We start from the raw sequence: 279,924 nt of genomic DNA on the forward strand, positions 1-279,924 counted from the left end.
CAAGATGTGAGATTTTTCAGTACTTGCCTTAGCTTTAGTTCCTCCTTCATACTACTGTCTCTGAAATGATTGTCCTGTTTCACAGGATCTTTTTTGTACCCTGATAAGAAATGAAATCCTATACTTTGAAACACCACTTGATTCTTCCTTTAAACTTACATCTCCTATTTCCTGTTTTTTACCACCGTCTTTACATTATTGTCACTGTACAGTCCCAGAAGACAGAGGACTGTGCATGGGTGGTAAACTAGTTGGAGATGGCATCAGAGTTAGTGTCAAGCAGTTGTAATGCAACACTAGCAAGATTAATGTCTTGTGTCTGAAGTCACAGCTTTCAGGCACTTTGCACTCATTAAGGGACTTTAAGTATTTCTTAAGGGATATGTTTTCTGTGGGTTGAAAGGAGTGACCCCTTTCAGTAGTTGCCCAAGTCATGCAAGTAAGAAACCATGCTTCTGATACAAGTAGGCTGAAAGTCATTGAGGAATTCATGCCTTCAGTACTGTTTTCACCTTCTTAACCATGCTCTTCCCTAAGCATCTGTTTTCACCTCTGTGTCTAGCTTGTTCCATGGCAGATTACCTTATGTGCTGTTCTTGTAAAATGGAGATAAGCCTATGGATCTCTTTTTGGATGCAGTCTTTGAGTACTGCTAGGCATACACAGGCATGTGCTCCTTATCTGTTAGTAAGAGCAAACAGTGCCAATAGGGCTTTCTGTTGCACTTCTGGTCTTTTTACTAGAGCTGTAATTAATACTTCCAGATCTGAAATAATGATCCAGATCAGTCTAATGATGAACAGAAAATGGCAGTAACTTTTCTTGGACAGTAGGATAGTTCTTCATCTCCAGTTTTTCACAGAGTTGGAGATGAAGACTCAATTCCATGTTTAGCACTCTCTACTGTTAGGTTCTGCTGCAAGACAGTTAAGTACATCTTCCCCCTATACAACTGGGATTTGTACCCAATCCTTTGTGCGCACAATCTGGTTTCACATAAGTCTGAGCCCACAATCTTAGCAAGGGAAAACAGAGGTGCTGAATTCCTCTTCAATGTAAATGGAATGTAAAGCAGAAATGGCTTTTAAATGCAGTTGTAGGCAGATGATGCTTAATCTCCATGTTGAACAATAGACCCCAGTCTTCACCCATCGCTGTGCCTTTGACAAGCGTGCCTGTTCTTCATCTCTTTAAGTTTAAAAGTAATGTCAGTTTGTTTGGCTGAAATCTAGTAGTCCACCCACTAATTCTTTGCCAGATTTTGGAATTTCTCTTCTAGTAAAACTCCGGCTTGAATAAAGTCTGTAGAAAGTTCATCACTCACTGAACGTGTTGGTTTGTATTCACCTTCTGTTTAAAAATAAGTGGAACTGTCTGTCCTAAACTCCACTTGTTCCCAGAAAGGAAAAAAATCCACACTCGCCAAACATTCATGGCTGCTTTTTTAACTTGTTTTTTTATAATGGCTTGTTTGTGGATCAGTTGTACTCAAACAGTAAGTTTTGACCTTTCCTAGCTAAAGCTGCATGCGGTCTTTGAAACATTTGTGGTGTGTTTATATCTGTTTGGGATTTTTTTCCTCAAGTATGTTTTTATATGAGTTGCTTTGCAGTTGATCATTTTAAGGGTTTCCCCCCTACACTCTTTCTTTATGCAATGGAGGAAGCAGTGCAGTCTTTAAAAATGTTGGGGTTTCCCCCCCCCCTTTTTTTTCTCTTTAACCTCTGAATTTCTTAACCAGCTGTTAAGTGGAAAAATCCTAAGGAGTTGTTGGGGAAAGAGCATTAAATGCTTTTATTTGAGAAGGAAGTAAGTTGGCCCTTTGGCAGCTGGTAGTTTTGAATCCTGTTGAAATAAACAGCTTTGTGTGTTGCTAATGCTTTTCCACTCCTTTTTTGGTTCTACAGCACTGACACCTGGAGTTTGTGATGTCACTTTTTTTAGGTACCTTCTTATACTTCTACCTTGTTGAGATTCCCAGTGTAGTAAAATAAAAAGATGAAATGTATAGCTGGTAGACAACACTGAGTTTCTTTGCATGTCATTAAGGAATAAAGAATGGAAATAAAATATATTTTTCAGTTACAGGCTTTCCCCAGTACACCTAACATTAATATGCAATGACTTTCACACCCATTTAATTTAATAAAAGGTAGTAATTAAGCTGGACTGTGGTTTCTTGTCCCACTTGCCTCAGTAAGATTGGCATTTTGTCATACACTGCATACAGAGAACTGAGTCGAGATGACAGGCTGCAGATGCTAAGTTTGGTTTTGAAGTCTAACTTTGGGTGGAAGTGTACTGTGAGGGAAAAGGTGATGGATGAGTATGTTTCTCATTATTGACGTACTTGACAAAAGCTGATCTCATCTAGTATAACCAAATATGGTACTTTTTAGTTTTTTGCTTTTACTCCTCTACTCTTGCTTTTGGAAATAATATTCCTAAGATTGTACCGTTTTAAGATTGTTATGGCCTTTAATATAATTCTTATGACATCTCTTGGTTACTTTTATAATGTCTCCTTTTGTTAAATTAAGATTTCTCTAACGCAGGTAAAGCTCCCAGCAATTAATGCTAAATATCCAAGCAAAACAGCGAATGTTTCTATGAACAAGGAATTCAGTGGGAAAAATAAGATTTCCTTCCCACCAATGTAAGTAGCGTGCTTATGAAATTCATTCATCTCCTAATCCTGAAACCATTTCTGTGTGCAATTAACGTTACTCTGAACTTGCAGAGATTAGGGGCTTTGTGCATGGCCTTTGTGAATCCGTACTGCTACTAAACTTGCTGACATCTAGGACTTAAATGGTTTTACAAGCAACTAAAGTAATAGGAATTTAACTTCTATGGTAAAGCTATTGAAAACATCTTCAAAAAAAGTAGGCATCAAGTTGTGTGGTAAACTATATTCATGTAGTGCTCTTCTACTGCATTCAAGATGATCTGTTCTTTTGTTGTTGATACCAGTGAACAAATGCAAACTATAATGTGCTTCATTAATTCCCTGAGTGTAGGTTACAGGGATGTAGGTAGGACTACCATTTTCTGAAATCATGTCAGCTATGCACTAAGAGAAAGTCAGGCACAGCAAAAATTCTTATAGCTGAGAATTTGCTCTATCAAAGTGTTATTGTGCTCTGTGTATCTGTTGTGGTTTCCAAGGGAATATATCGTAAGCATTACTTTTGGAGCAACCCACTGATATTTACTCTTAGTTACCTATCAATTATGTAAGGCTATTCTGTGCAAAATAAATTTCCTGCCACCTAATGCCTGTTTTAGTTTACGCTTTTATTTTCTTTTAACATGTTTTGATTTACAGGCCAGCTCAGAGAAAAGGTGAACCAGTAAACTTTAGCAAATTAATTAGCAATGGCTATGGGACAGACTGGTTTCAGCAGCATACTAGATGTGGAAAAAAGATTCAAGATGCACCAAAAGATACCGAGCAGACCCAAGGTAAAATTATTGAAAGCCTGCTCTTCTGAAGTGAGTTGGGATTTGAAGGTAACATCCATAGGTAGCGAGAATAATTGCAGTCTCTCCCTTTAAATAAGGTGAAATTTATCAGGCTTGAATTAGAAAGGTACCCTATGGCCAGCTTAGGAAAAGTGCCCTCCTATTTGTAATCAGCAAAGGTGGAGGCTTTCAACTCTTACTGTCTTGAGATTCTGTGTAACGTTTTTGCACACTGACACTTTTCCTACTGAATTTTGCCATTAATTAAATGAAAGGACTTGGGATTTTTGAAACCTGCTAATTCATTCATTTTGTGACAAACGATTTGTTTCTTGTGGAGTGTGCCTTAAATTGAGCATCTGGGATATAAAGCAAACTGAAGAGTCTTGCAGTAATAATGATATTGGTTTGGTTATAATATTGACACACAGAGAACAAAATGACAGATATACAGTACAGACTGATGAAGTGCTATATACTTTGACATATAGATATTTTCAAAATGCTCTTTTTCCCTCCCAACCCCCCAACAAACTGAAAAAACACTGCCATGATTTTCCACTCCTTTTCTTATTTCAGTGTAAAGAGAGGATTCTAAATGCTTTTAACAATGTGGTTTCTTCCAGTCATGTATCTCAACTCAGTTTTGACATTATTCTCTTCATGCCTTCAGGTGTGCACTGAAGGAAGTGCTTTTAATTTCTTCACCCTTGAGTACTTTGTTCTGCTGATTCGAAGTAATCAACAGCATAAACATTTTGAAGTCTATATTTGAGGTGAAGCTTTTGCTGTTGTCTGCTTCATAGCATAAGTCCAAGACACATTGGACAGGAGAGATAAACCATTGCATATGGAAATCCATAACCTATTTGTATTGTTACAGTTTTGCATCCTATTGCAAACTTTGCATGTACCTTGTCTATGTTCTTAAACTAAAGTACAGAAATTTATGTGTATTTTGATGTGGGTGAGAGAGAAAGTGAATGTTAGTTGACCTTTTTATTCTTAAGGCTGAAGTACTTTAATCTGTTTTTATTGCAGATTCAGAGCCATCCCAGTCTGAATCAGCACCTGCAAGCGATGAATCGAAGCCATGATTTCAGGAATGTAAACAGTAATTAGAAAGGCTATTGGGGAAAGCAAGATATTATATAGCTGATGATAAAGTCCACTACTTACATCTTTGCTTGATTACTTTTATCTTATTTATAGTTGGACTCATCCCTGATTGTAGTTCAGCTGATTTATAACACGGATGAACACCATTGTGCTTGATTACAGCAAACTTTAAAGAAAAGCTGCCAGTACATATACCTAGGTTTTTTTTCTTCTTAATATACATAAAGAAAAACTGAAGTTCTCTTCTACACCAGACTTGTTGGCATTTCTCATTATAGACTAATCTTAAAGGAGATGCATCAGCAGGGTAACATTAGCTAAGGTACACATATTTATACATTCAGCCTTTAAATTAAAAAACATATATTCATCCTGAATTTCTGAATGCAACAGAAATATTATATGCTAAATACTTGTGTTTACTCAAAGCAATAAAACAATTTGTACTTTGAAAAAAACAACGTATCTAACTCATTTAAGGATTCTGAAATACACATACCCACATGTTAACACTTGTTCTTTTATCTGTTTGAACTAGGATGTAACTTTAAATTCTATGAAAAATTAAATGCTTTATAATAAAAAACATTAGAAAGGCGAACCAGTTTCAGTAAGATATTTTTGCTTATGCTATAAAAAAATAAAGTTTTTCATAAGTGAAATTGTACTTTTATGTTTTTGAGTGCACTCATTGTACACCTCTGAATCCAAGAGCTGAAGAATTTAAAATGTTTTACTGAAATTACATTTATCTGAACAGTGCATGGAATAGAGCAGTTTGGTTGGAAGGATGCTCCTGAGGGCATTGTCCAAATTGCTCTTGAGCACTAACAGGCATGGGCCATAAACCCTTGGGAAGCCTGTTTGTGTTTGATCACCTTCTCAGTAAAGATGTTTTTCCTCATGTTCAGTTGGATCCCCTCTGGCAAAACTTTGTGCTGTTCTGTGCCTCCTGCCATTGGTGACCAGTGAGGGTGGACTGGCACTTCCTCTTCCACTACCCCTCCTCATGAAGTTGTAGAAACCAGTGAGGTTATATCTCAGCTTTCTTTTCTCCAGGCTAGGTAAACCCAGTGTCCTAGTGCCCTCCTCATGGGATGAGGCTTCCAGCTTTTTCACAAGCATTGCACTGATCTGGATGATTCCACGGACCTTAACATTCTTTTTACATAGTGGAGCCCAGGAGCTACACACAATACTCAATGTGAAGCTGCACCAATATTAAGGAAAGAAAAGGAAAAACATGGAAAGGGCTTAATGCAGTTACTGACTAGCTGGCAAAATTTTCCAAATGTAAGAAAAAAGTTTAAGGTACATGAAGCTGTATCTAAGATTGAGAAATAAAAGAAATATAATTTTAAGTTAGTTTTAACTTAAAAAAAAAAAAAGATAATTGTTCTGTGGGTTATGTTCAGACATGCTGAAACCTTTAATTTTAGTTTTATAGCAGAGTTTTTAATGTACTTTTCTAGTCTGCAGTACCAGGGGATGTCAGAGCTGGAGCTTATTGTGTTGAAACCTTACCAGTGGAAAAACTCTCTTGTTATAGAAGGGCACTAAGGAATAAACCTGTGTGAAGAATCTGTGTATGCATAACAGGCAATTTATTAATACCCTTGGGATTTCAGCTACATCTGTATTTATTTTCTCACAAAAGGCAGTAGTCACCAGTAGTTGCTCAGTGTTCTGGGGAAAATAAGCACCATTTCATTATTTTTTTCTCTCCAGAATTATTGAGTTATATGAATATACTGACTCTGGCAATTCAGTTATGTTCACTTAATACAGCTATTGGTTAATATTCTTTATTTTTTATCGTCTATAAAATTGTATTATATAGTTGGGCTTCTTGTTCCCACCAATGATAAGCTGCAACATTGATAAGAATACAGCTTGAGAGTCTTTGTAGCATAATTAACCTTTGTGAACTATCAGCATTAGTTCTGCTTTTCAGTCTTACTTTGATATTCCAACTCCAGGAGAAACTCATTTTTACAAATACTGCTTTCAGTTAACTCATTAGAAATGCTTCACTGCTTAATAATGTAAAAGAAAGGAGAAATGGGGAGATGATTAAACTCTACTGTTAAACTGTTTAGTGGGGAGGCAGCAAAATCTTTTTTAACTCTCATCAGTTGAGTAAGAAATTCTGTTTCTTCTTTAAAATATATTGAATTCATGTCAATTTCATTTCTGTAGAAAGCTTTCTGTAAGGTGGTTGGTACACATTTACTTGAGGTTGGAGACCATAATGTCATGAGAAAATAAGAGTACAGGTGTTTAAAAGTATTCACAAATTTATAGATCTTCTGCTCGCATGGACTTAAAGGTACTTGATGAATAAAAGCCAGCAAAATCAATTCCATAAAGTAAGAATTCCTGTGAGAGTGTTTATACCTCTGGTACTGCTGACCTGAAGATGAGAATTCCAACCATCTTCTTTTTTGTTATGGTCTCCTTTTCTTGTTGGGTCTATACAAAGTTTCCTAAAGTAATTTTATTGCCTTGCATAGCTTGAAGTATAAGCCTTCTTCAGTAATCTTGAATGAGTTTCCTCTGTATTAGAGTTCTAGTCCAAAACTGTGTGTATTTGGTTGCCTATTAAGATGGTGAGGTGCTGGCGCAGCTGCCCATAGAAGCTGTGGCGCCCCATCCTGGTGGCACTCAAGGCCAGGTTGGATGGGGCCCTGGGCAGCTGAGCTGGTGGGAGGCAGCCCTGCCTGTGTCAGGAATTGGGGCTGGATGGTCTTCAAGGAACCACTCTATGGTTCCATGACTTTATTTTATTTTTTTTTTTTAAAAAAAAAAAGAACTTATTAGAGGCAGAACAGCCCAGATCCTGGCTTAGTAATTCAGCACTATTCAAGTGCTTTACTGTAGTTGTGTTCTTGGTAGTTTGTATATTGATGGTCTTTATTTTAAAAGTGTAAGCCATATCCTAATTTTAAAATGATCTTATCTTGCATGCCGAGAGGACATTCCTCAAATTCTCCTAAGTTTCCTTAGTGTGCCATTAATGTATACTGAGCTTTCCTTAGTCAGGCCAAGGAGGAGCTTGCTCTGCACTGTCAGCCAACTGAGTCTTCACGGATCAGTTTGAATACCATGAGTTAAAATATTAACAACCCGAAGTGCTGTTGGAGACTAAGATTTCTTCTTATAACAGCAGGTGGCAAGCCCTGGAATTTGTGATTGCAAGCTCAGAATAATGGAAAACTGCAGCAACAACAAAATTCATAAGTTCTTCAATAAGCATCAAATAAAAGTAGTGTAACAAATTAGAAAGTTCCAAATGAATTCACAGGCGGAGAAGTTTTCTCAAGTTCACCTTATTTCACTGATTATGTTATTTTGTTTGCTTTACAGTCAACACAGTCATGCAGTTAAGGTTAAGTTTTCAAAGTAATCAGCAGTTGCACTTAATAGCAATGGGAGTTATTAATTTTGGAAGGATTATCATAGAGCTGCTGAAGTAAAAAGCTGGGCACTCACTCACAAAAATCTAGCATTACTTGTTTTAAATGCTGGAACGTTTGCTTAGCTGTATTGTGCTTCATCTCTGAGCTGAATATCTTTAATAAGTGACATAATTTCATTTTTTTCCCATACTGATTGCTTTGTAAGCCCTAAAATAAAACAGAAGTGCAATTATGTTTCATGAATCACATCTAAGTGTACTGAATATGTGAATACTTATAATTCCAGATTGAAATTTGAAAATAGTTTGGCAGTTCAGATACATGAAGAATAACTTTCCTTTTACATGCAGCCACTTAACTGAAGGAACATCTAATGGCTATTCTCATTGTAATGTGACTGAATATGTACATCATTCTTATTTCTTCCATCCTTTCAGACTACTTTAAATATAAACCCATTTACTTTGTGCTGCAATGAAAATAAAGAAAAAACATTGAATTGGTTCATTCATTTCTTAAGCATCTGTGATGTCAATGACTGCAGCATATATGTTTCTTGAGAACTCGTGTCTGCATTGAATGTGCAGATTGCACATTGCAGATTGCAGTTGAAAAAGATGTGGAATTGATCCCGATTTTTTTTCCATGAACAAATAGCCTGTCCGCTATTCTGCTTTTGAGATTCTTTGCGTATTATTTTTCAGATTGTAGTTACATATCATGCAGTAACCTGGCTTTTATTTATTTATTTATTTTTCTCTTTATTTTCTCTAGAGAGTCCAGTCTTGTCACTTTTTGTACTATTAACAGTTTTAATAATGCTACAGTCCAGACTGACTGAACAAACAAATTGTGGTTGGTGACTGTATGAATAATTGGGCTTCGGAGGTTGATTATAAAAAATCTTTGTGGTGAGCAAGAAAATATTCATCTGATAATAATAGGACTGTCAGCCTTCTTTTCTATAGATGCCATTTCTAATCCATGGAGTATCAAGTACTGCATTCACAGCCCTCCAAATCAGGGCTCTAGGGATCCCACAGCCCATCATGGGTGTTAAAGAAAGAGGCAAAGAAGATTTTAAGCATCATGGAATTGTAGAATCACAAGGTTGGAATGGACCTACAGGATCATCTAGTCCAACTGTTTTTCCATTACTGTAGCTACAGCAAACCACTAAACCATATCTCAGAGCTCCTCCTTGCTCTGTTGCCTGTGTCCCTGTTTATGAGGTGACCACCCTTAGCAAGTAACAAACCAATATTATCTCCATTCCTCTGTTTACTGTTAACATAGTTTTTAGAACCTCTTTTAGTTGTCCCCTCACTGTACTGACCAGCTTCAACTCCAACATAGCTTAGTCTAGGCTGCACAGATTTTCTCCTTACAATGGCAGATGACATCTCCATAGTCTTCTGGTGTTGCCTGACCTTGCTGCCAGCTGTCATACACTTTCTTTTTTGACCTAAGCTCTAGAAGAAGATCCCTGTTCATCCAGGCCAGCCTCCCATCCTCCCTGTTTGCCTTCCAGCATTTTGGAATTGCCTTTCCTGTGCTCTCAAGAGGTTGTACTTAAAAAGTGGGAAGCATTGATGGATCCCAGTGCCTTCAAAAGCAGTTCCCCAGGGGACCTCACTATCTAGTTCCCTGAGCAACCTGAAATCTGCTCTCCTTATATCCAGAGCTGAAGTTTTGGTGGCAGTTTTAACTATGCATTTTCACCATTGATAAACAAGAGCCTGCATGCTGCTCTTGTAAAATTCTGCACCGGTGGAAGTGACCTGCTGTTGCCACTGCTGAAATGCACCACCCACCGCCTCACTGTGCTCACATCCACTTTTTGTTCTCCATAAACATTCAGTAAGTGTCAGTGAATGTCAGTGGGTGCTACTCTTTCTGCATGGAGGAATTTGATGACACGCCTTTGCTTTATCTTGCTTGTCAGACACCAATCTATCAGACTGTCCCTCTGGTGCCATCTGTCACACAGCAATAAAATGCAATATAATATTGGCAGCCAAGTTCAACCTCTACTGCCATACCACCAACGTCCACCTCTGACATCATGGGGCAACACCATAGAATAGGAGGCATTGCTTTCAGAGCAGTCTCCATTAAGGACAAGGGTGGTTTGATCTAGAGGTCTTGCATAGTTCCTTAATAATTCATCAGTGTTGTCATCCTTGCTGGGCAATCTATAGTAGACTTGCCCAGTGACATCTGCTTTATTTGCTTGTCCCTTAATCCTTAACCAGAAGCTCTCAACTGTGTCATCGCCAACTAAGAGCTCTGTAACCAGCTCCTCCCTCACATATAGCACCAGTCTTTGCCTTGTCTATCCCTGCTGAAGGCCCAGAATGACACACAAGTCATCCATCATGACACAGGACTCTTCCCACCAGTTTTCACTTCTGCCAGGGATGTTGTAACTCTGGGGCTGAGCCAAGGCTTCTAGCTCCTCTTGCCTGTTCCTCATGCTATGTGCACTGGTGTAGAAACATTTCAAATGTACTTTGTTGTACCCAGCACCTTGTGGAGCAGACTGAAGGATCTCACTACCACACTCAAAGTTTGGCATGTTGTCCCATAGCTCATCACTGGCAAGCCTAGTTTTATCCTTTTCCCTCATCAAATTTGGTTTAAAGCCCAAGTAAGTTCTGTGCAAAAAATTCTTTCCCCCTTCTGAGAAAGGTACCTGCAGGCCTGGTGTTGTGTAGACCATCCTGTGAAGAAAAAAACTCAAATTCTGTTGGTTACACCAGTGTCAAAGCCACACTTGTATCTGGTCCAACGCCAGTCCAAAGGGTCTGCCTGTTCAGTGTTTTTCCCTTCTACCAAACGGGTAGAGGAAAACACTACCCGTGCCCCCAGTGCTTTAGACAGTTGCCCCAAGGCCCCCAAATCCCTTTGAATTGGCCTTGGAGTTCTTGCTACCTCATTTCCTGACATGGAAAACTACTAATAGTGGGAGGGCTGTACTAGGCTAGTGATGTCTGTTTCTAGTGATGTCTCTTACCTGTGCCCCAGGGAGGCAGCAAACATCCCTATGGGTTGGGTATAGTCAGCATATCAAACCTTCTGTTCTCCTCAGAAGGGAGACGCCTATGACAACAACCCTTCTTTTCCTTGTGACAGAGGTAGTTGTGATATAGGGGACAGGCTGACTTGCCCTGAGTGACCCTTCCAGCCTGACCGAACCTTCATCTACACCACTGTTTGTCTGTTCATTAAGTTTCTGAGCCTCAAATCTGTGTATAAGGGCATCTGGGAGGGTGGGGTAGGCAGAGAGGGGATTCACCTGCTGCCCTGAGCAGAAATCTATCTTTGGCTTCTGTCTTCTATCTGCTTCTGTCTCACCCTGTCTCTTGAGTTCCTTTCTTCTACCTTGTAGTAAGAGGCCAGGGGATCCCTTGTTTCTTGTGTTGTGGCTGACATATCAGACTCAGGGATGGGAGAGCATAATTCTACCAGTCCATCTCCTTCTCCAGGTCCCTGATGCCCCTCAGCCTTCCCATTTCTACTTGGAGCTCTGGTAGAGCAGGTTCTGCCTCCAAGGGAATTTTCCAAGCTCACACAGTGACCTTTGGATTAACACTGTTTTTCCATCTTACAGGCAGATCTGCATCTTCAGTGCTCTGCAGCTATTAGTTGGTGGACTGAATGTAATACCCACAGTGATAAAGGCCTTTGCTATGGTCCCACATCATGTCCTTATCTCTAAATTGAAAAGATAGATATTTGATGGGCGGATTATCCAGTGGATAAACAATTGGCTGCAGCCAGAACATTGTGGTCAGTGGTTCTTTATCTGAGTGGAGGCTGGTGATGAGTGGTGTCCCCTTGGGGTCCATCTTGAGTCTGGTGCTCATCTTTATTGATCTTTATTGATGCCACAGCAGGATTGAGTGCACCCTCAGCAAGTTTGCTGATGACATCAAGCTGAGTGGTGCAGCTGACACAACAGAAGGAAGGGATGCTATCCAGAGGGACCTGCACATGCTCAAAAGGTAGGCCCACATGAACCTAATGAGGCTCAACAAGACCAAGTGCAAGGTTTTGCACTTGGGTCCAGGCAATCCCAGATATGAGAACAGACTGGAAGAAGAACTCGTGGAGAGCAGCCCTGTGGAGATAAACTTGGGTGTATGAAAAGCGAGACGTGAGCCCAGAGTGTGCACCTGCGGTCTGGAAGGCCAAGTGGGCTGTGCCAAAAGAGGGGCTGCCAACAGGGAGAGGGAGGTGATTGTCCCAACTATGCTCTGCCCTTGTGAGGTTACATCTGGAGCATCGCATACAGGTCTGTGGCCTCCGGAATACGATGTGGAACAGGTCGTGAGTGAGTGCAGAGGAGGGCCATAGGGATGGTCAGAAGGCTGGAGCACCTCTCTTATGAAGAAGGGCTGAGGGAGCTGTGCTGAACCCGCAGCCTCGAGGCAGAGAGCCGAGGAGCAGCTCGGCCACAGCCTCACAGCGCTCAGTCAGCTCCATCACCGCTCAGACGGCGCGCAAGGAGTTAACCGCTCCCGGTGCCGCTCTCCTTCGGGGCGGGGCGGCCCAGCCCGCTGCCGCAGACGGGAGGCAGAGGAGGGAGCTGCGGTTCGGTACGGCTGGAGCTGTGCGAGCGTTCCGCGTGGTGTTCGCTGTCCCCTGGCTCTCAGGTGAGACCGCGTCCCGAGGGGGAGGCACTGGAGGGCGCGGTGCTCCGCTGCGGCCACTCGCATCGCGCCTCCATAAGGATGCGGGGCTGGTACTGAGCGGGGCTGTGAGCGTTACCTCCCGTTCGGTGCGGAGATCTGTATGAACGAGTTTATTGTTCTAAATGAGGGAGGTTAATCATCCTTTATGAATTTTAATACATTTCCTTTATTCGGTGGCTATTAACGTGCAGCCTTCAGTTTGCTCTCACCCGGTTCTTTCTCGGCTCTGTCCAAATGCATCTCTTTGCAGAACGGGGTGCTTTCCGTTTCGTACTAGTACCTCCGTGCGGTCCGTCCCTTTGTAAGGAGGGGGAGAAGGAAGGTTTTGTCACTCGGGGCTACCTGGAAGGGCATCCCCGGATAGAGCTAGCCTTGCATCTAGTCACCGCTGAAAACGATAGCAGATGATTCATTCTATATGTACAATTCTGTCATTGTATTCGTACCACAGCCCCAGTGATACATTTACAGAGAGCGCAGAAGGGAGCATCGTGATCACTTAGGCATTTATTTCGCGTAGGTTAGGGCAATGGATTAGAAAAACGGATGAGGGAGGGACGGGAGCTCTGTTATTTCTGGGACTCTTTGGTCGCCTTCACGCTGCGGGAGGCGCAGATAGAAGTGCTCTTAGGGTTACGAGGAGGAGCTTCGGGAAGAGGAGATGATGAGTTAGAGGTTTCCTGGAACTCGTCTTTCGGGCGTATGACGGTTAGAGAGGAACTGCGGGGACCGGCCGGAGCCATCGCAAAGGAGAAGCGGCAGCGGTCTGAGAGGTCAGAGCCCCCAGAAGTGCCTCTCTCCGGCAGGAAGGCAGGTGCTGCTGGACGGCAGAAGCGGTGGTGAGGCGGGGGTTGTGTTAGGAGGAGGGCAGGGAGGATGCTCAGCCGTGAAAACAACGGGTGCTCATTTTGCCAGAGTTACAAAAGCTGTAGTGTGGCGGAATTGTTTGTTTGGTTTTTGTTTTAGTATTTGTGACTGTGTCATCCGTGTTGGGGGTTTCTAGCAATGTCAGCGATGCTGGCTTTACAGAAGATTGTTCTAATGCATTTATAGCAAATTATTTTAAACTATAATTGTAGGTCCAAGCCTACACATGGCTCCTGGTCTCTCAAATGAGAAGAAAACAGAAGATGGACAGTCTTCAAGGTGAGACAGAAATTTCCTTTCATGTCCAAGTTCACTCTTACCCCCCTTCCCAAATCCTAAAATTCATTACACGGCTGTTAAGATGAAGTGTAGTACAGAAGTATGGACAGTAACATCAAGTATCAACATAGATTGCTTTTCTGGAAAACCATTTTCATTTATAATGGCGATGAATTTTTCAGGCATAGACGATGCTGTGATGGCTTTGAATCCAATGCGCTGTCTAAATGCTGACTTTGGTCTACACCTCTGGCTTCACCTGCAGCCTGACGAGATAGAACACAAATTTCAATCTGTTTGTCTCATCCTTTAACTCATTTTAGTAAAGCCATATGTGTGCATTTAGCCCTCAGATATTCATGTTCTCATGAAACCCCCTATAAATACAGGTGCTTTGAGCGGCATGAGGGAATAAATTGTCTGCTCCACTGAGCCCAAGATTTTTATCAGGCAAACTTTGCCTCTACTGTAAATACAGGGCATTGGCTCCATGTGCAGATAGCAATATGCTTACTTTTATTGCCCATTACCCCAGGGTCCAAGTCTGCAATTAGATTTGGATGGGCAGATAACAAGCACAAATCAGTTACAGTGTTTAAATGCAATGAGACTGTGGGGTGAGGAGCACTGCTGAAGGATAGGAGATGAAGGAGGTGGAATGCAGACACAGCTGAGGAAGGAAGCTGTAGTTGGGCCGGGCAGGAAGACAGCAGTGCTGGCACGTACCAATTGAGTTTCACAGCCTTTTAATAGAGGCCTCGCCTTTTTCCAGTTTATTTCCTGGAGAGAAGGTTTTACTGCTTGTAAAGAAGGGAATATATTTTACATGTCTGAGAACAAACTGTGAAGTGATTTCAGGTCATATCCTCTATATGTCTAACAGCCGTTTCGATAAGGATCAGCCCAGCCAGCTATTTGTTCTGCATTAGCGGCCCATTAGGTGTTGGCAGAGAGTCCTATGAAACCGCTTGGAGAAGGTAGCCTGGGAATTGTGCTTGAGGGAGCTGGCAGTCTCCTGGGCGGTGTGCACTGTGCCGAAGTGCCATAACCTGCTCTTTGTTCCTCCTGGTCTCACTGTACCAAACTGCTTTCCTTAGGCAGGGGATGAGCTGGGTGGAAGGAGAGCTGTGTCAGATTGCTCTTTCAGTTACTGAGAGCATTAGGCAGTGGTGGACAGAGGCAAAGAGGATGGGCTGGGGTGCATTGTATTGGTTGTGGCAGCTGCTGATGAACTGATGGTGACACTAGAGAGAGACTTTCAAGAACAAGTGATAGAGCACTGGGTTTTTAATGACTTTCTTTGCTTTTTGAGGAACACAGACTCAGAATCACAGAATGGCCCAGGATGCGAGGGACCTCGAGGATCATGAATCTCCAATCCCCCTGCCACAGACAGGGCCACCAACCTACCCATTTAATACTAGACCAGGCTGCTCAGGGCTCTATCCAACCTGGCCATGAACACCTCCAGGGACAGGGCATCCACAACCTCTCTGCTGTTATCTACCCTTTCAAAGAGTTGACTCCACTCCTGTTTATAGGCTCCCTTTAGGTACTGAAAGGCTGCAATGAGGTCACCCTGCAGCCTTCTTTTCTTCAGGCTGAACAAGCCCAGCTCCCTCAGCCTGTCTTCACAGGGGAGGTGCTCAGGCCCTCTGGTCATCTTTGTGGCCCTCCTCTGGACCCTCAATTGGACAGTTCAGTGAACTCAGTATGAGCATGAGGGCAATTTTAGGCTTCTTAAGATAACAATAGATCCTGTGTAGAAGTGGTAGATAAAGATGTAGGACCAACAGGAAAGTACTGCCCTTCTGGAGAGGCATTAGAAGACAAACAGGATAATCTAAAACATCTAAATAACATGAACAGTTATGTTAAGGCTTCTGAGTTTTTCCTGGAAAGTTGTTTTTCATTGTTTTTTGTTTTTTTTTTCTTTCATAAACTTCAGAGAAACTCTTTCATTTGTCCCTTCTGACAAACTAGTTCAAATTTGCTGAGCCATGTTGTGACTGCAGTGAGCGTTCATTAAGCTATTAAGTCATTTTCTTTTGTCTGGAAGATACTTCGTTCTTTATTTCATCTCTCAAAAACTGCTTTGAAGTTTTGATTGGCATTTTACTTCAGCTTGCTATGACTGACTCATATTTCCTACCTGTTTCAGCTGAACGTTAAACATGGAATACAGAGAGAAGGAAGATGTTTTATGAGTCATTTAGTTTGCTTAGTTCACCACCAAATTTTCCATGAAGGCAGTCCCACATGCTAAATAGTTGAGTTTTCTCTCAATGCTTTGGCATTTCCTGGTTTTCAAAAAAGTTGTCTTTTTTAGGTGTATCACTTCCTTACAAGAAGCAGCTTAAGAGGAAATGAATTCTTTTTACTTTTTCCTCTCCTTCCCTTTCTTCTTGTATTGTAGTTCTCTTCCATTTTTTCCCCTCTTTCTTTGCTTCTTATTTTTCATTTGCTGCTTTCCTGGCCTTCTCTGCACTCTCTTTAGCGATTTCAGGACATAGGTTATTTTCTCCTGGCTGGGTGACAGAGTAAACAGTGAGGCAAATTGCCAGAAATTCTGTCTGGGCCTGTCTATGAAACTCAACTCTTTCCACCTGACCCAGGTAGCAAGGAGGATCTTTCAAAACACACAGGTCAAATTTGCTTGTCAGCTTGCTGTATATTGTCAGTGTATTAAGGTGGTCTATTGAATATCCCCTGGCCTTGCTCCCATTGCTCTGCTCACCTCAAAGCCCCACCCTAGGTCACAGCTTTGATATTGTTCAAGGTAAAGGTTGCACTGTTGTAAATTTTTGACTGTCTGGGCTTTTCTTCAGCACTTGCATCTTGTGCAATTAATGGAATGCTTAGTATCAGGTGTGATTCATTACATGATGGAAGTTTATAAAATTTAGGATTTCCCTAATGTAATTTGTGTGGAAACAAGATCAGGTAGTGTAGGCATGCTTAAATGTGGCATTTCATAAATTTTACTGCAAAGTTAGGGTCTGTTTGGTGTAAGTTTTTGTATGTATTCTGTATGTTCCACCATGCTGCTGTCCTGACAGAGAAAATTCTATCCATCTGTGCAACCCTCACCTGGAAAAAATGAAAGAAGACATCCTATACCATTTTGCTCTTGGGACCAGTACCCATGATTTTCCTGCACTGTTTGGAGATGTAAAGGTAAGAAACTGCATTTCATTCAGCAAGCTTAAAGCTTTTCTGCAGAAGGTAAAAGTAGAGCTGTCATCTAAATAAAATTAAACAAGGCAGCATATTGCCAGTTGAGGGAGGAATGGAAAGGGGATAAGACTTGCAGGTATGTTTTTTTTACTATCCATATAAGTTATAATAGTTCTTGGCTGTCTTTTTTCAGGAAGCAAAAAGACAAATACTGCAGTCTCTATTCAGTTAGAAGTCCATCTTTGCAGCCTTGAAGTAAAAATCTGTATTTTACTAGTTCAATCAGGTTGAAGGCCTTTGAGTGCTGTATTGAATTTTTTTTGTGTGTGTTTTTCTTAATGGCCTTTTAGAATGATTGAGAGAAGAACCACGTCTGTGAGTAGCTTTGTGTTAAGGTGACAGCGTACTCTTGTTTACCTTTACGTGAATCATCCAATCAATTTTTGTTTTCTTGAATGCCATCTGCACCAGTTTGTGTGTGTAGGAGGAAGTCCTTCACGGATGAAAGCTTTTATTGCCTACATAGCTGAAGAACTTGGTCTTGGGAGCCCTGGTGGTGACTACCCCAACATCTGTGCAGGAACTGACCGTTACGCCATGTACAAAGTGGGACCCGTTCTGTCAGTCAGTGTAAGTGATTTTTAGGAAACATAACGTAAAACTGTCCATCCAGATACTACACATACATCAGATTGAACATGATTCAGTGATGCTGTTCAAAGTAGAAAATATGAAGCATGTTTCTTTTAAACACTTTTGGTGGAGTCTGGTTTTTATGTGTTTTCATCCATATTCAGAATAGTCCTGTTGGCTAATTAAGAGTTTCTGTTTATCCCTTTCTTGTAAAAGGACTGGCCCCTAAAACATTGATTCTTTTCATGCCTTCTTGTCCCTCAGTGTAACCCTGAGGTGTTGTAAAGCCTTATATATGTTTTGAGCAGAATCACTGCTGCCTCATCCCTGCTTTTTATCCTGAATAATGGAGCCATCACTTGATATATGTGGGACACTGGAAAAAATGCATCTATTGCATATACCTACAGTGGCATTTTCAAATGTGCTAACATAGCTTATGATGGGCGTAACGTGAGACTTGTGCCACCAACCTGTGTATGTGCTCTAAAAATTCACACCTTTAATTTATAGATGCAGTTACACATTTGAATTGAGATAATGTAACCAATATCATTCTCCCCCTTTCCCTTGACATCATAATGCAAGCTGCAGTGGACTTGCATTTGAACTTTGTGACTAAATAAACAATGGTTGTGTTTTAAATAAATTTAGCTTAATTAGTCACTAGCATTTCAGGTTAGTAAAAAGAGTTTTTTTTCCCCATGTTTAAGAAGAGACCCATGGTGAAGTAAACTTATTGTAAACTTAAGAAAGGATGCTGATTATACTTTCAAGAGCATACATATTTTATAAGTCAAGATTAATAGAAATACCGAACTTCATTCATAGTCCACAGCTGCAATGGGAGTCCTTCTGTTTACTGTTCAAAAGTATTTCAGTAGGCCTGTGAGTGTTTTCTGATGGTGAGTTAAGTGACAATTGGAAAAAAGTACCAAGAAGGAGATAGTGCCTAACTCCTTCCATGTATATTTTTCATTGTCTATGTGAATGTCGAACATGAATTTCTGCTTTCATTTCAGCACGGTATGGGCATTCCTTCTATTTCAATCATGTTGCACGAGCTGATCAAACTGTTGTATCATGCCAAGTGTTCCAACATAACCATTATTCGCATTGGCACCTCGGGTGGAATAGGTATTTCCCCTCTTGATTTCCTTTTTTCATCAAACCAAAGCATCTCTGTTGGAGAGCAAAGTATTTCTCCCCGAGTGATTGATGTTCAGAACAGATTTCCACAGCAAATTGTCTGAGTACATTTAATCATACAATGGAATCACAGAGTGGCTTGGATTGGAAGGGACCTCAAAGCCCACCCATCCCCAACCCCATTCCAAGGGTAGAGCTGCCTGCCACCAGCTCAGCTGCCCAGGGCTCCATCCAGCCTGGCCTTGAACGCCTCCAGGGATGGGGCACCACAGCTTCTATGGGCAGCTGTGCCAGCACCTCACTGCCCACTGAGTGAAAGCTTTTCCCCTAACATCTCCCCTCTTTTAGTTTAAAACTGTGATATTTCTTTTACTTCTTGGGTCCTAATGTCCTTTCATTTCAAACAATAAATATTTTTACAAGAAAAGGTGGTATTTGGCTCTCTAGATAGATAAAATGCACTTAAGAGATCTGACAGAAGGAGAAGGACTGTATAAAATAGCAAAAATAAGAAAGAATATATGATGAATAAGTCAAAATTTCATTTTTGTTTCCAAATATATTTGCAATTATAAACTGACGTGGTGAGGCATACACAGACACACAAAAATTTCTTTGTGATTTCAGGGGTAAAATGATCACTTTTAAATGAAACAGGATTGGGTGAAGATGTGTGTTTTTTGTCTGTGGAAGCTAAGCATTATCTGTATTTGTTTCTGAAAATGCATCTGTTTCTTTCCACTGCAGGTCTGGAGCCAGGCTCAGTGGTTATAACCCGGCAGTCAGTAGATGCCACCTTCAAACCTCAGTTTGAACAGGTTGTTCTGGGAAAAACTATAATTCGCAGCACAAATCTAGACGAAGAGCTGGCTAAAGAGCTGTTACAGTGCAGTAAAGAAGTCAATCAGTTCAATACTGTCATTGGAAACACTATGTGCACATTGGATTTCTATGAAGGTATGGCTGCAGAAGACTAGCAGAAGTGTGGCTTGACATGCAGACATCAGGTGCTTCTCTGATGTCTCAAATCTGTTAACAAAATCTTCCAAATCTCATGAGAATGGGTTGAAGACAGCAACTAATGCTGCTTTCTCAAGCAGTTACTGGGTGTGAGAAAAAGGATGCAGTCTGCAGGGGGATGCGTGCTCTTCATAGTCTTCAAGGTGGGTCAGAAGCAGGCAGTGTCAGCTTGTGCACGTCTTCAGTCACCAATTGCAGAGCCAAGCTGCACTAAAAAAAGGAGTCAGGAATGTTTTCGATACAGACAGCAGGAGCTGAAAAGAGGCTTGAGGACATGAATTTCAGAATACACCTCCTGAAAAGAAATAGTAAAATACCATGTCATTTAATTATGCTGTATGTAATGTGCTGCCATTTTACCTGTAGGTGTTAATCTCAAACAATCTGAATAAATTGTTATTTCCAAAGAATGGTATTGCACAGTATTGAAAGGGTTGGAGCTCACCTAGTCTAACCGCCCTGACAAAGCAGGTTTCCTATAGGAAAATGTCCAGGTGGGTTTTCAGTATCTCGAACGAAGGAGACTCCACAGTCTCTCTGGGTAGATTGTTCCATGGCTCTGCCACCCTCACAGTAAATAAGTTCTTGATCATGTTCAGATGGAACTATCTGGGTTTGTGCCTGTTGTCCCTTGTTTGGTTGCTGGGCACTGCTAGAAAATGCAGGCTGAACAGTCCCAGCTCTCTCAGCTTTTCCTCATAAAGGAGATGCTCCACGCCCCTCATCATCCTTGTAGCCCTCCACTGCACTCTCTCTAGAAGTTGCCTAAGAATTAGTATTAGCTATTTAGCAGAAGAGACTCCCAATCTCTAAACTTTTGAAGTTAGTATCAGGAAGGCATTTTCAGGCCTGCTGGTTTTTCCAAACAGTGATTAAATACAGGAAAAAGTGCTGCACTTCCATACAGCTTAAAGCAGATATAGTTTGCTGCCAAATTCTGACACGTGCCCCATGTGGGGAAAACCACTTGATATATTCTTCTGTTTATGAGTTTGAAAGTTTAAGCTGGAGAAGACCAGTAAAGTTATTGTGAGTCTCATGATAAAAAATGCAAGTAATACATAGAAGCTCCAGCAATAACTGAGTCATTTTGTCTTCTTTGTCTTTGGGGATGGGGGAAGATGATAGTAAAATCTAAACACTGTGTATGGGAAACTGCAATAAATGGGTACTTTAGGAATTTAATTTGGTTTATCGTCTTCATTGGTCTTCATTGGTATTTCTGCAAAATGGCTTTGCAGGACAGGGCAGGTTGGATGGTGCAATCTGCTTGTATAGCGAGGAAGAAAAACTGCAGTATTTGAAGGAAGCTTATGATTCCGGTGTCAGAAACATTGAGATGGAATCTTCTGTCTTTGCTGCAATGTGCAATCTCAGTGGTGTCAGAGGTAAACTAACATTAAAACTGCTTTATTCAAGGAGAATTCAGGTGAAAACTATCAATGGGGTACTGACATACCTTCTGCATAATATACATGCATGAAACAGGTCTGGTTGTAGAACTGTTACTACAATTGCTTGATTGGAGTCATATGTATTCAGAATTTATGCAAACATCTCATAGTTCTTGTGTACTTCAGTTCTGGTCAATTGCTATTCCAGCCGTTGGCAAGCACATAAGTCATAAAAGAACCTCATTACCCTGTAGCACTGATTTGTTTTCCTCAGCTAGGCTTTGAAGTTTGCTGGAAGCAACTGATTAATTTAATCAGCCAGATGGTTTTAAAATGTATTGTGCTAAAATCACCGTCTACCCTTTTGTTGATTTGAAAGCAGATTTTGTGCAGACTTATGGCTGTAATTCTTAATCAGTTACAGACCTTTGGCAGCATCATAAATCTTACCTAATCAATAAAGTGAGATATTAATTTTTTTTTTTTTACACAAGCTAACTATTTTTCAGTAAATTACAGGAAAAAAGAATAAGCAATGATAGTGTTCTTACACTTGTTCAAATGTTTATGGCTTTAGACTGAGTACCAGAGCACCATACCTAACTAATATGTCTTTTCATTTCCAGCTGCTGTAGTGTGTGTCACTCTCCTGAATCGGCTTGAAGGGGACCAGATCAGCAGCTCACATGATATACTTGTGGAGTATCAGCAGAGACCGCAGAAATTAGTGGGATATTTCATTAAGAAAAGTCTTGGGAAAGTATGACATGTCTGTCTTTGGTTTTTAGAAGCAGAAGGATTTGCACAGCAGAAGTTGTGGTCACAACCTCTGTGCATTAAAAATTCTTTTGCCTCAGAATAGCTTTCAGCATTCCATGTATATGTGGAAGTTAATCATTTATGTCAGTGTGCTTTGGGAACTGAATGTGCCGAATGCACTTCAGTTAAGATTAGTTATTGTTGCTAGGATTTAAGATTCCCTTTTCTGAGTGGAAAGTGGATCTGTTGTGAAGGACAAGCTTGCTGTGATGTATGAAAAAGCTTTATTTATCCCTGCTGCTGAAGGAAAAGTAGGAAGAAAACAAAGTACTTCTTTTGGAAAGTACTTGAGAACCACCAAATTAAAATTAACTTAAGAATGGTAATACCTTCCTTGTTGTTTGTAAAGAATATATAAAGTTGTATAAATTACAACCTCTGCCTTTGTTGTTTCACTTTGTGAAGAAAACTGAGTGAATGCAGTTTGTTTTTTTCAGACTTTGGCAAATAAACAGTATTATTTTCATATGGTAATATTTCATTGAATTGCAAAGTGTGAGAATGGATTTCCTCAGCATTAAGGATTTGACACTGAGCTGTTGAATGTCTGTACTTCCTACATACTGATCCATCAAGGTCATTTGTAGCCTGTTTAAACTACGTCATTGGTTCAGTACCCAGGGAACACTTTTGCTGCAGACACTTTGCATGGAAGAGCATTAAATCTTTTGCTAATCGTTGCTTCTGCTGCCTGAAGGCAAAGCCAGAGGAGTTCAGGAGATGCAGAGCATCTTCTCAGGACTGCATGATGCAGTTCATTTTCTTCCTCCCACTTTGTTTATTTTTATATTTGTTTTCATCTCCATGTCTGCAGGATGTAGCACTCCCTCTTGTAGTGGTTTCCAGTTCTGCCAAACTGGAGAATACCTACTGAGTACACCTGACACTGAAAATGCCTGCATTTTTCTTTCTGCTGTCATTAACCTGGATTGTTTTAGTGCAGGTTGTTTTTGGTTTTTATTTTTAAAATTGCTTTGCTGCTGTAGTTAAAGGTATGTGATCAACTAAAGAAGAATGTGTTTCTCTCTCTCTCCCTCCTGCAATGAATAGTCCCATTCTAGTAGGAGTCACAGATCAAGAGACTCGGACTCAGAACAGTTGTCCCTGTCAGCATGAGACTGATAGCCAACAGGTACCATAAGGGAAAGCTGAAAAGAACTGAGATGGTAGGTTTAGGTTAGATATTAGGAGGAAGTTTTGGTGATGCACTGAAACAGGTTGCCCGAGGAGGCTGTGGATGCCCCATCCCTGGAGGCATTCAAGACCAGGCTGGATGTGGCTCTGGGCAGCGTGGCGTGGTGGTTGGCAACTCTGCACATAGAAAAGGGGTTGAAACTTCATGATCCTTGTGGTCCTTTTCAACCCAGGCCATTCTGTGATTCTATGATTTAGCTAATGTAGGCTTTATTTTGATGACAGTAGTCTGCAACCCTTTGAGAGCTCAAGAACTCGATCAGAAAGGGAGTGACGCAGCAGTAGGCTTGATCACTGAGAATAGACAGAACCTGGAAGAGTTTGTTGAATTCATTAAAAATGGAAGGGAGGGATATTGCGGATGGGAAACTGTTAACAATGACTCATGTTCTTACTTTTTTAAACATATAAACTGGTAACACAGTGGGAACGGATAATGGAAAAGATGAAGACGGTGTTCTTGTTGCTTTCTTTTAAATCCAGACATCATTGAAATATCTTCAGACTTATTTATTCTCCTGATTTAAAAAAAAACATGCTTTCTCATTTTATGTTCAGGATAAGCAATGAAGGTAAGATTTTCAGAAAAATGTTTTTTTTTTTCCCTCCAATTTGAGGAAATGTGTTGGGTGAGATGGAGCCTCCGCATTTTCTTTGAACTTTTTCTGTCTTACTTAAAAAAAATCTTTGTGTAGCTCTACCCGGTACTCGCCTGCACTTTGCAGGAAGTGAGATCCCTGGGAACTATGCGACAAAGAGCAGCCTTACTCTTTAACCTCCAGTTCCCAGAGCAGTAGGAAGTAAATAAAAAAGACTGCTTTAAGAAGCATCGTGCTGCACTCTAGGCTGAAGCAGCGGTGCCTATGCAGAGTTGGATGCTGTGGGCTTGGAAGAGAGAACTCCTGGCAAACTTCAGCCGTGTCCTTCTCCTTCCCTCCATTCCTCAGGGCATCATACTTCTCGTCCTCTTCAAATAATTTTCTTCTTCCTAATAGGTGATATAAAGGATAGTGTCATTACAAAAAAAAATTAGAAATCTAAGGAGACAAAATATGCTGTATCGTTTGTTTTTTTTTTCCCCCACTGGTCAACGTCCTGCAATACTGAATTCCTAATACAAGAGGGTGCTGTACTAACACATCCTGCTTAACAAAAAATTCTCTCAGCTTCAGAGGAAACTTGCCAGAAAGTCGCCCTGATAAGAACAATTGAATTACCCCTTGTGACTGTATCTGGACAGAAAGATAAGGAAATGAATCAGCTGAGTGCATCCAGCAGTGAAGCTACTTTCCAGTAGATTTTAGAGAGGTCCATAAACAAATGCAACCAAAGTCTCACTTGTGCTGTCTAGTCACCGTATACTTAACAATATGCTACAGAAACAGTTTACTCCAGAGATCAGAAGGGATAACAACAAAGGAGGAAGGCAGATGTGATGAGGATGGAAGCATGAAGCGAGAAAACAGTTTTTCTACCAATGGTTTGTGTCTTGATTTCTGGTGTTCAGGCCTGATCCAATCTTTGTGTGAAAGAAGTGGTTGAGAGCACAGTGTAAGATAGGTTAAAACATCTTGATGTACTTCAGAGACTGATTTTCTGTGGCAGAAGTTCTGAGAAATCCTAAAGGGAAGTGTGGTGGAATGACCTATGGCCAAAAATGCTTACAGTATAAAAGCTTTTATTCCTTTAAAACAAGTAAGATAATCCATATCAGAGGGATTTTTGGAGATTTCCTGGAATATAATTACACACATTTAATAAAATAATAAAACTATATAATAAAAAAATAAAAAAATAATAAAATAATAAAAACATAACATCTTTTTAAAGATTCTTCCTGTGTCCTTTTAAGAGATTTCTGTTGCATTGTGCAGCAGAGCTGGATTTCCCTCTCAAGTCCTCATGGATCTGAGAATGTTCTGAAACAAAATGCATAAAGAACTGCAGCTAACACAGTCGAATTGGAGATGTGTTTCATTACTACTGGCAAGCTGGGGGGAAGAAACCAAAGACAGACATGTGAATGTGCCCATCAGCACTCCCTTCCTGGTGCTGGGAGCAGCTGAGGTTTGGGATCAGATCTCTGAGCAATGAGTGACTGCAGGAAAGCACAGTGGTGATAATATTGCAGCTGTTTTATGTGAGATATTAAGTTTTCCTTTCCCAGAAAGTTATTTGGTCATTAAGTTGGAGTGACTTAAATACATGGTTTCTTTTTCTGAAATAATTACCACGTTGTATTTTACTCCCAATTAAGAATTAAATTACAGCTAAAAAAAGGTCCTCTGCCTGCGGTGTAATGGAGAGAAAACAGGTTAGTGAGAAAAACAGCACTAAACAAGAAACTCTGCCACTGTAATAGCAGGAGTTGTGCTGACAGGGGCAATGGTTCTGCGCAGGCTACAGGAAAATGCTGGAGTGGGAAAAGACAGACAAAGCTGGTTTCACATGACACAGAAACCTGATTCCAGATGCTTCTCATCAGCTTGTAACTGTGAGAAAATTTCCCATGGTTTGCCATCAGTTCGCCCCATTACAAGAACAGAATTCCTATTGCTGCCCAGAAACACAGCCCCACCAGCAGCCTACTTGCCCAGTTTGGACTGTTGTCTTCATTCACTGCATGTCTCTGTTTTAATCAAACCTTTTACTGGACCTTGCCCACAACCAACATCTTTTGTTGTCTCCTAACTTTGCCCATGGGAAGCGTCTCCCAGGAAGATGAACTGTGTTGAATTGATGTCATTCTGCTTTGTCTGCGGTGAAGGGCTGTGCTGTGTCAATATTCACAAGCAGTGCTCCTCACTGGTTCAAAGGGAAGCCTTGTGATCACACAGTGAGCTTTGTGCGACGAGTTGTGGGTGGTGGTAAGAAAACAGGCCAATCTACCTGATTCCCAGCCATGCTCTCACACAATTAGTCTGCATTCCTGTCTACCAAACAGCATGTGTAGCTCCTGGCCTGCAATATATTTAACATATAAAACTAAGTTTCTTTGAATGTGTTTGCCAGCTGAGCTGTAACTAGCATACACTAAAGCTGTAGGCCAGATATGAAGTATCAGTGGTACCATAAAGCAGTCAGGTTTTGAAGCTGAAGCTGAATGCTGGTGGAGAGTTTGCTGCCTTTTCTGCCCCTGTGGTACCAGATATCCCGTGCACTCAAACAAGAGATGTCCAGTTCAGCACTTGTGACAGCCTGCTCAATCTTAGCAGAAATCAAAGAACACACTATTTTGTCCAGCTGATTCTGAGCATGTATATATTTCCTTTTCCATAAAGAATGAGTGGAGCACATAATAAAAGGTATTACCTTCTAATTTGCACTGTAATGTTTAAGACTGCCTGACACTGTGCTGATGAAACACAGACCACACAAGAACATCCAGGTTGGCAGCAAAACAGTTGATGTGTTCTCAAAAACTATTTAGAATTGATCTGCTTTTCCTGCACGTCTACTTAATTTTTAATAGTTATCTCTTCGGTGCAAAGGGTTTATCAGGAAGGGCTTGACCTCCTGTTTCTCATCATTCTAGAACATAGCAAATAATGCAATGAAGCCTGTTTTGGACCACTAAAGGGATTGTTCCTGGATGAATGTTTATGAGGTTATCTTTGGATTTCATCTGCTTTGTTCTAGAAAAAGAAGTGTGCTACTAGAGAACACCTTACAGGCAGGAATGAATTTCTTTAGGAAGGGGTGATGATACTCGAGGGCAAATGAAGTTAATATTGAGGAAGAACTTCCTGACTGTGAGGGTGTCAGAGCAGTGGGTCAGGCTGCTCAGAGTGGGTGTGGAGTCTCCTTCTGTGGTGATATTCAAAGCTTGCCTGGACACTCTCCTGGGCAACACACTACAGGGAACCTGCTTTAGCAGGGATGTGGACTAGGTGGTCTTCAGAGCTCTCTTTCAACCCCTATTGGTCTGTGATTCTCTGATCTCACTGGTGAAAAATGTTTATTATGGGATGTTTTATACAGTAAAATGAGAAGTTGGTAGCTAATTAGTGCCAACTATCAATTGCATACAAACCAGTTGTTTCCTATATTCATGAAGAGCTGTTCAGCATTAAAAATCAGAATGCATTTGTGAGTATGTAATTATATAGAGCATATCAAATTATGTACATCATACGGTCAGATGAGCAGAGATTTTGCGGAATTACTTGTTCAGAATAATTTGGCAGATGGTTTGCATACTGTTGGGAACCATATCAGTTACTTTGATAATAACTGCTTGAATTTCATTATACTGACTTATTAGTTTATCATTTCCTTCAAATCATTCAATATAGATTCTGGCCTCCAGCCTTCCAAAATTGCTGCATGAGCCCATACGTATATTCACAGCATTCAAGTATTGACAAATAAATGTGTAAAAATGCATACTTGGACTGTACACAGAATTTTCACCTCACCTCTCTTTGATTTTCATCTTTGCTCCAGAGGAACAAGTTTACTGCGCATACTCTGAAATAAAGGGATTTTAATGTTGCTTGACTAGAATGAAAACCATCCCTCAGGTGAGGGAAAGTTGTAAAGTGGAGCTTGTTTGTGAAGTACCTTCTTCCTTTTGGGCTTCCACTCAGATGCTCTCTGCCACCGGGGAACATGCCATGAGCAGGGCCCAGAATGGAGAGAGGTGGAGGCACATCAGGAATCCTGGAGATATCTACATTTCTATTGGAAGTTAAGTGATTATTTCAGTAAGCAGTAACTTTTCATCCTCAAAGGAAAGAAAAAGCTCACCTTATTTAATGAAAAAGCATTCAGTTAGTCCTGTTCTGCCTGTTACTGCAGCTGTGATTTCTGCTTTCAGGGAGTACATTTTTACCAGTATATAATATTCTTGACAACTATGTAATCTGCATTTTATTAGTAGTACTACTCCTTGAACCCAAAGAAAATTGAAAAAGAGCAATTTGCACCATTTCAAATGCAAAGATTTTATCAGGTTAATTGGTCAGTTTAAGATGAAGCTGAGTAACTAAGCTTTGCAGACTGCTCTGTAGAATTAGAGCTGGGGAAGGAAAGCTGAGGCACTGATTGTAAAACTTTATCATGCCAAGAAAAGTGGCAAAACTCAGTGGACTTACAGATGATTAGGACAGTGATAGGACAAGGAGGAATGGTTTTATATTGAGACAGGGGAGGTTTAGGTTGGATACTAGGAGGAAATTTTTCACTCAGAGGGTGGTGACGCACTGGAACAGGTTGCCCAAGGAGGTTGTGGATGCCCCATCCCTGGAGGCATTCAAGGCCAGGCTGGATGTGGCTCTGGGCAGCCTGGTTTGGTGGTTGGTGACCCTGCACATAGCAGGGGGGTTGAAACTACGTGATCTTTGTGGTCCTTTTCAACCCAGGCCATTCTATGATTCTATGATGAATGGCTGCTTGCCACAGAAATATCAGACTTCTTAATTTTTTCTGACTGCCTTCTTAGCTTAAATCTAGATTAAGTCAAATTCCTCACTGAAGTCTTTTGTAACTAAAAGGTTTTTAAGTGTTTGTGGTCTCTAAGAAGAAAAACAGCCATGCATGTTAAGATGCCTCTTTCATTCAACTGTATACAATTTGCAGAAAGTGCAATGATTTCATTTATTCAGCAGTAACAAAAGATAAAGAATGCTTGTTTATGCATAGCACTGTCTTAGTGTGTACTTGTGATTCTGGCTCTCCAGAATATACAATTTTTATGTAGGTAATGTTTAGTGAAAAAGGAAAAATAAATGTCAAACCAACACCCACTGTAAGTTAAAATTACATATACATATATATATATATATATATAATGTATACGTTATATACATATGATGATGTGACAAGATCACCACATCACATGTTAGATGTGTCCTTATTAGGCAAATAGCAAACTTACTTTCTCACTTTTTTTTTTTTCAAAAGGCTACAAATATGCATTTGAAATGACATTAACACTACAGATACAGAAAGACACTGAACTCTGAAAAAAAACAGAAGCGTTGTCCATTTTCCCCCTGTTATTTGCATTCATTTTTTATGGCAGAAAAATAAAAACAAGTGCAGAATATATGCGGGAGAGTAAAGGACCCTGAAGGCATTCGTATAAACCCATCCCCTCACTGTTCATTGCACTGAGAAGCAAGAGGAAAGATGAGATTCCTCCATGAAAGCAAAACAAGAGGCAGAAACATAATCTCATTTGTTCTCAACGAGCAGGCAAACCTCTTGCACCTTTCCTCACTGCTGGAATCACTTAGCTACTGAACAATATGTTTGGACCTCTTGGTGAGATGATCCTTGGCTAGAAAGTCGTGAAGAAGCCACTCTCCAAGTAGATGAAGAAAAGAGGATAATGGGGCACGCACTATGCCAGTTCAAGGCACTGTTTTGGAAGAATTGGCTTTGCCGTGTGAGGCAACCGGTGAGTTTTTGGAAATGATAAAATAGAATAATTATTTCAAATCTTATTTTGCTAGGAAGAGTATATTCTGAGTTCTCTGTTGGAAACAGCGTATCTATCAGTCTGTCTTGATTTTCCCTTTTCACTGCACACTGTTAAAGGATCGGCTGACTGCTAGTGGTTCTTGTTTTGCTTTTTGTCTCTTCATTGTTGAAAATGCAAATGTAGAACAGTGTGATTTAATTCTAAAATGGCTGAAGTCAGTATTGCTTCACAGTTAGAAACTAAGATAGGAAATCTCATAAAAGTGTTTGAAAAGCCACAGATTATCTTTTAATTATCATTCAATACTACCAGTGCCTGTAGAAGTAACAAGGATTAAAATCATTTACATTAGAAGTAAACATTAGTGATATGAGTGATCGGTGTAATGCAAGTGAAATTAGTATTAAGATTTTAATTGTTTTATAAGATAGAAAGGAGAGAATTCTGTCAAGTGAAATAACATTTTTGCAGGAAAAAGGTGTCACTACAGTTAATATTTTCTCATTGATTTCCCTTGTCTGTGTCAATGTAGGGATTTGCATTGAGGCATGATGGCTACTTCAGATTCAATTACTTCAATTAAATAAAGATACAGCTTTTCATTTCAGAAATATTTTACTTAATAAAGTTGTGATTTAGAGAGAGAATTTCATTTCCATATGATTTCAGGTGATATATTTTAAAAATATTATTGATACATGTTTGGGAGGGATACTGTTGGCTATCTTCTTCATTGTTCCCAGTTCTTCATACTTCAGCCTGTGTGTCTTAAATGGCTTAATACCTCCTGCTGTCCTCCATGCTGATCATCTTCTCATCCTGCTCCTCCTCATATATTTTTTGAAGGAAAAAGTCTTAATTCTTTTAAGTTTCAAGCTTCTCTTACTGGTTCGTTTCCTGAATAAAGAACTTAGGGAGATGCAAAATTCCCCATACCAGGAATTATAATGAATGACCCAAATAAAACTTAATTCTGCATGTCCAGAGCCAGGAACTGCCCTGAGAAATTTCTGAAAACCTCCCTATATGCTAATGTGTGAAAGCCGAGCCATGAATGTGCCCTGTTTACACTTATTCAAGAGTATTCGAGGTGGATCACAAAGGACAGATTTTTAGCTTCTAAACTACATATTTTGGAAGCTCAGGAGATACATACTACCAGCAGTTGTATTATTATTGTTATAACTATATTAAGTCTTCAGCCAAGAAGGGCATGGAGCTGTTGGAGTGAGTCCAGATGAAAGCTATGAGGATGATCAGAGGTTGGAACACCTCTCCTGTGAAGAAAGAGTTGGGGTCATTCTGGAGAAGGATCCAGGTAGACCTCCTTACAGCATTTCAGTACCTAAGGGGGCCTAGAAGAAAGCTGGAGTGGGACTCCTTCTAAGGGAGTGTAGTGACAGGACAAGAGACAACAGTTTTAAACTAAAAGAAGGGTTATTCAGGCTAGATGTTAAAAGGAAATTCTTTACTCAGAAGGCGGTGAGGAACATGTTGCTCAGAGAAGCTATAGGTTCCCCATCCCTTGAGGGGCTCAATACCAGTTTGGATGGGGCCCTGGGCAGCCTGAGCTGGTGGGTAGCAGCCCAAGCAGGTGAGTAGTAGCCCTGCCTATAGCAGGGGGCTGGAACTGAATAATTTGTAAGGTCCCTTCCAGCCCATACCATTCTATGGTTCACAATTCCTCATAGCTGCTACTGTTTATAGAAAGATGAGTGAAAGCAAAGAAAGATGACTAAAGCAAAACAAACAAACAAACAAAAAACCACAACCCTCTGCCCTATGTAAAGGATATTATAAATTCCTAGATGCTCAAAAAGTTCTTAATCACACACACAGGAATCAAGGATACTAAGAGCACGGATGGGTCTTAATCAGCCCAATCAGCCTCACCTGGGCCTCCACCCACTCAGCCAGCCAAGTTCTGTCTTTCAGAGTTGCCCAGAAATGTAAAAGCACCTGGCCTGGTGTTCTTTCATTTGATCCTATTTGATTTTGAGTGGGTTTAGCAGGCTTTTTCCACAGGCCTGACTTCACTTCTGTCTTTTGTTCTTACATTATTCTCAGCTGTCTTTGTAACGCACCTCAGGTTAGAAATTGCTTTCTCAGTAAAATTTTGATCAACAAAACTATGTTTTGAAGTAAAAATCCTCAATAATTTTCAGAGAAGCTAAAAGCTTCTTTTAGTATCTCCAGTGGGAGATATTTGTCTTTTCCACTGCATTCTTGTTACCAAAGTTGGACTTCACAATTCCCTAACTCTCTTATTTTCTCTACTTTCACTGCCCTCACAGCAGTGATTTCTTTTTGAAGTTTTGCCAAAGACCAGGTTTTGTCTTTTTTTCTTTTTCAGCTGGAAACTGCGGCACGTGTGGAGGATTCATGGAATCCTTCTGGGGAGGGCTGCATCTTCTCCCTGGAGGTGCAAGCAGGTGCAGTGCACCTGGAGGCAGAAACAGATGCTTTTTGCTCATATGAAATGTGCTTGATTTCTATACATCTCATACTGCACCAGCTTGGGTGTGTTTCCATTGTGGCCCTGGAAATGGGAAGGTGGGAAAACATGAGGTGGCTGTGGTTAGCCTGAGACCTGCTAATTAGCCTCAGAGCACCTCATTGCTGGGGTGATGAAGGCAGTTTTTAAAGAGTGGTAACTGCAGTTGAAAGTAAGGATGCAGTGCCTCAGTTGAGGAGGCTGAGGGAATGTGCCAGTCACGGTTCAGGACAGTAGGCAACCAGGAAGCATCAAGATACAGCGCAATACTGGATTCTCAAGAGGATCAGCCATAGGAAAGCTGTAATTGTGTTGCACTGGGCTTATTTTGTATTGATCAGAGAGCATTACACAAGAACATTATCAGCAGAAGAGCTGAAAATTACATTTGTACTCTAAAAGCGGCACATTTGATAAAGTCATAAGGATTTTGAAATAAACTCTAAACTGTTATTTTGTTGTTATTTTCTTTTGTTGTAAGCAGTTGTAGGTGTTTTTTTTTTAATTTTATTTTATTTAAGAGATATTCAAACTTAAGTAATTTGCTACCAATTTTTTTTTCTGTAACGCTGAGATTGTTTTCATTTCCCTTTTCAGGTCTTGTCCCTCTCTGAAATACTTTGGCCATGCATGCTCTTCCTGATTTTGGCTGCAGTCCGCGTCCAAGAGCCCCCCAAATACAAGGAAAACTGTATGTTTTGTTTCACTCGTGTTCTTTTTTTCTTTGGACTCTCCTTTAAGAAGCATTCAGGAAATATTTAAGATAAACCGGGGGGGATGACTTACATGTAGTGAAGTCAAGGGATAGAAACCTAGGGTGTGATTCAGTCTTACCCAGCTGTAGCCCTGAGCAAGTCATTTTTAGAAAGGATAAAAAATAGAGTTTTAGGTACCATCTGTCAGACTAGTTTTAGATATTTACTCCTAAGTTTGATACAATGGTTGCCTAAGAAGGTTATGTTGAGGAAAACAGAATGATCTTTCAATGATGCTTTTAATTTTAGCTATTTTAGATTGAGAAATTAAGTTAAATAGGAACCCTATAGCTCTCTCTCCTCTTGCAAAATAAAAAGTATTATTTTGGGGCTTAAATTCTTCAGAATATGAAGAAAGTTCATTTTAGTCAGTCTTGAATCTAAATGTAAAAAATGTAACAGCACTAGTTTCTTCATCTCATGCCAGTGTCAAAGAAAATAGGAAATGGTATTTACTGAGGAACTACATATTCTGATCTGGCTTGCAAGTCATTTTGGTCTTACAGGTTAGCAAGGTTTTGGTGAAGCAATGGCATTACTGCCACAAGAGTGAACTCTTCAGAAAGTGCTCTCTCACTTTATCTTGTCATAGTCTGATGTGGGAATTATCTGTTTTCTCTGGTGAATTAGTTGTGCTTAGATGGAACACTTGATACTAATACAACATCATTGCTCACAGGTGACAGAGCAGTTTTCTAGAAGGGTGAGTAACATTGTTGTACAAGTTTTATAACTGCAGCATTGCTGATATTAATTGTGTTGCTGCTTGATTTTAGGTTATTTAGAAGCTCGGGATTTGCCAAGTCGGGGCCTTTATCCTTTTGTGCGGAGTCTTTTCTGTAATGTTGGCTCAAGGTGCAGGAATACCAGTTACTCAAAGCAGAAAAATAACCGCTTACAGTAAGTTGTACAAGTTTATACAGCGCTATAAGTGTCACGGTTTGTCTTTTATTACAGCAAATATTTTGGTCTAGTTGAAAGGAAGAACAAGAATTTTGTAACTACATGAAGTTCCTTTTAGTATTATAATGAATTCAGAAGACATAGAGACTTAATAGAGCCTGTTCCAGTTTTCAGTGCCCTTCACGGACATTTCATACTGTTCTCAGACACTAAAAGCTCTTTTAGGGAAAGTTTGGAGAATTTTTTGCTATTCTTGCACTTCAACGAGAGCATACTTCTACACCTCACTGAAAGACTACTGTTCTGCAAAGGTGAGTGTGGCTTTACGGGAAACTATTGATCATAGCCTGAACCTCTGATTAACCACCTGAGGCAAGCGATGAGTCAGTGGTGGGAGCACAGGTAAAGGTAATTCAGCTGTGCTCCCAGAAGGGGTGGAGCTCGGCTCCACCTCTCCTACATCCCATTTAACGGCTGACCACCCCTAAGGTAGCAGTTCTTTCTAGAGATTGCTCCTCTGTGGAGTTCTTGTAGCAAGTACCCACCTTAACTGAAAGCCTCAGCACTGCTGAGTCTTTTCATAGATACCCTCTGGCTATCCATTTACTCTGTAATTACAACTATACAGTGGCCAACAGGAAATGTACCATACATGAATTTATACTTTGAGATCATATATGGTGGGAAGTGTAAATGGATAAAAACAAAACAAAGGTAGCTCTTAAGTAAGATTTACAAAGAGTCAAAAAGGAGTAGCAGAACCTCTAAATAGAGGCATGTGAAAAGTTTTACTGTAGGAAGGCCTACATATTTTTTTTCTTGATACTGTCATGAAATTACCATTGTCCAGCAATGGTTCTGCACTTGGACCACTAGTGAGTTACATGTTATCATGGGCTTTCCAGGGCCAGCATGTGCCCAGTCTTTTATCAGTCCATACCTGTACTCCAGTACTGTGAATCCTGAGTCTCCACTTCCTGAGGACTTTGAAGAAGGCCTCTTTACTGAGGTCATGTTGATCTGTGCTGATTTCCTGTGTTAGTCATAAATATATTATTATGCTTTGAATGATCATATTTAAAGTCTATGGATCTAAAACGATAGATGTGTGAGTGTAAAATGAAAAACCTTAACCATTTACCCAGAAAAAAGCAAAACTGTAGACATGTTTCAGGTTTAGACAAAGAGAAGGTAACAAGCCTCTATGCTGTGGTCTTGTGACCTCTGTGTTGCTTGCAGTACTAATTTCATATTATTGGGCTACAGTGTTAAAATAGCTCCTAGTCTTTAAAAAAAATATATTTACTAAATGGATATGTTTTGTTTTTTGTTTTTTGTTTTTGTTTTTTTTTTTTTTTGCATCACCACTCCAGTTGCTATTTTAAGCGTGTCAAGCCTAAGAAGCAATGGATTGTATTGACTGCCTTGCTTGATTATTTACTTTGACTGAACCGCCCAAATTATATTTCAGCTCAAAAGAAAATCAGGAAGGAACTTCCTGGAGGCAGTCTTAGACCTACTTAAGAACGAGGGAAATTATTCAGTTGCTTTTTATTTTTATTATTTTTTTTTAATTGAAAAATATAGTGCTTCTATATATGCATGCTTGTATCCTCAGAAGGCTACTCTAAATATCATAATGTTGGAAAAGGATAAAAGCTAACATGAGGTTCATCCTGAGGTCAGTCTATTCCAGCTGATCTATCAGCATAAATTAAATCAGCCTAAATGTTGCTCTGGCTTATGCTGTCTGCCAAAGGCCCTAGGAATTCTGGTTGTCAGCTTGATCAGCCAAATACCACTGAACTCTACAATGTCCCTGTGTTGACTAGAGAGAAGGGATGGTGTAGAAATAGCAGTATCAGATATCTTCCCTTTGAGGATTTATGTCAAGCCATAGCAGGTTCTTTGTAGCCCTTTTAAGGGATACTTTTCATAAACAATGTTGTATTTTATCTATAAATTGGACCATATCGTTTGTATGGATATGTGTCATTTCTTTTCACAGTGTGTACCACATTGACAGTTTAAGATATAGCTGTTCTTTGGAAAAAAATAAAAATAAAAATCTTTTGTCTTTTATTGGAACCTCCATTATGAAAACCATAAAGCACCCAAATAGCTGTCCAGGCTATCAGGCTCCATCAACAGCAGATGAGTCGAGTGGAAGATATGATTAACTTAGTAAGTTTTCAGCAGTATAATTCACTTAATATTCTTCGTAGAGTCTCATATGGTGCTGTGTTGTTTTTTCTTCTTTTTAAATTTGGAAATAGTGGTGATAAGGTGTTGTTGTTGTTGCAGAGCAGTGCTTGCACACAATCAAGGTCTTTTCTGTTCCTTGTGCTACCCTGCCAATTGGAGGCTTGAGGGGCACAAGAAAGTGGGGAGGAACACAGACAGGACAGCTAACCCAAACTGGTCAAACATTTTGTTCCTTACTCATTTCTTCAGTCACTCCAAAAGGTTCTGGCTTGTAGCTATTTGGTGTGATTCCCTAGTTTATCAAACATAGCAGTAGCTCAGATCTCCTTAGCATTCTAAGTATACGTAGGAGCTCCCAAAGCGATATTTTTTCCCTTCTATTTCCCACGTTCTCCACACTCCAACCTATCTTTCTGGAGCACAGAGTAAAACTGAGAGCATGCAAATAATGTAAAAACCATCCATCACAGTGTCCTTCTGTAGCCTTACACTCCCATGTGCATGTAGATATGTATTATATTCCTGATGCTTTTAATTCCATTGCAGATATTGCAGAATGAATTGCCAGGTCAAATTTCAACTCAGACTCCTAGAGCTATGATTGTTAGACTTTTTGATGCCACAAAATAAATTAAGCTTAGGTTTTCCTGTACTTGGAATACTTAAGATGATTTAAAAACTAAGACTTAGGAGTGTTATTTCTAAGAAAGTTGATGTATTTATTCAAATTCACAGAATTAAATAAATGTAGGGGTTGGAAGGGACTTCTGGAGATCATCAATTCCAACCCCCTTGCATACAGTGTTTAAACAGTTGCAGTTGGTAGTATCAACATCAAGAGCCGATAGTATTTGCTAAACTTGCAAAACCTTGAAACTAAATCTAATGTGGCCCAGGGGTAGACTTGATTCTGATATTGGTGTGAAAGACTGAGCTATCATCTTACAGCTCTGTGTGCTGTAACCACATTTTGCTTGTGCCATATCATAGACTTTCTCTGGATGACACATATGAGAAAAGCAGGGAGGTTGCATAGGGAGTGCATGGAATCAAGCATCAAGTCAAAGGGAAAAGTGGGTGGGAGATTTGTAAGAAGTTAATAGCCAACTCTGGGCATCATCTATGCTGAAATAGGCACGTGGTAAGCAAAGTCAAGTGAGTCAAAGTCATGTGGAAAGTTATTTTCTGTTTTCCACATGCTGCTTTGGACACAGCGGTACAAGATGCTGGGATGTTGGTGGGATTATAGCTTAAGACTGGAACAAGTGTAGATGTCATGTCTGCTGTGTCAGGGCCTCAAGAGCTCTGAGAAGCCTGTAGATGGCTTGGAGCCTGGTGCCTGTTTCTGCCTCATTCTTTCAGGTGGTCTCCTTGGGCCTGTGGTGTATCTTTTTCTTTTTATCCTACTGTGTTGGTGTTGTCAATAGAGCAAGTCACCCACTTCAGTCTCTTGTTGGCAGCTTGGACCATGGGAGGTGGCCCCCTGTCAGCAAGGGCACTGCCTGTACTGGTGTTACGTTGGGCCCTTGCTCAGCCTCTCTTGTGTTTCTGCCTTTCTTGTTACTGGTTTTATTGATACCTGGGCCTCTGCGGTTCTGTAATGGTGGTGTATCAAAAGAGCTCCTGCTTGTAGGTTATTAAAGACTCAGAGAGGAAAGGAATTATAAAGACTTTTCATTTCACAGATAATTCAGAGCGATGCTTTTTTGGTTCTTTATATTTTTGTGGTCCATTGCATTTTGGTAAGGCTGTAATGCTGCACAGCATGAGAAAAATCCCATCTTTATGTGTCATGCAGTAAGCTCTTGTCCATTATGCACATTGGTATTGATAGCAATGTCTTGCCTCTAGGCCATCCTGAGATCATGCAGAATGGGAGCCAACACAGCTGAAGCTTTGCTATTTTAGAGGGATTTTTAATGCAGGGGCAATGGTCAGTTAGAGATAAGAGTCTGCTGAGGAGAAAATAACTGAGCTAAATGGCATTGCATGTCACAGCTGAGATCTCAGATGAGCCCTGAAATGTTCTTATTGTCATTCTGAGTAACTGTGTAATCTGGACAAAATTAGTGTTTCTTTGTCATGCTTTTAGGTCATGCCAGTTACTTACAGAGGCTCAATGATACAAAGGCTTTTTACAGTGTTTAAATGTGGGCAAAATTATAATAAATACAGAATGTATTTGTTTTGTTCAAGCAAGTATTTCTGAAAAGTCACAAATAAGAGAAGAGTGAGAATGAAATGACATGTATACCTCCTGATTCCCCAGATCTAACTATTCATTTCCTCTCCTACAAATTTCCAGCTTCCTTCTTTTTGTCACTCCTTTTTCTCTTCGTTGTTCTGAGCAGCTGACGCTGTTAACTCAGGTGTAAAGAAATTTGATACCTTTCTTCTATCCCAGAAAACGTATGTTTGGATTTTAGTTTTTTATTTTTATGGCAAACATCTTCCTGCAATGTTGTCTACTGTGCATTGAATTTAGAAACTAGGCTAATCTCATAGTATAGTTATTAGGAGATAAATAGGTCCCCCTAATACTACATAAAAATAAAATACTTCAGAACTTTGCACAGATATTCAATGTGTAGAACTGCTGTGGCATGTTTTAAAGGATTGAGTCTGATAACTATTACTATGCCTGTTGCTATTTCCCCTTCTAAAGAAGGTTGAGCTCAACTTTCTATGTCAGCTCCGAGAATGATGAGCCAGAGGAATGGCTATAGCAATGAGAACAAGAAGGGCAAAAGAAGCTGGCTATCATTCCTCCCTGGAAATCCCCTGTGAAGTTAATAGCTCAGAAACAGTTTGCCTAGACAACTGTTAGCATCCTGATGAGAGACTTGTGTTTTGGTGGAAAGGTGTTCATGAGTTTTTTCAGGTTACACTGCCTGCCTTCTCTGCTGTTACAGCTAGACCTTAACCCACTAAACTCGCTGCCAGTTTTTGCCAATGTGGAAAATTGAACGAGGGAATTGTGCTGGAACTAGTACTAGCTTTCAAAGGCTATAGTGAGAGTGCAGCTATTAATCACTCTAAACACTGCCATGTGAACCACAGAAATGTGATTTCTTTTAAAAAGAAAATAATGTGAGAAGTTGTTTTGTCTTTAATCCGTGAAAGTTTGAAGTTGGTGAAAGATTTTCATGAAATCTGCTTGGCTGGCAGCTAAGCTGGGATCAAAATAAGCTGCTCTGAAACAATAAAGAACTTGTTGGTAGTTCTAAGCTGAAATTTTCTCATCAACCCTTAATCTAAAGTTGCAGAAGACTCTGAACAAATGGGTGTCTGAACAAATAAGAATCAGAGAGAAAGGTGCTTCCTTCATCTGCTTGCTATTTGGTGGCTGTATTTTAGCAGAGCTTTTGAACTGTAGTGTATTAGGTGGTAGGCGGGGTCACGGGATGTGACAGGACAGGTCCCTCCTCCTTAGTTAATATTCATGATGGGCGGGATTAGCCCCGCCCACTTTCTAGCATGTTCTATACCAAAAGTTATATAAGGGTCTGTTTGTTTTAATAAAATGCCTTTTGCCACGCACTCCCTTGTTGTGTTGGCATCTGGTCCAGCCGCGGATACCCGGGCACGAACAGGACGCACGGCACCGTGTAACAGATCCAGACAGATATCAGATCTAGTTATGTGCATTGTTGTTACTTTATGACTTATAGTATCTAATTTGAATAATTGGGAGGAAAACAGTAATATAGATTCAACAAAGGATCACAGATGAAATAAAAATTATTCTAGTTAAGTAGTTCTGACAGTGCTTAATATTAATTCTTAACTATAACCTGATGGACAATCAAGTTACTTTGAGTTTTTAAAAGGACGCAAAGGCCATGTATATGTGAATGGTCTCAAGTTATCTGTCTCTTAGGGCTTTGGGTCCTTGGTAATTTCCTTCCTCTAGCAGAATGAAGCTCTTGATGCTCTGGCAGTGGGCTATGTACATTGCCTTCACAGTAACTCAGTTTAAAAATAACCCAAATTTTGTTATTTGGTTCCTTGAGTTTCAACACTGGATTTCACTTTCCATGACCAAGTACACAGCTTAAGTCAAGATTAGGATTCTGCCATGACTTCTTCTTTCATGCATTTTCTTTTCCAGTCTAGCTGGTAGTACCCTTAGGATTTCTGTGGCCTAATAGAGAATTGATAATAATTACAGAGGAACCATTTGTCTAACCAGGGTGCGTTCCTTTTGGCATGCTTGTTCATGAGACTTGCTGTAATGAAGTTCGGCTCTGTGATGTTCATGGTGATGTTTGCAGGAATCAAGTAGAAGAAATAAGACAAGATAAACTGAATCAACTGAATTAGTTTGCAAATTAATTGCAAATCTCTATCTCATGTGCCACATCTTTCTTTACCAACATGTAGCAATCATGCTGAAAACTAATAGTCATGTACAAGTCTGACAAGAAAGGAATGTAACTATTCAGATATATATTATAATATTTAAATAGTGCTTATGCAATAGGTAATTATTCTTCTGATGAAAATTAAATGTTTTTGCTACATGAATTCACCCTTACATCATTTGAACTTTCTCTAAGATAATTTAAGCTTCCTGGCAACATGTTAAAGGTAACTGTTCTATTGCTTAGGGTGCCTTGGGGTAGTCTAAGTAATGTCCTGTAGAGGCACGTAAAGAGATTGCTGAGCTTATTTCACAGTGGAAGAATTATTGTTCGACAACTGTTGTGTTACTGAACAGCCACTAGATGGTAGCATTGGAGAGGGTTTAGCTGTAAATTATAACAGGGAAAGCCAGTACTGACAATATTTTTGTAAGATTTTTTTTTTTGACATTTTGGTTAAGTTGTTGCATGTATTTGAAAAAACAAACAAACTTGCATACTATCTTTTGCATAAATGGTATAGGTTTTCTTAGCAGACACTTTCAAAATGTAAGTCGGTTTAAGTAAAAATATTTAGTCAGTGACACAATTCTTGTCACTGTAGAAAGGTACCTTGAGAAGCGCGTCACTTGGAATCAGTGCACAGGTGTTGGTGGTGTTGCTTTTTGTTAACATACTGTAATTGTTATCACAGCTCTTTTGTCTAGTAAATTGAAGGGAAGCACCAACTTTTGTCAGGGCCTCAAAAGAACTCTTATCCCTATTCTGTCTGATGATGTTGTCTTCCCTGTGCTGGACACTGGTGTTGGCTTAGATGCAATTTGAACATGTGAACCTCAGGGTACAGGCTGTGAAAGAATCATCATCACCTGGAATCTTGATACACAAGGGAACAAACCTGAGTGCATTTGGAAATGTTAATGACTTCATTGAATGGTTCCATCTGCTGTCAGATTTGTATTACTTGGGCAGGTGAGCTGCTTCAGCTCAGCAAATTGAGTGCCCTCTTTCCTGAGCTTTTGACCTGGTTATGCATCTTTCACGCTAATGAACTGAACAAAATAAAGAACATGTTAGTGTATAATAGCTCTGAAAACAAAACCAAAGAAAAGTGAGAATGTTGCTAGAAGGCAACATTGTTCTCAACTACTTGCTTCCAGGTAGTAATTCCCTATCCTGTCCTCTTGTTTCTCTATGGAAAAGTACTTCAGCTGTTGAAAGTGGTTCAGAGAGTTTCACAGGACCTGACGTAGCCCTCATGAAAGAGATACAAGAACTTGCAAAAGGATTTATTGAGACCACAGAAAAAACCTTGGCTTTAGAAAAACTGTGGGAAGAAAGCTCAAAGTTCTCAGGTAAGTTGTGATCTTTCTAGTAATGAATGACCCTTAGTTCAAGACTAATTTATTTGCCTAAAAGAGTGAGACTGGAAACACCATGCTCTGACTTCCCCCACTCTGCTCCCACTTGTACTGCTCAGTCTTGCTGTGTAGCAGGCAGCTGAGATTTGGAGCAGAACGATTGAGGTGAAGCAGTTGTTTTCGTACCTGGCTCTGTGGGGGCTAATACACTCATCTAGTAGTTGATGTGATGATTTTGTCTTACTGAAAAGTGAATGATAATGCGTTTGTTTCTGTGATAACTGTAAAAAATCTGGAAAGCATAGAAAATTGGTGGCTCACTTTCTACAGTATTACTTGTTTCACACCTGTTTTCTCCCTTAGAAGTAAACTTCATTTACTACTTGCTATTAGTTATAAAATGGGTCTTCTGAAGTTAATAATGCCTCTTTGTAAAGAGAAAATATCTGATTTTACAGGGCTTCATAACAGCACCGCTTTTCTTACTGTAAGTACTTTTATATGTTATTTCTAAATATTTCTCTTTTATAAAGCATCTTTATTGTAACAGTTAGAAATTTCTATCCTGTCAGGTTTTAGTAAACTACCTTTAAGAAAAAATGTTATATTGCTGAAGGAAAAAGTATCTTGGATGTTTCAGTTGTTTCTTGTGTACCGATTTAAACAACTCTAAGTTGTTAGCAACCAAAATCCACAGCTTTTGAGGGCTAGATATTTATTTGGAGCAATTTAAAACTCTGCCAAACTTTGAGTAGTTCTATAAAATCATATCTGAAAACATATTAGAAACAACTCTTAAAGTGTTCTCATTATTTAAAAACAAAACAACCCCCCAGCACCTCACCACCTTCAGAGTAAAAAGTTGCTTCCTTACATCTAATCCAGATCTCCCCTCTTTTGGTTTAAAGCCATTCCCCATGTTCTGTTACTATTAGACCGTGTAAAAAGTTGGTCCCACTCTTGCTTGTAAGTTCCCTTTGAATACTGGAAGGCTGCAATGAACTCTCCCTGGAATCTTCTCCAAGCTAAGCCCAACTCCCTCAACCTTTCTTCATAGGAGAGGCATTTCAGCCCTCTGATCCTCATGGCCTTCATCTGGACCCTTTCTAACAGCTCCACATCCTTCATGTGCTGGGGGCCACAGGCTTTGGGCACAGTACTCCAGAAGGGGCCTCATAAGGGTAGAGCAGAGGGGGACAATCTGAAAGAAGCGTATCATTATTATCAGCTTGCATATGCAAGGATCTTTTAGTAGAATGTCTCTCACCTTTTCATTATCCAGAAGAGCTCTACTGAAACATTAAACTAGATAAGGGCTAGATAATGAACAGCTACGATAAATCCTGTGCTTTGCTTGGGCATCTGATAGTTTGTTCCTACAAAAGATGTGTTTTGTGTTCTTTTACCCCAGTTAGTTAATCTTTCAAAAGCTATTTTCACCAACCAGTATCTGACATCTATTCCAGCTCTGTGGGAGGAGCTGTGAGGAGAGGATGACATGTCCCTGGCAGGATGCTGCCCTTTATCCTTTGGCGTAAAGTTCATTGCCAGGATCAAGAGCTCTTTGTGTCTGAGATATAATAGGCAACCCTACTCTTTAGGAGAGTATAATGTGTCTCCTTGCACTTCTGAGCAGAAAGATTACTCACATTTTCTCCCAATTCCATTTACCACCAGAATAGACAAAGTCATGTGCAAGGTAACTCTTAGTTCAAAGTATCACCAAAATGATGTCATGAATTAATGAAGTTAGTGGGTACACTTCATACTTGAAAAAATACTTGAAATAATTTTAAGTTCAACAGGATTGGGGAAGTAGCAGATGCCTTCTGGTTTTCTTTGCTAATGCAAGTGTCATGTGTAAATGTGTTTTCCTCACATGAAGATGGATTTGAATGAAGCAGAAGAAATCATTTCTAAAATAGAAAACCTGTACAAACAGCCATCTTTCTGGAACCTTCTACATTCTCTCCCTCGCCTTGAGTCAAAGAACGTATATACAGAAGATGGATTAGCTGCCATAGCACAATTTCTAGAAATTATTAAAAAGTAAGTACTTCTAAATACTCTTTTAATAATTTACCTGAAGTTCTTGCTCTACTTAATCAGTATTCTTAACATGCAAGGAAGGTGATTTTTTCTGTTGACCACATGCTGCTTTTATAGAGACATTTTGAGTGCTTCTCTGTCCAGCTCAGCAGTAATTCGCTAAGAAAAAAGTAGCTTCATGTTAGAAATGGCTTTAAACTTCGTCATGTGTTTTGGGATTCTTCAAAAGATTATTTACATGTGAATGTGAGGAAAATCAAGATTTGGATTGTTATCAGCTCAATATGTATGGTAGCATTTGGACAATACCAAAAAATGACTCCATTGCATTTCTCAAGACTCTTGTTTCTATTACAAGAAAAGAAGTAAGCAAAAAAGCTAAAGGACTATTCTAGGTATGACAGTTTCTGTCTCAGGTAAAGAACATTCATTCTGCAAGGTAAAAGGGTTCAGAGAGAGAGAGACCTATGGTATCAAAAGAACAGAGTATAAAAAGCAGCTACAGGAACTTTCATTGAACTAAGGAAACCTTAAAGTCAGAAATACGTTTGCCAGAGTAGGTAATCGTAATAGCTGATAAGTCTGTTCACTGAATTCAGTAACAATTTCTTATAAGGCTTTGGGAGGTCAATCAAACCTGTCTGCCTTTGCAAGTCTGGCCACAGACTTCACCAGCCTTACTCTGTGGGCAGCTGAGGCCAACAGATTTCTGTAGAATACAGAATGCCAACTGTTGCTACTTACCCGCTAACATCTCATTATCTTTTTTTGTAGTAAAAAAGGCATGAAGTATATAATACCATAAGATATTTTTTGAAACTGTGGAGTAAAGATGTCTGGGCTCATGGAGTGGTGGTAAACTGAAATCTCATCTTGCTGGCAACTGGCCATGAGTGGTGTACCCCAGGGGTTGGTAATGGGGCCTGCCCTATTTGTTATCTTTATTGATGACCTGGATGAGGGCACTGAGTGCACCCTCAGTAAGACTGCAGATGACGCCAAGTTGGGAAGAAATGTCAATCTGCCTGGGGGTTGGAAGACCCTACAGAGGGATCTGGGCATGCTGGATAGCTGGGCTCAAGTCAATACCCCCCCCCAAAGCAAAAGGCTTTTGAACATGTTCAGAGCTCGAGCGTTCCTAAGACAGAAACTTGACCATAAGCTTGTGGTTATAATTTTAATCTTCTTCAGCAACAATGGTCAAAGATGAGAGTAACCACTAGCTGCTGTGCTGGGTCAAGCCACTAACCTGATAGTATGATCTCAGCAGTGCTTTCTTGTACACTGTGTTCATAGGGAGGTCAGAGTGAGAGGTGGGGAGAAGGGTGTGAGCTGATGTGTGGGCATTTGCTGACAGCTGGGTCAGTTCACAAGGGATTAATGGCAGGAGACTCAGCTTATGTTTTTTATTTTCATTTATTATTTTATGGCTTTTTTACAGTGCTGGTGCCCTTGAATGACAGAATTTTCCTTAAATAATAACATTTGGAAGGAAAACAAAAAAACCCCCAATGCTTGCCTTGCTACTGTCCTCATATTTCTAACTTACATTTCTAGACAGAGGTCCTAGTTCAAGCAGAATTTAGTTAGCAGAGAGGATTTTAAATTTACAGTTTCTCCTGCTTCCTTGTCCTATACCATCCTTCTTATGTTCTCAAAGGAATTTAGCAGACAGTAGCCCACTAGACAAAAAGAGACCACTAACAGCCAACCCGAGAGCTTACCAGAAAAGAAAAAAGAGAAAAATTTATTTCTCCTTGTCCTGTGTTTTCTGTGAGGGGACAGTAAACTGTCTGATTGAGATGTGTTCTGGTCCAGCACTTTTCGCACCTATTCGGGTAACTTAGTGTTGCTGTTTATTCTCACTTCTTAAAGAAGTGTTTCTTCAGCTGTTGATCCAATCTAAAAAAAGCAGATTTCTTTATTTGATTAGTAACAGAGGAATACATCATGGGAAATAACTGGAAAGTTTAACATAAAGTTTAAGTGGTAAATTACAGCTACATTAACATAAACAAAAGTTAACAGCTAAGGGGACTGAAGCTGGTAGTCCTAAAAAAATTCAACAAGTGCATTTTATTTGCTCTGTTTAATTTGCTGTGAGAATAACTGTGCTGTTGTTTGAAATGTGTGTTTTTTATTTTTTATTTTTTTTTTGTTTATTCCTCAGCAGTTTTAGTGGAAATAAAATAAGCACTCTATATCCACCCTGCTGTTCTGCTGCAGGGTAGACTGGGAGAATATCTGTGATGTTTTTGCACTCTTTTGGTTCTCATTTTTTAACTCATATTTCCCTTATTTTTCTGTCCCTTGTTCCTGAGAACATTTATATATCTCTTTGATTTTATTATTGAAAAGTGGGCGAAAATCTAATTGTAATATCACCATGTGATGTTTTGATTTAAAAATGTAATTTAACAGAAATTTATTTTTTCAGCAATAACTATACATTTTACTATTCAGCTGCTTGAGCTTCATCTTTTTCCATTAAGCCCCTTCAGTTTTGTGTGTATGGAGAGCTTGAAATTTCTTTTTTGTTTTATGTTTGCTTTCAGTATCTTAGCATCATTGAAGGATTTAGCTGTGATGCCACTGGGACAGACTTTCCATGAAGTGTTGAAAATTGCTCTGAATTTAACTGCTGCATCAGTACAGGAGAGGAGCTTGGAGGGTAAGGAATTCGTTTCAGATGTTTTTTTCTGTTTTTGAAAGTAGCTCATGAACACTGGGAATCTGTGATAACTGCTGAGATGGATGCTGCTAAGATCCTAACATGAAAAGTCTAAGTATTGAGTTAGCACTAGGGCAACATAGTTCATTTATTTATTTGTTGACCTCGTGCTAATAACTACATTTCATCTGACCATGACAACTTTTATGACCTAATGTGTTGTGCTTATAATGATCATCCAGTGCTGAGTTTTGGAGAAAAGATATGTCACTACAAAGAGCAACCTCTTCCATTTGATAGAAGGATAGCATCCTGCTTTAGAAATGCATGTTAAACACTATGGCTGTTTTACTTTTCATTCTTTGGTTGGTATCATAAATTCTGATCTTAGCTGAGAGGCATACTGATAGCAAAGAAGGCAGAGATTAGTTTGCTACCTGTCTAGCTCTTATTGCAGTGGTATTCTGCAGTGCCATGCTTCTCTGTGGGCTAGACAAGACTGAGAGCTGAGTACAAATTACATCATTGGCCCCACTTACTAGGACTGTTTCAAGGCTAGCTAAAATGAAAGCAATGAAAAATGACTTGCTTTTTTGCATGCCTCTTAGTGTGTGATACAGCCTTCCTGCAAATCCTTGGTGATCTCTGTGTCACTAGGTTCAGAAATGGAAGACCTGTTTCAACTACTGTTCTCCTAGTACCCTCTCTATCAGAAATAGTTCATTTTAAGCCCATAAGCTTTGTGCTTAAAGGCATACCATTGCACAGCTACATGTATCTGAGCATCTAGTTCTGAATGGCAAACTGCTGGATCTGCTGTTAGTTGCTGTGCAAGGTCATCTTGTCATGATACTATCAACAGCTGGTTGATATAATCAAATTAGCTGCCCTTTCCATGGTTCTAATGCAATTGGGACTTTATCCAGTGAAACAGGTGTTAAGTTGCTTGTGTTTGTGCTCTTCCCTCCAGAAGCTGGAAACATCATCCATAGACCTCATGAAGCTTGGTTTATCGAGAAACAGCATGAACATAAGTTCATATATTAACAAGGGTTTATCTTTCTTTCAGGTTTTCAGTATAACCTTTCTCTAGAGGATATTTTGTGGAATCCACATGCTGTCAGAGCAGAACTTGAGTCCAGATTTGGTTTTGATGATCTTCATGTTAAGAAACTTCTAAGTTATACAGCACAATTAAAAGAGGTAAACAACTTGAAAAATGTTGAAAGAAGATAAAGAACTTAGTTGAATGTTACCAGCCAAGCTTTAAATTTGAATCCAATTGCAAGCTTTATTCAGCAGGTATTTGCAACATTATATGTGGTTAGCTAACAGCATGACTAATCACTTGATGCCATCTATGACTAAGGGATTACATTTCCTATGAACAATCAAATGATTGAATCAAAAGACTTTGTTGAATAATGATGTTAAATTTTGAGTTGACCCTCTGAATTGTGTTGTCTTATAGAAGTTGCAGTGATGAATTTATTTCCAAGACAATCAGATAACAATCACTTGTAGTGGCAAATCACTTGTTCTGAAATAAATCTATAGGTTGTAAGAAATGAAACAATGTGTAAAGAACAATTCATTTTTTTTTAATTGAAATTACAGAGCAAGTGATACTGAGAAGGTGTGAAGCAGCTTTGAGACTGCTAAAAATCCTGTCTTAATTCCCTTTGAAATAAATGTTTAGCATCAGCTAGAATTTCTATATACTAACATTCTGATAGATCTAGTTGTATATATTAATGAATCTGTGCTTCTCTGGAGTTACTACTGAGTAGTACAGCGATGTCCTGAACTTATCTATTCCTGCAGAGAATTTTGTGTCTTACTTCACTAAACTTTTAAAATAAATCCTAGACTTGAAGTTGCCTGAATTCATTTGACAGCCAGCACTTTTCACCTTTGTTGAGCAGAGAATGCCCATCTCTTGTGTCTACATCAGGGCTGCTGATGTACATTTTCTTAGCTGTGTGGTCTTGGTACGAATTTACTTGACTGATGATGTGTCTCAGTGATCTGTCAAATTTTGAAGGAAAAATTTCATCTTATAGATGGCTTTTCTGTTTCTCCTGGTTCAACACGGTGTCTTCTGCGATGTTCTGCAGAACACTTAAAACATCTGTTACATTTCTATGGAAGTCCAGTCTTTTGAATAAAGCATGCTGGTAACTGTCAGAAATCAATTTGCTCTTTACCAGGTGTAGTCTGGAGTTGTTTTTGTGAGCAGCTCATTATAAAAACAGCTGATCTGCATGAGTTATTTTATATATATTAAAAATATGAATTATTTTATGTATTATTACTATATGTATGTATATATTATATGTATGGGAGAACAGATGGACTAGATGATCTTGTAGGTCCTCTCTAACCTTGTGCTTCTATGATTCTATATTAATGAATAAATGAAAATAAACAAAGCTCCCTTTGAATAGCCTTTTAATGGCATCATTGATGGCCAGTGTGATCAACTCAACTGAGTATCTGACAGCAGTCTGCTACCCATGGTAGGCTGTGTAATCCCAGGCCACTCACTTATTGACTATTTGTAGATTAAGCCAATACCTTCATATTGTGTGCTTGTGTTAGGGCACTGAAAGCCCTCAAAATATATGAAAAAATGCACTCAAGCTTGAACAACTTCTGTTCCAAGGACTTCAGTTCTGTATCTAATGTCCAAGATGGTTTGACGTCAACGCAGCTGCAAGACTTTCAGTACGTGTACATCATACAGTTGAAAGAGGTTAGGATGGGAAGCACCTCAGAAAGACACTATTAGGAAGATTTAAGATGTACTAAATTATTTTAGAAAGCATTCATAAAATTTATATGATCTAGAAAAATAAGTCTTTCAACACTGAACTTAGAAGTCAGGCTATCAGGAGAAAGGTCATCCCCTTTGGTCACACTGCTGAAATCAGCCAACTTCAATTTAAATGTTGTCTGCTGTATATAATCATTGAGATGGAGCCAACATACTGAATGCTGTATACATCAGTAATTTGTATATTTGTGAAGTTGCTCCTGTATAATTATTCCAGTGCAAAATTATAGTGCAGGTATGCTATGTAATTGTCAAGTTATTTCTCTGACAAAATGGGTGTTGAAGTAGCAACACTGGTGTAGATACAGGATGAAAATTCCTTGTAGATGAGTGTTGTTATTCTGCCTGGTGCACAGTTATCATAATGGGGTTGTGGTTATTTTGCACAGGAGTCTGCATTTGGGGTACCCAAAAACACTAAGCTGAATTAAATGAGCTTTGATGTTCATTTTCATTAGGTAAGTAAATTGATAGCAGAGTTAACACTCAGTAGCTCTCTGACAGACTCATCCTTCTCTTGTGTCCCTGCCAGATTCCTGAAGGAGAGACACTGGAGCAGTTTGTGTGCTCTGCCCTGTCCAGTGTGCCAGGGGATGAAGCAAACAAAGAGAATAATGAAGAAAGCTGTATTTCTACACAGCAAGAAGCCAAACTGTATCTCTTCTATGCTGTCAGCAAGCTCAGAATCTATGCACAGGTAGACTTCAGGAATTTAATCTATTAATTTTGGTATGTAGGCTGTCAACAGTGGCTCTTAAAAGATTTGAGTTAGGTATTAAATATTGTTGCTGTGAACTTTTTTTCATTTTACTAATAACAGAAAGAAATAATTCTTATAAATAACAGTGACAGTGGAAGTATAATCTATTACCATCTGTTAATTTAATCAGATTTTCTCATTAACTCAAATGCAGGATTGAAATTGAATAGGGAGCATAGTGCAACATATGCTGCTGCGGAGTTCTGACAGAAGGAAAACCAATTTACTGTCTCACCTGAGCCTGTATTTGGGCAAAACTGAAAGTGGAATACAGTATTTATTTTTTAATTCTTCTCCACTATCTCAGGCAGCAGAGACTGAAGTGTGTTGAGGTGCAAATAAGAGTAAATCACTAGGACAGCATCTTCAAATTCTGCTCTGGCAAAACAGGGCATGCGGTCTCTATGGTGACAGATGCTCCTTAAGGAAAACACTACTGTTCTTTCATTTCAAAACATGTTACCTGTCTATTAACCTGCCCTCTTGTGATTTTTGCAATGTTGTCTACAGGAAGCATGTAGAAATAGAATTTCTTTAAAAATGTAGCCTTCATTTTCTCCTGTAATAAAAAGCATACTGGTCTATGATGACTTAAAATCATCACTTACTGTGTTTGCCAAGTCTAATGACTATTTTAGTCATCCAGTAATAATTTCGGGCATGGTTTATAGCTGTTTGTGAGGTGATTTTGCTATCATAAGGAAGTACTTTCAGCTCTGGGAATTCCCTTGGTGAGTTGCTTGTATTTTACAGCAAAATTCTGTTATAACCACTAGGCATTTAGGAAGGATAACAGCATAGCGTATGGGGGCAGTCCAAGGGCTTCACTAGGCTTTGATGGACCATATTCTGGGCTACATAATTGGGGCATGCCAGTTTCTTTTCCATTCATTTGTGTAATGGGACACCCAAAAGGATGAGGCTTCCCCCTTTATCAAAGAAACAAACATGTACACAACAAAAAACATGCAAAGTCTGTATGTTGTCTAAGTATGCTTTGATTCTTTAACAATGTGTGTTCTGGTTTGCCTTCAATCTGTTAGGTATTTCAGCAATGGTTCAGCAGCAGCCACTCTCAGGATCTTCTTTCAGAACTTGAAAGAATCATGGCTGATTTAATGTCTCAGCTGCTAGAAAACAAAGAGGCTGGGAAAATTGTCTCAGAAATAAGTACCCTGATCCGGCAGTGGGATAAGAAATCACAAGCTTATTTTTCTGAAGATTATAATGCACCTCATGATCTGTAAGTTATAGTTACCTTTCTACAATTTGTGTTAAAGTTCAGATTAAACTTAATATTTATTTTCACATCACATTTAGTCTATTTCTGAATTCCAACTCTTTCATGATCTTATTTCTCATTCTGTAATTCAAAACCTCATATGCAGTCAGATAATTGCTTTAATGCATACATGTTTTGAAAAAGAAATTTGATCTGTGATTCATATTATTCCTACTTTAAAGGTTTAGTAGAAGACCTGAGTACATTATCAGGACTCAGAGAAAGAAGCAGCATGATGAATTAAGGGCTGAGTGCTTTACCTTGTTTTACAGAGCATCATTCCCACAAATCATTGCTGTGATTTGGTAATGTTTCTCATGCAGGTCTTCCACAGGATCTATCTACTCATGCATAGCAAGACCAGTGCATCAGAACTGTATTGGACTCTTTGTTGTAGGAATTGTACGTGTGTTAGTTTTTTAAAGGAGATCTTGAACAGAAGACTACTGTGGAGACCAGAATTATAGTGTAATACTACATCTTGGAGGATAAATGTGAAAGTTATAAAGAGCTTCTCTACCCCCACAAGTAGATGACCTCACAGCCCTACGATCTGTGGATTTATTTCTGTTTTAATTCACTTACAAAGTGGGCATCGTCCTTTTTCCATTTACAAAAATATCTGAGTAGAAAAATAGAAAAGCAACTTTCCTAAGCATACAAATGAATGTGAAGTTTAAGCACAGAATTTTATAACACAGCTGCCCCTAATGGAGTAGCAGCCAGTGCCTCTTTTTGCCAGCTTTAACTATTTGTAAGCAGTTTTTCTTTTTTTAAAATTTCAGTAACTTGATGGAAAATTAACTTTTTTTTTTTTTTTTTTTTGGTGTGGAAAACTTTTCCATGTTTTGCTGTGAGAAGAAGGAAAGGAGGTGATTGCATGTACATCTTTCCTTGTATTAAAGTTTTCATCCTTTATGGAAATTAGTCTGAAAGAAGTAGACTTGTTCTTTAAAACTAGTTGCATTCCGAAATTGCGATGCTGATCAGTGACTGCTGGAAATCAGAAAGGTTCTTCGGTGTTCTGCTCCTTTCTTAGTGTGCCAAGGCTTCTGTAAAATCTGTAATCTACTGTTGAACAATTTGACTGCAGTTCTCTCTCAATAGTTAGCAGATGTTTTGGAATTTAGTTTGTTTTTATATGAGGAAACTGCTATACTGCTGCTTTATAAGAAGGTACAGATGATAGAGGGTCTGTACAGTAATAAATAACAATTTTCCAGCAATTTATATCTTTTTACTTATGGCACACAACAGTTTTGTACTCCACTCCTTTTGTTTCCAGAATCCTATATCTGAAGAAGATGCAGGCTGTGCTGCAGGCTGTGCCTCAGTGGTCTGTTGTGAAGAGATTACGTCTGGTAGATGGAGCTCTGAGGAATGTGGTAACACAGTACTTAAACTTCACTGACGGTAAAGATGCATGGTGGTTACTCGTTACTTGCAGTGTCCAAAGGCATTTATTGCAGGGATCTGCTTATGTGTTTGCATGTGTGTGGCAGCCTTGCCTCTATTGGGCTGCTGGTTTTGGCAGACCCTGACATGACCTTCTAACATTTCTGGGATTGTCTTTTATTTGAGAAGGGTGAGATTACAGCTTTACTTGGATGCTCATGGAACTAGGCAACCTTTCTGTACTTCAAAAGAATTTGCTAGCTAAATCAGTAGTTACATATGGAAAGTGTCCAATTTTTTTTTACATTATTAAGAACTAGAAACCTGCAAGGAACCAAAAATCACAAAAATCATGAAAGCTTGCTGAAGTCAGTGGAGCTGTTCCAATATAACTGTGAAAGAGGATAAGATCATGCTTTGTTGGTGTAATAGTACTGTTCTTTCTGCTGCCTCTTGAACCTTTTCCAGTAAGAGGGTGCAGGTGCAGGGAGCACTCTTTAAGATGATGCTTGATGATGATCAATCAGCTTGGAACTTTTAACTCTCCATCTGCTGTGTTTTTCAAACCATGTCGTGCATAGTTTACTTTCCTACCCCTGAATCATTCTGTAGGTTACATATTTTTTGTATGTGGTGATGGGGAACTGTCTTACAGAAGCTTTACGTAGCCTGGAGAAACTGGTTCCCTTTTCCCAAAGAAATGAATCTGTGCATCTGGACATCAAAATGCTTTTTGTGGAGCTAAAACAGGTATGCTGTCATTTGTTGTCTGTATATTAGCTCCCATAAGGCTGCACAGGGTTATTTTGGGGGTGTGTTCTACTTGCTAAGTAGAGTATCTAACTTCTCATTTTGCAGCATTTTAGTCCAACTTTACTTCACACTTCTTTTGGTCTTTTAAATTTTATATTGAATTATGAGTAGTTAAAATGGAATGTTAATTAAATCTGTTACTCCAATGCATTTTTAAAATAGCAGTTTATTCACTACATTTTAGATGTTGATGAGCAGCTCTTCCTATGTCTGTGCTGATGTGGTTACAATGTTTGGGAAGGCCCTCAGGCATCCACAGATTTCTGATTCCACTGATAATTTAGCCATATATATGTGCACTGGCAATGACTCGGAGGAGGCTTTCAAGCAAAGCAACCAGCTCCAGTCACTAAGGGAAGCTGTAAGTATTTGAATTCATCTTGTTTAAATTCTGTTTGCAGTGTCTTATTTATATTGGGATTACAAAGTGACATAAATTAATGAGGGCTATAGCTTGCTCCTTAGTGTTTTCTATTAATGAGTGAGTGTAACTGATTACTTAAACTGATTAGAATGTGCCTGGGGAAGAAGTATACGTGGTCCTGTGGGGTAATTGTGATGTTTTATATGAATTACATAGCTGCGTTTTCCAGGGAAAAAAAAAAGATTTGAAACCCTGCACACTATATGTGTTGTATGTTGGCTTTCATGAACACTGTTGCAAAAATCCAAGAATCAAGACCAGTATCTCAGGGGAGTTTGCCTTTTCCTGGTTTCACACTATTGCTCTGTTTACCATGAAAGGTCCTGCTTCTGCAGAAGGTAACTCAGGGACAACAGAACCTGCCAGATTCAATAGTGGATGACTATTTGGGATGGCAAGAAATAGAAGAAGAGCTAGCTGAAAATTATGCTTATTACTGTGAATCTAATCCATTGCTGAGCGCAGAGGATGTCCATTTCAGCTCTTGTGAGGAACAGCTTCTATTCTCACTGTATGTATCTCTCAGATGTACATAAAGATACTGATGCCAGAAAGGAATAAGGTATTACAATGAATAAATGAATAGCTCATAGGATTAAACATCTGTTTATGATAAACAGATCTCTATATCAATAAATAGCTTTAAAATAGAATACGGTATTATTATTCTTGCTTAGCTATGTGAAGCACGAGCATCATGCCATTAATGTGGAGTTATGTTTACTGTGGAAAGATGTCCAAGATCACAAACTTATCTGTCTTCTCACCAATTTGCCTGGATTACTGACATGTATGAAAAACTTAACAGAGGAATTTACTATTAAAGTAATGGTACCATTACTTTACTAAGCATACAAGAATCTGTCAGAAATTTCGTGAACTGAGTTGGCAGTGGAGATTAAATCCACAAATGTTAATAACCTCTTAGACTGTAGGAAATTTTATATTACATTTTGTCCCTATTGCTGTTGGATGCTGGTTGATTGCCCCCTGTGTTTCTAAGTACATTTGAAATTGCCAGCAAGACCAATAGCTTTACAATTTTTTTGTGAGCATCAAAAATACTAATAGAGCTAAGAGGCTCCTGGGAGTGGAAGTTTGTGTTTAAATAACAATGAAGAGCAAGAAACGCTTTGTTATTGCTTGCTATTGTTATCCAGGGTGTTCTGTTTGCTGATTAATGCTAAGGCACACCCAGGACAAGAAACAACATTTCTTGGTATTGTTTTCAATTTCAAAATGTTACTTTTGAATAAGAGAACCTTGTTGATGTCTCATAAAAAGCATTTTACAATTTCTTTCCATTCAAAAACCTCTGTGTAGTGATAAAGTCGTGCTCAGAGTGGCATAATAACTGTGCTGCTTCAGTAAAGAAATGGGAAAAGGAGTGTGGCCTGAACATTGGCCTATTTGCTTCAACTGTTTTCTGAAGTCAATAGCACTGTCCATGTACATAAAATAGTATTAAGTTTAGCTAAATGTTTGCAGTGAAACTGCACGTATTCTCAAGCTAATTTTCATTGTAGAGAAATCATTCGATTAACCACACTATCCTGGTTCTCTGTGTCACTTCAGAATTAATATTACCCTTGAAGAATTTTTTTTTACTTTTGAGGAAAACCCATACTGGAAGTATTTAACAATGTTTGTCCAGTGGATGTGTGAGGTAGCTCAGTACACAGATGAGGAAGCAGGCTCCACAGGAGATCAGTTTGGTAAGTAAACATTTACTTTCACTGCACAAGGGTTTATTCTGGTTGTTCTATGTTTATTGTAGAGGACAGTATTAGAAAGGGAGAAGTTGATAATTTTAACACTTCTAAGACTGTGATTCTGTTTTCAGTAATTTCACCAAATGAGCAAACTGTAAGCAAAAAAAAAAAAACCAAAAAACAAAACACCTTTGTAATGTACTAAGCCTGACTTGGGAAAGCATCTGTAATTTTTAGTGCTGGATGGAAATTTTTTGGATCATCCATTTCTGCTGAGAAAATTCAAACTGGTTGAACCTGGTTGGAGTCTCATTGTTTTGCAGTGGTATTCTGTCAGGAAGACTTATCAAGTCCAGATGGCCACTATGTAAAGATATTCCTGGACTGGTTTCAAATTAGTTGGTGAATTTGTACTTGATTTCCTTCATCCCATCCTGTATTGTTTCATATGCCCTGATCCATCTGCTGTTAACTTTCTTGAGATATATTAGTTTTTTCTTATTTGATCAGAAAGAAAACTTTCTATGAAAAATTCTCTGGTGTCCCCAAAGGAATGGGAGAGATTTTTGCAATTTTAGATTTATTTCTAGCAAAATCTTTGTATTATTCTATTCAATGTTTTCTGGTGCAAATGGGCTAGGTAGGGAGCATGGCACCATACAGCTGGTCCATAGAGATAAAAATATAAAAAATCTCCCTCAACATCACCCTTCATTTCCTTTAAGTATTATCACCATGTTCAAGTTGCTTACATTTATTTCACCACTTACATTTCCATCTTCTGAAGGACTTAGATGGCTTTTTTTTTTTTTTTAACAACAATTATAAAGATTTATGAAAGGTCTTGATCTTGCTGCACGAATGTTTTTTTTTTGAAACATTTTCCTTTTTTTCCCTCTGCTATTTTGTTTATAAAGCTAATCAGAAATGTGTTTAATATCTTCCATCAGTAAGTGGGCTGCTAAGGGATGAAATGGAAAAAAAAATCAAAGAACTGTGAAAGAACTAGTGAAATAAACTGTTCAAACATGAACTGATTGCACACTTTTTTAAATCAATTATAGTCCAGGTATTTTGGATTTCTAGGTATTGATAACTGATTTTCACAGCACTGCTTCCTTTTTTTTTTTTTTTTTTTTTTTACTAATTCCAAGGAGAAAAAAATAGTAAAGTTTACTGAGTGCAGCACTAAGTGTGCTTTTTACATAACAAAATTTATTCTTCTCTAGTCTTTCTGCAGTTTGGTTCAAAATATGTCTTCTACATTTCCTCTTTTTTTTTTTTTTTTCTCTTCTTTAATGAATCAAATGATACAGGCATGTCTTCTGTTGAGCTTATATTAATTGCTTGTGTATTTCATTTGTTTGAATAACTGAGTAGAATTAAGACAAAACCCTTTACTAAAAATTGCATATTTCATTCTTTTAACATCTACTTTAATGATTATCCACACTGAGAGAAATGCAAGTCCTACTACATTTGTTAGAAGTTTTTCAGTTTGTTTCAGTGTGAGACGATAGAGTTGTTCACGAAGTTTTCTTGATCTGTCTTTCGGTATTGAAATATTTCTTTTTTTGCAGGTGGAGTAGAAGCATCTCTATGTTCTAGACAAAAGCTTGGTTTGGAGACTATCTTAGGTCATTATTTATTAGTATTTCTGCAAGATTTACCAGATTATTCCTCATTCATTTCATGGGCACGGTAAGGTATTGAACTTGTCAATACAATTTCTTTAGCTGTGGGATCATTACTCCATCTCTTCTTTGGACACTTGTAATTCCTGAACATAGTTGCTGTGCCTTTTTCTTCCAAATAGCATTTGCAGCTATTTAGCTCTCTATTTTAATCCCTTGTTTGGCCTGTAAAATGGAAAAATAAACAAAAAATAACCCCACCATCACTGCAATTAAAGATGAAGAACTGAAAGTTTAAAAATGACTTCAGTATACTTTGGAATGTTGCCTCTACTGTTTAAACAGGCCATGTAGTGCTTTTCATTCAAACAGAACTTGATAGGCATTTTAATTTAAAATGGGCTCTAGAAGCAAGTAACTGATTTGGGTTTTCAAAATCTTAGATGATTTTGATATTTAGGGTACAAACTAAATGTTTGTAAGTAAATGCAAGATCTGAAAAACTGTTTCTAGTACATGCACTGTTCTCTCTCTGCAATTGTACTATAAAAATGGACTCAAAATCACAGAATCACCAAGGCTGGAAAAGACAAGATCATCCAGTCCAACCATCCACCAGTTAGTCTTCTTCTTACTGTTGATGTATTTGTAAAAGAGTTTCTTGTTCCTTTTTCCCTCAGCAGCCAGGTTGACTTCAAGGTGGGCTTTTGCCTTTCTGATTTTCTCTGTACACATCTTAACAACTTCTCTGTACTCTTCCTGAGTTGCCTGTCCCTTCTTCCATAGGTGGTAGATTCTCTTTTTCTCCCATAGCCTCAAGAAGAACTCCCTATTCATCTACGTTGGTCTTCTTCCCTCCTTTCTTTCACTTTCAGAAGTGTTCCTTCTTGATGAGCAACCAGCTGTCTTGGACCCTTTTAATTTCACAAACATTTTAAATGCTGTGTGTCTGGCTTTCTGCTTTTTAAGTACTAAAAGAACTTAGTTTAGAAGAAACTAACCTTTTCCTCAGAACATGTGAGGTACTTAAAACAAAAGGTGTTTGACTCTTTGTGGCTTAATTGCTTGATTATAATTGGTGATAAATGCACTCTTTTGTAATGTAGATACTGATATTCAGGTTTTTATTTGAATGCCTGTAAATTCTCATGTTTTTCTGCTGTGTTTTTGAAAACCAAAATGATCATCAGCTAAGCTATTTCAAGTCTTATAGTAATTACTTTTAGACTGCTATTTAAATGATAATTAATTCTTCTTTGACTTAAGTAAATACAAATATTTTCTAAAATCATTTTTATATACTTATTTAATCAAATCTTACTTGCCTCTTAGGTGACTAATGAGAAAAAACAATTGTGCTTAATATTTCAGGAATTTAACACTTATAAAGGAGTTTTTGGAGACAGAAGATAATGTATGGAATTCAAGTGAAAAAGAAATGGATCGCATTTTACATCTTGCAGAAGTCATAGAAGAAATTGTAATGTTTGATTTCTCAGCTCTTTCAAGCCTCCAAACTCTAATGGAAGCTGCCTTGAGTAAAGTTATTATGTGGATGAAAGGGGAGGAATCCACCATAAATGTCTCACTTGCAGTTTCTGAACTCTATAATGAAATACAAAAAAATTTACAGGCTCATCTGAGATTTTGGATGAAGGAGAAGACAGATTTTTTCTGGCAAATGGTGAAAATTGTGTCCCATGAACTTGACTCTAGGTTTTCTCACATAAGTCAAGTGGAAGTTAAAGAGGTACTGGAGACTTTATCTAGATTTATATTTACAGAAAATGAAAAAAGTCTTAATAGAAGCATGCAAGTGCTTAAAATTATCCTAAATGATTGGCAAGATTTAAATAGACCTACGTTGAACCATCTAAAATACATAAGTGAAAACTTTCTAAGGAACCTCTATGAGATATTATCATTTGCTGACAGTCATGTCAATGAATCTTTCAGTGTTGGTCATGGAGTGAGTAATACCTCATTTTCACTACTCTCAAATGCAACTTTTATACATAAAGTGCAAGAGTTAGGCAAAATTGTTCCCAATTTCTTTAATGACATTCAAAAATTAAACATCAGTAGCGTGGACTCGCTTTTTCAGATACTTTTCTCTTTGTATCAGAATGCTGATCTGCTCTTAAATGCTGAGAGCAATAACACTTTGTTAATGTTTCTTTATAACACCTCAAAAGATATTTCATCCTTTCAAACATGGAATGATTTGCAAGACGTGGACCAGGTTTCTGATTTTCTATCTGAAACTTTTGATCTTCTCTGGAACTTCACCACTAAGTCATTCTGTGAGAAATTACTGATCTTTTACAATTACACAGAATTTCAGGCCCACTCTTTTGTACAGGAAGGCAAAAAAGAGTTGCAAGTTGTCTATAATATTCTAAGCAACCTTAAAACCTTATTTTTAGATGAAGACCTTGAAGAGGCTGCCTTTTGTTATTTGGAACATTTTTTTGACATCTCCCCAGAATGCATAGTAAATAAAGGGTGCATTGGTTTTTATCTATCAAACATCACTTCTGTAAATGATTCAGCAGAGGTTTACAATCTCCTGCTTCCACTGGACATTGTTTTGTATAATGTAACAAAACTGGAAGATAAGGTAAGTGTATATTCTGCTTTGCATTGCACTTTTACGTGGCTTCAAACCTGGACAGAGATTTTTGAAGAAACATCCAAAATCTTAAATTTGAATTCAACCTTTTTTATCTATCTAAGAAATGATCTGAGAAACCTCTCGGATAGCTTTTTAAATACAACTCATATTGAACTGTGTAATAAAACAACTATGGCTATTGTTGAAGCTACATCAGCAATGAATCTGTTGAAAATGATAGTTGAAGGTGGTAATTCAAGTGACTGGAAAGATTTTGAAACGTACCTCTCTATAATTCAAAGTGTTTTTGGAAATGCAATTGATGCTGCAAGCTCACTTAAAGGTAACAGTTCAGATGATGCTATAGAAATGATTGAAGCTGTGATAACTGAATTGCAGCAATCTGTACTAAAGGTTGTTAATAGAGATGTTTTGAATTTGTGGCTTAATACATTCATCTCAGGAGGACCTGAGGGAGAAAGGAGTTCCAGTGAGTTTTCCATTGGGAATTCACTTTCTACTATTCTCAAACTCTCTCAAAAGGAACTTGGATTTGTTTTTGCTGAGTTAAAGGATGCTGCTGCTTTCTTAACATTTGAACCTCTAGATAAATATTTGGTCTGTGCCAGTGTTTTCCAGAATATTACAAAATTAATTTTTGACAGTACTCTGAAAAACATAGACTATTCACAAGTGAATTTTTCATTCCATACTCATTCCTTTCTCAAATCTTACAGTGTAATAAATGGAGTAGAGGATTGTGATGGGTGGATCCATGGCCTTCATCGTCTTAGTGAAAAATACAAGTCACCTTCTTACCTTGAAAGTGCAAAACATATTTTATTTCTACTGAAATCTCTGGGAAACACTGAGACGGATGCTAAGCTAAAAAATGTTGTGGATTTCCTTAATTTGATTTTCAGTTTCTTGATCCCTGAGTGCTCTGTAACTGGTTCTGATGTGATTTGTGCAAATGTTTATTTTAATATTATAGCAAGAACTTTAGAAGTTGTTCTCCCTGAATTTACTGTACAAAATGACACTAATGTGCTTGAATATATTTTTACACTCTTAAATAATTCTGGAGGACTAATACAGATGGCTGTGAATAATTTAATGGGTCACTCACAGTATACATCAAATGATACCCATTTCAATCACTTAATCCATGGATATAACAGCACTTTAAGGACATTCCTTAATCCCTTCCATGGTGTTCTGCTTTCCTCAATAGAACTTTTGTCAGAAATTAAATGTCTTCTCAAAAATAAAACTTTTGAAATGCAAGAAAGCAGCTCCTCTCCTTTGGATATTGAGACTGATGAGAAAAATATTGGTCTGCTGATGGAGATCTTTGAAACTGTGGTTAGTAAACTCAATAAATTCAACTTAAACTTGCCCCATGAATTGCAGGGTAAATACAACATGTTTTTTGAGAGACTGATGGAAAAAGCAGCTCTGAATGGCAAACTAGTAGGAAAGGCACTCAAAATTTTCAAGTCTTCTAACCTTACTAGTTTTCCAGTAAGAGATGATAGAGAGTTTCTAGAGCACGTGATAACCCTGGTGCAAAATCTAAAGAACATGGATATTGAGTTCTTGATAGGTCATTTCAAACAAGCCCAGAGGAGCTTGGACAATTTCTTTAAAAATATCAAACCTCTGCTTATTGAGAACTCTGAGTTAGAAATGTTAATAGAGTGGTGGAATGCATTTGAGAATGGTTCATGTAATTGGAACCTGACTGGCTTATGGCACATCATGCAAGTTTTTCAAGAGGATCTCTCTGATGTTGAAGAGATGTATCATCTTCTCCTTGATGTCATCAGCCTTATGGAAAGTCTAACTCATGGAAACATCACGGAAGCACTAGCTGAAGTGTATACTTTTGTATTGACTCAAGAAGAAAAAATGCCAATGTATACAGATGTAGAAATCTCTAATCAAGTAGAAAGTCTACTAATGTTACTAGAGATGCTGACAGATGTGCCTGATGAACATGCAGAAGCCTTAGTTTGTTTCTCTGCAGAATTCTGCTGGATTCCCACAACAGTAACACCTCAGAGTGATCCCACTTCCAAACCTTGTGACGTTATGCAAAATAATTTTTCTCTGAATCACAATGCAGTCTTACAAATCATCAAGCAACTGAAACTCATTACTCTGAATGATAGTTTCTTATGCACTATGGAAGATGTTCAGACTGATATTACTCACAATCTCACTTGTTTTTTTCATCACATTAAGGAATGGAACTCTATTCTTTTGAAGTTTTCTGAGCTTCATCATATAAACAGTTCACTTCTTAAAGAACTACTGGCTTTTTGGGATGAGCTATACCTCTATGCTGTGCCTCTGCAGGCAAATAATACAAACTCAACTGTGAACTGTTTCTCCACACCAAAGAGAAGAGTGGCTTTACAAATCATAGAAACTCTGAGTAGTATGCCAGCAGCAGAAATGGAGATGTCTGAATATGTTCTTGAACAGCTGAATGATCTTTATGGTGGTTTAAGCTGGAACAGGCACTCAAGAATATCACTTATAGAGACTGTATTTCTTTACGTCAAGAACATGACTAGTGAAATTTCTGGATTCTTGAATACGGAAGCTGTCTATTCTTTTCTTTCTGTACTTCAGCCTTTAATGACTCTGCCTCCCTCTGGAAACCAAGCTTACTCGGTGCTCATGGTACTGTCATCTTTAAATGGGAACAGCAATATATCTGAGAACATTGAGAACATCTGGTTTCCTGTAGTTAAAAGTATAGAAGACTTGTTGAATTTTAATGTGAGACAGTCACTTGCAGTGCTAGACCAAGAGTTTCAGTTATTAAGGTTAGCCACTGGGCAGCCATCTTCAGTGTCTCTTGATGTGTTAATTCAGCAGTTTAATACATCATCTGTAGCGGCTGTGTTAAGAAAGCTTGAAGACATACAAGAGATTATGAACAGCTTTCTGTGTGAATGTAATAATCAAAACTATTCTAAAGTGATGCAACCTGTAGTCCTTCTTATGGCTAATGAAAAATCATCAGATCTGCTGCTGGTTGTTAAAGATATTATTGACTTTCTAGAACTATTCCAAAATAAGTCTAAAGAAGATTACACTGGTATGTTGTTTGTTGATCATCTTAGTAGAGAAATATTGAATACTACTTCCACTGCTAATTCAGTTTTTCAAAACTTTCTTTTTCACATGATTGCTGACATTGCTGTTACAAGAGAGGCTCTGCATGCAAACTATACTGAGCTTCAGATAGTTGACTTCATTGATTCATTTTTTGATAGTGCACAATACGGAAACGTTTCTACTATGTCACAGAACAGAACACTGGAGATCATGCAAGAAATGTTGCAAGTTAATTTTCTGTATTTCACGGAACATATCAGGAATAAAATAGCTTTAGTAAAGGATTTAAGGTAAGCAGTTTCTATGTGCTACTTCAAACATGTACCAAAATCCAGCAGTGACAAAATAACTGTTTATGTAGCTTGCTCAATTTTTTATTAATAGGTAATAGGTAATAGTCTCGTGGGAGTTGGAAGGGACCTTAGAGATCATCGAGTCCAACCCCCGGCATTCGAGCCTCTGTGCTGCAGAGCGGCACTTCTACCACTTGCGCCACAGGGCGATTCGAACACCCGAGCCCAGGTGTTGCAATGCGGCATTCCTACCACTGCACCAACGGGGCACACGGTCACTGTTGTATTTCATTTTTGTGCTTTTGTGTAAAACAGTATTGTTTCATGTTATTTTGTGTACACTAGATGTATTTTGTATCAAATTATGTTATATGATTCAAGTTCATTATATACTTAGTAATCTGTATTGATGCTTAAGGTGGTTTCTTTGGAATTATAGAATCAAATATTTCAAGAAACTGGTTGCTTTGAAAACTTTGCAACTCTGAAAACCGAACCACAGTTTAATTAAAACTTTTTACAACTGACCAACTCTTCATTTTCTTGTGACTAAGCTTCAGGGTTTGAATGAATAAGTGCTCCGAAATCAAACACAAAGTAATTCAGGTTTCTGCACTACCTCTTCAAGCAATTAATTTTGTGCACCTGAAAACAAAAAACAAATTACAGCACGTGTATTCGTTTTCTTCAGTGATGAGAAAATTCAGGAAGTTATTGGTGTGAGGGGGGAAAAACAAAAAAGTTTCTGTTGGTGTTTTGAGTGATCCTTCTTTTGAAAACTGGGACTAAGAGTGAGTAAAAGTAACTTAAATTTGATGATGTCTTATGCACGCAATATGTTATTTAGATGGTGTGAGTATAGTATGTGTACTTATATATACATGCATACATATTCATACATATTCGTATATGGATATTAAGTTTTTCAGCTAATATATGAATATATCTCGTTGATACATGTAGTTTTATATTTCTATACACAATCATCTGTATTAACCATAACATGTACGTATTAAGGTGTCCAGTTTGACAAATGTAATTTCTGAAGGAAACTTCAGCCCTTGATCAGTTATGTAATGTTTCTTGAATATAATCTAAGCTAGCAGCAGAGGATTTCTCCTTTTGGGAAACATTTACTAACAACTTACTTAATAGAAGTACTGCTAGATGAGATTTGTTGCATTTATGTGGTGCTCAGTCAGTCTCTTGAGAACTTTGATTCAGACAGCTCTATGGGGTCTTACTGATGGGACTGATGGTCCTACTCATGTAGCCTGACAGAAAATCAGTGTAATGAAATTCTTGCATGACTAATACGTTGTTTAGACGTTTAAGATTCATTTTAATGTAAATATACTATTAACCCAATCCACTGAAAAATGAAAATCAACGCTAGAAATGTTTTATTTTTCCAAAATGCTGGTTTTCAGAGTTGTAGTGTATTCTGCTCTTTGCTCTCAGTTCTGCAGGTACTGTGAACAATGTGTTCCTGAAAACTAACTTAAAAACAGTTACAATATTACTAAAATACTTTATGATGTTCTATCTTGATGAAACCTGTTTTTTTAAGTCCATGGAAACACTATGTTCTGATTCGGAAACAGTTCAGACAAATATTGAATTAATTGCTAGTTGTATAACTATTAATACTAAAATCCTACCGTGGTTCATTAATGATTGCAGTTGTATGTAGCCACTGGAAATTTGTTATGGTACACTCGTAATGAAAATAACACTTTCTCATTAATCTTTCCACAGAGCATCTAAAATATGCCAAATTCTTCAGAAACATTTACAACCTGCTAGTGTTCTACTATTGCATAAGTTGCAGTTTGCCATTTTGAATATTCTTAAAATCTTCTCAGGTTGGTTACCATGCTTGTGACTGTTTGGATCTCTCTCTGTGCTAGTTGTACTATGAAGACTTTGAGAAAACGTTTATAAAAATGAATTAGTTTAGGTAATGCAGAGCAGTGCAAGCATGCTAATGTAGGGAAATGAAACCAGCAATGGCACAGGAAAAGATTTTGATCCCAAGAAGGGATAGTTTCTGGAGTGAACATAATGATTCAAAATCTTAGTGAAAGCAATAGGTCTTGCAGCTCCTCTTTCTTCTATCATTTTTAGCTGTGTACTCTTTCCCTGCTTCCTGGGCTTGCTCTGACACACCAGGACCTCTTCCTTCCTTCCTTGATCCAACTCACAGAACAAGTGGAAGTCTGTATAGGCATTTGGATTTTGTACTCAGCAATCCAACAGAAAAATATATATTATATTATATTATATTATATTATATTATATTATATTATATTATATTATATTATATTATATTATATTATATTATATTATATTATATTATATTATATTATATTATATTATATTATATTATATTATATTATATATTGATGGAATTTTTCTGTTAGATTACTGAAGTGAATGAAGTTATGGAGGGTTTTTTTTTTTTTTTTTAATTTTTTTAATGATAAAGAGTTGGCTCAAAGCAGAGTTCATCTAATAGAAATGAAAAATTGAGCAAGTGTATAAAGGAAGTTTTACCTCCTACTTCTGAGTAGGCTATGGGTAGATTATAATGCTGCTGAGGCAGATGATTGGCTAGCTATAGCTAAATAACTTCAACAAATTGTTCTGTATTATTCTGCCTTTGACTTACTTCATGTTGGCATTAAAGTAGAAAACATTGAGAAAGGCCACATATTGACACAAGGGTGTAATTTCTTATTATGTAATGGTGAACAGCAATGGGAACTTAATCCAACAAGCCTTTCTTGCCCTCTAATGGAAATTATAATTGGTCAGTAATATTTCTTAATGCCTTAAACACATCAGACTTTTGTGTTTATTTGCTTTTTGAATAAATCCACCTATCTCTGTCCCCCTTTGTTTGGATAATTTTTTATTTGCTGGGATATATATATATATATTTTTATATATATATATATAAGTATAAATATATTTAACTGATTAAACTTTGGTCTCTTTCTCTTACAGAAGAACCAGTTGTCACTAGCAACCTTTTCTGTGTTGTTACACAGTGTAAAGAAGGCATAATGCATCACTTATTCATCTCTATAATTGAAGGAATCACTCTGGTTCAAGATCATTACCAGGTCTGAACAATTTTCACACCTATAGGTGTTGTTTAAAGAATGAGTTATTCTCATCTGACTAATGTCAGATGATTTTTTTCTCCTGCTTTTGAAATGATCTGTCCCCATGGGGCTATATGAAGCTGATGTTTGTATGGGTGTAGTTCTAAGGCATGTTATAGTAATAAACAGAAGGAATTTGTTATGTTAATGAGCTTTAAAAGCTGTAAATATAACTTGGATTACGGTAACAAGAATAACTGAATTGCCACTCAATACCAAACATACCATCTTAGTTCTTTTAAATTTTGTGATACTGCTAATCTCATGAAAAAGACTACACTTATACTTCAAAACTTTTACAGGAACAGCTGGAAATATCAAGCTAAATACAGAGCTGTTCGATTTAAAAATGGCAATTTTGGTTACCAGATGGAGTCCGTGTTTTTATTTCTTTTAACAGTGTGTGAAATTACCTGCAATCCTGGTTGGGAGGCAGTAGCATCTGGCATTTAGTTGGATTCACCCAGAGCCAGAAACAGGCCTTTGGATATCCCACACAGATGTGTGCACATCTGTGCATGTACGCACAAGTACAAAATACTAGCTTTATGCTTTTAGTACAGAATTTATCTCCTATCTTCGTGAAATAGCTCTTCTAGTTTGTATTCTGTCTACCTGGAGGATTTGCTGACATGAATGAAAATTCATCGTTTTAAGGTGAACAGGCATAAGAGGCAGCACTCAGATCTTAAAGTAGGCTTTTGCTGAACAAATATATTTCTCTAGTATCCATTGTTCTGTGACAAACTTATGCAAAAATAAAAAAGCAAGATCAGAAATGTGAATATTCAGGAGAAAAACTAAGTGAAATCTACACAAAGCATGATGCAAGAAAGCTCTTGTATATCCAGAATTTTTGAGTTTACTGATGGAAAATAAGAAAATGTTTAGCCTAAAATAAAAACAATTTTGTTGAAATGAAATTTCAAGTAAAAATGTTGAAATTTCTGTTATGGGATGAACCCCCCTCGGTCAATTTACAGAAATTTTTGTTGTTTCCAAAACTCAAATCTTTGAGAACTCCATGGTTCTGGAAAATCTTTGCCCAGTTTCAGATGAAGTGAGGAAATTAGTAGTACTTTATCAACGTTGTCATTTGAAAATATGCATTATTAGATTGCCACAACTACCTATGTCAAGCAATAATAATCAACCTCATGAATTTGCTAACAAAATGATTGCTGTGTTTTGCAGAGTATTGAAAGAATGTGGATGACTTCCAACAAGGGAGACTGTGAGAGCATGGCACATATAAACCTGAAACTTTCTAATAATGTAGAGAGCTTCCTGAGAGCCTTTCAGAATACCACTGATGGCAGCTGTGATTGTCAATTAATGTTGGAAAATATCCAGAGACGCTTGCAAAAGTAAAGCCCTTTATGTTTTGGTATCCCAAATGGTTCATGTTAGTAATGTTATTTTGTGCACATGTTCAAAATTTTGCAGTTACAGGATAAGTACTTTTCATCAGTCTCTTTTTTTGTTTGTGTAACTGAAAATTGAGCAAATACAATGCAGAGGTTCTTTAGGTTCCTATTTAGCAAAATTCTGGATACTTCATACTTTTGCTGAGCACTTACAGCTAATCTTCTTGGTTCATGAGTGCTCGTAAACTGTCAGCACTGAGCTCGAAATAATTTCAGATAGTTGCTTAATTACTTGAGGGAAAATAATAAATTTTAAGTAACTTACTAAAACAGTTACTACATATTTCAAATTAATTGTATCTCAAATTAATGTCAGAAGTGGCTCCTCTTATAACTGTTGCTATTGTAGTTTGTCTGATTATTTTGATAATAGGATTGAATGGTCTGTGAATTATTCAGATAACATGGAGGAATGTGGGCATTGGGGTTTTTCTTACAGACTGTAGACCCATATACAGTATTTTAATAGTAAATGATTTCTGAAGTGAGTATACTCTTTATTGCTTAGAATTAGAGTTAATTAATCTTTAACTGGAATGCTTTGCATCTCTAGGTTTTAAAACTTTGTGCTCAGTAAAAACTATGGAAGTGAGACATTACTAGACCTGTGCTTCTCCTGAAGTCATTGTTTGTCTGATGTTTTCAGTGCTCTACATCTTCCCATCATGACATTCTGATTTAGGGAAGAAATATGGTAGTCTAAGCATTACATAAAAGCAGCATGCAGTGGTCAGCGTAGGTGCACGTGTAATGTGTCTGACCTTTTTCTTCAGGACTATTTCATTGTGCATGATACTTCATAAGCATACTGAAGTCAATTATTTAATTCTGATAAAGTGTGAATTTATGGTTATCATTACAGGCTGATTGAAAATTGGGAGATACAGTTGTCAGAAAATCCTGTGGTAGCTTTTCTCAGCAATTTTAATCTTTTAAATGGTGAGTTATGGTTTTCTTCAGCACTTTGAGTCGCTACTTTCTATTTATTTTATTTTGCAAGATGGTGTTGTAGTTTTCAAACTGTTGAGGGATGTTCCTTATGGAGAGCGACATTTAAATTTGATGTAGAAATAACTTATACAGTATGAAGCTTTAATGCCCTTTATGACCCCTTATATAAAAATCTAGAGAAGAGTCTGCAGTCTCTGGGGAACTTAATGAAGCAGGATGGATAGCTCTGTTTTTATTTTCTTCCAGATATGAAAGTCAAAGATTATGTGCAGAATATTACTGAGTTGAGGTTGGGCATTCTTTCTTCTGTCAACATTTCTGAAGAAACTATCAGTATCATCTTGGAAGCTAATATCTCTTTTACAAAGGTAAAAGATTAAAAAGAAATGTTAAATTAACACAATAACCCAGAGCCAATCAAAACAAAAGATGAATTATGTGTGGAATCTTCTGTTTTCATTTGTAAATTCTACATGGAAGTCTGTGAGATTTGGGACTTGAAAACAATGATGGGAAATATTAAAACAATTTATAGTAGCAGCAGTCTTAATTAAATTGAGCTGCTTCATTACTGTCAGCACTGTTTTGCTTTGTGCTGACATTATATTTGAGCTTTGCTATCCTGTTAGTTTTTGTCTTCCCACACTTGAGTCTTGTACAGAGTAGTCTGATTTGTTTTGTATTCTTTGGTTTGCTTCTCATTGTTCTTTTCAGCTGGATTTTGCTTCATCTGTGTTTATCTTTTTTACTTTTCCACTGTATTTTTTCTAAAGAGTGGATAGAATAAATTCTCTGAGTGAAGGCCTGTGTATATTACATTTGCTGCTGTTTCCTGTGGTCCCTGTGTTTACTGTATGATCCCTGTGACCATACAGTAGAAATCATGATAACTGCTGACTAACTGCAGGTTTCTCTCCCAATAATGCCTGTGTGGCAGAAAAGAGTTGGAGGTAGATTTGGCATAAACTGATTAGGTCAATCAAGCAGCCACTGGATGTCACTGATGTTCTACTTGCAGAAATGATTGCAAGTTTTGTTCATGAAAAGTGTGGCTATTAAAAAGGCAGTTCATACACTTGTGACTACTTATAGATGATTTGTTCTTCTACTCCTCTGGCAGTATGGCAGCCTTTATTGTTAACTTGTTATTCTGATACCATAAATGGTAATGAGAGAAGTCATCTGGAAGTGATTCAGTTAAATGGGATTCTGTGCACCTTTGATCTTTTGGAATAATAATGCTAATTGACTGAATTCTCTAATGATTTTTCTCTAATAATCTTTTTTTTTTTCTGGTAAAGTACTATGTAGAGTTAAGATACATGTACACATCTCACATTTGTGTATTTATACAGAATTCTTTTTATATGTATATGCACTTAAATCTTTTTCCTGTTTGGCTGGAGCACTTAAGACCTGTGATAATATACAAATCATTTTTTAAGCTGTTATCTATTTTAAGCATAGTTTATGTTGCCATTTTCAGAAAAAAACTGACACTCACAGGCCCTGTGCAGCTCTATATGATTTGTGACTGTATTGCACTATTGTGCTTTCTTCTAGGATGTTAAGAGTGAGCCTGTAAGTTGCTCATACTTGCTGCACTTAGCTTTCTACCTCAATATTATGCACTGGCCATTCTCAGTAATGCACTGGCCATTCTCATTAATTCTCATTAAAGCATATAATTGACCTGTTCACAAATAAAAATGAATGTTTATAAGGAACACACTTCGTCTGTTTATAGCATTAATACATGAGAACATACCAATCTGATAGAGAGCTGGATGGTTCATTCTTTCAGTTTTGTTGTGAACTGCAAATTGCTACGCTACTTGAGAAATTCTCATTTTATTTACTACATACAAACTTTTAACATGCATACGTTGTGATAGGTTTTTTACAGTGCCTTTGTGGTAGCCTTCACACAAAGATGTGATGAAGAAGTACTTAGCCTCTTGCTCAAGCTACCTGAAAACAGCAACACTTCCCTGGCAGTGGAAGAATTATGTTCTTTACCAGCGCTGGATTTGTATACCACATTTGTACTGATTATACAGAATTTGAACTTACGTCATATAATTTACATGGTAAGATTATTCATTTCCTATGCTTTTCTTTTGAAGGTGGTCTAAAGCATGCTGAGTGATATATAGTTCAATTAACAACTATAGTATTTTGTTGTTTCAAGCGTCCTTTTCTGTGGAATCAAGCACTAGCCATGTGCTGCTTTTTTGTCCTCATTTAGCTCCATAAAGAAAACATAGTTGAACAGGGTTGGTAGATCTTACTGTATTCCATATCTCTCTTCCACAGGAAAATTATCAGTGAGGAGCTGATTATGAATGCAACAGAAAAAACTCAAGAGGTCTGAGACTTAGCTTTATTAATCTTTTGCAGAGTTTGCAGTTCATATGACTAGTCACTTGGTAATTTTTGCTTGTGAAACACTGATCTGATGTTGCTGGAATGAAAAACAAGCACAGGAGCCCTCATTATGTGCAGTACAAACTTATTTCCTAGTATGAAATTATATCACCCTGGAATGCATTTTATTTTCTGTAGTAATCATTCTGGGAGTTCAGGTGGTTTCTTCAGGAAGGATGTAAATATGTTTTTCCAGCTCTCAGGATAGCTCTAAGGGCAAACCACCCACATTTCATGTGATCTCAGTCAGATAACTTTGGTTCATAACATCTCTGTGGTTCTTAACAACATTTAACACAACTGAATGATTATAATTACAGCTTTGTCTGTTGGCATCCACTCTGTGTAATCCAACTGAAAAACACCCTACAGTTATTTACTTGGGTAGAAAAGTCCTAGAAAACTTATGATTGTGATAGGAGACAGTGTTTGTATACTCCTGGAAAATAATGGGAATCATAGAGTGCCAAAACTAAAGCGAAGGGGATGAAGAAGTCTGCAGCAAATATGTGCTGTGTCCAGATTTGTAGATTATCTGGAATTGAATGTGAGTTTTCAGTGAGATGTTTCCACTTGTTAGAGCAAAATTATTGGTTGGAATTGGTGATAGTTATTTCAGATCTTTCAGGTCACTGAAAGTAAGATACTCAGAGCACAGACAGGAAGAAAATTTTGTTTGACAAGCATAGTATTTATTTTATGTGCTGCATTTAAAGCTATTAAAACAAAAAAACAAAAAACAAAATAACAAAGAAGCTTCACAAACAAACAACAACAACGACAACAACAACAAACAACAGAATATAATGCTTCCAAAACTAAAATTCTGCTTTCTGGAGTGAATGCCAACCTAGAGTGGCAAAAAGGAAGAAAAAAGAATGCTCTTTTCTACTGAACTTGAATGAAGCATATTGAATTCCTAGCACAGAATAAAAAATTGTCAGCTCATCCTGAATTATTGTGGAAGTTCTTCTAACTTTTTAATCAAATACAGGTTTAGTACATGGTATTTTTATTTTTTTTTTTAATATATGAATGCAGGTGAAATCTGGAAAGAATATTAGCAGTAGACATTGTTATTGTAGAAGGCGTCTTATTCAAAGACAGGTGGATACAATAAAGACAGAGGAAGCAGATGGGAGTATATAATGGGATTACGTTGTTTTTTATTATCATGCATAAGCAGGTAACTTAATCAGTTTGCATTGCCATAAGAGCAAAATGGCCTATAAAAACAAAGGGGAGATAGCAAACTCTCAGTGCCAAAATGTGCATAGTGAGAACAGTAAAAGGCCAAATGAACTTCTGTCAAGTAAGGAATGGAACGCACATAATTATTTTATGTAATAGGCAGTATATACTAAAAATGGAAAGGGAGGAACAGTGTGAAAGTAAAGTATGTTTTCTAATACGATTCCTAAAGCAACTGAAGTGGCCACTAGATTTAATTATATTTTAAAAATATTGACCTGTTGGACTAGACACCATTAACCTGTTGAAAGACAAGATATCATTTACACTGGATTCTAAGGGGGCAGAATGTTGCAGATACCATTAGTGTGGAAGTTGGGTAGGAAAGCTTGACAGTTATAAGCATATTATCTGGATTTACATTTCTAATTTGTCGTATGACAGTTCTAGAATTTCTAGATAGAATTCTTTAGGTGAACTTGAGAGTACTAGGGAGTTTTGTTGAATGTGCATTGCAGGAACATTTGATGATCAGGTTTAGAAATAAATAATATTGAATGTTTCATCAAAAGTTTAAAATTTCTTCTTGTATGTGAAACATATTGTCATCTATTTTCCTTCTACTCCAAGAATAAGATACCATCTGAGATGGGCAATGTACTAAACACATTACTGGATGTGGTCTCTAGTATCAGCTCTCTTCTCAATAAAGTCCAGCATGTAATGGAAAACCTTCCAGCGTTCCTTCAAGCAATTCAAAACTCTGGTATGTTTGACATCTCTGCATTGCAGCAGGTATGTGTATGATTTTCACTGTGCAAATTTAATTTACATATTGATGTTTGGGATGTAGAAAAAGGAGGATTTATTGTAGAAATTTTATACTAGAAAGTTAGGAACTTCGAGAAAAAGTGTCCTTTGAAGCACTCTGGTAATTTTGATGCTGTATTAGTGAGTTTTTTCATCTCTTTTTATTTAATAAAAATTAAATAAAACAGAAAAAAGTTTCCACCTTTCAAGGAGAGTCCATTTCCATAAGAATGCCTGCTGGCATTACCTTCTCGATTTGTTGCACTGAAAGGTTACGGTTGAATCTGGTGCTAAATGACAAAAATCCCTCAGATATGAACAGTGCAAACTTGTTAATGACTGCCATCTACAATAAGCATTGCCTTAAACGTTGTTGTCCCTTGTGATCTGAATCTTCCTGTGAGCTGCTCTTCTGTATGACTGAAGGATGTTAATAAGAACATTAATCAATTTGTTGTGTTTACCTGAATTAGAGACAGCATATGTCTTTTTCAGGAAAAATCATTTGCCTTCTGAAATAAATGTACTGTATTGGTCTGAAGCAATAATTTGATAAAGCATTAATTTCTTTTCTTCATATACCATTTTGCTCCATAAAAAAATGTGCTGTAATATCTTGCCGTGTTAAACATCGCAATAAAGTACCAGTATTTCCTGGAGTGTTGTGCTACTCATCACTGAGTATAGATTTGCTTTCTACTTTTCTTTCAAATATTGCTAGCTAAATTTGATACTTCAGACAATTATTATTATTATTATTATTATTATTTTTTCCCCAAGTAAGAAATTTCACTATTTTTTCCTATTCTGCTTATGGTCAACACAATAGACAGTTCATGTTTGTGTCAATAAGAATATCTATTTTTGTACATTGTCCTTTACCCTTTGGTTTCATCAACACTTGAATGATCTTTAACCTCCCTCTACATTTTAAGGAAAAAATATATATTTACTTACTTGAATAGCCGATATTCCCACTCTGGACAAATTAGCTCTTCAATTTATTTATTTATTTATTTATTTTTTGCTTGTCATATTCTTTCTAGGTATACAGCTGTCCGGTTAGATCAGAAATCCCAATATTGAGAGGTTTTTTTGCCCATTTGAGCACCTTATTACAGATAGCCTTTTAATCTTTGCTGCCTGCTTCCTTTTTCCATAAGTTGATTGGCATCTAACTTGACTGAGTTTTTTAAAAATATTTTTTATTTTTATTTTATTTTTATGGGAGACTACTTGTTTTAAAAGCCTTGACTGTGAACATACTTCATTTAGCTTAATACAGAACTACCGGATAGTTAACTTATATGAATATCCATCCTATGTAGTTTTCCCACTTTGTCAAAGCAAAATTTTAGAAAACATCCTGTTGATTCACTGGATCTTTAGTTGAAAAGCAGTAAGTAGATTCCAATCTGATGGTAGCAGCTCACTACATAAATAGTCGTTATTTGAATTTCAAGTTATTTTGATTGGAAACAGAATTAATCAGGGAGTTTGTGCTCTTTGACTGAAATGATGCTTATTTACCCTTCTGGTGCCATCACAAAGAAAGATTTAAAATGACTTTATTCAGTTTATGAAGTTTTTTCCTCCTTACCAGCAGACTGATTCCAGAGCTGTAGGTGATGGTGTTATGAAATACAAATGTAACTTGTTTATTATGTACATATGCAAAAAGTCATGTTCTGATGTCAGGTGTTTTAAATAACACTTGCTAGTATTTCTCCAGGAATTAACAAAGCAGCGCCTGGCACTTGAGTAAGTGCATTGATCACAGTAAACAGTTTCTAACAGCATAACCTCTAAACTGTCTGTGATCTATTATTTATGTAAAGAACTGTACTATTTTGAAAAATGACTCTGCTGTTAAAAACAAAACACAAAAAAACCCCAGTGAATCAAATGTTAAAATCACTTTCCAATGCTTTAGTTAGCATAGGAAAACACTACTTTTCTACTTACAACCTTTGCAGTTTCAAAATGCTGATAATCCAGTTATGTTCTTCCTTGCATGCATCTGCAACAGTGATGAGCAGACTTTGTGAAAGCTGTAGTCCAGTTGTCTCGATATTTCCATTTCTTTTGAGTCTACCCAATACAGTATTTTTCAGAATTTATTGTAGCAATATATTACTGACTTTCAGTACCCTGTCAACTAAAACTGCAAAAAACTGCAATAGCTTTTTTTTTTTTTTTTTTTTTCCACTGTGACAAAATTGATCAGGAAAGCATGAAAAAGCACAGCAGGCCCTTGTTTTTGTAGGCAGTTTCAACAGTTTAGTTCTGTTGATTTCCTTGGATGGTGAGAACACCAGAACTAATCCCTGAAGCTACAAAGACAAGTAACTGGTTCGTCTGTATTTGTTCTAGTTCTTGCAAGGTGGACAGTTCAGAAGTTCAGCTGTTGGATCCCTCAAGTCTGTAATTAAGGCAGTATGTAAAGAAGAATCTCCATTTTTCAGCAATGCAAACCTGTTCGTTGATATGCCCAGAGTTACGGGACTCTTAGAGGACAATATGGGAAAATACGGGATTCCTGAAGATTCAAGTGAGAAAGTCTACTGATCACAAGTTGCACATATACTTTTAGAGCTTGAATATTTTTTTACTGATTAAATGGAAAATACCAGTTGACAAGTCAGTTGGCATTGTAAACCTAAATGTGAGGGATGATCTTTAGAAGTTTTGCTACTGAGAAAGAATTGTGATGAGATGCAAGTGATTCCATTTGTTTCCTGTCCTTTCAAATTGATAATCAATAAGAATATTCATGCCTGAGAGACTTACTGTGCTTTAAGGAAAATCTCATTTAGTATGCAAATACATCTTTAAGATATAAAATGGAAAAATCTATTGTTGCATACCTTTCCTCCTTGAACATAGCATTGTGGTGGTACTGCACAGCAGAATATGTGAACTTTCTGGAAAAAAATAAGTTTTTAATAGTTGCGATATCTATTCTTTATCAAGTGCCAAGAATGTCTGTTCTCTCATAATTTCACCTCTGCTATCTTTCTTCAGCATACTTTTGATTCATCCTGATTAATTTAATAGTGCTGAAAACCTTGTTGGTGACTGGATACAACAGAAGAATGCAAAGGATCTGTGAGATAGGACTCTGCTTCTGCTATCTTGGCTGTACCAGCAGGGAGCCTTAGCCATGCTCACATGTGTGTGGGAAAGTCATGGCAAACTCAAATTAACAAGTCTTCTGTGTCTTTTGGCATATTGCTATTTTTGACTGGGTAGTTCAGTCTCTTAATTCTTTGATGGCATTTAGCAATGATTGCCTTTAGTAAGGAATTTTTCCTTAAAGGTAGTAGGAGTCAGAACAAAGAACTGGGTGTTCTAAATGTTTCATTTCTGATTTTTGTTTCTTTTATATCTGACCTGAATCTAAATATTATTGGCTTAATTTTACATTATTTAAAATAATACAAATCTCCCTTAAGGCGTCATTAATGATGTTTAATGGCATATTTGTAAATCTGCTCATAATTTAAATAAATGTGCAGGAGCTGGGCATAAATATTTAAATGTTTCCCATAGTAAACTCTTTGCCTTTACTTGATACTAGTGTGAAAACTGGAATTTCTTTGGGCCTATTCCTTGGCATACATTTTGAAGGACATGATGCCATCCCAATGTATTAATAACTTCATCTGGTATAGAAAAATGTGTTTTAGTTAGGAATAGAAAAATGACTTGTTTAGATTTTTCTAATCAGAAGATTAGATGCCATAGATTTTTTCCTTTATTTTTGTAGGTCTCAATGAAACTGTGCAAATAGCAGCTGTATTTGTGAAGGATTATTATCCTTCTTGAGTAAAGGAAATGGGATCCTGGGCTCCATCAGGAGAGGGGTGGTCAGCAGGGATAGGGAGGTGATCGTCCCTCTCTACTCTGCTCTTGTGAGGCCCCATCTGGAGTACTGTGTCCAGGTGTGGAGCCCTCAGTACAAAAAAGATATGGAGATTTTGGAAAGGGTCCAGAGGAGGGCCACAAAGATGATCAGGGGGCTGGAGCACCTCCCCTATGAGGACAGGCTGAGGGAGTTGGGTTTGTTCAGCCTGGAGAAGAGAAGGTTGCGAGGTGACCTCATTGCAGCCTTTCAATACCTGAAGGGAACTTACTCCCAGGAGGGGAGTAAACTCTTCGAAAGGGCTGATAATAGCAGGACTAGGGGAAATGGTTTTAAGTTGAAGGAGGGAAGATTTCGGTTGGATGTTAGGGGAAAGTTCTTTACTAGAAGGGTGGTTAGGTCCTGGAACAGGCTGCCCAGTGAGGTTGTGGATGCCCCGTCCTTGGAGGTGTTCAAGACCAGGTTGGACAGGGCCCTGGGCAACCTGATCTAGTAAATGTGTATGTTTGGTGGCCCTGCTAGGCAGGGGGGTTGGAACTACATGATCCTTGAGGTCCCTTCCAACCCGGGTAATTCTGTGATTCTGTGATTCTGTGAAATCTAGTGAACAACTGAGAGGTCTGGGGTGGATGTGGTTCATTAAGGTGACTCTTCCCTCACCATTAATTTTGTGTGCAGAGGTGTTACATGCATCTCTGTATAATGCACTGACACAGCCTTTTGGACAGATGAATTTTGAAAGTGGCTTTTCAGCTAATGTGAGAAGCTTCCTATATTCTTTTACCTGATTACTGAGCTTGCATAACTCTAATTGTATTTTAGACAGTGGTTAAACAATTTCTATTCTGGGATCTGAAGTGATTGTTTATTCACCTGATAATATCTGGCATGCCATCATGACATGATCGTAAATTAAGACTGAGGACTTAGATTTAACAAAAAATAAATAAAGCTAACCTCACCTGTGTTGACTTTCTGAAACACGAATCTGTCTTTGTATTTGCAGCTCCTTTTTGCTTGAGGCTTTATCAGGAGATTTTACAGTCTTCAAATGGGGCTTTGGTATGGACTTTCCTGAAGCCTTTATTACATGGGAAGATACTGTACAATTCTAATGTCAGTAAGATTGACCTGGTTATAGAGAAGGTGAGTATTAAAAGAAACACTGTTTCTTTTATATATATCTATATGAGAAATACTGTTTCTTTTATATATACCTATAGATAGATAGATAGATAGATAGATAGATAGATAGATAGATAGATATTATGATCATGATAGGAGACAGTGTTTGCACACTCCTGGAAAATAATGGGAATAATATAGATATTATCTATAGATATTATAATAATTACAATATATTATAATAATTATAATAATATAGATATTATCTATAGATATATATAGCTCTTGCAACTAAGCTTTTGCTCTGAACGTTTTCTCAATGTGGCACAGCACAGGGAGCTGTGGGAAAGGGATACTCAGGAAGGAAAGCCTCACTGAGCTGCACTAAAAAAAACCACAATAAAAACAACAACTACAACAAAAAAACAGACTACAGTGCATTTTACAAATAATTTTACTGTCTGGTGTGGCAAGTAATCTGGTTTGAGCATAATTGTCTGCAGTGATGTGTTTGTTTGTGGCCAGCTTTGAAGTACATTGGTAAAAGAAGGGACAGTTACTCATTCTAAGTACATCTTAGCATTCTGTGCTAATTTTGCAGTTATCTTGCAAAGATATTATTTTTCTGTAACAACATTATTGCAGGAATTACAAGTTAAATTCATTTAAGATAAAAAAAAAGCTGCTTGTAAACAACACACAAAAAAGCTGTAGTAACCTTAAATGTGATAACCATTTCCTGTGTAAATGGAGTACAGTGTGGTGTTCTGACTTATGCTCTGGAAGATGAAAACCTAAGTCAAATAGCTGTGAATTGGAAGTAAGGTTTCAGTGATTTTATATTTTGCAGTTAAATAACTTAATTTGGGCAACAGTCCACTTCTGTAGAATTGAATATAATTGATTAAAATACTAAATAAAATGTTAAAATATCACTTTGAGCTATTTCTTTGTAATTAGAACAGTTAGAATATATATAAAAAGGTAGCAAGATGATACAGAAATAAAAGAAAAATAGTCTAGCAAATCCATCAAATTTGACTTCCTGTTTTTTGTCAATTATAATTAGGAAAATAGATAATGAGTCAAGTAACTTAGCCTGTCTGGCTTTGCATAAGCGCACTTGTCTGTTATAAGACATCATCATAAAGGCGATGAAGTGTACTCAAAATAAAAATGTTATTTATGCTTAAATCAGAAAGATGCTTAGATGTATTCAGACCAGACAGGGTCATAGATGATATTTAAGACTATAATTTTAATCAAATGCAACAACCAGCCTAAATGTTTCATATTTATTTTGATGGATCTCCATTCTTCAGAAAGAAGGGAACTTAAAGTGAACTTTTATTAAACATCAAACTGCAGCTACCCATTAGAATATAAACTCATAAGAGTCTTCATTTTGTCTCAAATTCTGACTCACTGTGGCCACTAAAGATTGCATAGGAAATTGCTGAAGAATATGACAGTAAAGTGATATTTTCTCCAGATACAGTCACAACTCCCAAAGATATGCCAACATTTTACTGATATACTTTGTCCACTTTTTTTTTTCAGCTCATGTAAACTCTTAGCATCCACAATGTCTGTGGTGAGGTGTTATCTACCTCTTACTTCTTTACTTGTTCTGTAATTTTTCCAGAGAGCTGAAGAACAGCTTCACTTGAATTTTTAGTGTTTTATATTTTCTATAACTTCTATATTTCCACTTCTCTCCTTCATTGTAATTTCTTATTGTTATCACAAAAAGAGAAGTTGCTTAGCAGAGATTTCAGAATCATTGGTCTGTGTAATCTCCTGGTTCTTCCAGTGTGTGATTTTATTTATTTATTTATTTTTAATGAATGGCATCAATTTTTGTTATACTTCGAACCCCTTAATACCAGGGCAGTTTTAAGCAGGAAGTTATGTTACACTGACTCCAGTACTTCAACAGCTTCATCCTTGAAATCTTTTAGAATTATTGGCTGGATGTTCTGAAAACTACTTACTGTTCATTAGTATTTTTCTGTATTGCCTTATGCTTAAGTATGCATCTCTAGGAGAGGAGATGTGAGTGCTAGATGAGGGGTTTTGCAAGACGCAGTTAAAATATTATGGCAAAAATGTGCATACTTTTAATAGGAATTATTGCAAAGCCATGGTCCGAAATTTCAGTTTATAAGTCATTAGAGAAACTCTTTGCTAGGAAATATCGTGATCTCTAACATAATAACAAAGTTTGATTGTAGTGGAAAGATCTAGTTCATAAAAACACTTCTATGACTGATAATACCAATTTAAACAAAAATATGCTGCTATACTATCTAATATCGAGCATGTTTGTGATCTGTTAAAGTAGGCCAGTAAAAATTGATGGTTGCTAGCTGGTGACTAAGGCAGAAATTATAGTTTATGCTTCACTGGTCCACAGAATATTTTGCTATACTCAGGACTTCCTCTGTGAAATATACTTCAGAAATACATTTGGTCAGTTGTTTTCGTGGTCCAGACCATGCTTCTAACTTGTAAATTTAATTGCATTATGGTAATATCGAATAGAGCAAAAGATCTATACAGCTTACAGAATCTTTGAGTATGTGCCAACTGGTGGTTTGTTTTTTTTTTTTTTTCTGCATTCTGAAGCACCCCTATGATACTCTGTACAAAAAAGACATTATGAAATAAAGAGGTTTTTATGACCCTTTCAGATAGGAAACATAAACAAAAGGTTTCCTGTAGTGTGTGTTTTATTTTGTTTATTATTTGGAGACTGCAACAAATACTTATTTAAGAAAAACCAAAAAGGTAGATATACTTACAGTTGACTATCAAATGATATGGAAAAGATTTTCAGAACATCTGAAGCATGCCAGTTTTTCCTGTTTCCTGTGGTTTGCTGTGCTAGGTCTTTTTCACTGGTTTTCATGTCATTTTTCTCCTAGGCTAATTTCACTTTTGGTTTTGTGGAAAACTTGAAGACTTATTCTCAGGCATGGCTAAGGATGGCTGAAGTTTTTAAAAACCGCGGAAATGTCCTCATGATCTCACGGCTGCAGGTTGGTGAAATATGGTGTGGTTTTCTGTGTTCTCATGAACTGATCTAGGCAAATCGCTGTACATGTAAAGCTACCCATCTGTCTGGCTGATAAAAAAGAGACGTTAGCTTCAGTTTTTGAGCGTTCAGTGTGATACTGACAATCTTCAGAGCTCATTACTGGGATTTTTCCTGTTCTACAAACTTTATTTTTGTTATTATTTTTAATGTATATTCAAGTAAAATGTAGTTTTGCTACATTTTACATGTTACGTGAGAGGTTGTTATAAGTATTAAGGAAGTACTAACCATACCCTGGGTTGTATCAGGCTCTATAAGAGAGCTCTCAAAGAGCTGCTTAGATGGAGAAGAGACAAGAGGGCAAGGCATATGAGGAGTAGCTGAGGTCTCCTGGTTTGCTCAGCTCAGAGCAGAGGAGCTGAGGAAAGGCCTCACAGTGGCTGCAGCTTCTCACGTGTAGTGGAGGGCACCACTGAGCTCTGCTCTCTGTGAGAGGGCCAGGGCCAGAGGGAACAGCATGGAGCTGTGCCGGGGGGGAGGGCAACTGTGGGTGGAGGAAAGGGTCTGCACCAGAGTGCAGTGAGCCCCAGGGCAGTGGGCATAGCCCCAAAGTGCTGGAGTTCAAGGAGTGTTTGGACAACACTCTCAGGCATAGGGTTTGGGTTTTGGGTGGTACTATGTGATGCTAGGAGTTGAATTCAGTGATCCTTGTGGGTCCCTCCCATCTCAGAATATTCTGTGCTTATTCCATAAGCAGACTACAGTAAAGGCTTCTGTATATATTGTCTGCACTGTTATTAAGTTCAGGTAAATAATGTTACTAGTAAACAGGCATGAGACTTGCAGATCCCAGGAAGCTCTTGTAGTGCTAATATATTTTTTCCCCTTAGAACTTGGCAAATGAGATAAAGAATTGAAAACAATATAAAAGGAATTCCCAGCTGCCAGTTTTAGATGATGTTTATTTCACTACTGCCAGTGCTAATAGTTCAGTGCCCCAGAAGTCTAGCAAAAAAAGAAAATAAGTTTCTGTCCCAGTAGTTTTGTAAAACCATTAGAGTGGACCAGGTTAAAATATTAGGAGTAAAATAGGAGAGTGAAATATAGCAATGGGGAGTATGTGTGCTGTAGTTTATTTTAAATGGGTAGTGTTAAGCTTTGAAGGGAGGAAGACTGAAAACACGGAGAAGCTGAGTGACTTCTCCACTGTTACACAGGAAAACTCTGAGAGGAGTATTTTGTATTTCTTTAGTAAATACAAACATGACATTATCTCCAACTTTTTATTTTAGGAAGCACTGCAAAACAATTTTGTAAAGCACTTTGTGGAAAGTAACCTGGATATTGACCTGGAAAAGCTCTTTCAAAAAATGCAACTATATGGTATGTCTAAGAAAGTACATGCATTGATTACCCTTATTAGATTTTTAATTTAATATTAAAACTGCATTTAGTTGGATTTCAGTATTCTACCTGCTTAGATGAAATTAAAATAGTAGGCTTGAAATTCTATTGTTAGTCTCATATATTTCTAAACGTCTTAGTTTCTGTGTCAGATTTGTCCATTGGATAAGATTGATGACTGAAAAAATCTGGTAATGAATTAGAAGTGGCAAACTGTCATGGGGCACTTACAAACTTAGGAGCTACATTTATAAGGAGGGAGTGAATATGTAATCTCAGTAGCTACAGTACAATTATTTAGCAGTAAATTTTTTCAGTAATTTTGAAAAAAATCCATATGCTTTCAATGGAGATAAATTGGGTTGGGTATGATATGTGTATAATCAATACAAGGAAATGCCATCTATATCTCCTCTTAGTAGAGAGAGAATTCCATGTACACGACACTGAGCCCCAGTAAAGCATTAGATATGGTTAATATCATGGAGCAGCAAGGCCAGGCTCAGGTTGCCAGAGTAATCAGGGTCAGACCCAGCCCTGGGATGGCAAAGCAGGACCGTAGAGATGGTGTCCAAGAAAAGATAACACCCTATAAGAGGAGACTGGTACTCAGATCAGTAATTCCAAGGTTAGGCCAGCATGGGGCTACCCAGCAATGTTCTCTGGGTCCCTGTCATCCATAGCTGCATCCTTTCAGCCCTGATGCTGAGCTCCTGGCAGCTAGACTTCTAGGCTACTTAGTTTTAAACAATTTGATAATTTGAAAAAAATAACTGATGTGTTCCACCATCATTAAGTCAGTGCATTCTAATGGAAATTGTCACTGGCAGCATCAGAAGGAACAGTCCATACCAAGGAAGAGTCTAATGTAATTTAAGAACAGCTTATAATCATGAGGACTGAAGAGAGAAGTGACAGAGAATGCAGTAACAGACATCATGCACCAAGGGGGCTTGATGCTTCTCAGGAAAGGGTAGTAGTAAGAAAAACAGATCTGTGTAGTCTGTCAACGAACATTAGGGTAATTAGGGTAATTACAAGCTAGGCATTAATCTATTTCAGTCATTTGTGGAGGGAAGGCTGTGAAAAAATCTTAGATGCTTTCCTGAAGGGGCTGTGTGACCTGTATTGTAGGGGGGACGGGAAAAGGGGGGAGGAAATGGTTTACAGATTAGTAAGTCTTCCCTACTGTTTACAGTTAAATAATTAAGTCTGTATCTTAAAAAATAAAACTAAATAACTGAGTACTTGAAGTGCAACTTTTATTTGATTTTGGTACCTGCCTCTAGGCAGGAGATGGATAAAATCCACCAACACTGGGAGCTGGTATATACTGAAATGTGTCCTCAGTTTAGTTGTACTATTGCACTGAGATGGTGCTATTTGTGGTTGGCATGAGCTGAAGTTCTTAGCTTTTCTTTTGCATACATAGGATTTGAGATTTAATTGAAGTTGATGGCCTTAATTTGAAAGCCAATACTAGCTGCATGCACTAAAAACATAGCAAATACTGTCCATAACTCAATCCAGAAAGTAAGAGATTTGGGCACAGTATCCTCTTTAGGCTGAGGAGCTCAAAATTCTGTCTGCCATCTCTCAGGAGTATTTGCTTAACCACTGCATTGTTGCCTAGTCTGGTTCAGGAACAGTTTGCCCATCATGGTGAAAGCGGACCACAGTAAAATTAAAATACAGGAACAGAAATACTGAACTGGAAAGTTAGAAGCAGGGAAGACAAAGTCTCTTAAACTACATGCATGACCTCCTGGAAATATAACTGTCAGTGTATTAATTAAGCAGCAGATGTATTTGGTTTGTACAAACTTAACACAGGGAACTGTATGACAGATTGTGGGCAAACTATCTCGTTAAGATATGAAATCATAAGGTATATCTTCACTGTTGCAGACACTTCATCACAGAAGTCTGTGCAAAGATTTCTCAAGCTGTAGCTTTTTAACAGTCAGAGACATCTGGCTGTAATAAATGTTTAATTGTCTTGGACTGAAAATACAGGAAATCATTGAAGTAGGACAGCTTATGAAACCAGAATATATTTTAATGTAATAAATTGATAAATTTATCATAAAAAGTGAAAAATCAATATATGTGATAGATCATTCAGGTTTTATGCCTATGTTAAGCTGATCTTGATCCAGAGTGTCAGAGCGCTCTTCTGCATTTACACTTTGACATTTCTTTTAACAGATATGTTTACAATGAGATGCCTTCTATTTATGCTCAAGTCCAAGGTGCTTGTGTTTGTATGCTTTTACTTCACTATGATGCTATAAATACAAGTAATGGGGTTAGAAACATTGCATTTACCCTGCAACATCTGTTGGAAAGTTTCATGTGACGCTGAGTGAATTGATGCAGATTTTTTTTTTCCTTCTTCTAAATGATTATGCTAGGAGACCACTTGCAAAGTTACAAATCTCTAAAGCTGTTTTAGAGAGAATTGTGTTAGTTTTCCTTATCTGGAAATACTGAAATGCAGACAGACAAGTTTATGTTTTTCTTCTTAAACTCATCTTCACTTTGTGAACTAGGCTTGTGTGGGCATTGCAAGTCTATCTCTCTATGCTTGCTTTCCAATCCAGCAATTTGCAATCATCTCATGGGTGTAACCAATTTTGTATAAGCCCTATCCTGCTAGAGCTTATGAGCTCTTTGCTGGGAGCAATCCTTAGAAACCTCTCAAGAGGCACAACGAAGCAACTGTGCAGCAAACTTTTCTTTTTATGTTCTTGCTCCCTGACTATTCCTATTGTCTTTCAGCCTTCCTCAGTAATTTCTCCTAGAAGTACAGTGTATTTCATGTCTAAGGAATTTCTTTTGGCTACGTATGACCTGTAATGTAACAGCGAAGATTAAAACAAACAAAACAACGGGCAACTTTCCTGCCTGGCTTTTTCCTCTACTGCTCTCATTGTCATTAAACAGTTGCCATGTATGTATAGAAAGCTGGAAGCAAACAAATAAACTCTAAAGTCATCACTGAATCCTGTGCTGATTCAAAAATTACTGCTATCTTCCAATTTTTCTTGCTGCCTTTCACTTAAATTGTGCTTCTGCCTTATGGCTTTATAGAAAAGAGTTATATTTTCTCCCTATTACTTAACTGTGCATTGAATGAAATAAGTGGGAGATGAGGGATGAATTCTATGTAACAAAGCATGAAGGTATGAGTATAAACAGCTTTGCTGAGTTTTTTATCCATTGTTACTAGATTTATAATTGAGAAAGATAAAAGATAAACTTAACTCTATATTTTTATTCTCAAGCTTTCCTGTGAATTGTATTTGTTCACATACAAGTTTACTACTTTGCCCTTGTGAGGCTGCATCTGGAGCACTGTGTTGAGGCCTGAGGCCTCTAGCACAATAAGGATGCAGAGGTTTTGGAGTTAGCCTAGAGGGGAGCTAAGAAGATGATCAGAGGGCTGGAGCACCTCCTATGATAACAGGCTGAGGAAGGTGGGCTTGTACAGCCTGGGGAAGAGAAGGCTGTGGGGTGACCTCATTGTGGCCTTCAAGAACTTCAAAGGAGCTTATAATCAGGAGGGAGACTGAATTTTTACACAGTCTGATAGTGATAGGAAAAGGGGGAATGGTTTTAAACTATAAAAGGGGAGACGTATATTAGATATTAGGAGGAAATTCTTTATTTAGAGTGGCGAGGCACTAGCACAGGCTGCCCAGAAAAGCTGAGGCACTTTAAGGCCAGGTTGGATTGGGTCCTAGACAGCTCAATCTGGTGTATGGCAGTCTTGCCCATGGCAGGGGAACGTTTTAAAAGTTAAACTGTTTTACTTACCTTTTTTACTTTAATTTTATTGTGGACTGTTTTCACCACGATGGGCAAACTGTTCCTGATCTAGACTAGCCAACAATGCAGTGGTTATGCAAATAATCCAGAGAGATGGCAGATAGAATTTTGAGCTCCTCAACCTCAAGAGGATACTGTGCTAAAATCTCTTTCAGGACTGAGTTATGGATACTACTTGCTATGTTTTTAGTGCATGCAGCTAGTACTAGCTTTTAAATCAAGGCCATTAGGCCATTCTGTGATGTACAGACGCTGTTTCTGTGCTAGAGTACAGAAGTTCCTGCAGACTGTGAAATGTGATTTGAGAAACATTGATCTATGCGATACTCCAAGGAAGTAGTAAAGTCATTATTTTTCTATGCTAAAATATTCAATAGTGTAATCACTGAGATTTTTTTCAAAACAGTTAAATATTTTATTTTAAATTAAGACCTTAAAAGGATCAGCTGTTTATATATGTATACAGTTATATATTTATGCACACTTATAAAAATAAATGATAGCTTAAACCTATTGGCATTAATATCTGTAATACTCTGTTCTAATGCCACAAAACAAGTAAAAACATATATTTCCTTTTTTGCGCTCCTGAAGGGTAGTAATAAGACGTTTGATGCTGTTTCCTCTCAACCTATGAATTTACTTTATCACTGCTTGCTTGTCTTCTGAGTTATAGACTTCTGATTCTTGTGATTCTCCTATGTTGATCTTTTTCCTTCTCACTGGTAATCGTGTCTTTTCTTCAGACTGCTACACACATCTTTCCACTTGCCTTCCCATTGTATTATTTCCTGTGCTGCTGCTGAGTAACACCTACAATCCAGGATTTTTTGTCACCACTGTTACCAAATGAGGTCATCTTTTATCTTTTTCAAAGCCTGTCTATTCAAGCGAGTCTCTAAAAATTTAAGAAGAAAACTTGTTGGGTGCTTTATAATTTATTTTTGATTACCTGAGAAATTCAGTTGTTTCCATTAAATACAGATAAATTTAGATTTATTTCTAGCCCATGCTATTCATTTGCTTATTCTCTAAAACATAAAGGTATAGCACTGTTCTCTAAAAGTAGATGGAGGTCTGAACTCCTTCAAAGGCTCAGCTCTCTTGCAGGTAAACATGATCATAGTGAAAATGGAGAAGTTTTAGTTTTATCCAGCCGTTTTTTTGCTGTTTTTTTTTTTTTTTTTTAAGATGGAGTGTGTGAATCAAAATGCTTGTATCCTACAGAACAGCTTGCTTGAAATATTTCCAGTGTCAAGAAGATAAGAACTAGCCTATACATTTCTAGATTAAAGAGATGGTTCTCTCAAGTACAGTAACTCTCTTGTACTTGTGGAATTGTTTATGGAAGGATAAGGAAATGTTTTAAGTCCTATGTCTTAGAGGACCTTATCTGTTTTTTGTGGAACTCGTTATATATTTATTATTCTGAACTTTAAGGGAAATGTAGTCGAGGGCTCGTAAAAACTGATGTAACCTGAACTATCACAATTTCTCAGTAATATTAAGCTTTTAAAAATCTTCCCTTTTTAATGTAAAAGTTAATTACTCATATGGGGTATGAAAGTTAGAACCTACATTTTGTTCTGTTTAATTCATCAAAGCTAAGACAGCCTAATTTGTTTCCTCTTTTAGAAATGATGATGGGCAAGACACTTAACAGCTCAGCAAGTAGACAAATTGACCTGTTGTCACAGCTCATAGTAAATATTTCTTCTTGTGTATTACTGGATCGTTTCCAGCCCTTTGAGTCTGTTGATAAATTGGAGGAGAAAGCTCATGAACTCATGCATCAAAATAATTTTTTGGCTAGTAAGTATCACATTTAAAATGCATGTTGACAAAAAACATTAGAGTTTAGTTGCTGTCTGTTACAGATCTAGTTCTTGAACCAGCACCTCAGAGAAACAGACATCTTAGCCAACACAGAATGAAACTGTCATGTTGTAGGTCCATTTTGCTTCCACTTAAATAAGGGAGGATCATATAGAAAAGAAACCTGACATAAGCCTCATGTTTTTTTGGCATCATGGCCTCATACATGCTTTAAGAGAACATGGAAGATGGCTTTTTTTGAGGGACCTAATGTGCCCATTGCACAACTATTCTCAGTTATAGACTTATATTACTTTCTGTTGTAAGATGAGAAACTGATGTTGAATTTACCTTGCTTTCCTTTTAGCCTTTGAAGTTGTAATATGCTTATCAGATGTCTTAAAAAATTAAATGATTTCTTAAGTTGGAAAATGAGTTTGAAAAAAAAATATATATTTCCAGTGGAGTAAAATATAATTTTTATTTCTGAAAGTCAAGGGATCATTGAGATATCGTTCCTTTCCTAAAGAAAGTCAACTTTTCGCACTTATCAGGAAAAACTAAAATATCTGTCATCCAAAAGAAAAAAAAGAAAAATGCCAAGTACTTGACTTAACCTTTCCAACTACAGATAAAACTTTTCTTCATGTGCTGGAAAAGAGAAACATGCAAGTTCTTCTGTGCTAAAGCAGAAGTGAAGTAACTGACTCAGATATTAAAAAATCATAGTGGATTGGTACTGTTTTCCTTGTCTCCCAGGATGGTTAACCTTTGGACAAAGTTTGTAACTGCTTTCTTTTATGGAATGGAATAGGAATTAGTCTTCATGAATGGGTTCTGTATGGAAATAAAGAAAATAGACTACAGTTCAAAAAAGCAAATCACAGTAATTTTCTTATGTAAAACAGTTATTTTAAACCCATTTAGTGTGAATGAATATAGATGTGAAAAAAGTTGGACTGTATGAAACCCACCATTCTTGAGTGGGTGTCAGGAGATGTTAAAAGACCAGGAATTAGCTCTGTTGGCTATGTAAATAATATGCCATTTAGGCTTGAGTATGAAGTGCTTTTTCTTCTTGTCAGGTATCATTTTCAGTGCACCCAAGAACAAGACGCCAGATTCCAGCAATCTCCTTACACAGCACATTTCATATACAATTAGAACCAGCATTCTGTATAGCATGAGAACAGATTTGATTAAAAACCCAGCGTGGAAATCTCATCCCCAGAAGCTGCCATCTGATGGGTTTAAATACAATCATATCTTTATTCCTCTTCAAGACATGATTGAAAGGGCAATAATTTCAGCACAGACTGGGTTAGATATCTCAGAGCCAGCAATTCAGGTCCAAGCCATGCCTTATCCTTGTCATACCAGTGATCTGTAAGTAAACTTTGGACTTGTTGATTCAATTATATGATTAGGCTAACACTAGAGAATTTAGTGAGCTAGTAGATCTTTGTAATGATTAAATATATAAACTAATGCAGAACTGAACCAGTATGTTCAATATGAGTATTGCACATGTTGAGATGGGACTCCAAAACATGACGCTAAATGATACCCTCCAAGGTATTTGCATCTATACTTTATAATAGTCTGCTGGACAGAAACTGTGCCAACATGTTGCGTGATCCGCTTATACCCTAAAGGGAGCTCACATTCCATTATCAGTTGGCCTGTTTGCAAACTTAGAATTGGCTCACAATATCACTGTGATGAAATATGGTGCAAAATTTGTACAAGCAAAAGAGAAATTGGAGGATTGTTCTTTGTAAAATCATCAAAACATCCTGAGTATTAGAAATTATAGTTGGTGATGAGACATTTTTCAATGGAGTAAAATTTGGCTGTCTCATGTTGATGCTTAATGCATGTATTTGAGTTCTGTCCTAGCAAAAGATTACATTAGTTCTGTTGTTGTCATAAGCAAATATAGATTTATACAAATACATGCATTTAGCTTGTTGCATGAAATATAACTGAGTTTAACTGAATAAGAATATTTCTAATTGCTTGTGTCAGATCTTATTTTATGCATAATGTGAGAATTGTTGTAGTAATACACAATACTACAAAATCTTTTATCTCTTTCATAGATTTTTGAACAATATAGGGTTTTTTTTCCCACTTATGATGATGTTAACATGGATGGTTTCTGTTGCTAGTATGGTTCGCAAGCTGGTTTATGAAAAAGAAATTCATCTTGAAGAGGTAAGGGAGAACTAAGCTTCTGAAAATAAAATGTGAAGTATGCTGAGATACAAAGCATTAAACATTTAGGTATATTTGTGTACACATAAATCTTGCTGTTCTAGTTTTTCCTTGTTTTTATTCTGGGTAGAAACTTCAGATTCTAGCTGCTGAGTTTGAGTGTCAGTACACTTAGTTTGCAAATGTTTTCCATAGCAAAAGATCCATAACATTTGAAGGTGGAAACTTGAAGTCTCGTGATTAGAATGGTTGATATTTTGTCTTCTTTTTCATGTTTAGACATATTTGGCCTAATATGATAAATCTGCCTGTATTAAATTAAAAACTTGCTACGCACTATGTAATTGTTAGAAATGTGAAGGAGGATGAAAAAGTGAGAGAACTATTTGTGTAGATCAAGAACTAGTCTCAGCAGGTGATAAGCATATTGACAGACCGAGGGTTTTATAGTAAATTTTATGTAGAGATTTATTTATTTATTTATTTTTAAGAACTGTACTGATCTTTATTCTTTTCAATTGTCTTCTTTCAATTTGGGAAATTATTTAATTTCTCTAATCTTTGATTTGTAAGATGGATTTTGGAATGTGCTGTTCTAACTTCAGATCTCTCTGCTGTATTATCTTGCAGTATATGAAGACAATGGGAGTACATCCAGCCATTCACTTCTTTGCTTGGTTCCTGGAGAATGTAATTGTGCTCACAATAAGCAGCTGTGCACTGGTTGTCATTTTAAAAGCGAGTGGTATCTTTGCTTATAGCAATGGTTTCCTCGTCTTCCTTTTTCTCCTGGATTTTGGAGTGACAGTTATTATGTTAAGCTATTTTTTGGGAGTTTTTTTTCGCAGTGCCAATACCGCAGCTCTGTGTGCCAGCCTCGTGTATATGATCAGTTTTTTACCCTACATAGTTTTGTTGGTCTTACAGAACCAGTTGAGTTTTACCAAGCAGATTATAATGGTAAATATTTTTTTTCGTTCTCTGTTTTTGTTTTCCCTTGTTCAGCCACATACCTTAATTCCAAAACTTTAGATTATAATTTTCTTATTTTATCCCATGTTTTTCTTTTGCTTTTGTGTTTCACTGGAAATAAGTTACTCTTTTCTTGATAGCCAATTGAGCAAATATTTTGATTGGAGAAAGGAATAAAAAATAAGCTTTCAGGGAAATTTTACAAGTGTGAAGAAGTGCAGAGAAAGATTCCTCATGTGCATAATATCTCTAAATACTTTTTCTTCAAAATATTTGTTCCATTATTATTGCTTAGTTCTACAATGGATTTATATGAGCAGAGTCTGTTATGTTGAAAAATATGTCCAATTAGTCTAATTTTTTGCCTAGAAAAACTTGAACAAATTATTGTCACGGCTGTGTTTCCTCTTGCAGTGTCTCCTTTTTATGCCAAATTTGATAAATGCACCAAATTTTTTAGACACATTTTTTTCTGAAGGAGATTTAGAATTAAGGTGGTCTGTTTTCTTTTTGGTAAAAAATGCATTGGGTTGCAACTGCTGTAACTCCAGAAGCAGAAGCAATTAGGTGACTAATTAATGCAATTACCTACTGTGAGCTAAAACATTTCATCTTAAGTATTGAGGCATTTCACATTTGTTCTGAGCACTTTTAGTATAAACCATTTGCACAGACTTCGGTTGCTTAATGCCAATCAACAGTAGATGTACTACACATCTTTATCTTCAATAGATCATAGCAGGGATTTCAATGTTAATAGAAAAAAATATATTCTGTATGTAAATGTTGCTAGTCATCCCTTAAAAGATTAATATAGATATCCAGCCCTCTAGCTGCTGAATCACGATCATCCCAATCTCATTGTTTTTGCATGAAAGTGATTTTTTTTTTTTTTTTTTTTTTTTTTTTTTACTTATTTTTTTAATTGAGAACAGCTGAGGATTAGATCAGGAATTTATCTAATGGCTTTCTTGTTAATACTGTTGAAAATATGTTTCCTTGCCATTGCTTCATATCTATGTCCCTTCTTGTTTTTTTGGTATGCTATAAGCTGTTTTATGCCTATGTACTGTCTTAATGTACCATATCCCAAGTTGGACGTCAAATATCATCAACATAAAATGGAAACTGTATTTCACACTTTATGGCTTTGTTCCTTTAAAAGATGTACACACAAAATCACATTAAGATGATGGAATACTTTACCATATGTTAGAAATGGAAAATGTTTTTCTGCTTGGTACTTTTTTGTTTCAATTGGTCAGATAAAATATATCAATTCTTTGCATAAATGTAAGTGCAAATGGAAGATTGCAGTATTCAAGCATAAAAAGGCACAAAGAATTTCTTGTTATTTTGTCATTTTCTCTCCCACAGGGGGAGAAAAGTAGATATCAGATAAGTTGCAGTTTAAAATCACTGTTATTGACAAATAACTCAGATATGCTGCAATTGCTGACAGTCATGCAGCAACATGTGAAAAATGGGATGGAATTTAAAGAGAGGAAAGAGGCCATCAAGTGGGATGGTAGAAACTTGGACATATAAAAGGCAGGGACTCAGTTAATGGGAATTAACATGCAATCCATGCCACTGATGATTTTATTTTTATTTTTTTTTGTAATTAGCAACCTATGCTGTAGTTATTTATTCAGATAACTGGCAGGATGAGTGCCTTTCGTGTTAAATATTAAAGAAACCTTATTTAATTACTGTGTTTTAAAATAGTGGATAGAATGAACTTTAATCTCACTTTCAAACTATAGAACTTTATCTTTGAGTAACGCTTACTAATTTTTTTAATGCTTTTAATCTTCCCATCAGTCTTCACAAGATTGTCAGTGTTTTTACACTGATGATCAATCTTACTTTCATTTTATTTTGCATCACTGAACTTGGTAATTTTCCATTTTTAACTTTTCTCATACTGCATATATAATTTATGTTTCTTCTTGGAAGTTATTTCCCTTGGAAGAATGCGATCTCAGCAGGTAATACCCTTTGCACATGTTCCTGCTACCTCTGTCTCTTATTGAATTCTGATCTTACAGAAATGCATAGAACCACTGCTCTTACTGCAGAAATTCTATTGGTTTACATGCTGTTATAGCGTTACATGTTATATATTTTCAGTATGTGGTGGATTTATAGTGGTCTAAAACTTGCAATAAAATTAAGTACTTCTTTCCATTATTGATAACTAGGTCAGCAGATCTCTTTAAGCTGGTGCAAATACCACTGGTATATGGGGGAGTAGAGATAAAATGTATAAGGAAATAATGACCACTAATCTATTTGAAACAGAGCAGTAGTAAATGAATTATTTGGTGCTCATATCATATTCTCCTCTGGTGTTGTAGTGTCTTCTCTCTACAACGGCCTTTGGGCAAGGAGTGTTTTTCATTACATTCTTTGAAGGCCAAGAAATAGGTAAGCTCTGTAGTTAAAAAACAAAACAAAAACAAAAAAACAAACAGAAAAACACCAAAGTTACTATTCTTTAAAAAAAAAAAAAAAAAAAAAGGAGTTGGAAATGTTTACTTTTTTATTGTATTCTTTAATCACAAGTAAACAGGGTATCTCATGGTGGAAGAGAAAAGCCTTGTTATCACCTTGAAAATCAAATTAAGCTTGTGCCACTTCCTATCAGTAAATTAAAGTGGGCTTAGAACTGCTCTTAGAACTGCAATACAAATGATTGAGAATCCTCACAGATGTCAGTAACATCTCTAACACTTTGTTCTCTAGTGAGGATTTCTACAGAGATTTCTTTGAGGTAGACGTGTATGGTTTCACATGTACGCTTGTGTATAACATGGTAGAGGTTGATGAAAACAGTATGGTACAGGGTAAAATTGATGTTATTCACTCTCAAAGTAATGCTAACATAAATGTTTAATCTGTATGTAAATGTACAAAATATTGTACATTTGTATATTTGTATTAAAATATTTTGTACTTTTCTCATTTGTAACCTTATTTGTAGTCAACTCATGTATCAGCCAGCCTGTCTCTATGAGCTTGGAGACAGGCAGTGAAATTTTCCCTGAAAGCTACTGTGCAAGTGCAAAAATGCGTTTAAGTGAACCCTTCTATCTCTATGCTATGTGCTGCCCCTGTTGATGCGGAAGTTGGAGAAGTATTGGGACCTTGAGAACTATCTACAATGGTTTTATGTATTTAAGTATAGAAAATAATGTAATCTATATTTTACTACTAGTAAGGTGGATTGATACTAATAACAATATATATTTCAAACCACTAAGTATAGGAAAAATGTCATAATTATACAAAGGTTAATGAGTGAAAGTTTCTTGCAAAAAAATACTGCAGTTTTTCACTGGGCACTTCATCAAAATGATTTGTCTTTGCTGAAGAAAGGGCAAAATGTACTTGTAAAAAACAGCTCTTCTTTAGAATGGTAGAAAAAGACTGTAGAACCAGTGTCGTGAACCCTTCACTGCAAAGGGTTCCCTTTTTTTTTTTTTTTAAAGAAGAAAAATACAATGCTACCATTTGTTTACTTCTATTTTACTTTTCCTTTTACAAATATGATAGCTTTCTGTGGTGCTGATTTTTTCCACCTTCTTTATTCTTTTCATGTCTTTTCAATTAAATACTTTTATGAAGCAATTATTTAGCATGCTTGTAGTTTTGGTTTAATTCTAAATACACTCAGTGCGTACAAATACTTGCTTCTTAGTTAAATTTACAGTTTTCAGCTTTAACATTGTAGACATCTTTGTGTAACCAATTACTTGTAATAGCACCAATATATGCTAAAACCTGATTTATTGAAGAAGTCAGCACCTCATTTTGTCAGTCATAATTCTTTTTCTTTTGGTAAATTAAGGACCATCTAAATCTCCATAAATTGCCTTTCTACAGCAACTTTTCTGTATTTTCTCAGTAAAAGTGTCACCTGCTGTTCGAAACAGAGGCTTGAGTGGCATAGCAATTCATTTCTATTCGTTGTGATTACTGTTATTACATACTTTTTATTCTGTCAGTGCTTAAATACCCAGAAGTGAATGTTTTTGATTTTTGTGGTCTTTAATTCTGTATTTAGCTCTGACCTTCTAAAAATTATTGCTCTTACTACTACTACCAGGAATTCAGTGGAATAACATGTACCAGCCAATGGTGCAAGGAGGATACATGACCTTTGGATGTACCTGCTGGATGATGTTCTTTGACTCCATTTTTTATTCTGTAGGTGGCTGGTATTTCAGCAATATTATCCTAGGTAAGAATTCTTATCATATTATATATTTTTGTAGCATCTATAGGTGCAATTACTGAATTGAATTGATTGAGATGGCTTTCTTCATTGTACAAAACTAAAACAAAACCATGTATTTTGTCTGAGTAAGGCTTTATGTGTCAAAACAGCCTGGTTGCATTTAGGAACTGGTTAGAAGGACTTTCTTCTCAATAAATATTGAATAGTACTGAAAAAAATGACTCGCTTTTGTAGCCAAATGTGAAATCAGCCTTGTTTATAAGTATGACAAATATAGCAGAATAGAAATAATAAGGTTGGAAAAGACCTCTAAGATCTTTTTTTCCAACTGTCCAGCTACTACTAATATTGCCTACTAAATTGTGTCCCTAACTACTGCATCTACTCATTCCTTAAAACACCTCCAGGGATGGTGACTCCGACACTTCCCTGGGATACCTGTTCCAATGTCTCACCACCCTTTCTTAGAAAAAATTCTTCCGAATACACAACTTGATGATTCATAGAATGGTTTGAGTTGAAAGGGACCTTAATGACCACCTAGTTTAAACCTCCCTGCCGGATACATAGTTGCCACCTGCTGTACCAGATTGCTCAGGGTCCTATCCAAACTGGTCTTGAACACAGTGGAGCATCCACAGCTTTTCTTCTACAGTCTGAACAACCCCAATTCTCTTAGCCTTTCTTCTTCGGAGAGGTGTTCCAGCACTGTAATGCCTTGCTGGATGTTTTAAATTTCCTTCCTCCGATATGCATGTGTCAGATTTTCTCCTAGATACTTGTTTGGTGAAAAGGAAAAATCTTCATTGATAGATAGGTGTGTGTGGAATGTATGCCCCAATTTTACAAATTTTAGCTTAAATCAATACCCGCTCTTCAGTATAAGTGAAAAGCAACTCCATAGAGTGTATTGTGTGATTTTTAAGATAAACTTGGAAGTATCAGGCAATGTCAAAGTTTAATTTGTGTGGAAGGCCATGCCTTTGCCTGCTCTGTGTGAGTAAATAAATGTCTCTTATCTTGTCTAATTTGTTTAAATTGTGCACATAGTGATGGAAAAATGATTGGTGCATTGGTGCAAGGGACTATCATTAAAATAATAAAACTGTATACAATAGCGGGCAGTTTGGTGTTTTTTCCATTCTTCATAATTTGTAAGAATAACTGGTTGTGTCTACATATTGAAAATCTCTTAATTCTCACACACTTTAGACCTTGTTTGGAGATGGGGTAATGCACAGTATTTCTGAGATGTCATAATTTTATGGCAGGATTGGATATTATTGCCAAGTGACTTTTTTCCATTTTCTTAAAATTTGTTAAATTCAGCTAAGAGTTACATAAATGCTATTACAAGCTCTTTTTAAGAAATGATAGGATATTAGTAATCCACATAGAAAAGTATATAAATAAACAACAACAGCAACAACAAAATCTATGAACTTTGCAACTCTTTTTTTTTTTTTTTTTTTTTTTTTTAATGCTATTTCGTGTAGGAAAAGATGGACTTAGGAACTGTTGGTACTTTCCCTTTACTGTTTCCTATTGGAAGAATCTGTGTGGTTTAGAAAGGATGAGAAAACATTATCTGAATTCTAATGTGTTTTTCTTCAATGAAAACTTCAAACAGAAAGGTTTGTAGTCATGACAGAATTTTAGTACTCTTTTGAATTGTTTATTAATTTTGATCAGTGTGCATTTGTATTGCTTGGTCCCATACCTTACACTTTTAGAACTTACACCTTTCTCTTTTCCATTACTTATTGTGTACTATGATGAATATATACCATTAATTGTGCTATCACTTATGATCCTTGAATGGTTTAATTAAAACTACTATATACAAATGCACTCTTCAAGAATATGTAAAATAAGTATCTCTAAGATTCGTCTTGTCTCTGAAATGCCTTTTTGCTTTGTTAGGACAGCCTGCGGTTCTTTATACCTTTTCTGAATCCATCTGAATCTGTTACTGAATCCAAAGAGTCTTGTGCTTTATTAATAATTTTTTTCCTGTAGTGCATTTTTCTTCCACTTCTGCTCCCTCTTCCTCCTTATTTTTGCTTTTTTTTTTCCCCTTTCTTATTTTCCTCTTCTATTATCACTGCTTTTTCTGTCTCTGTTTCTTAGCTTTCTGTTTAAGAAGATACTATTGTAATTGCATCTTTATTTGCCTTCAGATATTTTCTCTGCTCTTCTATTTTGTATTTGGTTACTTAAAATTTAGATGTCTTTGACTTTCTCACATTTCATTTACTATGAGTGAAGGAGTGAGTCACCTTCCCTCTTTTGTATTCCCTATTTGTTCTTAGAACAACATGATGAATTGTCATTTTTTTTTTTCAGAAGTTGCAGTAGCTTGGAAATGATCCAGTTGTCTGTAGTATATATGAAGAAGCTGAGTTACTCAACAGTTTTATGTATTGATGTCTCTTAGTGCAAATTTCAGAAATTCTTGAGATGCTTTCAAATATTTGTGGATGAACCATCTCTGAGTTTTGCCAGAATATCTACAATTTGGAACAATTCCATTTTATTGAGATGGTACTAAAATGAAGACTTTCAGTTTTCTGTTGCATTTTCACACCCACTGTATAAAGAGGAGAAACTCTACTACTTTTGAAGTTACTAGTGTAGAGTTGGTCTTTGTTTCAAGCTACTCAAGTTACTGCATACAGTTTGTCAGTCTGCTAGTCTCACTTCTCTTCCTCGTTCTAATACATGACACATATGTGTAACATAAACTGCCTGTATGCTAATGCTGCTGTGCATGCAAAGAAGTGTGTTCCATTTCACGAGAATTGAGCTTTATTGTACTGATAAAATGTGATAAGTGCATTCATGGATAACTAGATTTCAAAAGCAAAATGATTTGCTCCTGGACAAGCTTCCCATCGTTGATTCCTGCGTTTGTTCCACAGAGCACAGGTAAGAGCCAGTTCAGTGGCAGTGAAAAGTGCCAGAATGTGGGTCTGATGGTAAGAGATGAGCTTACAGAGACCTGAGTATTGGGTATGCACCTGGAATTGCTTCTCTCAGTATAAGTCCTAGGGTGATCATTACAGTGTTTGCAAATTATAGGGAACTATTCCTCTGAAGCTTGCCCAAGATGCATTTTCTGAGGCTGAATCTGCACGTAACTTACTTGTTGAGTTCCAGCATGTGCTTGCAAATTTAAGATGCAGTGGAAAGAGCAATTATGTATATACTTGATAGATGTAGTCTCCTGACCAAGAAGATAGGGAAGTTGAGTGGAATAGAAAAAACCTTGATAATGTCACAGTAGTACCTTGCAGAAGGTAGCCTCATGTTTCTTGGCAAAAGTTCTGTGTGGAGTTATGAATGATTGTGGAAGGAGAAAAAAGCTCTTCATTCATAGTCTAATCAAATCAATCCTTGAAATCATAAACTCAGTTTATAGATATGAATATACACACAGATATATACATATGTCATGCATAAATCTTTATTCTCATAATTCTCCTCCAGAACAAGTTCAGTTTCTTTAGATTAATGTTACACTTTTTGTTTAAAAAGAAAAATATTACTGTCAGACTCCTTAGTTGCAGTTAGTCAGTAAAACATAACATGCTAATAATATGTGTTTGAGGCTTGTGACTGACTGCTTATGTTTGGAAAGTAGAGATACTTGTGCCAAACATTTCTTGTGTATGAAGCCAACTTGGGTCATGTAGTCAACACAATTTGCTGAACCTGGTTATGTTGTGGTTAGAACAGTGCTGAATATCTACTTGAATTATATTTAAATTGGATCAAATCATTTCTCAGAAACACTGACTTATAGAGGTAGGAAGGAACCTCTGAAAATCAAGTCCAACCTCCTTGCTAAAGCAGGTTCCCTACAGTAAGTTATGCAGGAAAGTGTCCAGGGGGTTCTTGAATATCTCTGGAGAAGGAGACATCACAACCCCTCTGGGTAGATTGTCACTCTGACAGTAAAGATGTTTTTCCTCCATTTTCATTTTAAACTTCCTGTCTTTCAGTTTCTGCTCATTGGCCTTTGTTCTGTCACTGGGTATCACTGAAATGAACTTAGCACCATCATCTGTTAAGATACCCTCTCAGTCTTTTTCCAGGACTCAGGTCTCTCAGCCTTTTGTCACAATGGAGATGCTCCAGGCCCCTCATCAGCCTTGTGTCCCTCCACTGGACTCTCTCCATAAGTTCTTTCTTGAGCTGGGGAGCACAGAACTGGATACAGTTCTCCTCAAAGGGATCTGCTTTGCTTTACTGAGTGAAACCTGATTACCTGAAACCTGATTGACATAGGAAAAAGTTCACACAGAAATTTCACGTATTTATTAACATAATGTAATAACATAAAATAATGATATATATATTTGTTTCTATCACAAATAAAAGACAATACAGCTTTATTATGACCATATGGAGAAGATGTGGACACACACAGACTGGTGTATTTCTGTTAGGCTGCCTTTTAAAACTGCAAATTGGCCAAACTGTTAGCAAATATTAACTGGTTCAGGATCTCTCATTTCAATTGGGCTTATGTGAGTTCAGAGCATCTGAACATCTGTTCAAATTTATAGTAAATGGCAACAGTGTTTTTTGTTAACTTGTTATTCCCTTTGTATATGTGTTGATATTTGGAGATCCTCTTGGTCTTCTACTCTTCCCTTTACAGACTTAGAATCTCCAGGCTGGAAAGGCACTTGCACAGAAGGAGCCACAATTGGTGTTGTATTGCTGTCTCTCACCAAAGAACACATGGATAACCACAAGGCTGCTGTTAAAGACCTTAGCCTCACTTTCCATAAAGGTCAAATAACAGCGCTCTTGGGACCTAATGGAGCTGGCAAAACAACAGTTATGTAAGTCTGCCAGTTAATAGTGCTATGTTCCCTTCTGGTTCATATTATGCTTTCTGAATTCATAGCATTTGTGATCTCTTCCTTGCATTTGTTTCTGTTTAGGCTATTTTAAAAACAAATATTATCCTTTACTTTTTAAACTCCCCATAACATGTGAAATGTAAAGGCAATATGTCTATGACAAAAGCAGTGTAATGAATTATGTCTTCTGTGTCACTGATACTCTGATGAAATTGTTCAGTAGCAGCTGGGCATACTTGGTTCTGAAGATGAGTGCCTCTCATTGAAGTGTTCTTTTCTAGCATCTGTGTGTACTCTAGTCACACAGAAGAGTCTTAAGGGTTTTTATGTCTTACTCCTGGTTGTTGCAAGAGGCTTCCTGAGCAGAGACTGAAATAAAATGAAAAACATCTGAATTATGAAGTATGTGCATTTCTAACTTTTTGTTAATTCTGATCAACTTAAATAAAACCAGTGACATAGGACAGGGAACCCATTAGCAATTTCTCCTCATCAAGAATATACATGTAGAAAAAAAAATAATGGACTATTAAATTTGGCTTGGAAAAGTGACTCTGGAAGTGCAGGAATGAAGGGCTGCTGAGATCCTGAAGGGGGGGTGGAGGGTTGAAAAAAAAGAGCCAAAAACATTAGCATTGTTCCTCTAATTGTTAAATTGTATTGATGACCTCCTCCGACAACTTCATGTCCTTCTTGTACTGGGGCTCCAGAATTGGATGGAGTACTTCAGGTAAGATCTCATCAGAGCAGGGTAGATGTGCAGAATCACCTCCCTTGACCTTCTGGTTACATGTCTCTTGATGCAACTCAGTATACGGCTGACCTTCTGGGCTGCAGGTGCACATTGCTGGTTCAAGTTGAATCTCTCATCAGTCAACACCCCCCAGTTCTTTTGTTCAGAGCTGCTCTCAAGCTGTTCTCCAGCCAACCTGTGTCTGTGCTTGCAATTGACCTGACCCACATGTAGGACCTTGTACTTGGCCTTGTTGAACTTCATGAGGTTGAAATGGACCTACCTCTCAAGCCTGTCCAGGTCCATCTGGGATGTCATCCCTTCCTTCTAGTGTGTCAAGTGCACCGCTCAGCTTGGTGTCAACTGCAAACTTGTTGATGGTGCACTCATTTCCATTGTCCACACTGCCTACAAAAATGTTAAATAACACTGGTCCTAGCACCAATCCCTAAGGAATGCCACTTCTGTCTGGTCTTCACTTGGACACTGAGTCACTGACCACAACTCTGAGTGCGACCATCCAGCCAATTACTTATCCAGCAAGTGGCCCATCCATCAAATACATTTTTTTCACCAATTTGCTGACCAGGATATCATGTGGGGCAGTGTCAAATGCATTGCACAAGTCTAGACAGATGGCATCAGTTGCTCTTCTTTTATCCACTGCTGCTGTAACTCCATCATAAAAAGCCACCAAGTTTGTCAGGCATGACTTAACCTTGGTGAAGCCTTGTTGGTTGCCACCAGTCATCTCATCTTTATTTTCCATGTGCCTTAGTAGGGCCTTCAGGAGGATCTGCTCCATGATCTTGCCAGACACAGAGGTGAAACTGACTGGCCTGTAGTTCCCTGAATCTTCTTTTTTTCCCCTTCTTGAAAATGAGAATTGTTTCTGCTTTTCCACTCAGTGGGAACTTCACCAGACTGCCATGACCTTTCGGATATGATGGGTGGCTTGGCAGCTTCATCTGCCAGTTCCCTTAGAACCCATGGACGGATATCATTGAGTCCCATTGATTTGTATCCAAGTGTGAGACATGCTTATATGCTGATTTTCTTTTGTTTTCTTGCATCAGATCACTGTTGACTGGTCTGTATCCACCCAGCTCTGGTACCATTCTTATCAATGGAAAGGACATACAAACTGATCTGGCTGCCATCAGGTCAGAGCTGGGTGTTTGCCCACAGTATGATGTTCTGTTCAACATACTAACAGTACGAGAACATCTGCTCCTTTATGGATCAGTGAAGGCACCTGGCTGGACAAATGAACAGTTGAATCAGCAAGTTAGTAGGTAAGAGTTCTTTCATTGGTTGAAATCTGTCAAGTAGATCACTTATCTATTGCAAATCACTTAAGCAAAAGTGCTAAGGCAAAATTGGATAAAGAAGCAACTGGAAACCGCAAGATTGATTTCCATGAGTTTTTATCACAATTTGCATTCTCAAATTGTACCTTGAAAATTGATTTTCTAGTTTCTAGCCTTCACTTGCATATATTTGGTGTGAAACTGTCAATGTTTAAAAATCTGGTACACTGAACTATCAAATGATCATGTTTTGATTGGAGTGGAGATAGTTAGCCTGGTAGCAGCTGTAGCATTTCCTGCCTCACACTGTCTGCCTTACATTCTTGCTGTTACTGGATAGGCAGATGGAAGCTAAACTAATATGTTTTTACCCTGAGATTCCAGTTAAGTTAACTGACTTTATTATTATTTATTTCTCTTACATTTCTCTGAAATTTAGGAACAAAATATATGCTTTTCTAATAGTATTCTGGTGTAAATATTGATTACCTTTTGATGCATGCTAGCCTGTGGGGAGGGCTGGGCATTTTCACATGTCAATGAGAATGCCAAGTTGATGGGATTTTGCTTTAGAGTACAATTAGGCATATCCAGATTGATTTAAGACAAGGTGGTTTTCCTTTTTCATATCTGTTATAAAATCCTGTTACTTTAAAATTTTGATCTGAAAAGCCTCTGGCATGAGGCGCTGCAGTCTCTCTTGAAACAAAAGAAATGACTCCAAAACACAAGGGAAAACCAAACATAGTGCTTAGTTAAAATTTACACAAATTAATATCCTATATTTTATTGTACTTAGTCTGCTGATCTGTAACTTCAGCAGCAGTCTGTCATAGTAATGGCACATAAGCATGCTCAAGACTCTGCAGGCCTTGCCACTAAGAAAAAAAATATTAAGACAATAAATACCACCAAAAAAAAAAATATATATATATAAAGATGGGGGAAAAAAAGAAAAAGCTTTTCGTTGAAGAAATAAAAAGAAGGCAGCTTTTAAAGAGATTAACATTTATCAGTTTCCTGGATATATATCTGCAAAGCAACTATTACAAAATATATTAATCGGCATATTCACTCAAATGATTCCGGAGATTACTTTAGGACCGCTGAGTCTTTTATATCTTGTTTGCTAGACTGAAAGTAACTGAAAGCTTTTTGGTCAGTGACCAGATATACAGTGTGATGTAAGTAAGTAAGTGGTCTTTCAGCTTTGTCCTCATTGGGCACATGCCCACACCCTGCTCCACTGCGAGACAGTTGAAAGGCCAGGGCTGGGAAGTGTGTGTGTGTGTGTCTAAGGCACCTCCCAGTCCTTCTCACAGGAGCCTCCAAGCAGCTTGAAGTAGGTTACTCAAAGTAGTGATCTTCTACCTGGGCATTGTTAATCCGCTTACTTCACAAAAACATGTCTTAAAAAATAATACTACTAATAAAAAGAAGTAGTGTTACCCTATCATTTACTTCAAATGTTCAAATGACTACAGGCATTTTTAAAGTTGATTACAGAGCTGCAAAAACTGAAGCACTGCTTGAGCTGTGAAACTAACAATCTTTACACATGGTTTAATGGACCTACAATCTAGAGTTTGCTTAAATCAATAAACAAACTACTATTTATTCTGTTAAACTTAATTTCAAAAATTATTCTTATCTGGCCCAGTACTGTTACAGAATAGTTTGGTGGTGGCAGGTATTATTGTTTGTAGGTAGAAAATAAAGCTGTTTTCTATTAACATTTGTCACCAAACTCTAAATTCAGTTAGATGTAGAGTTTTGTTATCTTTCCTTTACAGTCTTTTTTGATTGTTCTGCAGTGAGTGAACATGAGATGACTTGAAAGCTTTTCCAAACTTGGTCAGGCATCTGTATTCCTTTTTCAGTGCTCTGGAAGATGTGGATTTATCCCAGCACCAGTACAAACCTGTTGGAGCCCTTTCTGGGGGAATGAAAAGGAGACTATCAATTGCCATTTCCTTTATTGGAAACTCAAAGACTGTTGTTCTAGATGAGCCCACCAGTGGAGTAGATCCATGTTCCCGCCGTAGCATTTGGGATGTTCTGCTGAAGTACAAAGCTGGTACAAAGTCTAGATGCATTATCTGCTCCTTATTTTCTGTTCAGCAGTTCTGTTTCAATAAATTTAAATAGGAAATTTGGAGTATTGGTATTGCTAATTGGTAACTAAATACATTAATTTCAGAACTAACATTTAATCAATTCAGAAAACTTTAAAGCAGCCAAGTAAGACAATAAGAATTACCTCTTATCTCACAGAAAGATGCCTAACCTAATAGGTTCATTTTAGTTTCTAGACCTTTCCTACCATTTCTTTTGTCATTTCTTTTTTGTTTTGTTTTGTTTGCTTCTCAAAGTTTTCTTTTTCCTGGCTTTTATTTTTATTTCCCATTTTGGACATATCTGTATGTGGGTGCATATGTTTTCCTAATGATGACAGGTTCATCACTCAATCTGAAACATTAATTTTTTGAGTCAAACTTTTCAGCAAGTGTATGGTGTAATAAACCACAGTGAACAGTCCATTGAAACAGACACTGCTGTTATGTGGTTTTAAGGAATTCTTCAACCTCTTATGGAGTAGCTTGAGCTTATAGTAGGCAGTATTAAGACATTATGTATATTAAAAGGCAAAGACTGTTTAGACCAGAGTCTAGAGTACCCACCGAGTGTAAATCTTGAATAGAGATTTTGTTTGTGTCTTGGGTTTTGTTTCTAAGGGACCTGAAACGTATTCTCTCTAGGTTAAAGTATCTTCCCAAAGGACAGATTTATTTCTGTGGGAGCAAGGATTTGTAGATGTACTAATCTTTCTGATGCAGGTTGCACACTGATCTTTACTACTCACCATCTTGATGAGGCAGAGGTGCTCAGCGATCGCATTGCCATTCTGCAACAGGGCCAACTGAGGTGCTACGGTTCTCCTTCTTATCTGAGAGAAACATATGGCCAGGGACACAGTCTAACGCTCATAAAAAAGGTATACCGAAAATGTATTGTGCAAAACTTAACAGTGCCTGCCAAGTAATAGTTGGTTATATTCCAAGGATATTCTACACATATTCTTCCCCACCAGAAAGTAATATGTGACAGAAAGAGAGCAAAACAGGTTTTAATCAACTTACTTCTTATTTATTAGTAGCATTTTACTTAGAGCAATAGAGGGACATCTCTGAATATGATGAATATAAGGATTTTCATATATGAATTCTACCATCAAGTTTTTTGCTTCCGCTAACACTTTTTTTTTTTTTTGTGTGTGTGTGTGTGTGTGTGTTTGTGTGTGTTTATCTATGATTGTTTTTCTTATAGCCCTCTGTGTTTGAAATCCAGGATCCTAAGCATGTTGTACAGGTCACATCATTGGTACAGACTCACATCCCAGAAGCTTTCTTGAAAGAGAACAGTGGGACTGAACTAACCTACGTGGTTCCAGAAAGGGCAGATAAGACCTCTTTTAAAGGTCTTTTCCAGGCTTTAGATCAAAGCCTTCATCATTTACATGTGGCTGGCTATGGCATTTCTGACACCACGCTGGAAGAGGTATATCTAGTTTTTTTTTGTAATGGTGCTTTCTTTTTAGAGAATCTTGTATTTGCTTCTATTTGTCCTTGATTGTATCTGTCATATTTCACAACAGTTTTTTTTTCTTTTTTTTTTTTTCTGAGAAGCTTGTTTAAAAAAAAAACAACAAAACACACAAAAAAGCAGACAAAAAAAAAAAAGAAAAGAAAAAAGACAAAATCTATACTTTGTATTTTTGCTGTTACTATTAAAATAAAAGGCCACTCCACTACAGTGACTATTGCTGAGAATCTGATGTGAATCCCAAAGAACTGTGTAACTCATAGAAAGTTTTATTTTCTGCATTTAACAAAGAAAAATTTGTGTCTGATTTGTTCAAAACTGCTACTGTTGTCCTAAATGTCCTTTGTTGTCCTGAATGAACTTTGAACTTGTGAGGTTGAATGTTTGGCTCAGATAGCTCTGGGGAGAGGGAAAAAATACAGAAAATACTTTTTGAATTACAAAGATCTAAATTTTAGGACTTTGCATACCTATTCTGGAAATCTCTTAAGAAATACTGTGTGTGTACCAGGGAGGGGGGTGGGGTGGGGAGAGAGAGAGAGATTAACACTTATGTTTATTTATATGCATATATATATAAAAATATGCACACACTAAAAAGAGCAGAGAAGGAGACTCTGTTCTACTTCATCACTTTAGAATTTATCTGTGTAAATAGTTGTACCAGTGAGAAGTTCTGTTCCTTGGATTGTTTTTACCCTGACTATAACTTTTAAACATCAAGATTATAGATCATTTTGAAAATAACACCTTTTTTCTACTTCAAGTGATGATAGGAGACTAATGTCAGTATTTTATGATACAAAGACTACACTACTTTTACTTGATAGTGCAATTCACTCAGCATCACTTTGTGAAACTGATTTCTCCTATGACTAGCTATAATGTTAAAAACAGACAATGTTGGACAGTATTTCGAACAGACAGTTGAAATATATAGTAATTAAAAATCCCACTCCAATAACAATGTATGAAATACAGATGCCTATGAAGTGTTATCTATTAATATACAGCAATAATCTCTGTATAGAAATGTGTCTTGTCTCCCTCTGTTTCATGGAAATATATGTTTTGTAGTATTGTGGTCATCTACAACACAAAGTCCCCCAGATAAAATAATTTTCCCAGTTTTATGAAGATGAGGCTTCTGAAGGCCTGTCAGATGCTAATTATGAGTTGTAATCTTACTCTGTGTGATAGTCATATGGGAATTAATGGGGTTAGATGTTTGAAAGTGTAAACAGTTCTGAGTCTGATGTTAGTAGTTTAGAATCACTGCTCATACATGATTTATGGGGAAAAATATAAAGAGAACCTTATAAATGTAAGTATAACCTCAAATGTCAGTTGTTCAGGATAGATTCACCACCAAGTGGAGCTGCTGTACCCTGAAGTGATCCATTGGGATATGTCTTTAGGACTGTATTCATATACAATAGACTTCTTAGCAGGCTTTATAAGTGTAAACATTCTGTTTTCAAACTGTAGTTCAGAAAATAGTATGACAGTGCATGTATGGGTGATTTTGAAGTGAGGCTCTATACAACTGAGTTGTTTATAATGAGAAATAAAGAGCCTCACAGAATCACAGAATTACCCGGGTTGGAAGGGACCTCAAGGATCATGTAGTTCCAACCCCCCTGCCTACCAAGCCTCCTTGATGATTCTCTCACATATGTGGCAAAAAATTTGCTGTGGCAATGGAAGAGGAGAAAAAAAGAAATATAATAGAGGTTTATAAAGCAAAGGCTGTCCCTTCTCTGTATAATTCTATGAAAAAAGTAAAAAACTATTGGAAAACCCTGTAATTTGCTTTCAAATTAGATAGGGTGATTAACACGCTGTAAGTAAGAATAGTATTTACTGCCAAAGTTTATAGATTTTAAGGCAATGTGTATTGACAAACTTTTTTGGTACATCTCTATGGGACATCTTACGATTTTGCAGAATTTATTAAGTATATGTGAAGTTATCACTGGAAGAATTGGAGACTTCTTTAGTTGTGCTTCATCTGCTATTCAGTTATGAGCTTGCTTTTGCTTGTTTTCCGCAGGGAAGGTTAAAATAAAAAGCTTTAAAGATGGTATCTGATATTGATGTATCATTCTTCAGCTTGAAGACTTAATGCATTAATTTAGGATGATTTCTGCCATCTCCATATCTCATCATTAGTTTTTACAACCTCCATATTCCATTTTCTTATCAAAAGCTTTTTGCATTGGCAACTAAATGGATCGCACATAATAGTGCTATTTAGTCTATTCAAACAATTCAATCTGAAAACAAAGCACTTTGACTTTAAAGGAACAATCTTTATTATATCCTTTCTTTTCGTTCTCTCATTCTCTCACCATTATCCTTTAATGTGAGGGATACTTCCTCTTGCTAAAATCTTAGACTTCAAGGGAAACCTGTTTGCCATTCGTTCTTCAAAAGAATTTTGAATCTCTAACAAAATAAATTCCTGACATGTTCAAATCTCACTAATATTCTATTTGCTTTAATTTTATTTAAAATATTTTCCAACTCTGTTTTTGTGTACTTCATAAAGTTTATAATTGAAAGATAGGAGAGAAAAGAGGATAGAAGGGTGGCTACTGGAACTATGTATATATACTGAACGCTCTCTGGAGGATGATTAACTTGCCATCAATTCTGAATTTTCAAAACTAATTCCTTTCTTGGTTGGCACTGAGAAGAGTACTGAACCATTAAAACTTTGCAAAATAAGATGTGTCAAAATATCTGTTATTGGAATTTCTTTAAATTCACTTCATTGAAATAACTTTTCCACTTTTCCATAACTTTTTCATTGAAAAAACTTTTCCATGAAAGGCCTTGACCTATTTTGGCCTTGAAGCAGTGTATAGTCTCTAATGGGATTCAGTTCTGTTTAGTGTTCTCTAATGTCTAATAAGAGCACAGTTACATTAATCTATTTCACTGCGGTAATGCCACCTGTTCACATCTTTTTCCTAGTGGGCAACGCATCTTCTACACCTGCTCACAACCTTGTGGTTTCAAAGAAGCTGCCTGACTGGTAGCTGCTACTTGCCATTAGTGCTATCCTCCTCAACGGCCAGCATTATCGCTATCCCCAGGAATAGCAGAGACGGTCCTACAGAGTCAGGCATGCAGCCAGTTCTCAGGGCCAAGTGCTGGAAGTGAGCCATGCGACTCCCCTCTTATTTTAAACCCTTTCCTGTAAAGCACAGGTTTTCTGTTGTTCTCAGCTGTCAAATGTCTACCTTCCTATGTGTATATATGTTTCACAGTCAGGAGTGTTCCTTTTGGGCAAATGTCTGAGATAGGTGGCCAGCCATTGACTCAGGTCAGTGTTCATCTGTAGTGAATGCTTCTGGGATTGCTTGTGCCTCATTCCAATTAGGGAAATAAAGTAGCTCCAGAAGGCTGTTATTTTATTTTATTTTTTTTCCAGGGACTTTCTTGTGTCTTCTGTATTACTTTTCCTTTTACCCTCACAAGTTTGGCTACTCTTTTTGCAAGTGTTTCTTGTAAACAAACTGCAAACAGCAATTAACATTTACCCACTCAAAAATAGCTAAGATACGCTCAGGATTTGTAGAGTAAGAGGGAAAAAAAAAATAAATTGCTAAATTGCCAGAGAATAGTGTATGTATTAGCAAAATGTTTTTGTTTTTTGTTTTATGTTTGTTTTTTTTTTTTGTTTTTGTTTTTGTTTTGTTTTTTTTTAAGTGTATGGTAAAATCTTTAAGCATGGTTACAGACCAGCTTTTTCTTCTTTAACCCCAGCAGAAATTTTGATGCTGAACTGAGTATGTCCAAGTGACAACCTGTAGATTATTTACTATCCTAGCCAGAGGGCAGCAGTTTTTTGTGGTTTTAGCCTGTACAGTTTGCTTTCATTTGCTTGACGGATTTGGTGTGCAGATGAGCTGCCTGCAAGCAGGCCCAGAGCAGCAAATTAGAATGTGGCTTTGGGCAGTCAGGATATCCCTCCAGGGTCTAACAGAGCAGTGTCAGGAGGTATTCAGTTTCTTCTATCCCTGCAATTACTAATGGCTGGAAGCGTTCCCTGGAACTTGACAGGTAACAAATGCAATCAATATTGACAATTAAACGGCACTTATATTGACTAAGCAAAATTTAGTTTATATAGCAGTCAGGGTACAGCAAATCAAGAAATATATTTCCACAGCAATAAAATGCTTCATATTGTTTGTAGGGTTTTTATTATTTAATTATTTATTTTTGTTTATAGCACAAATTCCTTAGAAACAAGGGATTATTATTATTATTTTGTTTTGGCTGGTACTGAGTTCTGCAGAAAGAAGTAAACAGTTTCTTAATGATTTTGGAAAATTTTAGTGTAGTTATAATTGGTATCTTGCAGTTCAACTCAAACAGAGAAGAGAAGGCTTTCATCAAGAGAAAGTAAATCTTGATTGTAATTTTGCTGCTCAATTAGAGATGCTAACAGTAGCTGTATTTTCTGTTATTTATTTATTTTATCTGAATTTCCCAGGTCACTGTTTAAATTGCAGTTCAGATTAAGATATTTTTAATTTTATTTTTCATTTAAGTTTACAAGAAGTGGGCTGAGTATTAAATAACTAAGTCACTATGAAAGCTGCTCTAGGCTTCATCAGGGCTGAGAAACTGAGAAATGAAATGCGTCTCTGTAAAATTCAAAGTACTTTATGTGTATTGAACTATGAAACAAGATTAAGCATGCTGTAGGGAGTGTAACACAAATCTATTTGGCAAAGTGTACTTAATAGGTAATATATCTCATTGTAAAATTGGTGTAATCTGTTTATTTTAATATTATCATTTGCTTCTTTATGATGTGTGTGTATTTCCCCCTTAAGAAGATCTAACCCTTATTATCTTAGTCCAGTCAAGACTTCTCGATTGTTAGATTTATTTTAATAAGATAATTTTGGTGTTTCACACAGTGCTTTTTAGATAACAGGAACTTCATTAGATCGGAAGGTGAGCATTATGTTCCATTCTGGAGCATGCATGCTAGTTGTTTTGTTAACAAAGCATACGTTAAAACTGATTAAAATTAATGTCCTTTTTCATATTCAGTGTCAAAGAACCTTTATCAGTTGCTGAATGAGAATAGCAATGGTACAACTAGAACTCTGGAAGCGGATCCAGTTCTTTCCCTAAATTTCCAGCTTGAGAATTAGAAAAGACTTGAAGCTGCCCATACACCCTTGATAAAAACTAAAGTAAATGAGTTCCTACACGTGACACATCTTAGGATCATAAAATGTCAAACAAGCATAGTCATTCTGTTGGAAACTCTTATCAGATGGTGACTAGGACAACAACACTTTTTATAGGTGGAATATATTGGAATTTATTTCTTGCCCTTTATTCTTGGGGAAACCTCTTCCAGAGAGTTTGAATAATTTTATAGTCATACTCCAGCAGAGTGGCCACTGCAGCCACTACTACTGTCTGACGATGGAAAGCTACATACAGTTTTAAAACAAGTAGTCTATAGAAAAATGAATCTAAATTATTATTATTTCTACTCTCTGAAAGGTATTTCTGAAGCTACTGCAGGACTCAGAGAAGATGCCATTTGTTCCACAAGGAGCACGTCTGAACAACTCAAAAGATGGTGAACCAGCCTGTAAGTAGAAAATTAGATACTTTCTAAGGCAAGTAGATTCAGTGATATCACAAATCGAAAGATAAGTATGCACAAATCTTCTAGAGTTGAGGGGTGCATAAGCAAATGGAGAACACTCTCTATAACAGTCTGGTAGTAAGTTTTTATACACCTATTATGATTCACCTCAATATCACTTGGAAATTTTCTTCCCATCCTTCTAAAATATGTTCACATGCTCACACATGCTTACTGCATCAGCATTCACATAATTCTTGCTACCACCCTCTGACAACTAATTACCCCCTTTAACTCACGATGGATAAATATTTCTGAGATATACAGTGGGTATATTGTGTGGGATCTATAAGAAGGCATACTCATTTCCATCTGTGTTCAAATAATAATAATAACAACATTTGTTTTCTCCTATATTAGAAGGTGCTCTTCCTCTCCTTTGACATGTTGTTTTGTCCCTTGCTTATTTTTTTTTTTTTTCAAAGTAACTTTTGCATTTTTTACTTGCCTGTTTGTAAGCACAGGAAGAGCTCCTTGTTAACGTTTGTGAAAGCCTTAGGAAATTTGTTCTCCTTAAAAACTCTTGTTAGAAGTCACTAATGTGATGCCTTGCAAAATGCAAGCCTCTAGTTTGCTAATGGCGTCTGGATGAGCATCTTCGAGATATGGTTTAGTGGTTTGCTGTAGCTACGGTAATGGGAGGATGGTTCAACTAGATGATCTTGTAGGTCCTTTCCAATCCTGTGATTCTATGATTCTATTGTTTTAATGTTGCTTGCCCGCCGAGCTGACTACTATTTTCTGATTGCTCCTGGTAGTCTTGTCTATATAATTATCATGTTTCTTTCTATTTGAAGATTTGTGTCTAGATTATAGAATTCTTGGGTTAGGAGTACAACACTTTATTCTGTATGCAGTAGTTTGCTTCTGTTTTTGTAGAACACAGGCACAGCATCTCCTGGTCTGTGAATGTGGACATTCATTATTCCAGTAATGGAAACAATAATTTTGATCTAGGCTATTATTATTTGTTATAATAAATTCAGTTGGATCTGCCAGTAATGAATAATCAGTGCCAAGAACTGTGACCTAAACTGAATCTTTTTCTCACGAAGTGTAATCTTGACTGGATAACATTTGGAAAAGGTCTTTTTACTTACTGGGCTATTTCAGTTCCTGTTGAAATAGGGAAAATATAACTATGCCGTAAAAACAAAGAAAAAAACAACAACAAAAAACCCTCCACTAACAAAAGAAAATGTCCTTAGTGAGTGGTGAGAACAAGATTTCAGTTTAAGAGATAGTTTTCAGTAGCTGTTTTTAAAGAAAATAACAATCAGTTGTGCATTTATTCAAGACTCAGCTAGGATATTCAAAACTGTTTCAAATCAAAACAGTCTGTCTTCTTCACATTGTGTTTTCATTAAAAATAAGATTTTACCATTCCTAAACTAATGAAAATGCAGTATACTGTGCTTAAGAACCTGATTTCTTTTACAATCCACGTTTCAAAAGACTGTTTAGCATTTGTCACATTGATAAAGAATCTAAGAATCATTGGCCCTATGTTTTTCATTCTGACAAATTATAGTAAGAAACTGTGATAATAATGCCATTTCTTTAGGGATAAGAGTTCTATAAAATTGTCATTCAATGCAGATGACTGTCATTCATCATTAAGGACAGTTGTGAAGTGTAGGCATAAGGGATTTGGGAAATGGTCATGAAGGTATCCATCACTGTCAAAGTTAACCAGAATACTCTGTGGGCAATAGCTTGACCTGTATAATTTTGAAAGCAAATTCAAAGGCAGTCAAACTTTCTTTTGTCAAAGTAGTTAAATGAATTTTCAAAACCCCCTTGAGCAAAACAGCTTAGTTATTGGGAAGATCACAAGTTGCTGCTATTTGATTTATGAAAGAATTTGCATTAGAGAGCTCCACGTACAAAGTATAATACTGGAGTGTCAGTATCCTTTGGTAGCACTGAGGCCTTGAGGGCTCAGGTTTGTGCAGAAACCAAAGTGTTATCTTTTATCTCCCAGAAAAGTTGGTATATTGGAGCTGTGTGCATGTCCCATCTTAAATAAGTAGAGAAAATGAATGAAACCAATTCATGACTTTGGCTGATGACAATGCTATGAAGAGGCAAGAAACATCTGCTTGGTAAAACAGGACAGTATGTCACTGAAGCTAGCTAGAGCTTTGATACTTTCTGATCCTGTTTTACAGTAATATACTATGCTACATCTGACAGCTGGGAGGGTGCTGTGTTTTTAATTTGTGACTAAAACAATGCTGATGACACAACAGTGTTTTGACTGTTGCTGAACAGTGATTGCTGTGCCAAGGCTTCCTCTTTTTTGCATTCTGGCCCTCTGTGTATTGCATGTAGGCTGAGAGATGTATAGGCTACAGAATGGATTCACTAAATTGTTAAAGGACTAATAATGGAATGTTTAGATATTCAAATATCTTGCTGAAGAACCAAGTGAATTAATTAATCTTGTTGGATTTTATGTTTTAGACATATTTAGGAGATACCAACTGGGTACAAAACTTTTCAAAAAGTAAAGCACAGTTGGAGCTATAAGATCAGAGTTTAAATGAATGTAAACTGTTAGAAATTCAAAATAAATTGATAATTTTTATACATGTCGATACAAAACATTGGAAATTCATTGTCATAAAACACCATAGAGACTGACTGACAAAATAGCTCATAGAAGTGTGATTAAAGCTTATTCATCTTTATACTGCTTAGTTAAGTTAGCCTGAAAGTATTGGAAGGGAAGCAAGTTGATGCACCACTAGTTTTACTAGTTGTTTAAACCCAAAGCATATGTTTCAGTCTTCTGGTAACAGTACAGATAATACTTTACTACAACTTCAGCACTAGAAAATAGGAAAGAAGTGCCAGAGGTATTAGACTGTTTATTGTTAATTGTTTTCTTGGAGGAAATATTGTGATTCTCGCATATGTTGAAAATTTCTCCTCTTTCATTTCTTTACCTTCTGATTTCTCAGCCCTGAGTCTCGCCTATTTTTTCTTTTTGTCACACCTTTAAGAATGTCTGAAGCATATAATATTAGCAGTCATGAAAGTATTTCTGATTTCATGGGTCAGATCATCAGACTTGTTTAAAGTTAATCTCCATTTTTGGTTTTTTTTTTCAGCAGGGACATAAATGTAGCTCCTTTTATCCTTCTGAAAATAAATGGTTCATATTTTATCCTTACTTCACATGTGTTTCATTCTTCATCTGCTACTTCTGTCATCCAAAAATATTCACTCTCAGTTGCTTTTCTTGTGGCTGATACTTGTCCTTTTCCAAGATCTTGGACTTTCTGTTAGAAGGGTTCATTCATTAAATGGCATGGAAAGATGGCATTTTTTTCAGTAGAGAGAGGAATTCCCACAGTGGCAAGGAGCTGATATGCTTCTTTTTCTTCATTTTCTTTTCATCTCCATATTTGTCTCTATTACTGGTAAATAAAAGAATTCAGCATGGAAGTGCTGGAAGTATAGATTAATACAGATGAGGACTTGAGGGCACAGGTGGATGGCAAGCTGGACATGAGCCAGCAACATGTCCTTGTAGCCCAGAAAGCCAAATGTATCCTGGACTGCATCAAAAGAAGTGTGGCCAGCAGGGTGACGGAGGTGATCCTGCCCCTCTGGTCTGTGCTTGTGAGGCCTCACCTGGAGTACTCTGTCCAGATGTGGAGTCCTCAGTACAGGAGAGACACAGACCTGTTGGAGTGCATCTGGAAGAGAGCCACAAGAGACCCACAGACATAATCAAAGGGATGGAACACCTATGAGAACAGGCTGAGAGAGCTGGGCTGTTCAGCCTGGAGGAGGCTGCAGTGTGCCCTGATAGTGGCCATTCAGCATCTAAAAAAGGGGCTGTAAGAAAGGAGACAGACTCTTTAGCAGGGTCTGTTGTGATAAACAATGGGGAATGTTTTCAAACTTAAAGAAAGAAGATTTAGATTGGATAAGTTTTATTTCTATTTATTTATTTGTTTATAACAATAAGAGTGATGAGGCACTGGAACAGATTGCCCAGAGATGGTGGAAGCTTTGTCCTTGGAGGTACTTGCATTCGAAGTGAAGCTGGACAGGGCCCTGAGTAACCTGATCCTGCTGTAGGTATTCCAATTTTAGTGCGTGGGGATAGGACTAGGGGTAATGGGATGAAAGTACAGCATAGGAACTTCTGCATGAATGTGCGGAAGAACTTCTTTACAGTGAGGGTGATGGAGCACTGGAACAGGCTGCCCAGGGAGGTGGTGGAGTCTCTGGAGATATCTAAGACCCGCCTGGACGCCTACCTGTGTGACATGGTGTAGGGAGCCTGCTCTGGCAGGGGGGTTGGACTTGATGATCTCTAGAGGTCCCTTCCAACCCCTACAATTCTGTGATTCTGTGATAGGGAAGGATAAGTTTTATCCTCCCTTAATTGCTTTATAAAATCAGATTTCCTAAGGCATTTTAGTTCTTCAGTTTAACACTTAGGATTTAATGACAGAATCACTGGATTGACTTCATTTATTTTGCTTGTATGTTTGATGCTGGGAAAATTGGTTTCCATTTCTGATGTTCTGATAAAGTTTTGAGCTGAGGTATTATTTGGCTTTCTTTACATGGATTTCTGTTTCACACTTTAACAACTACAGGCGTAACTGCCTACTTCTCATTTTCAGGTCAGGGCATTACTAGTAATCACACATCTGTTCTCTAGATGGTAGTAACATTCTGCAGGAGGACAAAATTTTCATTGCTTAAAGCTAACAAAAGTCCATTTTAGGAGCTACAAGGAAAGTATGCAGAGCACATTCAATCTGAAAGGCAGCATAACAAACAACCAGCACTTAGGGCTGCATTTCTTTTTGATAACTATTCAGTCAATAACTTTATATAGGTCACAAGGTGACAACTTCGTAAGATTTGTTTATCACACTGATGCCAGTTAAGTCCTCATCTGACATATATGCGTGCAGTTTTATGACATATAGATCCTATGTTGGACTTCTGTATAGGTGGTAATTTTAATCTCATTCTATATGTCTCTCTGTTTTGCAGCTTGTACAGGTTACTGTATTCATTGGAGGTGCATTAGGAAAAAAATGGAACATTCAGTTCTGTTAATCAAGATCTTTCTAGCTGTTTAGTACCACTATGAGATAGCAGAATGCTTGAGGAAGTAAGCAATTCGTCAGATAAATTTTACAATTGTTTGCTGTAGCTGTAGGTCTGAATAAAACATGCCTCCTGTAAAAATCAGTCATCTTTCAGTTTTGAACTGTTTTCATGCAGAAATTCTGACATGATTTTATTGTTATTAGAACAATTCCAGTAAAGATAGCATCTAAAAATATCCTTAATTATTCTTAATTATTTCTCCATTTGTTTTCTCTGAGCAGTTCAAGGAGGCTTGTTCCAGAGTGGCTTTAAATCTTGCATTTAAGCTTTTATGCTGTGGTAGAGAGCACTCAGCTTGTATTTCTTGTCTGCTCTTCACCAAACACAGCAGAAGTACTGTGGACTGTAGCTCCACTATCTAGCATTTGGATCAATCTTGAAGTGTTGTAACTTTAGTGTAGATGTGTTTGTCAGATTCTAGTAGTTAGAGTATTGATTTACACTTCTAAAAGTATGAGGAAATGATCTCAAATGGAGTGCTGCTTATTGTAATAGGAGAGTGTCTTCTAGCGCAGATGTTCTATATGGTGAGTGTCTACCTGTGCATGTAGAAATGTATTCTTACTTTCTGCCAAGTCTGCTTTGTATCAGGTCAATTGGAGTCTCTTCTGGACAATTCTGACAGACTGTATTTCTCTGCTTTTGTACTTGTAAAGAACACAGACAGTGAATTAAGGCATTGCAAATAGGCTTCTGTTTTGTAACCACTTTCCTCTGCCTGTTTTCCTCCCTCCTTTTTCTCTCATTCCCTTCTCCACATGGCAATTAATTGCAGGTGCATCACTGCAGGGAAGATAGTAGTACAAAAAACCTCAAATATCTAGTTGGAAAATTATCTCCTAGAAATCGAAATTAGTGTACTTGTTGCAAGGTAATCATACGGAAATTTGGAATTGGAGAATTAGGGCTACCCCAATAACAGTGATTTTCTTTTTCAGGGCATAATACAATTATGTCCATCTGGCTGAGTTTTTCATATATCTTTTGTTTCCAAAGAATATGCTCTTTCATGATGAATGTTTTCTGGCGACAATACAGTTCACCACAGAAGACTTGAAGATCTGAACTAAAGTATATGGAAGAGAGGGAAATAAAGACAAAGATAATGAATGATGGAAACACTGTACTTAGCAATATGCCCTTCTCCTTTAAGACCAGGCTACTTTAGATGGCCAATCGTCCTTGGTTTTCAGTACAAGAAACCCTTTTTATTCTCTTTGGGATGTGTAGGGTAAAGGGTGGTAAGGGAGCACTGCTGTTTCTTATTTCTCTATACTCAAGCAGCAGTCATGTTGTTCTCATTGTTAAAGAGAGGACAATCAATTGTGTTGTACTTGAAATCTAATCCTCTTAGTTTATACCTATGCTGGTACTTTAATAAATGGAGGAGGTGCTTTTACCACTCACTGTTACATTCCAAAATGCATATATACTCAGATGAGTTTCTTTTATGGGTACACGCTTATCCATTTTGCTACTAGTAAAATTAGCAAATGGTGATTTGATGTCAACAGCAGGTAGGGGTTTTTTTTGCTTTTTTTTTTTTTTTTTTTTTTGCTTTTTTTTTTTTTTTTTTTCCCGTTAGCTGTTATGATGGCTATAATTGTGGTCCCTTGGAAACTCAATGTGAAATCAATTTCTGTTGCAGACATGTTATGGACTAATAAGAAAAAAGCAGATACTCACCACCTTTGATAGCTTGCAGTCTACTTTTATGTCTGAATCCAATGAATAGATAAAGCAGACATACAGGTTTGGGAAGGCAAGAGCATAAACCAGATGCATAAATTAAAACTGAAGAACTCCGTTCACTGAGCCCACTCTGTCATGTTACTTTCCTTGTCTCTAGTGAATATTAGTAATATATTTTGCACTGCTGTTTAATTGTGCGTCTTTCCTGAGTCTGTACAACATGCTTTCTATTTGCAACAAATGTGACTGAAAGTCCTAGATACAAGTAGTGATGTCCAGGATCAAATGCTCTTGCTTGGCTGCATCTCTGTTGCTGATTCATTAAGAAATTCAGCAAGAAATAGAAATAGAAATAGAAATATATATATATATATATATATATATATTGATGAAGCAGAGCTTAGGCTTATAGTACTCCAAGTCCTGCTTGTTTTAAACTTTTAATTTTTCACAAAAGCATTTAACTATATATCTTTCCTTTTAGGTAATTGTACTGCATCTGGCTGGGATGGAGTTTACTTAACCCGCAGCAGTCCCATATACTGCTCTGTACATGTAGCTGGAAGGTTGTTGATGTCACACCAATATTTTGCTGAGCCATGGTGGCACAGCATCAGGACCCTCTCAGTCCTCAAACCCCTCAAAACCAGTAGGCTGAGAGTAGGCAAGAGATATATTTTCTCTCCACCCTCTTCCTTTGAGGACAGGGAGTGAGAGAACCATTGCAGTGTTCAGCTGTCTGTTGGGGTGAAACTGCTGATGCATCTCCTCAAATGCCTCCTCTCTGAAATGCAAAGATAAGGGGCTTGAGAGGTTAATTTAAAAGTCTGTAGTTTGTGTTTTTCTGCAGACATTATTACGGGTTGTAAGTTTGATTTCTTTGTATGTGTGGAGGGTAGGAGTGTTCATTAAGTTCTTCTGCTTATGCTGGTGCTTTCTTGGTTTTCCACTAGAAATCAGTTTTGTACTTCATGCTGTCCTCTCTGTGCCCTGCACATGCTGACACATTAAATGAGACATCTTGGGTTATAAGAATGTCATAGATAAAAAGACGAGATCCTCTCATCAGTTAACTTTGTGACTTGAGGAAATGTACTTGGGAGATCTGAGGTATGAAGGAGATTCTCAAAATTGTGTAGTGTCAGAAAACAGAGTTCTGACTTAAGAATATGTCATTTTTAATAATGAGCTTCTATATGCAGAGAGATGAATTTTCAACATTTTTGTTTTCAGCTTTTAGGACTGATGTTCTGTTTCTGCTGTATTAATTATGTGAATTATAAAGCTCAAAAAACCTTTTCCAAAATACAAAAGACTGTCTGTGTGGATTGGGAAGTACAGCTTAATTGTGAACAGTGTATTTGCTTATTGTATATAACTGCAATTGTAAGTCAGGCAAGATGGCTTCTAGTAGCTAGATCAAATTTTTAAGTTTGTGATCTAAATCATCATAGAATTATCAAATCATAGAAAAAAAAATTGAATTCTCAGCCCTGAGGTTTCCCAGAATTCTTCACAATATCTCAGTTCTCTTTGCTACTCCAGCAGTTCTACCTCAGAAGCTCCACTGCAGCTCTGGGCTGAGCGTGGCTGATGCAATGAAACAAATGACAACATTTTCATAAATATTTTGTGTAAAAATTGACACTATAACAGACATCAACTAGTCTTTATCTATTATTCTATATCTATATATTATAATTGATTACAAATGGTAATCAGAAAGTATGTTCCCATTAACTGTGTGTTTCATTTGTGTTTCCTGACATATGTACTGAATATAGGTAGCACACTACGAGTTTTATGACACAAACATTAGTTTTGTAGGCTCTAGCTAAGATAAAAGTAAATTAAAATATGACTAATAGATATGAAGTGTTAAAATATGATTAATAGATACAGAGGGTTAAATGTTAAGTGCACACATAAGTGCTTTGAGTTTTTCTAGTTCTTAGTAATTTAATACCTTAGAAATCTTAAAAGATTTTTGAGTCAATTATGGAAAGCCAAATACAGGCTACTTTATACCTTTTTACAATGTGTTTGCAGTCAGACAAAATGGCATGATGCATGGAGAACGCAGAGAGATTGGTGCATAATGCTATTACATAAATCAGTTTCACTTCTGATAGACGGTAGTACTGAACACAATATGTCTTGAGAATGATATGGTAGTAATATAAGTGGATTTGAGGCAAATGGTGAAGGTGATTAGGGCTATGGAAAATTTTTATAAGAGAAGACTGAGAGCTTGAGATTGTATATGCAGAAAGCAGATTGGGAGCTCCTATAATCCATCTCCTGTAAAAAGATTTAAGATTGTATCCAGCACCATCAAACAAAATAAATTCAAAACAGACAAACAAGGTAGTGATTTTTGTTGTTGTTTTGTGTACTTTTATTTATTTATTTTAACATGGAACATAATGGCATGAAAAACTTCAAGGTCACAGGAACTGAAATATAAGATGATTTGACACATCCTGGGGAGATATCTGTAATGAATATGGACTTTCTTAGAAACGTCAATAATTTTAAAAAGTTTTTTTTTAAAAAATGCCTGGGGCAAATAAATACTTTTAATATAATGATTTATTGCATCTTCTTGTGATACATCTTGGCTGTCCAGCTTTAGAAATATTGAAAAAGTGTCAGGATATTGGACCGAACGAACCACTGTTATTATTTAAAACGACAGTTTCTCTTCCTATTGCAATCTGAATGAATTTGTTAGCTTTACTCTCTGTTTCATTTGTCAAGAAACAAAATGCAGCTCTGATTTCCTTTCCTGCCTTTAGAAAGTAATTGTGATAGCCCTCTTTCGAAGATTCAAAGGGAGCAAACATTTTGAAGGATCTTTCACTCCCATTTCATGCTTATAATCTATGAGCAAATCTGGGACTATGGCAGATTTTTCATTGTATTCTGCTGCTTTGTACTTTTCTTGCATTTCAGTACTTTGATAGCTTTGATAAATGAGAGATAGTATATATTACAATTGCAGAAATACTCAGCTGGAAACACAGGATTTCATTTATTTTAAAAACACCCATCCCTTGCAAATTATTCTGCTTTCAAGTGCCTCTGTGTGTTAACTGTGGAAAATCTTACCACAATATGATGTAATTCAAAAAGCTTAATACTTCCCTAAAATTTTGCTTTAAAAGATCTTCTTTTACCAAGATTGTTTTCTCCTAGTTGCCAAATTTATAGAAAGCCAGGTTCCAAATTTCAAATGCATTTGACTGAGACATTTGAACATAGGACTGCTGTCTGAATTTTGTAGCTACTTCCCCCCCCCCCCCCAACAAAAGACTAAAATCCGAAGTCCCTTTTGTATGAGTTGTCAATGTAGTAAGACATGTCTGTGATTAGAACTGCTAATAGGCAGAATTTCTGTTCTATGAGAACATATAAGATTAAAAAATGCCACTCAGTATCATAATTAAAAGGATAAATACTGTTTTACTTTCCAGAAATAAAACTAAATTTTTACTAAGAAGTAATTGGAATCTGATTGAATCAGAAGCTATTAGGGTATGAAGAGACATTTGGTGATTATCTTGTCTGAATTCCTACTGAAAGCAGATCAACTCAGAATTGGTTACTCAGGGCTTTGTTTAGTTTGCTCTATTGATTATCATAGCTGTTAATTTTTTTCGCTATGTATCGAGTAGGTATTTCCTATGTCCTTGCTTCTGACTGTTGCTTCTTTTGCTTTTTCCGTGGGCAGAAACTCTTTTACTCAGTACCACTGCTACCTCTGGGTGCTGTCTCTGAACTCAATCTGTCCACCAGCCATACAGGAAGGTGGCTCTCATCCAAATGTCAAGCCCCCTACAGCCACCTCCAAACATGTGGGTCTCTACTTGGTATGGACGTGTGCATCGTTGTTAGTCAGTGTCTTCCTCACCACTGGTCTTCAGGGACACTGTAACCAACTGCCCCTTTGCTGCACACAGTACCACTAATCCAGTTCAAAGTGTGGTACAGAGAGCCCGGCTTTCTTGTCTTTCTCACCTTACTTGTTCTAAGGATGTTCCACAATGGAACAATTCATAGGCTGCATTCAGTCAAGGAAAAAAGGCATCCACTACTCATTCTTCATTTACTAAACTAATCTTGTCTTCATAGTTCTTATGTGGGCCAGAGATGTTTCCCATCCATGCTGCCTATCCCAGGCGACTTATTTTTTCTATCTTAGGTATGCTTTTCTGGGGTTTTCATCTGTAACTATCCCAGGGACTGAGGTTGATCAGAATGTATTCACCTTGATCCTCTTTTCTGGCTCATTTTGAAGGTAGATGTGATGTTTATCTTTTTTCAGAAATCTTTGGAAGCCCACAAGATATTCCATGTCAATGTGAAATCCTCCCGGTAACTTCTTAGGTAGGACCAAACCATAGAAGCTGAGATCTCCCATAACATGTCTACTTGACATGTTAATTAAATTCTTCCGTGGCAAAGCACGTATAATTTTTAATATAAGAAATCACAAGTTTACAATAGCACAGAATTGGAACTGTATCATTCAATTCATTCAATGGCCACTCTGTTAGAAATTCAGCATCTTTTTTTTTTTTTTTTTTTTTTTGCCTTTCCCCCTTGTTTGTCCTACAGTACTCTCTTCTGGGATTAAATTTTGAGTAAACTAGGAGAAACTGTGCAAAGCAAAGGGCAGATAATTTAGGGTTACTTGAAAGCTCTCTTAAAAGTAGTTGTTAAAATGTAACATGGAAGTACTGTCCCATTATATAGAATGCAGTAAGAGACAAATCACAGGGGATTGTAAAATATGGTATGTCTTTGAGCACTATGGTAAACAGACTGCACAGTTTTGTAACAGTGCAATTTTCTGTGTTAATAAATCTGCTTGAGACTGCTATGCTCCAGGGAGGAAAAAAGGCTCAAGGTATGTTCAGTCTGGCAAGACTGGAGGAGCTGCTAGTAGCCTGCACATACCTAAAAGACATTAGAACTTAAAATAGAGGCCAAGTGATTGGTATGTCTCACAAGTACGCACTTGAGCACAACAGTAGACACAAAGAGCAACAAAATTAAATTCTTAGAGAGTATATCAGGAAAATTTGATTGGTGAAATGCCAGTAAGCTGTGACAACACTCCCATAAGAATGTGACAGACAGTCTATTGACTGGGATTGTGAATATCACTTTAGCTAACATATGAATAAACGTATCAGTCCTTTATAAGCAGAGAAAGTAAGGGAATGCTTTTATGAGAATCTACCTTTCCAGCATCTATGTGCTGTAACACACTCCAAAGACTTCTGTTGAAATCCCTGAGGAAAAGTTATCACTGATTTCAATCATTGCAGACTGTGACCTAATAGAATAGTTAACTAATTTTACTGAGGTGGGGGGAGATTTGTCTTGCTTCACCCAGTTGGGCGCTATAGATTTGTGTAGTCTTTCTTTCCTATCAAAAAGCTATTGTGTTTTATATTTGAAAATACAATCATGTAATTTGATTTTCTTCAGGTTTTATTTTTTATTTATTAATTTCTGTGTTGCAGATATTTCGCTTATGGAGACCTCACGTATGTGTGGAACTAATCTCATTCTTGCACAAATTGTTGCCCTTCTGCTGAAGAGGTTTCACCACATTAGGCGAGACTGGAGAGGAAGTCTGTCAAATGTACTTCTGCCAGTCCTTTTTGTTGCACTGGCAATGGCCTTGTTTAGTGTGAAGCCTCTGGCTATCGATTATCCTTCTCTCAAGCTGACACCAGGACTTTACAAGAATGCAGAATCCTTCTTTAGGTAAAGAATTCATTGATCATCATCAATATCCAGGCTTCTGGGACCTTTATCCTTGAGTTCCCATATTTTTGTAGGCACTGTACATTGCTGGAGGAAAGACAAAGATTTTGGAGCAGTTTGCGTTCAATACAGATCATGACCACATACATGTAAATGTTTAAGTGCATTTTAAAAAACCTTTGCATGCTTCAGCATATTTAATTGATTAGATCAGTATTTTTCTGAATAAGGTCTCAGCTTAGGCAGTACCATGCAGTACTAAGGAACTTTGTGCCCTTCTAGCTGAACCTCTACTTTTTGTACTTTTAGCTTTGAAACCACCTGGAGTATTATTTATCTTCAGTAAATCAAATAGATAGTTTTATCTATTGACAAATATCCAGATATATTTATGAAGATAATAATATGATGTTTGAATTTTTAAATGAAACACAAAACACTTAAGACACGTCTGTAATGAGAAGAATGGCTGTGAGGAGAATTTTAGATTTGTTTAGGGGTAATTGCCTTGAATTTTTTTTGCAAGTTCAGATGTAGTTTGTTTTTTTTTTTCTTGTTTTGTATGTTTCCCATGCATATATTAGTTCTTTAATTTTGTTGAAAACGTGTAGAACTGTGAGTCTGAAAGTTAATAGAATTAGACAATTGAACATGTTTGTGTTTCTTTCCTCCATCCACTCCTTTTCCCTTTGGCCTGTTTTGAACAGCACTGAAGATGATAATCTAGGAAACCTTTCTCAGATTCTACTGAGATATTTCTTTGACGGGGACTTCACATGCATGCATTCAATGCAAGGGTAACTGAATAACATATCTACTTTAAAATATTCTATACTGATTTAACACTTGCTGCTAACTTGAAATGGAGATGCTGATAGTAGTAAGGAAATCAATAAATCTAGCATAATTATATTTTCTGTGAAATTTTAACAGTAAAAATTAATTAGCCTTAAGTTGGATCTAGGAAAAAAAAATTCTGATTTCATAGACATAAACAAAAGAGAAAGTAGAAGCATAGATAAAAACAAAAGTTGTAAAGAAGAAGAGAATTAATATATATATATATATAATATATATATATAAAGGGAATTAATATATATATATATATATATATATATATATATATATATATATATATATTTGGTAATGTGAACTGTCTTAATCTTCTCTCAGCAGCCATAGAATAGCATAGCTCAGAACAGACCTTAAAGATCGTCTACTTCCAACTCCCTGCCATAGGGAGGGCTGCCACGCACCAGTTCAGGCTGCCGGGGTTTATATCTAATCTGGCCTTGAATACCTCCGGGGATGGGGCACACACAGCTTCTCTTGGCAGCTTGTGCTAATGCCTTGCTACACTCTGAGTAAAGAATTTCCTAACATCTAACCTAAATCTCTGCTCTTTCAGTTTAAAGCAATTGCCCCTTTATCTGTTGCTCAGACTCTGTAAACAGTTGGTCTTAGCTGTTAGCTTCCCTCAGTACCAGAGGGTTGGAGAGGTCTCTCTGGAGCTTTCTCTTCTCCAAGATCTCAGCTTGGATGTCCATCTCTCTCAGTCTTTCTTCATTGTGCTGCAGCCCTCTGAATGTGAGGCTAAAGTAAAATCTGCTTTGACTAAGGAGGTAGTATCCAGATAGAATATGTGTAAATAAGTTTAATTGTTAAAGGTCTAATTCAAATCGCTTAGATGTCAGTGACAGATTTGTCATTAATTTCAGTAGGATTTTGATTGAGTCTAATGTCTTGTATGAATGAGGGTTAGACAATAATTATGAGGGTGTTTGTTAGAGTTCCAGATATCCAAAGTTAGTAATGCAGACTATGGCAACTATTCTTTACTTACCTTACTGATGCAAACACAAAGCATGCACATCCTTTGTTGCTTTACTTAGATAAATATATTTTGTGAATCCACTTTGACTCAAATAAACAAAAAACTTGATATATCTTCAGATTTAGCTGCTACTGTGATAAAATACTACGAAGGGTCTCAAGATTCCAGATGTACTTGTTACTTTGTGGATTTCTTCTACAATATATTTCTTTCTCCTGATGGTTGTTTATATAATTATATTTATTCCCATTAGAAAAAGTAATTCATGTTGGCAGATGGAATCACAGACACTCCTGAATTCATGTGGGTGCATGTCTGCAAAGGAGGTATGTATATCTCTGTGTATGTATTTATGTAAAAGCTTCTTATGTGTTATATGCAGTACCTGAACTATTCTTTTTGAAGGGACGGGGGTATAGCTGAGGAGGTAAATGCTTAGAACAGTGACCTTTTTTTTCTGATCATATATTGCTTTATCTCAACTAACATTTGGGTTATGTATTCTGAGGTATTCAGAGAAAAAGCCTGCACAGTTTTGTTACATATCTAAGTGTGCTTTTTGTGTATAGTAGAAGTGGCTTTAGGTTGACCTGAAATAGCAGGAATCAAAGATAGGAGAACTCATCAGATGTAACTTGGCTTCAAGCATGACATAGGACTTTTCTTACAAAACAGTCATGCAAAATAAAGTTAAAACATTACACTTGATTACCAGAAAAACGACTTACTCTAAAATGGAAAGGGCAGGTGTTTCTAGCTGTTAGAAGCTACCAGAGAATCTGTGTTTGACTAAATTTTAATGTTAGAGTTTAGTTTTGTTTTGAACTATGTATGTGAAAATAAAATAGCTTTTCAGGGAAGAATTTTGAAAAAGTTAATTATTTTCTTACCTTTCTGACTAGTGACTTTTCCATTTGAATTGTTCTTACATTGAGTAATAAAGTTGGGTGTGAAATTGTATGAACTAAGTCATTTGCCTTGGTGGGACCATTTCATCAATTATTTGTATGCTTATGATGGAGATAAATTTATTGGAGTGAGAGTTGTATCCGAGATTCATTTAATTTTGGGAAAACTGGAAGGGGGAACTAATTTTTGACTTTATTGTTCAAGGAGCACCTTTTCCTCTAATACTGTAAAATGATACATAGACTAAAACAAGCTTAAATAAAAAGTTAATGGGGACTCAATGGCAGGGATAGACCCAGTAACTGTTGAACTTCAAAAGCAATTTGTCAGTGGAGGCAGAAATTTTATCTGTGAGCTGTGGAAAGCTGCATTATCTGAGACTGATTTATAACCTGTAGGGTCAAGTGTCAAATAAGCATGGCAAATTTTCAGATTTTATGCATTATGTACCTTATGAAGTTTCCCAGGTATCACATCATAATAACTGTCTTCTTGAGAGAATATCCAACTGAATTGCTAGAAAACTCCTTTCTTTTCTTCCCCTACTACTCTTTCACAGTGCATGAATCTGAATTCATCCTATATTCTGCCTTTTGTGTTTATTTTCCAGCACAAAAGTGAATAGAAGTCTTTTTGCCTTTTTCATTGCTGTAATTCTGTTGAAATTTATATTTAAGTTTCAATGTTTTCAAAACAAAACTGACTGACAGGGTTACAAGAGAAATCAAAGGTGGTACTCATTATGTAGATGACATTTACAATTATTTGAGATACCTTATAAAAGTGAAACCATACATAATTTACTGAAAAGTTATCAAAGCTAAGAAAAAGTTAAATTCAGTTGACAAGCAATGTTGCAAAAACTGCATACAAATTTGGAAAAAAAAAGAAGGCTAAATTTAGTAACACTGTTTTTTTAAATTATTTTTAAAGGCCCTTTCACTTATTTTCTGTATACTGTTTTCCAGATGTGTCCAAGTTTCAATACCTCTGTTCCCTATATGAAAAATAAAAGAGGACATATTTTATATGATCTCTCAGGGTTGATCATGGAAGAATATTTAGTGAGATCTTCCAACAAAGCAAGGTAACCTAATTGTAAAACGACTAAGCAGCTCATTCCTTGTGAATTAAAAAAAAACACAATAATATTCCTTCCTGATCCAAAGCACGGGTCTATGTAAAGGGGCAGTCTGTTGTTTTTTGTTAAGGTCAGTATCCTTATATAAACGTAACCTGGAACCCCCTTTATGGAAGTTTCACAGAGCTTCCCCCAGAAGTTGTCAATTGTTCTTTCCACACAGTAATTACAGTTGAAAAATAACACATTAATTTAGATATTACCACTTCATCATTGCAAATAAATAAATAGTTAAAAATAAAATTAAAAATAAATAACTAAAAGGACTGCTAAGGAGGATGGAGTTTTTGGTGGGTAACCTGCTATCACCTTATTGTGTGTTACCAGATATGGTGGGTGGTCTTTTGGTAGGAAGAAAGCTTCTGAATATCGAGAACAAAAATGGAATAACATCAAATCTAAGCCTCTGGTTAAGGTAAGGATTGCACATGTGCACACATGTATACATTTCTTACTTCTTGAGGGTCCAGACTTCATTGCCCTTGGCAAATAATAAATCACTGTATAAAATCTTTGCATTTATAAACTGGAGGAAAAGCTGTCTATTATGATCTGATTTTCTGTCTGTAATTCTTGAAAATTTTCCGTGTTCTGAAAAGCAGGTTTAAATGAGTCAAATGATAAGCCTTCTGTTGTTTATCCTGTGAACCTATTTTAGAGTCTAACTGAGCTCATCTTTAAAACTATTTTTTTTTATTTTTTTTTTTAGGTAGAAAGTGCAAATATCATCTTATATTCATTTGTACTTTACAAAGTCAATGTCTGTCTGTACCCTTCTTTATTTTTAGCTCAAAGGTTGCTTTACAAGGCATTTCTTGTGATAAAACTCTGACTTACACAGGAGGAAAGTGGTAGATGTCGCTGTGTGGCAATCAACATCACTTTGTGGACAATTTTACATTTGAAAGCAATTCTTTGGAGCTGTTTGCTGTTTTCATCTTGGGAATGTTTTGCAAAGTTCTTTTGAGGACCAATGTAAGGACTCAAATGTAAGAGCAGTGAGGAGAAGAGCAGTTTTGGAGGAGTATGTGAAGAATCTCAGTAACCTTGTTTTATGCAAGCAGAAGATTTCTTATTAGAGGAAGCTGTGAAACTTGACCTTCTGGTTTCAAATTGGAGTATGAGTGAAAGATCTTTCTGTCTTGAAAATATTTTGTGTTGTATTGGCAGCAGATGTAATTTTCTCTTACAAATGAAGGAGAAAAACAGAAGTGTAATTAAACTCTATCTCAAGTTCCTTTTTGGTGCAAAGTGCAGTTAAAACAGTATGTAAATATTTTCCAACCCTTACCAACATAATTTCACTTTTAGTATTGCAAATTGGTGTCTGACTGCAATGTCATTTTTCTTTGTACTTCTGTTTGAAAATATCAACTGCCTTGTACATATTTCCATTTAGGTCATTTGTAATCTCCTTTACCTCCAGATTTCTTATAGCTTTGAACTTCACTTCCATAAATCCGTAATTAGTAAATTGAAGTCCTATAGGACTGCAGTAAGATGTGTTCTTCCAACTCCTGTTTTCATCCTCTGTGTCTTTATACCTTTACAACTATTGTTTTGATATGCAAGCATTGTGTATTTTGTCAGGGTCCTTTATTTATTTATTTAATGTGTTATTCATATATCTCCACCTGGCATTGACAAAAGGATAAATTATAATTCTATGTTTGTGAGTAAGCTTCATATTTCAGAGCCAAAGAAAATATTGGAGTGGATTCATAAAGGGCACTGTGTTATCTAAAATACCTCCTGGAAGTGGTTTTCAACTGATGCAGTGTCAAATTATTGCATTAACCTTTCAATAATTAATGACCAGACTTTTACTTTGACCTTTCAGGCTTGTTCATGAGACAGTGAATGTAGCATTTACACAGTTTCATATGAAGTAAAATGAGAAATTTGCATTTGAAGAGACTTACTGTTCGATTCACTTCATTTTAGAAAATGTTGGAATCTGTGTTATTCCCTGATCCATTAGTCAGCTTATTTTTCCAGTTCAAATTAAAAATATTTATTCAATTTCTGAAATAGTCTATACCAACAGTGAATGTGTATGTGTTCAGATACAGTGTGGAAAAACAACATGGTGACCTGCAAACAGTCTAGGAGACTCCTGGAGTCCATTGATGACAACTTTCTGGTTCTGGTATTTGTACAGATAAATCAGAAGTAAAGCATTGCTTGTTCTGTTGCTCAGCAATGCAGAAGAAATCATAAAAGAGATTAAAATGAGAGGCAGCCTGGGCTGCACTAACCATGCCCTGGTTGAGTTCATGATCTTGACGAATGTGATCCTGGCAGAAAGTAGAATCAGGACCCTGAATTTGAGGAAGATGAACACTTAGGATTCTTAAGTAATCTCTGGGATCCCCAGAGAAATGGACCTTAGGGGCAAAGGAACTGAAGAGAGCTGTCTGCAATTTAATGATGCCTTTCTGAGGGCAAAAGAGCTCTCCATTCCCAGAAAAAGAAATCAGGCAGATGAGATGGGAAAATAGCATGACTGGGCAAAGATGTGTTGGTGTCTGCTAAGGGGAGAAAAAGGAAAAATATAAGCAGTGGAAGTAGGGATGGGTGGCCTGAGAAGAATACGCTGTCTGAATTTGCAGGGATGCAGTCAGAAAAGCCATGGTGCAGATGGAATTGAACTTGGTGAGGGATATATAAAACAACTGGAAGGGTTTATTTATAAACATTGCTCAGAACTGTTAGGCAAAGGTTAGTGGACCCCCTTAGACATGGAGAAGGCTGAGGTACTTAGTGAGTTCTTCAGTCTTCATCACCAGTGAGAGCTTCTAATGCCTCTCATGTCCCTGCACTTCTAAGTGGGAGCTGGGGGAGTAAAATCAATGTAAGAGTGGAGCAAGTTTGAGACCACCTCATCAGTCTGAATGTGTACAAGTCTGTGGGACTGGATGACATGCATCCTAGAGTTCTGAAGGAAATGGTTGATATGATTGACAAGCAGCTCTCCATCATATTTGAAAAAATCATGGCTGTCAGGTGAAGTCTCCAGTGTCTAGAAAAAGGGAAACATCACTCTCACATACAATAGAAGGGAGAAAGGAAGATCCAGGCAACTACAGGTTGATGAGCCTCACATCTGTGCCTATGAAGATCATGGAGTAGATACTTCTGGAAGAGATGTTAAGGCACATGTGAGGTGAGGCAGTGATCCAAGACAGCCAAAACTGCTTCACCAAGGGCAGATCTTTCCTCACCAATGTGATGACCTTCTATGATGGAGTGACTACATAGGTGGACAAAGGAAGTGTGACTGATGTTGTCTACATGGACTTACGCAAGGCCTTTAACTCTGTGATTTTTGAGGCTGGAACTAGATGATATTTAAGGTCCCCTCAAATCTGAGAAAGAAAAGAATCTGTCTAATATATGCCAGGCTTGACTGGTTAAAGCCATTGACTATGGACATTCACTGATGAAGATGATGTTATATGGCAAAAGCATTACTCTGCTTCAAATGTTATTTCCCATTCCCCCACCCCCCCTCAGTGACTTTTCCAGATTTCTTGACCACATATTTGTTTCTTTTGGTAATTGTGAGCAAAAATACTCTAGGATGCTTATATAGTTGCTGTTATTTGTAACAATTCTAAATAGGAAAAATAAATTTTAAGTAGTCTGGTCAGGCAATCTGTGGTCTTTAGTGACATTCTGAAGTGTTCTGTATGAAAGGCTGGAATTTGAGGCTTTATTATACAGCAATAATATAAATGTCTAGAGGAAGATACATCTCTCCTGTTTAATGCTCATTCTCTGTCAGTCCTCATTCTTTTCCCTTTATAAAGCGTAGGTTAATCCAAACATTGTTCTAACATAATTCTAGAATATTAATTGTGGATAAAAATGATGTGGAGTAATGGGAAAGATATTTTTACAAGACTTAGTTTTAATTTAGAGATGGGCAATGTTTTTCCTTGAGAACAAATTTTTTATCAGTCATAGATTGATGATGAAATGATAAGAAATCAAATTTAATAATCTTAATCTATGTATTTTTCTAATACTAATCTCTTTCCTGCCATTTGTAAATAATCACCTGTGAAGCATGCAGGAAATATGAAATATATTTCAGTTGAAAATAATATATTTTCTTTTTTATATTTTAGCTTTGTAATCAATATAGAAAAAAAATCAAAATAATTTTGACAAAAGGAGCTTAAATATATATTATGATGAAGAGAGCAACCTCAGTTGCTCTTTCTTTCACTTATGGCAGTACTATAAGTAATAAAAGAACCATCTTTAATTTGGTTATTTTCTGGTTGTTTGATTCAGCTGTCTAAAATACTTTAAATGCAGAATTCCAATTACTGTGTGGAATATTGAAATGTATGGTTATACACAATGCTGTATTGTGGATTTATTTTACTTTATTTATTTATTTATTTTCATTTGAATATTGGTCACATTATTATATTTCTGAGGCATTCTGTGAATAGTTGAGACTTTCCCTGCTTCAATTAAATGAGAATGTGTCATCAGGGTTTTGCTTTATTGTTTTCTTAATTGCCTTTTATTCAATATGATGAACAAAATTGGATTGGATTTTCATTGTGCGTTTATAACTTTCTATTCTGCACAAATCCTTTTAAACAAGATACAATGAGAAATTGGTCTGTGGAAAAGACTGGCTACCTTTGAACATTTGTTTCTTTGTGTGGTGCCTATCTGTACAGGAGATCCAGCGGTGGAAGAATTTGCACTTTTTTCAGGATATGGGTTTTATTTCAGTTTATCTCCTTAAGGAGCTCTCTTGCTGATTAAAGAATGGGAAGCCTAGTCTGTGTAGTAATTTGTGGGCATTGACCTGAAGGAAAGCAAAGGGGTTGCATACATGTTTATAAAAGAGGATTTTTTTTATTTTTTTTTTCCTTAAAGGTGGAAACTTAGGATGCTGATGAGATTTGAGGTAACTGTGAAGACCACATCATGAACAGAGTAGAAAATGTGAAAGCTACTATAAGCAGGAGTAGTTATACTTGTCCACAGTTGCACATTTGTCTTATAATACTGAATGGAGATGATGGCAAAGAAGATTTACGGATGAGAGACACAAAATAATTGATGGTGAAACTCAGATTAGAGTTTGACAGCATGGTATGGGGTAGGGAGAGAAGTAAAAGGGAGGATTAGAGTGTTTCAGACCTTGACTCTCAACAGAATACAGTGGGGAGATCCAATCAAGTAGATACTGAGGAAAGTAAATTCAGAAAGAAATATTAGGAGAGGGAAACAGAAATGAAGAGTAGATAGCCCACACTAGGAAGCATGGAGAAGAACATGACAGAAAAGCCAAGGTCTGGATCTTAGTGTCCAAGTAAGAATTGTTGCTGAATTCTAAAAGGAAAAAGCAGACTATTATCTGCAACTAAATTGGGAAAAAAAGAAAAAAAAAAAAAAAAAGTAGAAAAAAAAATATGTGGAAGAAGACTAGGTGAAAACACCATCTGATTGATGAAAAAGTATTATTCGTGGAAGTTTCCAAGGCAAAACTGTAATTTCAGAATGGGTTCAGGAAAAATGAAATCTTGGAAGATCAAGTTAGGACAAGAGAGACCATTGTTTAAAAAAAACCATGTACTTTGACATAAAGCTCATAGTCTAGAGACAAAGTGAGAATTGCCCAGTGCCAACCCAAGATGATCAAAATGCTTATTAGCAAATAGTTGATAGCAAACAAGAAAAGGATAAGAATTTTGTCAACTGCATAAGCGAAAAAGGGAGATGAAAGCTTGCTATGCAGTGAGGAGTGGACAGTAATTGAAGATGATTTTAAATGTGTTCTTGTTTTCTCTGACCTAGTTTCTGGTATAATATAGGGTTAAAGGCATTTTGATTAACAATTAAGGAGGAATAGAAATGAAATTGATTTCCAAAGGAAAAGGAAAACTGAAAGCACTGTATACTCAGTTTTGTGACATAATTAGTCCATCAGCATTGATTCTTTCTCATGGAATCCTAGGAAAGTATGCATTTTGAGTATATTTATCAAGTTGGAGCAGTTCTGTCTGATTTAAAGATAAAGTGTATGTTACATGAGAAATGTTTCCCTGTGGTCCTCAGACTTGCTTTGACTGCTTTAAAGCTGACTGTATTTACTTTTCCTCCTCACTCAGGAAACCGAGTATAATTGCTCGTTAAAGGTGCCATGTTAACTTTGTCCTTCTGGCATAGTTTTCATGCTTAATGTGTAAGCAGTGCATCCTTGTTTCTTTCTTTCCCAACTTTATTGGTCATGGTCTGTTTTTGGACTTTTTATGCCCTATGTCAATTGCAGGTATTACTTTGATAAGTCTTTTTGGAATGTCAATAATTAACGTGCTACACTTATAACACTATTTTTCCTCATCTTTTGTGTTTCTGCTTAAATTAGAAAATACTGCTTTTGCATTGCATTCCTGTGTTATTTGTTCAACCAAATGTTTGTAAAGCAAAAAAAAAAAAAGTGTTTCATTCAACCAGAGAATCTCAGTTAGGTTTGTAACTCCAACAATCGAAAACAACCTGCTGCACTTTTTTTAAAGGCTATTACAAATAAAACCATTCTGTTCTGCCTAGGCCATCTTCTTCTGTAAACAAGAAGTGACTTAAAGGGAGAATTCATCTTCATTATCTTTATGTAATTCTTTAAATTAGGGGAGTTTTCAGATCAGTTTTCAGACTCCATTTTTGATTCAAAATTTCCATTCTCTCTTTCAGGTGTGGTATAACCAGAAAGGTTTCCATTCACTGCCATCCTACCTAAATGAACTAAATAACTTCATTCTGTGGCTGAATTTGCCCCCGACTGTGGATTGGAGACAGTATGGTAATATTCCTTTAATTGTCTATTAATATCTGTTGTGGCTGTATGATTTTTGTTGTCAGTATTCCACATCATAACATCATGTAGCGCACTGGTAGTTAAAGAGTTAACACTGCAGTTCCATGGATTGTCAATTATTCCAGTACCTGGTTCTCAGAAATGAAAGAGCGAACTACAGATCTCAGAAGACTTCACTGTTCTGTTCCTGTTTTCCATTCAGAGGGAAAGACAAAATTGTTTGGAGGTCATGACACTATCCCCTTCTTTTTCTACTCATCTCTGGGGAGTGTGTTCCTTAGCTGTCTCGCATTCAGCATTAGAATAAGGCCTTCAGTTTTGGACACTCTCTCATTTTATTTATTAGCTTCAGTTCCAACTATGTTGTATTATATTGTGTTATCTCACATTCAAATTTCATATCTAGTAAATTAGTATCCTCTGTTAGCTCATTGCCACTGTTATTTTTTTTTAGGCCCATCTATCTACCTTTTACCTTTTTCTCCCTTCCCCGTCTCATGGGGCTTGGATCTGTTGGTCTTGCTACTCCATTAGTCATGGAATGAGGCTGAACTATTGACAGCATCTTTTGAAAAAATAATTTTTAAATAAAATAATTTTCAGTATGAAGGTTTGTTATGATATCAAGTCAGAGTGACAGGCTATATAGGATAATTTGGAAATGAAATAGCATGTTTATCTGTGTGAAGAATGTTATGTGCAAGAAGGTAACATTTGAATTATACTGTCTCATCCATACATGTTTTTTATGAAGGATATTCCTATGGACTAAGTGTAAATTGGCTTGCTGTGATAGGGATGCTTTTTCTCTGAGAAGATGGGGCTTGCTTAAACAGGATATTTAATGTACAAGAATATGAATTTATTACTTATTTATTACTTTACTCCTTAAGTAAATACTTAGAGTAAACCCAGTATATCCACTAAATTCACATAATTCTTGTATTCTTGAATTGCACAGAGCTAGTTAAAAAACAGATTTTACAGATTTTACAGTTTGAGACTTGTTTGGCAGTGACTTCAGACAGAGAATCAGCTGTAAGCATAGTGAATTCTTAGTATGTTGAAATCTGAGTTTGGTAGTTAGGGCTAAATACTGTTCATTCTGGTTCCTTTCATTCTTGAGGTTCTGCTAAACAGGAATTAATTTGAAAAATAGCTTATAAGCACTTTTTAAGTGTAAAATGTGAAATAATGCTCAGAGCTTCCATTACATTCTTTTCATCAGTATATTTTACAGTGAAAAAATTCCTAAAGCATCTTTCTTCTCCTTCTTACTGACTTTTCCTGGAGAATAATTTTTTATATATGGCATTCACATTGATGTCTGTATTTCCTTTTTCATATGAAAACAAAAGAATTTTAATATTTTACTTTCAATTTGAAGTCTTTCAAGTTGGGTTTCTGTTCTTTTTAAGCACAGTAGAAAAGACAGAGAGGTTGTACCTCAACCAGATTTTTGTCTTGCTTTGATCTTATGTGCCTTCATGTTTATAATAAAGAAGAGGAAAATTAATGAAAAAGAAAGGGAATTTTGGATGATATAAAATAGAAATTCATTAAGAAATGTTTTCAAAAGGACAGGTGGACAAAAAAAAATTAGCTTTAAAGATGGCTGGAGTTTTATTTTTTTCTGAACGGATTATGAGGTAAAAAAAAAAAAGGCTAATACATTTCTGAAAAAAGTTTAGATTTAAGTGAAATCAAGTATTTTAATGAGAACTTTTAATAAAAGATAATTTTTAATCAAGTTATCCTGCACTTTATAAATAGTGTTGATACTGACTTGTTTTCTGTAGCAGTACACATCCCATTCGGTAGCTTAAACATTTAAGTACCCTTTTGTATCTGTGGTGATTTAGGAATTTACCATCTGGATTACAATTGAAGTATATCATAGTTATCCTAAGGATTGTGATAGTGCTGCATTGGGCTTTGTTGCATGACACAAAAATGTGATAATATAGTTCCTGAAGCATTGGACTGCCAGCAGATTGTATGAAGATCAAGAACATTTCCTATACCTTTCTCATTGAAATGGTTATATTTAATTATATGTAAATTGGTTATCAAAGGCTATATATCATATTTTTAGACTGAGATCTACACAGATTTTTTTCCTCTCTTGAAAAATCTTTTATATACAAGGTTTATTCCTACAATATTGTTAAAAACTTCTCTGAAGAAGCTTGTTAGGATGCTGCAGATGTGTAGCTTTATAATACTGACTTGCATTGGTGACATATTTTTCATAGAGTATTTTCTTCTTGTCAACAGAACCAGTGCTTACTTATAAGTGACATAAAAATTATTTGATCCTTGAAAAGAGAGTTTGAGGACACAGTCTTTCTTTCATTCAATGAAAAACATTTTGCTTTGCTGCAAGAATTACTTCAATAGGGTTGAATATTACAGTGCATGCAGGGAGCAGAAACTGTTATGATACTGAAACAACCCTGAAAGAGGTCAACAGCTTATTTTAAAAGCTCTTTTAAGTACTGAAAACCACTCCACTTAGCATTTATTTCCTGAGTATGAACTTAATCTAAGATTTTCCAAGTCTCCTGGGGGGAGGGAAGTCATCACAGATAGTTTGAGCAGTTCTGCCTGCTTTAATTACAGGGAACTTGCAGCCTAGTAATTTACATAAGAGAGCAGAACTGATCCCAGTCTGTGATAGATGTTAGTGATAAGAAGATTTCCTTCAGGCATGAAGAACACAGGCTTGGGAGAGTCAGGGATTTTGTATGAGAATTTGCAGGAAGAAACTGTATCCAAATGTTGTGATTTATTGTAACTAATGGATTAGATGTCTGTTTTGGAGTAGCAATTTTGAAATCATTCTTGTAAGAAAATGTCTCGTGTTCTGTACCACGTGGATAGCTATATCTAACTTTGGAACCATAGAATCCCTAGAGTGGAAGGGACCTTTAAAAGTCATCTAGTCCACCTCCCTTGTGATGAACAGGGAGAGTCATCCACAGCTTAATCAGGTTGCCCAGGGCTTGATCCAATCTCACCTTGAAAGTCTCCAGGGATGAGGCATCTACCACATCTCTGACCAGACCAACCTGTTCCAGTTCCTCACCACCCTCACTGTAAAAGACTTTTTTATTGTATCTAATCTAAATCTTCAATTTTAAGCTTGAAGCCATTTCCCCTTGTTCTATCACAATAGACTCTGCTGAAGAATCTGTCCTTTCCTTTCCAATAGGTCCATCTTACATATCAGGTCATCTCAAATCCTTCTCTTCTCCAGGGTGAACAATCCCAGCTCTCTCAGCATGTCCCCATAGGAGAGGTGTATTCCATCCCTTGGATGGTCCTTCTCTGGTTGTGCAGAGCAGGTCTGTGTCTGTCCTGTACTGAGGAATCCCCATCTGGATGCAGTAGTCCAGGTGAAGCCTCACTAGCACAGAGCAGAGGGTCTTCACGTATTGGTGTGGAACTTTTTATGCTCCAGTTTTTGGCTGTTTCCCTTTGTCCTGTCCCTGTGGAGGTTGGCTATGTCTCTTTGATTCTCACACTTAAGATACTTACAACCATTAAGGTCACATCACTTCTGAGTCTTTTCTCCAGGCTGAACAGACCCAGCTTGTCCACCTTTTCCTTGCAGGGGAGATGCTCCAGACCCTTTATCTTCTTTATCATCTTTGTGGCCCTCCATCTGGACTCTCTCCAGGAGATCCTTGTCTTTCATGTACAAGGGAGCCCAGAACTGGATACAACACTCCAGGTGTTGGCCTGACCAGGGCAGAGTAGAGGGGGAGGATCACCTCCTTTGACCTGCTGGCCATGCTCATTTTAATGGACCCCAGGATCCCACTGTTGTTCTTGGACACCAGGGCACACTGCTATCTCATGGTCAACCTGTCATCCACCAGTTTCTATGTTGTTACATCTCTTTTGGAAATGCTGCATTGCTATAATGAGATAATACAATTGGGATCAAATAACAAATGCAATGATGAAGTAAGAGGAATAAAAGTTTAAAAGGCAACATACTTGACTTAAACTTGGAATAGATATTCTGATCAAATAGAGATATTATTTTTCCCATTTAATGATATATTGTTACCTCAAAATAAGTTAAGCATGCTGGACTATGCAGGGAAGGAATGTTATCTACATCTAAGGGTAAGACTATATTAAGAAAAGATGAGTGGTATTCATCAGTAATGATGTCTGTAAAGTGCAATGGTTCTTAAATTGAAAAAAAAAGTTCTTACATAATTATTGAAAGAAGAGAAATCTGTCAGTATAGAATGGTCTTCTATGATACAGCTGCCCTGTTTCAGGACTTCAATAGAAGTCATTGTCGTTTTAAAAATACCTTTCATGCTAGGGCTCATTGTAAGGTTCATGTAGCATTTTCATTTATTATAGATTTAGTTCTTCAAAAGAGTTGAAAGGATCAGGAGACCTAATTTCATCTGAATTTCAGTGGAAAGTAACAGTACATTTTGGTTCTATTCTCAAATTGTATTTTTAACCCTCTTTTCAAACCTGTGAAATGTCATTTAACTTTATTATGCCTGCCTGGTTAGTGGACCAACCATAAAATTTAAATAAGTATTGAAGTGTTGCCGCTGAAATTCTCCATAAAGCAAAAAATTGTTTTTTTCAGTATGTAGTAATGTTTCAGTTTATACAAATATAAGTTTTATCATAGGTTTTAAATGTCCACAAAAGTGAACTTGTAAAAAACATATACGACTTTAGTTTTTTAAATTTGTACTATTCTATTTTTGTAATTTTTGTAATTTTTTTTATACTCTGAACTAAAATTACTATAATAAGGAAACATAGGATTAATTATATACTGATTTATGTGCTCAAGGCTCAGTATGCTGCACAAAATAAAGAGACATTTTGAAGGGAGTGTCAAGTGACATACTCAGATACACACAGAATATAATTACTCCTAAGGATAGCTCTGATTAGCCCACAGAGATGATACACAACCTTGAAGACCTTTAAGACTTCCTAAATCTCTTCAGTTTGCACTGAAAAAGTACTTTCTGGTGCATATTTCTGTCCATTTCATTCTTTCTCTTACCATGCCCCCCTGTCCCTCCCCCCCCCCCTCCCCCCCCAAAAAAAAAAAAAAAAAACAACCAAAAACCCAAAACAACATCTAACTAAAGCAAATGTTGTTGAGTCTCCTTCTCTGGAGATATTTAAGAACTGTCTGGACACCTGCCTGTACAACCTGCTGTAGGGAACCTGCTTTAGCAGAGGTATTGGACTCTCTAGAATTCCCTTCCAACACTTATAGTTATGTGATTCTTACTGTAAAAACACAGATTTTGTAATGTGTGGTTACCTGGAAAGTTGCACCAAGGCAAGATGGAATGGACTACCAGTACCTCATCTTCTTATACCTACTGGAACAAAACATTTCAAGTCTCTAAGATTATGCCAGATTGCATACTGACTTTCTTTGCTGACAGGTGGTCAGATTTGAAATAGAAGTTCTAGAGTTTTGGTTTTCAGACTGTCAATAGACACTGATATGAAGAAAAGTGTTGAGTTGTTCAACTCCTGAATTAAAATTGATCAGGATTTTTCCTATAACAGCTATTCAAGCACCTGTAGTGGTTGTGTTTTCCTTATGCCTGTAATCTGTCCTATCCAAAACAGGAAAATGTTCTAGAGAATGTCTTACTACATATAAAATTCAGAAAGAATTTATCAGCTGAAGGATGCCTTTCAACATATTAGAGTCTGAAAAGAATTTAATTGTGAACAATGTAAGAAAGGAATATAAATTTTTATCTTTAAAAGGAAGTCTAGTAGGGGGACATTGTGAGGAAATTGAGGTTACAATTAATTCCTTATTGGCTCTTCTACTGTGGAAAGTGTATGTAGCATGAAGTTCCTAGTGACATTTCACATGTAAATTTAAGGCCCCCAGCTGTAAAGCTCCAACTGCAGGTTGTTGTAGATGTTAAATATCTGTATAGGTTTTAGAGTAGGGATGGGAGCACTGATATTTGATACCCATCATCAAGCTGTTTTCAGTGAGGGAGTTCTCAAGCAAAACATTGTATAAATTATCAACAACTGTCATGTTCAGTTTCTCCTGCTGCTAGATAACTAGTGAAAAAGCATTTTATTTTGTACTGGTTTCATTATTGTGGGTATTTATTTTTTTTAAAAAAAAATCAAAATAATATTTTAAAATTTTCTATTTATTTTAGTTTTTAACCAATGAGATGTCATTTTCCAATCTTTTGGTTGTGGGATGGAAGTAGGAATTACGATAATAAGATAATGACTAGGAGTAAGTCAGTGCTTCCTTTTGCTGTGAATGGATGGTTTCTGAAAATCTCCCCTGTCTCTTTTGCCCATCTCTATGCTTTCTAAATAGAATGTACTATATAGAAAAGACTACTAAAGTATTATACACTTGCCTATTTTTTTCTAACTAATGTGGATTGAAGAACTGATAAAAATGATTAGTTTTTTCTCAATTGTGTAAGGTTAAGTCTTTCACTGAGGAATACAAGAGATAACTGAGTCTTTTACCTTAAAATGAAAGAATAAATAAATTGAAAAACAACCACAAAAATAGTTTGTGGTTATCTGTGTTGTATGTGTAGTTTGTGGTGCACTGGGACTGATATCTTTATTTCTTTTTGAAATTATAAACATTAAAATACTAGTTTCTAAGCACACTCTCATGTTTCTTACTTTGAGGGGACTTCTACTCCACCTTACTGTGGATGAAGAAATAGTGTCTCATTTCTCAAGAAATTCATTTTTATATTAGAGGAGGTTTAAAAAAACCTTAACATTATGGTCTTTACTTACTCTTTGAATGTAGCATTAAAACCCTGACATAGCTTAAGAATGTCCATGGTCTCATTTTTTATTGCTTCAAATTGCTTATGCAGGGTTTTAGAAAAGTTGGAACTAGTAGTTATCACAGTGTTTAGCTTGTGCTCATGAAGAAACCTAAACTGTCACTGTAAAAATAATGTGCACAAAGCTGTGCCAAGAATGTAGACAAAGGATGTTTTAGGACAATTGAAAAATTCCTGGTTGCAGTTTAGTCAGGAGTGTTTAATGGCAAGCTATCAGTGTGAGAGAAATCATTTTATATTTAGAATTTATGTAGATATACAGACAAAACTAGAGCTGAATCATTTCATTGTTGATTCTGACTGTCGTGTGTTTCCTCAGTGAATACTCTGCTGATAAAATTTTTACTCAAAGGCTTAGAAATAAAATCCTTGAAAGAAAATGCAATCATCATGTAAAGGCCGCATACATTTCTTCAGTGGGATTTTTGTCATTTGGAACTTCTTGGTGTTATTTTTTGTTTTTGTTTTTGTTTTTGTTTTTGTTTTTGTTTTTGTTTTTGTTTTGTTTTAATTTTTTTTTATTTTTTATTTTTTAAATTAAATATCTTGAAGATGATGTTTAGTTTTCAACTTAATGAGCGCCACTACAACAGCTTTACATAATAAGCATTCATGTTAAGACAAGAAAGCATCAATAAGCACATTCTACCTCATGCTAATAGCTATGTTGGCATGGAGAGATATGTAAAGGAAGAGTTTAGGTGGCTGGGAAGAGAAATTTAGAAAGAGATGGATTATAAAGGTATACTAAACTGTTTGTTTAATAAAGAGATACATACTACATGTGATACCAAATGGCTTAAATGAGAAGTGCAGTATTATTTTACTCTCGAATAATACCTAATGATTTTCTCTCCCATGGACTCCAGATAACCTTTTTCCTCTAAGAATTACCAACTTGCAAATTCATTATCTACTTTTAAATGGAGGAGGAGATATTGTTGTACTAAGAAATGTAGCAAGTGGAGGAAAGCTTTATGCTCCAGACTAACAGAAAATTTTGAAATAATGAGTAAAAAAAAACCTGGTATTATATTTACGTTATAATTTCAAAGGGATTTGGATTCTAACAGAACTGACTGCTTGTAATAACAGCATACTTTGGTTAATTGTAATCAGCAGCTCTGGTACATGTCATCTCAGTTGTGTATAAATTTTCAAAAATGCAATCAATTTTTTCATCCTTATGTTTTGGATGGAAATTGAGTGTAGAAAATGGTTGGTACTATTAAAAAGAATAATAACTTTTTTTGACTCTTCCATATAAGAGTATGTAGTTTGCTTTTTGGTCAGTATTGCATGAGACAAGCCTGCAAGGAACAATATGTTTGTTTGTTTGTTCCCACCATTTTCTAACTCTTAGCAACTGTCTCTTTTTTAGTCTTTATTCTGTGGTAGAGAGTTTAGCAGTATTCTTTGCATGGGACCCACGACAACTGCTGCAGTCTTCTGCGTAACAGCAGTGTAGTTGTCTGAAAGTTTTGATAGCTTCATCCTGGTATCTGTGTGTTTAGTAAAGAAAACAGACTGTGATGATCTCGGGAGAGAGATTACTTCCTGTCACATTACATATTTATGAGCAAAAGCTTTCCTTTGTGAAATATTTGATGTCATTTTGGGGTGTAATGTTTTCCTTGTGGAGGAGTTCAATTAAATACCTTTGCTACCATCTCAGATGCCATTTTGTCAGACTGTCCCTCTGCTGCCTTCTGTCTTGTGTCAGCAAATGGTAATAGAATATTGGCAGGAAGGTTCAGCCTTTACTGTAATACTGCCAGCATCTGCCTCTGATATTGTGGGCCAACATAATAAAATAGGAGGCATTACTTTTGTAGTAACTGGGTCAACATCTGTCAGATCTGAAAATAAGCTTAGACAAATTTAATTCTGTGAATATAGTAAAATCTGGTTTAATTCTAGTTTTGACAGTTAATCAGTAGTAATCCTTACATATATGCACCAAAGACATTCTTTTGATATGCATACTTCAAGCACTGAGAAAGCCTAGAAAAACTTTCTGGGAATGAAACTCTTTTCCATTATGTGAATTTTCCTTTAAACAGAATTTCACCTAGTACTTGGATCCAGTGGAAAAAAGAGTTTTCTGCGTCTCTGTCAGGTTTATATCACAACAAATAGCAGCTATTAGTTAAGAAATCAGTAGAATAAAAAAAGGAAAATTTTAAACTGTCCCTCCAGGCAAAAGACATGAAAGACATCTGCAATTAGCACCTGTATTTATTAGTGGTGAAACAAAACATTATTAGCTAGATTTTGTAAACTGCCTTTGGGCTTACTGCACAGATTTAACCTGTATTTGAAGAATCTTCATCTTGTAGTAGCATCTGTGAATTAATCATCACCCTATGTGATTTAAACACCTCAGTAGCTTAGTGATCTTTTAACTGTGTTGTCTTGAAAATGAGGAATGAAAAGTTAAAGGGGCAAAAAATAAAAACATATATGTACTCAATCAGATTGTACCTATTACTGGAATTAAGACAACTTTTATATTTGTGCAATTAGATGCTAACAAAATATGACAACATGTATTCAAATAAGTGGCAGTAGATTTAGATTTAGCATAGATTTCATCTGAGACAACTGCTCATTTACTTCCTTGCCAAAGATATTTGGAAGATTATAGTTATGTTAGGTTGGATTTCTTTTTTTTTTATAATTGAGAAATGCCAAATTTATTTTAAAGATACCTTCATCCAATATTTTTAAAGAATTTTTATTTGTATTTATAGTACAACAGTCTCTTTTGTCGTACAGATACTACAGCAATACATGACATTGCTCAACCTACTTCTGCAGCACAGAGTAAAGAAAAGCAACTAGTTATTATGTTTATTTATTAGATCCAGACTCTGGAAATTACTCAACAGGATACAGTATTTGTTTTGGCAGCTTGGTGATTGAGCTTTTTCTCTTGTTTATTAAGTATTTAGCCTTTTCATTAATCTCTTATAATGAGATTTTATAGAGAAAAGGGTCTCTTACAGGTACAAATGGGGATCTCTTGCTAATGATGGGAATGAGATGGATGAGGCCAGTGTTCAAGACATTGATTCAGCTCAAAACTAGTAAAAATTTCCCTCAGTCTTTCCCCACGTTGCCCAATATGGCACAGACAAGAGATGTACAGTCAAATAGAAACTTTTTTAGTTTGTGAACCTGAAATACAACTGAAAAGAGAGCTGTTTGATATTATTTAAGAATGTAACAACTTATTGTCAAGAACCTGGTCAGTTCCTAGTACTAGTTCAGTTGTTTTTTTGTTGTTTTTTTTTTTTTCTTGTGTAAAAATGTTTCAGACATTCTACTCTTTTTCTTTAGAAATGATATTTTGCTCAGACTAGTAGTTAAACTGGAGTATAGAAAAAAGTAAATTTCACAATATGTTAAGACAATTAATTTTAATGTTCTTATATTGAAAATTATCATTTTCGTAGCAAATGGAAGAAAAGAGAAGCAAAAAGATTGTGGTATAATTTCACAGCTGTCCTAAATATTCAGGTGGTATTTTATCAGAAAACAGGACAAGAATTAGTGTGGGAGAGCAACTAAGTTTTATGTCAGTCGTAATTACGTTGATGTCTTTTCTGGATTACGTACAGCAAGTCTTCAGCTTCATTTATGAGCTCAAATTTGTGTTTTAACCTGTTTAGAATCACAGGGAGATGAAAATTCCCACTATCATTGAATAAAGCATAAGAAAAGGATACTTGCAAAATATAATATCCTTGTGTTCTTGTAATTTGTAAATGAAGGAGAGGTAATGTAGAACTGAATCCTGGTTCTGGACAGTAAGATTGTAAATTGTAGGTCCAGAATCTGTTCAGTTCACCATGATAGCCAAAGAGAGAGATAGCAGAAAATATAGCAAGCAGAATTATGTATGCACTGCTTTGAAGCCACCTTCTTTCCAAGGACAGTGAAGATTTTGCAAGGTGAGAGTTTAAAGGGAAAATCAATCTCCTTTGCCTGTCAGAGTGAGATTGCTGCAGTTCACTTTCTTTCAGTTCTTTGTCCTGCTCCTCATTTCATCCTGCTTTGCTTCTTTCTTTTTCTTTCAATGCAGGTTTTCATAAGTTTTGTTTCTACTTTGCATGCTTCACCTGAATTGTTTCAGGACTGCTTGTATTGTAAATCAAAAGGGAAATTAACTATTGTGAATTTCCAAATGTTGTATACTCTAGAACTTAAAGTCTTCATGAAACATTTACTTCTTCATAATTATTCTTCTTTCAGGGATCACACTCTACAGCCAACCATATGGAGGAACCTTGCTGGATGAGGACAAAATGTGAGCAAGCTCTTAAAAAAATTGTTTATATCAAATTAGGTTGCATTGTTTTTTAGAGAAAAATATCGTATTTACCGTAGCTACAGTTTACACAGTGTTTTTAGTGTATTCTGACATTCTCAGACAGGTTAAGTAAACTGTTGTTCCTAATTTCAATGCTCTGTAATGGTTGAAATATTTGCAAAAGCTTCACTTTAATATTAAAACATCTATACACAGGCTGTGGTCTGTGACTTATGTATAGTTTTGGAACTGAACACATTATCTCGAGCATGTTCTCTAATGAGATGTTGACAGTGTGGAAACATGGTCTTTGCAAACAGGATTATGGTCCTAATGTGTAGTATCGTTTTGGTAGAGCTGGGTTTGAAAATGATAGATTTTATTTATTTATTTATTTGCACACATCACACCACCGTGCTTTGTATCCTAGAATGGAGAATGTTCGTCAGTGTGGGGTAGCACTCTGTGTCATGCTGGGTTTCTCCATCCTCACCGCATCTATTGGCAGTGCTGTAGTGAAAGAAAGAGTAACTGGAGCAAAACGGTTGCAACATATCACTGGCATGGGTTACAAAACATACTGGCTTGCTAATTTCTGCTGTGATATGGTATGTATCCTGTAAGACAAACTGTGTTTTGCTGTAAATTTTTTAGTTTGATATAAATGACCAAAATTATTTCCATAAGATATGTATAAAAAGGATAAGATAGGGATATGATTTAGCAGAGGGTTGTTAGAGTTAGGTTACTATGGTTAGGCTGCAGTTGGACTTGATCTTCGAGGTCTTTTCCAACCTGGGTAATTCTATGATTCTGTGTATGTGAACAATATTTGAATTGTGTAGAGCAACAACTTTTTGCTATTATGTTTAATATTGTGATACTGGTGCTACGTCAGTACTCAGATAAAATTCAGTAAGGCAGAGATTGCGTTCTTCATTTTCCAAAGTGGAATTGTAAGGTGGTAGGTAAAGTGTATGCTAACTTTAGGCACTTGTACTATTTCACAAATAAATGGATAGAAGCTAATCAAACCAGACAGAGAGTATCTTCCACACAGTGGTTCATGGCAGGAGTTATTCTTCTTTCAGTGTTTTGAGTTGCTACTGGTGAAAACCTTCAGAATACGGGAGAAGCCTGGAAATGATAGCCAGCCGCATTAAAAGCTTAATTATTATGTATGTTGGCAGATAATGAGAGGTATTCCCTCCTGATATCTCTGTTCCTAGCAGGATAGACAGTAGAAAGTCTTATATATGAATTCGCTTTCACAGAGTGACTCAGATTAGAAATAGATAATTCTTTGTACTGTAAATTTATTTTTCTCAAGGTATCTTCTGCCTTTCTTATCTTCTTTTTTTTTTTTCTTTCTCTCTCTCTCTCTCTCTCTCTCTGTTTTGTTTTTTGTTTTTGTTTTTGTTTTTGTTTTTCATTAGAGTGCTGTTTGCATGAGGATTATTAACAAATAGTAAAATCTCAAAATATTCTCTTTTAAAATACCTTGTTTACCCCTCTAACCTATTGTAAAGAAATGCCACAAATACCTGATTTCTGCATCAGATTTATGCCAACAAAGTTAAATAAAGTAGGTGTTTTTGCTTACATTTCTTTTCAGATCAATAAGCAAAGGTGGTGAAATAGAGCTAATGAACTTGTAGTTCTTAGTCACTGTATTCACCAACTATATAAAGAAGTCCTCTGGCTTCCCTCTAAGCATAGATTCCACAAATGTTCTTCAAATATCTTTTTTGAAAGCAACTCTTTTAAAAAACAAAAGACAAAATGCCTCCATTTGTATGTATATATGTGTGTGTTTATATGTATATATATGTCCACGACTGAAAGGCTGTTTCATTGTTCACTGTAATAAAGCCTTGCTATAGTACCAGCTGAGCATTTGGAAGGGATCTGGTATTAAGACATCTACCTATGTGAGAACTATTTTTTTTAGATAACTCAGGTGATTCATGTTTATTGTTAATTTAGTATCTGTTTTTAGAAGGAAAGTATGAATGAGAAGATGTTTTGACTTAGGAGAGTTTTTTTCAGAGGCAACAATTAGCAATTTAAATCATCTGGATTATTCAAAAGTAATGCAGATTTGTGCCCCTAGAGGAAGGACAGAAATTTTCTATATTTTGTTTAACCCACTAGAATATCAGGGAAGGAAGGTCTGGGATTTAGCATAGGCAGTGCAAACATGAATTGCCCTTCTCAGGAACAAAGATTTTTTAGAATACACTTCATTATCATTCAAACTTCAAAATCTGAAACATTAGAGATTCACCTATCCGTGCTTGAAATCAGGATTTTCTCATTTGAGCAAGCCTGAAGTAAGAGCACATTTATCCAAAAGTTATTTACATGGTCAGTCAATCTTTGTATTCCCTTTTCTGCCATGCCAGGTAAGAAGGCTTGGTTGAAAACTTGTTTTCATTCAGTTTCTCCTTGTGCAGTGAAGTCAGCTCCATGTTATTTTCTGCCAACCTTTTCCTTTCAAAATGTTCTCACAAATTCAGCATTGTACTGCATGATCAATCATGATCTGGGAAAGAACAGACACTACTTTAAATGCAAATTGTGCTGCAGATCATCTAGGGACACTGAGCACCTGAATATATGAACTGTCAAATCTGAGCTCTCTACACACATTTTAAGCATTTCAGGCTCTGTCCTGTATTATTGGTAGCATTATCTTTACTTGACCTGCAGAGGTGTTTGATTTATGAAACTACTGCCATAAGAATTAGACCGTTCCTAGGATATTTATGCACGAGAATAGTATTCATTACAGTGTTCAACAAATAAGAAAAGTTTAAGTGCTTGAAAAATTTTATGACAGATTACAATGTTTTGTTAAGATTAAGTTTGTTTCACTAGGGGGGCAAAATACAGGAAAGATTTTTTTAAATATAATTGAATGTTAAAAGTGTTTTTCTCAAAAAAGCAAATATATTTATCTCTTGAAATATTTTAGTCTCTGATGCATTGTAACTTCTGTGCCATGTTTCTTAAGTGGCGTCAGAATAACTGACTCCCAAATCTGTGGAGTAGTATTGCATGATATTTATATGTGCCACTGGTGATACCATAAAATACACAGAGAACAAGATGAAAACATTGCTCAATTATCCTTCCCTTAAAAAATGTTTGTCTTCCCACCAAGAAAGAAATGATGCCATCTGGTTTAAGCGCGAACTGGTTGGCGCTGTGCTTCCGTATGGCTGTCTCTTTTTACACTAAGGATACTGTGCAAGATCAAGTGTCTAGCTAGAATAATCATTTGTTGCGTTTAATGCAGTTTCATCTCAGAATCTAACCTATGTAGGTTTCTCCAAAAGTAATGCCTCTTCTTTATTTCCGTGGAAACTACAACAGATTGACAGAGCACAACACACCTTGATAGAGCAAATTATCAGCTACAAAACGTTGTCTTTCAACATAACCACCACGATTAGCTATGGATTTTTGACAGCAATGAACAGGTGCCTGCATTCCATTCTTCTGAAAATCTGCACCACTGAAGGTGACTCAATGTCACTGCTGCTGAAACACACCACTCTTTGCCTCACTGTGCTCACACACTGTGATTGGTCTCCATAAACAATCAGCAAGTGATTATGAATGCCAGTAGGGGCAATTTTATTTCTTTATTTCCTGCATAGCAGATGTGTTCAAGAGGCAGAGAATCTCCAAGACATGGTTTAGTGGTTTGCTGTAGCTACAGTAATGGGAGGACAGTTGGACTAGATGATCTTGTAGGTTCTTTCCAACCTTGTGATTCTATGATTCTATGATTCCATGAATTCACTTCCACACCTTTGCTTCATCTGCACTTCCATGTCAGATGTCATTTTGTCAGACTGCCCCTCTGCTGCTGTCTGTCATAGCAAGAAAATGCAATGGGATATTGGTGGGAAGGTTTAATCTCTGCTGCCATACCACCAATATCTGCCTCTGACATTGCAGGCCAAAGTTTTTTTTTTAAATGAAACAAAATAGGAGGCATTAGTTTTGGAGCACCACTGGCATATTAGGATAAGGCTAACTGTTATAAAGCATGGGTGTGGAGTCAGTCATTTGGAACTCAGCTTCAATGAACAGAACAGACAGATGCCGAGAATGGAGCTGGGTGCAAATTTTGGTATCTTGCCATTTCTTGATCTGAGCAGAACTCATCTCTCTTGTCTGTTTGAATATGAACATCCTGTAGCACTTACATTTCCCCACTATTCAGTAGTTTTCAACATTGTCTCAAGTGACTAAATATAAACTGCTTCCCCTGTTGCCTAGTGCATCTAACTCTTGTATATATTACACCTTATTCCTATTAAAAAGCTGTACTTGGCTTCATCAACACATACAGTCCTTCATTAATACTTGTTTCAAAATTGTGTTCTTACCAGTCTCCTGTGACTGATACATAAGTCAATGAAACTATTCTTTCTGGATCCAAGACACTGTATCAACATCACAATTGGATGTTTTGGAGCAATAGTCCCATATGAACTCATTATCTGGAAGGGTTAGCTTGTTAAAAGGATGTATTGGAAAGGTCAGTAGAATCAGAATTAGGGGAATATTCTGTGGATGGGTTTTATTTTGTCAGGGTAAGTCTAATGCAGACACATGTAAGAGAGACTGCTTCACAGTCAGCATTGGAGTATGAAATAGCAGAGCTCATCTGCTTGATACTTCCTGATTCAGAGTATAATTATATTTCAAATATGAAAAAGTTAATTTATAGAGCTCTTCTATGCTAATTAAGGAAGACCAGTAAGAAATGCTCACCTACTAATTACCTTTTTTTTTTTTTCTTGTATTTCTAGCTGTTTTATATGCTTCCTGTCACCCTGTGTGTTTGTGTTATTACTGCCTTCCAGCTATCAGCCTTCACTTTCCGAAATAATTTGGCAGCCACTGTTATCCTGCTGGTTCTCTTTGGGTATGTGATTGGAAGTGCTACTATAGAATTACTTTTTATAGAAAACAAAGAAAAATCTTTACACTTGCTTTGTACCTGCTGCTGAATGCATGGTGTTCTCTCTTTCAAAATGATTATGATTCTGCAAAAGATAGTAAGAAAACAGACTGAAATGCAAGTTTGAATGTTTGACATGAAAGGGCAAAGAGGTGAAACTTTCTTGCCCACTCAGGAAATAATAAAAGAAAGAACTGTAAAAGTCAATCATTTATCATTAGAAATTGATTGTATACTATCTTACAGGAAGTAGGGAATAATAGCCAGGTCAGAATTTCAGTGCTTAGCGCTGCAGAGGATCATCATGAAGAAGAGTAATGTGTGCATTTTGTTGCAACTCTACCTGTATTGTTTATTTCTGTAGTTTTACACATCTCTGGCAACTTATATTTCCAGTGAGATCGCTGTCCAACATGGAGTAATGAACTGGCTGACGATTTGTCTCCAAACAGTATAGTGGGATAGGAAAGTCTTTCAATGTGCTTAAGTTTAATATGTAAGGAAAAAAAAAAAAAAATAGTTATAAGAAGCTAAAATAATTGGTTAAATTAAGTGTTGATTTCTTTGTAGAAATACAAATCAAACTGTAAGCTTAAACTAATGGTTTGTCTGTGCTCTTACCTTGCCTCTTCTTATGTTCTGTCTGAGGTGATGTGGAAGTCTGAAAATAGACAGTTATGGGATAAGCATTCTGAAGAAGACTTTTCTTCAGTTCTCAAACAAATATATGTTGCTGTTTGTGTATAACTTACAAAACATGTTTAGATAGTGAAATGTAATCCCTTATGAGAGAATACAGGGAAATAAAGTAGAAAGCACTTTCTGTAAGATCAGGGTATCTTGTTATAGGTCATACTTTATAAATGTCCCACATTAAAAAATTTTTGCTACAGCAAATGTGCCAACCCATAGCACCATTGTGCTATGATGGCACATCACTGTTTTCTCCCCTCTTTTCTTCTCTCTCTCTTTTGTTTTTTCCCTCCCTCTGTGTTCCCTCTCCTTCCATGAAAGCCTCTAAGGAAAGCTTCTTGCTCGACATTCATGATATCTGTTTCCAATATTTTGTATCCTGTGTGAAATATTTGTTGAAAGTTGCATGGTTTTGCAGTCATTTGGAAAGCAAGATGATGAACTCTGGAATATTGAAAGTAAAATATATATAGCTGAAATGTGCAATAATTGTTTATGTCTGCCCATTGCAGGGCAGTTGATATGGGTACTTCTATAGAATCATAAAGTAATTAGTTAAGAAAATATATATCAATATTTTTCTTATCTCAGTTTATCAAAAGAGTTACTTACTTTTTTGTGACAAATCTGTTTTCTAAAAAACTTTCAGATATGCAACTTTACCATGGATGTATCTTGTATCCAGATTCTTCTCAAGTTCAGATGTAGCTTTTATTTCTTACATCTCCTTAAACTTTGTGTTTGGCCTTTGTACCATGCTGGTGACTCTGCTACCTCGTTTATTAACTATAATTTCCAAAGTCCAGGTGAGAATGAAACCTTAGCTTTATGTTACTGTAAGTGAGAAGTATGCACACATCTCTACATGTACACGCCTATGTACATACGCGGGTCCTTCTGAAAGTAATGCCTCTTCTTTATTTCCATGGAAACCAAACAGATTGACAGAGCACAACAACACTATTTGATAGAGCAAATTATCAGCTACAAAACATTGTCTTTCAACACAGCCACCACGATTAGCTATGGATTTTTGACAGCAATGAACAGGTGCCTGCATTCCATTCTTCTGAAAATCTGCACCACTGAAGGTGACTCAATGTCACTGCTGCTGAAACACACCACTCTGCCTCACTGTGCTCACACACTGTGATTGGTCTCCATAAACAATCAGCAAGTGACTATGAAATGGGATGTTGTTGGGAAGGTTCAGTTTCTTCTGCCGTACAGCCAACATCTGCCTCTGACACTGCAGGCCAACTTTAAGAAAAAAAAGTAGGATGGCATTACTTTTGGAGCAGCCGTAATATGTAGATATGTATGTACGTATATCTACATTTGCACAGACAAGATCATTTCCAGCAGAAAATTTAGCCATTTTAACCCTTCATGATTTTTATCTCCATGTATGATCTTTTGCTTATTACTGTCTTGAGTTTTAACTTATTTATATCTTGAAAAATAAATAAATAAATAAATTAATTAATTAATAAAAAGAAAAAAAAAGTTCTAGTTTGCACTTTAATAATTAATTAAGTTATAATTTGTCATAATAGGAGCTATTCAAATCCATTTGAATAGATTATATACATTGTAAAATGTCTTTGAATAGTAGTGACATAAGAAATAATCTGGTTATTTCTAGGATCTGTAATGCACTGTTTGGGTAGTAATATGCATTCTCACTCTACATATAAAATTAGTTTTTGTTATTCACAATCTGATGAAGAAAAAAACAGAATGCGTATTGGACTATCTGTGTATGTATTAGATCCTAAACTTGCTGTTTGAATCCAAATATGGATTGTGCATCACTCAAGTTTGCAAGGACACTGACTTGGTGTTAAGTGAATGATTTAGAATTAATAACATTCAAATATTACTATTTCAAGAAAATGATCACAGTCATGTGCCTGTTCTGTCACTGTATATATCAACCTACACTAGAATTCCACAGTTGTAGATACTCAAAATTTTAGACACTCTAAAACACAGTAATAGATGATTGCTGTTTCAAAAGAGTTCACAGTATGTTCTGCTGAAATCAGTTTGCCTTGAGTGAGATTTGAATGCTGTATCCATCTAAGTGAGTGTCCTTGATATTTGGATAAACAAAACTCAATTTTTTTTCCTTTTTTTTCCTTTTTCTTGCTGAATTTTAAGAGTTTTCAGAACATCTACAAGATCCTCAAATGGGCATTTATCATATTCCCACAGTTCTGCTTAGGCCAAGGTTTAATAGAACTTTCTTACAACCAGATCAAATTTGACCTAACCAGCAACTTTGGAATAGATTCGTATGTAAGCCCTTTTGAAATGAATTTTCTGGGCTGGATTTTTGTGGAAATGGCCCTACAGGGAACAGTTCTTCTTCTTTTACGGCTGTTTTTCCATTGGGATCTCCTCCAGAAACCAAGGTGTGTGTATTACCCTTTGTTCTGCTATAGTGGATTGTTAACTATCTTTTAGAAGAAAAATGTAGCATCCCATTCATTTAGGGGGTTTGTTTTATTTGTTTCTAAGTTATTTGAACTTAATTTTTGAAGAATTTATGCTCTCATGCTCCCTTTCTGAACTAAAGATTTCCTTTTCTGATTTAAGTACTGTTTCAATGTAGATCTTATATGCAGTCTAAAGTCCCAGTTGCTGTTTCTTATGAGTAATGGAGTACTGATACGTTTTAGGAATGAGAAAAAATTAAACATGTACATGATGTATAAAAAACACAAGTACTTGCTGTCTCCCTTGGATTCTACTGAGATTGAATCAACAAACTTTGAAGGACTGCAATCAGGGAGATAAAGTATAGCAATGTCCAATTTGTTGTCACCTTATATTTTAGGAGTCAGCATTCAGTTAACAGCTTGGTAAACCCATCAGAAGACATTGATGTAGAAATGGAGAGACAGCGACTTTTTGGGGGAAGAACTCATAATGATGTCCTTCTTCTCTACAATCTGAGGAAGAGTTACGGAGGTTTCAGTAAGAAGAACACAGCTGTGGAAAACATAAGCTTGGGAATAACAAAGGGAGAGGTAAAGAGGACTTTTTTCTCTTTCAGAATAAAACTCTTGACTCTGAACAGTTGTTTGGACCTGCATATCTGCAATCAAATTATGGTAGATAGTAGTAGAGAAGTTTTAATTGTAACGGTTTTTTTAAAAATAAGTAACTTGAGAGCAGTAGAATGTTTTGTGGTTTTCCAGAAGAAACAGTTTACATGGTTGGGTTCAGCAGTTCAGTGACCAAACAGAAAGTAAAGAATATCTAACTCAACTGCAAACTGTGAATAGGATTCCAAATTTGTCCCAAAGCAAGGTTGTATTTCTCATGTTGAAATCATCCCGCTATTTATCAGTGAAACAGTTAATGAAACAAGTATTTTAAAAAATATGGAGTGCTATTTTTAGTCTAACTGCAAATACTGCCCTAACTTAAGAATGTTTTCTTTGCAGCTGTGCTCTGAAATAGTTGTTTGGAGTCAGTATCTGGGATGTTCACTGTTCATTAACTTGTACAAAGTGAAACAGCTGAGAAATATCGACTCTATAGACTAGCTCTCAAATTGGATGTGAAAACCTAGAAGTTCAATCCTAGAACTTTATAATAAAATGGATAACTAATGCATTAAATTATAGAGCAGGGGTTTAAGTGGAAGGCTAGAATACTAAATAAGTCACTTGTAGGAATGTAAGAAGTAATCAAAGCATTTTATTTTATTTGAAATTTGTTTTCTGTTGGAACAGCAATTGCACAAACTAAACAATCATATAAACTATTTTACAAATAAGATGGGAAATACAAAAAAATAATAAAATAAAAACCTGTTGAAATAACACAGTGTGGTAGATCAATAGATCAATTCTTTTTTTTTTTTTTTTTTTTTTTTTAAATCTCTGTTAGTGTTTTGGACTCCTGGGAACAAATGGAGCTGGGAAAAGCACAACATTTAAGATGCTGACTGGAGATATCGTTCCATCTGCAGGGCGTGCTGTTATCCGAACTCCTACAGGGTAAATAACGCAGGGTTGGGTCAGAATAGTGTTACTGGATAATGCCAGTGATCAAAGACTCAGCAGTCTGCCATCATTTTCACTTGTAGTACAGAGTCCTATTTTTGTTTCCTTTTAAATGTATATTGCATCATCACTGTCAAGCCTTGTCAGGAAGGGCGGGGATTATGACAGCAGGCATCTGGTAGCAAAAGAGCAGTAAGTCTTAGTTTTAAAAAAATTCTTCAAATTTGTTACGTCCAGATAAATGGACATATCCCTCGATTCTGCACTTCAAGGTTTCCAGCCTTAGAATAGCGATCAGTGCTCCAAATGGATACTTCTAAAATAGTTCCTGACACTTCTGTCATTTAGTGTCGTTAATTATTTAATCTATACACAGTGTAATTAGGATAGAAGGTAGTCTTGGTTGCATTGAAGCCAGCTTTGAAGGAAGAATAAGTAATTAATGGCTGTTTTGGCTTAGGTATAACCAACATTTACAGTTTTTTACTAAGCACTTTGCTGGGGAGATAAAATTATTTTAATGTCAAGCCAAAGTAAAAAGTTCTTATGTTGCATGTCTACTTGTGAGTTTATATTTTGGGCTTGTTAATGATTTTAAAATTTCCTTTTAAAATTATACCTATTTCAAAATCTGCCTTTTGAAGAAGTAGAAGTGAGGGGTTTAATTCAGAAAAAATTAAACTGAAGTATTTTGAATTTGCATGTCTGTATTTTAGAATTTAAATAGATTAAAATTCTTCTGAGTTAAACTTTTGTATGCTCCTGCTGTTTAATAATAGATTTGAATAGACCATAATACCTGATAATTCATGCTACATAATGACATAATGCATGGTTATGTTGTTATATTATCTTATGTATTACTTTAATTTCCCTCACTGTATTTTGTAAACCTAACATATAAGCATGAGTAAGTAAAGTAAAAATGTCATTTTTTAGGATGTAGATAATGAAATATGACACATTTAGAAGACTAGAGAGGAAGTCATTAGTAGATGGTCACATTTAAGTGTCTATAATATCTTTGACAATATGATATTGTATTATGATGTCAGTTCAGGTTAGGTGACTCTGTTTCTTCTACAGCTGAAGACAAAAGCCAACAAGTGAATATAACACCCATATTTCTATATTTATTCTAATATTGTAAAGGTGTAAACCTCAAGTGGGAGCTGCAGTTGCACAGTAGCTAAACTTGGCAAAGCAAATTGTTTGAGGCTAGAAGAGATCTGAGTAATTCCAGACTTTGTTGTGTGTGTTGTATTATGTTTTGGCAAACCAGCATTGTTTTGCTGTTCTACTGTAAATCAAACGAGTGCAAACTTTTTGTCTCTTAATAGATTATAGCCACAGGCAGCCTGGAGAATCCTTTCTCAGTGCTTGGACTAATGCTAAAATTATTCATTCAAAGCAAAATATATATATGTATTTTCCTGAATAGGATTGAATAATCAAAAAAGAGAGTAAGATTGTGATCTGTGAACCAACTCAATTATCTGTAGCCTGTTGAGAAGATACAAAGATGCTTATAATAATGTTGCTATAATGTTACTCATAATAAGATTTTGCTATCTTAGTTGAATTTCAGACACAGTTATTTAGTTTTCTGAGGAGCAATCAGGTTTATCCTACATAAAAGAACAAGAACTGGTACAAATAACAAGTTTCCAAACAGTGGGAAAAACACTGTGTTATTTATGTCTTTGTTAGTTGCAGCTTAAGAGAACAGCTATTAAAATTAGTGCCTCTGAGTCCCAGATCTTTAGCTATAGCACTCAAGTCTTGGGAGTCAAAGCCAAGAAACTTCAGTATGTTAGACATATGAATCTCTTTTAATTTGCTGTGTTATACTAAATATTCTCGAAGGAATATATCCACTCCATGTGAGGAAAACAACTGCAGCTTTCAGATATTTGCTCTCAAAATATTCGTTTGTGTCTGATAACTGTGTATGTCTTAACAAATGCAAAACTGCTCATAATTGTAGAACATAGCTCTGTCTGATTTGTGTATTGGGTGCCCAAGGGGGAAATAAATGATTGGAGGGGGATACAATGCTAAGAACTATTTATTACACCCCAATATTGTGTTCAAAGGCCTGGTATTTCTCAGAGAGACAGAGGAAAGTTTGCCAAAGAAAGCCACCACTTGCTGGTCTAGTCTTCTTTATGTCATTAAGCAGCGTCCATAGAGACTTTACCTCTGTTAGTGATTCCTGATTAGTATTTAAGGCAGCAACATAGACAAAGATCCTATCTCCATTGTATGCGACTGGAAAGAACACAACTCTTATAAGCCTGTCTTATCCTGAAAGACTGGATAAGATTTTTTAAATTCAGAAAGTTACTGAGATCTACATTAAAGGGCATGAGAGTACAAATGCATTTGTTCTGAGTCCTTCGTGATCAAATAAAGAAATTAGTATGAAAAATTATTAAATATTTGAAAACATAAGTGATATCACTCCATGCACAACATTCTTAATTTGTAACTGTTCCTGTTTCATTGAATAACAGTGATTGAAAGCTCTCGGTTAAAAGAAAAAAAGTATATTTTCCTGATAATTAGTGTAGTAGTTTCGCAGAGTATGGAACAGAGTTAGAAACATCTCTTTCAGGCAGCTGCACTGAAATCAAACTCGAATTTTACAAGGAAACTTTTGCACCTTTGGACAACTTTACAAGAAATGGAAGACCCGATTTTCAAAAGTATATGTTGAACTGCAAAGTAGAATTTTTGGAACTTCAGTCTAGATCATTTTGGAGGTAAATAAGGTTGCCTAGAAAGAGCTGTGTTTCTCATGCAATGAAAATCAAGTGGTGTTGAGGGGAATCCTTTTAGACTTTAAAAGTAGAAAAATGCATTAATGATCTGAAGCTGATTTCTTAAAGGGGCAAAAAAGCAGATTCACAATACCTTCATTGCATAAAAAAGATTTGTTGGCCTCCATGTTATTTATTTTCCGAACGTTTAATACAAGAAAGAAAAATAAAGGAGCATATCACTAAGAATTGGAAATAGTTCCACTTTTTTTTTTTTTTTTTTTTTTTTTTTTAACAAAAGCCTGGTTGAGATGCATAAAAGCTAAGGCTTGCACAACAGATTTCAGTATTATTAAGATTCATAAAACTGGTGCAGAAATTTGTATTAAATGCTAAATGTGCCTTTCTTGGCATTCTCTTTGATGAGGACACTCTTTTGGGGAAAGGAAGGCTTCTGATCTGTTTTTAAACTCTCCTTTTGATACATTACAAATCAGTTAGATATTTTTAAACAGTGCATGTGCCTAAACTTTGATGTATATTAGCATTTACATGAGGAATGCTCGTTTGTAGCTTGCAAGCTGAGCAGTCTACCAAGAAACTCTTTTTTAGATTTTCATATTCAGCTGAAAAGTCTTTTAGGCAACTTCTAACATTTGCAGTCCCCTTCTGCTTGTAACTGTGAAATAAATGTACTCCAGTAAGAGAAATAATAGGAATTTATCACTAAGTACAGTCACTCTTGTGAAGGTAATAGCAAAATGCTATTCATAGGGGATTTTGCCTTTTTATTATTTTATGTATCTCATTAACATTGCCATTATTAGTGACATATCCGTCCAGATGAAACATAAAAAATAATTAACATATAAAGAAAGTGTTTCCATGTTAGGTATATTCCCAACCCCAATATTAAAATGTGGCAAAGGAGGTGAAATACTGACATTGAAGTACTAACAGTCTCTTTGGCAAAGGTCAGAAATATTAAAAGCAAAAAAGAAAAGTGACTAGAATTTTTTTTTTTTTTAATTTTTTTATGTTTAGCTCTACTTCTGTGACTAGATAGCCACCATTGGATGAGCCAGCTAAATTTAAGCTAGTGTGGATGTTCATAAATATTTCCATAGTAATTTATTTATTTATTTATTTAAGTATATAATTGGCATTGGACAGTTTTATTCCTTTTTGCATGTTATAGCCTTAGTCTTCTTTAAGGACTCTGTATCATAAAGCCTTCTTCAACCAAGTACAGCTAAAGATGGCTAGATGGCTTGGCAGAGAAAATGTCAAAATTCTTTGAAGTGTCTTGTCAGGATCACTGTAAGATAATGCAAGTTGTGTTTTGTTTGCCATTTTTTTTAATTTTTTTTTTCCCCTCAAGCTCTTTTGCAGTCTTTTTCATTGTAATTTGCTAGGTTAGGCAAATTACTGAGACTGCGCAGTCTCAGTTGTGGGAGCATAGTCAAAGTAGTTACAGTGTGCCCAATCTTGTTCGTAAGAGGCCTGAAGCATTTGGCTGTCTTCCATATGTAATTAATTTATCTCCTATGAATTTCCATTTCCTTCTGCATGGATATTCTCCATGACAGCAAGTCCCCATCCTACTTGAATTAAAAGTCAGTCATGTCAGCTGTTGTATTACAAAGTCGTAGCATCTAAGAAGTGTTCTCCAAAGATGGAAAAGTGAGATATATCTATAGAGATACAATTTGGACTTTTTGATAGTTATGATATTCAACTTGATAAATAATTAAAAATGTAATTCAAATAGCTTTACTTGAAAGGCAGAATAAATTTACATCAATACAATGGCTGAGATAGCTGTTGTTACGGTGTATATCTGTATAATTAGTTAAATTATACCTAACCTTCAGTTACAGTAATTATATTTTAACCTTGATTTTTTATAATGTTAATTGAGCATTAGTATGCATGGAATTGAATGTGCAGTTATGAGTACAATAGAATGTCTAACTACTTTTACAATTTGTAAGTTTATATTTCATTTTGTTTATATAATGGAACTTATCTCTCTGCAGAAGACATTGTAAGTAGAATATATATAATTGCCTTTATTTTAACTGCATTCAGACACTGCAGAATGAGCAAACAAAAATAAATGAAAATGTACATGATAGCCAAAAGTGAAACATTTTTTTCATAAACAGCCAAACAGCTGATATTGGTGGTATTAAGTTGTCTTGAAATTGAGGTCATGCATATGAATGTCGACCCACATCTACCTAAGCAATAATGTTGGTAACCACTGTGACAAATAAGAAGCAAATCCAGTCTCTGCAGTAATTAGCCTAGCCTTCTGGAAGATACAAATCCACTTCATATTGAAGAAAGGAACAGGTTTTGTCCAACATTTCTTATACATTTTGGTGTTTTTTTTCTCTATTCAGTGCAAACAAAGGGTCCAGACACCCTAGGGTACCTTTCAGGGCTGGAATCAGATTTCAGCTGTGTTGAAACACACACACACACAAAAATGGATGGAAGTAAATGTCTTAAAACAATCTGCAAAGGTATAAATTTAAATGAAAGTTTTATCCAGTCAGAGTTTAATTTATTATCCCCAATAATATTAATATCCCCAACCTTGCAAGGCTGACAAATGTCTTTCATCAGTAAAACAAAACTATGTAAGGTTAGCATTCCAAACTTGTGGAAACCTCCTTGAGTCTTGTATTGTTTTGTGTTTTGGTTTTTTTTGTTTGTTTGTTTGTTTGTTGTTTTGTTGTTTTTTTTTCTGGAAGGATTCACAACAGTTTTTCACAATTTTCACTGTAAAGATGGAAATCAAAGTGTTTAGAAAAGATTGAAACACAGTATTTTAGAGACTTCAAGAGCTACTCTCAGCTTTTTTTCTTAAGAGTAATGTATGTTCTATTGACCTTTTCAGAAAGTATAATGAAAGCGTAGTTTTGCAAATGTAAATCTTTATTTAATGCGTGAAGTATTCCGGACAGATTTTGTTGGTTTCATCTGTTGCAACTGTTTCTATTCACAAGAGTAAGTAAGTAGTAAATGGAGGTATAGACTAAGCTTGATAATATATTCTAAAAACAAATCTTCAAGAAGGAAGGAACTGATGTTCTGTGCCTGAACCTAATCAAGATATGTGATCGAAGTAACTAAAAAGATCTCAAGATAACCTATACTAAATGTTTTTATAATGATGCAGGAAGTCTTGTATTAGTCTGACTTCCAACCTGTAGTTTTTAGGTATTACATTAGGATTCACTGTGTCTATTGTACTATGGACAGAAAAGCAGAAGGAAGTTGGAATCTGTAGTAGTATTTTCTGTATCTTTAAAATCAGCTTTTCTTCTCCTGTCTCTCATGTTGTTTACATGAATGGTCTAAAGAGAAATGTTATCATGCTGACAACAAAAGGGCAGAAGACAATTGCTTGTTTTTATTCTGAGCTGAGAAAAAGATCCATCACTTTGCTGCAAAATAATCCATGGTTCAGAAAATGTAAGAACACATATTTCCAATTCGATTCTGATAATGTCACACATTAGGATGCCTGCTAAAGGAGAATATAATTAATATAGTGAGAAGCATCATTCTTTAAAATGTCATTTACAGCATATCATTTAGTGAAAATGTTTTCTGGTGTTATGCTGTAACTACTTGAAATGCTCATTTCATTTTGGGTTGGAGGGGACCTTTAAGATTACCTAGTTCCAACCCCCCTGCTGTAGGGAGGGACACCTCCTCCAGACTAGGTTGCCCAAAGCCCCATCCAGCCTGACCTTCAATGCTTCCAGGGAAGGGGCATCCACAACATCTCTAGGCAACCTGTTCCAGTGGCTCACCACCGTCACAGTAAAGAATTTAATTGAGTCTAAATCTACTCTCTTCCAGTTTATAGCCATTTTCCCTCATCCTGTCAATTCCCACCCTTATAAAAAGTCCCTCCCCAGCTTTCCTATAGGCTCCCTCCAGGTACTGGAAGGGTGCTATTAGGTCCCTCTGAAGCCTTCTGCAGGCTGAAAAGCCCCAAGTGTCTCCATCATTCCATGTAGGGGTGGTGCTCCAGCCCCTCTGATCATCTTTGCTGGGGTCCAAAGGAGTTCAGTGTCCTTGTGCTGTGGGCCCCTGAACTGTATGTTGTGTGCCAGGTGGGGGTCTTGTGAAAGCAGAGTGCAGAGACAGAATTTCCTCCCTTGACCTCCTTGTTTATCTCCAGCCTTTTTTTTTTTTTTTTTTTTTTTTTTTGACATTTGCTTGGTGATATTGCTGAGGAAAGGAGTTGAGCTGCACATACTGAAAGAGTTGCAATAAAAAGCTAGAATCTATATATGGCTTTTTTTTTTTTTTTTTTTTTTTTTTTTTCCCCCCCCCTTCTGTTCATATTGCTTTATGCAATATATAGTCAGGCACCTAGAGATGGAAAAACATTAGATCCATGAGTTCATTAGTGGATATGTTAGAATTTCTTTACTAATGGCAGTGTTCTAAGTGTACAAGGTCAGCACTAATGGATGCAGTTGAAAGATATGGATGAAGCAAAGTAAGAGTATTAGATGATGTATTCTCATTGTATTTATGAAAACTAAAGGTTGCTGAGTGGGATCTTGTTCATTAGAGGCTGTATGCACCTCATTGGAAGCACAGCATTAAACTCGTATCTGTGTAATTAGCACTGGGGACACTGAAGTGCTTATATTTCCTGATGCAAACTGAGTAACTATTGTCTAATCAAGTTCTAGCTAAAGGACATCAGGCATCTGTTATTTTTTGCAACCGTGCACACTAATTTTTTGTTCTTCATGGTATGGATCCATTCTGGACTATATGTATCTATCCAGACAGAAACTTCATGCTGAGTAAATGTCCCTGAATTTACCCCTGAGTGTGATTTGTTCTCTTGTGACTGAACTTGGCATATTACCAGAATTAGGTCTTCTCCAAGGAGAGTACCTGCACCAAAAAAGAAGCATTGTTACTGTGTCTGAATCTTTTTGTATAGCAAAATTCATACAGTTCACTCTATTCAGTAGAATCTTGATAGCATTTTACTATTTCACAATGTTAAAATTCATTAAATGAAGAATCCACAGCATCTGTCAGGTTTTGCAGAAGGATCAACATTGTTGAATATATATCTTACAATAAAAATGACCTTAAAAACTCATTTGTTTTAATTATTTGATTTAGGTACTAAAATTTTATGTCTTTGCTATTAAGAGCAAAAACCCATTCTAATTAGTAACCAGCAAGGTTTATCACAATCATGATAAGTTGTCTTTTGACAGGATTAAAATATATTGATGCTGTGATTTATCAGGTAAAATGCAGTGTCTAAGTTTTCCCCTTTTTTTCCCCCAGACTCCTGAGTGTTGTTAAGAATCAGGAGATAAATATTTATATATGCACTAATGCTGGTATTTGTAGATCCTCCATTTAAAACATTTATTTTGTGTCTAAGTAATTAATAATATATTTAGTTCTCTTAATCAGAAACATCAAAAAACAACAACAGCAACAACAACAACAAAAGAACACTAGGGGGGGAAACCATTCTGTAATTCAGAACCTTTAAAAACTTTTTTCTTTCAAAACTTTTTTTCTTGTAAAATAGAATAGCTTAATTTTGACAGGTCTTTTCTGTAAATGTAAATCAGCATCACTGAATGTTGGATTAGATGATGGAATAAATAGGACAGATTTAGTGTCATTATGGCTAATGAGGTACCCTTGCAATCAAGCTTGCTTCTTAGCAATGAATGCAATTTCAAGTAATGCTGTACAGCTACAAAGAGATGGACAAAGTCCCTGAAATCAGAATCACTTTATTTTTTTTTTTTTCTAGTATTGTCTTTAAGCCTATTAGGCTTTAATAGTTTTTGGGTAGATTTTTCTTTCTCGTTGCTTAGAGAACGATGCATGCATGTGTATCTATGTGCACAGACACTGAGCGCATGCTCTCTCTCTCAAGACTAATGTCTCTCTAATACTGAATGTAATGCTTGTGTATCTCCTTAGAGAAAGGCCTACTGTGTGTATAGGAGAGGTAAACCTAATAAGAATTTGTTCTTATAGATTTGTCCTCCTTCTATGTTGGTCTGTTTATTTTGACCCACATCCCTTTAGAGCAGTGAAGCATGAATACGAGCTCAAAAGTTTGAGAAAGGGACAAAAACCATGCCATGATTGTGAGTGGTGCTGTGTTAAGTGATTCTAATGAGTCTGAATAGTTTCACTTACCTACACAATAAAAAGTAACTGTGCTTGCTTTGAAGACTGTATCCCAAGGGTGAAAGTCAGGACTGTCTTTTTTACATAATGTTTTGCTTTTTTTCTTTAAGCAGCTCCGAAGTGGATATTCTGTCTGCTAGCTCTGAAGGCATCCTTATCGGCTACTGTCCACAGCAAGATGCACTGGATGAACTCTTAACGGGTTGGGAGCATCTTAATTATTACTGCACACTGCGTGGAATTCCAAAACAACATATTTGTAAGGTAATTACAGAACAGATTTGTGTGTGGAGCTAGAGCTAAGTTGGGCAATGGAGTTTTTGAAATGATGGTACTCTTTTACATGAGAGATCATCCAGTATTTCATCTTAAAAGTTTTAGTCACAAGGCTTTTATTATTACTAATTTGTCTAAACAAAATATAGTTTCTTTTTTTCTTTCTCTTACGCCAATTCAAAATACAGTAACATCATTAAAGATAGATAGTAAAATAACACTAATGTAAAAGCAATCTCTGGTACACAAACTCTAAAGGAAACAAAATGAAATATATAAATGATTCAATAACTTCATTGTCACTCATAGAGACCTGGGAGGGAACACCACATGTCTGAAGTCATGCACCTATACTTCAGATAGGATTAAACTCTCAAGTTTGTTGAGTTTCTCTGAATAGAACTGTTCTGTTTTTAGCTGACAGAGTTGATTTTCTTCATAGTGTCTGGTATGATGCTGTGTTTTGAATTTAGGAGAAAAACTGTGTTGGCAGCACACCAATGGCTGTTGCTGAGAAATGCCCTACAGAGCCAAGGCCATTCCAGTTTGTCATCTCTGCACGCTGCCTTGCCAGTGAGGAGCTAGGGGTTCACAAGGAGCTGAGAGGATACAGAACCAGGACAGCTGACCTAAAATGGCCAAAGAAATATTCCATACCATATGACATCATATGAAAAAATGGTACATCTGAGGGGAGTTAGCTGTGGAAGCAGCTGCTGCTTTTGGAGTCTGGCTAGGCATCATTTGGCAAGTGGTGAACAATTGCTTTGTGCATCACTTGTTTTGTGTATGTGTGTCTAAATGTGTGTATATATATGTAAAACTAAAATTATTGTTATTTCTCCCTTCTTTTCCTGTCTTAGTACATAATTTTTCTCTTAGCCTACGAAATCTACTCCTCTGATTGTCTCCCCCATCCCACTGGGAGTGGGGAGAATGAGTGAAAGGCTCTGTGGTGGTTAGCTTCTTGCTGGGTTCAACCACAACAAAAACCTAAAAACCTGTGTGCTGAGGCCAAACGACAGCAGTCAGCATTAAGCTAGTAGAAGTTTTCACCTTAACAAGATACTGGCTGCATGCAAACTGCCTGCTGGAAGCAGTCTCTAAAACTTTCCAGCTGCAATACCAAGTATGGAGTTGTCCCAAGAGAAGAAGCCATCTCTGTGATGGAAGTTTTTGATTCGACCTACGCTTAAACAGTTCAGTCTTGTGCATCTCCCTTTACAAGTGCAAAATGGAGCGTGATAGATCAGTACCATTCCTGCTGTGTAGTCTGATCCTGTGTAAATGCTAGGTCTGTGTGATAGTCTATAATGTCTGCCCAGAGAAGCTGTGGATGCCTCATCTCTGGAGGTATTTAAGGCCAGGTTGGATGGAGCCCTGTACAGCCTTATCTGATGAATGGCAACCCTCCCCACGGCAGGGGGTTAGACCTAGATGGGCTTTGAGATCATTTGCAACCTAGGCTGTTCTATGTTTGTTCTTGAAACTTCCATAAGGCTGCCTATCTTCTTCCTTTCCCTTTTCTCTGAAGCAAAATGGCATCACTTTTTTCTATGTGCATGTTGTTTTCCTGGTTATTGCCTTAGGGTCCACCAAGTGGTTTGCAGTCCATTCCTTGTCTGTTGAGTCTGACACCTTCACTTCACCACTTTTTTCCCCAACAGCTAGGTACCATTTAACAAAAAAGTCTCTCTCCTGCAATGGGACACTGATTAGTCAGAAATAACTACTATCTTGGCATAATGATAGCATCAAGGAAGATTTAACTACACTGCAGTGCTCTTTAAAATGCTGCAAATACAGTTTTCAAGCTTTTATTCTTATCATCTTCAGAAGAAAGAACAATATATTCTTGTAATGGTCCAAATGGTCTTAAATGTCCGAACTATACACCATGCACTATAAATGAAGCAGTTTTTAAGACGAGAAGAAGCACTTGACTAATAGAAGTTCCTAGTTTTAAATACAGTTCAGGACACTCACTAAACTTGCAGAATTGGGTTCATATGCAATGTGTTGCTCTCAGCAAACACACCCTCAGAGTACAGAGTAAACATTCTGTGCCTTTGTGAACAGACCAAAGCCCATGAAGCTAGGCAGGTAATACCCCTCTGAGAGAAGAATGGGGTAGGAGTCTATAATGTAGGCTTTCGCAACAGCTGTTTGGGAGACAGCTATGCTGACTGGATGAGGAACAGGATAAGGATGTAATATGGAGTCTTGAGAATGGATACGTATCTGTGCTGTGCTAAAGGATCTGCATTTCATAACTTACCTGTCCTATGCAGCACATAACTTAGCTCAGGTGTCTGGGAAATATTCCAGATTGCAGTGAGCAAGAAGATGCCACCAAATTTCTATGCTGTGTCTGCAGAGTGCCTCTCTGCATGCGTATATGCAAATAAACACTGTTGTGATTGCTGTCTCCTGCCTATATTTGGTGAGGAGCGACAGAGTAACTCAGCTTCCTATACTTTCTCTGCAGATCATATGAAATTTTGCTCTCTGGAAAATCTGTTATTCATTACATTGCAGATGTAGATGTATCATTGTTGTACCTATGAGTTTCCACTTTGTATTCAGATCCAGGTGTTCTCTGGAAATTAGTAAACAGCTACTGCAATGGCTGCTCTGAAAACCATGTGTGGAATAGTGCTTATTTCTGTACTGCCCCTCCTTCAAGTGAGTTAAAATCAATTCTGTGTTATTTAGAGATGAGTTACATTATCGTGGTGCTCTGAGGAGAGATGACTATTAATCTGCAGTCTATTCTGAGCCTTAGATGATCTAGGTGCAGCCTTTTGTGGCTTAGTTTCACATTTGTGAGATAGAGACCATTCTTCCTTTTAGCTGCCCTAGTTTTTAGTCTGTGTAAAGGGGAGAGCAGACTTTGTTGCCATATGCTTGTGATTAAGGCATCAAAGGCCTCCCACAAATAATATTTAGCTACTCTGGTTTACCTTCAACAACTGAAGTGCAGCGACCTCAGAGGAAAACAAATGTTTTGTCAGCAACCCCCTCCTGTGGTGTGGAGCTGCTGTGAAGTGTTGAACAGCTGCTGTGCTTCAACCTAGAAATGAACAGTGCCTGGAGAAAGTGTACATTTTAGTTGCCTGTAAAAATTAATAAATAATAATAAAATAAATTTTAAAAAAGCTTGAGAATAGCAGCTGTATGGAAATCTAAGCCATTATTTTCTCATTTACTCCTGCCCATGATAAGGTCTTCCCTGTCTGCTTCTCACTTTTTCTTAGTGTTGGTGCCAGTGAGCACAAACACACACACACACCAATATTGTAGAGAGCATGTGGGATGTGGTAAGCAACCTACATTTGGTTGTTGTTTTTTTTTAGTAATTTGACAAGCAGGCAGGTGAGCTACAGGATGGCTTGCTTCTGAAGAAATTCACTGAAGCACCAACTTCAAGGTTCAGATTTATCAGCAGCAGGAGTTAAGTGCCTGACATAAAGTTGAGTGCATTTAATGTTCCAAAACAATAATTAACTGAATGGGAAAGGAAGAGAAAAATGGGTCATTTACTTTCAATGTTAAGCTTCATGTAATGTGAAGTTTTACTTTACCTTTTTTTTTTCAAGACTAGAGATTTGGGAATAGAGCTTTTGAGTTGTTTAGACATAATCTAGTTTAGCATAGTATTTTAATAATCATTTTTATTTCCCTAACAGATCAAGTTTCATATCTCAGTTTGTTCCAAAAGACAGCAAAAGATCTGTTCAAAAACATAAAATACTAATACAGCATTACCTAGGACCTGTTATCTGTAGGAAAACATTTGTGTTCCAGATCTCAAAATAGGCTCCACAAGGCCTTCAGAGACAGCATCTTGCTTTGCAAATCTGATTTCTCTTTAAATTCTCTCTCCAGAAGTATTTTTGTGCTGTCTCTGGACTCTGGTTGACTTGCTTATGTACTGTATTCTAGAGCTGCTGGAGACAGGAACTTGTAAAAGCAATTACTTTTTGCATGTGCAGAGCTTTCAGTCTTGCCTTTTCTTTAGACCCCAAGCAGAGTTACACTGCAGAATTCTGACCATAAGCATGCACTTCACTTTACTAAAAGAAGAAATCGAACAATTCTGAGTTTACTCTGTTCTTTGTTGATCTGATGATTGATTGTAAATATTGCATTACCTTGTTGTCTTTTTTAGAATAAATGAAGTCTTTAGGATATGGATAAAATATTCAGTGATTTAAATTAGATTTTGATGATTCAAGGACTTTTTCCATTGAGTATTTCATAGTTTGGGGAAATATTAAATTGATGTGGGAAAAAGGGAATTTTTTCTTAAGATACTAGATTTGTCTAGAAAAAAAAAAAAAAAGGGATGTTGGAAAATAGGGCTAATTGTTATTATTATTACCTCGGTGAGGTGAAGGGAAAGAAAGGTGCAAAACATACTTATGGTTTATGGTTCTTTATGGTTCAAAGGCAGACATAGAGCATTTATTTGCATATAACTGCATTTTTAATTTGACCCCAGTGTTACCAGCTTGCTAAATAAACTGGCGTATCTCCTCACTCTTCACTGCTGAAAGTAATTGAAACCAAAAATAGGACATCATGATGAATATGACAAGGAGAGAGAGAAGGTGACAGTGCATATATCTCACATTCACTAAAGGAAGTAAACTATTAGAATTGTAAATGTGTTGCATAATTGTGTTTTTGAATATTTGTCACATGTCCAATTCTGAATTTCATTTAAAATACCTTCAGAGGGACTTTCATTTTTACTTTATGGTATACTGTGTTGCAAACCACAAGAAACCACTGTCTGCACAGATAAATGAAGTTATAACAGAGATGTGCAGGCTCTTCCACAGTATATCTTATACATCCAATTTAATTCATATCATATCTGCATTATTATTTAGTTCATATTGATGTAGCCAAGGCTGTTACTACTGGAATGTCTTATGACATACTTTCAAGAAAAGAGAAAAAATTTGGGCTTATCTCTTGAAAGAAGAATGAACTCTGTATTCACATATTTGCTGATGTGTACCCTGCAGTGCTGCTTTGAAATGTAAGAGTTGAGAAGGACTGCATGAATAGGAGACTTTTTAGGTGCCGATGAGAAGCCACTAGGAGTAAGAAAGCTGAATAATTCTTCTGTCCTGATGTTGATGATGTGATTGAGCTCTAAATCTGCTTGAATATGGTGTGTTTTGTGCAAAAAAATATGCATCTAGATATCAAGTCAGATTGTGGTGTACACTGTAATGAACTGCAATGTACTACTTATCTTGAAATCTACGTGTTCAAGGCAATAGCACATTCAGTACTATGAAATGATTGCTACTCTTCTGTTTGCCTTTAGTAAAACTAGTAAAACTAGTGTAGCAAAATTTCCATAGCAGAGGATTTACCAGACTTTCTGTCAGTCTTGAAAAAAAAAAAAAAAAAAGGTTATGGCTTAGTCATGACTATAGGGCACTGAATTCTCATGTATATACCAAGCAGCTGGGAGAGCTGAAGATGTAAAATTACAATGCAAATCTTGAAAAGTTGGTTCTTTTTAATTTTTCTTTCTACAATGAACATTATGTTTGTGCCTTCAGTAAAAATAAAAAGAACAAGTAGGAGAGATGGACTTTAAATTATTGTTACACCAGCTTGCTAAAAGCTTCTGATATGTTATTCAGTCTTCTTAGATGCTACCAGACTACAATATGACTTAACTTTAATGTTTTCTCTTCTCTTTGTGGCAGTATTGCTTGGTTTTCTAAAATCTTCCCTGTGCATTTTTTCTTTTAGAGAATGACACTTAGCAACTTAGAGCTGTAGTGATACATCAAAGCCATCTTAGAAACAGTGGTCTGGCCAGAGCTAGATGCTTGTTTTGCGGTGTTGCATCTCCTCTTACTGTTTAGTTGTCGAATGTGATATATGTTCGTTTTGGTGTAAACAAGAGATCACATATTTTTTCACTTTCTGACATTACCTAAAAATTTTACAAGATTTTCTGTGCAATCCTCTGCATATTTTTGGTGGATTTGTGGTAGGATAATAACGTGCATGCATGCATACACAGTGCTAGTAAAATCAGTTCAGTTCTAAGGAAAACAAAACAGAACATTAAGTAATGTAACAATATTAAAAAAATAAATAAATCAACCAAGCAAAAATGAAAACAAACAAACAAACAATAAACCCATCCAAACTGCTCCTAGAATTAAGCTTTGCTCTCAGTCACAGAATTACAGAATGACTTGGGTTGGAAGAGACCTCAAGGATCATAAATTTCCAGCCCCCCTGCCTGGCAGGGCCATCAAACTTCCACAATTACTAGATCAGGTTGCCCAGGGCCCCATCCAACCTGGCCTATCTAAAACCAAGGAATATTTGAGTTTGCAGCACTCACAGTGGTATGCAGCAATAGTGTCCAAAGGAAAGAAAAACAACCTGTGAATTACCTCTGAAATATCAGAAGATGTGAACTTTTCAGTATAAAATAGCCTGTGGATGATTTAATGGTTGTTGATTAAGGTTTTTTGCTTAAACTTTCTTGACTTACTGTACTTAGAAAAATGTTTTTGAAATGTATCTTTTGTCTGAGAACATGAATTACTATCAGATTATAAAATAAGACACAGAGTTGACAAGCTACTTTGCAATACCAGTGCATGCTAGAGTATGCAGCATCATTTCTGCCTACAAAGAACTCTCTCTTGGAGATGTATTTCATTTTGTATACATAATACTGAAAATCTTGCTTAAAAGATAATGAGGAGCTTGATTATTTTTTCCAGAGAAATTTGCATTGGTGGTTTATTTGAGATGGTAATGGGTATTAATTCACAGCACTGTTTACTGAAACAATTTTTTTTTCTTTTGAATTTTCTAAATTAACACTGTCCATCTGATTTATCTAAACTTTCAAATAATTGATTTCTTTGTTGAAGGTAGTGTAGAGGGAGCAAAAAATAATGCACCATATTGCAGCAGATGCACGCATGGTGCTCTGTTTTTTCAAACTGACCACCTGAACAACTAGTTTTTCTACAAGAATGCCCTAGTTGTGCTACATGTAGCATAAAGCAGACAGATTGTTTTGCAAATTTAATTGCTCCTTGAAGACAGAGCTGCCAAGCAGCATGACAATGAATATATGCTGTTTTGGGGAGTGGTGAGTAGGAAAGTCACTGCTGTGACTGTCAACAGTTTACAGGCTGGTTCAGACTGGTTCCGTGACTAGTGGGGCAGAGGGATTTTGCAGAATCCACGCCTCCAGAGAAGGGAAACAGGGGACCCTAAAATAATTTAAAAAAAACAGCAACGATCTGAGGAGAGACAAACTAATTTACTAAATATGGTATCAGAATGCAAGATAATTAGAATCTAAGCTAATAAATCAGATATAATGAGATAGTATCTGAAAGCTGTAGGCCTTACATTAATACTGAAGTAGAGTGTGCAGTTGGGATGGTCAGCAGTGAGGAGAGATGAAGGCGAAAAGCAGTGAAGAGAAAAGCCGAAGGAAAGTGAAAGAGCATCAGACAACCCACCACTGCCTTATATGTGTTACCCCTGTGCAGGAATGATATCAGCACAGCAAACAGTCTTCTGGGGAATGTAGTTACTTATCTTTGGTGTATAGAACTGAGGCATTAACACTTTAATTTACATTACACTACATGATGTGATGATGTTGAATACCGATGATCGTAAAACCATGACATTCCATCCCTTATTCTACATCATCACATCATGCTTAATATATACAAGCAAACACCTCCCTTTACATAGTCTAGCAGTTATAGCTGATATAAGTGGAGCAAGGCTCTTCTTACACTTAAAATTCTCCTACACCAACATTTGAGGGAGCCTTGTAGATTAGAACAGGCAAGTAAAGAAGAAGGAACATGAACATTGTCCTCTACTGTGTTCACATGCATGCTTACAGTAGATCACAAATGCTTATTTAAGCAGTTAAAAACAAGAGCTAGGTCTAACGTAGAGCAATCCGATATAGAATTCTAAATTAATTCTAAATTAACTTTTATCATTTAGAAACTCTGTCTTTGACCCAAGATTTCCTATTCTGCTATTTACTTTTTTTTTTTTTTTTTTTTTTTTTTTGTGTGTGTGTGTGTGTGTGTGGCTGATGCAGAATTTTATTTCCTGAATTTTCAGTCACAAAGATGTTTGGTTGAGTGAATACTGGAGAACTATGTGAAATGAAGAACAGTTAAGTCATTGAGCTGTCAAAAGAAAATAAATGCAACAGACTGTTTCAAGGAATGACGTAGTCAAATTTTCTATGTAGGAAAATATATTCCCTCTGTGGGAATGAAGAGAGACCCAGAACACATTTCTATGTGCCTCTAGGATTCAAAATCAGTAGTACTCAGCAAATGGGGAAAAATAAGGAAAGAACTTATATGTTTCTTTGTAATAAGAGTGAACTGTGTGCCTATTCAATCTAAACATGCTACTGTCATCTGAAATCTGGGATGAAAAGCTATCTCACTTGAATGTGATGTTAGAGAGCCAGTATTCCTTCACTCCTCACAAAATGCAGTAGGCGAATAGATCAATCAAGCAAGTGCTCTCAAAGTTCATTTTCTTCATTTAAATACTTACGATGTACATATGCAACACATTGGTATATTCATCCTTTTGACATGCTCGTTCTTTTCCAAGAACTCATTCATATATGCTAACCTCTGGGCATGCACAGTTGCATCTATGGTGGATGTATGACCAGCTGCTCCCTCCCCTTTTTTCCCTCCTTCTGCTTCATCACAGTGACTTTTGACCCACCTTTGGCCCTTTGGCTGTTTTTCTTGAGTCTGGAAAATTCCCGTTCCTTATAATGATGATCAGGTTGGGGTTTTTTTTGTTTGTTTGGTTTGGTTTGGTTTTTTTGCTTACTATGATTATCTGTTTTTTTATCTTGGTATCTTGTTTTGAGATGCACTCAAAACAATTTGTGTGCATCTCAAGAAAAAGTCCTTGCACTCGATGGATGCAAAGATAAAAGTATTCTACTGTGACTTCAGTGCTTCTGTGAAGCAGGATCAATGAGGTAAACAAGGCTGTTCACATACCAGACAAAGCTAAACAGTAAAGGTTTAGAAATAGCACCCACTGATTACTTTTGGTCCTTAAACTAATGTGTTGATCCCTATTGGTAAGCCAACCTATGTCAATACCTAATTTGGCTTGCCCTTGCTGACCTTCAAATTTCTAAATGGCAGGTGGCAGAGGACCTTGTTAACCGGTTGCAACTCAATGCCCATGCTGACAAACTGGTGAGAACATACAGTGCTGGCACAAAAAGAAAGCTCTCTGCTGCTCTGGCTCTAGTTGGTAAACCGCAAATACTTTTACTGGTGAGTAAAGGCAATAATACTGTGGGTACTTTGGAAACATGGTAAGTAGACTGCACTGAATTTCCTTGTCTTGCATGTTGCCCTCATAAAAATCAGGTCGTTTGCTGGTCATTCAAGGAGCACAATTATAGACATATGTGCAACTGTTCTGTTTGCTTTGCTGTATGAATGTTAGTTTTATTTGCCTGTACTCACAGATCATGAACTGAAATCGTTTTTCAATTTTTCCTTCTTTTTCTTTTCCTTGGGGTAGTGGGTTGGGCAGGGAAAAGGGACCTTAAACAAGCACAAATGCAATTGTAGCATCCAATGATCCAAACCGATATGTAATTTATTTTAAGTTTTGTTTATGAAGAAAAGAATATATTCATGATTTGTGTATTCTCTAATTTTTATACAACATGAGAAAAGTATATATGAACTGGTGATTCATATCCATTACGACATCATGCTTCATAGATCTCGCCAGTTTTAATGTCTTTACTGGATTCGCTAATCAAAGTGATACTACTGAATTATATTAAATTGAATTATATTTTGTCTTGGTGCTTGCATCCTATGATTTATTTAGGTATGAAACTGGCCTTTCCAGTCTAAACAATGCTGTTTGTATTAAAGATCAGGGAATTAAAAAGCTGTGGGAATTGCATCATCATTTCTCTGTATTCTTTTTCTCATTATTACTTTATATACTAGAGCTGGTCCACAGGAGGCCACAGAGATTATTAGAGAGCTGTAACACCTCTCCTTTGAAGACAGGCTGAGGAAGCTGGGCTTGTCCAGCCTGGAGAAGAGAAGGCTCTGTGGGAACCTTGTTTTGGCCTTCCAGTACTTAAAGGGAGCTTATAAACAAGAGGGAGACTGACTTTTTACATGGTTTGATAGTGATAGGACAGGGGGAAATGGCTTTAAATTAAAAGAAGGGAGGTTTAGATTAGCTGTTAGGAGGAAATTGTTTTTCTCAGAGGGTGGTGAGGCATTGGCTCAGGCTGCCCAGAGAGACTGTGGATGCCCCATCAATGGAGGTGTCCAAGGCAACAGTATTGTTTTTCTTTCTTTTTACCTTTGCTTTGTTACTTCTCAACAGATAAAAGACAACTGAATTTCTTTTCACCTCCGTCATTGTTAGCTAAGTACTAAAATCAGCATTAGATGGGATGATTTGGCTTTGGTTCTTGACAACTTTCTTGACAACTTTGTTGTAGGTTTCAGCTCAGAGTCCATGATGCAAATTCATTAGTTAAGAACACACCATCTAAATAGGTGCTGACACCCACTATGAAATTATATTATAATATATATATTTACAGGAGAGACTTGCAAAAAGAAAGATTATATTATATATAGTAAATGCAGCTGGGAATTTTTCCTTCTCCCTAGTTTTGTAGTGAAAGATAATGACTTTTGAAATCAAGGTATCATTCTTTTGTAAGTCTCTCCTGTAAATAAATAAATATATATATATATACAGAGAACTTCATAAAGAAGTAAATGAATGTAAGTCTGCTTGAGCAAAAAATTAATCAGGGTGTATTTTAGTAATTTCCTGAAGATGCAGGGTTTTGTTTTTTGTTTTTTGTTTTTTTTTTCCAGAGAGACAACTCTGTTATTTTATTGTAAATCTATTCATTATTCATGCTGAGCTGGAGTTGTTTTTTTACCATGTTTCTGTATTATTACTTTCATTTTTCCTGTAGGATGAGCCAAGTTCTGGGATGGATCCTTGCTCTAAACGCTACCTGTGGAAAACCATCTTGAAAGAAGTTCAGGATGGCTGTGCAGCTGTGCTGACATCCCACAGGTGATACCCTTATTTCAGCTGTAATTACATTCCTTTTTTCTTTCCTCACTTGTTATCATCTGAGGGAAAAATAGAATATTCTGAAGGCATGCTCTCTTAAGTATGAAACTTAAGAGTTTTTTTTTGTTTTTTTTTTTAATGGCAATTACTTCCTGCTTGTGAAATTTAAACTTTAAATTGTGGCTCAAGGAGGCTACAGGCAGAATGGTGCATCAAATGCTCCCTTTTCCAAGCTCTTTCCTTTCAGTGCTGCGCTGTCTCTTTTTGCTTGGAACACAAGATTTATCCTTTTGCAGTTGCCTACTTCTCAAATTCTTTAGAAGCACAGATGGGAATGTAAAGCCCTCTTCTGATCTTACTGATGATTTTATTTTGTGTGACTGTATAGAATTTGTATGCCACAACACAATAGAGACAGATACATCAGCTCTTTACTGTATGCATTGACGGAAATGGAAGGATTGATCCTACCTTCTTGGAAGAGTGTATCTATATCTTATCAAATCTTTGAAATGGATATGGTGTATCAGTTCAATGGACGAAGCATCAGAACTGTTTCATAACATCTGCAATAGAATGGATTATTATGTGTTCCCTTGTGAAATACAGTATAGTAGATATAAATATATATGAAATGTCTTTGACTGAGGGGAGAGGTCATGAAAACATGCTCAGAAAGGACAGACCTAATTAATCGAAACAACAATGCAGTAATTTGGCCACATGAAATTCGAAGAGTAGATGAATTGGTAACAATATGAAGCAAAACTTCAATATTTTCTAGATGTTAAAATTTTCAGATGTTTTCAAAATTTATATTTATTGTCCCTGTACATGTGTGGTACATCATTCTGTTTGCGGAAAATTCATTTTCAAAATCATGCACTTGAATTTGATCACCAAGTATTTAGCAGTTCACTAATTTAGTGAACAGAACTCATCCAATGTGAATTTAGATGAGTCGTCTTCAGGAAACTGTGCTTTGACTTTTGAGTCCGGGTGAAGAACCCTTTGTTTTCAAAAGCCAGCTAAATATAAGAGCTCTGTGGTCTCGTGGCTAACATGCTGTGGGCAGGAAAAATAAATAATTAAACCCATCAAATAAATTGCTACTAATTGATCATTTAGCTCCACAAATGAATGTCTTCTGGCTGAAACAGTTATAAGTAAAGTGAAAATATACACATCTCATTTCTAATTAATAAGACATTGTTGTATCAAGTTGCAGAAATTATACTATTTGCTGAAGGCCATTGGAGATTTATTTGAGATTTTCTCAAAGGCTACTTGCATAATTAAAATATTTTTTTTAATATTAAATGAATCTTTGTGCATACTGACAAATAAATGCAAGGAAGAATAGAAGTTGTTTCTTGGGTAAAGATTAATTTTTGAGGTCTATTTACTTGTTTATTTTTTTATTTTTTGGCAGGAGATTAATGAGTTTGTATTAATTGTCTATATGGGACTAATTTTGTGTTATTTTGCCAGAGTTAGGAAGTGTTATACTGAAGGGGTCATTAGGAGGTATGCTAAAATAACTCAGATGTCTTTCTGATTTATCCGAAGAGGTGTTAGCCATCTCACCATATCTCCTAAATGCAGCAGCTTGTACTTTGTCAGTTCTCACCCTTCTCCTATCCCATTTTAAGGAAATTATTCTAAGAAGGATACTTGATCTCCATGCTTTTCTGGTGAAAGCACTATAATTTGGACTGCTCACACCAGAAGACTCTTGTTTAGTTTTCTCAGAGGAGATGGAGAGTGAGCAGAGTGAACTGCACTAACATCAAACAACTTCAGCTTCTCTTTGAGAAGACAATTCTTTGATGAATACGTCCTGACTGATGTCCTGTCTAAAGCAATGCTTTGGAAGAAGTGCTCACATAATTATGTGTAATATGTAGAAGGGTAACCCATCTGCCCTAAGCTTTACAAGTCAAAGTTATTCTTTGTCAGCTGAAGCAGTCACATCTAACAGAATCTGGCTTTTATTATTCAGCTGCATTTCCATGTCCTAAATTCTATTTTGGATTGTAGTGTACTGCAATTTCTTCTTGCAGTCAGGCTAAGAGTAACTTTTCTTTTTGAGGATATGTGTTATACAGGAGGCAAGCTGAGCAAGTTTACTTTGTTCCCCTTCTTCTATCCATTAGCTCAGAATGACCATAAACATATATTACAGGGAATGACAGAGTTCATGGTCCCACATCAGTGACATATTTGCGACTGCCTATCAGGTATTTATTTGCCTGTAGTACCAAAACCTTTGTATTGCAGACAGGATTATAAATTTGGTTTTGAGGATTTCTTCTGGCTGTAATGAGATTATTCTTCTGGCATGAGGGCTACAATTTAAACTGTTCCCTTTAAAGCCAAAGGTTTTGTGTTTCTGCTTTTGTAGCTGTCCAGATTCCTTCCATTTTAACTTAAGTTAGATATATATAAGGTGTTCTCTGTTTTCACTTGTCCTCTTTTAATCTTTTTTCCTTTTTCCAATGTATTTGTAGTATGGAAGAATGTGAAGCCCTGTGCACACGACTTGCTATTATGGTGAATGGAAGCTTCAAGTGTCTTGGTTCTCCCCAGCACATTAAAAACAGGTACTATATATAACCAACGGGTTTTCTGTAGCTACATTCAGTCTAAGAACAGGCTAGATATTTTAATAGTGCCAAGGCACGAACACTTAAGACTATTGAGCACATCTTTCTTATCCTGTCATCAATGAAGTTAAAAAAGACCCAATTGGGATATCTTAGCTAGCTAAATTGACAGAGGGCATTTCTACAGTGCTTTGTAATCTGTACTGGTACTTGAAAAAGACAGATCTGTATCTAAAAGAATCTCTTCTCCACTCAAACTGAGAAATGCATTATGAGATTTCAACATTCTATGATGTTATTGGATATCCTTTGAAATTATCAATACCTTCCTGGTGATAATTTCCTGTAAGAAGAAAAAGTACTTGGCAGGTCAGCAGCCAGTAAGGCAATGCATTTTGAACTACTGTTGTTTTCTAGTGAAATCACTGGTAATTTTAGGTATTTTTTTTCTATGTCTTTTTGCTTCCTTTTCATGGTGCAGATGAGCCTCTCTTCTGCTTCAGCTCTTATAAGTTAATTTAACATCTGTTAATGATGTTGTTTATTTAGAAATGGGTTTCAGTTCACCATAAAGAAAACAAAACCAGAAACTGAGGAGAGAACTGCTGCAATTTATAGATAGAGCATTTACATTTAGTAATAAGCAGAACTTTTATGGCATCCAGACAGCCAGCTGTGTAAAATGACATCACTTGTTTACAGGCTGCAAAGACACTGGTTTGTACCAGTTCAGCATTTAGCATTCTTAAGTGCAAATAAGCAGACTATACAAAAATTACTCTGCTGTGAATATAAGGCACCCTGTATCTCAGACAACGTTTTGTACCTTCAGAAGGACACTTCTAGCTTTTGGTCCTTCACTTTGTATAGAACTTTAGGTTTTTATTTTGATAGAAATATAGGCACTTACTTTCCAGCTGCAGTGGCTTAGCAGACACGAAATAGATACACTAATAAGCTATTTTCTTGCTAGGTTGTTTTTTGTTTTTCTTTTAACAGCAACGTAGGCTTTCAGATTTGTGAACTGGTTGGTGAAAAAGTTTGGGGTCTGCTTGACCTTGAAGAGGGCCATTCCACAAGCACTAGGTTCACTTTTATCTTCTCAGTGACTGTCACTGTTATACCTCTCCTAATTTTTCATTTGGCATCATCTTTTTGTCCATCTTTTCAGGAAGTAAGACATCGGTCTCTTTTCCAGGCAACTACTTATAGAACAAGAAGTAGTGGCCTTAAGTTGTGCTAGGAGAGATTCAGGTAGGATATTAGGAAAAAAATTGCTCTCAGAAAGGGTTGTAATGCATTGGAACAGGCTGCCCAGGGAGGTAATGATTTCAGTGTTCCTGGAGGCGTTCAAGAAACGTGTAGTTGCGATGCTGAGGGACATGGTTAGTGGGCATGGTGGTGATGGGTTGACAGACTAGATGATCTTAGATGTCTTTTCTAATCTTAATGATTATATGATTCTAAACATGCTCCAAACATTCCAAACAGAAGTAGAACAGTTGTTTCTCAATTTGCTACACTCTTTGTAGATGTACATCTTTCAAGTCATAGTACAAAAATCAGTGTAGAAGAATAACTATATGATATGCAGAAGGTATCTTCAGATTCATTCAGAGGGCACCAGGACACTCGCAGATCAATAACTCAGGATCCAAAGCTGTATCTGCTCTTCTTTTAAGCTTAACAAAACCAGATCAAGATCAGCATGTTTGGTAGTTACTATAATTTTATAACATTATATAACATAATTATACATAATAATTATTCAGAATAATTATTCTTGAAATCATTATATATACAATGATTTTATGTCTGTAAAATGTATGCATATGTATAAACCCAAAACATTATATGCTAGGAATGTTTCATGCTATCATCAGGTCTGTGTTCCTTGTATCGCTATGACAGTTCTTTCATGCATGTCAGCGGCATTCTTGTGAGTTAACATGTGCACTAGACATCATTATTGCTGAATAATTACTTTCTACAGAACTCTGTAGCTGAAGCTGCAATAAGATTTTTGCTTAAGAAAGACTTAAAATCCCTTTATCTCCTACTTCACTGATTGTTTTAGTCTCCAAATTTTCCATACCTATTCAGAAATCCATTGAAGTTTTCTATAACTTCATAACCTTTACTATATAAAAGTACTCACTAGCAGTACCAAAGAATTTAATTAAAATCAAGCAGTTGTCTGAATTCTCTCCAACTGCATCATTCATTTTCTTGGCTTCTGAGAGCAAAAACAACTGTAGAGAGCACCGTCATAAGAGCTCATATATAAGCAGCTGTTAAAGATGTCTTTCTTTTTCTTTTATCTTTTTTGTTGGTTTTTTTTTTTAAAAAAAAAAAAACAAAAAAAAACTTTTCATGAGTTCTGGGAGAAACCGAACAGTGTCCCTGTTCTATTATTCTGCTGCTTTATCTTCCAAACTTCCCTCCAGTTAGAGGTCCTGACTGTGGTTTTCTTTACCTGACAATTCAGTTCTCCAACATAGACCCTGGGTTATCAGACATCCAATTAATAAGATAATCTTTAGGGGTTTAAAAGAACAATACTTCTGTTTAATTCACATTCCAAACTTATTTTTAGACAATTTCCAGATATACTATCACGTACCTTGTAGCGTTATGTGGGCTTGTACATCTGCATGAGATAGGGAAGAAAAGTAGGAATATTTACTTACTACTCTAAACCATTTAAATAATTAAGCTGTAATTATAGTAATCTCATCATTTTCTCACTTGCCATTTAATCTCTGAACATTTTGAAAACCCTCTAGTTCTGAATTTTGAAAGATTTTTTTCTTCCTGTTAAGGAATGCATTCCTTGGCTGGCAGGTGTTTTCCAAAGAAAAGATTTAGAAATCATGAGCTATAACTTAAGAAGGAATAAAGTTTTGTTCCACAGGTCATTGCTGATTAATTTCATTTTTCAGTGTTTTCCTGCATTAGCATTATTGTATTTGTACTTACTGCCTTTTCATATTGCTTTACAGTTCTACCAAGGAATGTTTGTGACAAAATGATGAAAAACATAAGGAAATCTAATTTTTCAGCATCTGATTTAATCTGAATTACTCATACATTAAAAATTATTACTTGATGGTGCTTTTGTGTGCCATGTGTGTGGATTAATTATACTGTCAATATACTTATATTACACCTACGTATATTCAAATATGTATATGTTTAATATACATATTACATACTTATATACAGACTGGATACTGGTACTTATATACAGTCTGTTAGACTGGATGATCTTGTAGGTCTTTTCCAATCTTGGTGATTCGGTGATTCTATCAAACTGGAATTACACCAAAATAAATTAACGGTGTCTATAGTTTTAGATTATTATGTGTGTGTTAGATTTTAAAACTCATTATTTCTTTCTTAAAAATAAACAGCTCTTGATATCTATTGTCTATTCTCAATTTGTGTCCATACATTAAATTATTCAAATATTTAAAAAATAAATTAAAATTGTCCTCATTTTGCATGTATTGAATGAAAGAAATGTAAACATCAGGTGAAAATTTAAACCAAAGAGAATTTCATATAGACTTTATTTATCATTGAACGTGTCCCTCATTGTAAGAAATTACAGTAGAAGCACATCTTGATATTTTATATGATTATATTAAAAATTCTTAGGATTTGTTTTCCTCTTTTAAATCTAGCCATTTTCCCTAGGATTACATTTTTCTTCTCTTGGGGATTCTGCCTGTCCTGATGGAAACTCTCAAAATTGTTTTGTTTGCTTTTCCTTTAGTACCAATTTAGCCCATTATGATCTACTTTCTGATGGATGTTTGATGAAGACTTAATGGGTCTTCCTTGGGGCCCTGTTAAATTTCCTTCTTTGCTGTGGTGGGAAGATTCAAGGATTCAGCTTTCTCTTTCAGCCCTTGGCAGATTGCAAAAGACTGTCTTGGACTGAATACAGGTTTGTCAGAAGGCAGTGCAAAATTCTGCTATGAAGAGCATGGATGGGCTCCAGGAAGATGCTAATGTGAAACATAAAAGCTTAATAGGGATATAAAAAGTGACACATGCTGCTTCTAATGTGTGAGACTTGATTTATTTTTTCAGCTCTTGTGCAAGCTTGTTACAAAAAGCTCATCCAAAATTGTCTCCTCACTACAATTGTATGTATTTGAGTTTCTTCTTCCAACTGTTGAGCCCTGTCTATATTTATCCATGTTCAAACAGATTTAAAGTACCCTCAAATAGTTCTTGGAAGTACATGTGTAACACTTCAAAAGAGATTTTTGTTGCACATAGCATATTTTTGAATAATGCCAAAAGAGGTGTTAGATAGGAAGGATAAACTGAAGGGTAATTTCCAAAAAGGTAGCATCTTAGTTCTAGACATAGCTTGTATGAGACGGATGTGTTAGCAGTTGTGTCTGTTAAAACGTGATTTCTGTTGACTTCTGCCAACTGAATCAGTTATTCTAAATTGTGAATGGATTACATCTAAACGCTCTCCACAGTATTCTCCATTATGCTTAATGTTATTCTAAAAACTCACAAAAGCATTTCCATGTTAGCTGCAGCTGGCCAGTCCTCTGGGAACAACATTTTGAATGCCATTCTTCATTCTAGGGCCATCTGGACAGACTTCTCTTAGCTGAATAACCCACACCAGCTTTTCAAGCACTGGACACATATCAAGTAATTGCTCAAATTGTATCAGCAAGCCATCTGATTAAATTACCCAGCAATTAATGTTTGTTATAGCAGAGTTAGAATGGAAAATGTGTTGCCAAGCTATTTACAACATTTTTTTTTTTTAGAAGGTTGATTAAGAATATTTTATTGCTTTCCTCAAGATAACTCTCACATTGGACTTCTTAAATAATCTCTCTTAAAGAGAGAATTAAAGATCACACTAATATTTCAGACTTCATTGGAAACAGTGTTATGATACTAACGTAAATATTAGCATTGACTTTCTTACTTGCTGTAAAATATAAATGTGATGACACACATATAATATAGCCTTTATTCATGTTGTTAGAAAGCATAAATTCCTTTTGTCCATGAAAAACATATTAAGGTAGTGGGTGTATACCTGTGTATTCATCTAATATTAGTCTCCCTTTCCAGAGGAAGGCTTGAAGAAAAAAAGTTATAGAACATTAAAAGACATGGACTGTTAGTTCAGTAATGGACAATATTTTCATGCTCATATTTAAATTTGTGCTACATTAATTCAGCCCTACAGTGCTGTATGTGCATCACAGTATAATGTCTTCGTCATTTTATACCATGTTTTCTGCAGGACACTGCAATAAAGCTGCATACATCTTCACTTAATGAACAGCTGAAAATGAATATTTCATATTCTCCTCCTGGCCTAGTATGTGATCTGTACCACTTTTATTAGGCATTTTTCAAATTTGTTTTAAATATTTGTCTGAGCAGTGCTTCATAAGTATCAACATTTATGCTTTTGACAGTATGTAATGGAAACAGGCTTTCAAATAATTATTTCCATTTTATAGAGATGTAACTGAAGCATTATAAACATTTTAAAGTTAAAAGGTTTTGGTCAGCCAATCTGAGCAGTTTGAGGCTAAATATATTAACATTACATGATATTCGATTCATTTGAAGTACAACATGGAACACCTGCTATCTTCAGCTTTAGAGGAAGGTAAATTAAATTCCTTCTGCTGATAGACTCTGGGTCTCAAGGTGGGCACACGGAATCACAGAATGGCTTAGCCCCAAACTTGTGCTGTGTGCAGGGCTGCCTCCCACCAGCTCACCTGCCCAGGGCCCCATCCAACCTGGCCTTCAGTGCCTCCATGGATGGGGCACCACAGCTTCTCTGGGCATCTGTGTTTGTGTTTGACAGTAAGAAATGATAATATTTCTACCTCCTACTTTTTTTGATTGAAGAGTCCCAGTGGACAACAATTCTGATTCTTTGTAGGCTGTACAATCAGCCTTGCATAAATGTACAGTGCTGCTGCTCCTATTTCTCAGGGAATGCAGAATGCAATAAATGTAGCAGGTCTCTAATACTTGCCTGTATGTGCAAACATCATATACATACATTTGAGCATGGAAAGATTTTTTCTGCATATTAACATCCAGTGAACAAGAGTTTGTGAGGCTCTTATGATGTATTTGGAGATTAATGCCTAAGCATTTAAATGTCTAAATTAAGAGAGCAGGGTAACACTGTACTCTGTATTGTTCATAATTTGAGACTTTCACAGTTATGGCAATAATATTGTTGAATACAGAAATTAACTTTTGGCAGCTTGAGAGATACACCTGAAGAGTGTATGAACAAAAATGCATGTACAATGCTATTGAACCAGTGTTACTTGTTGTTTTAATAGCTTTTTCTAATGTCTCTATTGTTACCTTGGAAAAATCATGATCAATTAAAAGAAGATGAAACTATCTATAAATAGCACATGGCAGACAGATTTTATAAGTTAACTGTTATTGTATCTAATTAAGTTTTTTGTTTGTTCAGCAGCACTGAGATTGCTCTGAATAACTGCAGAAAGAATTTGCATTTCATATTGATGGGATTTTTTTGCATTTTAAATTAACTTCTAAAAAATTTAAAACAGCTGTTTTACTTACCTCACATTTAGATAACCTTTTTTTCCTTCCTAGATATTGTATTTATCTGCCATTTGACAGATAAAATAATCGTGTTTATTTTGTGATTGAAAGTTACCATGAATTGTTATTTATTTTTTGTAATTCATTTTATTTCAATTTAGTACTTTTTTCCCCCCAATATTTTTTGAGGTTGTTTTTGTTTGTAATAGTTTTTAAGTTTTATTCTTTTTATAAGTTGTACTTTTTTTCTAGAGTTGCAAGGGGAATGACCTGAATCTGTATCCCGTGCTTGAATAATCATACTGGAATAACTAAGTTAGCTTGTTTCAATGAGACTTTACAAAAAGTAGAACCTTCTCTGTCTGCAAATGAATGCAAACTGAAGCCTTGTGGTGCACAGCTCAGTAACAAATTATTCCCCCACTTTGATTTATGGCATATATTCTGGAAGATGCAGTTCCTTTCAGATGTTAAGTGGCGATGTTCTTTTTATTATTTTTTTGTTATTCAGTAATGCCATATTGAAGTAATCTTTTGATCAATCAGACTAGTGCATGCATAAAGTATGCACAGTATATTTCCACCGGTAAACTTTTTGGGAGCTGTTATTTTTTTGATGTATATTCTTATAAACATACACAAATATAGAAACACATACATACATATTTGTTCTAAAATTTATGATGCTTTGCTTATGCATTGAGAATTAGGAAATAAGGCCATGCTCATGTTTTGCTGAGGTTTCTTTCAGCAGTTTTGGTGTAGGGATTTGGAAAGCGTGTGTTCAGGGAACTAATCGTTCTTGACTCTGCTGTAAATTTAAACAGTGGTTTCTACATTAGATAAGGTTTGTTTGTGGTCAAGCAGCTCTAAACAATTTTCAAAGAAAATTATTATACAGCAAATAGAAGTCCGCTGATAATGAACTTTGCTACCTTCCATAGAAAACAGGATGTCATGGGCTAGTTTTGGAAAACACTGGGTTAGTACCTCTAAGATCCCAATGTGGCCACTTAATGGTAGGCTCATCCAAGCAACCACAAAACACTGCGTTCCAGCAAGTTCTCTTGTCCCAGAAGCAGACACTGTGAAGTTAGCATTTCTTGATTTGCTTCCAGACGTATCTCCTCTATTTGTTATTTGTAAGAATTTTCAACCCTTGGGCAACTGAATCCCCTTCCACTTCCATGGCAAGACTTGAAGGAGCCCTAAGCAGTCAGGGGTCTTGCTTTTCAGTACAGTTCTGTGGCTGCATCTTGTGTGGAGACAATTGAACTGGTGTTATGTTGCTTTATCCTTCTAGTACTGGCAGTATGGCTGTAGAAGTACATCAAAAGTGCAAACCCCTTCTCAGAACAGGGAAACCATTTGGGCAATTAGCCCAGGTAGACCTCTGCTTTGTTTCTTACTATCAGCTACAAGGTCAGACTTTAGACCTACCTAACACAGTATTCACAGTCACTAATATAGCCAGGAGAGAAAAGTCCAGGTACAAGATAAACACATCAAGATACTTTTCCATGTAAGTCAACCAGCCTTCAGCAATTTGCTGCTTAGAGAATTCCTAAGCCAAAAAGTGTTTTTAGTGGATTTTTCCCCCTGTGAATTTCTCTAACCTCTTATTCAACTCATGTAAAATTCTGGCATCCAGCATATCCTGTGTCAACAAGTCCCACCATTTTCCTGAATTTGAATTGCCTTCCCTCTAATTCAATTTGATACCCCTTAGTCTTGCATAACAAACAGTGACATAGGAGAGTGGTGAAGCATTCCTTAATTGTATAGTCTAGGCCAGTCATGATATGGGGTTTTATAAAACACCCTTGTTCTACCCAAATCATCTGAAAAGTTTGAGCCCATTTTACAAATCCTGATATGGAAATTCTTGCCATATTGTGCTCCTTTTTCCCCCTGTTTTTTGAGTGGCTCAGAGAGCTTCACGGCCTGTACATTTATAGGTGTGGAGCAGTTGGATGCATTTTTTGTAGTTTTCACTAAGTTCATACTTCACTGGATGTTGCTGTTGATATAACAGTTTAAAATCAGGTCGGCAGTTTAGATGTTTGTTTCAGTCTCATGGTGGCATTTTAGTAGTTAAAACACTCAACGCCACTAGAACCAAAGACAACTTTAAAGAATTAGTTTGAATGAAAGAGAAACAGGAAAAATATTTTAGTTAGAATACGTGTTTGTGTCTCTGTGTGCATATACACAGATAAAAACGCAGGGGATGTTAAAGTACTATGACAGAAATAAGCAATGGAAAATATCTTCGTTAATTAGCATTGAAGAAATGGTGATTCTTTTGCAACAGATGGCTGCTGAACAGGTGTTCTGGCTCAACTTAAGCCATTTTCATGGTAATGTTTCCCCACATAGGTTTTGAACTATTAGGTGTTAAAGGTTCAATCCTAGCAGAGCTATTCAAACCAGACTGTGCTTTACTCTATGATTCCAGTTTGGGTTTCTGAATTAATTATATTGTCTGATTCAGAGAGGAAAACAGAGTGGAAAAAAATGGTCAACTCAATATTCATTGCCTCAGTTTACTACTGGAAGCATCTTGCTGATGCTTATATCAACTTACTCTGTGTAGGGAGTTGCTGAGCTGAAATGAATTACAAAATTAAGATACAGAAAACCATAATTGGACTTGCTACAAGAAAAGAGAAATCTTTTAAAGTTTTATGTTTGTACTGTGCTGGTGTTTATGCCATTCACAATCAAGAACTGAGACAGTTGCACAGGTTTATTAGTCTATGCTAATCAGAATTTTGATTTATTTTTTTTGGAAAATTCATTGCATGAAACATTTTCATTTTATGAGACCATTGAACAGCTCCACAAGCCAGTATTTTTCAAACTGTGATTCAGCAGCGGATGGCTAGAAATGCCAGAAAATTGTTCAGAATCAATGATCTCTTGTAAAGCGTTGCCTCAAGTTGTCTGTCATCTGAATTGAACATTCTTGTTAACTATATCCTTCTTTGTAATATCTTTTTTATTGTCACTTGTATTTTGCAGGGGTGATGCTATGCATTTAAAAGATTTAATTACAGATGAATTTTTAATTTTTCTTTTTAGTAAATCATTATGAGGCAAACCAGCCAGCCACTGTTTTGGATTTCACCTTGTTGTGGATCTCTTTTGTGTAACAGCACCATTCATCTGTCAGGTCACACTGGGCAGCAAACAGCTGATACCCACAGTTTTGCCTGGAGATAATTTAACTCACAGATCATCTCTCAAGAAGGAACAAATAGATCTGCATCATGTTTGGATCTTCTTGCTACATTTCAAGTGGTTTCATGGTTCTATTTGACTAAAAACAAATCAAAAGACCCAACTAACCAAAAATGAAAAAGAAAAAAAAAAAAAAAAAAAGAAAAAAGAAAAAGAAAGTAAAAGATTAAAACAACCAAAAGTTTCTGTAGTTGAGAAAAGCAGATTCATTGAGATTTTATCATGTGAAAATGTGCTTCAGTCCTTCCAGACCCATTTGACTCAGCCACAACTGTGAATAAGACAGGTATAGCCAGCAAGGAACATTGTTGTGAGTAACAGGGAGGAAAGTAACTAGAAACAGAAGAACTGCAGTAAAGAATTTGGGGTTGAATAATTGTACCGGTGGTGAGTAAAGAAAAGGAAATAATGTTGGCATGAATGATGTGGGAGTGCTGGAGGGGGAATACAGAGGAACTGATAGGTTCCTGGGAGGATGTGGACATGTAACCTCAGCTTCTTGTCTTCCTCCCAGCTCTGCCTTTCCATTACTCATGGGAACAGATGCAGTTTGGAGCCATGGAAATGAAATCTCTTGAATCTGTGCTGCATAACTTCTGCCACTTACGCAACATACACGAGGCTTTTGTTGCCCTTTCAGTGTTGATAGGTTTATTGGAATTTCCCCAGTTACATATATTAGCAGCGAGTAAATCTAATAAAAAAATAATGTGTTGGCTAGATTGCCTGTACTTAACTTTTATCACATGTATATTGAGAGAGAAATTCATTTCCTAAATTATTCTATGAGACATATTGTGTGGCCATAGATCTTAAGAATATTCATTGTCTTTGCCATCAACCTAAGTAACTGTTTACTCTGCATGTGCAAAAACATATTGTGCACACATTTCTTGAAATACTAACTTAGCTGCTTTGTTAAAAGGTTTGAAGTGTCACATCGTGAGGAAAGTTAAAATAAGAATTTTTGTTCTGTTTATGATAGGTGATTTTCATAGGTTTTGGGTTTTTTTTTTTGTAGTGTCATAATTAATCACAGTATCACAATCTTGTGCGGGTTGGAAGGGACCTTAGAGATCATCAAGTCCAATCCCCCGGATTCGAGCCCCTGTGTAGCAGAGCGGCACTTCTACCACTTGCACCACAGGGGGATTCGAACCCGGGCCCCGGTGTTGCAAAGCGGCATTCCTACCACTGCACGACCGGGGCACACAATGTATACTTCATTTAATGTACACTACATTGTGTAATGAAACGTAGTATTGTAATTAAAACCTAGGGATAACAAAGTTTGGGTTTATTGTTTGTTTATATTTGTTATCATTAATTTAGCAACTTTCTCATTGAAATCATTATCTACTAGTAAATAGTAAAGCGGTAATATCCCAGTGATAATGCAGTAGGCATACACATTGTTTTATTTGCCATAATCATTACAGGAAAATTAATTGAAACAAGTGTTCTTGCTGCCATCATAGTGTACACAAATGAGTCTGTATTTCTGCATATCATTTGCAGGTTTGGAGATGGCTATTCTGTCAAAGTTTGGCTTAGCAAAGAAATAAGCTATCAAAAAATGATTCTGGACTGTCTAAAGCTGCATTTTCCTGGATCACAATTTAAGGTACAGTTAAAATTCCTCATTATAGTAATTATTGTAAGGCAAGATGAAGAGTGGGCTGATATGAACAATGTTTATATGGCTTTAGATACATTGATTTTTCTGAAGAAAGTATTCATGAGCATCTCTTTCATTTTCTTATTAAGCATTTCTTATAAATCTGACTTTCGATATTGATTAAGTCAATTCCAAAGTAATTTAAGCGGCATAAATATATATAGGGCCTTTCTCTGAGTAATAATTTCATTTTGATTTTATTGTTGACCAAGTCGAACTTGTATTTGCTTTTATTGATTTCTGATAAGATTCACAGATGTGTGTATTCATATACATATATACATGAATGTAAAGCGTATGTGAATTTTTAAATATATATGTATTTTTTTCCAGGAAGCTTATCAGTAAATGCACAGCATTAAGAGAGAGAGACTTCTGTCAGGCTGAAATTTAGTTTTGTTGTTTTTTTTCTTTAAAGTTGTAGAGCATCCTACTGCAGAGATTGTTAATCAGACAAAATACACTGTTGTTTAAAAGCTCATGTTTTTTGTGTTAACCAGAGAGCCAACTTTGAGATCAATCTGGTTGTAGCAGGCATCACTTCATCATCATGTGTACTCACCTTTATCTATTTTTGTTGGTTTTGCTTCTTTTAAGGGACAACATCTTAACTTGCTTGAATACCATGTACCACGAAGTGAGGGATGTTTAGCTGAGCTCTTCAGAATCCTAGAGAACTACAAAGCTTTTCTCCAAATCAAACACTATTCCATAAGCCAAACTACACTGGAGCAGGTATTTTATTCTTTTTTTCAGCAGTTCCAGACCATCTCAGGTTAATCACATTAACCTTATTGCTCTCACACTGTGGATAAGCATAAAACAGCATGAGTAGGCGCATATACGGCTGGACTGGATAATCTTGTAGATCTTTTCCAGTCTTGCTGATTCCATGATTCTATGATACTTGCTATGTAAGCAAGCTTAATCACTGTTTAAATAACTCTGATTTGTGCAGGGTCAGAGGGTGGGACTGTGAACTGCCACTGCCACCGTCTAATAGTTGAGATCCTATTAATGCCCTTCAAGAGACTGAACAAGCCTGAAAATCACAGTAAATCATAGGCTTACAGGCCATTTTCCTTTGAGGGTTTTCTTCTGTGGTATTACAGTACACAGTAGAGAGCACAGTATAAATGCACCAGCAGACTGAAGAGATAGTGCTATTAGTGACTGTGAAATCCTATTTGGGCAGAAGGAACAAGAGAACAATAGCAAGTATGACATTTCTGAGTGGCTGTGATGTGTTTGAGCATCCTTGTATGTAACTTCTTGTTATGTATTCTGCAACTGAAGGAGCTGCATTTGGTCAAAATATTAACTTTGTATGATAAATGGTGTGAAGTTATTCCTTTTACCCTAGTGCAAATCATTAATGAAATATTCTGATTTGTACTAATCTTTTTAATGGCTTTTGAATTATCTGTTCGCAAAACGGATGAATATAAGATGATTTGAGCCTGATGATCAGGAATAGTTCACACAAGCTTACTTCTCTGCATTATTCATGGTGATTCATCACCTCAGTCACCTCCTATTGCTTTCTCCCCAAGACAAACTGAGTGTCACTTTTAAACAAGAACATAGTTCTCTTGAATAATAAACACCCTTATTATTCACTCCAAGTTTGTTTGCATATGAATACGATCATTTGAATCAAGAAAAAACATCTCTTCTGCTCCATTCCTTGCTGTCAAATAGTTGTGTGATTAAAAAGCAAACAAGCCTTTCTGTAGTAAATTCTGTTCAGGGAAAACAACAACAACAAGAACAAAAAGCAATTATAAAGTAGGCATGGGAGTTGTTGAGTAGTCACTGGGCAGTGCTCAGAAGTAAACCTTTGCCTTGAAGTATCCAGACCATCATCTAATGGCGTTTGATAGAAATAACAGGGTCAAGTTCTGTCATGCTTGCTGGAAGAAATGTTGCTCAAATAGGCTTACTCAGTTATCTTTATTCTAAAAAAGAGACAGAGGAGACTCTTTAGCTTTCTTTATTCAAATAAAGGGAGAGTTCATGGGAACAGTCTCCTCAGGGTCTCTTGAAGTATCTGAGGGAACAGCCTCCTCTTATCCCTACTTCCCAGCCACATTGTCTCTCCTCCTTTCCTCATTGGCTGAAGTGCTTGGAGATTACAGACTTCCCAGTCTGACTGATACACGTTTCCCCCTGTATGTGATCCCCCTTCATGTCATGCGTCGCGTGTGTAATTAACTCCAAATTTATGATGGAATTAATAAAAGTTCACAGGGTGTAGAAGTTAATTAGGCTATTCAGCCTGTGTAGTAAGTCCAACATCCATAAGTTCAAGTTGTCAATCAAACTTTATGTATGAATCTTATTTGGTGAGACATGAAGTGGAGAGGAAGCTGTAAGCCTCTGCACAACTTGTCTACAAGGACACCTTGCTTGCAAGGCTCTTTTATCTCATGCTAATTCAAGTGCAAAGAAAAACAATTATTTCCCAGTAACTCACTTTACCATTGTTTTTTACAGTTCATCAACCTCTCTGTTAGCTGGAGAGGTGAAGAGGGTTTCTTTATAGAGTTTGCAAAACATATCTCTATAGGGATCCTCACAGCAGAAACTGTTAATTTTTGTGTTGGAGAAGCAACTGAAAAAAATCACCAGCCAAGTCCCTGAATTTTCTGTTACTGTTATTTTGAAAATCCTACTTCTTTCTTGTCTTACAGGTATTCATTAATTTTGCTACACAGCAGCAAGGAATCTCACTTTCTTCACAAGAATCTCCCACTGTTCGCCAAGGCCACCTGGCAGTTTAGGATCAGAACTGGATACAGTTTCAACAGCATGTGTGTGTGTTTGTGTGTGTGTATATATATATATATATATATATATATATATAAACACATTTTACATGCAATGAAAATTTTCATCTGTTAACAGTTTGTGAGAAGCATGTAGTAGGAGCAGAGGTGAGTTGGCAAGTGTAGATCAAAAGGAATGTTATCAGTTCTCAATAATACAATAGAGTAGTGACCTGCAAACAAGAACTCTGCGAGAAACGTATGTTTCGAAACAAACTGCAATTTTATAATAAAAAGGGCCAAATTAATGTAGCTTTGCAGAGCATAAAAAGACTTGTCTGAAATGTCACTGTGTATAATGCATTTTCTTTTGGTAGTAGATCTATATTCATTTGACTACAGTAATTTTCTCTTGCATGCACACTTAGTAAATAATTTTTACGTGACAAGTAAAGAAAAACTTATCGAATGGAAGAAATTGCTAACCTATCAACTGACATTTGTATTTAATAGCACAAATTGAGAGCCTTTTGACTCCTGCATTAACTCAGATCTGTGTTGTGACAAGTTAAATTAGCCTTTTTATTGTATAACGGATGCACTGTATTCCATGTGGATTTATGCTGAATAGGGTATTAGTGTACTAGTCTGCCTCCTAGTTATGTAAAGTAAATTTAATAAGGTTTCATAAATCATACTTGACAATGAGTTTTCCCTTATGCCTACAGGTTGTTGCTGGAGAATTCTCAAGTATCTCTTTAATAACCTATTTCATTTTCCCCAGCGTTTTCTTTCTTCCTCCCTCCCCTAAAAAATCTGTTTTAGGATTATGTTAAAGAAATAAGCATTCAGACATTGATCAATAAACTTTTCAATAAATGTGTATTATGGTCTTATGTACTTCATGTAAGGTCATTCCAGGGCCTTCAACTTTCACATGTGTAAACAAAGTAGACATTTAATAACTAAATACTTGTGTATTGCACTGAAAGAAAGGAAAAAAAACAACAACAAAAAAAACAATGAAAAAAATCTTGAGAAAAATGACTGGCTTTTCCAAGACAGTTCCTTTGGTGATCCTGTAGAAGTAGCTGATAAGATGTTTGTTGGACTGTATTGCCAAATATTTTAAACTGTAGAACCTGTGACTTAGAACTGTATTCCTGCAATATAGCTCTGGGGTGGGCAGGGTATTAATCATTGAAAGGGCTTCTAATGTGGAATCTACAGTATAGTGTCAGAGCTCTGCCATGTTCCTCAAGATCCAAAGCACAGAAGAACCATCAAAACTCAGCACTCACCAATACAATGGGATGGTCATGTTTAAGATGAAATCCGTTATCTTTAATTTCTGCATGAGGTATTGTGAAGATTCCATCAAAACAATAATGGTTAGTATTAACACAGCAGAATGTGAAAAAATCAGAGGGTGAAAGAAAACAGATACTGAAAATTTGGGCAGAACTGGGTATGTTATCATAAAATTGTACTGCTTAATTTCAGGATCTTGGGGTGGCAGAAACAGCATACAAGGCACAGCCAGGCATCTTTTAGTCATAGTTTGAATTCACTTAACAGGTGAATGTTTCTGAAACTTTTGCTGGGATGGAAAAACAGAAAGGACAGCATGGCAAGAATTTATTGTTTGTTTGTTTTTTGATGTTTTTTTTCTGTTCATATGTTTAGATCTGTAAATTGGTTACATTGTTTCTTTTCTTTCCTTCTTTCTTTCACTCACTTTCCTTCCATCCTTCTTCCTTTTCATCCTTCCTCCCCCTTCCTCTCTCTTCCCATTCCTTTTCTTCTCTGATATCTCTATCTTTCAACCATCTCAAGTCCTTAAAAAATAAACAAACGTAAGGAAATCTAATAGATTGCTTTAGGAAAAGAGATAGCGTTAGTTCCCTGGGTGTAAGGAAGCCTAGCCAAAAGGTTTGAAATTATGAGAAGAGAGCCTATTCCTGCCTAGGAAGTGGGACAAGGAGTTGAAGTAATAAAACAGTCCTGCCTAGGTCAAGGGAAGCATAAAAGAATACAGGACTTACCGTGGTGAAACTCAGAAATGATGGCCTACCTGAATGTGTAGATAGAGGAACTTTTTCAGGGTTTGGCGGTGTAACACTAATTAAATGTCATTTTTTTCTGATTAAAACATGAAAGATTATATTGCTGTAATAGATGAGTACGGTAAATAAGGTTTACTCCAGACTGATGGTTGAGTAAATCCAGTTAACAGTGCTTTTCTTTTTTTAAATTGCTTCATATGCATCTCAAGAGACCCAATTTAATTCAGGCAAGTAGCAAACAATGTTTGTCTTCCAATCCTTTATAGTTGAAGAAGGTCAAAATCTAATTGAGTTCCAGCGTACTGGGTTCTGTCTCAGAGGACATTTTCCCTTTCCTTGACTTGCTGCATTCCTGAAATATGTAAGTTTCAAGACCACTTTTTGAAGATTTTTTTTTTTTAATTAAAAAGAAAAAGTACTAAACTTGTGGACAGAAAAGGCCATTTATATGTTAATGATGAAAGAGTCCTTGAATTCACAGATCATGCAGAAATACCTCTTCTAATACCCCTAAATTCTGAATCAAAGACAGCTAAGGATTTTAAACAATAACTACTCTTGTGAGATTTTAAATAGAGTGGGCTCATATTATTTCAGCTGGAAATTTCTCTGTGAAAAAACGCCCTTCACCCCGAGTGCTAAACTGGTATTAAGCTCAAATTTAGAAAATCAACTGAATATCTCAAATGCTTAACAGTGAAACTGAGGAGATCATTTTCATATTTTTGAGAGACTAATCCACTATGTAAGTTATCAGAAGATCTTCTACCAACCACAGAGTAGATTGTTTGAGGCCCTGGCTTAATTTATGTAAAATTATAAAATGAGCTTAGTAAAAATATACTGTAAGTCTAAAGCTTAAATCAAAGAACCACAAGTTCAATAAAGGTGGAGGAGTAATCGGAGTAGTAGACAAGATGGCAAAACTCATCAACTGAAGTTTTTTATCCTGCTTTGTGTTTAATTTCTGTAGATTTTTGCAATGAAAAGAAGGAGTTTAGCTCCTGGTTTGGTTCAGTCATGACAAAAATTGTAAATTTCACTCAGATTAGTGGAAGATGTGACTTCCAGCAGAGCGTTTTAAGCTTGTTTGTCCTTGTGAAATCTGGGATCTGAAATCTCCGTAATTAGGGAGCTGAGTCTGACTCTTGTTGAAAATGCTCGACTTACACATTAGTCTAAACTTAATTTAGGTAAGAATATTACTTCCCTGGTCTTTTCCTAGTAAAAACAGACAGTTTCTTTGATTCAGTTTAATGTGATTTAATCCATTTGTATCAACACATTCAAATTTTCTTTCTAAAGAATAGGCAGATCAAAGCTAGCAATGTGAATACCTTTCTGCAAGTGATTAAGTGAGCCTGCGAAGTCAGGCAGTTTTCCTGAGGCAGTAACAAAAGAGAAGATGCTTTCTGAGTTGCATGTTAGGTACTTGCCAGTAGAACTAATACTGCAAGTGCAATGAAATAGGGCAGCAGGTGCCAAGCAGAAATTGCAGCTATCTTGTTCTTGCAGAGGAAGCAATAGTCTGCTGCTTTCACCAGGCAAGGTTCTGCTGAATGTTTTAGCAGATGAGTTCTTCATGCTGAATAATGATACAGAGTACTGAAGTAGTCAAAGCATTTTTCTCCTTAATTAAGTTTTAGTAACATAGTGAATGCTGTTTCTGCAGTGCCCTTGTGCCAATTGCTATGTGGAAATATGTGTTGGGACAAATTTTGCCTCCTGCAATGGCTTTGAGAAAGACATAATCAAAGACTTTTGCACTGTAAAAGCATATGCGCATCCTTAGCTTAGGTAGATCAAATCAGCAGTGTCCATATCTTCTTTCCCACAAAATGAAAGTTGTGAAACCTAAAAAAAAATAAACTATGTAAGCAAATTGTTACATTTACTAGTCAGATTTCCATGTTCAACCTATTTATTCCAGTTATAGGATAATATACATGGATAATTTTGCTTCTTGTTAGGCTGCTGGTGGCGTGAACTATTTAAAGGAATACCTTGGAACTCAGCTCACTTACCCAGCAGGAACCAAACAGGATCCTCTAACATGCTGCAGTGTAAGGTAATATCAAACAGGAGTCCTTCCACCCTTGTAATGAGGCAGTTATGATTTAATATTAAGTGTATTGCACATAAATTAAGGAAAATAATAGAAACATCTTTTAACTTCTGTTGCAATAAAAAAATGCAAACTTGACTCCGTGTAGCATTTTGACATTTATTCCTGATCTACACACATTATTAGGTTCAAAAATTAAACCCCTGCAAAACCTTAGCAGTTCTCTAAGAACTGAATCTTTTGGAACTTGATTCAACTTCTAAAAAAAAGTGGAGTTTGTTTTTTTCCCTTTTAATTTGTTTCAGAGCTGGTTTGTAAAACTTGAAAAATTTTGAGAGAGAGAGCTTGAGTGAAGAAACGTGTGGGATTTGTTGTAGGTAGAGTGGGATATTCACATAATGATTAGCTAAGGAGATATAGGTAATGGTAAGTGTCCAAAAAGACGTGTTGTTTTCTTAATAGAAGTCTCTTAATATGTATCAGTTTTATTAGTAATATGTGATTCAACAATAGGTTGAATCTAGATAGAAGAAAGTTCTCTGTCTCTGAAAGGTAAGGGTTAAGTTCATGCACAACATTTTGAATTTGTTTCCCCCAGTTTAGTAGTCTCTCTTTTACTAATTGTTTATTTTAGATTAACAGGCAGGAAAAGTTAATACATAAAATATATCTTCAGTATCTTTTTATGTTTTGAAAACTGTGTAATTAGAAATAGATTTTCTAGATATACATCAATTAGGTAACAGAGGAATTGAAGCATCCACCTATATAAAATACTATAAAGCATCCAACATTCTATTTTTGTTTTTATTGCCCATTTTTTAATATTTCAATAAAAAATATGAAAAAGCAAAATAATTATTGTTAATTATATACACTATCCTATATTTTATGTGTCCCAAGACAATTCTTCCCTCACTGCAGTTCAGGCAAGCCAAAAGCTTGGATACCCGTGCATATAAAGTTTTAAAATGGTGCTCACTGAAATGTTTTACAATACATATGAGTTACTGCATATATATTACTTAGATTTCTACCTTAAATCTAAGTATGAATAAATATGTCCATAATTACATAAGTTAAATTAGGAAAAGAATAGATTTAGCTTTTTGCTATCTGGATGCCTTTGAGTCTACAGTTTGGATAAATCAGAAGTATTTGTTAGTCGTGGTATCAACTTCCCCCTTTTTATATTTCCAAAATTCAAGAATCATGGCAATTATTCTTCATTTATAATGTGATATCTCTTGTGAATTTGTAGTTGGGCTTGTCCCACTGCCAGGTTCAGTAAGGATCAAAATAGCACAAGAACTTTGTGCTTGTTGAAGGATAGGAGCAGAGGAGTGCTGCCCGGTGAATATATAACCAGTGGTCACTTTAAATTCTGAGGAATGCAAAACAACTTACAGCAAGTGAGTACTACCCAAAAAGTTTAACTAGAAGTGTACAACCTTTTGAGACTTTCTAGCACCTAGAATAAAAGTGCTCTAAAATAGAATTTCCATTCTTTTTGCTTTTAGAGGAGATAGACTAGGCCAAAAAAAAACTTGATCTCTTTTTCCCATTGTGAATTGTTTGCTGGAAACAGAGACGCTACTTTACAGCTGAATGTGAACTGTCACAGTTAAATAAACAAAAATCTTCATGGTGTGGTTTCATATGCAACATAATCATGTACAAACAATTCTTTAGGCATCTCTTTTTACTTTCTTTAAGTCAGTTCTCTTGCCGTGCTGAAGAAGCCAGAATTATCTGAATCAAAAGGCAAATGTAACTGGGGGCTTTTTCTGTAAGTGTGTTTGTATTTTGAGCAAACTATTGTAGATATGATTGGATGATGAAGACTGGGATGCAATTATCTGATGTGATGTGATCTGAAGACATGACAGTACATGATTTCAAGACTTCTCAGTATAAATAGCCAATGTTGTTTGCCAGTACAAAAAGGTAAACACAAAATGACTAAATTACTTGTCTGAGGCTGCAGAAGAAGATAGTGCTAAAATCATTATGAGACCACCATCCCTCCCCCCCTTTTTTTTTTTTTTTTTTTTTTTTTTTACATATATGGAGTCTTATGATTGAGTTTAGAGACAGTGAATCTATTGATCTTGTCTCATACAACAGGATTCACTGTATTTAAAACTAAATAAAGACTGTCTAGCTCAGGGGATTTGAAAATGAGATCGTTTTATTCATGGGTCAGTTCTCCAAACCCATCCCAAGCGTGCAGCCAGACAAAAAAGCAGAGAGTGGGAGGGAAAATGAGGAATGAGGTTAATGAAAAAGGAAATAGAGTGAAAGAAAAAAGATTTTCTGGAAAATAATTTGCTTTGCTATCAGACTGAAGTGGAGGAAACTTGGAGATAGGTTGCCCATAGCATTCTATTTCTCAGAGCCACAAGAATAAGAGAGAGGCCATGCAAAAGATGTTGGGGACTGATAGAACTCTCAGAACAAGAAAATCCTTAATTCTAATGGAAAACAAACCTGACATATTATTCTCCTTGTTAATGTCCATGAAGGCCAGAGTTGTTTACCATCTGGTGGTTGCTCATTATACATGAACTTGGCTGGAATCGTGTCAGTAACGCACAGTTCTTCTCGTTGATGGAGCCTTTGTTCATTTTTTTAACAACTCATGCCCCAAAATAAGTATAGGATGAAAAGCAGACACATCAGAGTGGCAGAATTTTAGGTTCTCATATAGGCATATAGTGATAGAGAAGCAGATCCTATCATTCAGTAGGAACTGGGCTAGTTCAGCCTTTCATAGAGCTGGGCCCTATGTGATCCGACATGAAAACAATTTCTTGTGTTGCTTTTTGTTGTTGGTTGTGTTCACAGTGTTTCTCATTACACATCTCTCTGAAGATTGAGTATCATATTCAGTTTTCTCAAGAATTTGCTTCAGTCAGGATCTGGAAAAATTTTAACAAATACGCTTACCTTACCCCATTCTACAAGACTGGCAGTCTATTCAGGGCTTCAAGCAGGCATAACGAAAAATAATAATAATAAAAAATACACTATGTTTTCTTGTTCATAAATAATTATATCATTTTTAACCTGTTTGTCTCCTTCACGTCCTGTTCCTTGTATTCTTCTTGTGTGGTTCTGAATTGGATATATCCACACATATACAGTCTATTTACATTTAGGCTAAATTAATATGTAAAGAAATGTATTTGTTACATAGTATTTTATCTCACAATCTTATATTCATCTTGTAATGAAGTTGCAGCTGCACGTTGGAAGGCACAGAGTTGACTTTTGGCCCTAGAAAAATGAAGGAATGTGATCCAGTTTGGGAAAGAACTGACTGTGCAGCTATTATTGAAAGCTAACTAACTAGAGGCTACAGTTTCATTGTACAAAAAGGTGTAATGGAAAGGAATAAAGAGCAAAAGACTGGTGACATTCAACTTTTCCAAACACTAACAAGTCCTCAATTATTCAATTGCAATTACAGTTCACTGAATTAGCTACTTGAAAACATAAAGTGTCAGTTCTCTGGGGCAGATTCTCAATGAGGGTGTTAGAAAAGAAAGGTGAGAAAGAGCAAAGAGTGATGAGAGTACCACAGCTTTGAACTTGCTCAGTAAATTGATTCAGCTTGTTTTTTTCTCTATCATCTGTGCACTTTCTCCTTGCTTTGACTTCTGAGTCTCACACCTTCAGGAGAAAGCAGCAGGAGCACTTGGCATCTGCTACATGTCTGTACTTGGGATGGAGTCTGGCTGCAGACATCTAACTATACTCTGTGCCTGAAGGGTGTCTTTCTCCAAAAAGCAGCAAAAGCCCTCTTTTTAACTGCTTCAAGACATAAATTATGGGATTAATTAGAAAGCTTCTTGCTGTGGGCTTGCCACTTTCCAAATACACCCCTGAACATATATATTGATGTACCAGAAAAAAATGCCACAGGGGTTTCAGGAAAGGTGAGATTTTTGTCTGCACCAGGGTTGTATTTGCCAGAAATACTACTTCTTTTAATTCACCAGTGCTGAAACAACCTCAATATCTGAGAGAAATCTTTTTCCCTTGATAGCTGCTTTGCCTTTTGCTCACTAATGTTGGTTGCCAGATCACTAATACAAAAAACTTCCCCTCCAGTGTCTCTGTAGGGTTTAGTGAAGAACTGGGATATTTTCTGGGGTCATTGCTCTGTTTTCCTTCTCCTTAATCATTAGAACATTTTCTCTAAATACGTTTGCTACTCTTGTAGAGCTCAGAGGCACTGACAATCTCTTTGATCTGTTCTGCTCAGTATCAGATGTCCCACTTGCTCTCAGTTTCTTCCAACAGTGTATGCATCAGTGGGTGGTGGGTGCAAAACCCTTTGCTAGAGACAATGAAAGACAGTACTAGCACTTCTGTGTGATTTCAAAAACTGTGCTTGGATGTCTCTTTATTAGAAAACATTTCCTAATATCTGTTGACACAAGTACAGATTCCATTTATAAACATTAGCTAATATTTGCAGAAAGCACATTATGAGCATGCAGTTTATTTGAGTCAATATATATAAAAACTTGAATGCTGAGAGTTAGAGATGATCTTCTTTTGTCACTCTCACTTACAGCTCCTAAATGCTAGGGTTGGATCACTGAACAAGTGGACTATGTTTTTCAGTAATTGCAGAAAGCTATATGAAGCTTTTCATAGACTTATGCAGAGGTTTGGTTTGGAAAGGACCTTAGAGATCATCTGGTTCCAACCACCCTGCCATGGGCAAGAACATCTTCCGCTAGACCCCTTTGGTTGGTGCCCCCAGTCCAACCTGGCCTTGAATGCCCAAAGGGATAGGGCATCCACAGCTTCTCTGTGCAGCCTGTGCCAGGGCCTCACCACACTCATAGGGTAGAATTTCTTCTGAATATCCAATATAAATCTACTCTTTTACATTAAGCTGTAGTCCCTTGTCCTATTTCTTCATGACTGATAAAGAGTCCCTGTATATACTGAAAGGTTGCTGCTATATGATCTCCTGAGTAGAATGCAGTACTCTAGGTGAGGTCTCTCAAGAGTGTATCAGAATGTTATTTGATTCACAAAACAGGGAAAAAAGTCTGACTACTTCCCTTTCCTGGTATGAATTTGAAGGGGTCAAAAACGTGTAACATGCAGAATGTCCTTATTGATAAAATCAAGAGCCCAAACATTATGTGGACAAGTTTTAGTACTTTTGCAGTGGGTCTGAACAGAATTGGGAAATCTACTTTAGAATTAATTTCTTCTGATCGAAGTTTGCATTTCTGAGGCCAGAATAGTTGGGACTGCAATTACCAATCTCGCTGATGTCTGAGATAAATCCTTTGCTTCTAAACTGAATGGGAAATGTAGAGATGTGTGAGATTCTGGCAACCCGAGTTTATATGTTTTCTACCTCTGTTGCCAAGCAGCATATAAAACAGTTCTGACACTGATTGAGATCACGCTGACATAAAGGCAAATATGTTTGCATGTAGCCTTTTGGCTTTAATAGAACCCAGAGGGGACATCACGGTCTAAGTCTTAATTATATTCTAATGGCAGAAACCCTCTCAAAAGGGCATTATCTGCCTTGAAGAGCCACTAAAATAAGTGTAAGATAGGTAGAGAAATATCTGAAAACAATGGCAGTGTGTACTGGCAAGGATGGAGAAACTGCAGTTGTTTCAAACAAAGGACCTAGTATTTAATATAGTTTTTTGATGATAAATCAATGGAGTAAAAGCCATTAATCTGTTCAGTTTGTTATGGTGTTATATCTGTTTGGTTTGATATTCCCCTTTCACTACTTAGTCTTTTTCTTTTCTTGTATGGTTTGTTTTGTTGGGTTTTTTTTCCCCAATGTGGGAAAGGAGAAGACTGGGAGTGAAAGAAGTTGAAGAAAACAGGAAATATTTCTGGCTGTGATTTTTTTTCCCAATGAAATAGGTGATATTTTAAATCAATGTGAAGTATCTACATTTTTTTTTTTCTTTATACAAATGAAAATTATTCTGAAAATGAATCCCTTAAGTGAAAATACTATGCCTTATTACCCTACAAATTTGACAGAATAAACACACTCATTTTGGTATTAGATATATTTGTGACCATTGCAGTTTGTTTACGTATGTGTGTATATTTTATTTGTTTTTACCTTGTAGAAGCAGATAAAATATTCACAACATTTAATTAAAATGTCATTTTCCACAAATACAATTTATTCAATTTTCATACCAAGCACAGTTAAACAAAATATATGAAATAATATGCAGAATGTAAAAGGAAATGTATTTCTAGCCAGAAATGAATAAGAGAATCTTTAATTCACTTTTATCTTGCTTTGATCTGAAACCAAACTATGAGCAGCAAGAGACACTGGACACAGGGGGAGGAAATAAGGATGACTCATTTTCTTGGTTCCTATTGAATTTATTTTGTAAAGAAAGGAATGTTTGTCAAGGCAGTGTTATGTGGACTCTTTAAAATGTTTTGATTTGCTTTCTCGGAAGGTTCATCTGTGTATCAAAAGGCTCTATCACTGCCAGTGGTTTGATGTTGGACATGAAGCTAAAACTTTCCACGATATTCATCACTGGTTTATAGTTATTCCTTCTACACAGCTATGGGCTCAAAACTGCCTCTGAGTACTTAAGCTTAGATTATGGTGAAACAAATAGAATTTAAATCAAAGTACAACTGTGGAATACTTTACCTTCTAATATGTCATTACTGAACACAGCATATAATAATTAGGAATGGGATCTTGAAGTAGTATCTAGATATCAAAACCACCATTGCCTATGGCAAAGTTGTATACGAATTTGTAGATGTATACACAAGAAAGAGCAAATATTTTATGTGATATCTTTTCAATCCAAGATGTTACTATGTGTATTAAAATAGTGTTTTTTAAATGTCTTTGAAAACTACCAGAAGCAAAGAGTCTACTCTTTCTTGTGGCTAAATTATATGGCAGTGGAAACCTCTGTTGATACAGCAGAAGCAGATTTGATCCCTTTACATTTTATTTGATGGGGTTGTTTCCAGCTTGCCACTGGTAGCAGTCAGAATGGAAAAACTACAACTCCTACTCTTCTAGGTTGTACCAGTATTTTGATGCCAAAAGAATCTGTTTTCGGTAGTAGATACTGCAGATGTTTATACTGAGTACTCCTGCTCATCAGGCAGCTAATTAACACAGTTTCGTCTTGTTAGCTTGACATTTCAGAGTTTAACTTGTTCCACTGAGATGCCTAGGAGCAACACTGTTTCAGGTAGATTGGAGTTACAGTCAGACAGTGTGTCATGCTGTGTTCGTGTTTTGGATCTTCGCTTGGCAATTTTATTTATTTATTATTTATTTATTTTAATAAAGATGAGCCTTTAATGGTTAATTCCTAACACTTAAATAGTGTTAGGAACAATGAGGATTTTCTGCTTGCTATCCTGTGCAAGTATACTCGCTCTGCTTTTCTCAGGTAGTCCAGGTGTTCGTTATTCAGGTTGTCCACCATGTATAGCAGGATGTAAATGTCAGTGATGACGGCTGGTGGAAGTTCTATTTTCCTTTAAGGTTAGAAACTTGTGGTGTTTTTTGAAGCTTATAGTCACTAGTTTTATGTCTTTGTAATGTGATGAGTCAAGTAATTATGTGCAACATGCAGTCACATTCTTTTGGTCCTAGGAAAGTTTAACTGAGGATGGTGACTTGGGTTTGTGACACCAACATCTAGTTAAAATGTGTTCTTAGATGTAGCTATGGTACTACCTCCCTCTCCCAAGCCCAAACATAACTTTCCAAATGGTAAGACATACTACTTGCAGTTTGGATTGCTAAGTTCAATGCTAGGTGAAGGTTTACATTTCAAATTATTGCTATAACAAGGTCTATGTCCTTTCCTATCAAGTCACTTCAGTTGGATGTGAAGGAATAGGAAATAAGAGAAAATACTCTGATTCGAGTAGGTAAAAATTGTGCTTGATATCTCAGAACACTAGAGGGAGCAAGAAGGTAAAGTTCTTGAAAGAGAAAGCTGCTTCCTTGGAGGCTGAATCTGTGTCCGCTGTACCAGGTAGTAATTAAATCAAACGCTGTTACACCATTAAAAATGATAAAACAACAACGAGTTATGTCTTACATGAGATTTTGTGGTTGTTTTTGTTTGAACTACCACCCCTATTGCTTTATTATTGTTTTGGTGTTACAGGGTAACTTTATTTTCATGTCTCTGAATGTGTGTTCATCTAGGCTAATGCTAGTGGACTGACTGTGAGGGAAACAGAAGTCCTCGTTTCTCCTCATCAGATGCCCCTTTAGGCAAATGTTAACCTGCCAAGAGCATCCAACGAGAATTTGCAAATGAACTACTTGTTACTCGTGAAGAATTATTTTCTGACCTCAATCTTTCTGCACTAGGAAAAAAAAAAAAAGAAATGGTACACACTTAGAGGCTATTACAGATAAGAAATTATTACCTCTACTACTCCCCTTGCACACTCATTAATATTAACTATTGATAAATAATAAATTCACGTGAACGTAATATTGCACTGTTGTTATTCACAGAACTGACCCTGTGCCTATAAACAGATGCTTTATTGAAGTGGATTAGCTCACTTTCATGTTCTTCCATGTAAATAACAATCTGCTGGTAGCCTTGGAAAGTCAAAGACACTGGGGAAACATTCTCATCTCAATGTGTTAGATGTTATTGGCAAATTCCTGCTGGGATTTGTGAACAAGACTGCTGGTGCAAGGAATTGTAAATAAAGCTCTACCAGTGCTGAAAAAAACTATTTTTCATGTGGCATCACAGCCATCATGACAGTGAATAAATTTAACTCCTTCTCTCTTTCCTGTTCTCCTGTATGATTTTAGAAGTCTTAAAGGCAAGTTTGGAGATGCAGTTGATGCTTGGCGTAGGAGGTTTGCCAATAGAAATACAGTTTGAGGGGACTGTGAGGTTACACCTACTCCTAAAACCTACAGGGGTTCTCAGAACCATCACAGAATTGTAGGGCTTGGAAGGGATCACTGGAGACCATCTAGTCCAGCCCCTTGGACTAGATACGGAACTTCCTTTGTTCCACCTCAGGACTTCCACAGTGACTGTTTGCTCTGCCCCTGCAGTGCTTCAGCAAAGTAGAGCAAATGTTCTAGGAGAGTAACCTTCAGAAAAACTATATTTAGAAATGTACGTATACATACATAAAATACATGTATATATGTGCATGTATATAAAGTACATGTACATAAAATATATGTATTTTTTTCTATAAGATAGGATTTATTTTTCTAGCAGCTTATGAGCAATAGAAGTCATAGGACAATAAACTTTGTATGAAATAGATCTCTATTTGTAAATTATCTAGGGTACTAATGAAGGATTCCCTATTTGACTGCATTTACAGACTCTAATTCTTACTTTAAAGCCAGAGAATAAATTTTCTTTATTAATTTTCATTATAATTCTAATTAAATATTTTTTTCATAATTGATTTTTTATTGTTATTATTATTTTCTGTTTCTTATGGAGGAGAAAAGAACCATTTAATTAATTTAATTTTAATTAAAAAGAAAATCATTTTAGGAACTTAAAGTAACTACTAAATGAAATAATTCTGCATGTCTGTAGCATTGCAGATTGCAAAGGTCTGCAAATAACAGCTGAGAAGGAAGACAAATTTCTATTTATACAAATAATTGTGAAAGTTGGCAGTCTTGGGCACTCAATTTATTGCTTCCTTACACCACCCACAACAAAAACTGTTAAAAGTCCCTTGTTTCTTCAAGAATTTAGTATACAGGGGAGTAGACAGTGATTTTTCCTATCCTACTCACACTGAAAGAACAAATGCCAATGTCAGTATCTACTGTGTTGTGTTTCAGCTCTTGTCACCAAAGTCATATGAGGGTGAGGATCTCAAAGGAATAAATTGAAAATGCAGACATTTTTATTTTGTTTCCATCCTTCATAAAAATGTATTTTGTTGTTGTTTAGTTCATTTCTTTTCTTTTTTTTTTCTTTTTTCTTTTTTTTTTTTAAGATTAAGGACAGTGTGCAATTTACTTATGTGTTTTGTGGAGGGAGTGTCACCATCAGCAGTTTTTTGATGGCTTAAGTCTGCTTAGAATCACAGTATCGTTTGGGTTGGAAGGTTGTCTGACCCAACTGCCCTGCAATGTACAGGGACATCCCCAACTCAATTAGGCTGCTCAGAACCAGACTAGCCTGGCCTTGCATGTCTCCAGGGATGGGGCATCCACCACCTCTCTGGGCAGTCTGTGCCAGTACCTAACCACATTTATTATAAAAAGCTTCTTCCTCATATCCAATCTAAATCTCCCCTCTTCTAGTTTGAAACCTTTTCCTCATATCCTATTACCACAAAACCTGCTAAAGAGTCTGTCACCTTCTTTCTTACCACCTTTCTTTAGATATTGAAAGGCAGCTATCAGGACACCTGGAGCCTTCTCTTCTCTGAAACTCTCTAAGCCTGTCCTCACTGGAGAAATGTTCCGTCCCTTGGGTCAATTTCATGGCCTTTCTCTGGATATACTCCAACAGGTCTGTGTCTCTCCTGTACTGAGGACTCCACATCTGGATGCAGTACTCCTGGTGAGGTCTGACCAGCATAGAGAAGAGAGGCAGGATCACTTCCCTCACCCTGCTGACTGCACTTCTTTTGATGCAGTCCAGGATGCAGATGGCTTTCTGGGCTGCAAGGGCACATTGCTGGCTCATGTCCAGCTTCCCTTCATCAGGAACCCAAGATTCTTATCAGTAGGACCATGCTTTACAATTTGACTCCAGTTTGCATTAATAGTGGCAGTTGTTGCAAAACACTTTACTTGACTTTGTTGAACCCCATGAGGTTCTCCTGGGCCCATTGCTCAAGTTTGTCTCGGTGTCTCTGGGTAGTACCTCTGTTAACTATGTTAGAAACAGTGTTTTACAAAAGTTGAAATGTCCAGCAATTCTATTATCGTGCCAATGAGATAGGACAAAATTAATATATAAGGTGGCATAAGCCCTGAAGAGAAAATGGACCAGGGCCAGTCTGAAAGTAAAGCCTAAGTAACGCCTCCTATTTTATTATGTTGGTCCATGACTTCAGAGACAGATGTTGGTGGTATAGTAGTAGAGGTTGAACCCTCTCATTGCATTACATTTCGCAGCTGTGTGACAGGTGGCAGTAAAGGGGCAGTCTGACAAAATGCATCTGACACATGAAGCAAAGGTGTGTCATTTAATTCCTCTGTGTGGGGAAAATAAATGGCAACCACTGACATTCATCAATACTTGCTGTATTTTTGTGGAGACGAAACAGTAGGTGTGAGTGCAGTGAGTGGTGCATTTCAGCAGTGGTGATGGTGACACTGTTGGTGCAGATTTTTATGCATGTGGCATGCGGGCTCTTGCTCATCACTAGTGAAAATGTATAGCTAACAGTAAAGAATGTTAAATAATAGCTATTTTCAAAAATAGTGTGTTTTACCAGAGAATTTGCTCTATCAAATGCTGTAATTGTGCTCTTTGTCTCAGTTGCAATTTCACAAAATCATAGAATGGCCTGGGTTGAAAAGGACCTCAAAGATATGTAGTTTCAACACCTCTGCTATATGCAGGGTTGCAAGCCATCAAACCAGGCTGTCCAGAGCCATATCCAGCTTGGCCCTGAATGCCTCCAGGGATGGAGGCATGATTGAGGTTTCCAGGGAAATAAATAGAGACCATTATTTTTGGATCTCCGTGAGTGCATTAGAACGTGAGAACAGCACAAAGCTGTGCTAGAGAATGTTCAGACTGGATATGAGGAAAAACTTCTTTACCGTGAAGGCAGTCAAAACCAGAATACGGTTACTAGAGAGATGTCCCATGATATTTTTAATATGGATTATGTTTTTGTTCATCATATTTATACACAGGATATACTTCTGTTCTGATAATCACACACCTATTGTCAAAGATTTTCAGAGAAAGGAACTTGACCTTTTTTTTTTTTTTTTTTTTTTTTTTCCTGGAAAAACTCAACCTTTTCATTTTCCACTTGTATAAAAGCTGCAGATGTTTAGCAGTTATTAAAATCAGGCAATTCATCTGTGATTAAAAAAAAAACAACCTGCTCACTCTTTTTTATCTGTATCGTATTGAATAAAAGTTTGCCACAGACTTCAAAGAGCTAGCCTTTTTCTTACCATGGGAGTAAGGAACAGATTTTATATATATATATATTTGTAGATTTGTTGATTGGATTAATTACCTCTGCTTGAATATTTGTTCTTGGAAGTTATTCTTTATTCTAGGTAGACGCAACTCCTTTAGGAATTGTCAATAGCAGTCTGAGAAATTGATAGCTTTTTACATGAGGAAGGCCCTTTCTTTAGCAAGGTAAATATTGTGCTTTCTTTGATGTTTTAGACAATGTTTGAGTGTTTATATATAAAAAAGAAGTTACTTTATTTGTTGCCCTCCTTGAATATGTGAAGGGAGTGAACAGAAGTAAGTGAGGCCCTCTTTTCTATCTCTGAAAAGAGGGCACTCTTTCATGTTTGAAGTGCAGAAACATTTAGGTTTGACTTAGCTTAAGGAAATAAAAAATGGGGCTCACGTGTACCAGTCTCAGAATAATGTGGATTTCAACTGTATAGAGAGCAATTGGAATGCCTTTTCCTCATGCAATACCTGAAATTTAAAGCACGGAAATACTTAGTCTTTAAGATGCTGTAGCACCCATCACTCTAGAGCTGCGCTATTTGTTATAGAAACTTTAGCTTCATTTGCTTCATGCTTCAAGAGACTCTAAATATTTCTTGAGTACTGAGCTGTGCCAGCATGCTGAAATTGAAGACATGAAGCACCATCTGAAATGTCTAAGGCCCTTGTGCAGAGTCACTGCTGTTTGTGAAGCTTCTGCAACATTATTTATGCAGTACCAGCAAACCCCATCAAATCTGGTGGCAATGTACATAGATGTCTCTGAAAGTAATGTTTCCTATTTATTTCCATGGAAATGACAATGGAAACAGAGCACAATAACACTATTTGCAGTATCTGATGAAATAAATTAACTACAGAACAGTATTTTTCAACAGAGGCATTACCATTACTTATGTATTTTTGCTAATAGTGAACAAGAGCTTGGATGCCGCATATCAAAATCTGCATGGCTGTCTGAAATGTGGCTTGTCTTTCACATTTCTGCTGCCACTGCTGAAACACACGACCTACCATTGTGCTCACATCCACTCTTTCATCTCCATAAATGTTCAGCAAGTGTTGATGAATGTCAATGGATGCCATTTTTTCTACACAGAGAAATTCAATGACTCATCTCTACATCTGTACTTTCATGTGTCAGACACAGGATTTGGAAGAAAAGGCATTCCTGCAACTCACATTGTTTTGAAATGCCTCCAGAACATTTTACAGATATCTAGACAGCTTTCTTAGGCCTTCAAATAAAATATTCTGACTACCTACCTTACTCCATTTAGTCTCCTACTTCTTTTCTCCTAATATACAGATCTTAGCTTCTGAAATTGACTGAAGTTACTTGCTTGAAGAACATGGTGTGAATAGTTCCCATTCTTTTTAATTTTGCAACATCTACTTGACCTGTGAGACTTTGATCTCTGTTTAGCATTGATGTTGAATATATGTTGCTTTTTTTTTTCCGCATCCACAAAGTCTTTGTCAAGAGTATGATACCTAATATAGACAAGGGACAACTGAGTATACAGTGATGGAATGCATAACACAGAAAGCACCATGATCTCTGAGGTGACTGAATGAGCAATTCTACTTTCAAAAGGGAATTATTTATTGTAAGAAAAGATACCTTAGAAGAGTAATTCTACCTTTTATAAAGCAATTTTCATGTTTGCAGTGTCAAGTGATACTAACTGAAATACTGAGGAAGTAATTGAAGAAAGCTGTAGTAGTAGCTTGAGAGGTGTTTGGTGTGACCTATTACACAGAAGTATGATTTCTAGTTAATTTCTTTTCTATATAGTAAACAGTATACTGTGTTTCTGTATGGAGGATTGTGTTCTAAAGTGGTTTCAGAAAGAAAAATGAGCTTTTGAAATACTGACACTGAAACCATCTCAGCACATTGAAAGGAAAACACTAAAAAGAGATCCAGTAGTAAGATGCAAAGGTGCTAAGCCCATCAAAGTGTTTTCTTGTTTCTGTGAGGGGACATTCACATCAGGAAAAAAATATTTGTTTTTCATCTCTGAAAAGACCCAGTTCTGATAAGCATGGAGACACTCTCTGAAGTACTTTTCAAGACAGTAATTTCTATTCTGTACAAACAAAGCATTTTAAAAGTTATGGCAATCAGGTCAATTTTATGAAGCCTGAAGCTGAATGAGTCCAGCCTAGATTGTGTCTGATATCACTGGCTGTCTGTCCTCCAGTGTGTGTTAGGCATGAGTGGATAGGACACTCAGAGCTTTCCCTTTGCTTGAGACTTTCAACAGGCCCAGTGTAGTCCAACTCTTCTCTCTCCTACATTCAAAATGTTTTCATGATTACGATGCTAAGCACGGAGGGATTAAATAACAGCTTATTTATCATGATAATTTAGCTCTTACATGTGTGAATCAAGCTAATAGGACTCACACCTCAGTTGGGTAAAGTCTCGGAGTTTCATCTAATGCCTTAAAGCTCTTTTATCTCAGAGGAGCTTTGTGTTTAAGTGATTAGCCACCTACTCTAGAGGGGATCTTGTAGAGAAGTTGCTAAGGAATTGCGTCATGAAATATTTGGAAAGACAGTACATACTGTAATGAGTGATGTAGCTTGTGGGTCAACAAGCAACTCTGATCCTATGAAGGGCAAGATACCATCTATTTCAAGCCACTGGGAATTTTAGCAGTTATTTCAGTGGAAACAACTCACTAAAAGTGTATTATTTTGTTTCTTTGTTAATAAAAAGCCCTTCTGAGTTAATCATATTTTAAGATTGAGCACCAGATGTTGCTTTTTTTTTCTTTTTTTTTTTTAATTTTGAAACAAAACCCATAGGCCAAACAGTACTAAAGAGTGATGTCTTGCAGTGGGAGCTGCATTACTCAGCTATTCCTAGAACTGAAGCTCTTATAAAGATGAATGTATTAGGAACTAACCATAAAGAACACTAGGGATATTTCTTTTATCATAGTTGTGCCTGCCTTAAGCACACCATAGTTAAGCTTATAGCTCTGTCTTGAAACTCTTAGTCTGAAGGGGTTTTAACTCAGTAGAACTCAGTAAGCTAGCAAAAGTCTCCAGGGTCAAAACCTGCCTGCCCTTCAAGGTACCTTCAGCTGCAGTACTAAAAGAGAGAATATCGAATGGTTTTAGATTTTCTGTCTTTGTTGTTTTCCTGGGATTTGCAGTTCTTAAATAATTCATTTGAGGCTGCATATGTTAATTGTTAAAAAAAAAAAAAAAAAGGCAATGAGATACACCAATATGGTGCATTTCTGCTTTGTCTTTTCGACTAATAATACAATCTTTTATTTTGTGTATTTGTTTTCCTTTTTCCCAGTTGCTTCTGAATCGCAGGTGATATATCAAGTATGATTTAGAAGTCTATACCAACACAATTCCTAAAATAGAGAGCTTTCTTTACTACATAAAGTAAGGTGTTTTGTGCAATCTTTAGTGCTCGGAAAATATATCCTCTGCATCCTCTGTATATTATACATGATAGGAGAGATATCTGATATGGATTTCTACCTGTCTCTTGACTATATGTTAATTTGGTAGTTAAAAAAAAAAAACAAACAAAAACAAAACAAAACAAAACAAAAAGACATTTTTCTTTACTCACCTCATCTAATTTGACACAGCTGAAAAACTTGAGTGAGAAGCATGGTCACCTTAGAGTAGTTTGCAAGAGGAAAGAGATAAGCACAGCACAGGCATGATTCAGCCCATCTCTCCTTATCTCTCTCTTGCTAACATAGGGAGTTTTAGATAGTTATACCCCTACACAGACGGGGACTGACCTCACTGAAGTAAACATGTTTGTCCATAATTTCATTCAATCTTAAGCAACCTTCATTGCAAACAGGGAACAGGAAATAATAAATCATGTCTGTAAAATTTCACCCAGTTTTAGTTCCTGGAAAGATCTGAAGATCCTTTTGGTTTAACCTAGCAGGTGGTAGGTGGCTCAACACCATTCACCTCCCTCCTTCCTGGTGAGATGGGGGAGTGAATCAGAAAAAAACAACAAAGTAGAACTCATGGGTTGGTATGAAACTACTTATTGAGATAGAGGAATGGAAAAAAGATAATAGCTATGACAATATATATAAAATAACAACAAGCGATACACAAGCAAATGCTCACCACCCCCCTACTGATGCCCAGCTAGTTCCATGAGACAGGTTTATTTTAGAGGTATATCCTTTGTTAGATATGTGGCCGTGATAATGAGAGAACGAGTTACAGATGGGAAGGAGTCAGTATTTCTTATAATAGTTTTGGATACAGTTAGAAGGAAAAGCTTTGAGAGAGAGAGGTTGTGCAAAAAGAACAAAGATGTCTGAGTTCCTACAGCCCACTCTGAGCATAGGAAAAATACAGGATTTATATGTGGAAATTAATCTTGTACATTTGCCTTAAATGTTAGAATTATACTTACTTGAGAGGGCTTTCAGGTAGTCTCCTGGACTGACAAACCAGTCTTCAATGGGTCTTCTCATTTTTTTATTAGAAGGAGGTGAACTGCACTGAGCAAGCGCAAAGCTGATGTCAGCTGCAGCCTCTGATAACTACTTGATGAATTCAGTGTAATTCCAGTCTGTGGCAGGACTTCTCAGATGTAGGAATAATGGAATTAGAAAGTCTGATGTAAAAAAAAATATCCAGATTTCAGCTCGTTACCATCTAAATTTCAGTGCTAAGGATTTTGGAAGATATGGAATCACTGTTGTTTTCTCAGTGCTGCTACGTATGTTAAAGCTTGAAGGTTTTAGACTGCTTATGCTAAATCCCATAGTGGACTTAGCTGGAAAGTGTGAGGGCAGTTTGTGAGGTCAGCTCTAAGCCTTCACTTTAAGAGGCTGCATCTCTTTGCTCAACTGTCTAAAAGGGTATTCTTGTTTTTGCCAGTACCTAACACAAGCTGTGTTTTCTCTAACTTGACTCAATTGCTTTTCCTTGTCTAACCTTTTCATAGCTTTCATTGCTGAGCTTCTTTAATCAAAAGGAAAATTAAATTTTTAAAAAGAAAAATTACATTGTATACTATAGATATGTAGTATGCTTTGTGGAATTGGCATAAGAAAATTCAGTTTAGCCTTGTTTCTCACTAGCTTATGTTGAAGCTATGATGTGTCTTGTGAAGCATAAAGTGAAACTCATGCTGCCCTTGCAGTACAACGCAGTCAGAAAAGACCATTGGGGGCTATTATTAATTGAGAAGTTTCAAAAATATGATTGTGGGTAGGTTCTTATGGGAAAAAGTGAGAATACTTGGAGTTGTAATGACTTCTGGAGGTGTGGTTCCTTTTGGACTAATATACTGTGTGTTGAGGTTGATTCCTTTGAAGATATCTGTGTGTTGGATCTCCCTGGTGGTGTTTTATCCTCTTCTGCAAACACACACATGTATTCACACCCAATATGGGGAAAACTTGTGCTTTATTTAAAGGCTTGGAATTTAAAGGTTTGGAAGCAGTGACCAGAAATGTTGAATGCCGAAGGTGTTTCAACAAAGGATATTCTTCAGGATTTTTTCTAATTAGCTGAACTCTCCTTTAGCATCATGTTCTTTGTGACCTTTATAGTTATTCTTTGTCCTCCTCCATCCCAGACATTTACAAAACATTTGCAGGCATAGCTTACTAACATTACCAGTGGACATTGTTAATCCTTAATATCCAAATCCCCAAAGAAACATGAAGAATGTAAATTGTAGCAGATTCTGTGACACTGACTGAAAATCTACCATTTCAGGTAAAGTGCCCTGTTGTCTCAGGTGGCCTACCCCCAACATGATAAAGTTACTTGGTTTACACTGAACCAATTCTGCTTGTATTCTGTTGTGGTGTTATTTTTCACTCAATAATCATTCTTCCTCCAGGCTAATATTTTAACATTGCTCTTTATTTGATCTCTACAGCTATACTTTGGAAAAGAGAAGACACTAGCACATAGCCCTCATTTCTTTAAGTGATGTTTAAGAAACTCTAAATGCTAAGCATTGAAAAATATCATTTCCATTAAATCTCAGCTGGCAGCAACGACTGAGCCTCTGGCATTGAGAGTCACCTGTGTGTTGCTTGGTTCTATCAGTTGCTGTAGTGGACTGCATAATTACTTCCCATTTAAGTGATTCAACACTATGTGATTTCTTTTGTTGCATTTTGAGATTTGATTAATTATTATTGTGAAATCCAGCTCTTTTAAGGTGTTATCACGATGCTGGTAGTGAAATGTAAAGAAAATGTGAAAATAGGAAGGCGCTGAAAGAGAATCTCAAAGGTAAGGTTTTTCTTATAAGATCTAATACTTGCATTCTGTCCTTTGGCACTGACTACCATAATGATTTCTACTCATTTGGAGCTCCCAGCTTTGAAGAATGTAACATCAAATAGAAATGACTGATTCCTTTTTGCCTAAACACCTTGTTCAGGAAATGTCATTTGAAAGTCCTCTAGGGAAAGTAGGAGAGTGAACTGTTCTGAGCATCAAATATCAGCTGTTTGGGCCAGAAAGAAGCAAGATAGAATATAGGTGAATATCCTGTTGATCCTCTTAGCTCTTTTTACAAATGTGTGCTTTGGTAAACCTTCAGCTAAGTTTATGATTTTAGGTAATTTCAGAAGTTCTTAATGAACTTCATAGATACTAAGAAGAGGGTACCTTTTCCTTTCAGTTTAAGGTGATGTGCTTTTCCAACTAATGAGAGCCTCTCTATCCTTTTAGCCATTTATTTTGTGCATTATTCTATTGCAAATAATCTAGTTTTGCAGTTCACAGGGTTTTCTGCATTAGTTTTCAGCAGAATATATGGAGAAGTCCGAGGAATTTTCAACTCCAGATTTTCTGTTTGTCAGTGTAAGATACCTAACTTAAGCATTTAGTTCAAATCACATCTACAAAGTATTATTGTTATGATACAGGATATCCCAAGAGAAACTGTCACTCTATCTACAGTTTTTCTGTATGCACTCATGTTCTCAATATTCCTCATATTCAGAAATGTTTTTGTCAGCAGCAGAACAGAAACTCTGTAGTGTATGATAGCTTTTTTACAGGCCTTTCATCTTGAAACTGTTTTTGTGCTGCAACATTAGAACTGGGAAGAAGAAAAAGTAGAAATCCCTCATCTTGTACGCAGAGACAAACAGCACATCTTCTTGTCTTTCTTGCCAAAGTAACTGTGAAGAAGCAGACTCAGGAAAATGGAACTGGTGGGAGGGAGAGGATAACCCAAGGAAAGCTTGTGAATGCACAGCAGTTTAATATCCAACACAGCACATTTTTCTTGATTTAAGATGATATATTTAACTTGGGACAACTCAAAACAACATAAAGAAAAAGTGTGCTCAGGAATCTGAAAATAAGAGGGCGGGAGAATTATACTTCTCTTCCCTGCTCTCTCCTGATGCATTTCATGAGCTGGGTAGGCCACCACCTCTTCTCCTACTTTGGTTAGAATCCTTATCTTGGAGTAACAGACTCTTGATAAGTGCAGTACTGAAGGATGAGGGGTTTTCTTTGGGGTTAGGGGGAAGTTTATATGTGAGGCTTATGTAAAATTTTTAATATATAGTCTCATACATTCTGTATATAATTAAATATATATAGATAAACAATGTATAATATAAAATAGAGAGATCATAGATAAATGCATAAATCCATACTTTCAATATTGTGGGAAGATATGCTAAAAATATCAGTAATTATTTAAATTCAAAGGATAAGAAATACAGCACAGTCCATCTCGTAGCAGCATTTTAGAAATGTTTCTTGACAACAGCAAATAGAAAAGCTGAGATTTATTTCAAGTACCAAGTCTGTCAAGTTCTTCAGATATAGATCAGGAAACTACTTGTGTAACTACCTCCACATCTGTGCTACAATACATATGCATGCACACAACTAAAAACACATCAGTATTTCAGTGATCCCTGAAAATATGTGGGAAAATATGCTGATGACAAACAGACTTCTTGTTTGTTGGATTAGCTTAGCTGTACAAATACTTCGAGGAATATTTGACATGCTGACTGCTTGAATTAAAGCTAACATTGGAGCAAAGCACTCAATATTATAAATTTTCATACTCCTTTCTAAGCAAATCTTTACCAGAAGCTCTGTGTAGACAGTTGTTGTAGGGATATGTGACAAGGCTTTACTCATGCAAATATAGTTATACCATTTTCATGAATGCTAGCAATTGTGCTTAGAATTTTTTATACTCTTAGTTATTAAATTTCATGGTCTCTCTTGTGTTTTGAATTTTTAAAAAGTCCTTAAGGTGACATATATACATGTATCTATATTATCTCAACTGAGATTAACATTAAAAAATTATGCATAATTTCTTTATAAAAGTTACTTGGTGTTTTTCCTTCCTCCACTAGCAAAATGAGCTATACTGCTGTGTCTAGTTTTTCTTGAGTTCCAAACTCCTCTGTTTGGAACAGCAACAGAATCCTTGGTACAAAAAATTCCAGGGCATCCTGTGAAATTGTGGTAGTGCAGTCTTGTTATGGTTTACAAAATATAGCTTAATTATAGATTATTGTATTATCAGCATCTTCTTGTTTCAAAGGACAGCATCAGTCAGGGCTTTATGTATGTCCACTCCACTCAGCACCAGTTTGAACAAAAATGTCTTTACACATTCACCACTTCAGTAGTTCCAGTTTATGTTCTACTGAGTGTTTTTTCAAGTACTATTTATTACTTGCATTTTCTTTACTGACTGACACTAGCTCAACATACATGTTTGTTTGTTTATTTTTAAATATAGAAGACAATATGACAGTCTTCACAATAATGAAAAATGAAGATAATATTTTCTGGGACAGTTCCTGAATCTTCTTAGCATGGGAAAATAATGTGGAAGCCAACAGGAACAATGAATTAGAGTGGGTAATGGCATCAGAAGAAGTCACACAAGGTTATGCTGCCATGCTCCAAAGGCTGACGTGATTCTAAAAATGCCCACATAAAATCTGTAAATATGTTCCCTGTTAGGTTAATTTATGTTCAGCTAGAAACATTTATTAATTTTGAATGCATTATTCACCATAAATAATTCCCATCACTGCTCTTCTGTTGCAGCAAAGTCATTTGAACTAAGTAGTTTTATTTCTTCCAGTTAAGTTTTTATTTAATGTCTGCATTCAAGCAGTGGTGAATTTACTTTTCCCTCACCTGAGGAATATTTTTCATTTCAAATTCAGGTTTTCTATTTTCTTCTCTCTGCCTCTCCAGTTCTGATCAATACCCGTTGTTTCTTCCGGAACTCATTATTTTAATGCTTTACTAATTGCCAGTCCTGATCATTTGATAAGCACACTTAAAACTGTTCAAAATTGATCAACAGTGTAACTCTGATTAGCACTTTAAGGTTCAATCATTGATTGTAACCTAAGCCTCTTCAATTACAGTGACTGTCACTTCATGTTCCAATCAAGTCTTTATTTATTACAAAGCTCTTAAGTTAATTTTGAACATCCCTTATATAGGCAATTTTTCTGTGTGTCATGGAGCTGAATTGTTATAGGAATCTCACAGATATGTTCACTAACACAGTAGTAATCCTGTCTTTTTTTGTAAGCAGAGCTTTCTTGTACCTCCCACGTTTAGAAGAGTAAACTATGCTGCTTATTAAATAATCTTAATTTAACTAATAAAAGGGCCTTTGGTAGAGACCTCAAAAAACATATTTTTTTTTTTTTTTTTTTTGTCCTCACTGTAATGTTTCTCCTTTCACCACAAGTCAGTTCTGAGATTTCCACAGTGGGTTTCTTTTGAATGTCTAGTGAAGAACAGTACATTTTTGCACTTGTATATACACCCAATGTGTATATCCACTTCAGTGTATAGCAACAGTTTCTGAGAGACATTTTCTGTTTAAAGTTAATTTCAAAATAGTCTTTAGTCTTCTTACTTGAGTCAGTAATAATGCTTTTAGTACATATGTACACACTTATTAGACTCGCTGACATTGCTTGACAAAGTAGATATTTGTTATGTTTTTGACTCAGTATGACAGTGCTCAAATGTAACCTACCATTACTAATCAATTTTATTATTTTTTTTTTTTTTTCAAAGCTAGGAAAAAGTTTGGTCACTTCGTACCAATTCATGCATCAAATATTACCAATATAGACAGTAACATGGATGTGCAAAATAGTCACTGAATTTTTCTTCTAACCATTCTTAAATACTAAGTCTCTAAACTCTTATTTAATATTCATAGCTTTCCGAGTTCAAATTGCAGTATAAGTAATAGCTATAATAAACCATGGTAACAATTCCTGTTCCATTATGTCCAAATTTGAAGTAGTGAGAAATCACTTTACAGAAGAAATCATTATTACAGGGTGTTAACAACCTGCTCCCCAATGCTTCTCCCTCCCTTCATACCACTCTGAGAGCAAGAAAAAGTCATAGCATGAAAATGAAAATGGTAATCCAACTGTTCAGTGTGTAGTTTCAGTTTCTTGACATCCTCTGAGCAATATCCTACTCCCTGAGAGCTTACCTAATTTCAAGGAAGGTATTTGGAGTCACAAAGTGCCAGCATTGAGTCTCAGAGGAGGGATGTTTATCAGTAGGGAGTGAAGTACAGTTCAAATTCTGAGCTTGCAAAAACAATCAATCGATGATCTTCTATAAGGCCATTTCAAATATTCTGTTGATCTTGATGCCTGAGGCTTCCTTGAAAAGATTTGCTGTCAATACAGCTGTACAGCCCCATCTCTTTGGTTTTAAAATTCATTTATTTTTCTGTTCAGCAAAAGATGAAAATAGCTTTTAAGCTCAAAGACTTTGTTTCTATTTGATTCATCAGGCCCAACTTCCTAAATGACCAGTTTAGAGCAATGGCAGAAAATATCTCTCTATATATATATATGTTTCATTTTTAGGTTTATCTTACATTGTTTGTGCTAAATCTGAGCATAACTGTGCCCTCCTCTTAACTAGAGCCTTTAGATACTATTGTCATATTCAGAATGATATCAATAAGTATGGCATCAACCTTGTATTTGTGCTCACATTGTTCTATTTGTAAGAACAGAATAAGTAAGAGGCCTAGTAAAAACGAACATGCTTTTTTTTCTCCTCCATACTGGATGTTATTTATTACTGCTTAGGATAGCTGGTTAGTCCCAAAAGGACTATTTTCCATCCATCCCAAATCTGAATCTACATGCAAAGATCCCAGCTTTGTGTATTGGAATGTGCAACCATAACCATCAGCTCTCATTTTACAGCTGAGAACTATGCCCTCTTGAAATGCACTGTGCCAACATTTTTGAGCTTTTTTAAAATGCATAAAAATTAAGTACATCATGAATTGTGTTCTACACAATTGTTTGAATCACAGCATAATTACACATTCCTTCATGTGCTCCAGGTAAACATGATGCCTTCTCATACACTCCAGGAAACACAACTTGAAATGTGTTTATTCTTTCTTCTTTTTCCTTTCTTTCTCTCTTTCTTTGTGATGCACTGGTAGACATCTAAATCATGGAAACAGAAATTATCATTAGGCAGTAGATTGCTACAGTTGCCTAAAATGCATTTTTTATTTTCTGAATCAAAGATATGCAGGTAATAAATTATCAGTGTACTAGGACTACCAATAGGTAATTTGTCATATCTACTGAGGGAGGTTATCTTGAATGTTAAACTCCACACAAAGGCAATTAAACGTCCTCTCCTTTATATTTTCAGAGTTTATCCGGAGCCTTCTTGTGTGTCTCAGAAGCACAAGCAAACAATTCACACAGAATGTCAGAATTAGGGAATTTAACATCCGTCATATAGATTACAGGATACAAAGTTTGAAATAAAAGATGGTTGGCTAAAATGAATTTCCTAAGTCATTGTTTATGTAACTGAGTGGCTTTATTAAAAAACAAACAAACCAAAAAAACCCACACTTTGGTCCACACTAGAGGATGGCACTTCTGTACTGTGCTAGATGCACTTTGTGAGGCTGTATAGAGATTCTGCTTTCCAGAGAGCTCACACAGCCTAAAACCTCCTCGGCAAACAAGAGTCTCCTATTTTCAACCCGCATGCTATGGGGTGAGTAACAAGAGAAAGAGAATTCTTCCTTTGCCTGTTCCTTTGGAAGGAACAAAGGGTGAGAGCTATCCAGAGGGGCTGAGCAGACTCCGTCTCATGCAACAGATCAGGATTAAACCCATCTGTGATCAGATCGATAGTATGCCCTCTTGCACCTGCTGCCTTCTGTAATAGTCCTTAAGGAGAAAGGCAACCAGGAGAATAACAACAAATAATTAAAATAAAAAAAAAAACAGGAATAGGAGGTATAGAAAATGTGAAAAGTTTCTCTGACTGAAGAGAGATTGAAAGAGAGAAAACAGCCCATCTCCATTGGTGATAGAATAAGAAACAGTATGTGATATGTAAAAAATAGATGTTTTCATTAATCATCTCTCGGGGAAGCAGTTTACACTATTATTGCTTCTGAAACAGTTTCAGACCTTTTTGTCTCCTGGGACTATGTAGCAGGGCATGTTATGAGTGTAGTTACAAGTACTGTGTGCACTGTGCAAATTTAAAATCTTTTAGTGCATTTTCATTCCATCCTGAAGATACTGCGGGCTTCAATCTCACAGCAATGCTAACATTGCTTTGAATGCAGACACAGCACAGGAATGATTTTGCAGAACAACTTTCTGCATATTCTCAGGTTTATGTTCCTGAATTTTGCTTTAGGTGAACTGAAACTGTTTGGAGATTGCAACTTTGGTAATCTATATAAATTGTAAATTGATGATTTAGATAAATAAGTGTACTTGGCTGTTAAGAAACAACAAGAAAAGGACAATTTGTATTTTTATGCTATTTATTTTTTTTCTTTCTTGCAGTGAAATAGTAGGAAGGTTGTTAAGGTGATGGTTAGGATGCAGATAAATTAAACCAGTCAGTCATGCATGTGTCTTCTCATTGTAGGATTCTCTGAATTTTATTTCTCTTGGAAAAATGCCTACCATGTAGTTAGTAGGCCTTGTGATGGTCTCGGAAACTCACAGAACTGGTTACTCATGTTTCTCTAAACTTGATTTAGGGGTTTGAAATTGTGGAGGCAAATGAGAATGAAAACCACTTTGAAATCACATTTGTGATTACTGAATAAAAGAAATCTGCGACGCAGCTGTGTATTTGAATATAGAAAATACACATTGATTTGTTGTAAGAAATATGTTACATCAAGACTATTGTTACCATGCATTATGACAGTTTAACATAAATTATGGAACGAGAAGGGACGGAGATGCAGCTATGCATTCAAAATCCAGCCTTGGGTGCAGCTTTTTTTCCACAACTTTAAACAAAATAAAAAATCATTATGTGCTGATACTAAAGATGCTGAAATGGCCAATGTTTTTTACTTCAGGCACATTAAAGTATGGGAGCACTATAGGCAACAAATACTAAGGAAAACACAGAACAAACCAGATTCTTTCTCATTAGACTGATTTGGCTGCCTAAACTCCTAGCTTAGAAAATGACTTCCTTTTCCTCGGATAATTTTTTTTTTTTTCCCTGTGATTTCTTCTCCTTTTGTAGTCAGTTGTGGAGGCAAGACAGCCTGGGTCCTGCAGGGTCTAGTGCCAGAGGGCTGAAGCAGCTCAGGATGTGGGTGGCTTCTGAGGCATCTGGCTGACCCACCAACAGGGTAAAATGATTTCTTCCTTCTTCAGTTCTCCTGCACCATTCCCACAACATTTGCTATGTTCAATAGCAGCCTCAGGGATTTATGCCAGCCTCAGAATTTCCTTCCCTGAAGTTTCCTCGAAAGCTGACAAACAATTGACAGCTATAACTGATTATGGAATCTAATACGTCTTGTTGTGAAGTGTCACCATGAACTCCATGAGTGTCACTATGAACTCCATAGTTCTTGAATCACTACTTCACCAGCAAGTCTTGTTGTTGATCAGCCTCTACACAGTATATATATACCATATGGTGGCCTTCTATCTGTATATAAGTTTTGGGTAAATTCTTAAGATGTCTTGAACTTCTTGATTTGTTGGATGTCAGTGAATTATGTTTTAATCTGAACTTGGAGTTGAACCTACTTTGGGTTAGAAGCTGATCCAAGTCATCAGCACAAGAAGCATGTACTTTAATCCTATTCTACAAGCAGTGGCTGTGGCCTATGTGGAACGATGTGGTACAGTTAGAGATGATGAAGATAATGAGATACATGTGGTCATTTGCTGATGGCATAGTATCTACCCTTGGATATTTCTAACTCTCTTTGGTGGGGAAATCCTGAGTAATCAGGCATATATATATATATATATATATATATATATATATATATATATTTGTTTAATCTTGAGCTGTATCTTTAGTATCCTACCAATACCCAGTTATTTCTGATAGGATATATAAAAATCAACAGGAAACCTACAATAAAAATCTAACTACGGTGTTTTCAGTATAGTGGATATATTCAGCTGTATGCTTACTTTGCATAATGGATCTAGCACAAAATAAAAAATTTCAGGTTTCCTTTTATGAAGCCATTGGGTAGACTGAGGTTAAGATGGCTGGTAGCTGATTCCTACCAGTATAAATCATAGGAGTCTATCAGAAGAGGCAACTCAGAATTCAGATGATGAAACTAATCAGTTAGTTGAAAATGTATTTCTGAAGTCATGTCGAATGGAGAGATAAGGATCATATTGGAGATAGCAGGAAATGTGTTCTCATCTAACCTGTTAAAACAACGTGTGAACTTTTCTTTGAAGCTGATTGTCTGGACTGATGAAGCAACTCCAGGGGTGTTTTCATTTACTTTGTGTAAAAAAGACTAGTTTCTTGTTGACAGTGTTTGTTTATTAAGCAGTAATATTCAGCAGTAGACAGTAAATAATAGTAGTATTCAGGGGAAAAAAACAAAAACAAAAAACTAACATCAGGGTAAATTTCAGCTCCGGTGAACTTGCCTAGGAAGACAGGTTAAGTAATTGCATTGTACTGTCTTCCTGGTTGGATCTCATTAACAGTTCTTTTTCTTTTCTTTTCTTTTCTTTTCTTTTCTTTTCTTTTCTTTTCTTTTCTTTTCTTTTCTTTTCTTTTCTTTTCTTTTCTTTTCTTTTCTTTTCTTTTTTTTTTTCTTTTCTTTTCTTTTTTTTTTTTTTTTTTTTTTTTTTGTAAAGGCAGCCAAACACAGTAGCTCTTTTTCTCTGACAGATAAAGTTAGACAAAAATTAGATCTCTGACTGACACTTTCTTCACTACAATGAAGTCTCTGAGCAGTTACTGGCAGAAGAAGTGTGTTGAATTATCAAGATATTTCCGCTTGTTTTTTTAGTTTCCTGACTAGCAGGAGATGCTTTACACGACGCAATAAGAAGTCAGCAATATTTCTACCTTTGAGTTACTCCTTTTTTTCTGTACATGAAAATATTGGTGCTAAGGAAATTCGGTACTGCTCTTTTTCACTGAAAAGACATCTTTTTATGCAAATATTTCTATGTATTTTCTTATGATTCTCTGGGCAGATATATGCAGGGAAGCCTGTTTCTCTAATTTTTGTGCAATGGAATTTTATTTATCTGCTTATAGAACTTTGAGGAGGACCTGGTTTTCAGCTTCTCCTGTTAGTACATCCTGTAATTCTTTTGCATGACAGCATAGAAGCATACTGAATATCTGCCAGCAAAACTTCTAAGGTAAATTCCATGAGCACTAGATTTTGACTGCACTACAGATGACTATGGGAGAAGTTAACTGTGCAGGTCAACATCCTATGGCAAATGAGATACTATATTGTGGATAGGACTCAATTTTACATGAGTGTCTGTAGTTTATGTGGCTATGATAGAGAAAATCCTCCAGTTCAGAAAGCAAAATTTGCCACAAGAACTTATGGAGTGTATTGTTTCCTGTATCTTTTTGCTCTTCTCTCACCATCTTACTGATTTGGATAGTCATTGGCACTTCCTCCCTTCCCACTCACCGTTAAAGAATATTAGAAAATATGAGAAAGGTTACTAGGTAAGGGCACTAAGGAGCACGGATGTTCTACCTCAGTGCCTGGATCCAATATCTGACATCATAAACAGTCTGTGACCCATTGCATGAATAACATAGTTGTATCCATCCCTATAATTCACAGTGGGCCAGGACAGTGCTTTCCTGTTGAATATTCAACATATCTAGTAGCTATGAAATGCTTGATAGCATTCTATCCTTTCTTCCCCGTTCAGCCTTGGGATCAACAGAGCCCTCTGCCTGTTTTCTTAACTCTGCATGTCCTCAATCATTCCCCCCTACCCTCAATAATGGGAGATGACACAGTGAAGCAAACATGCCAAGACCTGTGGTCCTAGCACATGCTCTGAATGGTAATAGTAGAATACTAACCATAAGGAGGAGACATATAGGCAGCTAGCCTTTCTCAGACTGAGCTGTGCAGAGAAAAGTATTTTAGAGGCTTTCAGCCCAGAGGCAAATAAAGGGCCCATTGCTTCTTTTGGAGCTGATAGACTCTTACATCCACTAAGAACAGATGCAGACATTTTTATTTCAATGCAAGGTATTTTTAAGCATTGTAAAACATCATCCATTTATCATGTGCTTTTAAACACCTTGCATTGGTCAGCTTGCTGACCTGTTTACTTATTCTTCCTGGTTAAGAGTAGAGTATTCTTTAGATTTAAAAATCTCTTATAACTGCATAAATTCACTGGATGAAGAATGGAAGAATGGATAAACACAAAAAATGGAAAAACTCCAAAACAAAAAAAAGAGACATGCTTGTGTTTATACTGCTAAGAAGTAATAAAATTATCTGAAATGAAAGCTTATTTGGCAAGGAGAAGTTATAAGGCTCATTGCCTACAGATCATTAAAGATCCATCATTGGTGTTGTAAGCTCAGGTCATACAATATTTCAGAAAGACAGAATACAAGAGGGAGACAGAGCCCAGTAATATTCATTAGAATGTGTATAATTAAAATAATAAAGTGAACAAATCTATTATGGTTTGCATTAGAGCGAAGAAAGACTAATGGCAAAAATCAGAGATTAGTCTGAAGGAGTCTAAACTGTTGTAATTTACAGCTTACATAAAATCTCCCCTGAAGATCTGATCCATCATTTATTTAGAATCCTTTTATTCTAGCTGTGCAAAGGAGTCCTTAATTCTGGATGTGAAATGTATTGTTGGCTCCAAGTCCCCAGTAATGATGCCTGCAGCACAGAAGTCAGAATAGAAATTGCTGGAACATTGCTGTATTTCTTGTATCTCCTGCTTGCAGCATCCTGGGCTAGGAAATTGGGCTTGTGTCACTGAGCAGTCCCAATGGATGTCTTTGCCCCGTGGCTCATCCAAAGGGATATTTGTACTATGTGCCACTCTTGGAGATGATGAAAAATAAATGCTGAATGAAAATTTAAATTATATTTAGTAGAAAGTAAAATGATAAATATTTACCAAGAGAATAAAATTGGAATGGGAGAGATATGGCCTCTAGATCACATCTCGGATTCAGGACATTATTAATATTGTTTTATTTAAGACCAAAAAGCACCTGACATTTCCCAGAGGACTGAAATAAACTTGAGCAAAATATGAAGGACTCAGAAATGAATATCCTAGTTTATATAAATACCTATTCAATGTTCCTAACTAAACAGTATAAAATCACTAGGCCTATTTAGACGAGAACAAAAGTAAACAAGTATGTGAGAAGTGTTAACAATAACAGAAGAGAACATAAAAAATTAAAAGAACTCAAAGAAAATGCTAAATACAATATGAATAATTATATGCCACTAGGACTAAAACTAGACCTATATCCAGGGCTTTTTTATGCAACAGAATTGAGAATTCACTGACAAAAGAGGAAATGAAAAAATCAGATACACGGATCACAAAAGATGATAAAGAGAATGATAAAGCAGACAATTATTCGGATGCTTCCCCTGTTATTTTTACTGGAAAAATCAGGAAAGATATTCCATCTGACACTGTTTATGTATGCAGTATTCTAAACGATTTTGTGGCCAGTGAGCAGTGAAAGGCTTCATAGAACTATTGTCAGGTTAAGGAAACAAGATAACAGTGAAAATAAGGCAAATATTGTGAAATTAGTGTCCTATTCTTATGTACATCATAGTAAAGTAGATCTCAAATGGAGTATCATAGAGGAGTTTTATTCAAGTTTATATGTCTGGTGGATCTGATGAGTTTAAATTCATCATTTCCATGCCAACAGAAAATTCTAATCAGGGAAGGCTGAAGCAGGCTTCTCTGAAGTTTTACAGAGATTACTCCACTATTACAAATAAGCGCATTTTCATAGGAAAGGTAAGATTTAAGATAGTATTTTGTCTTCATGCTGGCACAAATGAAAAACGCATTCCCGGGAAGCTTGCTAATTTTGAGAGAGTCTGGGAACAGGGAAAGGAAAAAGTTGTGTCAGCTTGTTTCCGTAGTTCATATGACTGCCCTTCATGTGAACTCATGTATTGATAGAAAAAGATATATACTTTTTCTCTTACTCGCTCTATAAAAAAAAGCCTTCATGACAAAAGGTCTACTTGTGCCTAAGGCTGTCTATGTTCCTTGGGCTAATGGAGAACCACAACTGCCCTTTGCCACAACAGATTTTAAATCCTAAATATGCAAAGCACTACCTCTGTTTGCATCACCTATGCAGTTATCACCTCTGACAGATGATACAGAAGAAGAAGAAAGGCTGTTTTTTTGTTGCTATCCACTAGATTTCTCCTAGTAACTAAGAAGAGGTGCAGGTTGCTCATGTTACTTGATGTCTCCACCTGTCCTGTTCAAAACTCCATTGTTTTCCTGCCACATTCAAGATTTTGGCAGGTGTGTACTTTCTAATTAGAGTTTCAGAGCCAAAACTCTCAGACAAAACCACATGCTGTCACCTTTGTGACCACTAATGTTTATATTTTTATGCTGTTTTGTTTGTTTGTTTGTTTGTTTGTTTTCCAGTTTGAAGATGACACCTTCTAGTTCATTGATATGCAAACTCACTGACATGGAACAAACATAACTGCTTAGTAAGAGTTTGTTCAGCATTGTATGAATTAAGGGTTTCAGGACATACTTCACCTAATTTTAATTATTACATGTAAGCATAGTTAAATATATATATATATATATATATATATATATATATATATATATATATATGACTGTCTTATTCAAGTAATTGAAACTAGGAAGTTAAAAATCTTACTTTCTGAATAAATCCATTCTCCTCACTTACTTCCATGTTTTCTTGTTAATTCTGCTGGTTAAATGTGACAGTGATACAATGTGTTGGAAACTCTCAGTTTATGCATCAGCCATCCAATTTTCAGCTGGAAATATTAGCCTGGAATGATATTGGAGCGACGATGTATGCAGTTTAAATATCAGATCCTGGGCTGAAATTGTAGGTTAAGCTTCTCCATTGAATCGCATTTTTAGTTCTGAATGCCATAAGTTTTTTAAAGACTTAAAGGTAATCTACGTAAGAGTTTAAATATCATGATTTTTACATGAGCATTTCTCACATATAAAGACAGAATTTACCGTCTTCTGTAAAAAGAACTGAAGAACAAATGTTAAAGACCTAATACTCTAAATTGCTTAACTTTTTATACAAGTTCTTTTTTTTTTTTTTAAACCTTATAAAACTTGATCTCCTGCCTGTTGTTTGTCTTCTATCCCTTGAGTAAAAGAAAATAGTGGAAAGGACATTGCATATATTGATACAACATCTTTCATTTGGAGACTGACACTTTGTGATGGGCTGGCAATACTTACTGAAGTTCAGATGGGGTCCTGTGAAGTTTATGTAGTAGTGATAAATATTTTCCAGGCACAATATCTGAGATTGTCAAAATTTAACAAATGTTTCCTTGAGCAAGAGGCCAAGTGGGATATTGAACAGTACCAAGAAACTGACTTTATGCACAACTCTAAACCTCTAGACAAAATAGTCATGTATTTTTTCCTGAGGCAAAGTTGAAATATTGTATGGGTAGATTTTTTTTTATCGTTATTAGTAAACTTTGATTTATGAATTTTAACATTAAAAAACAGCACTTTCAAGTTGATTGATCTTGAAATAAGCAAATATGTTGTCATTTAACCATATGCTTAATTGTATGCTACTTATAATTGTAATGATTGTTTGCCATGCATAGTTTCAAATAAAGAAAGAAATGCACAGATGTTTTTCTTATTTAAGTGCATTAAAATGCATACAGAATGTTTAGAAATGCAAATCCTTTAAATCAACTACTTGACAAAATCAGGCTTTATTCCAAGTTGTTGTAATAGGGCCTTTTGCATATAAATAAAAGATTGTGTTACAGAGGGAGAGAATAAGTCATCTGCAGAACAGCAGTCAAGGCAACTGGAATCTGAGAAGGGTAAAAACACACAGCTTTTATAGTACTGAGTAGTCAGAAGATTTGGAGAAGTAAATTATCTGCAGTTATTTCTGTAGCTGATTGTATGGCTGCAGAATTATGTTGATGTATTTGCCCTGCTGTACTGGCATAGAAGGAACATTCTCCATTTAATATCTTAATTTTAGAAGTCAGAATCACATTGTTTTTATTTATGGCATTATTAACACAGTTAATACTACTGTCATGTGTGTTGTCCCCCTCCCTCCCCCTCCCGCCAATCCTTTCATTTATGCTGTTATTCCAGTTATACCAGTTTGTTTTGGATTTCAGGAAAGGCAGATGGGAACAGAAGTTAAACTACTCCCAAGTGTGTTTTGAGATGATCAAAACATCAAACTTGAAGACATGAGGACATGTAGATGGGCAGCCTAGTGATAGGCTACTTACTGCTAACTGTGCTAGAAATGTTTATTCTCATGGGAAGTTCAGAAGGATACTGCAGTTGGATCAGAGTCTCACTAAAGATAAATCTCACGCGATTATCTCCTGTAATGAAAGGTAAATTTGAGGAAGCCAATGAAAAAAGTCTCAAGAAAAATCTGGGAGAAGTAAGAAATATAAGAATTATTCTTGGCAGAGGAAGCAATAGAAAGGAAGAAGGCTATGAAGAATGGGAAATGAGTGATTTGAGAGGGGAGATAAGTTCTTGATCACAAAATTACCTTGTTTTTATTGGCTACTCAAGTTTTGTTGTGTGATGTTTCATCTTTCCACGATTATAGAAGTAATGATCTGTATATGAAATCTAATGTGTAAGTAAAATAATATTGATGGAACCAAACTACAAGGGAATTTAGTCACTACGTGATGTAGATGGCTCTTGTGCCAGGAGGTTTGTGGTTTGGTAGTTTAGGTGGATGAGGCACTTAGCAAGAAATATCTGCAGTTGTGATGTGGATCAATGAGTTCTTTGCTAGCTCAGCAGCCTAGCTGTTAGCTATAAGGTTGGATTTGAGAAGGTTTCATTTGATTTTCCCTACTTTTCTCTTTTTATGGTTGAGTAACTGAAATAATGAAGTCAGTTACTCAAGAGATACCAGTACAGTTCCCAAGTCTCTCAGGCAGAGTAATGAATATTCTTTGCTGCTGCAAACATAAAAAGTGGAAAGACACCAGAAATATGTGCAGTGAGGAAAGGCTTACATAAAAGACTTTTTAGTAATATAAATCAGGTGAAATAAGCAGATATCTGTTTATCTGCAGCTGACAGTCTTCGAGTCATATCATTTTAATCCTCCCGTTCTAGTTAGAGATCATAGTAACATTGGATGTCACAATTTAGTGTTATTACAAACAGCACAGCAACTAGTCTTTACCTGAATATATGAAATACAGAGCATAGAAAAAATGCTTTCTGTCTGTTTTGGTGACTTTTTTAAAATTAAAGTTGCTAAAACTTCTGTAGTTGTTTATGATATATAATAAGAAAATAAGAGAGAAATGCTGCAGCACAAAACTAATGTGTTAATATGGAGATTAACAACATATCTTTAGTAATACATTATGGTAACTTTATTGAGATTAAGATACCTATAGGGGACAGAATTTGCTCTACATTCTCCAAAAAAAATGGAATTATTCTATGATCAGTAAGTGTAATGAAATACTGATTTTGTTAGATCAGGTGTAGAATAGATAGGCCCAGGAAGAGTGAAGACAAGAATGCAAATTTTGTTTTATATTGTAGTTTTGTTCTACCTCACTGTAATAAGTTACTATTGGTACAAATCAAAGTGACACTTATTTCTGAGCAATTGTATTTTATGTCCAGTTTGCTCTCATGGGGTAAGGTTCAGAGGAATGAAAACAGATCAAAATTTGACAGAGCAAGCCTGTGTTTGGGAAAAAAAAAAAAAAAAATGCATGCACCAGTGAGACTTCAGCTTCTTTCCTTCCCTCTCTGGACGTATGCGTTTCCACTGGGATCAGTTCTTTATTCACAGAAACATCTGAATGTACATTTGCATGCACATTTGCATGAACATAAGAACTTGAGCTTGGAAGGTAGACATTTTTATTCAGTAAAGTTTGAGTTTCATCTACTGTAGAAAGATATAATAACTTGTGAGGTCAATGAACAGTGACAGATGAGTACTCAATTGTGAATAAAATGCTCCAGGAATTGCAGGAATTGGAGAAACAGCTGTACTAACTTGTACCAAAAGATTATTTCACTCCATATCCTATTTGTAGTGTTTGAGAAAAAATGTTTTAGTCAGGAAAAGGAAAACTTCCCTTAATATCCCTCTGCTCTGCTGAACTACATGCTATCTGCAACTATTCAGTATCTATCAATAGTATTCTTCTGTGAACTTGAGACTGTAACAGACACAAGGTGTCTTGCAATACAGGCAGCTTTTTGCCATCCTGTTTCATGAGAAATTTTGTCCTGTTGCATTCAAGCTTGACTTCTGACTTCCTCTTGATTCTTGTCCTGTGAGAGCTGGACTCTAGTGCCATAGTCCTTGCAACCTCTGATTGAATAAGATTTCTTTTGTATTGTTTTCTCTGGTTTCTTGCCTGGTCCAAGAGTCCCAGCTCAGTTCTTCCTCATTCACCTTATACCCTTTATGTGCTTTGTTGCCCTTCTTTGAACCTCTCAATTTTTGTCCTAGGAGTGAATGTATAGATCAAATATTCTTTTCTCTACACCTGATATCGCTTTTGCTGTGTTCTGATCTTTCAGTGTGACAATGCTTTTCTTCCAACAAGTTTCCAGTGTGTTTATTCATTCTGAATTCTTTTTCTGCTATCTGTTTTCAGGGAGTTTTAGTATTGGTGTTAAAGCACGTTTTGCTTCTTCTGGCATCTCCTCTAAATGCAGTCTGGTATTTCCTATGAACCTGTGTCCTGTTCTTCATGAGACAGAGAATTTCTGTGGCTTTCTTTATAAACTGTTCAGTCTTATGTAAACCTTGGCTTTTCCTTATGTTTCAGTTCACTTATAACTTTCTTGTCTTTGAAGACCAGCAACCTATGTTTTTCATTTGAACTTATGGCTTAAGTGAAATCCACCCTTCCTTTTTGGCTTCCTTTTACTCCAGAAGAGCTTTAAGTTTCACCGTAGTCTTTTATGGATAATGAACTATGATATAAAATATGTTTGTATGACACACTCTCTGAAAATGTGTAAACAAAAAGCATGGTAATATGTTTTAAAATGCAGCAGGGAATAGAAATTTTATATATATATATATATATTTTTTTTTTTTTCCTACTGTTCATAGATTTCTATTTCAGAATTAGATAATTAACCTGTCCTTTCTGTATCTAGACCGCAGAATGGTTGAGGCAAATTTTTCATAAGATACTGTCAGTAACTGAAACTTCAGTTCTCTCCAGAATAATCTTAGAATGTGTAGGTGCAGAAATTCACTGTAGCCTTCATTGCTGTTTTCACGATATATATAACAGTCTTGCTCTTATTAAAGATCCAAAACCTGTGTTAGATAATAATCCAACCCTTTGAAAAAGTGTACTTTCTGACTACTGGAAGAAGTAATTCAATTATAAAAAGTCCTGCAATAGATTTATTTATTTGTTGCATAACGCAATGTATGCATAACAACATTTTCATTATGAACAGCCTTTATTTTTAATGGGAAAAGTCTATCTTACACATAAGTTAGTGGAAGGCCACCTTACATACCAGTTACCCAGTTTGATGGTGAGCTAAAATGTAAAGAAAATGTGGTGTAAATATTGTGCTTACACTTTCCATAGTCAACATACTTTCTAGATCAATGACAAAGCTCTTCATCTGGCTCTTCATTTGTCAGAAATTAATTGTGAGTCTTTTGACTTTTAAAAATACAGTTCAGCTAAGAGTGAACCAGGTTTAAACATTCATTTCATGTCAACAAGATTGCTTACTTGGATTATTTTCATTGTCTAAGTTGATGTCAGGAAATTTGTCTCCTGCAGCTATTGCTGAAGGAGAAAAGTCTCTTCTATGTTTATGACTTAGATTAGGAATTTAACATTGACTGATTTGTCCTCTGAAGGATAGTTTTCTTGTCTACAGCTGGAGTGGAATGGCTGCTGAGGTTGGAAGTATAAAATCAGTAATGATGAATTCACAGTAGTCTTTTTGACTAAGTTTTATGAGATTTTCTCTAGTGCTGTCATTTTTCGTTTCCTCTGTATCTGTACAAATAATGACAACATTTTGAACAGAAGATATGACAGAATGTGGAAAGTGAATTTATGAAAGAATGCTTTTGTATGTCAAATGAGTGCTTCTCAGTATGGAAATCAATCACTGAGAGATAATAAACAAGAAAACAAATAACAAGTCTTTCTCTTTGCTTTTCAAAGAAAAACTGCAATTAAAATAAATAATCTTTTGTTTTATTATAGAATTACAATTAAAACAAAAAAATATTTCTATTAGGCTGGATTTCTTAATATCTGATATCTCATTATATTAATACAGTCCAATTTCTTTTTAACTGTTATCTGCTCTTTCTTGTCTGAAAAATCTTTCCCTCGATGTGTTTTATTGTTCTTGCCTTTTCAGGCATCCAGAAGGACTATTGCTAGGGTAAATGATGAATGTTCTCCACTTGTTTTTTTTGTTTTTTTTTTTTTTGGTGAAAGAAGTAATATAAGGTAATCTAAGTGTATAAGTGAAAAGTAACACATGTATAAGTACTTCTTACGTCTCATGGTGACACTTTTATGGGAAAAAAACTGTGACACTACAAACGTAAGCTGCAACATAAGGACATAAGGAACATGTAAATTCTGAACTCAGATAAGACTGAGTTTATGAAATTTCGATCCTGTTTAGGTATTTTTAAGACTGCAACTTCTCACTCTTGTCCCATTACGCAACAACCTTATTTTTTTAATAAGATCATCGCGTCCAACCACAACTTAACCATAGTACACTAACTAACAATTCTCCACTAAATAATGTCTCTGCGCACCACACTCAAATGGTGTTTAAACACATCCAGGGACGGTGACTTAACCACCTCCCTGGGGAGCCTATTCCAGTGCTTAACTACCCTTTCTGTAAAGAAGTTTGTCCTGATATCCAACCTAAACTTACCTTGGTGCAACTTCAGGCCATTTCCCTTGTTCTGTCACCAGTAAGAAGAGATCAACACCGTTCTCACTGCAGTCACCTTTCAGGTAATTGAAGAGAGCAATAAGGTCTCCCCTGAGCCTCCTTTTCCCCAGACTGAACAGCCCCAGTTCATTTAGCTGCTCATTGTAGTGCACATTTTCCAAGCCCTTCACAAGCCTTCTTGCTTTTCTTTGGACCTGTTCCAGCACCTCAGTGTCCTTTCTGTACTGAGGTGCCCAAAACTGAACACAGTACTCAAGGTGAGGCCTCACCAGTGTCGAGAACAGTGGCAGGAATACTTCCCTAGTCCTGCTCACCACACCATTCCTGAAAATGCTAAATTATACAGTACAGCCCCAATTGTCAGTACTGCAAAACCAAATAAATCATTTATCTGAGAATCTGATACATTTCTTTAAGTGACGTAATTTGTTTCTTTCTAACTCTAATTTATCCTTTGATATCAAGAGTTCTTTGACAAAATCAAGTTCCATCTCACATTTTGTTGTAGAGGCAGACAGCTTATACATAGGAATCCTCAAATGTGTAATTTAAGTACATTGCTTTCCTTTTTATATGATTACTGTACAGAATCATAGCATCAGAGGTTGAAAGGGAACTCTTGTGATCACCTAAATCACCCCCCAACTCAAGCATGTAAGACTTGTACTATGAGTGTTAGAAATCACAGTTCAAAATATTGTACTTTTGAATATGTTGTCTCTTCTTAATAAAATAGACAATTAAAAAAATATATGGAATTTATCACTCATTTCCCTTTTGATTTTCTCCTATACTTGATATAGATACATAAAGTATATACCACAGGATGAGATAGCTCAGCTGTGATAGATTTTTATTATCAAATCCACTTGCCAGTCTTTCCCTGTTGTAGTTTCCCCAAAATTTTGCTAGGTATATTAAAAGGCTCCACTTCTTGGTGAAATGATAAAATTAATAATTGTATATTTTCTGTTATTCAAAAGTATAGAAAATGATTGTTTTATTTATTCCAGGTCTGTAAGATCTGAAATCCTTATACAATTACATGCTTTTTGATGAAATAAATCTTGTATTCAACAATAGTCATTTGGGGAGATAAGCTAAAATAAAAATAGTCAGATGCCATGGCAAAATCACTTAATTTAAAACATAGCTCTTGAATAAAACTCTTCTACATATTTAGTACCAGAATTATATTTTTGTCTATATAATATGCATAGAATGTACATATAAAAATGTGTTCTTCAAAACATGAAGATTTTATTCTGATCTGTTGTCTTAAAAAGATGATCTACACAAATATTAACAATAAAAGATTATTTTATCCTTTACTAATATATATTTGGTAAGCATAGCATAGAGCTCAACAGCATATATTTTCTTGACTATTCATTGATCTAGTCATAAAGATGAACTGAATTATATGTCACCTGAGTTACATGTGCCCTTAGCTTTTACATATATCAAGCAAAATCTATTAGCCTAAACTTCTCAATGTACCTGTACGAGAAACTGTTGATCACAGCCTGAATCTCTGATTAACCACCTGAGGCAAGCAATGAGCGAGCTGCGGGAGCACAGGAGAAGGTAATTTGGCTGTGCTACCAGAAGGGGTGGAGCTTGGGTCCACCTCTCCTAGATCTCATTTAAGGGCTCATCAGTAGGGCAGGATTTCTTCTCTGGAGATTGCTTCTGTGTGGTGTTTACTGTGAACCTTGAGCATTGGTGAGCATTTTCCCTTTATTCTTATATCAATAAACTTTTGTACAAAGCATCTGTACAACCTCTGTTTATCTCTTGACTGTATTACTGTAGTTTTGTATAACTGTTCAGTACCTAACATGTCAGAACTAAAGTTACCGTGTGTCCCAGTTGCAGATCCCAGTCAGTCTGATGGTCCTTCAACCTTAGCTATTCTATAGTATTCAAACTTTGTTGTTGCAACTTGTTTATGTTAAGAACTGCTAATGACTCAAAGCACACTATTGTCAGGTATTTATGTAAAGGTGTTTTAGAAATTATATGAAATGTGAAACAGAAGGCTGATTTATAATCCCTTTTCAGGCAGCCTGCATTAGAAAGGGTATGTGAAATATTAATTGGTTGAGCCCATTTGTGTTATATTTACTCACTTTATTTTGTGATAAGCATTATATTTTTTTTTTATTCAGGTGATAATGCTGAATAGCTCATGCCTGACCTATATGTATATCTGAGGTGTATTTAGAAACAGCGTTATTTGGAAGAAATGTCTCGAAGATTCAAAAAAATAGGCAAAAAAAGAAAAGTTTTAGGTTCTCCTGTTTTGCATAGATTAAAAATGCATAACAGCACAGTAATGTGCCTCCAGAACTGGGGAAGGCAATACTCAATCCTAAGATATTTAATTTAACTAATCTAGTTTTTTTTTTATTATTATTATTATTATTAATTTTTTTTTCTGAATGCACAGAATCTCCTCAAAATAAACTAAAATTTTTGTGTAGTGATATTTTCCTGTGTATCTGTTTTGAAACTGAATACTTTCTTGAGTTTTATTGTTTTAATTGTTTTACTCAAAACTTGGTTTAAATCAATGTAACTTCATAACACTCAATGAATTCATATTAGGAGATGAACAAAATGGGAAAAAAATGGGTACTTGACATGAGCTGTATCCAAATTATGATGAATTTTTTCCAGAGTTAAAACTACTGACTTTTGATTCCATGAGGATATCATATGTTATCTGAGACCTGGATGTGTAGTAAATAACCAAGTACTGCTTGAGCTTTATCTGTTATGGGTGTTGAACAGATGTTTTTTTATCCTTCTGTTTCCAGTTGATAGATCAGAACAGTTAGTCCTTCTGAAACATCTTGGAGGGTCTGAGTGGCAGAGGAGATAAAAAAGGAAATATAGGAATTGTAAAGCACAAGCTATTTAATTCTCCTTGTTAGGCAGGTTTTCTTTGACTTTGTTTCTGCCTCTGGCAAAAAGATAACTCAAAATCTCCATCAATAGGAAACTGGTAAAAGGCCCTGCCTGTTTGACTTGGAAAAGCTAGAGGGGTTGTCCACCAGGCCTGTCAAGTCCACAGACTGCAACACAGCTCAGATCCCACAAATGGGAGATTCTCATTAATGTGGACTCAATTAATAGGTTAAAATACATAAAAGATCAGATACATTAAAAGCTAAAAGTATATTGTCATGTATAGAGTGCTGAAGTAACATGTCTGTATGGGTGCAAGTCTCTGAGTAACACTGTTTACCATTTAGTTCCTCTCTTCTTGCTCTATTGTCCTATACAAGTGTGCCAAAAAATACAGCGTTTCATGAGCAGCCGAGAATCAACATGCACTTCAGATGCTTTTTTATCCATGCCTCTTATAGAATAATTTTAAAACACTAAAGCTTTGATACATTTTTTAAAAAGCTACCTGTACTCAAACATATATGCCTCCCATCTACTTTTACTGTCAGATGAATGTGGCAAGAAATATTTATGCAACCTTTTCCTTCCATAATTTAACTCAGAATATTTATTAAGATGTCACTTTTCTCTGATATGTAGTTCTATGAAATCTACATCTGACATTTAAAAAAAAGCAAATATTCTTGGGATTTCATTTCCCATTTCTGAGCAAACTGGGCATTGAATGCCTCTGTGTGGTAAGACAATCATACAGATGCATTATTAGTAAAATTCTTGTCAAAGAAAATACTGCAAGTGACCAAGGCTTGAAAGGATTTACTATAGCATTTACACTGCACTGCTCATCTGTAGGTTTCAATGAATGAACTATACTTGTGCTATATGTAAGAGAAACAGAGTCAACACACGAAATTGCTCATGAAAGTTATAGATGGATGGACTGCATTGGAGACCAGATTTTCATCCATTTCTTATAACTTCTGTTGTCATTTGAAGTTTTGTGCAGAATCAGAGACAAACTTCTGTTTTCCTCCCCCAATATTCTACTTTTGAATCTACTGAAGAAAGGTATGGCCTATGGTTCTTTATTTGGAGAGCATATGGATATGGTATGAATAACATTCATTAGTAGCAACAATGTGAAGAGACAGATGAAATGTGATGACTACTAAAAATTAGTAAGAGATATAATGATGGTATTGAATTAGAAAAATATTCCGTATTCTCTCTGCTTGCCATAGATATGTCCCCAGAGAAAATGCTTTCCTTGTTCCTTATAATGAACTGGTAAAGTCACCAGTGGAAACTTCAGTTTGAGTCTGATATGATATGAAAGATGGGGAAAGAAAAACAAAGCAAACAAACAAAAAACAACAACAAAAAAGAACCAAGGATAATCAGTCAGTTATTTCTGTAAGAAAAATGTCTTTCTTACTTTGCATTGCCATGCTGATTATTCTAATACACTTGGTATATAATGTTTTAATAACTAAACCTATTAGGCAGCAAACTTAGGCAGAAAATTTATGTGAAAAAGATGATTCCACTGGGTCTTGCAATATAGCTTATTATTTCCTTTAGGTCACCAAGGTATTCGTCATTGTTACTACTGATGGTTACTCAGAACACAAATGGGCTCAAGGAATAAACATAGTCAGGTTCTTGAAGAAGCGTAGTGGTTAGCTCTCCCCAGATCTTGTTCTTTTGTAATTATTTTGTGCCTATGGCAATCACATCTTTTACACTAAACATCCATTTGCAATTCTACCTCTAAGCACTTGTTTTTATCTGGATAGCAGTAACTAATAATATCATGCAGGAGATCCTAGATTTAAGAGACTACTTTGCAGGCCTAAGAAGCATTTCTTTTTGTTCTGCATTTGTAGGAAGGAGCAGGGAGAAGCATTGTTTCACAATATTTTTTTACATTAAATCTTTGACATTTTACTGCTCTAGTAATGCCACGTGTTCTTAAATGCCTAATGAATGTTCATTAAAAGTATATTCTGTTTTCCCGAGAAGCCTTTTATCTTACTAAACAATTCTTAATCTCGTTTCTGGGCATAGGAGGTCTTGTCAGATTGATAAAAGAAGCACCAATGATGGATGATAGAAATGCCACTCCATAATTATTTGCATCTTTCTTTTCCCATTAAATGAAAGAAAAGTCTCATGGAAAGATTTTAGTGCAGCTGCAACTGCCACATGTGATATATGTCAAAACTGATAAGTTGACAGTTCTACCTATCTTTCTAACAGTTTGGACAAAAAAACAGGGAAAGGCTCTGTTTTCTTATGAATTACCATTATGCTTGTGATGTAAAATACATTAACTCTCATCTCTTTTATTGATATTTAAGCAAAGGGCAGTGTCAGAAGCTACCACGTAGCTTTTTAGCTTTGGAAGTCACTGCTTTTCCAACTACCACACTTAAAGATAATTTGCTTGAATTTGTGTTCTAGAGCATACATAGGCATTTTCCAATGTCTTTTTGCTGTAGGGGCACAGACTAAATGTTGTTAGTTCACTGTCCTTCCCTTCTTCCCCTAAGCATTTTGCCACGTGGCTGAGAAGAATATCGTTTCTGTGATGAACAGTTGGAACTGTTTAATGGGTAGCTGGTAAATTCTTAAGTGTTAGCGGCTCTACTGTGCTCTGCCATGTGCTCTGCCTGAAGAAGGTTAGCTGACTGTGAATTCTACTGATTACTCAGATTTTGCACAGAGTTCATTAACAAGGATGGTGCATCTCCTACAGGCTGTAATTTCCCCCACCACTGTCAACATTTTGGATTGTTTTATAAATTGTAGAAAAATGTGTTGTTGATTAATAATTAAACATTTTCTGGTGGAACATTTGTTCACCCATGAGATGCTCAGTTCTTAGAAATATGTGAGTTTCTATAGCTCAAATATTGATTGAAATTGTTTAGGAGAAGTGAAGATAAATGTCACAGGTATTGTAGACTGCATGGGGAATTGCAGACAGGCAAAATGAAACTCGCAGATTACGTACTTGATTGAGATGCTGGAAGCTCTTTTTTAAGTTATTATGCTATATCATTTTTCCATTTAGTGTAATTTATATTCTATCTCTTGAACCTGTGCAGATTTATTAAAATACTGTATCTATTCTGAAATAGGTACACATTTATCTGCAGTAAAACTGCATTTTCCTGATACTAGCCCAAGTACTTATATTAAGTGACATATTTATTCTAGTTTTGTTAGCACAAAACCTATTCCATTTTCAGTATTCTTGTGGTAATTACAAACTTGGATCTTTTTAAAAGAATTCTTTCTTAGCAGTTAAAAGAAACTCATTTTTAAAACTTACTCTGTGCAGGGATTTTACAACACAAAAGTGGAAAGGAGTCAATTTCAAATGTGGCCCTAATTGTGTTAAACAGTATAAATTTTTGGAGAGATGAGTCAGTAATAAACTAACATTTTTATGCTGAGTAACTTGTGCTAAGCTGGTGATATGTATGCACTCTTAAAAGATATCTAAAAAAAATGAAAGCCTCAGTCATCTCTTTCTGGTTGAAGTTTAGAATGGACAGATACATACAGGATTCAGAATATTAAAAGAACACTACTACCTAAAAGTCTGGTGAAAACATATTAAAGAAATTGTAGTCAGTGAAGACTCATGATCTGCAGTAGAATAGCTTATAATGTTGATGTTTTATATGATAATAGACACTTAATAAAGTACATGGAAATTACATTAGGGACCCTGGCAACTCAGTGAGTTACATAATCACTACTAGCAAAAATAGAAAAATTGCTGTTCATTGAATCATGAAGCTTGCTTTTCTAGATACATTAGAATTTCTAGACTGAAAAGGGAAGATGATATACATATAGCAATCACCTCTTTATTTGCAAGACCAGTCAGAATCACAGTACTTGAGATATTCACTACTAAGCTTTCTGATTCTCATTAATGTTCTTTCATATGCACCTCAGAAAGAGAAGGATCTGTCATTTAATTTTGCCCTCCATGTTCTTGAATATAGAATCAGAGACACATCTACCGTTTAGTTTCACAAGGAAACAATTTAATACATTTTCTTAGAACTAAGAATACTGAATGTACCAAATCTGCCAATCCCCACTGATTTTGCTATATAAGAAAAAGCTATAGCACTAAAAACTTGTTCTGCCTTTAAAATGTTCATAGCTGCCAGAAACTATTATGCTTTGCCTTTAAATACAGAGTAGCATCTTCTAGCATCATGTTTGTCTAGTCTCTAGTTGTTTTCAAGATATCAGGGTGATCTTTACATGCTTTTTTGCTGATCTTCAAACTCATGACCTGACATGAAAGCAGTGTTCAAGTTCTGTGCATATCTCTGTAGATATTACCCTTTCAAGTCCTTAAACATATTTTAGAATAGAACTATACTCTTTTTTTTTTTTTTTTTATAATGCCTGCAAAGTTATTATTTAAAACAATGCAAATTTTACATTAGCAGTTCTGAACAACAGCATAGTGGAAGATCAGATATCTGAGGAGATGCTTTATGAAGAACATTATGAACTGACTGGTTGCTAAATTGCTTATATGCAGTATAAATCATCACCTTGGGCATCTGCTGCATCCAATGCAATCCAAGCTACTGATTGGACTGGATGATATTCTAGGTCTTTTTCAACCTTGATAATTCTGTGAATTCTGAACCATAGATCTGGAATGAAGCTAGAGAGGTTGAGCAGTCTATATAACTGGCTAGAACAGAATCAGCTACACCTGTATGGTTTTATAAGCATAATTTTCTTACCTACCAAAACAGAGTGTTTTACAGTTTTACAGATTTTACTTTAACAGTACATTACTGGAGTGAGGGACTGCTTTAATATAAGTTCCACTTGTCCCACATACCCTGAGATTGTAAATACTGCAGGACACAAACTTGTTTAGGGAAGTACATCAACATAGACACTATCTGTGCCCTTCTCTGGCATCCAGACTGGTTAGAGTTTACAAGCTGAATTCTGCAGTCCCTTAAAGGGCTGTCCTTTTACTATCTACTTTTGTACCTGTCATCTGTGTATTTTTCTCATCCTTTTTAGAATTTGCAGCTACTGTCTGCTCTTCGATCTTGTTGGGGCAAACCCCAGAAGGTCACTGCCTGTTTTGTAAAGAAGTACTTATTTTCATCGGTCTTAAATGTAACCTGCCTCAGTCCATTTGCCTAGCTTGCCTTACAGCATTGACTTGTGTTCAACTTTCAGTTTACAGATCCCTCTTTAAAAGACCCGCTGTCACAACAAATTGCATCCCGTTTTATATGTACAGGTGATTATACTATATATATAATATAGTAACCCTAGCTACCTGCACAATCTTGCTCTCTGTAAATTCCAGTGTACTTGTGATCCCTCTCAATTTCCTGCTTTATTCAAATTTAATGTACGTTGTCAATGTGTAGGCAGCATTCTACCATCCAGGTGGTCTAGCAAAGTAATACTGCAGAATCTTTCTGAGTCCCGCTTCCTACCCCACTCCATTTTGATTGTAAACCATTTGACCTCTTTTAAGGCTTTGTTTCCACATCCTAGAAGTTTCACTAACAAATCCATTTTTTTCAGGAAGCCACTCTGAAACAACTGTAAAAGCTTTAGTTAAGATTTATGGCTTTGATTCTATCTCCAAAATCTGTTATTCTATAATACAGGTGGATAGGTTGGTTTGACCTAAATTGTCTACTTTTATGTTAGTTAACACACATTTCTTTCAGTTTTCCAATTTTTTGTTCCAGAATTTTCACAGGATTCGTCAAATTTGATAACATCTCCCTGGGTTCTCTTTAATGTTTTTCTCTTGCATGTCTCCTACCACACAAATGCTTTTACAAAGGACTATTAACAACCCTGAGGTTGCTTCTGACAGCTAGTTCCTTAATTACCTTAGGATGAAACCTAGATGATGTTAAACATGAATTTATTCGTATCATCTCTATTCCTTTTAATCACCAAATTTTATTTTGAGAATTTATCCCTGTTCCTGTTGATATACTCAGCTAGATGTGACCTAGTATTTTACTTTTATTATAAAAATTAACATGAAAACATTAAGTATCATGGACTTCTTAGACCAAATGACAATAGCTTCTCTTATCTGATGAGCACTAGATTGTTTCCCTTTTTTGCTACTAGTGTACTTTTAACAACAAAAAGTTATTCCTGATATTCTTTTCAAAATAAATACATGCAGTGCTTTTGATAAGACACTTGAAATACTTAAGCATGACAATAGGAAAGTGGAAAACTTTTACTGAATTTTTTTTTTTTATCATCTCATCACTTATTTTGTACCTTATCCATTTAACTTTTTTTTTTTTCTTTTGAGCTTCTATTCCTTGTCTTTCCCTCTTGTCCTTGATGGTTAGATAATTCTTGTGTTTTACCTCTTAGTTTTTGTATTTGATATCTAAGAGAGCTTGTGATTTATCTAAATCAAACAAAGGCAGAGTTTTGCCTTTGGGAAGAGTTGCCTATCTTCACGCTGTTTTGAAGATTTGCTTTGTCCAGAGAGCATAGTCTGTATGGGAATTTCCAGTTCTAAGTCACTACCTTCTTTTCCTTTCTTGTCTTGTTTTCCTAGTAGTTTCCTACAGCTTCATTGTATTATATATTTATGTGAGCTGAGTATTTGGCTTCAATCAAGTAAATACATATTTATGCTTATATTACCCACTCTCACAAATGAGAAAAAAAAATGTATATTTCTTACAATTGCCAGATTGTTTTTGTTGTGGTTTTTTTTGATTGGCACCTTGGTGTTGGTATGAGAAGACATTTACGAATGTGTAGCTTCTTTATTTTCTTGGCAGAAGTATCACATCACTGTTCAGTAGAAGTTGTCCTGAATAAACCATGATGTCAGCAGATTTGGGTAGCTCAAACTGTATTAGAGCGTTGTCATAGAGACCAGAAGCAGAAAGGAAGGACACTGAATTAGCTGCTAGTGAATAGCAATTTCCCACTTTTTTCACTCTTTTCAGGTGCATGGAGGACTTTCTCAAATGTGTTCTTATGTCTCTGTTAGCTACTACCCCACTGTGTAACTGTTGGTTTGGCAATAATTTTCATGTAACAGATGTAAGACTAGAATAGGTCAGTGTCAGAAAATTGTCCTTTGTTTTCACAAAGAACAGCAAATCATTCTCTGAATACAAGATTGGCATTATTGTCTTCATTTAACCAACTTATTTTCCATATTAATAGAAATAAATCCAAACAAAAACTGAATAAAAATGAGAGTGAAGTTATCTCACAAATGCTGAACAGGAGTATCTTATGTTGGAAAGTTCCATCCTATAAAGAATTATATGCACTAATTATTGTTTATAATTATGTTATTTTTGATTAATTTTTCAAAATAACAACATGCAGTGCATTTGATAAAACTCTTGGAGTACTTAAGCATAAAGATGCACAATGGGGAAGTGGAAAATTATTGTTACTGAGATTTTCTTCTAGTCTGAAGTATACAGAAAACAAAGAAACTTCAAATACCATGTTACTTTTTAATCTGTTATCTTTTTCAATACATGTGATTTTTAGAAGGGTCTTCCAAACCATCATTAAACAGGTATTAAATAAAAAAACCAACTGCTTCTTTTGAAATATTTAAATAACACTGTCTATTTCACAATTTAGTCCTATGAAAATTTAATGTAGGACCCAACTGTAAGTTCATAAAGATTTTTAGAAGGTAAAGGAGTAAGTCAGCATAATAAACTGTAAGCATCAAGAGGAGAAACCATATCAATTACAGCTATGGAAGCTTATATATGCAGTCGTCTTGAATTTGGATGTGGAAAAGTAGACAGACATACTGTCATTTCAGATATTTTGTCTTGTTTTGAGTGGAAGTCTGAGAAGAAGAAGATAAGCTTTCTGGTTAGGACAAGGAAAGACTGATCTAGAAAGGAGCATACAGTTGCACAGTGAATGTGTTTTTCTGTAAGAATCTGCAATTGTTGCAGCATGTGTGAGTATTGTGATGTTTGAAATAAAGCTTAGAAAAATTCTTGAAGATTTACAGAGTATGATGGAAAAAAATGCAAAATATTTGAAAAATTGTCAAAAATATTCCTATTCAATTCTGTAAGCAAGTCTTGTAGTGATTTGCTTTTAAATAAGAAATTGTCTGAACTGTCTGAATGAAACTGAACATCACTGCCAAAAGAATTCTAAAAAAGTGAACATTAGTTTGCGAATATATCTGTGTTTCTCTGAAATATCTCCCTTCCTCTTGCTAAAGGCGTTATTACATTGGATTATTTCCAGCGCGCTGTCTTCTTAGATTTGCCTGCCAGCTTTACTATTGTTATTCTTGCAACTCTTTCTGATACCTCTTGTGCCAAGATTTCAGTACAGATCAGCTGTGTGGCTTCAGAGGTTTCCCCTCTAGTGGTTTTTAACTGGCACAAGTGGTGTGATTTTTTTAATTCTTTGAAGCCTGAATGTGGTTCTGCTGGAATCAGTTGTTCCAGTTATTCACTCTTGGATATTTCATTTCTCGTATGATGTCCTGTATTCTGTTTTCTATAAGTGAAACACTGACTGGCCTAAGGTCTAAGTATTATTTTATCATTCTTATTTTCCAGGAAATCTTAATGTCATTTTTGCCTTCAGTATGCAGTATAATATCCTGCAGCACTCTTGTTATTCCTTAGCTAGTTCAAAGATTACAGATGGAGTGCTAACTTACACTGCACTGTTCACTACTTGTTTGATCAATTAAGGCACTTGATGTTCGTGAGCAATACCAGCACCTGGATTGCTTTGCCTGTGCATAATGGGGAAATTGCAAGGTGCCATAGTACAGTGGCTGATCATTTGAAATGTATGTGGCTGTTCAAAAGTGTAAAATGAGGCACATAAATCAAAATGAGGCACATGGACAAGCACAAAAAAAATCTCCTGAAGTGCCCAATCTTTTAGTGCTACAAGGAAGACATTTGCAACTGTTTTTCCACTGAAAAAGTTTTGCATACTTAATAAATGACTGTTGCAACCATGGTTGAAATGGATTGTTAGACTTTGTCATAAATGAGCGATGACTGACATACTGCTCTCACAGGAAGGGAAAAGAGGGAAGAAATCCTACTGCCTAGCCCATAGCTAGAGTCACATCTTTACAACTATGAATGTGTAGTCCGTAACACATACAAGAGACTGGCCTCTTAGGTCAAGGGAAAGTCAGTGATGGGACTGTTCCTATCCCGTTCAGTGGCTTGATTTCTGGATGGCTGAGAAAACAAATGAACATTGTGAAATCTTTCCTGATTTCATAGGACAGGCAAAACTGCCTTCCACTCAATTTTTCACCATGTGGCTGTGAAAGCCTGAAGAAAATATTAGTATTTTGCCTTCTTTAGTTGCTGTATTTGTTTAGGTTTTGTTGGTCTTTGTTTTTTGTTGTTTTTGTTTTAATTTTCCTTCTTCATTTGAGACTGACTCCTTCATACAGTCAAGTTTTTAATTCCAGTCTATGCCACAAACTCTTTGAAGTGGGTCTCCTTGAGGAAAGTGCTGTGCAATGCTTGCAGATTGCAAAGTGGCACATCTGTCACTATAAAAACTGTGTGGCGAAGCAGCTTAAGAACTCCATGGCATAATAAGATTTTTTTTTTTTAAATGGCAAAACTAAAGCAAAGACAGGGAGGGGAACTTTCAAATTAAATGTGGCACAATCTAATCCTGCTTGCACACAAGGTTTAATTTTCAGGTGTCTGACTGATGTAACAATTCAGTTATGACAGTAATGGGAAAATAATATATTTCTTTATAGTCTTCTACTAACATAAATTACAGTCTCTGAAGGAGACATTAACTCCTTCCCTTTTAAAATGTGCTTTTCCCAGTCGTAAAGGCTCTCCCCAGATTACTCAATATATGATATAAATTTTGTTTAGTGGCATCACAGGGAGTGAACCTGTTAGAACTGAAACACGCTCATTCAATCTCTCTCAACAAGTGATGTTTCTTGAGAGCTCCTTTCAAAATGGAAACTGACACCTCATCTCTTTGTCTTCCCTAATCCAATCCTGTTCTCCTTTCACAATAGGCTGCTCTTCAAGGGAAATCACATTTTGCTGTATGTTCTATGTCTCATGAAGCTGGACTACAGGTAAAGGGGTAGTTGAAAGCAGAGGCTCAGTTTCACCTTCATAAAAAGGAAAATTACATTTGCTTGTTTCAAACTGAGCACGGTAGAAGCTGCATAAGGGCAAATAAAAGCAGAACTCGGGTTTAGCTGCTTTTAGTTTTTGCTTTCTACAAGTTGAGATGTTCATAAAAATGGTGAAAATGAATAAAAGAAGAAACTGTTCTTAGCAGATTTGAAGAAGCAGAAGCTAGTGGGACCTCCTCTAGTTGCATTTTCTCTTTCACAAGCAGATTTTTCTACATTCCTGCTTGTTCCTGTACCCAGATCTAGCTCCCCAAAATATGTCTCTGAAGCCAAAATATGTCTCTGAAGTTATCATTGTGAGTTGAAAAATATTAAATATGAAACTTTTACTCTAGTGAATTTTCTATTTAATGTGAGGAAATTGAGCTTTTATTGTAACAATGTAAATAGGCAGCTTGCATCAACCTCCCATATCTGAAGTGCCTTAGTTAGGCACATAGTCATTGTCGTCAACGGGAAGGAAGAGATTCCTGATGAAGAGCATTTATCCTCTTTGTATCTGAAATACTTTTGCAGAGCTGTCTCCATTTATAGATCAGAGATAAGAGTCTAGATTCAGTAGCAGTGCTCAAGATGTGTTTAGTATGAATTTGTACCAAGTGCAAAACTGTAATTACAGAGCAGAGGAAAGGGAGAACCTTCATTTTAATGTTGTTGACTCTTGTGGATTTGAGAACAAATAACTTATTCAATGTCTGCATATGTCTGTAGATCAGAAGACTGGGTGCTGAGAAAAGTGGTGTGGACTGTGTACATGACAAAGTCTTGGGCTGCCAAATCAGACGAGTGTCTGATGTTGCATCCTTAGAAAAGTGACTTCATACAGCAGATTACAGTGTAATGCTGCAGAGGCTGTGCAAATTTCAGTGTATTCCTTGATTCTTCACTACTGGCTAGGAAACTTCATTTGCTGAACTGGAGACTGTGCAAGGAAGTGATATTATCCTTCTGTGTAACTAGGGGAAAAATAATTCTGTTCTCTGTAAAATGTCTGAATGAAAAGGGCAAATTCTACTTGGTACAAAACCAAGCCCACATCCCTAGCATATTACCCAGAAATTTAGGAAGGAAAAAATAAAGGACTTCACTGAAACTGCAGAAGTCATTCTCAAACTGAAAAGATGAATGCCAGTTAGAGCAATATAATTAATATGAATAATCATTTTTAATAGACTAAGTACTTCTGCTGCCTTTCAACACTGGATGTTTTTCATCTTCAGCATTGCCCATGTATGTTTGTGTGTATTTTGATCTGTTGTATAGTGATTCTCCCTGCCTGCATATAAATGGGTTAGCTCATTATTTCTCCTGTATGCCCAAAGGGCCGGATTGCTGTAGTCTATGTGAATGCTGAGCTCTATCTGGTGGGAAAACCTTCCCTTCTGTTGCTTTTTGCTTATTTTATAGACTGTTTCCCTGATCACTTCTCAAGTGGTTTATATTAAGGATGTTGCTTCCAACTATGCATAGTGTCCTATGCCTTCTCTCTTTCTCCAGCTTACTTAGGGGGAAGCACATGATTCATTTTGGACAACTTGTGCAGAGCATGGTAGGATGTGAACAGCATGTCATCCTGTACTGTTTTTTTCCCCCTACATTGGAACTGCTGTTAAGGGATATTAATTTTCTCCCCTTTGTATGTAGCCTCACTGTTTTTGGTTTTTTTGTTAATGCAAGAAACTTTCTCACAGACTGATGTGAAAAACAGGTGGAAGTCAGATGCTGCCAAGATCACAAGATATCTACAGACAGAAAATGAGACATTGCTGCAACTCTGCGTGCTTTCCTTAAAGTTTTCTACAACTTTTTCTTTGGTTAAATTTTCCCTGTAAAACACACTGAATTTGATTTTGATTATCCATGCTACAGTGAACAAGGATTCTTTTCAAAATCATATCAGCTTGAAGAAGGGAATATGATCATAATGATCTATGTAGTGAGAAAATTTAAATATTACAGGCCTTTTGTTAGCTCTCAGCATTACTCTTTAATTTCCTAATCTTGATTCTTTTATTTTTTGGACAAAGCGCAAATTGATTAAGTATTGTTAATTTTTCATTAATAACTTAAAAACACATAAAAAACCATAAGTGTGCATGTGAGCTAGATGTTAGGAAATCTGAATTTTAGTATAGACCGTACCACAATGCAGTTACTGGCAACAAGAAGGAACAATCATTTTCTGCAAGAAAAACCACAAGAAGTTTTGCATTAGAGATGCTATAAAGTACAGAAATCAGTATCACTGACGTTATATTTAGAGTCCTACTTTTCTGGGGAAAAGGAAGAGAAAGAAGAGGGAGAAAAACACAGGTTGATGTCATTAATTGAATTTCATCTACCTCATATTGTCATCTGATAGAAAACTGTTGACATTGTCAATTGATCAGACTACTTAATTTCCATATACACTACCAGATACATCTTGCACCTTAGAAACATATAAGTGTTCTGTTAACTCTTTTCCAGTGTATTCAGACTCTTACATGGACAGTGAAAGCAAGACAGATGCCTCATCCTTTTAGATCATGTGTATACTGCAGCTGTAACTGATGGTGCTTTCTATATCTATGTCTTAAGCATGTCATAAGCATCAAGGATGATACATTCCATAAGATTTTACTTTTTAATAGTTTATTTGAAGAAGACACAAAACAGTATCTCTTCCCTAAATTCTTTCACAGCTAAGTTCTTTGTATTTATTAAGGCAATAAGAGGGCAGTGAGTAGGCGAAGTAGGTAGCTATGAGGCTCATTTTAGAGGTGTGAATGCTTAACCAAGTAAGTAATTTTTGAATATTATAAAAGTGAGCAAGTTTAAACCTGGTAGTTCAAAATCCTGTAGTACTGCACTGGGTATAGCTTCTGAATTATTATTATTTTAAACCCGTATTCTAAAGTGAGCTTTGCCTGTTCAGTGACTACAGAAAAAACATCTGATTCACAGCCCATTATGTTTTAAATTGACTATTGTGTTCTGAATTTAATTGACAGAGAGGAGGGTGAGTTCACAATATTGCTGAAAGACCACAACAGCATATGAGTTTCAGTTATCCTCTGTGAAATACTGCTACTTCGCATTGGAATGTCATGCTTAATTCTGTTTTTCTGAACTTCAGTCAGAACTGATTTCATCTTTACTCCTTGCCAAATCATGTAAAGATTACAAGCATATGCATAACAGAGTGAATTACACCTTTTTCTAAACAGATTTCTGATGATGAACTATCACAGAGGCTAGTAAATTCTCTCAGTTTGACAGTGAGTCTCTAAAGAAGTGCCATGATCATAAGAAATTTTAACTGTCAGCACCAGGTGTGAAATATAGGGGGAAAATAAGAAAACTTTTGCTACTTCTGAAGTATTTGCTCCTTTCAATAGCTGTGTAAGCTTTTTGAACAAATAAAGCCTACCTTCACTGCATAGTTTTTATTAACTTCAAAACAAGGCATATTCAGAATATTAATATTAAAAAAAATATGTTCAGTGTATTTGATAAATGCTGCATATTCTGAATGGATTTGACAATGAAGTTAGAAACACTTGTTTAGGATCTCAAATTTCTCATATCCACCAAGAGTTGTGTGCTGCAAGCTAACCCAGGATATTTTATTTTTTTTTTAGGAATTTACTGAAAGCCACAAATTTATATTTTCAAAGGTAAAACAGTATGAGGAGAAAGCCAGGAAAACAACAGTAAGATTTCTAGTTTGATAAAGGGATGCTGTGTTTTCATGCATCATTTTCCATGAAGAAATAGTGTTTTATATATATAAATATATATATATATGTATATATATATATAATATAACATATAACATATAAATATATGGGGTTTTTTGAGCCTATTTATGTAAAAGTGAAATCAATTTGATTCAGGATAGAGCCATTGTACTACATTTTTTCTTTCTGGGTTGTGGTGATTAGCTGTTAACTCCATGTTGCTCTTTTTTAACCATAGAATCGCAGAATGGCTTGGGTTAAAGGGGGCATTAAAGATTGTCTAGTTCCAACCCTTCGGCCATGGACAGTGTTGAACACCTTCATAGATGGGTCATCCCCATCTTCTCTGGGCAGCCTGCACCAGTCCTCACTGCCCTCTGAGTAAAAAATTTCTTCCTAACATCTAATCTAAATCTTTTGGCTTAAACCCATTCCCCTTCTCCTGTCACTATCAGACCACATAAGAAGTCAGTACACCTCCTGCTTATAAGTTCCCTTCAAGTACCGGGAGTCTGCAATGAGGTCTCCCTGGAGCCTTTTCTAAACAATCCCAGCTCCCTCAGCCTTTCTTCAGAGGAGAGGTGGTCCAGACCTCTGGTTATTTTCATGGCCCTCCTCTGAATGTTTTCCAACAGCTCCACATCTTTCTTTTTCTAGGGGCCCCTGTGCCTGGATGCAGTGCTCCAGATGTTTGCAAGGGAAGAGTAGATGGGGACAGTCACCTTACCCTGATGACACCCCTCTTTTGAGGCAGCCCAGGATAGTATTGGCCTTAGTAGCTGCAAAATTACATTGGTGGCTCATGTCCAGTTTTTCATCCACCAGAGCCCCCAAGTCCTTCTATGCTGAGCTGCTTTCAGAGTTCTTCCCCCAGTTTATACTCATATTTGGGACTGATGTGACAAATGCAGCCATTTGCACTTGGCTCTCTTTAATCCAAGTTAGATTTTCATATGCTTCCACCTGGACAAAGAACCATTGACCACAACTCTCTGGTTGTGACCTTGCAACCAATTTCTTATCCACCAAATAGTCCAGCTTTCAAATCCATATCTTTCTGATTTAGAGATAAGGATGTAATGGGGGACCATGTCAGTGGCCTAGTACAAATCCAGGTATATTACATCAGTTGTCCTTCCTTTGTTCACTGATGTGCTGTGCCTTAACATCTCTTTCAGGAGGATCCACTCCATGATCTTCATAGGCACAGATGTGAGGCTCACCAGCCTGTAGTTCACTGTCTTCCTTTTTCTCTTTCTTGAATATGGGAGTGATTTTTCCCTTAGTATCATGCACTAATGAAACTTTGCTGACTTCTGTCTCTCTTGCACTGTGAAAGGCATCTTCTTTCTGCAGTTCACACCCACAGTGTTTTGGTGTTGCAGCATATACAATTTAGTAAGTTTGCCCTCCTTGTTTTTATTAGTTATAGTTTTGTTTGCATCTTATTTCCTCCAGATCATTTCTTGTTCCTTTGTGCAAATAGGAAAATAAGGTTTACATTCAACAGGATACTCATCCAGATGGTACAAGGAACATCACAGTTCCATCAGCAGTTACCCAGATAATGTTCAGTTTGTTTATTGTTTCTTTTAGCACTTATCAATATTTGTCCTGAATCTGTGATTCCATGATTATTAATACCAAATCTGTGCTAGACCATTCATGTACATGGTAAATATTTGTTTTTACTTTCATTTTTGGTTAAATATAGCATGATATGTCTGCATTTTTCTTTTTGTTTCCAATAATTGCAAGAAAATGAGAAATATCTGATATGATGTGAAATCAGTTGGTGCCAAAAAACAATAACAATCCCATATAGAAACAACTTGTATGAAGTTTATCTATCAAAAGTTTTTGAGCTTCCGACAAGAGCTTATCTTCAACTTGTGTAATGCGGCAAAATATTGCAACAGCATCTGGCCTTTTGAAGTGAATTCAGGGGTTAGATCCATTATGAATCAACATTTCATTTATAAAGATAACACTGAATGAGGCTAAGGTAGTCATTCAATATTTCATTATTAAAATATCATTGGTATCTCCGTGTCTTCTGTAATTCCATCTAAATGTGGTTAGTTGAGTTCTGGCCACTTTCAGTTCTTCTCTCAGGAGACAGTAACTGAGTCACAGAAGTGCAGGTTACAAGACTTTGTTTTTAAACACCACATTTATTAGTGTTTTAGAGGAGAGAGCTCTTTCTTTCCCTTTTCCCTTGATATCTTAGAAATAAAATAATTGGTGAGCAAATGACTTAGTGCAGCAGCAGCGCAGCCACACACTGTATCAATTGGAGCATTATGTATTGCATATAAGAAAGTTCATATTCCAGAATGTGCTGTAGTTTAACATTAAAGAAATAAATCTACAATTAATAGCTCACTGAATCCTGGTAAGGAACGTAGGAATATAGTCTTCTAAATTAAGAAGTTCTGTTAAAGGTAATTTCCAAATCATACGTTGAAGTATTAGTATTTTTTGCGGTGACTTGGAAAACAAAAGCTGATGGAAGATCATTGTATTCTGACTTTAATTTCTTCTCCAAATAAATGGTAATATGTCAGAATCCGCTTAGAATCAGGGTTTTAATTTGTCTTTTGATTAGAATGACTTAACTGAAATGCAGTGAAAATAAAGATAGTAAAAACCTTAGAGGAAATAACTAAAGGAATTGTGAAACATTTAAGAAGGCAAAAAAGCTCAGGCAATATTCTGCTGACTCAGCATGTTTTTGAAACTATAATTGTGTGCATTTCATTTTAGATGAATGTAATAACATAATTGCTATTTATCATGAGAAATATCACAATCAGAATTGTTGATTTATTGTGCCATCTGTACATACAAATAAGGACGAGGCCTGTCTAAACTACCACAGCTTCATTTATTATGCTTTTAAGATATTCTTCAATATGCATGCAGGAGTGGGCTTGCTTGTTTGCTTGATTTTCCTTTTTTTTTTTTTTTTTTTTTTTTCTTTTTTTCTTTGATTTGAAAAAGACTTTTCCTATCTCTGAAATGTGTAAGTGTGGAGACATCATAAAAACACTACAGACTTTGGATTTTCAGGTGTAACTGCAGCAAAGCTCTCTGGTTTCCAGAACTTGCCAGAAGCAGAAAGAATAAAGGTCATATCTAGTCCTTATAACTCTCATAATTTTCTGTGTCAAGGACATATTTATTTATATGTGCTCCATGTTTTTCTCTTTTATTTCACAAAGCAGACATTTCATTTTCAAAGAGAGATCTCAGAAAAAATTAGAATGTCTGCTTTAAGTTGACCTAAGTTGACCTACACAGCTTACGAATCAGAATCACCCAAGTAATCAAGAAGAGAGAAATGCACACACTGAAAAAAGAACTCAAGAAGAATTGAGCTAATAAAATCAGCTGTTACAAAACAAAGAGCAGACATTACTTCTCCAGTACTGCAGACCACAAAGCTAAGCAAGGCTACTAAAGAAATGAGTTGTTTATATTCATTCAGAAAATCAGTGACAACTAACTGAATTTCAGTTCTTTCAGGTGTGTTGTGTTTGAAATAATGTTGATTTTAAAGCAAAACTGCTCACTGAATAAATAGGTTTCCTGGAAAATACTCAAGTCCAGGGAATCTTATTTTGTTTCCTGTTTTTGCTGCTGCCCAAAATCTTCTTCAAACATCAGGCTTATTTGCCCTGTATCTTTATTTTTCATCACTTAGTAGGTTGCTGCACCCCACTTCTGCAGAAAGTGGTGCACAGGTGTTCTCTATTGTGTCAAATCTGTCAATGAAAGTATCTTAGTGTGAAGGAATTCATAATAGCCCTTTGAGTCTATCTCCCTCGAAGACACATTGTCCCCTTTTTTGTCATGACCCGCATAACTGTAGTAGGTGTCAGTGACCTTTGTTGGAGCACAGATTTGCAATTACACCCTTTACTGCTGGGAATATGTCTTCCTTCTACATGGTGTGTTTCTTTGGATGGGCCAGGCTGGAGGGCTGGAGTCTGCGCAGCTGGCAGACTGGGCTGTAATTGGCCCCTGCTGGGGTCACTGGTGCTACCCAGCACATTTAAGGGTTCAGTGCTGGAGGACTGACTGCCTCATCCCTAAGAGTGCCAGAGACAGACCTGAGACCTATTGTTCCAGGCCCCTCAATTCCGAGTGCTCCTTCTGCTGAACACAGAAACAAATGGTTTCTTTAGTGTCTGCCTCCATTCAGCCTGTTGCTTCTGAAATTATAGCAGCACCAGTGAGTTCAAAGTGCTTTCTGTGGACCCATAAAGACCTTTTGCAGAATGGTTGACTCTGGCTGCAGGCAATTTGCCCTTCTTTTAGTACCCATTTACACTCTAAAACCCCTTATAATGTTCCCTGACACTACAGCTAGAACTATGCTTAGTGGATAATCTGGTTTTGAGAGAGCACTGTGCCTGTAATAGGCATCTGATGGGAGGGCAGCAGGTCAAATATTTAAGTTTTGTGTAGCTAGGAACACAAAATGAGCCAAACTTCAAGATTCTCATTTAGAAGAACCTCTGAAAATTAACTTTGGCAGTGTGTCATTCTCCTAGAGTAATCAGTGGCAGTAATGATGTTGCTGGATGACAGTAATAATAATGTTAGCTGTATGAATTTAAAATGAAGTAGTCATGATTTTTTTCAGGAAGACTTAATGCCTAATAATTCAATTCACTCTCATCAAAAAATGAGATAATTATCTCTAATTCTCTCCTCTGGGGCTGTGATTTTGTTATCGTATAGACGCTATGTATTCTTAAAGCAAGTCATTGTTAAATACTAATCAGATCACACATGACAGGTTCCAGACAGTCTAATCAAACACTAGCTCTTAACACAGAAATCTGAAATAATTTAGACAATTTATTTAATTGCTTGTGAGTTAATTAATCAAATGCCTTTCTCAAGGTAGTGATTATTTTAGTCAATATTCCTCTCTCATGTACACAGACACACATGCACGATTTCACTTCTTTCACAAACCTATATTTCTCCTGTGAATACATTAAGATAAAAAGAAAAGAGATTGTTTAGCACCTTTTTAAAAACGATTCTATATGCTTTTATTTCTTTTACTGGGTGTTAATTTTCCTTTTTCTACAAGATAGGAATTGTTGGTTAAATTATAACTCTTAAGTTACTTCCATTTTATGCCATTCTGTCTGTCTTGTGATATTTAAATAATTAGAAATGAATTGATTAATTAAATATATAAACAGCTTTCACATTATTTATGTTCTTATTACCTACTGATACATTTATAACAATTCTTTTTGGATCTCAAGTTTGCTGTTGCAATGATGTTTCATACTACAGTGTTAAGCATGTACCATAACATTAGGAATAGTAGCATTAAACGACATTATGTGTTCTATTATTAAGTATTTAATGCATAGTCGCTTTCTCTATCTGCTACTGAAGCATACATCTTCTAAGGAGTGATTGATTTTTACCACTGATATCACGTTATGCTATTATCCTTTTTTAGGTCAACATATTTAAAGCCCTATATTGCTGACAAAGGCAGGGGAAAGGGTTTTATGTGAAATTCTTCAGTTTCTGTTGATGGCTTGAAAAAAGTAATGCTTTTAATTGAGACTCTTGATCTCACATCTTTTATCTTTCACTGCTTCTTCACTCAATACTGTGGAACCTGCATTATCATGGGATGTTCAAATCACTATGGCCTTGTTTCATGCTGGAAAGTTCTAAATGTTAAAAGAAAGTTCATTCCTCTTTTTTTTTTTTGGCTAACAACAACAGCTATAACAGCATCTTTCCTAAGTGAGAATGTTCGGAGAAAACATACCCTTTCTGAAAAAAAACTGAGTATGTTTTTGAAATTTCCTTTTGGTTCCTCCCCATCTAATTTGTGAGGGAAAAAAAAAATCCTATAAAATTTCTAAGAGCACTTTGGGGTAGTTTGAGATTATTAACTACATCCTGAATTTAACATATGGTCCCAAAATGACTCCAAACCCTCTGAGGTATAAATCCTTATACTTACACAGTTTTTCTTAATCTTCTAGTTTTGTGTTTCAATATATTTGTTGCTGTTAGACCCATCAGCTGAAATGTGTGTTTCTCTTTAAACAGTGTGGAATCTGGATGCCTGAAACAAGACATTATGGCACGCTTTAGCTGCCGATGAAAGATTGACCCATGAAGAGTTGTTAATGCAAAGGTGATTTCAAAGTAGTAGATAGTTTTGTAGGCTCACAGAATTGCTGAGGTTGGAAAACAACTTTGAAGGTCATCTTGCCCAGCTTGGTTCCCCAGTTCAAACAGGGTCAACCAGAGTACATTGCACATAAATGATTTTGATTCTAATCAGCTGTTTTTGTTCCTGGCATATTTGATTGTTACAGAATATTGCACTTTATCTTGAAAAAACAACAAAAAAAAAAAAAGTAAATGTTTTGATAGAAATCTTTGCTGATTTTGTTGTGTGGTACGTTTTACCTTTGAACAAACATGGTTTGTTTTTATTGAGTGCTGCTTTTTGCTTAAGACAAAATTGGTCATATTTCTTAGCATGTAAGTCTTTCATGTATCTCACAGATTTTTAAGAACCTTCATAACTATTTCTCCTTTAACAGATATGCTGTACAAGTGATCAGTGTCTTGATTGTAATAATGTGTTTCTCAATTAAGTTTTTTATTGTCCAAGCACCACAAAAATTGAAGGGCAGCTGGTTTTACTCTCTTTCTGCATGCCATCCATTTTGTGGTATGAGTTCTGTGGGGTGGCTTGCACAAGAGGAAGCACTGCAAGAAATGGGCTTAGCAGAATGCTGAATCCCATACTCATTTCTGTTGTGGATAATTCATTGCCTCTACCAGCAGAGAGCCTTTTTCTTAGTAGTTCTTTGAGTGGCATTTTCAAAGCTGGTCAATTCTAATTTATATATGTGCACATAAAAACAGGTCTTCAGTTTCTATTTCAAGCCTCTCTACATCCCTAGGCAATGAAATTACTCTTTTTTTCCTTCTTTATTTTTGAAAAACGTTTTTGAATGACCTAATTCCATACTAAGAGTCATTGCTATTGTTGTATAAGTGGCTTTATACGTATTCAAACATGCTTCAGAACCTTTTGATGGTTAGCTTGTTTATTATATTGATTGACAGTTAAACATCAGGAAAAGCATCTATCTGTGACCACTTTGTCAGGAGGAGAACTGTCTGTACTCAGCTGTCTAGGCACATCTTGGCATTTTGGCACAACATCCAAATCACTAATGAATGAAGCGCAATTCTAATGAGCACAGTAGTATTGGTACTGACAGAGTATTTAATAACAAATCGGGGATCACAGAATCCCAACTGAAGAAGGAGGTTATTGTCCCAAGAGTTTTATCTGCAAAAGTTTTCTCTTTTTTCCCTGTCTCGCTGGCATTTCTTTTCACTTCAAAATCACTTGAGAAACAACCACAATATTAATATTTTTATTAATATATCTTTTTTGTAGTTTTGTTAAACATTTATGAATCTAGAGGCCTTTTGGTGCTACCTGCTAGGGTTTAAGTGGGTAGTATAGTTCAGGATGGTTAGCACTGCAGGGCAAGCAGGTTGAAAAGAAAGATTTTCAACATGAGGGTTTGAGCAGAACAGTAATTGAATATTTTAATCGGGGCCAAATAGAATTAAAAGCAGTACATGAATTGCACTGAGCAGTAGAATCAGAACAAAGAACTCAATTTATCTATTTAAAAATCTTACAGATGATGATCTCTTTATTAAATCCACAGGACATCTTGATGCACACTGAATTCAAGATAATGTTATGAGCTATATACTTCCATCACCATTCATGTTAAAAATGGTTCCCGTCATGAACATCAGACATTACGTAAGCTTTTTTTCAAACATCATTCAGTGTTTACATCAGCCCAGAGACATACAGTGTTGACAGAGATCAATTCATGTTAACTAGCTTAACACCCATGAGCCAAATTTCATGAGGCTAAGTGTGCATCTTCTGGATTACAAAAAAACTGGTTTGATTTTTTATTCATCTTTAGGACACAAAATATTAAAAAATGAAATATTTTATTCTCCGCAGATGCAGTCTGGTATGCAGGACTGTACTTTCAGAAGTTGCCAACCAGGGTATTCAACATCTTCAGATGTTTAAGTTTAATAATAGGCCATACTTTTAATGGTTCTTAGTGTATTCATTTCCTAAATGGGAAGATGAGGCACTTGTGGATTATTTTTGGAACCACTTTTTCTGGTTCCATTTTTTTTTTTTTTCCCCCCCATTTTTTCAGTGGTTATGTAAAATTATGTCATTCACATATGCTGGGCATGTGAAGTAGTTTGAGGACATCCCAAAAGAGAACACTGAAAAACAGGAGATAAAAAGCAAGAATCAGAGGTAAAGATATAAATAAGCATATGTATATATAGAGAGAGATATGTATACAAACAGGGAGAACTCCTTGAGAGTAGCTCTACTGAGAAGGACTTAACGGTCCTGGCTGATGAAAAACCTAACATGAGCCAGAAGTGTGCACTTGCAGCCTGGAAGGCCAGCAGTATCCTGGGTTCTATCGGAAGAGAAATGGCCAGCAGGGAGAGGAAGGTGACTGTCCTGTTCTATTCTGCTCTCTTGGGGCCCCAGATGGAGTGTTGTGTCCAGGTCTGTAGCCCCCAGCACAGGAAAAAATGTGGAGCTTTGGGACAGGGTCCAGAGGAAGGCCACAAAGATGGTCCAAGGGATGGAGAATATGAAAGCTGAGAGGATGAAGGAACTGGGCATTTTCAGCCTAGATAAGAGAAGGCTTTGGGGTCACCTCATTGTAGCCTTCCAGTAATTAAAGGTAGTTTATAATCATGAGAGAAATCAACACTTTACGTGTGTAGATAGTAATTGTTTTTAAACTAAAGGAACACTGAAACTCTCTCAGTGATATCTGAAAAGCCCCTTTTTACATCAGAAGGAAATGACTATCTCAGATAAGGATACCAATGATCCCCTCTAGAGAGTAATGAAACCTCAGGTTCTTCTGAGCTAGTTTGGACCCCAAACTATCTCCTTTGTTTTTCTTTGTTTGTTTATTTGTTTTGTTTGCTTTAATGAAATTAATTAGTCAAACTATTTTTGTAAACAGGAAAATACTAAACTGTGAAATACTGGACATAACTTACAAGGTAGTCATTAGTCCCTTGGCCAAAGGATCACTACTGTGGATCCCCTTGTGACTTCCAGCTTCTATTCCTACTGTATTCCCTCTGGGAAAGCAGAACGGTTCCCTACCTGCTTTCACGTTGACTTTGGTGGAGGTCTAATTGCTATACTGTTTGAAAATATACATGACTTTGAGCATATGTGTGTTGTAATGATAGAGAGCTTCCTGTGTGAAAGGCTGGCCCACTTTTTATTTCAATGTTACACAGGCAATGAAGAGTTCTCCAGTACAACAGAAGTGCAAGAAGAGTTTTTTTGTTTTGTTTTGTTTTGTTTTTTCAGTCATTCGCCCTCTCTTTCTGTATGCAACCCTGGCAGGAGAGGAAGAAGCAAAAAGAATTAACTTCTGTTTCATTATGCGGATCTGTTTCATGGTAAAACTTCGTTATGCACAGTTTGTTTTTCATATTTTCACCACCTTCTGTGTGACACGAGTTTTTTTGTGTGGTTTTTTTTTTTGGCTAGGATTTTATATCTGTTACTCTCTCTGTCTTCAATTTGTTTGTTTTCCTGTTTGTCGTGGTTTAATAATTTTGTAATTTTGCTATCAGTATTCCACATCATAACTTCATATAAAGCATGAATAATTTTACTGAATCTGCAACTTACAGAAGAAGACTACATCTCCCAGAGAGCAACACGGTCAGAGATAGATGGGTCACGGGACCTGGACACTTTATTAACTGCCGCAGGCTAGACTGACGTCCTTCGAGTTCTGGCGTTCAGGGGAGTGTGTGGGAGCCTTCGCCATTTTGCCTAGATTTCACAGTAGGCCTCTCGGTTACGGGACTCATTCTCTCTCCTATTTTGCTTGATTCGTTAGCTCAATTTTCAATTATACTGTATTATATTGTGTTATCCTGTATTTCGATATAGTATTTAGTAAATAAGTGTGCCTCCTTAGATCATTGCCGCTGTTTTCTTTTCCTAATTAACTTTTTCCTTTCGGCCTAGGGCCCCTGCGGGGCCCACGGCCCCCTCTCACAGACGCAGGTGGATTTTTGTTTAAACCGTGACACTGTTGTTGTTGTTGGTAACACACTGGATTTCAAGACAAGACTGTTTTTTATCCACAGAGCCAGTCACTGCAGATTAATGCGAACACAAGAATATTTTGTGAAGCTTATGAACAGTTGAAATCTCAGGGTTTCAGAGGTGGAGTTTGGATGAATGCACATCTCCAGTGCTGTTGCTGCAACTGTTACAATTAAACATAGAAATACTTTCCCCATCAGAATTTCAATGTAGAAAGGCCACAAGGTTCACTTTGAATTGACACTGAGAAGTGTCTCTACTGAGAGATGCAGAGTAATATGTGTTCTGTAGGATGTTAAGAAGATGCACCAAGCTTTGAATTTGAATGGGAGCTCCACTAGCTAAATAAAGAGAAACAAAACCACTTATCTGAATGCACTGGCAGAAGTTTAGAAATCGCTATACATGTTCTTATATATAAAAAAAAGAAAATGAAAGAAAGTTTGAAAGAGAGGGAGATAAAAAAAGATCTACCAATGAGAAGGGTATTTTAGTAAATATTCTTGCTTGCTGTTTCAGCTGCGTTTTTTGTTTGGTAGAGAATTTTGCTATTTCAGCTTTTTTCCAACTTTGAAATACTTCCAATTGGCTAATGGCTTTTTTTTTTTTTTTTTCTCTTTGTCTGGAAAGATGTATGTAGGAAATTAACCATGTGCTGATAGATTTCCAGACAGCTTTGTTGACTGTAAATCTAATCACAGTCATAAGTGGTGAGCTGAGATATTTTCTGGTTACTTGTACTGAGCAGAGAAGTTTAGACACTTGGATACTATGGAGGAAATTATACAGGAATCAGATAGAAATAAAAATAAACACAAACATTTGTAAAAGGTACTCTTTTTAGAATTTAAATCTGATTTCAGCTAGGATCTTGCATAAACTTATGTGACAAGGGGACCAGATTTAAGTGCTGGAACTTTAATTATTTCACACTTTCTACAATGTCTGATCCATGTATTTTCTACTCTTTAGTATAAATTTTAATTTCTTTTAACTTTTATGGAATCAGAAATTAAAAGCTTGGCTTTAATTTTGATTTTTTTTCCAAGAAAAAACAAACAACAACAACAACAAACAAACAAAAAAAAACACCCTATTTTAGATACTTTAGAGCTTTTGTGAATATAGAGATTGCAGGTTATTATATATATACAGATTACCAATTCCCTGGCATCAGTTGCTCTACAGACATTACCTGATGACAAATGCTTGTCTAGCAGCATCCTGTAAACACCTTAGGAAATAATATATCAGTGCTTCACTGAAAAATGAAACTACCTTGATACACATTGTGTTTTCTATGTGAGCCACAGAGCAGCCCTGTCCTGTAAGGACACAGCCTGTAATGTTCTGCTATGGGCTAATCATCTGCTACTCTGAGACTTTTTTTTTTGTTCGAACACCTAACAACATGATATATGCTGGTATGGGAAGAGAGAACTTGTACTTACTTGTGTGCTTTGTCTGTGTGGGGCTTTTCAAACTACAGAACAAAGGATGGGGCAGCTCCTTCCTCTGAGACCTTCTTATCTGCAGTCTTGCATTCATGGGTTTCTCAAGTACTGTTCTGAAAACTGTGTGTTAAGGACTAACCAGAATATAATGAGATTCTCTGCTATCCATGTTAGTTTTGATCAGAGACATAAGGAAATACTGAGAGGACCAGGCAAAACAAATGCTTGGAGAGATATTTCAGTAGTTATTTATTAAATAGCTAGTGGGGAATAGAAGATTCAACTTCATTTTCTATAGAAACCAAATATTACTACAAAAAAAAAAAAAATTAAAAAAAATCCAAACAATTCTAGTCAGAAATTCAATGAATGCTATTGTTTTATTCATTCCTTGGTAAGGTAAAGAAATTAGAGATCTTAATTTACTTAATGGTTACCTACAGAAGTTCTGCCTGATGAGCTGGGATAGCAATGGATCTTTCTGAGGTTTTGTTTGCCTATGAATCTCTTGATGTGTGCTTTTAATAAAAATGCCTAGTTATAAAACCAATATTTAATGTGTTTTTATTAGTCCCTGTTATGAGTCATTACTTGTCTATCCTTGCACATACAGTGGTCAAGGGGCAGGTTTTTGTTAGTGCTGAAGGGCAGCAGAGTGGGACCACAGCTAAGTCCAGATGCTTGGCATGATGTAGCTCCCTTTTGCCACTGCTGCTGTGAATATTTCTCTAGTTACAATTTTTGGAGTATTTTTTCTCCAATCAAGCCACTATTTCAGATAAACCACACTTTTCACAGATCTCACTATGGAACTTAAATGTTTTTGTGTTTCTTCAGTACTGGGCTTAAGTTCATCTGAAAAGCTTCCTGGTAAGCTGTTCTCAGTTCCAAGTTTCCTAATGAAGCCTCAGCTCACCTGAGTTTTACATGATTTGGGATTTTGCAACTGGAAGTTGGTGCATCACATTTTGAGCCATTTAAAAATGACTTTGGCTGATCTTACTCTTGAGGCTTTTGCAAATTCCATTAGGAACTGGAGGAACAACAGCAGAAGAAAGTGCAAAATACCTCAGTGTGGAAAGAAGATTTCTAATAGTTTTCTCCATATTATCCTTTTAAGTCTAGATTATAGATGTTATTTTAAGGAAAAGTTGAGCAATTTACTTATAGCTGCAACATATTCTTCACATTAATCTACATGAGATTGTCTTCATGAGGAGCATTAATAAAACACATAGAAAAGATTTTTCTGCTATATTAGTTACTTCAGATTCCTTAATCAGCTTTTTCAGATGGAACTAGATTTGCCATCAGCTACTTTCATTCTCAGAGTAGTCATGCATGTGTGCAACTTGATGAAAACAATCTCCTTTAACATCCCTAGTGGTATGTCTTCTTTTAGTATTTAAAGTAATCATTTTATGTAAGCATTTTAACTTCCTTCCACAGTGATAACTTATTATATTAATTTTCAACTTGTTTCTTTCTGTCTAACCAAATAAGGTTTCTTAATTTAGAATAACTTTCCCAAATATTTAGTATAGAAAAATCCTCATCTGTGGTTAAGGCAGTTTTGAAGGGCAAAAGTTTTTTTACTATCAGTAATTCACAATTAAGAAAAATGGTGGATCTCATGTTAATGTTTTCAAGATAATTTCTTAATATGGAGTTTATTTACTGTTGTGCACTGAGAAGGTATTTTGGTTAGTATATTAAACACAATCAAGCATTATAATGGCTTTCAGCCTTTTCTTAATTGATTCTATGGAAACTTAAAGGTAGATCTTTCTTTTTTAGTGAATTTGTTCTTAAGTGTTATGTCCAAATATATGCATTACTCTTTAAGTTTAGAACCACTGTCCTTGTTTGAAAATTCAATGACATTGCTGCTATTAATATAAATAAAGCTTTCTGTAAGAATAATCTGTTCCTTCCCAGAATATAAAGACCAATGTAACTCTGATGTCTCAGGTTTCTGTGTAAAAGGTGCATACTCTGGAGGAAAACCCCAAGGATAAGTTTCACATCTGACATTGCTCAAGGCAATATGCTTAAATTAAGAAAAATACTGAAATACAAAAGCCATAAATATTGAACCATTGTGGATTTGTGAAACAATTTGCAATAAGGCCCATGTAGATGCACAATTCATTTCCACTGATGAGTGATGACATCACAGCAATCATTTATAGCTGTGCTATGCTCCATCACTCATGAGTTATATATAAGGTCATCAGAAATGACTAGAAATGAATAATGCATTTACAGTAACTTCATTCAATATTCTTTGTTTCGTACACATCTCCTCAAAAGCAAGTCTCTCAATAAGACCAGACCATTATAAAAGACATTCAGAACTCATAAACAGGTAGGCGGGTATTTAGACAACCATAATTTTAGCAATAATCCTTGTTTCTAATTGTTAATATTCATGTAGTTGTTATATTCATATTGGGAAAGATTTACAGAACAGTAAGTCAATAGAATGCCCTTTACAGAATGCAACAAGCTTTGACCTGCGCTTAGTATCTAGATTTTGGCACTGGGTTTCTTCAGAGTAGGACAAGTGTAGGGCTGAATAGGGCTAAAGGGTCTACTATCTGTGGTCTACAATGTAACAGGTAATTTCTTCCCCAGGGCAGCATCTGCCCAACTGAAATTTTAAAGAAGGCAGGCCTTTGTGATTTTGCTCACCTCCATGAGCAAAAACACTCTTCCTCATCCCAGACCCCCAGTCAGAAAAGTGAGAAACAGAAATGAAGAGAGCCTCCAGGAGCTAAACACCCTTGCTGAGTGCAGTATCAAGACAAGTGCATTTCTTGAAAGATAACAGAGTACAGAAGGAGCTACTAATCACCAAAGGTGGATTTAGATTGTGCAGAGTTTGAAAGTTTGCTGATCACTTAGCTGTCAGAACTTTTTCTTACTTCATCTCTAACCTTATGTTCTTGATTCCCAAGGGTTGCATTATAACAACATTTTCCTTCCTTCAGTTTGATTTGCATACAGTGAGCTGACACAGCACCAATTTTTCTTCCATTCTGCTAGAGTAAAAAAATCAGCCAAAGAGCTCAGTGGGAATAACAGCCTCTTAGCTGCTTTACTGTACACTATATCAAAATAGTCTCTCTGTTCAAAAAACAGCTAGAGTAGGTGTACATTAAGGATAAAACAGTCAAATGTAGTCTGTGCCTACATGCTAATAATGGGTATTCTTTATACGCAGGATAATACCAGATTTTAGTTTGTTTGGTGTGGGGTTCTGTGGAAGAGAAAGAAGGGGCTGTCATAAACCTAATTCTGAGTAATATAACCAGCATGAAAAATGTCACCTTATTTCCTTTCAGAAGGTTTGTCAGTATCTTAAAAAAAATTTTTTGTATAGGGCCAACACACATTAAAATTCATAAGGTCTTAACTTACCTGGCTATGTCACCAGCTGTCAGGCTGGTTTTTTTTATCTGTCTCTGTTTCTACAATCTCATTCTCACATGAAAATAGGTTGGTTTCAAATGTGATAAATAGAAAAATGATGCCAATTTGATTTCTCTGTTCTCTGTTTATCTTATTCATTGTCAATCACATTATCCAAGTTATGCATCTGAAGGCCTTCCATTTTCTTCTTTTGTTCCGCTTATCGTTCTTATTGCATATATACACCTCTCCCCACCCACAAACACACATATATAAAGCCTTGACAGATAGCACTGACAAGCCCCTTAGATTACCACACACAGATAAACAGATGTGACACTGAAAATGTCACAGCTTCTTTATTCAGATAGTTCTTAACTTCAATAACAAGATAAAATAAATTTTGCCTTTTTATTTTCCTTGGTCTAATTATGTGTGCAAGTGACTTGAAGTATGAAATCTTTTCATTTCTTAGTCATAGAAACTCCTATTTTTCCCCCACAGTGACATGTTTTGTTGTTGTTTAAATCTTCTTTTCTGAACTCATCCAAAAGCCATGAAGTTGGAAAATATTCGAAGTTGAAAACAGCTTTAATGTAACCCCTCCTGATGTTACAAAAGGTTGTTGCAGAAAGGAAAATATTTACAGCCATAGCCTAAATCAGTCTTGGTAAAGTCAATGTAAGCATTTGCAAGACCTTGGTGGCTTTGAATTAGGTTTCAGTGTAGTACTGTCTTTCAACTCATTCAAGTAAGTGGGAGTTTTTTGTGTTGGCTTTCTTGGGAGCATAGTTTAAAAAAATACTTAGGTTATACTTTCTGCAAATCCTTCCCCAAGTATTATTTAAAGATGTGTCAGACACTGCTGATTCATCCTGAAAGGACAACTGAATGATCATAAAGAATACAGAGAGGGCTGTCCTTTGAATCTATTCCTGCATTATTAATAGACCAAGCTGAATAAAAGTGCTATGAGTTATGTTTTATACCTGTTTATCTATAGATAATCTTAGCTGGAATTTGTTTCTAAATTGTAGTTTGCTGAACTCTGGAGTATTCTGTTTAATTCTCTGAGCACTCCAGTGGCAGCTGTGCTTCCTTGCACAGAAATTGTCACTAGATTCACTCCCTGCTGCCCAGTTTTCTCTATCCTTTACCACTGCTGCAGATGTGTGGTTGCCTAGGTAACATATGCCACTAATTTCCACTTCTGTTCTAAAAGTCCATAAGGCACATCTTAGTATGTATGTGTGTACCTGGAGCTGGACTGAGCTGTTTGGTTGTTCGATTAAAGGGACCAGAAGTCTGTAATCCTGAGGTGAACCTGCAGCTCTGTTATGTGGTTTTTTTTTTGTTGTTGTGTTTTGGGTTGTTAGTTTTTTGTTGTGTTGTGGTGTTTTTTTTTAAGTAAGACCATCCAACCCACCAGAACACTGCTAATTATTACAGATTGGTTTATTAGGACTTAAGCACATCACAAGAACAAAATAATTCTTGCAGCAGGTAGAATAAATGAAGCTGTCAGCATAAATCCTATCCAGAACCACAGTGTCAGGGCAGACTGAATCCAGTCCTCCTGTCCTTTCCTTGGATTCTGCAGCTGAGGAAGTCCCGATGTCCTGTTGTGCGGTTATCTAGATCTATCTGTGTCCGTGACAAGAACTGCAGGCCCACTGGCCCAAAAGAGGAGGGAAGAGGGTTGTCAAAGGTTTACAGGTCGGTTCGGCCCTGTTCTATGACTAATGACGAAGGTGGCCCTTTTCTGGTTTTCCTGGCAAAGGGAAAGGGGGAAGGATAGGGAGATGGGAGATGGGCCTACAAACAGAACGGAGGCAACAATCTGAGGAGTAAAGTTAATTTACTAAATATGATATTGGAATGCAAGATGATAGTACAATATAATTGGAACTGAGGCTAATAAATCAAATAAAATGAGACAGAGAGATTGTGTCCAAAACTGAAGGCCTTACTCTGAACTGAAGGCAAAACAGCTGGGCAGCACACCCACACACTGCCAGGCAGCAAGAGCAAGTCTCATGAGTTGTGGGTCTTCCCCTCTGAACACAAAGTCCTATGTAGGTCATCTTCTCTTCTGAGGGCGATGTATCTCGGAAGTATTCAGTCCATGGAACTGGAGTATTAACTGTTTAATTCCTCGAGCTCTACATGATGTTATGATGTGGAATACCCATAGCAAAAATCATTAAACTGTGACATGTCTCTGGCTGGGTCTCCTTCAAATAATCCGGTTTTTCTCTGGGGCTACATTTTGAGTTTTGAAGGTTCAGTATGTCAGCTCTATCTTTAAGAGCAGACATACGTATCCCTGAATTCCTAGAGAAAAACTGCAGCTCTGCTGCTTTCCCTTGTATTCAGCAGCATTTTCCTCAGAACTGTTGTCAATAAGTTGTAAAGTGGTGAGGAAGTATCTTAAAAAGAAAAAAAAAATAAAAAAAAATGATATCTATACAGATACGATTTAGATAATGGCATTTTCTGAGAAAAATAAAATAATGAGGAAAACATGCTTTTTGTACAAGCATTTCCTGCTTTTTCTGTGTACCCTAAACCATAGCTTCAACACTTTCAATAAAAAAACAAATAACAACAACAACAACAAAAAGCAAACCACCAGAATAAGCTTTAGAAACTCTTTTCCCAACCTGGATACGTGTTTGAAATACAAAAGTGAAGATTCCCTTGGGAGAAAAGGGAGAAAAAAGAAGGAAAGCAAATGAAGAAATCAAAGGTGAGAAAAAAATGAAATCAATGTACAATTAAGTTTTTAAAATACTTGGGACATTATTGTAAAGATTTATATTCCTTACAGTTCTTTAATGAAGTAAAAGAACCAAATTAGCTGAATGAAATGTCTTTTTTACTAACCTCACTCATTTATTTAGTATCAAGACACATGATTTGGCCATCATAGGAGCTTTAGTTTTTAAAAAGTGACATGATGTGCGATGTAGATTTTTCTTTTAATACAGCCCCTTATCTATCTGTCTTGTTAGAAAAACTTGTTTCCAAATCCTAAATTGCATATGAGAGAGGGAACATTTTATGTATGCTCCCAACCTGTCTCATCTGTTCAAACTTTAAATATCAGCCACCTTTGAAATTTTGAAAAACACACCGCCACCATAAAGATTTGATAGAAATTCTATTAAGGACTAAGATATGCCCTTGTAATGCAGGTGGACACTCTTATATTTTATTTTTATTTCCCTCATGCACTAGAAGATGAGGTCTTTACTATTTGCCTTCCATTGTAGCTCTACTTTTTATTGGAGATTTTATTAGAGTGATATCAAGCTTACAGAAATGTTTAGAAGACTGTTACCTTTAAAATATTACTTTATTTCTTTGAACCTGTATGAAGACCTGCATCTTGCCATAATTTTTGAAAAATTATTTGCATGCACCACACTTAAAACAAAATGTTCCAATAATGTTACTGAAAGCAAGTAGCGCCTCAAACTCATCAGCCCTCCACCATAATGAATTAACGTGAATGCAGAAGTGAGAACAGTGTAACTGCTATCATGTTCTAGTGTCCTGTCTTTGAAGCTTTACTTTCAGCCCTGAAAAAATAGCTAAAATGAAAGACTTAGAATAATGAAAAATACCATGACACTGTCCATGTTACTGTTATACTTCTTTAAATTTCATACCACACATCATTGTGTATTCTATTCCAACATAATAATTTTGTATTAATTGGATCATAATCTGTAATTTGAAAATCCATTTCATTTTAAAGCCTTTGAATTTTTATATCAGAACAGTAAAAAGTTATTTATCTTTTTATGAAACCAATAAAGGAAAGCAGGAACACTGTATTGTTGCATTTTATGTGTCTTGTACTTGTCTTTAAGTGTGTATACTGTTGTTGTATAAGTTAGCTAAGGAATAGGCTAAAAAGGGGAAATAGTAGCATGAATTCTCATGGGTTACTTGCAGGGTCCTCTGAAGTACCATGAAGTGCTTGATTTTCTTCAGACATGCTCAGCACCTTTCAAAATCAAACTTTCTTACCACATACTGCCTGATAGGCTCTGCTTTTGACTAGGGATGAAGAACACAAGAAGTCTTTAGTTTTGGAAGTGCTGACCAGAATTTCACTTGTGTTAGAGGTCTGGGGATCTTCACTCAGTCTCATTACTGGGAACATGTGCAGTTCAGCTAAGATGCAGACACCTACAGTTACTTTTTCCTATTTCTGTAATTTATATATTCAGAAATGTCATCGAGACATTTTACCTGGTTAGAGTATATATTGTTTTTCTGTTGAAAATGTTGAATTTTAATCATTAGCATTAAATCAATGGTGTTTTTTTGTTCTGTTTTGTGGTTGTCTTTTGTATTTGATTTGAAAAGTGTTATCATTTATAAGAACTGTGATTTTTTCCTTAGTCAAAACTCTAACATTAAGAAAGGTTTTATTGATATTTCTGTCGGCGTGACAGCTAGTTCACATTACACTGAGGATGTGTGCAACTATTTGAATTTTCCATAATGTAGATATGATCAATATTTTGTACCAAAACTTGGTGAGATTAGAATTTTTTTGACAGATATCTCTGTAGTGGGAGATTTGTAGATAGAAAGGAGACTTTATCACCATTTCAGTACTTGTCTGATGTGGTTTCACAAGGCTTCAGTCTCACTCTCCCTGGAGCCCACTGAACCCACACGTACCTTTTATCCTCTGATCCAAAAGGCTGCAGAACTTGCTGGACAAGGAGGGAACCTGCTTTCAATCTTACTTCTTCCCAACAGTGAGGATAGATCATGATAGGGATAGTGCTATTCTCTCCTGGTGAAGCAGGCAAAGAGGATGGATATGGGACAGCTTGGCCTGGGTCGCATGGGACAGCACAGAAGGTCACACGACTAGCACTGCAGTATGATATCTGCAATGTGACAGGCACTCAATAAATTTGTCTCTTGTGTATGTAGAACAAGATGTCAACTGAGGTACACACAGTCACCACATGTTATCATGTTAAACAGTCTGCCTTCTTAATGTAAATATACACCTATCTAGTGCAGGCAGAACCTACTCCCAAGATCTTTGAGCATTTTTGTCACATGTAGCAGAAAAAAATGGTGTTATTTACTGACATTTCTGGAGGTGCTCATTGCAGGTTCTGCCAAACCTGTCAGTGTTGCTTGTGTGAAACACGGTAGCTGACATACACCTCAGTCCAGAAATGTTGTCAAGAGGAATTAATCTGTCGGCAAGGTTCAGCTCTTACAAATTGCTAATGGATTTTATGCATGTGTTATCTCTAGGTACAATACTGCTGTTTTTGAGTGCATGTACTTCTGGAAAAATCTGCAGTAACATCTAATATTTCTATGCCATACTTATGATTGGGAAGAAAATTCTTTTCTGAATTTCTTTGGTTTGTTTTTCATTGTTCCCATGGCACAAGGCCCCAGATCCTCATCTGCAAAATGTTTTTTGTTCCTCAGTTGTTTCATTGCATGTAAAAGCAGTAGTTACATTCTATTTTGCAGCTCTATTAGGTAGTCCTAAGGTACATCTAGTCCTGCGCCCTAAGATAGAAAATGAAGGATGCTTAGGAAAGGGCATAAGAACAGGTCATGCATAGATCCTTCCCCATTACATTCTCAGCTTTCAATTTACGCTCTAAACAGAGAACTCAAGCAATGACTGGAAGGAGAAATCATCACCTTTAAGTTTTGCAGGCAATGACAGAATGAGGAATAAGCAAACAAGCAACTTCACCCAGACATCTAAACCAGTAACTGAAGCCATCTATTTTTAGGTCTTTCTAAAGAAGCAGTAAAATATTACTGTTAGAGAATATCTGGCATTCAGAGAGAAAAATCAGGAACTGTGCTTAAATTCTCTTGTGATTGGACTTGGACTAAACAGCTTGGCCTATTCAGTATTTAATTCTCTATTCTAAGTGGGGTCAGAGCATTTACTTAAACATCAGAGGCAGTTCATAAGCAAGAACTCCATCATTCCAGCATTGGACTGCTGCACAAAACAGATATGGTTATATTCAAAGGACCTAAATTTCCATCACGGGATCATCAAATGTTCAGAACATGGGTAGTGCAAATCCTGGGTTATCATGCATAGAGTTTTCTGGGCAATACAGATGGTGATTAAGTGAGGTTAATATGTAGGATTTTATGAAAAATGGCAACATTTTTATAGCTGTTGAATTATTAATCCCTATACTATTTATGGTAATATTTTTAATCATAATTAACCTATTAAGTATTAATGAGGATGTAATATGTGAGATGAAAGTCCTATTAATTTTGTCATTAAAAAGCCATTCAATTTATATGCTGCAGCATCAGAACGTGGACATTATCATATCATAAGAGCAATGGAGGGAATACTATTACAGCAAACCACAATAAGAACAAAAATCTTTCACTTTTAAACCTTTCAGCCCTTTTTAGCCTCTGTCTTACTTCTTGTTTCAGGGGATCTTTAACTTGTGAAAGCCAAAGCCATGTTTTCTTGATAATGATGGCTTATGTTACAGTACGTGTTACTTAGTAGAACCTGAGGCTATAGTTGAGCATTGATGTATATATATATTTTTTTTCAGTAGAAGTTCCTAGTGCCAAAGATGAGGATATTTACTGAAATATTGATTGCTTGGCCTGCACCTTGATTTGACTCAGAACTGCACACCTCACAGTTTCTGCATTACAGTAAAAAGGCACATTGATGGCTTTTCTTTCAACGAACTAACTTCTCCCTTGATAGACATTTAAAAATGAAGAATATATATACAACCACAACTCATTTAAAAAAATAACTGATAGTCCTGCCTGGCTACATCATAAATCTGATGTTAGGAATAGGTGAGATTCCTATGTATTCACTATAAGGCAGCATTGGCTGTGCTGTTGAGAATTGTGGCCTGAGGTCCTTTCACTCTGAAGTCCATTCTTCCTGTTCTCTTTGAAACTTCTAAGCTCACTGCTTAATTGATGTCTCTTTCTTTTTTTTTAAGTGTCCTGCAGGTAAGTTTTCAATCACCAACATTTTACCTTCCCATTTATAACTGAAACCTAAACCTGTGTCCAGAGGCATAAGACTTTATTAAATTGCTTTAGAAGCATGATCTACTTCCTAACTGTTGCTTCCCAGGACTGGCCTTTTCTTCAAAGGACAGAGGTGACTTACTCATGAGGCTTTGATGAGTGATGTCATTCTGGTTATTAAGTTGTTCTTACCACAAGGAACATTTGTGTTCAGAAGAAAAATTGTGTTTTGGAATTCAAAATTATTGAAGACTCATCTTAGGCAAGCCATGTTCAATATCAATGCAGCTACAGAAGAGCTTTTCTTTCTTTAAATCTTAGGTTAATGAAAATGGAGGGAAGGACTTTTGTAAGTAAGACTGCTCATTCTTAGTAAGTAATGCTACAGAAGTAATTTATTCTTACCTATTATAATATATTCCTGAAACAAGTTTTAGAATATTAATTTTCCCATGTCTAATACTAAATGATTAACATATTTGAGATTCTCAATTTAGTGTCTCACCAATCTAACACAGACTTCCTCTGTCTATTACAGTACTAATATTTTAAGTGAGGGTTGTTCTTTTTTTTTTTTTAAATATATAAACAATCTCAAACATTAAAATGCATTAAATGTGAGTTATTTGGGTAATGCTAAAGTGGTTTTGGGATTTTTTTAATCAAATGTAGACCAAAAGTTGCAACATTGCTGTGCTATTTATCTACATACCTCTCTTGTATACTCACTTCAATTTATTTTGAGTCTATGATTAGCTTTTTATGATGAGAGATGAAAGAGTTTAAGATGAAAAGGGAGTGTATAAACAGGATGGGGAGCAACTGTTTGCATGGGTGGATAGTGACAGGACAAGGGGGAATGTTTTTAAAATATGACAGTGGAGGTTTAGGTTAGATATTAGGAGGAAGTTTTTCACACAGAGGGTCGTGATGCACTGGAACAGGTTGCCCAAGGAGGTTGTGGACACCCCATCCCTGAAGGCATTCAAGGCCAGGCTGGATGTGGCTCTGGGCAGCCTGGTCTGGTGGTTGGTGGCATATGTGCTCATAGTAAAGGGGTCAAAACTCTATGATCATTGTGGTCCTTTTCAACCCAGGGCATTCTATGATTCTGTGAAAAAGGTAACAAGAATTGCAGTTGTATTTCAGAACAAGTGAATATCTAATAAACTACTTTTTTCTTTCTTTCATTCTCCTTCTTTCTTCCTTTCTTTATACTTCCTTTCTACTTCCTTTCTTTTTTCTTGTCTCCTTTTTTTTTTTTCTTTTTTTTTTCTGTTTGTTTGTTTTTATGTCTTTTAACAGTTTTTTTCTTTGTTTCCAAAGAAAAATGAAGCCCAAGCATGAGTACTTAGCTGGAATAGTATCATCGAAGATTTTTATTCTGTCTTATGCTGAAGGTTGAACACACTTCTTTTCTGGTTATACCCTATGAATTTATCATTGATGATTTGGAAAAAAATATCAAGTAAACCTACTTGGAAGGGGTACAGTTGGCTGAGTTAAACCAAATCACTCTCCTGGAATGGGAATATTGCAGCAGTACAGCAGTGTAAAGAAATTCTCATATTTGAATGCATATTAAATGTAAGTATCTTTTTGCCTTAATTTTTTTTTAGTTTTTTATTGCTACATCTCTTGAACAAAACAAGTAAGTTATTCCAACCCCTTTCTATCCCATGCAATCACTTCAGAAAGTGCTCTGTGTGAGCACTGGCTACTTCTCTTGCTCTTGTTGCTCCTGCTGGAAGGGGTTCAGTATTGCCACCACCAATCTGCCAGGTTGCCTGAATTGCCCAAAGCAACATGTTGAGGAGAGATTCAGCAAGCTGCAGAAGGTCACCTACGGTTTTCTTAGCCTGTTTTGCCTAGTGACATTTTAACAAAAGTTTGAATCTACTCTGTTCTGCATGCTTCAATGCAATATTTCTAAAACATAGTCACCTTACCAGGGTCCGCAGTTCTACAGCATACTGATTGTGGATGCGTAAGAATATTTATAAATATTTGTTGGTGTACATAAGACTGCTCTAAACTTCTCATACAACTGGCATAGTGACACAGCAATTTTTCCCTCTAAAACTGAAGTTATATCTAACTGTTGCCTTCTTATGTTTGCTAGGCTCATGGAATGAATAGAATGAAAATGTCGATAAAAATGATTTAACAAAGGAATTATGTTTTTTCTACCTATCCATGAAAGAATTTGTATTATTTCAACATCAGGAAGGATCCTCAGCCTGTCAAGATTTTGTATCCTCACAGAGTAATTCAGAGCACATTATCTCCTCTTCTGGGAGATAAATACTTAGGAAAAATGTGATTTCTTTCCTTGTTTCATTTTGCAGATTTTGACTGTATGCAGTTATGATTATGAAACTTTATAGGCTGCATATGTAAGGGGAAAAACTTAGAATATATCCATTCAATATATTTGTATAGCCGAACTATTTTGTATGAGGTATTCTGTTGATTTTCTAAACTTAAAAATCATCATGGATGGGTTGACAGGACTAATTAAATATATTAATATTCTTTTTCTGTGGTCTGGGTTATTGCTTATGCAATAAGGTGGACTGCCTGGGTTTGGGATTTTGGTCATTGTGTATAGGTATGTACAGGACCCCGAGCATTCCCCGGCTCTTTTTTTTTTTTTTTTTTTTGGCTGGAGCCAGTATCTCCATCAACCTCTCGTTCCTGCAGGCAGAATATGCACTTTCTTGTCTCCAAGATAAGCTGCTCTTTTTGGGAACCTTTCTTTTTCACACCCACCTGCTCTTCTTTTCACAACAAAAGTCCCGGTTTTCCAGTCTGAATAGTCCCTGAGCAGAAGCACAATCTATTGACATCCTAATTGGTGACACTTATCTCCATCAACTGGAGAGTAGAGAACATGGCAGTTCTGTTTCATCGAGGTGTTATGCATGTTTGCCATCAACCCATGACCCATAGCAGCTGGAAAGCAATAGGCTGAATAATTCAAAAATTCAGCTTCAGGCGTTCACCCACATATGGGTCATAATCTTTTACCCTTAAGTTTATTCACCTAAAACATCTTCTAATGACAATTATCTCAGTGCAATATTGGTTTATGCTGCCCTTATACTTTAGGGTTTAATTTCCTTGTAAAGTCCAAGGTCAACTATAGATGCTATTTAATGACAAAAAAGTCCAAGGGAGAGAATAAGAATCCCATTCCAATGCCCTTTTCTCCTCCCTTTTTCTTTAAAATAAGAATCAGACTTTGATCTACCTGTATATTCTTTGAACTGTACCTGTTAAAGAATGATCTAATTAAATTTTGCATCATCATCTTTGAATATTTTATGGGTGACTCTAAAGCAAATGGTATGAGTAACTTATTTATCAGGCTATACATGAAAACACAATTTGATTTGCTGACAAGGACTTTTTATCTCCTGTGAACCTCTTCACAGTGAAGCAAAAATTTTTATTTTAGAAGCATTTCGTGCGACTCTGAAAGAAAATGTTTCTACTTCCTAGTTATTGATACTATAAGTTTATTCCTGAACATATAGAATAGCGTATTTAATAACATGGGTATATGTGATATTTGTATTGCACAATAGCATTCTTGCATCTTTACCAAAAAGATTTCAAAGTAACTATTTGCTAAATCAAAACCCCATGGTGATACCCTGGCAAACTTACTGCAGAAATAGAATGACACACTACAGCAACAGATAGCTAACGAGATAGTATGGAGCTGACAAGTCATCAGTGGAAATATAAATTGAATAATGTGAAACTTAAACTACATCTCCACTGTTGCATTTGTTTAATTTTAATTACAGTGCATCACCATTTTACTTATCTGTGTAAAAAGTACATTGCAAGTAATCCAAAAGGCACTTGCAGCTAAATTTTTTGAAAAGACAGTCTTACATACAGCTTATCTGAGATGTGTGTTAAGTGAAACTCATGGATCAAGTGCCTTGGGAGCTTCAGTGAAAACATACATAGGTGTTGGATGCAGAAAAAGATGTGCTGTGAGACAGGTTGCACTCTTGCTTATACATGAAAGTCATGCACGGTACTTTGGGAAATTACAGCTAAGAAGCAAAGTAAGGGAGAAGAATTGTATTTCTCCAGAGTTTGGAGATGGCTAAACAGGTTTCAGGACTTCTGTATATAATTTTATTACAAGACTTGTGTCACACTGTACATCTTAAGGAATCAAAATACTTTTATTTCTTTTTAGATCTGGTCATAATAGAAGGTCCCATTCTTTTATTTATTGCATAATAAAAATATTTCTCTGAATGTTTTAAGAATTTTGTACCATACGTCCAAATAAGGTGTTAACAGTAATGCTGTATAGTATAGTGTTATACAATTATGATAATAACTGTTTACAAGATAATTTACACTTAAAGATTATATCAAAGGACCCTGAAGCTTAGGATCATAAAGTTCTCTTGTTCTATGAATGAGATTTCATTTTTGATGGTAATGGATAAGTTATTTTACCACACCTTTGTTCCATTACAGCAATTGCTTATTATTATTAGTGGTACATATTCCTGTTTCTCTGTGACAACTATATGACTAACCTTACTTTGGTGAACAGAGTATAGAAATGAAGTAATTTATACATCACCTGATCTATGTCCTGAATTAACTTTAATTTAACAGTATTTTATTAGCAGACTCTTATTTAAACTTCCAAAGTTGGCCAATAAGCTCAGTTCCCTGGTAAGTCAGTGAAATGAGAATCAAAATACATGAGAATTGTTGAGATATTTCTGAATCATAACTTGTGTAAACCATAAAGCTGACAGGCCTCTATTAAGGCAGGAGCTATAATAACAATAAATTCAAAATTCTCTGTAGTTTATTTCAGTTGGAGGATGTTAATGAGCTTTCAATGAATAAAGTAAACTCAAGTAGAAAAATCAGAAACTACAATATCATGTTGGATATGTTCTGTTATGTTTCTACATTTAAAGTAATAAGGACATTTAATTTAAGAAACATTGAAATTTGGTAGTAAACCCAATAATAATAAAATAAAAATGGCCTTTTTTATGAAAAAGCCTATTTTCATTGTTGAAAGGCTTTTTAATGGTACAATGTTACTTACTGCTATCCACTTTCCCATTCTTCATTATTGAAATAATCATTGAAATGGTAGTTCTTAATTCTTTGCTTAAGCATTTAAAATCTATCAATTATTTTATATAGCATGTCGATGGACTATTATTAAACTATATTAATTAAATTTTAGTTTTGAACAGTAAATTCATAAATACATAATAACTGAACAGTTTGAGATAACCATTTTCCTCCTCCTTTATTAGAAGTAATGAGCCAACTTTAGCATTGCTCTGAAGCTGGACTAGAAGAATAATCAGAGCATTGATGTACGTGGGATACAGAACAATGCTTTCAGCAGTGGCAGCAGTAAAGCTGAATTATTCTTGTTGAAGAACTG

The 279,924-nt window shown here is 36.3% G+C and overlaps 3 protein-coding genes across 15 annotated transcripts in view; all 3 read left to right on the top strand.

The window, feature by feature from the left end:
- C2H7orf57 (chromosome 2 C7orf57 homolog) overlaps positions 1-5,251 on the top strand; it is a 9,163-nt gene extending 3,912 nt beyond the window's left edge. For all 9 annotated transcript variants that reach the window (XM_015854383.3, XM_085537939.1, XM_015854384.3 and 6 more), the window contains 3 exons: positions 2,556-2,656; positions 3,329-3,465; positions 4,507-5,251. In XM_015854383.3, coding sequence (XP_015709869.1) covers positions 2,556-2,656; positions 3,329-3,465; positions 4,507-4,562 — 294 coding nt within the window. In that variant the 3' untranslated portion in view covers positions 4,563-5,251. The remainder of the gene's footprint in view (positions 1-2,555; positions 2,657-3,328; positions 3,466-4,506) is intronic.
- Positions 5,252-12,567: 7,316 nt separating this feature from the next.
- Positions 12,568-22,413, top strand: UPP1 (uridine phosphorylase 1). Of its 4 annotated transcripts, none has more exons than XM_015854376.3 (8): positions 12,568-12,661; positions 13,780-13,846; positions 16,906-17,023; positions 17,495-17,653; positions 18,679-18,793; positions 19,553-19,762; positions 21,067-21,213; positions 21,846-22,413. In XM_015854376.3, exons 2-8 carry the CDS (start codon positions 13,794-13,796, stop codon positions 21,983-21,985), a joined length of 942 nt encoding a protein of 313 aa, XP_015709862.1. In that variant the 5' UTR covers positions 12,568-12,661; positions 13,780-13,793; the 3' UTR covers positions 21,986-22,413. The 4 variants fall into 4 exon arrangements, with proteins under 4 accessions (XP_015709862.1, XP_015709863.1, XP_015709861.2 ...); XM_015854377.2 differs by lacking the exon at positions 12,568-12,661 and adding an exon at positions 13,306-13,539; XM_015854375.2 differs by lacking the exon at positions 12,568-12,661 and adding an exon at positions 13,317-13,514.
- A 7,004-nt stretch (positions 22,414-29,417) lies between these two features.
- On the top strand, positions 29,418-194,480 carry ABCA13 (ATP binding cassette subfamily A member 13). Of its 2 annotated transcripts, XM_085537944.1 has the most exons (61): positions 29,418-29,635; positions 32,751-32,844; positions 33,685-33,808; positions 41,584-41,735; positions 42,200-42,228; positions 43,627-43,790; positions 46,346-46,461; positions 47,531-47,664; positions 49,830-49,994; positions 51,101-51,300; positions 52,625-52,752; positions 53,390-53,484; positions 53,732-53,908; positions 54,292-54,482; positions 55,547-55,686; positions 57,264-57,384; positions 58,689-63,353; positions 65,115-65,221; positions 66,366-66,484; positions 67,721-67,893; positions 68,816-68,892; positions 69,151-69,272; positions 70,800-70,994; positions 73,153-73,317; positions 75,706-75,883; positions 78,204-78,343; positions 81,250-81,363; positions 82,655-82,745; positions 88,233-88,409; positions 89,498-89,798; positions 90,515-90,629; positions 91,260-91,589; positions 93,962-94,031; positions 95,713-95,847; positions 97,341-97,478; positions 100,511-100,697; positions 102,528-102,746; positions 104,642-104,838; positions 105,599-105,756; positions 106,089-106,319; positions 111,906-111,996; positions 124,428-124,674; positions 125,382-125,471; positions 126,762-126,834; positions 128,386-128,504; positions 128,886-128,973; positions 135,285-135,393; positions 146,535-146,589; positions 147,023-147,200; positions 151,422-151,537; positions 152,916-153,072; positions 154,430-154,683; positions 155,109-155,301; positions 156,170-156,279; positions 165,377-165,527; positions 174,767-174,901; positions 176,599-176,702; positions 179,213-179,305; positions 190,670-190,775; positions 191,427-191,564; positions 193,523-194,480. In XM_085537944.1, the coding sequence occupies exons 1-61, from the start codon at positions 29,567-29,569 to the stop codon at positions 193,610-193,612; spliced, it is 13,200 nt and encodes a 4,399-aa protein (XP_085394070.1). In that variant the 5' UTR covers positions 29,418-29,566; the 3' UTR covers positions 193,613-194,480. The 2 variants fall into 2 exon arrangements, with proteins under 2 accessions (XP_085394070.1, XP_085394071.1); XM_085537945.1 differs by lacking the exons at positions 88,233-88,409; positions 89,498-89,798; positions 90,515-90,629; ... (28 more) ...; positions 191,427-191,564; positions 193,523-194,480 and adding an exon at positions 87,344-87,920.
- Positions 194,481-279,924: the final 85,444 nt, after the last annotated feature.

This window comes from Coturnix japonica, chromosome 2 (assembly GCF_054131305.1).
Source record: "Coturnix japonica strain WE chromosome 2, WE-NBRP24, whole genome shotgun sequence".
Classification (NCBI taxonomy): domain Eukaryota; kingdom Metazoa; phylum Chordata; class Aves; order Galliformes; family Phasianidae; genus Coturnix; species Coturnix japonica.

Excerpts from the sequence above, each read along its gene's own strand:
- ABCA13 (XM_085537944.1), top strand. The coding sequence starts at position 29,567 with ATGGGGCACGCACTATGCCAGTTCAAGGCACTGTTTTGGAAGAATTGG. Across the intron at positions 128,974-135,284 it reads AATCTAAGCCTCTGGTTAAG|GTGTGGTATAACCAGAAAGG; the intron begins GTAAGGATTGCA and ends TCTCTCTTTCAG. Across the intron at positions 154,684-155,108 it reads GATCTCCTCCAGAAACCAAG|GAGTCAGCATTCAGTTAACA; the intron begins GTGTGTGTATTA and ends CTTATATTTTAG.
- UPP1 (XM_015854375.2), top strand. The coding sequence starts at position 13,403 with ATGACGGTTAGAGAGGAACTGCGGGGACCGGCCGGAGCCATCGCAAAG. Across the intron at positions 13,515-13,779 it reads TCTCTCCGGCAGGAAGGCAG|GTCCAAGCCTACACATGGCT; the intron begins GTGCTGCTGGAC and ends CTATAATTGTAG. Across the intron at positions 21,214-21,845 it reads CAATCTCAGTGGTGTCAGAG|CTGCTGTAGTGTGTGTCACT; the intron begins GTAAACTAACAT and ends TTTCATTTCCAG.